This window comes from Macaca mulatta, chromosome 2 (genome assembly GCF_049350105.2).
Source record: "Macaca mulatta isolate MMU2019108-1 chromosome 2, T2T-MMU8v2.0, whole genome shotgun sequence".
NCBI classification, from domain to species: domain Eukaryota; kingdom Metazoa; phylum Chordata; class Mammalia; order Primates; family Cercopithecidae; genus Macaca; species Macaca mulatta.
The window spans coordinates 133,263,861-133,507,653 of NC_133407.1; the positions used below are offsets into that span (position 1 = coordinate 133,263,861).

Consider the following 243,793-nt stretch of genomic DNA (forward strand, 5'->3'; position numbering starts at 1 on the left):
TAGCTTGTGTCTAATGTTTTCCAGCTACAACTTGATGACTCAGAAGATTTTGTGTGTGTGTGTGGTTTTGTTTCAGCAAATCTTGATTATCAATGTGATCAGCCTTCTCTCCGGGATCTGGAGGGAATGATTAGCAGGAGGCTAGCTGTGAACTGATCTAGATAACTTTGTAGCTGAAAGGGATCCACGTTGCATCCTTAATCTCAAGGACATTTTAAGTCAACATTTAAATAAATGTTTACACATGATCCTTGGTGGTAATGGATTCTGAATTTTGGATAATATTTTATGTAATTGTTTTACTACCTTCCCAGTCACTCTGAGTTGCATGTGTATAACTGTATCTCAATTAAAATATCAAAGCAATTGAAAATCAGAGGCAGCTCTTACATTAAAGCTAATTTTAGCTCATCTTTTCAGTGTCAGAAATTGTATCTGCTTGTAGAGTATCACTGGGTGACACAGGTCTTGCCATTTCCATTGCTTCATAGCAGAGGGGTGGATTTCAGTAAGACTGGCTATTAACATCCTGCTATAGCTGGACACCAACTAGTAAAGTGAGCTATACTTCTTCACCAACTGGGAACTCTACAGGAACTCCTTCCAAGCCCGGTTTTAACTCATCCTGACACTCCATTTGTTCATGCTTTGCCTCAAGGAGTTCAGCCATGATGTATTTATTTTTAAACCAATCTTTGCAAGAGCTATCACCTTACCGGCAAACAAATCAAAGACTTACTGGATGTTGAGCTGAAAATATCCCTGATGTCCATGGGGTCTGGGATTACATAGCTAGGAATTCTATTGTTTGTAACATAATACTGCATTTCAAACATTTGTCTCCTGAAGTCACCCCTTATTTGTAAAAATATTATTCTTCCTGCCATTTTTAGATGGAATCAGTGCAGCCATGTGAATGTAGGTCTGGCCTGTTTCAGAAGACAGTGAAGAGGTCCTCTCATTGTTCACACTTCTTATCTCACTACCAGTTCCTGAATATGGGACCCATGTCTTGTCTTTCACTCCTTTAAGTGTGTCAGACATGGAGAGCTGGGTACTGGTGGAGTATCTGCCAGGCTCGTGTTAACCCTCTCCCTCTGAGAATTACCCCTTTTTGTACACACAAGGAGTGGACCCTAGACAGCCATGTATGTACACCTTGCCTTCATCCCACATTAATTGGACCAGAGCAGTCAGTTACGTGACCCATTCAGCACCAATTAGTTTCTCTTTCCCTAGAATTTGGAACTGAGTAACTTCTGTTGAGTGTGGTCTGGAGCCTTGAACCAACAAGATGTTACCTGGGGAGATGTAAGTAGTTATTTTGGCCAAAGGCATGAAGTTCAAGACAAATTAAATGTAAAGAGAGGAAAGAATAAGCCAGATCTGGAGATAAAAGCCAAAGAAAAGAGATGAGAGTGTTGCCTAGTGGATTTATTATCTATTGCTGTACAACAAATTACCTAAGATGTAGCAGCTTTAAACAACAAATATTTATTACCTTACACAGTTTCTGAGGGTCAGGAACCTGGGACTGGCTTAGCTGGGTATTTTGGCTCAGGGTATCTCAAGAGTTTGCAGTTGGGATGTGAGCCTGGGCTGGAGAGTGCACTTCCAACCTCACTCATGTGGCTGTTGGCAGGAGACTTCAGTTCCTTGCCATATGACCCTCTCTATAGAGTGGCTTACCTGACATGACAGCTAGCTTCTTCAGAGTTAAGAGAGAGTAACCAAGATGGTGGCCATGATATTGTGAAATGTATGTTTGGTCTTCATCTCCATTTTCATAGGTTTAGGAGGCATAGAACTCCTAAAATCCTTAGAATCTCCAAAATAATGTCTTTGTCTTTGCTAACGAGTTGACTAGTGGATGGCAACCCCTGGGTAGCTTCAGGATGTGGGTTGAGCACAAGAAAGACCAAGGCAGGATTAGAGGGCAGGGACTTTCAGCCCATCCCCAACCTCTGGGGAGGGGAGAGGGGAGCAAGGTTAAGTTGATCACCAGTGGCCAAAGCTTTAATCAGTCATGCCTGTGTAATGAGCCTTCCATAAAAACCAGAAGGGCTGTGTTCAGAGAGCTTCTAGAGAGCTAAACACATGGAGGTTCCTAGAGGGTGGAGAACCCAGGGAGGGCAAAGAAGCTCTGCACCTCTTCCCCGTACCTCACCCTATGCAGCTCTTCATTTGTATTCTTTACAATATGCTCTAAACTGAGAAACACAAGTAAGTATTTCCTTGAGTTCTGTGAGGTGCTCTAGAAAATCAATTGAACTCAAGGAGGGGGCTATGGGAACCCCAGTATATAACTGGTCATCAGAAACACAGGTAAAACAACCTGGGGCTTACCATTGGTACCTGAAGTTGGGAACCGAGCTCTCCACCTATAGGGTCTGATGCTATCTCCAGGTGGATAGTGTCAGAACTGAATTGAATTAGAGCACATCCAGTTGGTGTCCACTGAATAATTCATTGGTTGTTGATGGGGAAAAATCTCCACACGCTTCTTGGTGACCAGACCAGAGGTCACAGAAGTCTTTGTGTTGATTGTTAGAGAGTGAGAGGATACAAAAAGCACTTTGGTTTTTTTTTTTTTTTTTTTTTTTTTTTTTTTTTTTGTACATCAACAGAGTGCTACAGCTTAATTTTTCTCCTCTTGGGTGTGATCTGGCCTAAGTGACCTCTCTTCCAAAGAACAGACTATGGAAAGAAGAAAAATGGTAATTATACAGGGGAGAAATCTGGCAGACCCCACCTCAACCAATCAATCAAGGTTAACGTCACCAGGGAATAAGTCAGGTGGATATTATGTACCTCTGATATGTAGGGATATGAAAGGCACCTTGCCTTGTGGTATTCTTCCCCAAATCCATAATCCCAGACTAATTCCAAGAAAACAGCAAGCAAACCCAAATTGAGGGACTTTCTGTAAAATACCTGATGCATACTCTTCAAAACTTTTTTTTTTTTTTGAGATGGAGTCTCGCTCTGCCACCCAGGCTGGAGTGCAGTGGAATGATCTCTGCTCACCACAACCTCCACCTCTCAGGTTCAAGCTACTCTCCTGTCTCAGCTTCCCGAGTAGATGGGACTACAGGCGCCCGCCACCATGCCCGGCTAACTTTTGTATTTTTAGTAGAGACGGGGTTTCACCATATTGGTGGGGCTGGTCTCAATCTCCTGATCTCATGATCTGCCTGCCTTGGCCTCCCAAAGTGCTGGAATTACAGGCGTGAGCCACTGTGCCCAGCCCAAAACTTTTAAAGTTACTAAAAAGAGAGAAAAGAGAGGGGCAGAGAGAGAGAAAAAAAAAAGAGAGAGAGAGAGGAAGGAAGGAAGGAAGGAAGGAAGGAAGGAAGGAAGGAAGGAAGGAAGGAAGGAGGGAGGGAGGGAGGGGAAACGAAGGAAGGAAGGAGGGAAGGAAGGAAAGAAGGAAGGAAGGAAGGGAAGGAAGGAAGGGAAGGAAGGAGGGAGGGAGAGAGGAAGGAAGAAAAAAGAAAAAGAGAAATAAAAAGAGAAAGAAAGAAAGGAAAGAAAGAAAAAGAAAGAAAGAGGGAGGCAGGGAAGGAGGGAGGGAGGGAGGAAGGAAGGAAGGAAGGGTGAGACAGAGGAAGAAAAGAAAAGAGAAAATAAAAGACCTAAGATAAGGAAAGAAAAGAAAAGACCTAGAAACTGTCATAGACTTTTGGAGATTAAGGATACTTGATGAATAAATGCAATGTGATACTCTGATTTAGATCCTGGAACAGAAAAAGGAAATCAATGAAAAAACTGGTGAAATCTGAATTAAGTCTAGGGTTTCATTAATAGTGTTGTTTCAGTGTTAATTTATCATTTTTGACAAACATACCCTGGCTATGTTAATATTTGGGAAGCTGAGTTAAGGGGATATATATATCTCTAAATACGTAAAAATTAACTCTTAATCAGTGGCTTAAAATAAAGGTTTATTTCTCATGTATGCTCCATATTCATCATGTGTTGATGGGGGAGGGGGCTCTGTTCCATGTCATCCTCACTCAGGGACCCAGGCTGTAAGGAGTTTCCAGCATCAGTGATTGTGGTGGATGAGGAAGGAGAATGTGATGGATCGCACATTGGCCCTTGAAGGTTTCTGCCTGGATGTGACATGCATTGCACATTCACATTTTCACATGCCATTCATGTTCCTTGGTCAAAGCAAGACACATAGCCAGGCCTACCTTCAAGGTGTGGGAAGTTCTATCTTACCATTTGCCTGAATGGAGGAAAAGGAAATATTGCTGAACAGGCCTGATGGTCACTGTAATAAAGAGCCCATGGCAGAGTGCCACCAGAGAGTGGCACTGCCCTTCTGTCTCCTCTTCCCTTTCTTTATCTTTCTTTTTAACTCCTTCCGTTTTTCATTCTTTTTTCTCTCTTTTCCCTCCTTCCTTTTCTGTAATTTAAAAAATCATTTCCTAATTGCAGATATGATAAATTTGAACGCAAAAGTTTAGTAACACTGAAGTATAAAAAATTGGCCCATTTCTCTTTTCCTGCCAGCGATATCTACTCTTAACAGATGGGATGGGCAATATAATTCCAGATAATTTTTTATGTAATGCAATTATAAATATTACTGTACATTTTGACATTCCATTCATATTCATTTTCAAATCACAAAAATTATAAAAATAGGACCATATAATACAAAGTATTTTTCAACTTGCTTTTAATTTGACAGTATATCTTGGATATTTCTTCTTGCTTTTGAGTCAGGAAACAATAACAACAACAATAAAACATTAATAACAACCATCTATTGAACACCTATTGTGTGCTCCTTGCTGCTTTAGGGAGGATGTATTTACTGTTAACCAAGACAGAGTCTCTGCCCTCATGAATTCTCTATTCTAGTAAGAAGATATTTGTGTCTATTCCCTCCACTATCACAAACAGTTGTGAGACCTGAGCGAAATTTTTTGGTAATATTAGCGTCTGTGTTTGTGTTTTTATTTTTAAGAACAAGGAAAAGTCAAGGAGTAGGCCCTATGTTTTAACTGTACCTGTGGATCCCATTCTAACTGTATTCGAATTTGTGTTGTTGTTGTTCAAACTACAGATGCTGACTCTTATTAACTTACATAAGAAGAAGGAATTAATTGGAAGAAGATTGTGTAGCTTAGAGTTCAGAAGGAATAGTTGAACAATCATGTCTGGGAAGGGTAGGAACTAGGGGTCCTTGGAGGATCTCTGTAGCAGGAACTCCCAGGTCAGTTTTGTAGGGTGCTGCTATTGGATGACTCAGCTCCAACAGCCTTTTCTCCCAGGGCTTCTTAGTAGGAGGTGCAGCTTGCTGAGATAGGTTTATTGGTCTAGCTTAAGTCAGCAGCTTACTCCTCTGACCAGAAGGAGTTGGGTACTGTTGATGGACAGCTTTACCAATACCACCTGGGTTGGGGGCTGGGCAGTTCCCCACAGGCAAAGGGAGGTGCTCTTGGGAGAGGAAGGGAAGAAGAAATAAAAGCTGAGCCAATCAAAAACTGATGTTCACTGCACTAATTTCCTCCTTTCTCTCCGTGTTCACATCTTTCTCTCTTACTTTCTGTTACTTTCAATGTTCTCAATTATGAGAATATCCTCATAATTTTCTCAATTTTCTGCATTTCTTCTGCTGATCAGCATCTTCAGTTTGGCAGTCTATGACAGGCTTTGCTGAATTGTGCTAGTGGGGGTTAAGTGCCTGAGGGTTTCTAATCTCTTCTCTGATGCCTCTAAAGGAATGCCTTCTGAGTTGCAGCACATTTGTCTATTTTTAAACATGTGGAGACTCAGTGATATCTCAGCGCTTTGTGCCTTTCATGTTTTTCTAAATAGCAAAATTGAAAACTCCTAAATTTACTTATAGCACTGTTTATAGTGATGAAAATTGGAAACAAGCAAGATGATCAAGAGGGATTGGTTAGATAAATCACCCTGTGTCTTCCACAACCATATCATCCAGTGACTCAACTCTTTTTTCCTTTAATTATAGAACCCCAGGAGAATCCAAGGAGATAAGAGCTCCCTTTCTAGAAAAATCCACGTGTTTTGCATTAAAGTTTTCATAAATATTTTGAATATTTGCAAATGTACTAACTTTACCTATAAATCCAGGAGTGGTTCATAATCATTTTATATAAGGGGACTTCAAAAAGTTAATGAAAAATGGAATTAAAATATAAAAATAAGAAACATAAACTTTATTTTCCAAAACAAGCTCCATTAAGTTCAAGACGCTTTCATTAACAATGATATCAGCCACTTAGCCCATCCCTAAAGAACTGGGGGTCCTGGGAGTTTAATCATGTCAATACAGTCTTTTTTAAACAATTAACTGAAGAAAAACTGGTGCCATTTACAGATTTTTTTTTAAAGATTAGGAAACAAAAAGAAGTCAAGGATGAAAGAGCCAAATCAGGACTGTAAGGTGGCTGCCTCATATTTTCCCTTTGAAACACTTGCAAAATTGCCCTTGTTTGATGAGAGAAATGAGCAGAAGCACTGTCATGGTGGACACTCTGGTGAAGTTTTCCTGAGTGTTTTTCTTCTAAAGCTTTCGCAAAACTTTCTCAAAACACTCTCAAAGAACAATAGTTCTTTTGCCCTCTAGAAAGTCAACAAGCAAGATGCCTCAAACATCCCCAAACACTGTTGCCATGACCTTTGCTCTTGAGTAATCTACCTTTGCTTTGACGGTACCACCTCCACCTCTTGGTAGCCATTGCTTTGATTGTGCTTTGTCTCTAGGATCATAGTGATACTGATCTAGGTACAATGGTTTGGGCACAAATCAAATGGAAAACTTGCTCAACTTTAATTTTTTAGTCAGAATAGTGTATGCTGAACCAATTGAGATGTCTGTGGTTTTCTGTTGCTTCTGCTGGTAATCGTCAGTTCTCTTAAATTAGGGCATGAACAAGATGAATTATTTTCCTTGAAAATTGATGTGGATAGTCTGCTGCTGCAGGCTTCATCGTCGGCATGGTCTCTTCTCATCTAATAATGAGTTATCTATTTGTAAACTGCTGATTTCTTCGGTGTTGCTCCCATAAACTTTTCATAAAGCATCAGTGATTTCATCATTCTTCCACCCAAACTTTACCATAAATTTGATGTTTGTTCTTGCTTCAGTTTTAGCAGAATTCATCTTGCTCTTATAGGAACTCTTTTCCAACTGTCATATCTTTCTTAGTGCCTTAGACTAGATCCCATTAGATATGCTATGACAAGTTAGTACGAGTTTATTTTCGTGAAAAAGAACTTTGAAATCCACACATTTTTTTCATAATACATATTTTCTATGGACTTTCTGAAGTCCCTTAATATACTCTTGATGTAACGAAATACTCTGTAGGCATAATCATTATATATTTTTAATATAAAAAGCTGTTCAAAATATATTATCTGAAGAAAAACAGGTTACAAAACAATGCATACAGTATTTACTCTTTGAAAAGAACAGTTTGTGTATGTGTGTGCATGTGTATCTATATATATGTGTGTGTGTATATGTGTGTGTGTGTATGTGTATAGTTATATTAAAAATAAATTTGGGGCCGGGCATGGTGGCTCAAGCTTGTAATCCCAGCACTTTGGGAGGCCGAGATAGGCAGATCACGAGGTCAGGAGATCGAGACCATCCTGGCTAACCCAGTGAAACCCCGTCTCTACTAAAAAAATACAAAAATAAGTAGCTGGGCGAGGTGGCGGGCGCCTGTAGTCCCAGCTACTCGGGAGGCTGAGGCAGGAGAATGGCGTAAACCTGGGAGGCAGAGCTTGCAGTGAGCCGAGATCTGGCCACTGCACTCCAGCCTGGGTGACAGAGTGAGACTCCGTCTCAAATAAATAAATAAATAAATAAATAAATAAATAAATAAATTTGGACAACTGTCCAAAAAATACTAAAGTCATTTCCTTCTGGTGGGTCAGTTATAAATAATTTTTTCTTCTTGTTTATTGTAGTGTTTCCTAGTACTTCTAAAATTAACATGTATTATTTGTGAAACTGAAAAATAGATGGTAATAAAGAGTGGTACAGAAAATAGATGCCCTGAGCACTTACTGTTCAGCCTTTTAAAATAAAACTACTTTATTAAGGTATGATTGACACACAAAAAGCTATACATATTTAATGTATACAATCTGATGAGTTTGGAGAAAAATATACACTTGTTGCCCAGCCTTTTTATACTGTCTGGTTTTTATGGCTCTTTGGTGGTAGAAATAATTTAGTAGTTAAAAGAAGATCCTATAGCAAGCACTAAAGAGAATCCGAAGGGTTAAGTATATAGTTGATCACTTTTTCTCACCATAATCATTGCCATTTTTATCACTGACCTAAATGACATATTAAAAAATTCCCATTCCTCCCCTGCCCCTGCTTTCAAAAGCCATATGCATGCATTGTAACAACATCAAACGTTACAAAAAAGTATGACTTTGAAAGTGAAATTTCTTTATAATTCCTCCTCAACCCCAATGGTAGCTGTTAATGGTTTAATCCATATACACCATTGCACACACAAGTTTTTCTGTTTTTGCTTTTGTTTTTAAACAGGGTCTTGCTCTGTCGTCTAGGCTGGAATGCAGTACCGTGGCATGATTAAGGCTCACTGCAGCCTCGACTTCCTGGGTTCAAGTGATCCTCCCAGCTGAGCCTCCAGAGTAGCTGGGACTACAGGCACATACCACCACGCCTGTCTAGTTTTTGTATTTTTTATAGAGACAGGGTCTTGCCATGTTGCCCAGGCTGGTCTCGAACTCCTGAACTCAAGCAATCTGCCCACCTCAGCCTCCCAAAATGCCCAAAATGCTAGGATTATAGGTATGAACCACTGTGCCCAGCTTGCTTGTTTCTTAAATGAAAATAGAATTGACGTATATTGTTTTATAACATGCTTTTTTATTTTGTGTAAAATTTATTTTGGACATCTTTCTATGTCAGCTCATAGAACTCAGTCTCATTCCTTCTTAAACACTTACATGGAATTCAGTTGTAAGGAAGCATCATAATCTATCTATAGTCCTCATGTCATGGATCCAGTTTTTCAATATTATGAAAAATATTGCAATGGAAATTCTTGTATGTACATTTTTGCACCTTGAGTATTGCACAGTGAGAGTATTTCTGTGGTGTAGTTTCCTAGAAATGGAATTCTTATTCTTAATATTGTTTTCACCAGGTAACTGATTTGCAGTCCCATTTTCTTAATCTGTGTGATACCAAAACAGCCACAGAATGCAAAGAGCTGAGCTGTCCAGTTGGTTGTGGACTGAAGTTACTCAGAACTCCTGCTTTACTGAACAGCTCAAATGTAAAGAAAACATGACTTTCTAAGTCTGCGGCATTCAGTATGTTCGCGTTAATTTAATCAGTCAGAGGAAAATCTATCCCGGAAGAGAGTATGTATCTCCACCCGAAACCCTCTTCTGATTTCTATTTGAGAGAGAGTGAAGCCCAGTGACTATTCTGGACCATATGTAAGGACTAGTGAGGCTGTCACTCAGAATGCCAACTATGTTGGCAGTGGAAAGACGTAAGCATCATTCCAAACATTATTGTTTTGGTGATTCAAGATACTTGAATTATTAAAATACTGATGGCATATTTGGCCTCAAAGGTGATCCAAAGCCATTTATCCCTCTCTCCCTCCCACATCTGCATAGATCTGCCCCACAAATAAAAAAGTATGGCTTTTCCAGCCCTACAGGTTAAGAATTTCCTCTGCATACAGAAATGATTATGAAAATTAAGCCAAAACATATCCATACAATGGGATGCTATATGGTAATGAAAGTAAATAAACTAACCTATGTACGGTTTCATGGGTGAATCTTTTTAAAGAAAGTTGAGTAAAAGAATAAAGATACGAAAGAATTTATACAGTATAACTCCTGGATAGTTATCTGTTGCTGCATAACAAATTATTCTAAAGTTTCTTGGCTTGATACAACAAAAATCATTTATTATTCATAGTTTCTGTGGGTCAGATATTTGGGAGTGGTTTGGAGCGAATCTGGCTCAGGGTTGCTCATGAGCCTACAGCCAAATGTCATCTGGGCTGCAGACATCTGAAGGCTTGACTAGGGCTGGAGGATCCCCTTCTGTGGTCACTCAGTCACAAGGCTGGCAAGATGGTGCAGGATGTTGGTGGGAGGGATCAGTTCCTATCCACATGGGCCTCTTCACAGGACCGCTTGACCTTTCTACTGGTCCTTGCCGGAGTAAACACATGGAAAGAACTAGAAAGAAACCTCAATAACTTTTTATGACCTAGCATTTGAAGCTGGTCACACAGACTAGCCCTGATTCAATGTGGAAAAATAATAGGCGGTAGGCCAGGATCATTGGAGCCATTGTGGAAACTGACTACCACAATTTCATTTATAGAAGAAGATCTAAAAATAGGGAAAAATGAACTATATTGGTTAGGGAGGCACACTTAAGTGTTAAAACTTAAAAGCAAAAAAAGGAATGATTACTATAAAAGTGGTTATCTCTTGGAGAAAGGAAGTTGTGAGTGGGCAAGGATCATTATTTGTAAAAGAATACATTTATGTTTTATGCAGTTTTCCTTAAGTGTGATATATTTCATAATTTTCAAGGAAAGGTCATTTCAAAATAATAAACTAAAAGAAAAATGACATGAGAAAAAGGAAGTATTCATTTCTCTAAAAATAATATAAAATTAGCCAAAGTTCTCATATGTTCCAGACAATTACATTTATGTCTTTATTTAGTACTCACAACAACTAATGTGGTTCTATTAACCTGTTTTTACAAATTAAAAAATAGAGAATTAGGGTGAGTTAGATATCTTGCCCAAGGTCATACAGCCAATAAATGGTGGAGCCAGGACCCTTCTGATGCAGAAAAGGAGGCCAGACTATTGGTATACCTTTAAAAACTCTATTTTTGCCTAAACTAAACTTATTTATTTATTTATTTATTTATTTATTTATTTATTTATTTATATTGTTTTTGAGACAGATTTTCACTGTGTCGCCCAGGCTGGAGTGCAGTGGCGTGATCTCGGCTCACTGCAACTTCTGTCTCCGGGTTCAAGCTATTGTCCTGCCTCAGCCTCCCTAGTAGCTGGGATTGCAGGTGCCCGCCTCCACGCCCTGCTAATTTTTTGTAGTTTTAGTAGAGACGGGGTTTCACCATGTTGGCCAGGCTGGTCTCGAACTCCTGACCTCAGGTGAGCCATCCCCCTCGGCCTCCCAAAGTTCTGGGATTACAGGCATGAGCCACTGTGCCTGGCCCTAAACTGGAAAAACTTTAAAAATCCTTAGCTGGGTCCGTTAACTAGTCTTTCTCAGTATGTGACTGGCACCAGTATGTTTAGTACCATGTAAGTACTAAACAGATATTTTTTTAAATGAATAAAAAATACAGATAGATTTATTTATTTTGCAAAAATCTTGGATGATGCTGGTTATGCGTCAAACACTGTTCTACACACCTTACATGTATTAACTCATTAGTCCTCTGACCGTCTACTGGTGTCCACTCTAATTCATCTCTAAGAGGTAAGGTCCTGGGTAACTTTCCTTCTTCATTTGTCCCTAGGTGTTGTGTTTCTAACTTCTTGACCTTTAACCCCTGAATCTTGCTATTTTAACACATTACTCTGGCAAGTCAATTCAATAGCAGTACATTGAGCACCTATTCCTTACCGGGTTCCAGCAGAAAATTGAGATGAATGTATTTTCATCTGTAGCCGAATTAATGAATGCTTATCGTTTAAAACTTTCAGACAACGTTTTGCATTAACATGGAAGGGAAAGTCAAATCCCTTGAGGTTTATCCCTGTAAACTTCACCACAGGAAGTGTATCTGCATCTTGGCTTATTGTGCTTCTTATTTCAGTAACCTTAATAAGTGCTAAATATGCTTCTTTCAGTTACTTTTCAGCATATTTATCCAAATCACCCAGCAGCAAGTCTTAACATGTTTGCCTGTTGTTTGAAAGATCTCAGCTCCTTATCAGGAATGCCACTGGGACACAGGCTAAATTCTGCTCTGATAAATCAATTCAGGCTAGGATACAGCCCTAGTGATGAAGCAGTTAGTTATTTTGTTCAATCAATATTTGCCTATTTGTTACACATGAACACTATGGAAAACCTAGTCAAAATCCCATTTTCATGTGCGTTATCTTTGTTATTACTGAAAGGAGCCAATGTGACTTTGCTAGAAAACATTTTTTCTTTTACTTACAGCTAATTTATTCCCTCATTCAATAGACAGTTACTGAGTATCTATCATGGGCATGGTCCCATCCCTGTAGGAGCTCACAGTCTGGGCAAGGGTAGGGGTATACTGGGTATGTGTGTGATGGTGCTGGTGGATGTGTATGAAAAGTTATGTAGATAATTATAATCCAGTGTATTACAGACAGTGTATGTGAAGGATCTAGGAATGGGGTCCAAAACCAACCTGGGGATCTGGTGAAGGTTGGTAGAGTTGGGCAAGGCTTCCTGAAGAAGGTAACACCTGATTGGGTTTTTTCTCTCTCTGTCTCTCTCTCTCTCTGTCTTTTGAGATGGAGTCTCACTCTGTAGCCCAAGCTGAAGTGCAGAGGCACGATCTCGGCTCACCACAACCTCTGCCTCCAGGGCTGAAGTGATCGTTGTGCTCAGCCTCCCAAGTAGCTAGGACTACAGGTGTGCGCCACCACACCCAGCTAATTTTTTGTATTTTAGTAGAGACAGGGTTTTACCATGTTACCCAGTGTGGTCTCGAACTCCTGAGCTCAGGCAATCTGCCCACCTCAGCCTCCCCAAGTGCTGGGATTATAGGTGTGAGCCACTGTGCCAGGCCTGATTGAGTTTTTAGTCTAAATAATTGCTTTAGGCCAAAGGGGAAGAGAAAAACAGGCTGGCAAATTCTGAGAACTTGAAGCAGTTTGGGGTTATTGCAGTTGCTTAATATGAAACTCAGGGGGTGATCTGAGAGGATGAAGGGAGGGTAGGTGGACCCAGGACATGGAGAGTTGGGTATCCAGGGTTAAATAGCTTGGCCTTTACTCTTTAGCAATGGGAATCCTGAAAGGTTTCAATCAGGGAAAGGGGAAAGTGAGATATGTATTCTAGAAAGATACCTCTTCACAAAAGTTTCAAAAACAGAAGTGCTTTTTGGCCCAGCAATTCAATTTCTAGGAAATTAATGTGAATGGGACTTAGCTACTAGGAAAATAGCGATGCTATCTTTACCTATAAGAGTGAAATCTTGGAAATGAAATGAAGGTCCAACATTGCAGAGATTAAAAAAATAAATTCTAGTAAATGTATATAGTGGAAAATATTATATATTCTAAAAATAGTAAAATAAATTTGTAGACAAGGAAAAGCACATAATAAATTCAAGACAGGGAAAAGTCAGTGACAACACTGTATATTCAGTGTGATCTCCTTTTGAATATTTCTTTATATATCTATACATATATATGAACATACTGAATTACATATGACTAGGTATAAATATCTGAATAGTAGGATTACGAGTGCTTTTTTCCTCTTTACTTATCTGCATTTTCTAATTTTTAAATAATAAATATTATTACTTTTCTAGTATAAAAATAAGTTTATTCAGAATATTTTACATAAAAGCAAGTAATGTTGCTTTGGTAGCTGTGTAAAGGACGACAGAGAAGCAGCAATGCTCACTTTGAAGTTTATATTCCTTCTTTTGTTACATTATGTCATGAAATATTTTGTGTTCTCCTTCTTGCTCCAATCCTGTGAGACACTTTGGAATAAGAATTAAAAGCATGAGCCTCAGTACCACTGAGTTACTGCTCAGTGTTAGGTTTGGAGTCTCTAAGTCTACATCAGGGTCCAACACCTCTTTCGCTCCTGCCTTAGTAGCTCTGGGGAGACAACCATCTCTTGCCATCTGCCGGGCTGGGACTCATGAGCTACAAAGGCACTGATTTGTTTTAAACAAGGTAAAGCCACCCTCAAGCTCAGCGCTGACTTCTGAACCCTGTTGACTCTTCACAGTTGCTCCATTGCAATGAGTTACTCTTGAGACCTATCAGAACATCATTTCTAACTCGTTTAAGTCACCTTGCAGAGCACAGCCAGTCCTTTCCTTTATATGACCTTTTATATTCAGATCCAAGCTCTTCAAAGTTCACATTGGATTGTTTTCAAATTGTCTTCTTCTCATTTTTGTTGTGATTTCATTCAGCCTGGTTCGATGTCATCCCTTAAAGCGGTGGTTCTAAAATTCCTACATGCATAAGAACTAGCTGGGCAGCTTGCTAAAAATGCAGATTTTTCATCCTCACCCCTTGGCGATTCTGATTTAATAGTTCTAGCTCTGGATTTGGAACTCTGCATTTTAATGGGCACCCTAGGTGATTCTCATGGACATGGCTCATGGATGACACTTTGAGAAGGGCACAACACCTTCCTCTCCTGATTCGCACAATATAACACTCTTCCCTTGCCCCCTTGCCCTCTGCAGTGGCTCTAGAAAAGTACATATACTTCAAGAATAATATATTTAGAAGTTAGCAGTTCATGATCCACAGACTCCAGGAGGAGCCACAGTAGACCACAGGGTGGTTCTTGGTGCCTCTGAACTTGCAAATGAAATTTCTATTGTGCACTTCTTTTTTTTTTTTTTTTTTTTTCCGGTTAGGAGGTCTGCAGCTTTCAACAGAGTGTCAGAGAAATCCATAATCCAAAAAGTTAAAAGACCCTAAAAATCCATTAAACAGATTCATGCCTTGAAAATTAATTACCTTCCTATTTGACATGTTTCGTGTCTAAACTTTGTGTAGCTTAAATTATTTTTGGGGAGCAGGGCCCATGCCTTGGCATTTATCCCACTGCCCTGGCACACATAGAAAGCAGGTGCAGCAAACTGCGCTGTTGATCATCTCCTCTCCCCAACCCCATCATCCTGTTTCATTGATATTTTCCTGTTATTTATATTTTTCTTCATGTATACCTATCTCACCCTCTTTTTAGATAACCAGATAGCCTCCTTACTGTTCACTCCTGTGCTCATTACAATGTATTTCAAATAACAGAAACAAAAGTTGAATTGTGTTTAAGAAGGGTGGGGAATGGGAAGATTTTTGGGTTTTTGGACACATGACTGAATATTCCTGCCAGGGAGGCTGCAAAATAGGTTTTTTTTTTTTTTTTTTTTTTTTAATTTTATAGTCTCTAAAATAGAGAAAGAGTTTTGGATAGCTAGCATCTTTTGCAGTTAGGGCTTGGGCACAAAACCTAGAACCACCAACTGGATTGGAAGATAAGCAGGTGAAGTAGCCAGGACTTTGCCGAATCCATTTTGGTGGTGGATGGTGGTAGCAGCATTTTGACAGTGTCCTGTGTGCAGTATTGGAGGTGCAAGCTATGATGTTTAGTGACACAATAGTGGTGGGAGGTGTAGTGGTGTGGGTGTGCCTTCACTAGACCAGTTCTATGGCATAGATTTTGGAGTTGTTCCCAGTTTCATGGCTTATAAGCTAGAGTCTGCTGCCTTTCCTTAGGTTTGGTGAGCTACTCAGTAGACTTTTGAAGATTCCCTTCTGCTGAAATACACCCTAGTTAGTTTCTGCTGGCTCTTTATTTCCAAACATATCAGACACAATCCTGCTTCTGTATCTTCATCATGTCCATTTTCTCTTTTTGAATGACATGCTTTTTAATCTAATTTCATCAGAAATTGCAACCCATTTAATAAACTGTTGTGATAGTTTCCTCTCTCTTTTCTTACTTTATTTTTTAAAAAACGTTTGATCATGAAAATTTTCAAGCTGACACTAAAGTAGAGAGAATAGTACAGTGAATTCCCATAACCTGTCACCTGGCTTCAACATTTTACCATTTACATTTCATCTTTCCTTTCCCATGCCTTTTTGGGGACAGAAGGAGAGGAGATGGAGTATTTTATGGCAGCTCCAAGACATCATATCATCTCACCCATAAATACTTTATATGTATTTCTAACAGAGTATAAAAATGAGATAAGCATAACACTCTTATCATGCCTAATACAAATTAACAATAATTTTAAAATATCATTCAATTCCAGCCCATGTTCAAACTCTCCTAGTTTTCCCCGGAATGAATTTTTTTTTTTTTTTGAGACGGAGTCTCGCTCTGTCACCCAGGCTGGAGTGCAGTGGCGCTATTTCTGTTTACTGCAAGCTCCGCCTCCCGGGTTCACGCCATTCCCCTGCCTCAGCCTTCCGAGTAGCTGGGACTACAGGCGCCCGCCACCACATCCGGCTAATTTATTTTGTATTTTTTAGTAGAGACAGGGTTTCACCGTGTTACCCAGGATGGTCTCGATCTCCTGACCTCGTGATCCGCCTGCCTCAGCCTCCCAGAGTGCTGGGATTACAGGCGTGAGCCACCGCGCCCGGCCCAGAATGAATTTTTACAATTGGTTTGTTTGAATCAGGGTCCAAATAAAGTCCACATAAGGTATTTCAGTGACATGTCTCTTTTTTCCTGTCTACTTACTTATAATTTTTAGTAGATATGAAGTCTCTCTGTATTGCCCAGGCTGGTCTCAAACTCCTGGGATCAAGCAATTCTCCCACCTTGGCCTCCCAAAGTGCTGGGATTATAGGAATGAGCCCCGAGGCTAGCCTCTAATTTATTTTTTTATTGAGATATAATTCACATGCCTAATGTGTCTCTTACATCTTCTAAAACCTTTACCAGTTCTTCCTTCCCCTTTATTTCATGCTATTTACTTTTTGAAGAATTTCTCAATGTCTTACAGAATTTCTAAATCTCTGTGTTGTCTGTTTCTATTTTTGTGATGTTATTGACAAGTTCCTCTCTTGCATTTTTTTTTTCCTGTGAATTGGTGGTTAAATCTAGGGGCTTGATTACATTCAGTTTTCATATACCCTAGATTTTTTTTTTTTTTTTAAGATGTAGCTTAGTCACATCTCCTCCAGAAGTCTTAACATTCCTACCCTCAGTGATTGCTCTTTTCTTAGACCCTTGTATTTATTTATCGCTCTTGTTATCCATTAAATCCTGCCCATTTCTATTCCTAAAAAGTCAAGGACCATGTCCTATATGCAGGGACCACATATGTGTCATCACTGCTATTTCCCCATACCTAGGGCACAATGTGCCTGGCACAGAGTGGGTGCACCAAAAATAGCTGTTGAGCTAAGAGGATATGAGAGTACAAATCATACACCGGGTATCTGCTGCTTAGCATTGCTGCTTTATGTGTGGTTTCTCATTGTGTTACAAGCCTTGACTTAACTCGTGGACTGTAAGCCTCATGAGGGCAGGGAGGAAGTCAAATATATTTTTGTACTCCAGGTACCTAGCACATTGCCATACTCATACCTTGCACATATTTAGTATGGAGTAAATTGGGAACCCTTGCCTATCCATCTCTGAAGGATTTTTGTGAGCTCAAATAAGAGATGCATGTGACAAGTGTATGTAAAAAGTAATGTATTACATAAATACATGTAATATTACTGACAATTATAATCTGTAGTCATTGCTTTTGTACCTTTAATAGATTTAATAGATTTAATACATTTAGTTTAAATGTATGGATCTAATGACTGTTATCATCTATTTTTCAAAGTGGTACCTAATCCTAGGGCTCAATTCATTAATGAAGAGGGATTACAGGGGACATCTATCAGGTGACCAGCTTTTGGTTATGTGGATTAATGGTATAGCAATCCACAGAAAATCATCCATTTAAAGGAGTGAAATATTTTTTATGGTGATTACGCAAAGCTCTTGTGGTTGCAAGTGACAAAAAAAATAGTTCTAGCAAAAAGGAATTTTTTTTGTTGATATATCTAAAAAGTCCAAGGATATCTGACTTCAGGTATGGTTGGAACAAGGAAGTGAAACAATGTTGTCATACTTTTTATTTTTTATCTTTGCTTGTCTCTGATTCTTTTGTTGATCTTATCTCATTCTCTTCCATTTCAGATTAGCTTCCCTAAGTGGCCATGGGTAAGTAGCTCCAGATTTTCTTCCTTCTAGCACCAGGCTTTAAAAGCAAACAGTCTTCTCCTATTGCCCTAGCAGAGAAGTCCTAAGGAAGACTTCTAGTCATGTCAAGGTCCCCTGTCCAGTCTTAAAGGAATCAGAATGCACTGGGTAGCAGACTGCATTGTAATGGATAACCCAGCCATGTGTAATAGAAAAGTTTTCCTGAACAAGGAGTAGGATGAGACCAGAAGAAAATGTATAGGAGAAAAAAATAACAGCTATCTGTGTGAACCTCAGGACAACCTCAGCTCAGAAGTCTGCATCCCGGAGATCTCTCTTCCGGGTTTACTTAGTTGGAGATGAATTCAGGGGTCTTGGTTTTCCTGATTTTTTTTTCCTTTGAGGTCAGTCCCTTGGGTCTGGAAGGTCACTATTTGATGTAATAAGTGATGGGTAGACTGTTTCATTGCAGATCTAAAGAAGTTATAAACTGCAGTTGTAACATAAAGTCTGTGATAGCCTTCAATGGGTCAGTTGAACAAAATTATGCACAGTTTTGTTTCTATCTGTATTTTCTAAGAAGAGGATCCATAGCTTCCCTCAGATTAAAAAACTTCTGGTGAGCCCAAAGATTAGGCAGCCTCCAGTGTTTCTCAATGGGGATACATACCACTGAAATTTGGACAAGAAAGTTTGTTATTGTGCAAGATGTTTAGTGTCTCTGGCCCATACCCCTTAAATGTCTGTAATATCCGTAAGTTATTATGACAACCCCTCCTCCCATATTCCAAGCACTGATAATTGAGAGCCCAGATGAGATTAGAAGTCTAGACTGCGTGTTTTCTTCATGTTTGATCTTTCTTCTTTCTCTGCCAGAGAACATGAAGGAAACAAGTTTTCTTTGTTTGCTTTTGACAGCTAATCTCCAGCAGTCCATGTATTAAGGAATCTAGGATCCCACTTTTATGAGCACAAAACTCCCACTTTCCTTATGTGTGTTCTCAGGTATTCTGACTTATTTTAATGGTTCCAGGGAAGGGCCTAAAAGTCGTATGTTGGGGATCAATTGTTATTCTGAAAAATTGGTAATTGCTACTGCAACCTAGTGTGCCTTCTGCACTTTTTCCAAATCTCTTTGAGAACTCCAGCCCTAACATCGATCCATCTTACTGGAGATCTTTTCTGATGTGAAATTAAAATGTTTCAGTGGGAGGCAAGACATGCAAAGGGGTAACTCCTGGAAGGTGCCCAGTTGTCACTGTAGCCTCTTTAGAGTTTTCTCCTAGGACAGTCATTTTGTTTATTAATTCTAAAAGGTCAAACACCAAGATGAGATGTTAATCTGAAAGGAAAAACTTCAAGACCTATTAAAGAATGACCACTGAGAAGGGTTTTTATAGATTGCAAATCACTTTCTCTTACATTTGACCTTGCAACATCTTCTAAAACTGGTTTGCCAATCTCTTCTTTTATGGATGAAGAAATGGAGGCTTCTAGGAACCAAGTGACATTCTCAGGATTGCACAGCTCTTCTTAGAAGGGCTGGGGATTTCAACTCTGAGTCTTATACCTTTAAATGCCACTGTAACTCTATACTGCCTCCCTGATGCCTCAAAACACTTTTAAAAAGAAGGAACACGTCCTACTGGAGCTAATCAGAGGAAAGGAACTAGAAGTACAAATGAGCCACAACAGAGAGTTTTAAAATTCTCTTCCCGAAGTGAATTCCGGGAAGCTCGGGAAGGAGTCGACACTTGTACATCTTCAGTGCTGAAATGCTAGGAAAAACCTCATTTGAACTCCCAGTCAACTGAGTAATTAAAAGCAGAGAGCAACGACGCTGTCTGTAACTTTGTGCCTTTTTAAATTAACCGAATCTTTCAGTTGCTGCTTTAGATTAGAAGTGGCTACTTGGATAAAGGGGAAAGAGCCATTCAACTGATGAATAGTATTGTGAAAGTCCAGACTTTAGAAAAGGAACGCACAAGAACAATTTCTCCAATAACGTTTTCATTACAAAGCGAAGGAAAGTTCTTCCTCGTTGTTCCAATCCGAGGACAAGTTGATGTGTCGCAGGAGCCCAGGGAAGCATGCGGGCTGATAGGAAGTCTTTTTATTTTAAGACAGGCTCGAATGCTAAAACTTTCTCGTGCCAAAACCCTTGACTATCTTATTTTTAAAATTAGCACTCGGCGTGCCCTCGCAGATGTCTGAGCTGAGAGGTGGGAGTGACGGTAGAAGAGCAGTCTGTGTCCGTTCTTATTCATATTAAGTAGCCAATTCTGTACCCTTGAAGCAAGTGGGGAGAGAGGAGGGAGAGGAGCTGCTGACATTGACAATGAATCCAAACAGGAGTTGCACTAGCGGTGTCCACCACGTTGCCGCTCCCCCCGCTTAGCCTTCTGGGAGCTGTAGTTTTAGTGGTAGATGCTCCACAGGCGAGCTGGGAATGCCCCACCCGGGCCGAACTACAGATCCCAGGCGGCGCTCGGCCGCCGGCCCCTCCCGCCCGGGTAGGAGTGTAAACTCCCCGCGCTGGGGCGGGCGGCCGCGAGCCGGCGAGCGGGCAGAGCTCGGCGCTGCGCGGGGGCGCACGGCTCGAGGGACCCAGGCCCAGCCACCTTCCGTCCGCCCCCGGGCTCTATTCTCACTTTCCAGTAGTGGAAGGACGGGAAGCAGGAGCCATGCAGTCGGAATCGGGGATCGTGCCGGATTTCGAAGTCGGGGAGGAGTTTCATGAAGAGCCCAAAACCTATTACGAACTCAAAAGTCAACCGCTGAAGAGCAGGTGAGTGGTGACAGCTGGACAGAGGCGCAGCAGGCGGCTGGGGGCCACTGCGTCTGCCACTCTGGGGCGAGGAGAGCGGATCGCGGGAGCTCTGGGACAAGGACCCAGTGCCCTTGCCCCGGGGCAGAGGGCGAACTGCCCCCCGCAGTTGGGGGCCGCGCCCGCTCGGCCCAAGTGCGCCTTTAGGAGGCTCGGATGGAGCGCACTTCGGAGGGCGCTGTGGGTCGTCGGGGACGAAGCGTCCAGGCGCGGGGACCCTCGGCTGGGGATGCCAGCTGCTGAGACTGAGTGGGGGCTGGGGAACGATCTGGCGCGATGTGGGGGAGGAGGAGCGCCGGGCCGGGACGCTGTCCCGGTGGGATGGGGGAGAAAGTTCTAGTGAACCCCCTTTCTGAAGATCCCAGCGGGTTGAGGGCTCGGAGAGGGAAGCTTTGGGTGGGTTAGGATGCGACATTGGAGGGAAGCAATTAGTTAGCTTGGAGTCACCTCTTGGGAGTCCGGTCCCTGTGGGGAAATTAGTCCCTGGGCTCCTGCAGGTGAGGTTTCTCTGGGCTTCGCCTCTCACCTCCAGACCGCTGCAAGCGGGCGCGGGAGGGGCCAGGGCAGCGGTGGGCGTGTCCCCTAGTCCAAGTTAAACTCCCTGGAAATCCCATTCAAATCCAGGCCTTCACTGCAGAGGGGAAATGAGCCTTGGTCTTGGGGGTTACTGGGAGTGTACCCCGCTTGGCAGAGACACGTGTTTAATTCGCTGGGGACTTCAAAAACTTTTCAGGAGAGGAGTGAAGACATCCACTGCTGTGATGCCCCATCCCCTCTAGTGCCCACTTCCTTTGAGCCACCCTTTTTGCTGCCTCCATTCCCACTTGTCTGTCGAAATGGATTGGGTGTCTTCCGTTCTGTCTGTCCGGCTGGCACTCTGGACACCTCGTACTTCTCATTTACGGTGGTTACTAAAAGGGACATGGTCAATGGAGGCTGGAATAGCAGAGAAGGGTTTATTTACACCCCTCTAAGCTGTGAGCTGGGATAAGGCTATCATTGGAAGGATCCAGCAGGACTTCTGCACCCGGCTGTACCTTGCTGCCCTGCCCTTCGCTGTGGGTGGAGCCTGGGTGAATGGGCCTGGCCGGCAGAGTGGGAGAGGGTCCTGAAATGAGGGTGAGTGGAGCAGGGCAACTGAATGAGGAGCCAGGTGGTGTAATCTTGGCCTGTGGCGAGCACTGGGCTGATTCTTTTTCTAGTGGAAAGTGCAACCAGGTTTATTTCCTTCAGGGCTGTGGCAGGACTCTTTATCCCAGTTGGGGAAGAAAATCTGGGAACAGCGGACCTACTGACTGCCATTGCTGAAGAAGCCTCTTTGTAGATGCTTCATGGCAGATTGGAAGGAAACCGCCTAAGCAGTTCGACGTATAAAACCAGCCTTTAGTTGGTGGTTTTTCCTCATAATGGCTGTTTTGTGTGTGAGCATAGATTGTGTGTGTTGGGGGCTGGGGGTTTTGAGTAATATTGTGTGAAGGGTATTGTTGGTTATGCTCATCAGGGCTTTATCTGCATTCGGCTGAAGGGACCAGTGTTTTACTGGGCAGTCTCTGCTTTTGCTTCTATAAGCAAATGCTTACACGGCCAGAATGAGGGAATGAGTGTGTGTGTGGAATCCTGAAAGAAATAAATTAACCGGACTGTTTGGAACATTTCTGATGGTAGCTGATACATAACATTAAATCACTTTGAGAGAGCGAGGAAAATACCATCTGGAAAAACCCAAATGAGTGCCGTGAAACTCATGTTGGACGATTTGGGCCTGTTCTTTTTCAGAGTCAGCAAAAAAGACTTGTAAGGGTGAACGTCCTCAGTAGCTAGCTAGCAGGCACGTGTAAGGAAAAATGTGGGTATGTGGGAAGAAATGGCTTCACACGTTAATGCTAGAAACAGGTGTGGGCCTGAACCAGCAGGGAAAGGAAGGCTAAATTAAAAAAGTTGTTGTAAAACTTGTATATGGAGCACACACATGCTCTTTGAAATAAACCAGTTAAATAAAATCTGTGAATAAATATATGGAGTTGGCAACATTTCTCTATACTGTTTTCCACAGTTGTCTAAGGTATTGTCGTCGACATCTGTTGTGTGACTTAAAAGGGCTACACATTGTTCAGGGCCTTCTCTCTCATTGCTTTTTGTCTTATGTCTTTGCTGGGGCACCTCACTTCTTATAAGTGTTTGTTGGAAAAAGTTGAAATTGGTATGTTAAGACTGCTGTAGCCGTTCTGCCTATCAACTGTCTTCTCTGGATTGTCCAGAGTAGTTAGAGTTGAAAATATGTCCAGAATCTGCCCGCTACCAACTCCTTTGCTACTACTTTGGTCCAAGCCACCATCAGCCCTTGCCTGGATTATTGCAGTAGTCTTTTAAACTGCAATGTCCACATTTAGTGAATTTTCAGTACAGTAGCCACAATGTTCCTGTTAAAACTGGTTCTCAATTGGAGGTGATTTTGCCCCCAGGGGTCATTTGACAGTGTCTGGAGACATTTGTGATTGTTACAATGGAAGGGATCATTATCCATCTCTAGTAGGTGGAGGCCAGGGATGCTGCTAAACATCTTACAGTGCACAGGACAGCCCCCACAACAAAGGATTATCAGGTCCCAAATTGTTAATAGTGCTGAGATCAAGCAACCCTGTGTTAAACATCAAGTCAGATCCTGTCATTCTCTGCTCAGAACCTGCCAATGGCTCCTAGTTTCTCCCAGTAAAATTCCAGGTTCTTAAGATGTCAGCCCTGACCTTCTCTCTTGTTGCTTGCCTCCTACCTCCCTCTGCTGCAGCCAGGCTGATCTCCTCACTGTTTTTGGACTACCCCAGGCCCTTCCACCACTGGGCATTTGTATATTGCACTTGCCTTGACCATCCTTTGCCCAGACAGCCCCAGTCCTCACTCCTCCACCAACCAGTAGGTGCCTGCCTCCAGGAGTCTTAAGAACATTAAGTGTGACATTGACTGTGGGAAAATATTGGCATGGTGCCTGGCACATAGTAAGTGCTCAGGAAATGTTAGCAGATGTTGTTCTTGTTATTTTCTTTACAGTTCTTTCTTTAAACATCATTCCCATCACACTGATAGTGTGACCCTTTTTGACCACAGCACTTGCAATTGCCATTCCTTCAAGGTCTCTGTCTTCCTTGTCCAGCTATATATTTTTTCCCATAGGGCTTGTATTATAATCTACTGTATAATTTTCCAATATGTTATGTTTAGTATATGTTTCTCCACGCTAGACTGCAAACTCCAAGGGAACAGGGTTTTCCGTTTGTTCCTTGCTCACTCTTGTGTCCCCAGAGCCTAGAACAAAGTTTCTCAACCTCAGTGCTATTGATATTTTGGGCCAGATAATTCCCTGTTGTGGATGGTTTTATGCGTTGCAGGATGTCCAGCAGCATCCCTGGCCTCTTCCTATTAGAGGCCAGTACTGCTGCCTCTATCAATTATGGCAACCAAAAATGTCTCTGGACATTGTCAGACGTCCCGTGGAGGGCAAAGTCACCCCCATTTGAGAACCAGTGGCTTAGAACAATGAGCGACACAATAAACATTTGTTTGAGTATGTGTTGCTTTCTTCCTTAATACCATAACCCACTCAAGGTAAGGCATTTGGTTTTTGTTTTTGCAATGAATATTGTGTTTCCTTTAAAATAGATACTTACTAGACTTTCTCCAAAGAGGAATTTATATATTGTTCATTGGGGCTTACCTCAGATATTCAAATATTTCATGAGTAAGGACATGTTTCATTTCTAACCCAGACATCCTTGCCTTTAGGAATCTGAAGTTGCTGGATTTAGATTATGTGAATCTCATTTTGGTCATATTGGTGGTTAAGGCTGTGTCATGGGAAGACACACACTATGGGAAAAGGTTTTAATGAATTGTTTGCACGCTGTTTCCTCCAGTAAGGTTTGAGAAACCTTCGTGTGTTCTCCTGGGAACGAGATCTGAATGGTGGGTGGCAGAGGAAAAGCGCTGAATGTCTAGAGTGAGCCCAGAATTCACATAGGCATAGTCATGGCAGGGAAACAAATGTGAAACTGTTGAATGAGCTCCTGGGAGCAGAGGAAGTCTCTACAGGTCTTTTGGACCTAAAAACATTTTAAAACATAGTAGCATCTTTCAGGCTCATAGTCCTTTTGTTTGGTTTACTCAGTGCACATGGCTTTGTAGTTGTTAATGTCCTTTTCCTGGACAGACTTCACGGTTGTCTTAATTTAATTCCAATTTCTTCTTAAATCTTTAGTACTATTTAGACAGCTGTTATTACATTTTCTGCAAATTAGAAATGGGAATGAAAGTGAGTATTAGGTTTATCATGGCTATACGGGATATAGCAGTGATCCCCAAGTGCTGATTCACAAAGGTGTGTGAACTTTTAAAGGTTCGGGGTGAAATGAGAAAGACAAAGACTGTTGTGTCACATACCTACATATATTTGGGTATAAGGCCGCTGCCATTTCTTGGACTTATGCTGAGATGTTTTTCTCCTGTCTTCATATTAAAAAATGCCCTTTCTTTGATGACATAATAATCCATTCTTGGCAAAACAAAACTGTCAATCGTTTTTTGATTTCTGAGAGTTTTCTTGATTTTTTATTTTTATTTTTTGGTCTGTCCACTCTGCAGGGAACCACTAGCATAGAGATAAAGAGCCTTGTTCTGGCATCAGTGTCTGTCCCTAACTAACTGGGTCACCTCGGGCAGTCTAGGTGACGTCTAGTTTCAGTTTCCTCATCTGGCAAATAGGGGCCTGCCTCCAGGAGTCTCAAGAATATAAGTGTTACATTGACTGTGGGAAAAATATTAGCATGGCGCCTGACACATAGTAAGTGCTCAGTAAATGTTAGCAGATGTTCTTGTTGTTATTTTCTTTATTACCTAGCAGTGAGCCTGGCATTTTGGAAGGTGTTTGCATTTGCTTGACTGTGGTTGTCTTCTCTAAGGCAAGTGTTATTATGCAGTACAGTTCTTTCAATGTTAGTAAATTCCTTTTTTGCTTTTCTTCTAATAAAGTGTTCAGATAAATATTTTGCACTTTATAGTTTTCATTTAATCATAACAATTCTTTTATACTAGTTAAAAAAACTGACAATTGTGACATTAGTGTATCTATAAAAATTCATGTTCAACACATATTTATTGAGTCCTAGTATGTGCACATTAATAACTAATAACGATGGGTCACATTTATTATGTACTACGTGTGAGCCCGTTCTAAGTGTTTCTATGTGTGTATAACATACTTAATCTTTGTGAAATCTGCATGAGGTGATCATAATAAATAAAAACAATAATGATATTAATTATAATTTTAAAAACAACACTTATCTAGTGCTTCCTATGTGCCAGGCACTATTCTGAATATTAGCTCTGTTAATTCAACCCTGGGTGTATGTATTAGTTTATTATTCTCATTCTACAGAGAGGAAAACTGAGGTATGCCAAGTCGGTGGGACCTGGATTTAAACTGAGGCCATATAACTGTAGCCACATGCTCGTGTCCTCTAGTCTGTACTATGCCTGGTTGATCGTGCAAAATTCAAAGATATATCATACTGTGCCCTCCCTGTGTAGTGATGGAGAGAGAACTCATGGATCCAGCTAATTATACAAGGCAGAGTGTGGTCCCTGTGGCGGGGTGGGCATCAGCAATTGGGGGCATTTAATAGAGGAAGGGGATCTGGGGAGGCAGTTTTGTGGACAAATAGGAGTGTTTGAGTTTGGCCTTCAAGGTGAAACAATAGTCAAGTGTGTTTCTCTACACTATTAAATAAAATGTTAGACACCTTGGAGGGCATGATCCTAAGGTAGACGTTTAGGGTTTCCGTTTGCCTTTTAAACTTCTAACCTTTCTTTAAGCTCTTGTTTGTGGTCTCCAGGCACCTGATGATACCTCATGGTGGCAGAGAGGCTGCAATGCATGTGGACAAGTTGAGAGGGAGCCCCTGCTTAAGTGCTGTCTGTGGTCACTGCTTTGCCACTTAACCACTACATCTGTGTTCAAGATACTTAACTTCTTGGAGTCTCAATTTCTTTAAGCTGTAAAATGAGATCAATAGAACCCACCCTCTTAGGGTTGGTAGAACTTTTTTTGTTGTTGTTGTTTGAGACAGAATCTCGCTCTGTCGCCCAGGCTGGAGTGCAGTGGCGCAATCTCGGCTCACTGTAAGCTCCACCTCCTGGGTTCACACCATTCTCCTGCCTCAGCCTCCTGAGTAGCTGGGACTACAGGCACCCGCCACCGCGCTCGGCTAATTTTTTGTATTTTTAGTAGAGACAGGGTTTCACCGTGGTCTCGATCTCCTGACCTTGTGATCCACCCGCCTCGGCCTCCCAAAGTGCTGGGATTACAGGCGTGAGCCACCATGCCGTGCCGGTAGAACTTTTAAAACTAAGCAAAAATGTATAAATATGTTTAGCATAGCACCTAGCACTGTTAGCAAATGAGATTAATTCCTCCTTTTCTAGTAGAATTTTAATATGATAGCAGTTTTTACCCTCCTGTTAAGAATAACTAAAACATATATAGAATCATGCATCCAAAACAAAGTAGACAAGATTGAGGTGCCTCAACTTGCAGATGTTCAAATCTAACTATGTAGATTGGTTTTGTAGTATGATTAGATGGAATGCTTGATTAAAGTGGGATTCTCAGTCTTGGTTTTGTTTGTTATTGGAGAGTTCCTTTTCACGATTACTACTATTTATAGATTTTATTTAAGTTGATGTATGTTTAATTCCCTTTGAGTTCTGCAGTGCAGTTTGCACAGGCTGATGTTTATATCTGCTCCAGTTGTGCAAGAAGTGGAAAATATCCTTTTTTTAGAACAGATCACATGTGCTTACTGTCAGGAATAGGACCTCAGTGTAAAAAAATGTATCTTGGGACAAATCAAACTTACTAAATTTCCCCCTCCAACTGCTTTGTTTTAGGACTGGCAGTATTAGGATAAATAATAGGAGAAAAAAAATCCTTGGCTACTTTTTTTTGTCATCTTTCAAGGACAATAAGTGAGAGTTTCATTTGTTTTGTGTGTGTGTGTGTATGTGTGTGTGTGTGTGAGGTATAAAATGTACTTTGCTGAGGGTTTGTCTAATCAGAATAAATTATAAAAATATGTTTGACTACACTCCAAGTATGCATTATTTGGAGAAAATAATCATGAAGACAGGTCAAAGATACTAAATGCAGTCACCACAAGCTTTTGATAATGTAAAGGCAAATTTGCAGTTTATAAGAAAGTTTTTGTGAGTCTAGTGAACATTGTGTACTCCGAGGATAGGAATTATACCAAGGGTTAAGTCTACATCTTTATTGAGACAAACGAGGTCGAGAAGACCCACAAGGAGGTCTGGGATCTCTGTTAAAATTTCTGCACCTCCCATTCTATTGCAAATGATCTTGGGAGGAGGACTAGGTTTGGCTTCTCAGTGGTAAGCTTATTTCTCTAGCCCATTTCTACAGTGTGGCTTTCTTATTTCTTCACTTCATCTTTCCCTCCTGTGGCTTTGGATGCATGCTGTGAAGAGTAAAGAAGTATACCTTTAGAGTGTTCACCTGAGACCCCTGTCCTGGGATTCAGAGTGATGAAGCTTTTATCTTTAATGGCGGACATTTCTGGGGGCTTCTCAAGCACTGGGTGCTGAATGTCAGTCTCTGTGCTGGCCATAGGGATTCCCGTGGAGAAGCAGATGGGTTCCTTCTATCATGGTGCATACATCTTGGAGGTGGCGCACAGTTAGCAATGAACCAAATACATGAGCAAGATGAGTTTTGCTACCTGCTATGGAAATTAAACAGAGCATTATTGGTAGAATGTGCCTGTGAAAGAAGGGGGCTTTTTATTAGGTTGGATGACCAGGAATGACCTGTTGGAATAAGTGATTTTGAAGCAAGACTGAATATCTGACATAAAGGCACAAATCCAGACACCACCACTCACTAGTTCTGTGACTTCGGTCAAGTTACCCAGCCTTTCTGAACTCCAATTCCCTCTTCTATAAAATGGAACAGTTGCTACCTTGCAAGGCTGCTGTGAAGATAAAAGGTAATGTTTGTAAAGCAGCTAATATTAGACTTGAGGCTTAGTAGGTGTTCAGGGCTACCCATAGGACTGAAGTTAATATATGAATAGTGGAAAAAGAAACACAGACATTAATCTTTGTTATAAGTGTTTATAACTTGGTCTTAAATGTTTTCCTAATGTTGAGTGAGTCAGAGATTCATGCTTGTCTTTATAAACCTAACCCTGGACTAAAAGAGGAGATGGGTCTTGTTATTTTTATTATCCTTTTTTCCTCTAGGATCATCCTACTTGATGTCATCCCTTGTTCTCCTGACTGTTGTTGTCCTGACATAATTCATGTCTGACCATAGTTTTTTGGGGCTGGATTTTTAATTACTTTTTTTGGTGTTAAGGAGAGGCCCAAGTAATTGAAGATTAAAAAGGAAAGCCTGAGATTGATTTCACAAAACATACACGCCCACCACAAACAAATAACCAGTGTAGAACTCCTGACTCCTAGTCCTGAGTTTCAGTCCTGACATCATGCTTCCTGTCCACTCTGTTGTGAAAATGTCAGTGTTGGTGCAGAAACAAAAAAGAAGAAGCTCTCCTCCCACATACCACCTCCAGTGTTCACCAACTTTGACATCCACAGGAAATGGCGTGTATTTAATTTGACCTCTTTAAAAACAATCTTCAAAGCATTTGGATTTTAGTAACTGTGTTCTTTGATTCAAGTACCCACGGAATGATTTCTTTCTTTCCTTCCTTCCTTCCTTCCTTCCTTCCTTCCTTCCTTCCTTCCTTCCTTCCTTCCTTCCTTTTTCTTTTCTTTTTTCTTTTCTTTCCTTTTCCTTTTTCCTTTTTCCTCTTTTCTTTTCTTTTCTTTCTCACTCTTTTGCCCAGGCTGGAGTGCAGTGGCATGATCTTGGCTCACTGCAACCTCTGTAGAGGTTCAAGCGGTAGTCCTGCCTCAGCCTCCCAAGTAGCTGGAATTACAGATGTGTACCACCGTGCTTGAATAATTTTTTTGTATTTTTAGTAGAGGTGAGATTTCACCATGTTGGCTAGGCTGGTCTCGAACCCTTGACCTCAGATGATCCACCTGCCTTGGGCTCCCAAAGTGCTAGGATTACAGGCATGAGCCACGATGCCCGGCCAGAGTGATGACTTTCAAAAGGAAAAATCCTGGGTTGTGTGAGAGCAAATATTTTAAATCTAAATGCATGCCCTGTAGAGGGCACTGGTAGAATCCTGTCACATAAGAAATTGTGCCTCATTGAGCAATTTCAGGACGGCATCTGTGGTCTTCACCCTCCCCACCCTTGCCTGTTCTCCAAAGTGGGGTAACTTGCTGACTCATTCACACACATTCATCAGTTTTCCCATGTGATTAAGGGCATCATTGGAAAAGTGGTTGTCCCCACTGTTGGGAGAAAGCATAGCTTATATTTGTAGAGTAGGTTTCCTTCTGGGAAGGTTGACTTGCCTCAGTGGAAAGAAGACTTGAGGCAGAGAGCTTTCACTTAGCCTGGTGGCTGTGGTTATATATGAAATTATGAAATGACAGACAGGAATGCTATATTTACTTTGGTACCTTTACCATAAAATGTTCCTAAATACTAACTGGTTCTAGGAAGCATGTTTTTCAAAAATGTACGTTTGATTTTTACAGCTGGATATTTGAAATTCGGTGAAAGGAAATGCTCATGGAAATCCTAAAGATGATTTCCTTGTTTAACTCAGGACCTAGCTCAATCCTGGTGAAGGCTACCAGAGATCCTCACTGAGATGCAGCCACACTGTACCTCTTGCCTGCAGTGTGTCCTAAATTCGTAGCGATAGTGCTCTAAAACTGAGTTCATGAACCAACACACAAGTATGTCATTGGTCAAATTGTAACATTCCCTTCCATCAAAAGGACTAGGTATATTTTTGTCATTGTTTTGTTTTGTTTTTAGCATTTGAATTTTTTCAGCAAAAGGTGGAAAGGTATTATTTCAGTATTAGTTTTCCTCTGTTGTATTAGTGAGCCTGCATAGTTGCACCATCTAAATTTAGGATCCTGGCACCTTAACCAATAAGAACTCTTTGTAACTAATTCATAATGCTTTTGGCAGAGAGCGCCTAGAATAAACATTAAAATAGTGTTGGCCAGTTAAGGTCATTTACTTTCAAGGGAAGAGGGTGACCCCAAATATGCATTCTTGAAAATTCCATTTATTTATTTTTAAATGAAGACTTTACAATAGCTTATGTGAAGCAATACCTAAAAATATAAGCAACTGGCATGATTCCTGGTCACATTCCAAATAAAAGTTTGTCCATTTGCTGCAAAGAAGTATGCTTGGAGGATAACTTGTAAGAGGTCGGCCACTGGCTTACGGTGTATTAAACAATCGGTGTGTAGACTTTTTGGAACTGCACCTTGTATCATCTTAGCGTGGTAATTTTTCCACTAGTCTTTGGGTAGGTACACACTAATAATATTTTTTATCTAGGCAAATGTGAGATGAGTAAATGCTAAATGATAGGATTTTGGAAGGTAATTCTAACAATACTGATTATATATGGAAGCTTTAAATTGTTGATTCAGCAATAAATGAGAGAGTTTGATGGTGCTTACTTGGTCATAGTATCAAAATCACTAAAGTGCATGATGTAACGGCAGGGAGCTGAATCACAAGGACAATTAATTTGGGTTTGTTTTTGGGAGTCAGTGATACTACATGTCAATCTGCTGTCCTGAGGTAGTCTCTCCCTAGTGTTACCCCTCTTTCTCACTTTTGGGTTCATATACCTGATATCTTTCTAAACAGGTAAATTTCATGCCTCCAGGAGTGGAGAAGCTGATGCAGGCCTAGCTACATGTCCTTGTCACAGGGATTGGTTTCACAGGGGTGCACATTGTTCAAAGTGAGTCCCAGGATTTTCTTGGGTACTACCACATCAGTAATGTAGATCTGATAACTAACTTTCTAGAGGAAACTATAGAGCTTTCCTTTTTTTTTTTTTCCTTTTTTAAAGACCAGTGAGTAATGATTACCAATAATTGTCTCTGGCCTGACAATACAAGTGACACTCCATTTTTTTTTTTTAACTAAATGTATTCTGATCTGGGGAATTTTTCATTCCAAAATAGCAATACAAGAGTATTTAATATGGAGACATGAGATTTGTGGTAAAATCATTAGGGCAATGGTTCTCAAACTCGAGTGTGCATCAGCATTCCCTATAGGGCTTGTTGAAACAGATTTGCAGGGACACACTCCAACAGTTTCTGTTTGGAAGGTCTGGGGTAGGGTCTGAGAATTTGCATTTCTAACATGTTTCTAAGTGATGCTGAAACTATTGGTCTGGGAATCACACTTTGAAAATCATGGCAGTAAGGTGGTGGTGATGGTGTTCGGGGGGTGATTTGCTCAATGGACTTGGGATAGAAAGCATTGCATAGAGATGGGATATAAATAATATATAGGCTTGGGTGACAGAATGCCCCTATTTACCATGTTTAATCAGAAAATGAATTAATTGGTTAAGTAACAGAAAAGTCTAAAGATGGGGCTAACCAAGCCTTCCATGGATAGGATTCTTGGTTGTATAATGTGATCTCTGAGTGACTTAGAGTTAACCTAGCTTTACTGCCATAAGGAGCCCTGGCCCAAATCTCAAAAAGGGGTTGTATTTTAATCTACACTCTAAAAGTGTGAAACTTGAAGCATACTGCAGTCACTTGACTGAAAGATTTGGTTGAGAAACAGGCTGATGGTGGTTTTGGGCATGTCCACATGACCAAATTGTTTTTCACAAAACTTCTGCTGAATAAAATTTGAAATACTACTGTCAGCCTGTTTTCCCATCTTAATGAATTCCAGACAGTTTGTAGAGTGTGGGAGCTTCCAAAACAGAGAGGTGGAATGGATGTGACCAGCCAGCATCTGTTTTGTCACAAATGAGGATGTCCTGACATAATGGAATCGTTCCCCTTGTTCTGAATCTTACCAAGCTGTTCACTTCTCTGATCGTGAGGTACAGACTGTGAGAGGGAAGGGCAAGGCCAATGTCATGTAACACAAGCCAAAAGAAAATTTCTGGATTCCTTATTTACCAGAAAATTCAGCCTACCCCTGTGTTTCATCCACTTAGACCCAAGCATTTTGATTTTTTTTTTTTTCTTCATGTTGACATTCTTTAGAGAAAAAGCCCTGATCTGTTCTTGTTGTAAACTGGTTAAGATTTCTAACCAGTCTAATAAGTCTAAATTTCAAAGTAAGACCGATTTGAACTTAAATTCCAATTTGGTCATTACTGGCTATATATATATCTTTGGGCAAATTTTTCTTGTGGCCTCTGTTTCAACAGAGGCTGATGTGGTTTGGATCTGTGTCTCCACCAAATCTCATGTCAAATTGTAATCCTCAGTGTTGCAGGTGAGGCCTGGTGGGAGGTGATTGGGTCATGGAGGCAGTTTCTCATGAATGGTTTAGCACCATCCCCTTGGTGCTATTCTCATAATAGTGAGTCCTTATGAGATCTGGTCATTTAAAAAGTGTGTAGCACCTCCCCTGTCATTCTCTCTTGCTGCTGCTCTCACCATGTGAGATGCCTCACTCCCCTTTTGCCTTCTGCCATGATTGCAGGTTTCCTGAGGCCTCCCCTGAAGCTGAGCAGATGCCAGCATCATGCTTTCTGTGGAACCATGAAGCACCATGATTTAATCAGCCCGGGGAACCATGAGCGAATTCAACCTCTTTTCTTTATAAGTTACCCAGCCTCATGTATTTCTTTATAGCAATGTGGATTCATACAGAAAATTGGTACCAAGAAATGGGGCATTGCTATAAAGATACCTGAAAATGTGGAAGCAACTTTGGAATTGGGTAACAGGCAGAGGTTGGAAGAATTTGGGGGGCTAGAAGAAGACAAGAAGATGAGGGAAAGTTTGGAATTTCCTAGAGACTGATTAAATGGTTGTGAACAAAATGCTGGTCATGATCTGGACAGTGAACTCCAGGCTGAGGAGGTCTCAGATGGAAATGAGGAACTCACTGGGAACTGGAATAAAGGTCACTTTTGTTATGTGTTAGCAAAGAGGTTGGCTGCATTGTGCCCCTGCCATAGGGATCTGTGGAACTTTGAACTTGAGAGTGATAATTTAGGGTAACTGGCAGAAGAAATTTCTAAGCAGCATAGTATTCAAGATATAGCCTGACTGTTCCTAACAACCTATGTTTATATGTGTGAGCGAAGAAATTACCTAAAGTTGAACTTACATTTAAAGAGGAAGCAGAGCATAAAAGTTTAGAAAATTTGCAGCCCGGCCATGTGGTAGAAAAGAAAAGCCCATTTTCTGGGGAGTAATTCAAGCAGGCTACAGAAATTTGCTAAAGTAAAAAGGGGCCAAGTGCTAATATCCAAGACAATGGGGAGAAGGCCTCGAAGGCATTTCAGAGAACTTTGCCGCAGACCCTCCCATCATAGGCCCAGAAGCCTAGGGGGACTGAGTGGTTTCCTGGGCCAGGCCCAGGGCTCTGCTGCCATGCATAGCATTGGGACACTGCTCTCCACATCCTAGTTGCTCAGCTCCAGCTATGGCTCATAGGGGCCCAGGTACCGCTCGGGCCACTGCTTCAGTGGGTACCAGCTGTAAGCCTTGGTGGTTTCCATGTGGTAGTAAGCCTGTAAGTGCACAGAGTGCAAGAGTTAGGGCTTGGGAGCCTCCACCTAGATTTCGGAGAATATATGGAAAAACTTGGATGCCCAGGGAGAAGCCTGCTACAGGGGCAGAGCCCTCATAAAGAAACTCTACTAGAGCAATGCAGAAGGGAAATGTGGGGCTGGAGCCCCTACACAGAGTCCCCACTGGGGCACTACCTAGTGGAGCTGTGAGAAAAGCACCACTATCCTCCAGACCCCAGAATGGTAACTGGCAACTTGCACTCTCAGCCTGGAAAAGCCACAGGCAGTCAAGGCCAGGCCTTGAGAGCAGCTGTGGGGGCTGAACCCTGCAAAGCCAAAGGGGTGGAGCTGCCCAAGGCCTTGGGATTACACCTCTTGCACTAGTGAGCCCTGGATGTGAGACATAGAGTCAAAGGAGATTATTTTGGAGCTTTAACATTTAATGACTGCCCTGCTGGGTTGTGGACTTGCATGGAGCCCATAGTCCCTTTCTTTTGGCCATTTTCTCCCTTTTTGAACAGGAAAATTTACCCAATGCCTATGCCCCCATTGTATCTTGGAAGTAACTAACTTGTTTTTTTGTTTTACAGACTCATAGGCAGAAGGGACTAGCCTTATCTCAAATGATACTTTGGACTTTGGACTTTTGAGTTAATGCTGGAATAAGTTAAGAATTTGGGGACTGTTGGGAAGCCATGATTGTATTTTGCAATGTGAGAAGGAAGAAGGATATGTGATTTGGGGGATCAGGGGTAGAATGATATGGTTTGAATCTGTGTCCCCACCAAATCTCATGTCAAATTGTAATCCTCGATGTTGCAGGTGAGGCCTGGTGGGAGGTGATTGGATCATGGAGATGGTTTCTCATGAATGGTTTAGCAACACCCCCTTGGTGCTGTTCTTGTGATAGTGAGTTCTCATGGTTCTCATGAGATCTGGTTGTTTAAAAGTGTGGCACTACCCCTGTTAGTCTCTCTCTCTCTCTTTTTTTTTTTTTTTGAGACAGAGTGTCACTCTGTCACCGAGGCTGCAGTGCAGTGGTGTGATCTAGGCTCACTGCAACCTCCGCCTCCTGGGTTCAAGTGATTCTCCTGCCTCAGACTCCCGAGAAGCTGGGATTACAGGTGCACACCATCACGCCATGTTGGCCAGGCTGGTCTCGAAATCTGTTCCCCTTGGCTGGCCAAAGTATTGGGATTACAGGTGTGAGCCACTGTGCCTGGCCCCCTGTCACTCTCTCTTGCTCCTGCTTCCACCATGTGAGATGCCTTGTTCCCACTTTGCCTTCTGCCGTGATTGTAAGTTTCCTGAGGCCAACCCAGAAGCTGAACAGATGTCAGCATCATGCTTCTTGTACAGCCTGCAGAACAGTGAACCAATTAAATCTCTCTTTGTTTTGGAAATAAATTACCCAGTCTCAGGTGTTTTTTTTTTTTTTTTTTTTTTTTGTAGCAGTGTGAGAATGGACTAATGCAGAGGCTAAAAGAGGACAGTGCATAATAATGTGATCTAAGTGACAGGGTAATTGTACAGATTAAAAGAAATACATGGGTAGAGTGCTCAGCTCAAAGCCTGGCTTTTAGTTCCCTCATTCTGATTACCTATGTATTCACAGCATCAACAAGGTTTTTCACTTGAATTTCTAGTTTTAAACACCTTAATAAAGAAAAGAAATGACTCAAAGGCAATTAGTGTGGGGGTTGGGGGGAGAAGATCCATAGAACAATGGGGAGGAGGAGGGTAAGGGAGGGAGGAGGCTAAATAGCCTTTAAGTTAGGTAATCAGCATTAAGATTTTTGGGAGTTGATAAAGGTCAAATAGTGGTGAAAGGTGGGATGCCTAAGAGGATGATATTTAAGGCTGGCACATGCTATTTACAAGCATGGTGTTACTTTTATTGCCAGAACAATTTTTATCTTTATCAACATGTTTCCTTTCATCATAATTGTAGACTATAGCTAGGTGGAGGAATAAATAATGAGATACACTAATTGGGGTTACACAATACCAAGGCTGTGTAGCATTGCTGTCTCAACATAGACATCTCTAATTCCTAAAGGTCATATTTCAGCCTTGGCCATAGTCACTTCCTACCTTATCTTTTCCCATTTGACTTGGCAGCCTGTTTATATAGTTATCTTTATCCAATATAAGCCATAAGGCCCTATATTCTTGAGCCTCAAAATATTTATATCTTTTACCCTTATGGGTTTTTTTTGTTGTTGTTGTTGTTGGTCATAGCAGTATATAGCCATTTTAGAGACTAGGATCTAAGTTTTCAATGTTTTTTCTTTCCCCGACACTAATATGATAGTTTGCTTTTCTTGATCGTCACACAGTTTCTCTCCGGAAAACTGTGGCTTAACTGGTCACTAGAAAGCATAAAGGGGAAAAAAAAGCAGAAAGGGGGGTTAGTCCAAATAGTATCCATCTTTCTTAGGGGAGAGATTTCCATTATATTCCACATGTATGTGGATACCTTCATCAGTTACAGTTTAGTCATTGACTAACTTGGACAACTGAGTGCCTACCTCATTGAATAGTTGCGAAGATTCAGTAAGGTGATGAGATGCTACCTGTAGTAAGGGTGCAGTAGATACCAGCTGCTGCTACTCACCTTACTGCTTCTCCTCCTCCTCTACTATGATTATTGCTCTCTGCCTACTGCTGTTTTGTGCAACTGCTGGTGTCATTGCTACTAGAACTTAGAAGTTTGCATAAGAATGGAAGAAATGGTTCATCACAGAAACATTTATCTGTGCAGGTGGTATTGACTCTCTTATTGCCTTATCACTGTTGAGAAAATAAGCAACAGTTTGATTCTCCATAGCTGAAAAAATTCTAACCACATAGTCAATTCTCAAATTCTTGGGGTTTATGTGGCAAGTTTTTTCTTTTTTTTTTTAAACTTTAAGTTCTGGGATACATTTGCAGAATGTGCAGGTTTGTTACATAGGTATACATGTGCCATGGTGGTTTGCTGCACCCATCAACCCATCATCCAGGTTTTAAGCCCCGCATGCATTAGGTATTTGTCCTAATGCTCTCCCTCTCCTTGCCCCACAACCCCCGATAGGCTCTGGTGTGTGATGTTCCCCTCCCTGTGTCCAGGTGTTTTCATTGTTCAACTCCCACTTATGAATGAGAACATGCGGTGTCTGGTTTTCTGTTCCTGTGATAGTTTGCTGAGAATAATGGTTTCCAGCTTTATCCATGTCCCTGCAAAGGACATGAACTCATTTTTTTTTTTATGGCTGCGTAGTATTCCATGGTGTGTATGTGCTACATTTTCTTTATCCAGTCTATCATTGATGGGCATTTGAGTTGGTTCCAAGTCTTTGCTATTGTAAATAGTGCTGCAGTAAACATACGTGTACATGTGTCTTTACAGTAGAATGATTTATAATCCTTTGGGTATATACCCAGTAATGGTATTGTTGGGTAAAATGGTATTCTGGTTCTAGATCCTTGAGGAATTGCCACACTGTCATCCACAATGGTTGAACTAACTTATACTCCTACCAACAGTGTAAAGCGTCCCTATTTCTCCACAGCCTCACCAGCATCTCTTGTTTCCTGACTTTTTAATGATTGCTATTCTGATTGGCGTGAGATGGTATCTCATTGTGGTTTTGATTTGCATTTCTTTAATGACCAGTGATGATGATCTTTTTTTCATATGTTTGTTGGCCGCATAAATGTCTTCTTTTGAGAAGTGTCTGTTCATATCCTTTGCCCCCTTTTTGGTGGGGTTGTTTTTCTCTTGTAAATTTGTTTAAGTTCCTTGTAGATTCTGGATATTAGACCTTTATCAGATGGATAGATTGCAATTTTTTTCTCCCATTCTGTAGATTGTGTGGCAAGTTTTTAAACCTATATTAGCACTGGATTGCAACCCAGGAGTCTTCCAGACCACTTCCTCCAACTATCAGCTGCTGTATACATAGGAATGAGATTACCAAGTTTGAATACCAATTAAAGGAATGCATAGTCTATCAGAATCCATATATATATATTCATACAAACATATGTAGGATTCTCAAGGCAGTGTTTTTCAAAACACTTTCAGACTTTCGTCAGTATTCTTACCAACCAAAACGTGACTCTTGGTTAAACAGTTCCCATCCAGAGTTTTATAAGAAAAGAGGAAAAATGAAATTCTCCTCTTTCTGTGATTGAAACAGAAAGACAAACACACTGAAGAAAAAGACAGATAGAAGTAGGTGCTTTAGAGTGAGTGCTTATGTGTTCAAAGAAACTGTAAGCACAGGAGAGAAGACAGCTGAGGAGGTTTGGTCAGAAGTGGAATGGTGGGATGGGCTTCTGAACTCTGCATTTTAGTGAGAGTACAGAATAAATCTGCTGTGTAGGCTGGTGTTGAGAGTTAGGACACCCTGAACTAGGAGAAGAACCAGCTATCAGAGATGAAAAAAACAGTTTGGGACATTTTCAGAATAGATATATTTCTTGAGTATCTAAATGGGTGGACTTTAAGAGATCTGACTTTTACTCTTGTTTTCCCAGAGTTATGGTTTGAGAATTATTTGTAGGATCTTCGGGCAAATTTTCCTTGCCTTGTAGTATAAAAGGATGCTTAATAAGTATTTGTTGAGCTGAGGATAATGGGGAGCAGGATGGGTCAAACTTGAACCACTGTTGCCTTTGGCAAATAGATGGCTGTTGAGTGATGGTGTGGATCCCAGATCAGACCATCAAAGGCCAGGAGAAGTCTTTCTGGAAGAGGGAAAGAACTTGCTTGGTGGTTACATCAGTTACCCTAGGGCATATGTGTGTGTGTGTGTGTGTGTGTGTGTATACTCTCTTCCACCACTCAGAAAGTATACATATAAATATGTAAATAAATATTTTATATATATGTATACATATACACACACACACACACTTTCCCACCACTCAGAAATATATTTCATTTTATTTACTTTTTTTTTTTTTAAAGACAACGTCTCACTTCATCTCCCAGACTAGAGTGCAGGGATGCAATCATAGCTTCCTATTGCCTCAAAACTCCTGGGCTCAAGCAGTTCCCCTGCCTCAGCCTCTCGAGTAGCTGGGACTCCAGGCATACACCACCATGCCTGGCTAATTAATTTTTTTTTCCTAAGGTGGGGATCTTGCTTTGTTGCCCATGCTGGTCGTGAACTCTTGACCTCAAGCGATCCTCCTGCCTCGGAGTCCCCAAGCACTGGGATTACAGATGTGAGCCTCTGTGCCCAGCCTGGAAATATATATTTTAACTGGTATTCACTGAAGATGGCCTTTAGCTGTCACTTTTTTAATAGGCTTTATTTTTAAAATAATGTGTCTTTTAATAAACCAAATATCTTCTTACGTATCAGTAGCCCAATCCAGTAATACTTATTTTATTATTGGTTAGTTCCCATGGGAACAGGGAATTTGTTAGTTCACTGGACCTCTCAAGGTTCCAGGATACTGAGTGTGTCCAATAATGTTTGTTGAATAAAGAATGACCTAGATGGCTAAAGTGTTTCTGGTGTGTTAGAAGGGGTCAGTAAGTTTTGGGAACTTTGCTAAACCCTTTTAGGAAAATGTGCAAGAAATTATTTTACCTTTTCTCTTGTTAGCTACGGGCCCTTGTCATGTGTTTCTGAGTCTTCATATCTTTACCTATAAAACAGGGCTAATGGCATTTCCTTCTTGGGATAACTGTGAGGATTATAGAAGATAATATGTAAAATGACTGGCGTATGTACATTCTCAATACAAAGTTAGTAGGGGTGATGATTGTTACTGCTATTGGTGCTAAAGATACAGACTGCTAAAAATACAGTCAATTCTCATTATTTTAATACCAAATCAGCAAATACTGAATGATTACCACTATGGAAATACAGGATAAGTTCCTTAGAGCCTCCAGTCGCAACATTTAATCAATCTATCAATACATAACTTTGTTTTATGTCTGTTTCTGTGTAAAGACACATTATTTACCATATATTGTTGATTCATTAACATTCAACTCCTGGCCAGCAGCACTATAACCTCACTGACTTAGGAACACTAGACAGCACTTTCGCACTAAGCTTGGGTGCCATACTGAATAGAAGAGTCACCAACAAAAACACACAGAAGTGCAAAAAGTGTGGCACCACATAGACTGTGAAAAGGACACTTTTTTACAATATGATGTGAGAGCTGAAATGAGAAGGCAGACCATTACCTTATTTGACCTCGACTGGTAATGTGCATGTTGGGAGACTCAAATTTCTTGCTATTCTATGCATGTGATTGACTGTAAAACTCTGAGAATATGGATTTTGGGTTTACAAACAGTTTTAGTGAGTAGGTGAATTTGAAAGTGGGGAATCCATGAATAATGAGGGTTGACTATATTAATAACTGTTTTCTTGCATCTGTATTTCTCTAGCAGTTCTTCCTCTGGACTAAAAAGCTTACCCACTGGGGAAAACATTTTTAAAACACTATCTGCTCAGATGTTGTGGATTACAGAGGGAGCCACATTAATAAAGCTTTTCCAGGTGCCTGATCTCTCTATTTTTTTTTTTTTTTTTTTTTTGAGACGAAGTCTTGTTGTGTCACCCAGGTTGGAGTGCAGTGGCACAATCTTGGCTCACTGCAAGCTCCACCTCCCAGGTTCACGCCATTCTCCTGCCTTAGCCTCCCAAGTAGCTGGGACTATAGGCACCTGCCACCACACTCTGCTAATTTTTTTGTATTTTTAGTAGAGACGGGGTTTCACCATGTTAGCCAGGATGGTCTTGATCTCCCAACCTTGTGATCTTCCCACCTTGACCTCCCATAGTTCTGGGATTACAGGCGTGAGTCACTGTGCCCAGCCCTGATCTCTAACTTTTATCAGTTTGTTTGCCCAATAAAAATGGCCTATCACTTCAAGATCTTTAAAGTTGACTGAGGCTTCACTGCTTAGATATAGTAGGATTTTGATAGATTTTTTATCATTCTTTAATAAGATGGAGTGTGTGGGTGCGGACCCAGGAAAATACCACAGAGAGATTATGGGACCATCGCTGAAAAATCCAGCAAAAAGCAGTAGGATTGACACAGGGCAGGTGAGCCCCCAAATTGGGGCTTAGCTTGGGAGGGTTCTTGGCATTGCTCAGGAAAGAATTTAAGAATGAGCTGGTGGTGGAAGAATGCAGGTCTAATGAAGCAACAGTGTACAATATAGTAGCTGCTCCTTGCAGAGCAGGGCTAACCCATAGGCATGCACCCAGAGTAGCAGTGTATGGACTGTAACCTGGCAGTATTTATACCCACTTGGAATTACATGCAAATCAAGGTACGAGTTATTCAGAAATCTTTAGAAAAGGGGTGGTAACTTTTGGGGGCTGCCATGGCTTTTGTAAACTATGATAGCACTGCTGGGAGTGTCTTATGCTGATGAGCAGTGAGGACACCTAGAGGTTGCCTTGGGTGCCATTTGCTAGTTCTGGTGGGTTTCTTCATTTCATCTTGTTGAAACCAGGAAATAAGTCCTGGTAGTCTCCTACTTCAGGATGGCTTAGAAATTCTGGTGTAGGCAGTTTTTGAGGTAACCAGGCTCAGCTTACTCAGGGCCTAGATGATAAAGGTGATGATTTTGACTTTTGCAAGCATTGAAAATTAGCATATTATAGTTATCAGAATGGTCATTATTGTAAACATTAACTTGTTGGGATTGCTTGGAATTCTTTTAGAAAGAAGGAGAAAAAGAATTGGTTTCAGTAGGTTCTGTAGTTTCAAGTTACGTAGCAGATAGATCACACAATTTAGTGACAACAAAACACAAAGAACAATAATAATAACAGTAGCATCTAGCATTTTTAAAGCCATCTTTACAGGCTGTGTCTTGTGTTAGTGCTTTAGCCTACCTTTTATATATTTCTATAGTATTCTTATATATTATACTGGGGTTAAAGAAGGTACCTATATAATTAAAAAATTCTTTCTGTGTTAGAAATGTGAAGAAACAGAAACATCAGGCATTAATAATAAATTTACATCTAGATGAATTATAAACATAGTATATCTTACTGTGTACCGGGTATGGTATTTAGGTGTTTTATATAATTCTAATATGAGGTAGATAGGATCCCATTTTATAAATGAAGAAACTTGTGCTTGTCTGTTTTCTGTCACGTGTATATCTTAAGTTACTCAAATAAGGTAGAACTGTGATTCAAACTGAGGACTGTCTGACTTCAAAGCTCACTGTCTTATTCACCATGCTGCAGTGGTTTCCATGTATTTTGGTGTTCAGAGATTTGGAGGGAGAGGCAGGAGTGATTGGGGTGACAACTTATGTTGATTTTTGAATGGGAAGGAGACTAGATTTCTTATGAAGTAAAGGCAGAAGACTCAGGGTGTGGTTGAACATCCGAATCCAAAACAAATAGTTATGTCTATTAAAGGTGCTCACATCATGCCTGTCTGCATAGTCCTTTGTTTCTAAAGCTGCTTCTGAAGAAGGAAATGAGGTGGGCTGTGAAGGCTCCAAGAAAGGTAGGAGAAGATGGGATGGTGGATACTTGATCATTCACAAGGGTGTGGTATATAAGTAAGTGGTAGATTTTGCTTATTTCTTATTGATGATCTTCGAATGCTGCTACTTGATGACATCAAGTTGTCTTCTCTACATACCCATCCTTGTGTTCTACTACTGAACATGAGCATTGTAGCTCATAACATCTGGATGTTTTTCACTCATCTCTTTTTCCCTCTCTCTTTTTTCTCCTAACCTGACTTGTTGATTGCTATTTTTGTGTGTCTTCAGAAATTTATATAGCCAGTCTGTTCCATTCTGGACTGTTTATCTTTGGCATGCCAGAGGTCTTGAAACATCATAATGTTGTGTAATGAGCATAACTTCTGCCTTGACTTGTGGGTGTTAAGAGCGTTAGTCAGTGCAAAGTATTGAGTTAAATATTTTCAATAAAAGGATATAATGATCTAGCAGAGAAGAAGTTATAAAAATCCCAGTTAATGGCTTTCATGTGAGCCATATATTTAGTGGGTTCTACCAGTGATGAGTTAGAGATTCACAAAATGAATGTAAAAGCATTCTTACTTTTAATTAATGAGAGAGGAGAAAGAAAAACAATAATAAGAAAAAAAAGGACTTGATTCCCATCCATAACAAGAAAAGTGTAAACATCCAAGTTCCCAGTGATTCTAACCCTGATTCATTACCTTGCATGTGTCTTTAATTACCACAAGACATGTTTAAGATTTCCATTGAGATATTATTGACAGGGACTCCTGGGCGCATCATAGGCCTGATTGAAAGCCTTTAGCCTTGTAATGATCTCTTCTTGGAGGACCATCAGGGAATTCTTTGCAGCTCTGTCAGAGAGTCAGGGCTTTCCTGAGCAAACAAACTAGGTCTTTACCTATGGAGCTGATTTTATGAAGAGTTTTGGTCAGCATTAGTCATTGTGAAACTATGGGCCTCCTGCCCTGGTTTATCTCGACAGTCATCTCCCTACAGCAGAAGGTTGAATCCTCATCTCTACATGAGTCTGAGCATCTAAAGATGTTAGAGGTACATTGGTTTGCTTCTTGCTGAGGAATGTGTAGTGGGTACTGGTCTTCTGGGAATAGTGTCTAGATGTATGTTTAATAATCAGTTTAATAGGTTGATGGGCTGTCTTATTTCCTGGGGTTGGAGGCTTAAACCAGGACACCCTGTGCTAACTCTGCTCTTTACCTTGCCAGCAATCCTCAGTCGTCCTGGTAAACAACCTCTGAGTTAAATACCTTTTCTTTTCTGGAGAGGTTACCAACAAAGGAAAAGGCTTTGATGTCAGAACAGGGGGCATAAACAGTGTTTATGGCCGCTGTGAAAAATTTCACATCTGGGTATTTTCAAAAGAACTCGAAGTCAAAATATATCACTTATGGGAAGTAGCTTCTTTTCCAATATGATATCTTATGCAAATTGATATTTATTTTCATGGTTTAAGTAGTAATTGATGACATTTTGGGGGCTGGAAGATTTGTGGGGAGCAGGACATAGATTTTCATCAGATGTCCTTGCGTCCTTTCCTTGAGAGGATTATTGATCTCTAGTCTTCATATGTAAGGTATTGAATTTATTTACTGTTATTAACTGAATCTATAGATAAAGAGGTAGTTTTGAATGAGAGCCAAGTAATCTGTTGATGTAAAGTCTATTTTACCTTTTATGATTACCATCTAGCACCTCCCTCCTTCCTGGCTGAATTCCCTGTCATTTTAAGTAGGCAGCAATTGCAATTACTGGTTTGTTAAAGAAGCCCGCTCCTACTGCCAAGGATCCTGTTAATTATCACTCTCTCTCTAATTTAGCCTTCCTAGTGTTGAGAGAAGGTGCACGTAAGCGTGTGGCAGAACGTCTGCAATCGCATCTTTGTAATAACCTCCTTTCTGAGACGGTTCAGTGGACTCAATGTTCCGCCAAAGGGCCGATGCGGCCCTGGTGAGTGTTTCCAGCTCTCTTCTGTAGCTCGTTTGGTCAGTCGAGTTTGATGTGATTGTCCTCTCCTTTTGCTTCTGACCTAAGTAAAAGCTAATGGTTGGCATTAATCTTGGGAATTCAGACCTATTCTGCTCCATCTCTGAAGTCAAATGGGACACCTTGAAAATACTTCAGTGGTTTTCCCACGAGCTATTTTCTCTCTGTGTGAAAAGGAAACCAGGGAATTGACTCTGTGCCTGTTTTCAAGAAGGTAAAACAGATGATAACCAAAGTACCTCAGTTTACAGGTTCTTATATAGCATGTTTTTTAAGGGATGTCAATCTTTATGTCATATCAGATCTTTGGTTCTTGTTCATAAATGGCTAGATTGCTTTCTGTTTGTTTTCAGAAATGTTCAGTTCACTTGTTTCAGTGAACATTTTTTCAGAAGTTCCACTGGATCATTTGATTAGGTTTGGAGTGCTTATGCTTCCTTTTCCACTTTTTATGTTATTTTTGGCAGTGTTGGTATTTGAAGCTGTAGAAGTGATTCACTGCAAAGTGCATTAATTTTCCACATTTCCAAATGCATTTTCCAGTGGTCCCCAGATTTCTTTTCCTCCTCTCAGATGATTCTGCAGTTGTCCTTCTGTCATTCTGCTGGCTCAAACATAAATGCTGATATCACTGAATTTCTTAAATTACAGCTGGTGGGGATTAACAGAAATTGTAAAAGAATACCACTTCCTCATTTTGCTATTTTCTTGACTAATTATTGTCTTTTCAAGTACTGTAGGAGGATAGGGATTTGGAAATGAATTCTTTGTCTTTCAGTTTAAACAGCAATTTTCCTTTTCCTTTTTCTGCTATATTTCAAAAATTATGTAGCGCTTAAGATGCTTTTCTGATGTGCCCTTTAATAACCCCAGACAGAGGAGTCTCACTCCTGATTTTGCACTTTGGACTGTCTTCTACCCTGGGTGAAGGGTTTTGAATACTTCCCTTAAGTAAGTTTCCTTATATAGAATATTTTTACTCAACAGTTTTTCTCCAACTCCAGGCCGTTACTGGTATTATGTGAAAGATTGTGATTGATTTATTCGTTTGTTCGGAGCCTTTACTCCTTTAAGGAATGCTTAGCTTTGTCCTCATCATTTTCTTGTTTAGGATCTGTGTTATTTGTGACAATTTTGATTGCTCCAGCCCTCTACACATTAATTTTTCTGGCTTGCGTCTCCTTGTTTTAACAGTGGGAGTCTGGCCTCAGGCTTTCTTATCACTTGGTTTGTGGTTTGAGTGACGGTTCCATGAACCTTTTCCTGGGAGTTCTCTGGGCTCCTGTGCTGGACGCTGGAAGCCACCTGGAAGTGTGCACACAGGATGGTTGGGTGCTGCTGGGCGGTATTGATTGAACTGCAGTCCCGTGGAAACAGAAATAGAAAGGGTTCAGCATTCGTACTTTCCTCTGGTGGCGTTTTTGCTTATTTTGTGTATTTAGAAAAGGTAGCCATATGCAAACTGCTGACTTACTATTTTCCCTGGAATGGAAACCATTTGGATTATTTCAATGAGTTTTAGTGAAGATTTGTTTGTTCACAGTATTAGTTTTGTTTTCTGGTAGCCTGTTTAGAATAAGACCAGAATGTGTCTTTTTACTTTATGGAAATGAGTGCTTACTTGGTGTTTGGAATTTTGCAAACCAACATGAATTTGAAAAGTCATATGTTTATTCCAGAGTCAAAATAGAAACTCTTTAGTGAAAATTATAGATATTTCCATCTTGGATCATTTACTTTCTGTGAAAAAATTTTTTTGACAAAATTGTTTAAGATTTCAGAGGAATCTCTTTTCCTGGTTAATTTTCCCACAAATTAATTTCCCTCATTTTTAAAAAGAAAAATAAGATTAAACTGAAGAATTGCAGACCAGGCTCATATGTCCTGGAATATTTGCTGTAAGCTGGTGACTGATTCTTTGCTGTTATCTTTCATAAGCGAGTGGATTTAGTTTAACTGTTAGTAGTTAAGGTTTGGATTAGGAATACAAATATAATTTCCTTACCGTAAGACCTATTAAGCACTGATTTGCGTTCCTGAGGATAAGTTATGATTATTCAGTCTCAGGAAAATTTGTATTATAAGATCCATATACCTTTAGCCAACATTTCCTTCTAATATTGCAATGATAAGTTCTTTTAATAGAGATTTTGGAATGGTATAGCTATCTGGAAAATATTTCAAATGTCATTTTGGAGTTTTCGGTTAAACGTGAGTTTTAAAAGTTTGATAAATAGAATAAAAAGGGGGAAGGAAAAATAGTTATGAATTGGTCGAATTGTTTGGGCTATGAGGTATCTTTTTAAGAAGAGTTTTTAAGTTTATGTAGAAAATGTCACTAGATATAAGAGAATGGAAGCTTAATAGTTGAACGAGGTAGGAATTGGAAGGGTATCATGAGAGTGTAACTTAACTGGAGTATACATTAAATGAATTGTATATTTCACTAGCTTGATGACCATGAATGGTTTTGTTTATCATTTTATCTTTCTTTTCTTGTTTCTGTTTTGTTTTGTTTTGTTTTTTTAGATGGAGTCTCTTTCGCCCAGTAGCATGATCTCAGCTCACTGCAACCTCTGCCTCCTGGGTTCAACTGATTCTCCTGCCTCAGTCTCCTGAGTAGCTGAGATTACTCAGCTACTCAGCTAATTTTTTTTTTTTTTTTTTTTTTTTAGTAGAGATGGAGTTTCACCATGTTGGCCAGGCTGGTCTTGAACTCCTGCCCTTTAGTGATCCGCCCACTTCGGCCTCCCAAAGTGCTGGGATTACAGGTGTGAGCCACCGCACCTGGCCTCTTTATCATTTTATCTTATTCCAGCAAATAGCATCATGCTGGACCTTGTAATGCTTCAAAAAATGTTGAATCAATGAACGAGTGAATGCATGTTTTGGGAGGCCTGGTTGCAGACCCAACTGTGCTGCTACCTAATCATGTGACCCTGGGGATCTGTCTCCTGCCATATACAATGAAGGCTAAAGACGGGATCAGGGATAAGTATGTGGGATTGTGTTGCTCCCTCCTTCTGCTGCAGTATGGTACATGTTGCCAACTATCACTTTGCTCTTTCCTGTGAACCCAGGAGGAGCCTTGGGCCCTTCTGAATTTAGTGCATCAGGCTCCCATGACTCACCATAGATACAAGAGTTAAAACTTACTGTACCTTCTCTTTTTGGTTTTGGTCCCTGAAACCCAATTACAAATAGGCAATATTATATGATGTTTCTTGGTTAGCAGATGTTCATTTAAACAATAGCAACAACAGCATGCACCATTATCCCTCCATTCAATAATTTTTCTGGTAGATTTAGCAGATATATTAATAGATAGAACTTAATGAATGGGTCTTATTAGACATTATTCTTCCAGTAGAGTAAGATATGAATATATAATTAGATTAGCAGAGTTTTTCACTTTTACTCTCCAAAGCACATGTCTCCATCTGGGGCACAATTATGGAGCACCTCCTGTATGCCAGCACTATGCTATTGAAATGGCCAGCCAATAATTCATGGGCTCTGCCTTCTTGTAACTCACAGTGACATAAGTATGATGCTAGGTCTGTAGTTATTCCTTTAAAGACAAAAGATGGAGGGGCATGTAATCCTGGCACTTTGGGAGACTGAGGTAGGTGGGTCACTTGAGGTCAGGAGTTTGAGACCAGCCTGACCAACATGATAAAACTGCATCTCTACTAAAATTACAAAAAATTAGCTAGGTGTGGTGGTGCGTGCCTGTAATCCCAGCTACTTGGGAGGCTGAGGCAGAAGAGTTGCTGGAACCCGGGAGGTGGAGGTTGCAGTCAGTTGAGATTACACCACTGTACTCCAGCCTGGGTAACAGAGTGAGACTCCACCTCAAACAAAACAAAACAAAACAACAACAACAACAAAACAAAAACAAAACATGATTGTCAAGCAGATGAGAGGAAAGCATTCCAGGTAGACCGAGGCATGGAGGTGCAGCATAGTGTGGCACTGAGACAGTCTTAGCATGGAGTGTGGCTGGAGCACCAGGGAGTGTGGCCAGCTTCATGCAGAGGAATAGTGCTCTGGCTGCCAAATGAAGAATGGGTTGGAGGGTGGCCAGGGCTGGTGTCACAGAGGCCAGTTAGGATGGTTCCAGCTGAACTGTCTTTGTGAGGAACGATGATACACATGCACTGTTCAGCCCTGAAGATAGGTTGTGATTGCAAGAGGGTAAAAACCTTGTTAAAGACTTCAAGGACAATGAGGAAAAAAGTAAGGCTATGTGTAAACTGCTTACTGCTGACAATAAAGTGACTGCTTGTTCATTCCTTCGTCATGTAAGTGGATGCCTGTTCTGTACCAAGCACCTGGAAAATACAATCGTGTATAAAGTAGACATGGCCTCTGCCCACAATCAAGCAAAAAGAAAATGATTGATTACTAAGTAGTCTTTATAAGGTGCATGAGCAAAATTCTTAGGGTCCATGCTCTCCATAGATTCCCCTCCTTTCCTGAAGTTAATTTATAGTCTGACAACATGTTCTCTGCTTTCTATAGGAAATTTTGAAGGATAAAGTTAGATAAGAAGATAAACGTCAAGGTCTGTGTCTTATATGGAGCATACTTGCATGTACACACACACACACATGTGCTTAAATACACACCTTCCTCCCCTAATGAAAGACCACCTGTCTTCACTCCATAGGTAGACAAGCATCTAGAATAAGGCATATGAGGATTCCCATAAGAAAATCTGCTCCAGGAAAAGTTCTAGATAACTTTTCATATTTTCCGAACACTGATATTTTACGTGGAAGAATCCTGGCTGTTGAGTTCCTGATCCAAGAAGAAAAGTCTTCCGTACATAATTTGGCTTTGGTGGCTGCTTCACATTAGCCATTCTATCTGTGTTCCAGGTTATTACCGGTGTTTGGAATTTGTGTGCAGAAGCAAGAATTTGCCTTGAGGCAGCAAGACTGGTAGATACTAGATAAGTGGCTTATTTTAAAGAGATGTTTTGGTACAGAAATGGCAGTAACAACAAATTCCTCCCCCTAATAGAAATCTTCCCCACATTCCCTATCCAACCCAGAATCGTTTATATTAATATGGAGTCAAAATTCAGCTGAATGGGTTTGATACAAATTCCTAGGAAGCCATTGTAAATTCAAGCACAGTGTTTTAAAGATGAAGCATTCAAATTTATTAGGATGATAATTGAAGGTGATGTAGGTGGGGAGGGCATGTGTCCCATTTTGCATGATTTGGAGAGGCAATAGCCTGTTGAGACTAAAAGTCTGGAGTAGGACTGTTCTAGGTTTGAATCTCAGCTGCACTGATTGGTAGCTGTGTGAGTTTGGGCAAATCACTAAGATTCTCTCTTCACCTGTAAAATGAGGTAGTAGGTAAGCATGTAAGTCCTTTGTTAAATTTGCCAAGGTTTGAGTCTCTGTTGTACTACTGTGTGACATTGAGCAACTTGTTCTCTTTGCATCTTGGTTTTCTTATCTGTAAAATAATAATAGTAATAATAACAATAATGATGATGATAATAATAATAATGGTCCCTACCTCATAAGGATGTGGCAAGAATTAAATGAGATTGTGCACACATAGGGTTTTCATCTTGGTAATCTGGCACCTAGTTAGCACTCATATCTTACTCAACTATTTTTCCTATCATCATTATATTGAGCTTTCTAAAATATTATTATTTCTTGATTATTTATTTTGTTCTTTCTGAAAGTTAGGGCTTCACAAAGTATATTCATTGCTACGTGGTTTCGTTTCTTTTTTTTTTTTTCTTTTTGCTGCGATGCCCAGGCTGGAGTACAGTGGCTATTCACAGGTGCAATCCTACTACTGATCAGCACAGGAGTTTTGACCTGTTCCATATCTAACTTGGGCTGGTTTACCCTTCTTTATGCAACTTGGTGGCCCCCCAGGAGGTCACCATATTGATGCCGAACTCATTGTGCTCACCAGATCAGCAAAGTGCACTACAGCCTAGAACTCCTGGGCTCAACTGATCCTCCTGCCTCAGACTCCTGAGTAGCTGGGACCATAGGCATGTGCCACTGCCTTTTCTTTCTTTAAATTGGAGACTCAATAATGCAATTTCTGAATTTGGGGCAGAGTTGCCAGATAAAATCCAGAATGTCCAGTTAAATTTGGATTTCTGATACAGAATAATTGTTTACTATAACCTTGTTCCAGATATTTCATGGGATAGCTAGACTAAAAAAAATTTCTTTATTCATCTGAAATTCAATTCAACTGGACATTCTGTATTTGCTAAATCTAGCCATGGTAGTTTGGTAGTAAAACATTCTCCTTTGCCTTCGTTCATTTTTTCACTCAGATAGGGATATGTGGATGCTTATACAAATGCAGTGAATAACATCCTTGGGGCATAAGTATAGTAATAATTTCATAAATTTGAAGAATGATTTCTTAGTGTCTTTGGTAAATCTGCCTCCTAATTCCTTCTACCTATGTAAACCATAGGACCATCAAATTGAGATTATGTTGATATCTGAGTATATAGTGTGATGTTGCTTGAAAATTCTGAAATGTTCTAGTGTTGCTTTTACCTAAAGGGAATGATTAATGGTGACACATTAATGGGTAGGTGTGCATTCCAGAGAATCCTGAAAGCTTTGTCATTTTTGAAGGAAATTACCTCGTTACTTTTAGAGTCACCTATCCAGGGTAGGTTGGTCCCTATGGTTGACCTGGTTTTCCAAGTAGGAAAATAAACACTTCGATGGTTAGGTTAATAACTTGGAGTGATTTTGTTGTACTTACAATTCAAGTTAATTTTTAAGTAGGATTGGTCTTTAAGCTACTAGACTAGTTAGAGACTCTGAGAGAATTGCATTCTAAGAGTGAGATCCTTTCAATTCAGTCAGCATTTAGTGAGTATTGACTGTGCAAAAGCAACTGCATATGAAGAGAGAGGAATTTAAAGTGTTTTTGAGTTCCTGCTCTCAAAAACCTTAGTGTTTAATGGAGCACGAAAGCAAGAAGCAATTATGACAAAAGGCAAGATAAATAAGGTCAGAATTGAAGTCTAGTAAAGCCAGGTCCCAGTATGGTAGAATGTAGGAAGTGGTTAAATCTGGAGGCCAAGTAGAGTAGGAATGGCTTTTATTAGGACAGGTTTCTTTGAAGGTAATATGTGAGAGAACTGTTCAAAGATAAGAATGATTTCATTTGGGAAATGAAATGTTCTAGGTGTGGGCTTAGCATTAACAAGTACCCGGAGGTGGCCACATTTTGAAATGCATGTGTTACTTAGACGTGACCAAAATATATACAGCATCACCGTAACTGACCGCAACCACTTCTCTCATGTGTGACTGTTTATGATCTAGAATTTCCAGATCAGAAACTTGATTTTATGTAGGTGGACCTGGATTCATTCCATGTTGGTTTCCTAACTATTTATCATGCACCTGCTGTTGCTATGTATGAGACAGCCAGAGAGACGTGGGCAACATTTAGGAATTATTTTAGGTGGTCACTTAAACCAACTGAAAGTCACTCCATTTAAACATGGAATTTTATTTTTTTATTTTTATTTTTATTGTTCCTGAAATGAACACTTCCAATGAGCTCTGATTTAAATTGGGCAAAATCAACAGCAAAAGAATTCCATGAGAAGAATCTTGTCAGGCACTCTGACTTAAGAGTATTTGCTTAAATGACTTTACAAGCCAGCTTAACTCATTTCCTGTTGGATGACACTTGTTTATTAGACTTGGCCCAAGTCAGAGTTAATAGCCTTAATGGTTTTGAATGGTCCCAAGTGATTCTCCAGCAGTGTGTCATTAGTGAACGGGGAGGATTCTACAGATAGGATGCAACACACACATAGCTGCTTCAGCCATCATAGATTTAAGAGAAGACCTATAGCCATCTTAAATTTAGCTGTGGAAATTGAGAGTACTGGAAAGTAAGCGTTACCATTGCAGTAAATGCTAAAATATTTTTCAACAGTTATAGTAGTTTTCTTTTTTTGCTTTTTTGAAATACTTCCATATGAAATTAATGCCATTTAAAAATGGCACCAGCATTCAGAACTTGAATCATCCCAAATTCTCTAGCAAATGAATTAAAATGTGACATGGGGTTCATGTTGATTAACAGATGTGTGTAGAGAATTGGATTGGGTAGCCTGCCATCGCGATGCATGCTTGATGCATGAGAGGGATTGCTAAGATTGGGAATGGAAAACTTTTCTGTGTTTCCATTTACGTGTGTGTTGGGCTATAAAGCTCTAAATTAGACTGGAAATTGGTGATTCATTTAGAGATCGTTGGTTTTTAATTTTCATCAATTAGGATTGATGTATGTCTTTTAAATTTGGACAAGTTGTTCTTTGTGGATGTTTTTGCTATTTCAGGTACTGGTGGGGTAAGAGAAGCCTGGATGCGAATCTTTATTGGGTTCTTAAACATGAAAGAGCCTATACTGCTTATGTTAGTTTGGGTCTGGCTGAGTGTTATTAATTTTTTTTCCTTGATGGCCAGGCCAAATATTATGTAGTTTTTATATCTACCCTTGGTTCCCACTGCCTTATTTTTGGCCACTCTTAATATCTTCCTTTATATATCTGTCATTAAGTTATAATTGAAGCTTCATGTTTTATATTTAGAATGATGCATGTAGGCTCAGCTGTGCCAGCCATTCAGACCTAATGGCAAATGTTGGTTCATGCCAGAAAGTTTTTGAAATCTAGTCTCTTTTTTGGGATGTCCAATCTAAGTAAACCATCCTTTTCTGTCTTAAGCCGAGGGGCTCAGGGAAGCAATTTAGAAGTGATTTCCACTTCTGCGCATGTGAGAGCATCTTGTTTCTGATAAAAAATTATTTACTTGCTAGTTCACTCTTTAACCCAGAGAGTCATGCAGCCTCAAAAGGGATTGCTTTGACAAGTCTTTATGTCACTTCATTCCTTAGTTTACTGACTTTCATGCAGAGTATCAGTGAGTGTCAGTCAAAAGTGGGTACATAGTGATAGTAGATGACACCCATGCCACCAGTTGCTTCCTATGGGCTGCCAGATGCTATCAGACATTTCACAGCTCTTGAATTCTCTGGATTTGGGCCACTCTTGAACTCTATCCATCAATCCATACAACCACATATTGAGCTAATATTTATTGAGGTTTTACTATGTTTCAGGAAGTTGTCTAGGTATGAGGAATACAGCAGGGCACCAAACTGTTGAAAATCCTTGTATTCATGGAACTTACATGGGTAAGCAGATGTAGAAATAAATATGTGAATGAGTAAAATGCATAATATGCTAAATGCTGATAAGTGTTATAGAGAACGATAAAGCATGGATGGGTTTGAGGTGACTTGTAATTTAAAATTGAGTGGACAAGGACAGCTTCACTGAGAAAATGACATTTGAGAAAAGTCCCAAAGAAGATGAGGGAGTCATGCCAGTATTTGGGGGCAAAGCACAGCAGACAGAAGGAAGAGTAAGTACGTAGTATCTGGACAGGAGTGTGACTACTTCAGCAACAGCATCATGGCCACAGTGGCTGGACCAGGCTGAGCAAAGTGGGGAGTTCCGGGAATGGCAGGAGGTAGGGTCAGTTAAGGAATGGGATTGGGGCAGAGGCAGACCCTGTAAGGGTTTGTAGAGACTTTGCCTTTTACTCATTAAAAATTGGGAGTCATTGCAGATTGCTAGCTAAAGGAGTACATGATATGATTAATTCAGGTAGCAGCCCAGTGTGGTGGGGGAAAACAGGGATCCATGAATTTGGAGATCATGTAAACCATGGCTTTATCACTAGGTAGGGGCAAATAAATTCATCGTCCTTAGCTTCAATTTTATTCCTTCTTATAAAACAATGCTTGTGGGTTGGATAATTTTTCATGACCTTCCAGGTTTTGATACTGTTACCCTGGATTAGTTGCCTTCCTGTGAGTATTTCATGTGTGTGGCTGATTACATTTCTCCTTGAGTATGCATAGCTGGATCACAGATTTGTAAATTATCTTTCTGCACTTTATTTACTTAAACATTTTTCCATAAACATCTCAAATTGAAAACTATGAAGCATTAATATTTTTATATATTGATGTTAAAGGTTGCTTAAAGACTAAATGGTAAGGGTAAACACAGATTATAAGCTTTATCACATAGCCTTAATACTATTTTTTGTTATAGAAAACAGAATTCATTCATAGAGTATTCCACTGAGCTATTATTTGGGATACAGTGATAAATAAGACACAGCTTCTTAAGGAATTGAGTAGGAGAAGAGATTCCTGGATAAGACAGTACTCATAAAGTGTTGTTAATGGAGGAGATAGTCCTGGTTAAGACAGTACCCTACAAAGTGGTGTTAATGGCAGAAAAGAGGGCCAGAAGCCATGACTAGGTGCAGGCCCATGGGAGCACAGGCAGACTAATATTCAGGTGCATCTTCATACCAGTATTCTTTAAAAATGTTTAATATTTTCAACAACCAGTTAGACCTAGTGCCACACATGCTAGGAGGTGCCAGAGGCCTGGCAGGCTTTATTCTACAGCCCTGAGCAATTTGGCTCTGCCCCAAACTTGCATCATGATGTTTGGCACACCAAGGTTTGGTAATTAACTCTTATTAGAAGATGGTTTAGGGACTGTCTTTTATTATTCAAGAATGTCCTTTGGACATCTTTGTCCTCTCCTTTCCACCAGAATATTTCTTCTACTTCCTATGATGTTATAGTGCCCCTTCTAGACTGGCACCCCAGGTAGCAGGATGGCTAGTCAGTTTCTGTATTTCCCCAGTGGAGAAGTATGGCTTTAGTCTTGCCTTGTCTTCAGGCCTCCAGTATGAACTCTGTTGGGAGTCAGGTGGAGCCCTAGTCATTTTATCCACTGACACAATCTATTCCTTGTGTTCTGTTAACTGGCTTCTTGGGCAGCCTAGGAGTATTATAAGTTTCCAGGTCGAAGATTCTGGAAACAAGTTTCCAAGAGGTAGGAGGGCTGCCAGTTTCCCAGACTGGCCCTTCAATTGAGGCTCCCTGTGTGTGTTGGGGAGTGGGGTGCTAGAGGCCTTGCTGCTGAGGAAAGTTACCATGGTTACCAGCACCATGGCTCTCAGAAGGAGGAGGCTGACATGTTAGCACCTCAGCTATCCTGTGGTAATGCTTAGGGGGCAAATGACCATGCCAGTGAGCACTGTTAGAGCTGGAGGGGAAACTGAGGCTCAGATGGTGAAGCTGGAAACAGGAACCAAGAGCCCTTGACTTCCACATTGCATTGCTTCCTTTCAGTTCTTTTACACCTGAGGCCTTCACACACATTCTTCCTGCCATCTTGAACATTTTCCTGCCATTCTTCTGTTTTCTTTCTACTCATCCTTTAGTCTCCACTTAAAGGTTGCTTCCTAACCCACCTCCTTGCCCATCATCTGAATTAGGTTGCCATGCTTTTCTTGTATGGTTTCCTAATCTTATCCTTCATGCTGCTTACATAATTATTCTATATTCATCTGTATGTTCAGTGTTTGTTTCCCTACTCCAAAGGGCCAAGGAGCACAGCTGTTTTGTTTCCCATTTGATTCTCAGAGGTTAAGCCAGGCTCTAACACAGATAGGCAGTGTATGAGTCCCTAAGTGAAAGGGCAAATGACTGAAAAGAAGACTGGTTTTATCTGACCTATTTATGTGAAATGTCTCTGCCTGTCTCAGCTGAGGGTAAAAACTGTTACTGATTTTGTGTATTATTGAGGATGCAGAAGATGTGATTCTTGTCTCTAACATCACCAAGTCTCTGGCCTTGTGGGATTTTATTAAGGATTGTCTCGGCAAAAAACAAAACCCGATGATATACAGAAATCAGCATTCTTTAATTGGTATAGGCTTGACATGTGGGGCTGTGATTTGTCAATTTATTTTGCAATAGTTGCATTTTTAGTTCTTAATTCTGTTTCCAGAAATGAGCTTTAATGCCCTTCGGATCCCCCCATTCTTTTTATTAAAAATGAATAGAGAGAAAATATCACTTTTTGTTAGTAGGATTCCTGATGCTTTTTTGGAGAGATTTGTTTTGGCTTGTGTAATGGAATTTTTAAGAGGATAGGCATAGAAAACTGACTGGAACTCTTTCTAGAAGAAAGAGCAGAGTTACCTACTGTGTGTAAAAAAGAAAAGCAGCAACAGTGGATTTTCTTTATTTCTAAAACTAAACTGCCCTAATTGCTCATATCAAAAGATAGGCTTTTCCCAAGCTGGGTTGGCATTTTTAATGTACAGAGAAAGCGTGCATTGTTTTGCAGCGTGCATTGCGGTTACACTGGCTCCCAGAAGATTAGCTCAAAGGTATCTATGAATAGTCACACCCTAAATTACATGAACTGAACAGTTTTAAAGAGGTGGAAAATCTGACGCATGCTATTTCCCAGACACTCATGCCTTAGGAAAATAACTAGGGAAGTGGGAGAGTGAAACTTAGAAGTTGCTACTTTATATTCACCAGTGTGGCACTTGTTAACTGTGTGACCCTGGGCTGCTGAATTAACTTCTATGAGCCTCAGAATTGTAAAGTGGAGATAAAAATACCAGCTACCTTCAGAATTATTGTGAGGATTTCATGAGATAATATATGGAAAGTGTCACAATGTCCAGCACATTATTGTACACTACATAGGAGAGTAGTTAAGGGCACAGACTCTGGAGGGCCTGGCTTCTGAATCCTGGACTTGCACTCATGGGGGAGCCATCTTGGGCTAGTTACTTGACATTTGCGTGTTTGAGTTTCCTCATACACACAATGGAGATAGTAATAATACCTGCTACATAGGGTTATTATGAAGATTAACTGAGTTAGTATGTGTCAAGTGTTGATAACAACTTGTGGTTCATGGTAAGTGCTATATATACGTTTGTTGTCATTAAGAGGCCTGGGTCTTGCAGACAGATAGTCTGGGTTCATGAACCAGACTTCATAATGTACCAGGTATGTGAACATGAAGAAGTTGCTTAATGTTGAGCTTCAGTTTTCTCTTTTTGTAATATGTGGATGATTCTAGTTATAATGTCAATTTTTATGAGAAATCAGTGAGATAATGCATATGTACAGTGCTCAGCATAGGGTTTGGAACATGGAAAATACTCAATATTTGTAGATATAGCAAAAACTTTCTTGTAATTGCTATTACCATTACTATGATTATTTCCATTATTTTTAGTCCTACTGTGGATATGCCTCTGGCTTATATAGAACTTATATTTGAAGATGAATTCCACAAACACTCTGTGGAAATGAAAAGGATTAATATGTAGAAAATAATGTTGAGAGTAATGTTACTGTTGGTACATTTCTATAAATGGAGCTGTTTCAGCAAATTGAAAAATATCCAGTAAAAGTCTTATAATCATGCATTTGCAATTTTGTAGATCACAAAAGATCAGAGTTAGTCAGGGTCAGTGTTGGGTGGACAGTTTTATATTCATGGAAAATGACTCATAGGAAACATCAGGAACTAAAATTTCCAAAATAAAAAAAATTAAAAAGTCATATAAACTGTGTTTAAGTCAAGTCTATTTCCTATCTTAACTGAGATTATGTTCATGGCGTAAAGTTTTGACAGGGTCTAAATTTCAGTGTTATATCTTGTTTGTGGCATCACTGGAAATGAATAAGTCCTGATTCTGGTGATGGTAACATTTTCTACTTTAGTCATTGGGGTCATTGTTGCTACAATATCCATATTTAAACCTGTGTGTTGTTTTGCAATATATCTTTAAGTTCAACTTCCTTTTTTGTTTCAAGTGAATAGGGAAGAAAAAATAGTGATTGTAATACAGAGCTACAAATGATGTTTGAGAAAAGCAGAGCTTTGAATAGCATTGGTCCTGAAGTTCTCTGTGTTTTAATGAAGGGTGGGAGCTTGCACTGAGAAGTCAGGTGTGCAGAGAAGTGCTAATGGTCGCATCAAAATATGGAAGTGCTGATGAAATTCCTAGATTATATGATCTGGAAGGACAAGTCAAGTTATCCCGTCAAAGATATATGGGGGAACTTCCTCTAGGCATGTGCATATCTCTGATAAGGGTATGGCATGGTTGGAAGGCTGGAACCTGGAAGGGAAGATAAATTCAAGTTCAGTATCACTGGGGTCATAGAATGGAGTACTTTTTAAGCCATGGTAAGAAGGATGGGGTTGGCCGGGCGCAGTGGCTCAAGCCTGTAATCCCAGCACTTTGGGAGGCCGAGACGGGCGGATCACAAGGTCAGGAGATCGAGACCATCCTAGCTAACGCGGTGAAACCCCGTCTCTACTAAAAACGTACAAAAAACTAGCCGGACGAGGTGGTGGGCGCCTGTAGTCCCAGCTACTCGGGAGGCTGAGGCAGGAGAATGGCGTGACCCGGGAGGCGGAGCTTGCAGTGAGCCGAGATCCCGCCACTGCACTCCAGCCTGGGCGACAGAGCGAGACTCCGTCTCAAAAAAAAAAAAAAAAAAAAGAAGGATGGGGTTTATTTGAAGGCCAATAGAGAGGCACAGAAAGGTTTTAAGTGGGAGGGAGGGCATTCTATTTGTGTTTCTGAAAGATCACTGTGGCAGTGCCACAGAGAACATATTGTAGGAGATGGTGACAAAGAAAACCAATAAGGAGCAGTGTAGGCAAGAGATGGGGCTGCTCTGGACTGGACTGTGGAGATGGAGAGGAGGTGGAGCTGAGAGATATTAGGGAAGGAGAATCATAGGGTGAGTGATTGGTTGAACTTAAGTGGTAAGAGAGAGCAAGGAAGGAAGGATGGCTTTTAGACTTCTTACATGGGCAGGTGGGTAGAACAATGGTGCTGTTCATGGAGATGAGGCTCATGTGAGATAAAACAGATTGGGGAGGATGAATATTAATTCTTCTTCCTATATGTGGTATAGTAGATGGATGTATTTGGGGTATAGTACATGGGTATAGTCATTTGACTGTTTTAGAACGAGTCTGGTTCTTGGGGTAGAGTCTGTTTCAGTCAGGTTTGCATTTTCAAGCATGAAATCAAATTGCCAATTAACAGTTGTGTAAACAAATAGGGACTTATTTATCTCCGTACAAGAGCCCAGGACTCTGTAATCACTGCCATTGTTTTAGTGGCTCCATGATGTCAGAACCAGCATCTCAATGATTTGTCTTGACATTTTTCTAATGTTTGTCACCTCATGGTTGCAAGATGGCTGCTGCTCCTCTGGGCATCACAACTGCTTTAAGAAGAGTGTAAATCAATAAGGGAGAACAAGCTGTAATTTCTTATTAACATATACAATATGAAGTGTGCTTGAAGTTCGACCGTATTTTTCTTAGATACCTTCTAACACATATAGCTCTGAGTAGTCTTTAAAATATGTTAAATACATTTTTCCCAGATTAAAATTCTCAACTTGCAAAAAGCATTTTTTTTTCTCTCAGATTTATTCCAAATCTTCCTTATTACTAAAATTCTCAGTGGACCTCTTTGGGTTCCAAGCAAGTGCGGAAAATTCCATTTGGTGTTCGCCAACTGATGTGCAAGTAAAAGCAGGGAATGTATGATGTAAAATGTCGTACCCTTTACTATGACTTTTGATCTGTGAAGAATATAATTATTCTGTGTTTAAAACTACAGAAGGGAAATGTTTATTCACTCTTTTTGAAGGTAACATTATTCAGGGTATCATAAAGTGCAAATATTTGTCCTTTGCTGCAGTTTAATTCAAGATAGTCTCACCACCTAATGTTTGCAGAATTGTTAGTGACTGTTTTAGCTAACAGTCGTTCTGAGGCATAGCAGAAGGTGCGGAGATTTTTGGAAAGAGACATCTCAAGTGTACCTCGATGCTGTGTGATTTTCTTTAACTTCTCTGAACTGGTTTGTTCTGTGAAATTAGGTGAAGTTGCGATAAGAGCAGGAGACAGTCTTTACATCCTTACAACAAACATATACAAAAATGCCTCTGAAACAAGGGTGACTGTGACACACTGAAGGTGCAAGTTAAATATAGTGGAGTGTGGAATAGGGAAAGATTAAATCTGCTGGGAGATATTGTGAACTCCATGTTGGAGAATGCAGAAGATTTACAGGATAATGGAGGATGACCCCAGGCTTATCACACACATGTAGTGTGCAAAGTATGTTAGAAGATTTCAGGGATTTACTGTTTTTGACAAGGGTCAAAATGAGGAGACCCTTGAAAGTCTGGCTGAGTGAGCTTGAACTTTGTTCTGTATGTGATGGGGAGCAACTGAAGACTTAAAAATTCACAGAAACTTAATGTTGATAGAAGTGAAATTTGTGGGTCAAAAATATATACAATTAAAATTAAAATTAAACTTTTTATTTTGATATAATTATAGATTAACACACAGTTGTGAGAATTACTGAGATATCCACGTATCTTTTATCCAGTGTCACCCAATAGTAATATTTAGTATAATTCACAGCCGGTAGATAACTGAAGTCTTTTGAAGGGAATTCCATGATATGCTGAAGTCTGTGTTAAGTGGGTTGTCCTAGTAGCTGTGGCTAGAATGGAATGGAAAAAGAACATGGAAGCTAGGACACCTTTTGGAGGCTCTTGCAATAATCTCAGAGTAGGGGCACAAGGATAGGATTGGGAAGAAGGGGTATTTGGCAATGTGGGACTGATAAGAGAAGTTGATTCTCTGTGTAGTTGCTCAACAAAGAGGTATTGAGGGTCAGTTGTGTGCCATGCAGTCTGACAAGTACTAAAGGGGTTAAAAGATGACCTAATAGAGACAGGGGAATGCAACTGAAGGAAGATGGGCCAGGTGGAAACTATGTTAGGCTGGACAAGACAGTGAGTTCTGTCTAGAGGGATAACTACTATTCTACCACTGGTTGTTACCATTTGTGACTACAGGTCCAGTGTGGCTGGTATTTTGATTTCTTAGATGCCAGAAATCTAAATTTCTTTGTGAAATCTCCCAATTTTTAAATGTTACCTAATATAAAATTACAAAGAAGATGCATGCCAATGAGCAGTCATCTGTGAGCTAGATTCACCCCATGGGTTCTTTGTTTTCTTGATGGAATGTTTAGAGCTTCTTTCAGTTATCCACTACTGGACAAATTTAGCGGCTTAAAGAGATAACTGTTTTCTCTCTCATAGTTCTGATCATTGACTGGGGAGCAGTTTTCCTGGTATTGCTTGGGATTTTTTTATGGAGTTGCCATTAGATGGTGGCTGGAGTTGGAGACATCTTGAAGCCTGCCTTGGGCTCTAAGAGGGCTATAGCTTTCTCTTTCTCCAGTGGTTTCAGGACCTCTTGTGGCCTCTCCATGTGGCCTCTTTAGTAGGGTAACCAGACTAATTAGATGTTAGCTCAGGACTCCTTATAGACTGTTTCAAGAGGGAATAAATAGAAGCTACTAGTCTCCTTAAGGCTAGGTCTGGAATTGCTAGCACATCACTCTTGCCACTTTCTGTTAGTTAATGCAAGTTGCTCCAGCCCACATTCACTGTGGGAAGGGACTGCACAGAGCATGAATGATAGGAGGCCTTGTCCATTGATGATCATCTTTGGAGACTACCTACCACTGAAATCAAGATGTCTAGATATTGTTGACACTGTTTATCAAAGGTGAGTGAGGGACATAGCAAATTCTCCTGCTTAGCAGCTCATGTTACTTTGAGGTTTTTAGAAAACCACATAATAATATGTTTTTTTGTTTTTGTTTTTGTTTTTTTAAGCAGTAACTGTGAGAGTAGTAACTGGAGAAACCTGGTTGTTAATACAGTGGCTTCCTTTGGAAGCATAATTCATTTGTAGCTATTTGGTGTCCAGTTCTTTAAAAAATAGTACTATTAAATGATAAGACAGATCTTTTCTGCTTTGGGTGAGCCTGTTCTTTTCAAATACATGACCAGGTTGTTAATGTTGGGTCCATAATCATGTATCTTTTCAGAAAAGAGCCCCTCAAATAAAATCTGATACATAAGACTTCCAAATGTTTATTAGCCTGAGTACATGCAATTAAAATGTACTTTATCATGGCACTTTTTGTGTTCCTTAGACTCAGAACTCGCTGCAAAATTTGCAGGTCCCAGTACAAAATAAACATGTGGAGCCCCTTGTTAAGATTGTAAAGACAACACCAGCAGAGCATTAAACCACGGCTAGGGCCCTGTGCACCTGCATAGGTCTCATGCCTGTGAAGTCAACCCTGCTTAGACTTTTGAAAATGTATACACAATGTGGGAGTATAGTGTATTTTTCCAATAAAGGGCGATTAACTCTCATCAAATTCTCATTAGATTTTAGCAGCCCTAAAGGTTGAAACTACTGCTTATGCAAATTAGAAAAGGGTGGAAAGCTCTGTGTTTTACAAGATCTCTGTTCCCAAGCAGTCCCTGTACCTCCTAGACACAGCAACAGGTCTTGGCAGGCACTAGTCTGATCTCCCTGCTGTTCAGGCTTTCTGAATTCGAGTGATTCCAACACAGTTAGGGATAGCATATGTTGTTGAAGGCTTGGCATGCTTTTTCCTAAATGTACCTTCTCCCCCTTTACTGAGCTCTGTTCCTGAAGGATCCAGAATAGATTGCCTGTCTCGTTGATGAGTTCTTAAGTTCCTTTGGAACAGACACTAACACAGTTCATTACACTAAAGATTTAGGGGTCAACATCTCCAGAAGGTAGTTGATAGACTCCAGACAGTTTTGCAACATTGTACAACTGCAGAGGGCATGTTCAGATCATGGTCTAGGAATGGCAGCCCCTGGCATTGTGCAGTGCACAGTCTGAGTGGCTGTACACAGAAGCCCTGCCCTATAAGAAACTCAGTCTGCTATAATAATTTAAAGAGTTGGTTGTACAGCTGACTTTTTAAATAAGTCATGAGCCATTCTGAATTATTTGTTTGGCCCCCTGACCTGTGGCTTCATAAGCTCTTAATTTTTGTTTATCACCTCTATCAATCAGTGGATGCCAAGGCCAAATTAGCCCTATACCCACACACCTGACCCTTATGATAGAATAATAGTAGCTAACATTTATTGAATGCTTATTACGGGCTAGTGACTCTGCATGCATTATCTAATTTCATCTTCACAACAAGTCTATTAGTTGCTGTTATTCTTCCATTTAATTGATGAGAACACTGAGATTAAGTGTGGTTGCATGAGTTACTCAAAGTCACAAAGCTAATTAAGTGATAAGCTGTGACTGGAACCCTGTCCTGTCTGATTTCTAAACCCAAGCAGCATTACAGAGGGTGTGTTTTTAGGGCAATGTTTGCACGTGGCAGTATTCTCTATTCAAAGCCTGTTTTATTGTAAGCCGTTTCTTGCTTCTAGATCATTCCCTGATTATTCTGTACCTACACTTATTTCTCAGGATTTTTACTTCTTTCAAAGTAACCATCAGACCTTTCATAAATTTTGAATATCCTTTATTGCTATCTACTTCAGTAAATCTAGGAATATTTAATCTCTTAATTGGAGTTACAAATGGCAAATGCTGAGGGGATTATGTTCTAAATGAGTGTTTTTGTTTTGCACATGCCTAAGAGAACACAGAAAGTAACACATTTCCTTAACACAGATGAGAATAGAGTCCTAAACATCACCAGATAACCTCCTACTAGTGATAAGGAAAATTATTCTCATCTAATTTTTACTGCTTTCAGTATAATGTACTGTAGGGTGAGAGGAACAGACCAGTTCCTTTGATAAACACCTTTTGACCTTATTCCATCCTTTAGAGGAGGTGGACATTCTGATTCTCCATTGGAGTGATATTCCAGTTCATTTAATGCATGTGAACAGACAGGTTCTTTTCCAGGTTTGAGAACAATACTGGTTTGGAAGTAGAGACCTGAGTATCCTCTGATAGATTGTGGGGAAGTTGAGATACCAGAAATTACGTTTTGCTTGGATGCTCCTTGTCTCTCTTGCTCATCTGTAAAGTATTAGATTTCTAACAATGTGATAGAATCTTCTAATATTCCTAGTTATTCTTGACTGATAGTTTATGTTGAACAAATAGAAAAGAAAGGTAAGGGGCTTTATTTGAATACAGAATACTTAGCCGTGTGTGTGTGTGTGTGTGTGTGTGTGTGTGTGTGTGTGTATTCAAAGGAGATATTTATATTATATATGATATATAGGATATATATATAATTTATATATTTAATAAAGGAGATTATTTCTCTTTTATTAAATGCCAGGTTGGATTATGTTGCTTTCTGCACCATAGATAGTGACTAAAGACCTACTTACTCTAATTGAAATATCTGCCCGAAGTTTAATGGTATACTTTATTATACTTATTTGCAAGGTTCTGATAAAGGATGTTTTAAATTATCTAGAATATTTTTGTGTGTGTGTGTATGTGTATGTCAAAAAATGGTGTTTCACAAAGTGTAGTTTAAGAGTTACCCATTTCAGAGTCACCTGGGGGTGTGTTAAAAATAGGAATTCCTGTGTCTTTGGACTCCAGCTGTCTCTACTGATTTGAGGTTTTCAGAAATCTTCATGTCGCTCAGCTTCTTTGTGATTTTCGCCCCACTATAGTTTGAGAACCATGGTCTGAAATGTGTCAACATGGGGATAAAGATTCAATTTAATTTTGTCTTTTTTTGTTCCCTTCCTCTTTCCTGTCTCTCTTCCTCCTCCCCTTTCAAATATATTAGAGACAGCTGTTTTAAGGGGTATTTTAATGGCTTGTGTATTTTATTTTCGATGAAAGGCTTTTGTTAATGTTATCAATATCACAAATCCATCTTTTCCTTTGTGGTCTGTATAAAAGGAGCCGTTGGGGAAGAGTTGCTTTTTGTTTTGTTGTTGTTGTTGTTTAAATACCCACTATTTTCCATAGCAGATCTCCAGGAAGGAAAAACATACTGTTTGTTCTTTTCTCAGGGTAACTCTGGCTTTCTTTGCTAGTGGGTGTTGTAATCAATGCTTTTCAGAAGCAACTTAATACTCCTCCTTACTATAAATCCCAGAATTTAGTGCAAACACTTCTAACATTTATAGAGGCTGCTTTTTGGGGTAAGAGAAGGGAGGCATGCAAATTCTTTGAGAAAACATTTTGAGGATTCTCTGTGATCTCAGAATAGGTAGTAACGACTCCCTGAGTTTTAGTGTCAAAGATTTTGAGATCTTTTAGTATAGAAAACAGTTACAAAGCTAGAAGCTTTAATGGATTTTTAAAAACACAAAGTTTTTAACTGAAGATATTCCTGAAAGGTAAATTCCCTGCCTCCTTCCCCCTCCCCCATACTGGAAAAATTCCTTTGTGGAGGAAGCTGAACTAGCCAGCTAGTCTCCACTCTAATCCATGGTAGATAACTAGTTGGATTATTAGAGATTAGAACTTTTCCAGGTGACTTGGATAGAGACTCCCTGAAGATATATTAAGCCAGGCAATGATTTTAGAGGCAGATCCTTCTTTAAAAGGACTTCTTAAAGTAGGAAAATGATGATCTAAGTGTCATAAAGTTAAGAAACTATTGTGGTGATGTCTTCTGAAGGTCAGATCCAAGGTTTGTGTTTCATTGAAGATCCCCAGGGAAATCTCAAGGGTCCTGTGTCCCAGTCTGGAGAGATTGGCCTGGACTTTGGGCCCCTGCAGCCAGCTACTTGGCTTTTGTTTATTTTCTTTGTTTTCTTTGTCAAAGTGCTGCAGTTGGATTTTTTTTAATAGCACAAGATGATTGTCTTTCTGCTGTGTCTTCCACGAAAGCTTTGTATTAGCAGAGAACTTTTGGCTGCAGAGCTGGGCTGATCTGTGTGGCGCTGAGCATAATTCAGGTTCTCCTGCGGGCACTTGAACATTCTTCATGAGGGCTGAGGCAGGCAAGCTGAGTGGAGCAGTGAGTCACAGCGTGCTGCGGCAGTGGTGTCCTGAAATAACAGCAAGCAGCAGCAGCAGTAATTTAATAGCAGTAGTGAGCATTTATTGATGCTTCCCATGTGCCAGGCACTCTGCTCAGTACCTTCTGTGCACTATCTCATTTAAATCATAACAATCCTCTGAGCTCAGTACCATCTTTCATGTCAGTTTTACAGATACTCATCTCGAGGTCACATGACCAGTAAGCAATACAAGTGGGGCTTGAATGCTGATTGCTTGGGTGCCCAAATTCATGCATTTAACCACAGTACCACACTCTTTGACAGAAACACACGTTGTTACTGCCTTTTTTTGCTTTGCTTTTTCCTTCAATCACATCAGAACCGGTTTTTGCTTGGTAATTTAGGCTCCATGACCTGAAGATTATCCTTCCTTATTTTTATAAGTTGAGGTTTTGAGTGAGAGGAAAATACAACCTGAGAAAGTTCATCCTTGGGAAATTGAGCATGGCCTTTTGCCTGAGACCATGTCCATCTACTGAATGGTCAAGGGAGGAAAAAAAGAAATCGTGGGAGGTGAAAGGTAGAAAGGTTAGGCTAGAGATAAAAAGATGGACAGGTAGACACATCCAGGGTGATTTGTACCATGGATGAAGGAGGAAGAGGGATATGAAACATAGTTCAAGAACCGTAGTTTAAAGGTCAGCTGGGTAATAATGCCATATAGGGCTTAATGGGGGAAAAAGAAGGTTCAGAGATCAAATAAACTGGAAATTGTACATTCTAACATCTGTTTGGGGAACAACAACAAAAGCACTGTAGCACCTAACACTTCTTGAGCGCTTCCTGCGTATGCTTTAAGTACCACGTTCCACTCTTAGATTCTAAGGTGGAGTGAGCTTTGCCAAAGGATGTTTGACTCCTAGAGGGAAATCAGGGTAGTTTCCAAAGTAAGTGAGAATGGATGCAGATTTAAATAGTTGAGACTCATGCCACAATTGACCTGATGGTTTTCTCATTCTGCAACTGCCCAGTGCCTGGTGACCTTTGTGAGTGGCTTCATCTTGTTGCCTCTAGGGCATGAATCCCTGCTTCTGTCTGCTTTATGGGATTGTTGACAGTAAATGAGTATGAAGTTCGTTGGGCTCTGTAGAAGAAAGAAGCTTTTGAAGTTCAAGGTCTTCATAATGTCATATCAAATACCTAGAGTTCCTTCAATTTAGTTAACATTGAAAAATGAATGTATATCCTTTTAGGACAGATTAAATACCCTTAGCTTACTCAGGAGAGGAAAGGAAATGTATCTAAAAAGTGTTTACTGCTCTCAGGAGACATAGCTTCAAGTTCTTATGGGTTGCACTGAGATGACTGGTGACAATCCTTGAGTAACATTGTTATGGATTTTATATAAGACTGTGGAAAATGAGACTATGTTTGCTTGTATGGACTTATCCTTTTGAAGACCAGTTATCTGGGGCATACGTCCGTGGAAATGCTGTCATTAAAAAACAATTTCTTTAAAATTAGGGTTGGAGGAGCATATTAGGTAAAAATCCATTCAGTTGGAAATGACCGAAAGTCCAACTACAGCAACAAAGGAGATTTATTCATTCATTTAGGTGAAGAGTCCAGATCCTTTTGGACTTGCTTTGAGTGTCATGGTTGGATTGACCATAGGCCTAGAGTTATCATCATGTACCTGGTTTCTCATCCAATCCACTCTGCCTTCATGGTGTTATATTACCTTTAGACTGTTGCTGGTTCCACTTCATGATGATAAGATGTCTGCCAAATACTCCTGGGGCTGCTTATTCTCTCCTCCATGTAGGGAGAGGGAGAGAAAGAGAGAGAGAGAGAGACAGAGAGAGAGACAGAGAGAGAGACAGAGAGAGAGAGAGGTATTTCTGGGACCTCTTCCACGATAGCAAAGGAGAAGCTCAAACCTTTCTTATTGGCCACACTTAAGTCATGTCCATTCATGAGCCAGTGCGTGTGATGAAGGAATGGGTTTTAGGCTGATTAGTATAGACACCAGCACCATGTTCCACTCCTGAATTCTAAGGGGGACTGAACTTAACCAAAGGAGGTATGAAACCTAGAGGAAAATCAGGGTAGTTTCCAAAGTGAGAATGGATGCAAGTTTAAATAGTTGAGAGTCATGGCACAATTGACCTGATAGTCTTCTTGTATTCTCATGTTAGCAGTTATGTGTGAAACTGGCTTTTTAATGAATAAACGACTAGATCAAGGTTTAACTTGTAAAGGATTTGGTTCCAAGTTCCTCTCTGTTTCTTAGTAGTACAGGCTAGACTAGACCAAATTGAAGGATTCTCTTTCTTTTAGATTTTTGAAAAGTCTTGGTGTTTGATTTTTGAATTTGTAAAGCATTAAGTTGAATCTGTATCTGGCCAGTGGTTTTGTATTCCAAATGCCTTTTGGATGAGTCAGTGTGAGGTTTCATTAGGGCAGTATAAATTACCCTTACTTTATTTCTTTTTTTCTCTTCTTGATCTCAGTACGACTGTTCCTTATTTCTGACATTGATCTTCATGTTTTAATAAATAAAAGATATCTGTTTTCACATGGATATCCTAAGTATTCAACATTACGTTTTATCCTACAAAAATTACACCACTGATAAAAATAAAATAGTTAATATTGAAAGGCATAAATAACAAGAATGGTGGTGGTAGCCAGAAGTTACTGAGTGCTGACTGTGTGCTGGGTAAGCACTGTGCTAAGTGCTTTATTTGCATTGTTCTGTTTATTCATCACAGCAACCCTGTGAAGGAGGTGCTGTCATTATCTCTGTTTTGAAGATGAGAAAACTGAGGTTAAATAAGGTTCACAAGGCTGCATAGACAGGCAGTGGTGGAGCCAAAACTTGAGCCCAGATCTCTGTCATTCTGTGACTTGTCTTCTTAACCACTATTTTCTCTCTCAGAAAAGCCATGATACTTTGAATCTGCTATACACCTAATGCTAAGTTTAAAATTTCTGGAAAGTTGCATTATGTCTATAAATTCTTCTGCAGTTAGTGCTTCTGTATACTACTACTGGTAGTAGATTGAAAGAGAACACTTACTACCTTGGACCTTGGAAAAACTTGACCCAGAAGTCTTTCACCAAAAATTTTCATTTACCTGAATAGACAAAGCAATTTTGAGAAAGAAGAACAAATTTGAAGGACTCACACTTTCTGGTTTCAAAACACATTACAAAACTACAATAATCACAACAGTATGGTATTGACATAAAGACACACAAATAGACTAATGTAATGGAATAGAGAGCTCAGAAGTGAACCCTTGCATATATGGTCAAATGATCTTTGACAAGGGTGCCAAGATGATTCAATGAGGTAAGGATAGTCTCTTCATCATATGGGGTTGGGAAAACTAGATAGATGCAATGGAATGAAGTTGGACCCTTATCTTACACAATGTACGAATATTAACTCAAGATGGATTCAAGACCTAAATGTAAGACCCAAAACTAAAACTCCTAAAAGAAGATACATGGAAAAAATATCATGATATTGAACTTAGCAATGATTTCTTGTATGTAATGCCAAAAGCATAGGCAACAAAAGAAAAAATTGACATAGGACAGTCTTCTAGGTGCTAGAAAAAAAAAGAAGACAGATGAATGCTGCTCCATTAAACTTAAAATCTTCTGTGCATCAAATGACACAATCATCAGAGTGCAGAGGCAAACCACAGAATGGTAAAAAGTATTTGCAAATCATATATCTGCTAATTGGTTAATACCCAGAATGCATGAAGAACTCCCACAACTCAATCACAAAAAATAAAATAACCTGATTAAAAAATGGGCAAAGGACTTGAAGAGACATTTCTCCAGAAGTGGTATACAGATGACCAACAAGCACTTGAAAAAGTGTTCAATGTCACTAATCATCTAAGAAATGCAAATCAGAACCACAGAGAAGTATCACCTCATACTCATTAGGATGGCTACTATTAAAGAAAAATAATGAGAGTTGTTGAGGATGTGGAGAAAGTGGAGCTCTTGTGCACTGTTGGTGGGATTGTAAAACAATACAGCTGCTACGGAAAGGAGCATAGAGGTTCATAAAAAAATTAAAAATAGTAATCTCAGCACTTTGGGAGGCCAGCGCAGGTGGATCACTTGAGGCCAGGAGTTTGAGACAACCCTGAGCAACATGGCAAAACCCCATCTCTACTAAAAATTAAAAAAAATAGCTAGATGTGGTGGTACACACCTGTAGTCGCAGATACTTGGGAGGCTGAGGCGTGAGAATTGCTTGAACCCAGGAGGCAGAGACTGCAACGAATGGAGGTTGCACCACTGCACTCCAGCCTGGGCAACAGAGTGAGACTGTGTCTCAGAAAAACAAACAAACAAACACACAAACAAACAAACCTCTCATGTGATCCAGTAACCCCAGTTTTGTGTGTGCATATATATCCAAAAGAATTGAAAGCAGGGTCTTATAGATCATTGCACATCCATGTTCATAGCAGTGCTAGTCACAATAGCCAAGAGTGGAAGCAACCCAAATGTCCATCAGCAGATGAATGGATAAACAAAATTTGCTATGTACATACAATGGAGTATTATTCAGCATTAAAAAGTGAGAAATACTGTCATATGCCATGCTACAACATGGATGAATCTTTAGGACATTATAGTAAGTTAAGTAAGCCAGTGACAAGAAGGTAAATACTGTATTAATCCACTTACATGAGGTATGCAGAGGAGTCAAACTCATAGAGACAGAAAGTACAACGGTGGTTGCTAGGGGGAGGGGGTAGTAGGGAAAGGGGAGTTGGTATTTAATGGGTATAGAGCTTCAGTTTTGCAAGATGAAAAAGTTCTGGAGATCTCTTGCTCAGCAATGTGAATGTAATTAACATCAATGAACTGTATATTTAGAAATGGTTAAGATGGTAAATTTTATGTAACATGTTTGTTTTTTTACCACAATTTTAAAAATTTTGCATTTATCACCTGGTACTAATTTTACTACTTCATTGAGTATTTCAACATCTTACTTGAAGTTGTAAACCCCAAGGCCACAGGCTGAATGTGACCCATGGACAATCAGTTTTCGACAAGTGTGAAATAGTGGTCAATATTTTTAAAAAAATTAAGAACTTTCACATCAAGACCCCTATATCTTGCTTCTCTTGGAAAACTGGAAAATCTGGAAACTCCAAGTCCCTAGTCTGTCCAGTCAACAAATGGCTGGAGCTGAGGAGTAGCCACCCCCATTTCAGGCCTGGGCATGAAATTCAGATTCATTTCTCTCACTCTCGAATTTCTTATACAAGATCCAAGTCCTCATGCAGATATACTAACTTCCTGGCCACAGTATTTGTAGGTTTAAGATATGAAACTTCTTTCAATGGGTGCAGCATACCAACATGGCACATGTATACGTATGTAACAAACCTGCACATTGTGCACATGTACCCTAGAACTTAAAGTATGATAACAAAAAAAGATATTAAACTTCTTAATTCCAAATGCATCCAATAATAGTAGACTGTAAATGGTGGATGCTCTGTGAGCCCCCACACTAACTTTTTATTAGAGACACTAATTTCTAGGTTTCTGCTTCTGTTTGAGGTCCTAGAGTTATAATCTCTGTATTTCTATAGGAACAAATATAGTCCCAATGCCCTTTTTTTCTTTTGCCATTTTGCATACAGCAAATGTTGTCCTGCAAGTCATGTTCTAAATATAGATGTGTTAAATTTCAAATGTGAAAGTTTTTGAAGGGTCTAAAGCCAGTTTGCTAATCAGGGAAATGCTGTGATTGGCGCCAGCGCTTGCAGTCCCTGAGGGGGATTGTGAAATCTGGCCTCCGCAACTGTGATTCAAGTCTGGGATGAAAGAAAACTCCACGACCGCTGAAGAGCTCTCCAAGTTGTTTTCTTCTTAACAGGGTGGTGGTGGTGGTGGTTGTTTGAGTGTCATAACATAGAAAAGATAAATACATGTTCCTGAGTTCATTTTACTAGTACTAGATTAATAGTGTGGTAATAAATCATTATTTTGTAAGCAAAAACAGCCATGTTTTGCAATTCTTTATGTGCAAGCTCTAAGAAAATGCATGTCAATAGAAAGGAATCTAGAGACCCAAGAGACCCGAGACTTCTTCATGGCAAGTTAAGAAGATAATGGCTACTTAGGCAAAATATAAAAACCTTGGGTATTTGAAAGTTCGAACTGGCCCAGTTTTTTATCTTTTAAATCTTATTATTCTGTTATTTTTCAAGATAGGGCTGGTGGCATCTGATGGCAAGCAGAGGCAAAATAACAGAATGCAGCAGTTGTGCATTTTTCAAAGCTATGCACTGCATGGCATCCGTGTGTGTGCATTTAAGTGTGTATGCCAGAGACATTATTAGAACCGCCTGTATGTTTCATGCTGGGTCTATTTCATTGGTGCAGTAGAACTTGGAAAATTCAGTTTCACACTTCAAATAATAGTGAACAACAGTAGAGGAGGCCTTAGTTTCCAAGACTGGTGGAGCAGAGGTATTCAGGGAACTTTCTGGGAATGAAACTTGGATAATTAAGTTGCTGTGCCCTGAGAGTTGCTCCTTCAAGTGGAGACGGATGTGCTGAATCCTTATCTGTACTTGCCAGAAGTGAAGCTGTCATCTAGCACAGTTGGTGCCTCTGTTTTTGAAAAGAGATATGACTAGTTGATTCCATCACTATCTGATGCAGAATTTTCAAAGATGAGTAGTGGATCAGAGAAACAAAACAAAACAAAGCCAGTTGAACCAAACTGTGTTGCTAGCTGAAAGGGTCTGATAGTGAGCAAAGAGCCAGATGTTTGGAGTTGCTTTCTCCAATTTTATTTCACTGCTTTTATCCATTAAATTGGTCAACAGCAGCACTCACTGGTAAAAATAGGAACAACAGACTCAAGTTTTCCTATGTGCTGTTACGGTGATGCCCTTTCTTTTTTTCTTTCCCCTCTCCTTCCTTTTCTGCTTTTTCCCTCCCTCCCTTCTTAAGCTCAAGCTTTCATTATATGATTTTTTAAATTCCAAAAGAATAATGATAATGTATAGATAAAATGTGGTTAATTTCCCTACTTACCATACCTAATCCTACTCTTCTAAAGAAATCAGTATTAAGAGTTTGGTTTGTATCAACAATCCTTCCCCAACCCATGCAAATAAGATATGTATCTGATAAATTTGTTTTTCTAATTTTTACAAAAGTGGACTTGTTCTGTGTACAGAATCTTGTAACTTGATTTCCCTGGCATTATTTTCCTGGCATCTCTCCAAATCAGTACATTTATTTCAAAATCACTATTTTTAATGGCCAGTTTTTTAATAGTATAGTTTTATCACAGTTTATTCACAAAATTCCTTATTGATTGATTCCTCTCCGCCACTAAAAATTCCTCTTCCCCACTAAAAAGATAGCGTTGCATATTTTAATTACACATACATATTTTAAAGCTTTACCCTGTGTAATATTTGAAGAGGAAAATTAAAGGGTTTCTAAATGTTTCATTTGCTTTGATTGCTTTGATTTATTACTTTAAAATTTCTTCTTGTTTTATGAGCTAAAGTCTTTGGCTTTTTTTTTTTCTTTTTTTTTGAAACAGGGTCTCCCTCTGCTGCCCACACTGAAGTGCAGATCCTCCCACTTCAGCTTCCTGAGTAGCTGGAACTATAGGTGCTTGCCACCACACCTGGGTAATTTTTTTGTATTTTTTGTAGAGATGGAGTTTTGCCATGTTGCCCAGGCTGGTCTTGAACTACTGGGCTCAAGCAGTCCACCTGCCTCGGCCTCCCAAAGTGTTGGGATTACAGGCATAAGCCACTGCACCCAGCCAGATTGTCTAATTTGCTGATTTACCTCTTGGCATTTTTGCATTATAGCTATCTATGCTGTATAGTGAAGGATTTATCAAGCTCAGCATTTTAGTCATTTTAGGTCATATAACTCTTTGGCGTGTGCTGTGCGTTGTGGAACATGTAGCGTCCCTGGCTTCTACCCACTAGATGCTCATAGCATGCACCCTCTCCCACTGCTCAAGTTATGATGACCAAAAATGTCCCTAGTCACTGTCAAATGTTCCTTGGGTGGAAAAATTGCTCCTGTTGAGAACCACTCCTATAATGTATATAAGGTATATATTTAAAAACCCAGTTATGTGGAACAGCACTACTTTTCTTTATATATTTATCAACACTTGGCAACATGAATATAATGTCACATGCATTAGAAGTGAATCTCAGTATTGGGCCCCAAATAGTGAGCTTCAGTTAGTTTCTGTGTACAAGCTGGCACTGGAATGATCTTCAGTTTATGCCATTTTGGTGTCCATAACGGCACATAGACAACAGTGTCCTCGTTTATAAACTGTGCTATCTAAAGCAGACAGTTGGAATATTTTCTGGCTGTGGTTGGGGTGACACCTACTCAAATGAGGCAGGAATGTCATTTGTGTCTGACATCATTTTCTTCGACTGGGATTTGGGCAGTTCACGAGGTGCACATTGTCCCACCCCTGTCACCCCAGCTATATGAAGTGTATAGGAGGCAGTGGCATCCAGGTAGCCACCCACCTCTTTCCTCTCCTAGTATTTTTTCTACAGAGTCTCACCAACTTCTGGCCTTGAGCAAAATAGCCCCCTTGGGAAGATCACTGAGGGAATCTGCTGTTTCCACATATTCCATAATCTTTTTCTGTGAAAAGGTGAGCTATATATATAGTTCTTTAAGTTTCTTCACATTTACATGTGGCTATTGTGGTTGGTTTGCTTAACTAAATAGGTGTGGTGTTATTGTATCTGGACAAAGCTGCGTGTCAGGCCCTTCATCAGAAATGTGACCCCTTATTAAAGCATTGTTTTTTGTTTTTACAAAAAGTCAGATGTCCTTGTGTTGTTTGACTTGGTGCCTTTTCCAAATAGATGACTGTAAAGATGACCTCATGATCCTATGGACTGGGCTATAAACTAAATGCATCTCCCTTCTTGTGCCTGAATGGCAAGGTAAGATGCTGGAGAATCAATTCTCATGTCCTTGGTTGAAATTTTAGTCATGATAGCTTGGTCATCAGGGTAATGGCAACACGTTAAAATTCACATGCATTAAAAAAATATAGCAGTGTCATCCAGGCTGCTTTGCATTTGTGATTTGTTTATTTATTTATACATAGATACACACCCACGTAGCTACTGCCCAGGTCAAGAATTAAGACATTTCCAGCGCTGTAGAAGATTCCCTTTTCCCCATCATAGCCAGTAAGCACTTCCCAAAAGAATCCACTAGTCTGACCTCAGTCACTCTGACTTAGCTTTGTCTATTCTTGAACTCCATGGAAATGGAATCAAATAGTATTTATTCTTTTGTGACTAGTTTTTTTAGTCTAACAGTATATCTGAAATACATTCGTGCTGGGACATGGAACAGTAGTTTGTACTTTTTGATGCTGTGTGTGTAGTAGGCTCTGTATGAATAATTGATTCACTCTTTCTACTCATTATGGTGGGCATTTGGGTTCTTTCCTAGGTGAGCATATGAGGAACAAAGCTGCCCTGAATATCCCTGTACATGTCTTCAGTGGATGATGTACTCTTTTCTTTTGGGTAAATACCTGGGAGTAGAATGGTTAGCTCATCTTTTGATAGATTTATTCTTAGTTATTTAAATGTTTTGATGCTGTTGTAAATAGATTTTCTTTTACAATTTCAATTTTCTCCCAAGCGATGTATTATGTTTTCATTTGCAAACTAGTGTATTTTAATAGATGCCATGAAATATGCATTAAAATTAATATTTGCCTGTTTATAAGAGAACCTGATATAGAACACTTCTAATTTTTAAAAAACATACAGAAAATTATGTGATCACTCTTGATATAAATATTGCATTTGGTTTTTAAAAAACAATGAACTGTCTTACGTTATTTAAAAATAAATCTAGGCTGGGCATAGCGGCTTATTCCTGTAATCTTAGCACTTTGGGAAGCCGAGGTGGGAGGATCTCTTGAGCCCAGGAGTTTGAGACCAGCCTGGACAACATGACAAGACCTCATCTCTACAAAAATTTAAAAAATTAGCTGAGCGTGGTGGTGTGTATCTGTGGTCCCAGCTACTCAAGAGGCTGAGTTGGGAGGATCACTTGAGCCTGGGAGGTTGAGGCTGCAGTGAGTCCTCTTTGCACCCTTGCACTCCTGCCTGGATGACAGAGTGAAACCTTGTTTCAGCAAATACAAGGTAAAAAATAAATCTAATTACAACATGCAAATATTTTCAAAATATTTCTCATACTAAGCTAATATATTAAATCAATCTTATATCAAAGGCACGTATTTAAAAAATATAAGTATACAATACACATTTTTAGAGTATCTGTGATTTATTTTTGTTCATATGCATACCACAACATTTTATATAGGGGTCTTTTACATCATAAATCAAATCCATTGTTATGAAGCAAAATGTTAATCTTTTGTTGCTATTTTTGTTTTTGTTTTTTGAGATGGAGTCGCCCTCAGTCGCCCAGGCTAGAGAGCAGTGGTGCGATCTTGACTCACTGCAGCCTCCGTCTCCTGGGTTCAAATGATTCTCCTGCCTCAGCCTCCTGAGTAGTTGGGATTACAGGCATGCGCCACCACACCAGCTAATTTTTGTATTTTTTAGTAAAGACAGTTTCTCCATGTTGGCCAGGCTGGTCTTGAACTCCTGACCTCAGGTGATCTGCCCACCTCGGCCTCCCAGAGTGCTGGGATTACAGGCATGAGCCATCGCGCCTGGCCTCTGTTGCTATTTTTGAAGATTGTGTTTAGTTTGTATTCATTTTATAAATATGGCAAAGCATTCTTTCTTATTTAGAAAAGAGAATCTAGTCTGAAAAGATTTTTTTTTTCTTTTCGTGCCTATGAGAAATTTCTTAAATAGTTTTGCAAGTAGTAAAACCTTTAAAGCTGCTTGAATGCACAGCAGTTTGTGAAGCTTACAAACACTGTCTTTCTAAGATAGTCATGAAACATAACCTGGGACAGAGTGATTTGTTAGGCCATATCTATTGCCTTGACAACAAACTAAACATTTCAAAATACTTGAGCAAATGCCACCACCAAGTGATGTGTAGGGGTTAAGTGGTTAGAGCAGAAGCACCAAGACCGTGTTTGTATGATAAAGGTTGCAGAAATCATACCTATTTTATAGGAGACTTTATTGCAGGTTTTCTGACTCTAATATAAGCTAAATACATTAGCAAGGAGAACATCTACTATTCTAAGTTTATAAATTATTTTTAATGGGAGTATGCAGAGGTTTGTATTATAATTTAGTCCAGAGATTATACCTCTAATTCGCTCCCTTCAAGCCATTTTAATGCCCCATATGGATGGAAAATTGTATTACACCTATCCCAGCTGCTGAAGGTCAGGGTGATACAGGAAATCTAAAATACCAATCTTTGTGCTCAAGGAGTTTGTTTGTTTGATTTTTTTAACCTGTGTTCTCAGATTGCACATATTCAGAGAGGTATTTTATTTTTTGTCTGGATGGAAATTTCTGCAAATCATATAAATGAAGATTTATTATAGCATCTACTGTTATGCTAAAGATCATTTATTAAATATTTTTTGGGAATGAATAGATTACAGAAAAGAAGAGAATTCTTTTGGCTGGACAGGAAGGATTTTCTATTTTGGTGGGCTAAAAAATAAATAAATAATAAAATATTATTGCTGCCTTAGATTTTGAAGGGGGAGAGGTGTGATGGTGGAGTAAGAATTTAGAGAGCCCATTTCACTCTTTTCTGTTTTCTTGCTCAAAGTTTGATATTGTCCTCTTTGGTTGAAAGCAACATCTATTTTCAGTCTTGATTTTAAAATGCTGACACTTTTACTGTACATTTTGTGAAGAATAATACGATCCCCCAAGATGACTTGATTGTCAGAGTCATTTATTCCACCCATGTTGGTGGAAATACCCAATGTTTTTCATCTATAACCAAGGTTATTTTTATCTTTTTGCAGTCAATGCCATGGTAACATGGTAACAGTGCCAATTTGATACAAATCTGGGACCCCTGAGTGCTGTGGGTCAGAGATTACAAGAAAAATATAAACGTTGGTTGCAGAAGCAACGCACATTTTAGATTTTTATGGAGGGCTTTAAACTGATCACAGATAGAGTGGTGACTCATAGTTTTCATTTTTAATTATTTGGCATCCAAATTGAAGAGGAAAAACCATCCAGAACTTTTTGTTGGCTTCAGTGAATCTGAATCCCAGTACTGTGACTCTAAGCTGGGATATATGTACCCAGCTTAGGCCTGTAACTGATCTGGTTCTGCCTCAGTCTCCCCACCTGTAAAGTGGGGATAATGCCTCCTACATCACGCAGTTGGGAGGATTAAAAGCTCAGTTGATAGGAATGTGCCTAGCACAGTTCTTGGCTCTATAGTAGCTGATGTTCTTATTATTTTTATAGTGAGGAAACCATGTTGTATTAGTGGAAGCCAGGCAGATCAACTTTATTGAATTCCTGCTGTATGTATATGTCAGCTGCACAGTCTTGGCCAAGTAATTTAAGTCACTTAGTCTCCTTGGAGTCTTGATTTTGTCACATGCAAAATGGGGGTCATACTATTTATCATTCGGGGTTGTCGTGAGGAAAACACAATATATTTAAAGCGCATAGCATGGTTCCTGGCATTTAATAAGCATTTGGCAAGTGATAGCTGCTGCTATTATTATGATTGTAGTTGTTACTATTGTTTTTATGATTAGACTATTTGTCCACATCTCTATTTTTACTGCTGTTTTCATAGCCCAGCTACTGTCATCTCTCTGCGGATTATTGCAATAGCCCTCTAACCCTTCCCCCTGTGTTTCTATAAAGACCCAAATGGTCTGGCCTTTGCCAACCTCCCTGGTCTCCCACATTGCCTCCCCATAGTGCTTTAGCAACAGTGGACTTCATTTATTCCTGCAAATGCATTATTCTCCTTGCCTGCACAGGGCCTTTGCATATGCTGCTTTTTCTTCTTGGAGCAGTCTGACGTCTTTCCACCTCTCCTTCGACCCTTTCACTCTCCTACTCATCCCCTTATTAATACACTCATAGGTCCTGGTACATCACCTTCATTTTGCCTTGTACTTAATTAATTGATTTGCTTGTCCTTTGACATTTATTTATGTGATCATTTGATTAATTCTATATCTCATCCTTGACTCTGATGCCCTAGGGTTCTGGTATAGCAGAGAGAGCGTCAGACTTGGATTACCATGGTATGTTTCTTTAGTTCCCCAACACACTCATTTGTTGAGGGAGTGAGTGAATAAATGAAAGAATGATTATGATGATAATCTGATGATAGTATAAAATATCTGGGCAACAATTGAGGAGCTAGAGGAGGTTATAGGATGTGAGGTTCATCCCTGGGAGAATGCATAGTGAGAAGGTTCTCACTAAATGATTTGGGACCCCAGTGAGGAAAAATGGTGTGTCTGTGCAGGAGGACGAATGGTTAAATGAAGAAACGCAGGGAGGGAGGAAGAAGCTGAGCAGGAAATAGTTGTGGAGTGTTGGAAAGAGGAAATAACTGGGAAGTGACCTGACAGAAAATTGGGCATGTATTTCCTTTGCTACAGTTTTTATTTCTCTGATTTAAGCATTGTCACATTAGCTCTTTTGTTGTTGTTGTTGTTGTTTTTAAGTCTGATTTACAATATTCTTTTTACCCATAGGATGCCACGTCTATCTATTTACACGGACAAACTTACACACCCAAAACGGGCAAAGACACAATAGCAGTTTAGCCTTCATTTTGTCTTCCTTTCCTAGGACAAATGCCCCCTGCCTTTAAAACAGTTTCTTTCATTGTCTTATTTCGTTGGTCAAAAATCCACTATTTTTTATTTTATTTTATTTTATTTTTTGTAGATTTCTACTCTCTGATGTTATCTCCTTAGTATGCTCTTAGGGTAAACTGTTTCTCATTGTTTAAAGTTTCCAGCATTGATTTCTCATTTTTGTTGTTCGTGTCACTGAAGAGAGCAGGGGGTTTTCACTAAGAAACCTATGCTGGGATCACTGTCAGGTGCTGTGTAGTTATAAGCGGTGAGGAACTAAGTAGATATCTATAAATTTAGTGTTTTTCCGTCTCTACATTTTTCTTTTAGCATAATTTTAAATTGAGATGTAATTCACATAAATGAAATTTATCATTTTAACATGTATACTTCAGTAGTTTTTAATATATTCACTATGTTGTGTAGCTGTCACCATTATCTAATTCCAAAACATTTCCATCACCCCAGTTAGAAGCCTTGTACCTATTAGCAGTTAGTCCCAACTCCCCCGCTCCTATCCCATGGCAACCATTAATCTACTTTGTCTTTATGGATTTGCCTACTGGACATTTCATATAAATGGGATTATACATTATGTGGCCTTTCATGTCTAGCTTCTTTCTCTTAGCATAATATTTTCAAGATTCAGCCTTGAAAAGCATGACAATAAAAAGATCATTCCTTTTTATGGACAAGTGGTATTCCAGTGTAGGGATATACCACATTTTGTTTATCTATTTTTCAGTAGATGGACATTTGAATTGCTTCCACCTTTGCCTGATCTGAACTTTCTCGTTACAAGTTTTTGTGTGAACATATGTTTTCAGTTCTCTTGGGTATTTACCTAAGAGTGGAATGGCTGGATCACATGATTAAACATACCATAGATCACATGATATGTTTAATCTTTTAAGGAGCTGCCATGCTGTTCTCACAGCAGCCAAACCACTTTACATTCGCACCAGCAATGTGTCGGGGTGCCAGTTTTTCCACATCCTTGCCAACATTTGTTATTTTCAGTTGAAAAAAAATTATAGCCATCCTAGTGTTGTGAAATGGTCATTGTGTCTCTTTTATTCTTTTGTGGTGTCTCTTAGTGGCCTTAATTAGTTCCTTCCCCCCTTCCATTTAAAAAAAAGTGGATATTGTTCTTGTCATTTTTATTAGCTCTAAATTTTGAATGGACCCTCTCTAGCACAGAGGAAATCTAAAATAGAATTTGAAATACTACTTTATAATTGGGGAACAGCATGCTGAGAGAAAGTGACTGAACCAGAAAAAGGCAGTTATGGCCTACAAATTAGGATTTATTTTACTAAAAGAGACCTCAAGTAAATATTCTTATGTATAAATTATAGAAACCTCTCATTATAAGAATAAAAGTCCAAAAAGGAAATTGGGGTAATAACAATTCCTCTTTATGGTTTGTTCTTTTCCCTGTGTAACTTGTTTTTTTTTTTTTTTTTTTTTTTTGACTTTTAAATGCTATTCCTTATATGCTGTTACTGTGAAGGTTGTTCATTTGTAGACTAATCTTGTAAGATCCTTGAAACCCTGAAAAAAAAACTTGGCTGACATTAGCCAGGCTCATTTTGTATTCCATTGTTTCAAGTGGCTAAAATATCAGGACTAAAGGCCTGGAATTAAGAAGCTTAAATAATTATAGATTCCCTCTCCTCCCATTCATTAGATGTAATTTAGTACTGAAAAAAATAAAATTACTCAACTTGGATTGAAGTTCAGCAGTCTTAAATCCTTCTAAAATTCTGAATATGACTTTTTCATTGTGAACTGTGACAATGTCAAATCAATAACAGTATAGTTTTCTTATATCCAGGGTCACCATCATCACGCAGAAATGTGTAGTGAATACTTTATTTGTGATCTCTGATTTCTAGGAACTTAACAGTTGAATATAGATGATGCCAAGAGATATGGAGATACGGAGATATGGAGGCTTGTGAAGCATTGCTGCATATATCAGGCAGCAGGAAGTCATTAATGATAAGGTTGAAAGAGGCAACTGTGATATATTTTACATGGGGACTTTAAGAGACCATTTTAGATTCCATGTAGTAGGAAGGCATACCAAACTTTGATTATTCTGGGAAAAGAAAATTAAGAAAAATGTTTGAAGGAGACAGGTATTTGTTGAGGGCCTACTAGGTGATAAACTGCATTGGAAAATAAGCTATAGAGTATGGTGGAGAGCTCAGGGCCTTGGAGTCAGATGACTTCAGTTTGAATTTTGGCTATGACAACTGCTATTTGGGTGCTTATGGGAGTAAGAGAACTGCAATCTATATGATTGTTGTGAGAACTGGAGGGAATCAAGTGATTTGTCTCTATTCCGTGCCTGGCATGTAATAGGCCCTCAATAAACATGGGTCTTATTATTGTTAGTATTGTCATTATTGTTATTGTTGTAATTTAATGACCACAACCATTACTTGAGGAAAGTGGTATTATACACATTTTTCATATGAGAAAACAAGGCTTAAGTAATGAAGAGATTTGCCTAGAGCAGTGCCTCTCACCTGAAGATGATTTTAGCTCCGAGGAGACGTTGGTCAATGTCTGGAGAGCTGTTTTTAGTGGTCCCAACTGGCAGTACAGGATGTTACTGGCATCTCCTGGGTATAGGCCAGGGGTGCTGTTGAACTTTCTGGAATGCGCAGGACAGCCTCTGCAACAAAGAATGATCCAGCCCCAAATGTCAGTTGTGCCAAGGCTGAGAAACTCTGGCCTAGAGTCATGGACCTGCCAGATCAAGGAGCAGAATTCGAATTCTTTTCTGATTCATGTGTTTAGATGTTCTCTCTGAAACTATTCCATTCCTTCATAAGAATCCAGGGAGTGAAATAAAGTTAGTTTTTGACAAGTCTCTTTAACTCTTCAGGTGATATTCTGATGGCTTGAGACTCAAATACGTTGTCATGGGGTGGGTGACAAGCCAAGTACAGGGAAACTGAGGTGATGTGTGAGGGAACTGCCATCCATTCTTTTTTCATCATTCATTTGTGTATTGAATATTATCATTAACTTTCCAAACACTTAGTGAGCACCTACTCTGTGCTAGTCCACAGTCCATATTCTTTTTTTTTTTTTTTTAAGATAGAGTTGCACTCTTGTTGCCCGGGCTGGAGTGCAATGGCACGATCTTGGCTCACCACAACCTCCGCCTCCCAGGTTCAAGTGATTCTCCTACCTCAGCCTCCCTAGTAGCTGGGATTACAGGCATGTGCCCCCATGCCCAGCTAATTTTGTATTTTCAGTAGAGATGGGGTTTCTCCACGTTGGTCAGGCTGGTCTCAAACTCCCGACCTCAGGTGATCCGCCCGCCTTGGCCTCCCAAAGTGCTGAGATTACAGGGGTGAGCCACTGTGCCCAGTCCACAGTCTATATTCTTATGCAGTTTCTGTTTTGCCAGCCAAACACTACTGAGAAATGAAAGATAACATTTGTGACATGAAACGTAAGAAATGAAAAATATGCTTCAGTGCACAAAAGTCCAGTTTATGAAGCTCTGTATTTGGAGGCCTCACACTGATATTTGTTCATTTATTCATTGACTCTTCAAATACATTTGTACACTCCCATCTTCTTGGGTATAACCCCAAGAAACTCTGTTGTCTGTTTGTCTTTTCATAAACCCTATGTTTAATGGCAGTTTTATCATTTCATTACAAGTAAAAATCCTTTCAGAAACAGGAGCTGTATTTGCCTGTGTCTCTGAGGACTTTTGGAATTGAGGTTAATGCTTGGGGAAGGAAGACTCTTCCTTGGACATTTCCTGAGCCCTGTGGTTTACTTTTAATAATTATTTTGGTATGAAATAGTTTGCTGGGTTTTGTGGTTAGTGTCATAAAGTACCTAATTTCCCTAAAGAAAAATAAAGCCTTGACCTATACAAAAAAGATTGAATTGAATAAAAGTAAATCTATTTTTTTAAAGTGTCTATTATTGTAGAAATTTCTTTAATGACAGAAAACAAGCACATGTGTATACACACACATATACATCTCAAAATGATACATCTAAGGCCTTGCTTCTCAACAGTTTGTAATTTCCTCCTAGGAAAAAACAAGAATTGCTGCTGCTATTATTATTCTTATGAACTCCATTGATCCAATAACTCTTTTTTTTTTTTTTTTTTTAAATTAACCACAAATTTTCCCGTAGTGAGGAAGAGGTAAACAGTTTCCTTGATGTTGGGAAGTCCCTTTTTTAGAAGTGTATAGTCACTGCGAATGAGCTAGACTGTTCATTTTTTTTTCTTCGTTTCTGTTCTTGTCTAAATAGAAGAAAGAATCCATGAAGCAAATGAATCCTGTGCTGTGCTTATGGAAGAACTTGCAGTTCAACACCACAAAACAGTTTCCTTGATCACTCCTTTGTAGTCTGAAATGTTTGAACAGTTTAATTGTATATGAAATATCCGAATAGCTTAATTCTTTGACTCATGGGACAGCCAACTCCATGATCTTTCTGAAGTACTAAAAATACATGAACAGCTGTTATGACAGACAACGTAAATTTTGTTTCTTGATCAATTTTTGTTAGATTTCTCTTCTCTTTTTCCCTCTCCTCGGTTCCCCTCCCATCTCTTCTCCCCCGTTTCCCTCCCCTTCCTCTCCCTTACCCCCTTTCCTCTTTACTCCCTCCCTTTTCTCCTCCCCTTTCTCCACCTTTTCTTCAATAGTTCATCTGTTTGAACCCTTTGCACCCTTTCGGGGTTGCAGTGCCCTCTTTTATTCTGGCTTTTCCCCCTTTTCCACATTCTTTAACGCTTACCTTTTCTCTCTGTAATTCTTCCATGCCCAACATTTACTACATTTTTATGAATAAATCTCTTAAAATATACACTTGATATTAGGGTGTTTATTCTTTTTACTTGAATTTTGGAAAGTTTATGTATGAAAGTGCAGTTAAGAATTGGTAGTTTCAAGATGTGGTTTGCTTTTGTGATATGAAAGCAAGAGTTTTTATTTGACTCTAACATGTATTGTTTCAACTTCTTTTTGTTCTTCTTTCGAGCATCTCTGCAGGCTCTCAGAGTCCTGGATGGGCAGAGACCCTTCAGTGAGGGAGCTCTGAGTGAAGGAAGATCTGGGTGTTGGCTGTCTTGTGGAAGGTCAGCGTGATGCCGTCTTTAGACTTCATCATGCTGAATCCTGTTCCTTGAATTTGAAAGGCTATGTAATAACTTTGTTCTGCTTATTAGAGCCATAAAACCACATTAAGGTATAGGTAGAGGGCACAGCTCTTTCACACTTGTGTATTGCTAATGGTTCTTAATCTAGTTTTTGAGTAAAGCTTGTCATTTTTTGGGTGTATTGTGGAGACATGTTGTAGGAATCATTTGCTGACACTTCATGCTCATTCTATTTAAACTAACAAGAACCAAGTATACATAATTTTGCCTTGTAACTTTTTTTCTGATCTTACACTTTCCCTTTGTCTTCTTAGCTAACCAATTTAAGTTAGGAAGATAGTTGATCTATTACCACATGTTTCTTAACCTCCTCTCCATTTGTAATTCTTTCTTCTCGGTTGGAAGGAAACTAGAATTTAAAAATAACTAATATTTTGATGACCATTTACAATTTTATCTAAAATTTTAGTGGTAACTTTGATATTTTAAAGGTATTCCACGCCTCAGAATTCCCCTCTAATTCTGAATTTTTAAAGATTTTTTTCCTTGGGTGGAGCAAAAAAGAATGAGGCCTTCCCTGACCATCTCATGTTATACTAAATCACAGCTACCTGCTGGTTTCTTGTTTTGTTTTGTTTTGTTTTTTTGCAGTGATTAAGAACATTTGTGTTCATGTATTTTAATCATCTGTGTATTTGCTTATTTGTTGTTATCTTTTCTGCTATGTATTACAAGGGCAGGAAGAATGTTAGTTTTGTTCACAATGCTCTAATATTTAATATGTGCATGGTATGTAACAGACACTCGATAAATATTTGGTGAGTGAAAAAATGCATTTTTTTTTTTTTTAATGACACGTTCTTTCTCTGTCACCTAGGCTGGAGTGCAGTGGCATGATCATAGCTTACTGTAACCTCCAACTCCTGGTCTCAAGCAATCCTCCTGCCTCAGCCTACCAAATAGCTAGGACTACAGTGCCACCATGTCTGGCTAATTTTTTAAATTTTTTTGTGGAGACAAGATCTTGCTATGTTTTCCAGACTGGTCTCAAACTCCTAGCCTTAGGTGATCCTCCTGCCTTGTTCTTCCAAAGTACTGGGATTATGGGTATGAGCCACCATGCATGGCCAAAAATGCATTTTTAGAAGAATGGATATAGCGCTATTATAACTTAGTCCATTTAATATAGACTAATTATGTGAAAATCTACTTTGCAAAGTGGATTTTCGGTTCATGGTATCTGTTAGCACAGCCAATTTTTTTTTTTTTTTTTTTTTTTTGAGACAGAGTCTCACTCTGTTGCCCAGGCTGGAGTGCAATGGTGTGGTCTCAGCTCACTGCAACCTCTGCCTCCCGAGTTCAAGTGATTCTCCTGTCTCAGCCTCCTGAGTAGCTGGGATTGCAGGCGCCCACCACCATGCCTGGCTAATTTTTGTATTTTTTTAGTAGAGACGGGGGTTTTACCATGTTGGCCAGTCTGATCTTGAACTCCTGACCTCAAGTGATCACCTGCCTCGGCCTCCCAAAGTGCTGGGATTACAGGTGTAAGCCACTGCACCTGGCCCATTTTACTACTTTTTAACCGAAGAGTTGATTTTTCAAATGGGGAATTCATTTAATAATAAGAAAGTTTTTTAAACTTTGGGGATCAAGAGCCACTTTATAGTTTGAAGATAAAGGTCCTTTCCCCAGAAAAATGTAGTTAGACCATTACAAATTCATGCATATAATCATAAGATTTATGGACCTTTAGAGGTGGGTCCTTGAACTCCAATACTAAGAACTCAGACTGAGAACCCATATGTAACAGTTCCACTTAATTTTTAGGGTGGGTTTGCAGCAATTTATGAGGATGATAATTCTTGCTAAAGATGAAAGACAAAAGTGTCAGATGCCTGGTGAGGACAGTGCTATCCACTAAAGGATTTAATTCTTGCCTCCATTCTTTCCGAGGCTTTTAAAATAAATAACAGGATTCTGATAAAGATTGAGCTGTTTCACTTAAGACTCTGTGAGCCTATTGACTTGTAATGAAAACCACAATTATTGTTAGTTTATTTCCATGTGTAATTAAAGACAGGAAAAAAATACAAGCCAGTAAAATGAGTAATGCAAGGAAATTCTGATGCACAGCTTCCTTTTGAAGATGGTTTTACACATTCTTTCCTGTCTAGTTCCCTGTTGAAGATTCTTATCTTGGCTGCGTAAATTGTTCAGAATTTTCACCCCAAAGGAAAATAACTAAACTGGTTTGCCTTTTCTTGGCGGGGGTAGCCCTCCAAGCAGATATTCTGGCTGGGTTAGGCCATATTCTCTCTTAAGTTACATGATTTCACCTATCATGTTGGTTGGTGGTCTTATTGCCTGACTTCTCTTTTATTTACAATTCCTGTGGTACATTATAGCTTTCTGGAGCCATGTTAAGAATGAGATAGTCTGCCCCCAACCCCAGGAATGCTTGGATGTTATTTTCTGGTCTTGGCAACCTGAGGATCTCTTAACTTCTTTAATCTGATTAATGGGGAATTCAGAACTATAGTTACAAAATAGTTCGCCTAAGCTATTACTGCTTTGATGGAATTAATGATCAAATATTGGCTAATGCCCAAAGCAGATTCATGAGCTGTGCTTAATTTTACATTTCCCTTCTCAAAGGCAATTGTGGAACAAAGACCTTTTATGTTGGTTGAACCCAATTAATGAATGGAAATGTAATTTCATTTCTTCTACACTTATGGTTGAATTTGATGAGTCTTGCTTGTCTACAACAACATATATACAAATATCACTTTGTTTTTACTAAGTGAAGTTATTAAGGCATACACTTTTTGCTGAACTTCTGTGGTGGATAAACCACTTTGATACCTTTATTTGGGTCAAAATGTTCTTTAAACAGCCTTTGAGGCACTGACCTCATCAAAGCAGTTAATTTTCCGATGACCCATTTTGCAGTAACACGGACACAATGGCAACTTCTCTAGAGTTGATCTAAAGTGTAGCATAGTTGGTAACTAAGCTTCATGATTGCAAATGCCAGAGACTGTTAAGAGTTGGTTTTATATTTGATGATTCTCTTTGTTTAGCAGTTTGGTAGATTGGAAAGCTACTTGGTTGATCTTGGCTTTTTGCCTGGTATACATATATATATATACACACACACATATATATATATATAAAATATATATAAGTAATATATAGACATTAATAGGTCAGCCTGTTTTATAGATAAAAATGGGAGCATCATTCAGAAAATGGCATAAGGAATGAGACATAATATGTATTTATATATACATATATAAAATATAAAAATATAGATAATATATAATATAAAAATATATAAAATATAATATATAAATATATATATAGTTAGAGTTTTCTGTTATAAGATTTGTACTCATTAATAATTCAATCAATTTTAATGGCTACTTGATATAGCTGTAAAAGTAGTTACAGGGGATTCAATGATCAACTAAACCCAGAATAACCATACAAGGCTTAGTTCAGTTATATGCCTTTGAGAGTCAAGGGGGGCACTTTTAGTTTCTCTAGGGCAGCAGGTATAAACTGGAACTGTCTCAGGAAAGTTGAGATGAATGGTCACTGTAATTAAAGCATATGTAGTTTCTGTCACGGGGCTTGCAGGCAATGGGGGAGACGTAGACAAATCCAACAATTAGATAGTAAATACCAATTTACAGCTGTAAAAAACCGATAAAGTGCATATAGTAAGGGGAGTTGATCTGGCCATGGGTTAGGGAAGGCCTCCCTAGGGAGGTAAAGTGTTTACTGAGATCTGGAAAAAGAGTAGGAGTGGAGTAGAGGAGAAGGGAGTGTGGTGTGACCAAGGAATTGCCAGAAGACCAGAGAGACTCACTCATGGACATCAGAGCAGAGCCTGGTGGGGGAAGAGGCTAGGAAGCTGGGTAGGGTTCACACCCTGCAGGACCTTGACCTCCCTGGGAAGGGTTTAGATCTTTATGCTAACTGCCATGGGAAGCCATTACAGATTTTAGTGGAGGAGGTGAGGGGGAGGGATTTTTAGATGGTTGAATCACATGATCAGATGTGCTTTGGGGAAAGATCATTTGGGCTGTAGTGTGGAGAAGAGATTGAACAGGAATGGGTAGGGTGAAGTGGAGCTGGGGACAAAAGTAAGTTTGGGGAGAGTGGTTCAGTGGCTTTGCATTAATCCAAGTAGGAGACTATGATGACTTTTGAGTAGTAACAGTGGGGTGGAGCATATGGATAAGTTTAAGAGATATTTTGGAGCAAAACTCAACAGGACTTGGAAACAGACTCTTATGGTGAAGGAAGGGTATTTAAAATTCTTTTGTGCTCTCCTATAATAATATTACAGTTTTGCTGTGTCTGGTCAGCCTGTTTTATAAATAAAAATGGAAGCATTGCTCATAAAATAGGATAAGGAATGGGGTGAATGTGGGGGTAGAGTACAGAGTTTTAAGTTGTTATGCAAGAGTTGAACTGTAGCATGATCTCAACCAGTATCGCTGTGTCACTGATTTCTTACCCTGATCTTTCCTCAATTAGCCTTTTGGACAGCAGGTCCAAGATATCATTTAGGATGCCAGAACAATAATCTTCTAAATAATACCCTGGTGCCTTGAAGGGATTAAGGTATGGATTTCCAGATGCTTTATCTATGACCAGCCTGCATCTTAGACATTGGGCCCAACTGGTAGATCACATGATTCTTTTATAAGACTGTTGCTCACGTTAAAGTATGATGTAATAAAGGTTATGAATTAAAAACAAAAACCTACAGGGTCACATGAATGTGTATAAACAGCAATGAACCAAGTACATTTTTTTTTTTGTAGAAGACTTGCTATTGCATATAACATAGCATCAGGCTGACAATGGTATTTACATGTAAATGTTAGCCAAGTAATGAAATGTTTGCTTCTTTTGTAGGCTTTAGATTCTTGTGTCATTCATTCTACCTTTACTGATCTACATGGCTTTTAGCATCATGGCATTCTAAGTTTCTAAAGATAATACCATGAACATTCTTCCAGAAATATTCTCAATTAAACAAGAAGCGGAGACTCTCTTATGGGTCTTTCTTCTTTTGCTTCTCTCTTGAATCTTGACAAATTATGAAATTTCAACTCTAGTTTTATACTTAGAGATTCTGTTTTCATTAGCAGTCTTTTTTGCTTGAGTTGAGGTGAGGAAGGATGTTGTTAGAAATTCTCATTTTCACCTACTGGCTCTTTCTTTTCCAGTTTTCTTGTATGTGCCCTAAGCTGAATATTCATTTTAAGCACGCTCATCTACCCTTGGTCCTCTGTCCTGAGCCTGATATTGACTGGCCAGAAAAACTGGATGTTATTTTTCAAAAGCTTAATACAGATATCTTGTTGCAGCATTTGATACTGAGAATGACTGAGGCCAGTGTTCAGGGATGATGCAGGTAGTTTTGATTACTGATTGCCAATTCATGTCTTTATAAAGCATTGTGTCATATTTTATCTTAAATGTGGTTAATTTTTTTCCATTCATTTCTTAAATCTTTCACACTGAATTGGATAGGTTGTTGAAGTTCAAACTGCATTTGCTGTAAGCTGGGTTCTTGGATTGCTGTCCAGTGTGAGCTTGGGCAGTCCAGGGATTTATTTGATGGCAGTGTGCTCAGCTTAGGAAATTAAGTAATAGAAATAGAATTTAAAATAACTTTTTTAACATACTAGTTTTGATCTTTTATCAAAAGATTAGTTTTGATTAACTCCCTGAAAGACATGTAATTGCAACATTATCTGTGTGATAGGTAGAGCACATATATTGCTTTGTCTACTAGTCTTAGCTTAAAAATCCTTATCAGTGACAAGGAAATAATAATGCCTACCTTCAGAGGCCGCTGTGCAGGATAAATGAGATCATTCATGCAGTTGTTCATTTGACAGATATTTACGAAGCATCTGCAGTGTACACAGGACTGGTGCTAAACATTGGAAGTGACAGAGAACAAAATCAAGTCTTTGGCCTTTATGGAGCTTATATTTTACCTAATATTTGTAAAACACATGATAGATGATCAATAAATGGTAGCTCTAGTTGTCACTACCTAAAATTTGGATAAAACTTTGAAATCTAAAATATATTGTTAAATAATTTCAGGTCTTCTCTTGTTTTAACTTCAAATTAAAATAGAGATGTTGAAGAAGTTCTGTAGATATATTCTGCATATTAATTTTAAGGTTCTAAAGCAGTGGTTCTCAACTCGGACAACACATTAGAATGACCCTGGAGGCTTTTCAAATACTGAAATACCAGCGTTGCGAAGCTGCCCTCAGAGATTCTGATAGTGGTCTAAGGTGAGCACTGGTATTTGTTTTAAAAGCTCCTAAGGTAATTCTATTGGGCAGCTAGGGTTGAGACTTTCTGAAATACTTTACGAGTATTTACATGTTATGGCTAATGATAGATTTGCTATTTATATATCAAGGTACATAGCTTGATATGAGAGAAGGGCTATGGCATTAGCTATGGATTGGACAAGTTTGATGATAGGTTTCCGAGCAAAATATATGGCTTCTGAGAACCCAGGTGTATGGACTGTAGGCATGACTGCCACAGTGCATCTCTGTCCCCTAGACCAATCACTGTACCACAAAGACCTCAGTATTCTCATTCACAAAGTCTGGTGAAATGCAATGAGGATGCCTGCCAATATTAACATTTTGCTGCTCTGTAGGGTATTGATTTAATACCCCAATATATGAATTATCTGTTTGCCAGAATGGTTTCCAGCCTGCTGCCTTGTTCCCTTCCTTCGCCACAGCTGATCAAGCCAGTGGTGAACATTCAGTCAAAGCCTGCCAGATCTTCAGCTGGCAAACATACAGCTAACTCATTCTCGAGAGAGTTTGAGTAATGATGCAAATGTCATTATCATCTGGGAAACACAGAATGACAAGGAAGGGATGGGAGAGCTTGATTATTGCCTTGGTCTTTGTGTGAGCCGAGGGAGACTGTGTACACAGAGAGAATCCTAGAGTAGGTGTGTGAGGCAAGGTACATGCACATTCCACAGGGATGCAGCTTGATGGCCCATGAGACAGAGAGATGGCGAGGAGAGCTTCGTCCCTGACCTGGTTCCATTTCCAGTCCTCAGGGGCCCACCTGTATTTAATTCTGTCCTTGGGCAACTAAGATTTCCTGCTGTTTCCTTATCATTCCTCCTTCCTTATACTTTCTTCAGTGGGTTTCTGTCCTTATGCAACCTCAGATGCTTTGAGTAGAACATTAGATTAGTAGAAATTTTTCAGTAACCAGTGGGGCAGTACTAAAAATAGAAATGGGGTAAGGAGAATAAGCAAAAGAGTGTGATGTTGTGGAAAGAATGAAGACAGTAAGTTATAGTCTTAGCTCTGTCCCAAAATAGCTCAGTGACCTTCCCCAAGGTGCTTGACTCTCCCAGGTTTGTCTAAAATGGAAGTGGTGCAGTCTCATAGAGCCGGGGTAATGAAAAAAAAAAAAAAAAAGATTATAGTTGTAGAAATGCCTTGAAAAGGTAAAATGGCACATCCGTAAGGAGATCATCTCGTATCCCCTCAGACATTTAGAGAATGTGAGATTTGAGTTCTTTGCTTTCAGAGACAGAGCTAGGAGAGAAGAGAAACTGAGTCATAAAACATGCTGAGGGGCGAAGTTTTTAAGTGTTCATTGAATTCTAAATGGAATGCTTCTTTACTTTTGTCAACTTTTAATTTTCGCAGCTTTATTATTCTCCCAATGGTTATTATTTCTTTCTCAGAATTTCTAATTATTTGCTGCCTCAATTGTCTCAGTTTTTCAAATATATATTTTTAGATAGAGTTCAATTTTTTCATGAGGCTCTGCTCACAATGTGGGTGACATAGTTCTTTGTGTTATGAATTCGTGATAAAGTTACTGATTTTCTTTCTTTGCATTCAGGGAAGAACAAGTATTAGGGCATGCATGTAAACGATTTGCTTGGTTGGCCTTCTTGTCCTCACTTGGCATATCCTAAAATTATTTTATTGTCTCCTACATAGTGGATTGGGCAATGGGAAAAATTTACAATTGGAAAGGAAAATTGATCTAGGTCTTTCCAGCAGTAAAATCTATCAAAGATCATTATACTTTTGCCTCTCACATAAACCAAATTTTTAAGTGGCTCTAAGAAAGGTAATGATATTAATGCCCAAATGTACACTTACAATATACCATTATAAGTGTACTTACAATGTACTATTCCAATTATACAATTATACAATTGGAATTGTAAGGGTGTCAAGCATTCAGGACTGAGGAAAATTAGCCTGGCAGTGAACATGGCTTACTTTTGGACACTGACATTAAACCTGACTCAAGGTTTTCTCATTCCTTGATGTTACTCTTCAAGGTAACTTTTCATTGACACAGTCAGGTAGCTAAGGGAAGATAAGGTAAAATCAAAGAAAGATTGGATCTGTCAGTAGGTAGAATGTGCACAAAAGCTTTCCGCTCTTTTGCTTCCATTATGCATTTACACCAAGTGGAATAAGTCTCCCTCTGGGAAGTGCTGTTGCAATTCTCAGTACATTTGGGCATTAATATCATTCCCTTTCTCAGAGTCACAAATTCAGCTTATGTGATAGGCAAAAGTATAAGGATTTTTGGTAGATTTTACTGCTAGAAAGACCTAGGCCAGCTTTCCTTGCGTTCCAAACTGTTACATATTGCTTTAGTGGAAAAGGAAGATCACTGCTACTTGTAGATCTGACATTGGACCACAAGTCTCTTGAATCATTAGCTTTTCTGGAGTTATGCAGCATCTGTATGTTTGAGATTTCTTTAAAAGGCATGAAGTTCATTTTAAGTAAATTATGAATGGAGTATACAATACCGTTCTTTTTAACAACTGACAAATTGATTAGCATTTATTGAATTAAATCTAGTTGATGTCAGTAATTTAAAGGGTGCCTTTTAAAAAATTGGTGTTATGAACAGAAAGTGAGAATACTTAAGGATCTTAGATAAAATTGTGAAATGGACTTAACTAGGCACTGAAAGATTGCTAATCCATTATTTTCTGGAGACCCATTAGCATCTATGGGAACTTAATGGAGGGCCACTAGGTGTTTAGATGTCACTGGAAGATATTAGATGCCTATCAACAATATGGTTCGTCATTGTTTCATATGCCCTTCAGTCCGTGGGGTAAATGGTGGTGTGGCTGGCTCATGGGAACTAGGGAAAGCATTATATACTATCGGTCAGGTCACTGTGTCACTGGGCAGCTTCTTGATTTCCTTTTCAACCTATTTCCTGTTTAGAAAAAAAAAAAAAGTGCAGCTGTCTGCCAGTGCAGTATTCTCAGGTCAAATAGGAAACAGGTTAATCAATTCTCCATAAACTTTTGGCCATCTTCCCAAATGTGATGAGTTCACAGTGTCTGATGACCCGGCCTTCTGGTATAGTTTGTAAGGTACAACTTAAGTATTGACTCATTCATTCATTCATTTAATAAGTCTTCTCTCATTCTATATATTTTTGTTATTTTGATCTCACTTTGTAACCTAGGATGGCATGCAGTGGTGCAATCATGGCTCACTGTGGCCTCAACTTCCCAGGCTCAAGTAATCCTCCTGCCTCATCCTCTCAAGTAGCTGGAACTACAGATGTCCACCACTATGCCTGGATAATTTTTTAATGTTTTGTAGAAACGGGGTCTCCCTATGTTGCCCAGACTTCTCTCAAACTCCTGGGCTCAAGCAATCCTCCTGCCTTGGCCTCCCAAAGTGTTGGGATTATAGGCAGGAGCCACAGTACCCGGCCCCATTCTATCTTTTTTTAACTTGCCAGCTTTACTGCCGTGTGTGTGTGTGTGTGTGTATGTAGTCTGAAATTTTGGTATCTTTGTATACCAAAGAGGCCTTCCAGTTATTAATCTACTATGGCATATAAACTTGAGGTGCAAGCTTCCAGGTGTCCCCTCCCAGTGGAGTCACATGGAGATTTGCTTGATTCTCCTGGCAACAAAGGCCAAGTATTACCAGCCAGGAAAGCTCACTGGCATTTGATGTTCAGGGATTTTACTGGAGATCATATAATGTCTGTGTGACTGATCTCAACTACTTAAGACTTCAGCTCTTCCTTTCTCCCTGGGCAAAAACAGGTGTTTGTTCTAAATGGCAATGTGAGGATAAACTTTTCTGGTAAACTGGTACAGTATGGTCCAGGGCCTCAGGTTTATGAAAACAGATGCTAACCGTAAATACAGCAGGGCCCAGGGCCTCAGGCATACAAAAACAAATGTTTACCATAAATACAGTATGACCCAAGACCTCAGACATACAAAAGCACTCTGAATGAAACAGAATATTCCAAGGCCTCAGAGGTTATCTCCTAGGAGTTAATGAGGGCCAGTCCTGAAGATAGACCTTTCTTTGGAATGTGCAGAGTTCTAACAACTCAGGCCTACTGAGTTAACCCTTTCCTGCCCACATTGTCTAGTAATAAGGTTGACTCTGGGCAATACAGGTTTGATCTGCATGGGTCCACTTGTACGTGATGTTCCTTCTGCCTCTGCCAGCTCTGAGTCTGCAAGACCAAAATCCCTCTTCCTTCTCTCCCTCAGCCTACTCAACACGAAGGTGATAAGGATGAAGACCTTTATGATGATCCAGTTTCATTTAATGAATAGTAAATGTCTTTTCTTTCTTGTGATTTTCTTAATAACATTTTATTTTCTCTAGCTTACTTTATTGTAAGAATACAGTGCATAATAAATGTAACCTACAAAATATGTGTTAATTGACTATTTATGTTATTGGTAAGCCTTCTGATCAACAGAAGGCTATTCCCCTTTGAGTAAGTTTTGGAGAGAGTCAAAAGTTATATGTGGAGTTTTGACTGTGTGTGGGGTGGGGGAGTTGGCATCCCTAACCCCTACATTATTCAAGGGTCAACTGTATTTTATTGAATGTTAGTCATTGTGAATGTTATGCTGTGTGTCTCTGGATTTTGTCATTTTGTAAGGAGTGTTGAATTTTGTCCCGGCAGGCAGTTCATTTACTTGGGATCAGCTTGATTCTTTCGAGAGTTGTTTTTAAACTTTCTGAGAGTAGATCTAAAGTAGCCTTACTATAGGCTTAGTTTAGCCCTACACCCAAGTGTGGTCTTTCTGGGGTCTCTACAGAACACTCCTGGTGTTTAAAGAAGTCTCTCCACTTTTGCAGGTTGGAACTTGAATGCTTCCCCGCCCTTGATGAGCTCTGAAAGTTGCTCAGTTTATAGCTTCACTACAGATGCTGTCTTCCTGGTAGTCATTCTTTCTCTAGTAGTTGCTGTTTGCCCAGCCCAGTGACATCTCACCCTCTGCATATGCACAGTGCTATTCAGCCAAAGACTCAAGGACACTCCTAGAAAGATTTCTAGGTCTCTTCCTTTGTTGTACTGTGGCCTGCATATTCCAACCATCTCATTCTCCCCAAATGTAAACCATTTCTTCCCATGTCATTGAGACTCCTCTGTGCTGCTCAGGTTCCTTCTCTCTGCTTTACCATCTGGAAAATATTTCTAGACAGAAAGCGTAGGTGATCACACTGCTCATCTCGTTTGTTTTTCTTCCTTTGGGAACCGCAGTCGTAAACTGTTGTTTAATAACTGAAAACTCTTGTTTCATATATTTTTGTGTAATTTTCTAGTTGATTGTAGTGGGAGAAATAATCTGGTACCAGCTGCTTTTCATGGCTGAAGTATAATTTACTCTTACAATTTTTATGTAAGACCAGGGTTTTGAGAGTCAGACATGTGGACTTCAGATTTGGTTCCCAGCATTTTCTAAGTTTTGATCTTTGGCAATGAGTTAACATCTCTCTGACTTAGCTGCTTTATGTGTAAAATGGGCATGATAGTACCTAATTCATAGGGGTTTATGAGCATTATTTGTGGTAGTACAAGTAAAATGCTTAGTATAGTTCCTTACACATATTAAGGCTCATTCATGATGATGGTGATGATGATGATGATGATATCAATGGTGGTGGTGGTGGTATTCAGCTGTCTGTATTTTCACTATAAGTGAGGATGTTACATAGAAGAAAATGCTTTTGTTATGTTACAAAGTGAAAGTGCTGCAAGTCTTGTGGCAGTTAATTGTCACAAATGTGATAGGATCAAGGAGAGCTTAAACACTTTTCCTTTTCACTGCTTGCAGAACAGTCACAGAACTTACAGAAAAATTCATTGATGACTTCCGGGTGTGGTGACCAGAAGAGTTGATGCTTTTTCTGAAAATACTCATATAACTTTAGGGATACAAAGCTCCTGAAGACTGTATTTAAAATGCCTTTAAAAGTTAACCTGATTATATCTTTAATGTTTTACTTTTTAAGCGGTGTGGTGCATACATAGGTGTGTTTATTATTATTTTTTATTCTAGCTGATATTTTGATATACCTGAAATGGTTCATCATTTTCCAACCTTTCTTACCCGCTCAAAAGCAGGGCCTTTTCCCAGAGTCAGTCTGTGCTCTAAGTCTAATCTGTTAACATTTGAGTGGATCAAATCTTAAAACCCTTAGATAGCTTCTCATTAGTACTAATGTATGTATTTGAGAAATTGTTGAATTAAAAATGCAAGTTACAGTATTGTGTGTACAATGGTACTACTCAGGTAAAATTTTAAAATATATAGAACATTACCATATACTCTGGATGGATGTGTGTGTGGTATGTGTGTCTGTGTGTGTGCATGAAAAACTTGGTTTGGAAAGAAACATGAACTTTAGGAAAACAATTATTTTCTGAGAAAAGAGATGGGAGGGAGAGCAGGCAAGAATGCAAAATAGTCTTGAATACATCATATTTTATTTCTGAAAAAAATTGAGTCAAATAATCCAGATAACATTTTAAAATCTGAATGGTGCATATATAGGTATCTGTTATAGTCTTCTTTCTATTTCTCTATATGTTTGATACCTAGCTGAGAAATACATGTAATAACAATAATGTCCAAGTTGGTAATGGAATTAAAATTTTTGGCTCTAGGGGCTTGGTTCATGTTTGATCAATATCAAGCCTTTTGGGGTTATCTTCAGTAATGTGATTGTAATATCCTGCATTGTGTCTTACTCTGGGACAACATCAAAAGTAAAGTTATGCTTAGGAGTCAAGAACACCTTCCTTCTGTAAACATATATGCATTAGATATTGTTAGGATAAAACTGCGCTGATGGTCTACCTAAGTATGAAGTTTGAATACTGTAATGCAGGGACTTTTTCCTGGGCCAGTCTATACTCTTAAGTCTAATCTGTTCCCCTTTTAGTGGATCAAATCTTAACACCTTTAGATAGCTTCTCATTAGTAGGACAAAGTTCATGCAACTTAAGGGGACCTAGGAAACCTGCCTCCCCTTTTCCCCTGTTGCTTCTCCCACCTTCCTTTTTTCTTTCTTTCTGTTATCCAACTATACTAGACATTTTATCCTTTTTCTGTTTCCTCTTAGGTGTCCTGTTCTTTCTCTTGCTTCCTTTGCAGGCGTTGATTTCCCTTTTCCTCTTTTTAACTCCATCCCTATCCCTCAGTTTTTCTAGCTGAACGCACTACATCAGTCACATCTTAGCTTCAGCATCCCAGTGTAACCACATAAATTCCACTACTGTATGCTTTCTACAATCCTCCAATATTAATGCTCATATCCTCACTGTTATTACTCATATACCCATCTTTCCAGTCTTCAGGCCCTGTTAGGGAGAAACCATGTTCATCTCCATTTCTGTAACACTTATGTAGCATTTATAATATAAGCACTAAATAAATGTTTGTGGAATGAAAACATGAATTAAGTACAGTTTGGGCTTCTGATGAATATGTGCTCACTAGATACTTAAAACTTTTAATGGAAAATACTAGATTTAAAGAAAACTTTTATGAATATTTTAATGAACATTTTCATAAAATATTGAGAGGATTTATGGTCAAAGGTATATTTTTAAATCAGAGAAGTAAAGTGTTTACTCACAAGGAAAGCAATGCTAGAGTCCCATGGACATTAACAGGTTAATTCCTTCTTTAAATAAATTAAAATTTTTGTTACTAATACACGTGTATGGAAACAAAGGACTGAAGTGTTTAAAATGAAAAGCAGTAATCGTGTGCTTCAGTGTTCCTCAATTCTATCTGATTAATAGGTTAAAACTTTAATAAGATTCACCTTCAAGAAGAAAAATGTGCATGCACATATAACCCTATAATGGTTTAGGAAAAGCAACTATAGTTGTTGAGTTGAAGGTAGAATGGGAATAAAGCCTCACACTAAAGGGGCTTTTTAAGTCATGATTTGTTTTTAAAAATGCCATCTAAAGGGCAGAGTGATTCCTCCAATGTTAACTTGTGTTTTCTATAACCTTCTTCCTCAAAGGCCCATCCTAAAAAAGATTCAGCTTTGCTTTTTTGGCCCTCTTTCCAAAGACAGGATCTCAAAAAATGGTAACTAATTTAAGCCCTGCTAAATGTCCAGATGCAGCACCTGGGAAAAATGAAGTTCAGAAGTTCAGAATTTGGAACTGCTTAAGCTAGAAGAATCTTCTTGCTGTGGTTGCATGTCTGGTTCTGGAAGCTAGTAAATTCTTTCAGAAAGGCATTGTTCCATTAGAACAGATGGCCCGAAGTGTGACTGTGCCAGAGATCAGAGACGGAGTGTGAACTTGTCCAGGAAATTGAAACACTTCTCAGAATATCTTCTTCTCCTGATAATAGCCATGCCATTACAACTAGAACTTTCTGGGTTGGAAGAGTGAACTAAAAACAAACAAACAAAAAACCATGAGACCAGGTGCGGTGGCTCATGCCTGTAACCTGTAATCCCAGCACTATGGGAGGCTGAGGCGAGCGGACCACTTGAGGTCAAGAGTTCGAGACCAGCCTGGCCAACATGGTGAAACCTCGTCTCTACTAAAAACAAGTACGAAAAATTAACTGAGGGTGATGGTGCATGCCTGTACTCCCAGCTACCTGAGAGGCTAAGGCAGTAGACTCATTTGAACCTGGAAGGTGGAGGTTGCAGTTAGCCAAGGTTGCGCCATTGCACTCCAGCCTGGGTGACAAGTAAGACTCTGTCTCAAAAAAACAAACAAATAAATAAAAACATAAAAGATAGCGTTACAGCATTGATGTCTAATATGGTAGCTACTGAACCCTTGAAATGTGGCTAGCCCAAATTGAGATGTACTGTGTGTGTGAAATGCACACTGGACGTCATAGATTTAGTATGAAAAAAGAAAGTAAAATATCTTGTTAATAATTTTTAATATAGATTCATTTTGAATTATGTTTGGAGTTAAATAAGGTAATAACATTGACTTCACCTGCTTCATTTTATTTTTCTTTTTAATGTGGCTACTAGAAAATTGAAGTACACATGTGTGGCTCATTTTATATTTCTATTGGACAGTGCTGCTTTTGAGAGAAACTTTACCAGGGATGTTCATGGAACTCTGTCCAGATTACACTTTGATGTGACTGTTTATTCTGGAGTAGATCAGATATGGAATCCAAACCTTAGAATTTCTAAGTTAGCTTCTTAGTAACTTACAGTTTAAATGTTGCAATGAAAACAAGAGTAGGATTTTTTTTTTTCCGTTGTAAAAGAAATTTCTAGAAACTAAGAGCTTTACAGAGCTTAAAATTTATTCTCATTGTTTTATTTTTAAACTCTAAGTTTCTGCCAGGACAAAAATGTTCAGTTCTTTTTGGATTCTGATGGCCTGGTAAAACTTCTTTGTAAACCTAGGGGATGTGATAGAATTGGCACAGGAGAAAATTAATTTGGTTGGGATCCATGAATGGAATGGAGGTAATGTGCAGGGCTTGCAGTCTGTTGTAATCAATCATTATAGAAGTTTTGCTGTGATGTTGGCCTGCCCAACACTCTGCACTTTGGGCAGCATCGTGATAAGATAGCTTCCTGTAGAGCCCTGCTCTGGTGCAATAAGAAAAAAGTGTAAACATACAAATAGAATGTGTGTAGGCCACATATATACACATTCAATAAAATGTTTTGGCATTTACTCGTGTGTGTGTGTGTGTGTGTGTGTTCTGGAAAAAAGTTAAATGAGATTTTCCACAACTTTTTAAAAAAACTTCAGCCTAGTTGTAGGATATTTTCCAAACCCACATTTTCCAGCAATTTGAGCCCCAAGCTCGTAGCAGTGAGGCACTTTCTTGACAAAGGTGAGTCAGAAACAGGAACCCTTTAATTCTGTTTGTCACATGATGCTGGATATTATAAAATAATAATAGCAAGGAGTTCATTTCTTTCCCTTTGATCGTCGGACTTTTAGCTGCTTCACTTCCATTGCTGAAGCCAGGAATTCAGAAGTGTAGGTCAGATGCTCTGCGTAGAAAATGCATTCGGGAGCATACACATTAAATGGGTTATAAATAGTATCTGCCCAGACAATGCTGGAATTTTCTCAGCTTTTAGAGACATTGAAGTCTTTGTTTTGTGGGCTGCTGCCATCCACCCCCCAGCCCCCTAAGCTTGAGTCCTAAAGCCTGAAAAACTAATGAGGTTGCTGAAACTTAAAATCTAATTGGTAGGATGTATGGGAAACAATGAGAGATGGCAGAAACCGTACACTTCGACTCAAGTCGGCTTTTCTGTCGCAGCATTGCAACTTGCTCACTTTGCATTTTATTGTTCCAGGTCCTTGAATTTATTTTTTTCTTTCGGTAGGATCAAATTAGACCTAGATTAAAAAAAAAAAACAAACTCATAAATGGATAACCATCAAAGCTAATATTAGGATCCTAAAGTCTTCATTTAGAATAAGAAAAAAACAAACAAACAAACACTAAGAAAACCAAAAAGTGAAAGTTCAACCTGGATTTCATTTTTTAATTTTACAATTTTATTTTATTATGTTTTTAAAGACTGAGTCTCACTTGCTCTGTTGCCCAGACTGGAGTGCAGTTGTGTGATCTTGGCTCACTGCAACCTCTGCCTCAGGGGGTCAAGTGATTCTTGTGCCTCAGCCTCCCGAGTAGCTGGGATTACAGGCGCATGCCACTATGCCTGGCTAATTTTTGTATTTTTAGTAGAGATGGGGTTTTGCCATGTTGTCCAGGCTGGTCTAGAACACCTGGGCTCAAGTGTTCCACCTGCCTTGGCCTCCCAAAATGGTGGGATTATAGACATGAGCCACCACATCCGGCCCAAACTGGATTTTCCTGATAGCCCCTCTCTCTCAAAAATATTTTGCTCTTATCTTCTGAGTTTATAGATGATATTTTACAACAAAGGTCTACAAACTAAAACCCACACCTGGCCTGTCAGTCTCTTCATGGATGCCCCTACAACTAAGCATGATTTTTACATTGAGTGTCTTTCCCCCCTACCATTTAATGTTGAAAAAACAAACAGAAAAAGAACACGTGGTTGACACCATACCTGGCCCGCCAACCCTGCAATATTTGCTATCTGGCCCTTAACTTACAAAGCTTGCTGGCCCCTGGTTTAGAATGCGCTTGCTGTGTCACCTTTGCTATTAGATACGTAATCAGATAAAAAGTTTCTTTCTTGGATTTTGTTAATTCACCCAGTGAATATTTCTGGAGTATTTATTCTATTCCTGGCACTGTTCATAGGCACTGGGGAAATGAAGTTTAAAAAATTACACCAAAACACAGACTAGAGGGCATATTTCAAAAGTGACAGAGCTTGCATTCCTGTCGAGAGAAAAAGACCAAACCTAACCAACCCAAACAGAAACAAGAAACGAAAAACTTAATTACCAGGAAAGCAAACCAGCTGAGTATGAGATAGAGCATAACAGCAATTTCTGTGCTTCCCTCCTTGAACTGCGCTATGGAATGGTGACTAAGTTATTTCCCAGATTTTGAATTCACCCACCCACATACAAACACAAAATACTTGCTTGCTTTCCCCAAGTCATTTCCTCATTTTTAATTTTATTTCTTTCCTTAAGTCTTTTTGCCCCAGCTGAAATTCGTTACTCAACCCTGTATTATTGAGTGCTTTAGTTTGGTATTTCCAAGGTTTATTTGTTTTGTGGTTTTGTTTGTTTGTTTGTTTGTTTTTGTTGTTGTTTTTTTTTTTTTTTTGCTTGTTTGTTTTTTTCTTGACAGAGTCTTACTCTGTCACCGAGGGTGAGTACAGTGGTGCAGTCTTGGCTCACTGCAAGCAGTTTTCCTGTTTCAGCCTTCTGAGTAGCTGGGATTACAGGTGCATGCCACCACGCCTGGCTAATTTTTGTATTTTTAGTAGAGATGGGGTTTTGCCATGTTGGCCAGGTTGATCTCGAACTCCTGACCTCAGGTGATCTGCCTGCCTCGGCCTCCCAAAGTGCTGGGATTACGGGCATGAGCCGCCGTGCCCAGCCTCATCCTTTTTTTAAATCAGCTTTTCTGTGTCTTTAGACTTAAGGTTTGTTGCTTGTATGCAGCATATAGTTGGATTTTGATCCTTAGTCTTTGTCTTAGTAACTCAGGCTGCTGTCATGAAATACCACAGACTGGTATCTTATACAACATATTTATTTTTCATGGTTCTGAAGGCTAGGAAGTTCAGATCAAAGTGCTGGCAGATTTGATTCCTGATAAGGGGTCTCTTCCTGTTTGGCAGATGGCTGCTTTCTCGCTGTATCCTCAGAGAGCCAAAGAAGCCCTCTGATGTCTCTTTGAATAAGGGCACTAACCCCATCCTGGGGGCCCCATTCTCATGACCTCATCTAAACTCAATTACCTCCCAAACGTCCCACCACTAAATATCATCATATTAGGGTTAGGGCTTCAACATAGGAATTTTGGAATGATGCAGACATTCGGCCCACAACAGTCTTTTATGCTTTTTCTCCCTTTTTTGGTAAATATGTATTATGGATTACAGTTATTTTATTTCTTTTAGTATCAGAATCTTTCCTCAGATCTGACATTCTCTAAAAGTTTTGTGATCTGCACCAAAGTAAGTTACAGACAAATGTTTGCTTGTTTCCTTTATTTTGGATCTTTTCTGTATGGATTATTTGTGATACTACCAGATTATTAATCCTGCTCTCCTAAGTATACTGAGTGGTAGCTTGTGATTTCTTTTGTGGTTCAAACTATGCCCTGTAGCCTGTGTTTTGGTTAACAGAATGACCAGAGCTTAGACTAAAGACCACGACTCACACATTCCAAATACTCGCAGGCTTGAAGTTATCCTATTACAAAACAGTTACCACATTCATGTAAATGGCTGGGCAAAGGTCAAAATATGAGCCATATTATTTGTAGCTCAGTGAGAGATTTGATATTCAAAGTCTGTCAGCATTTGTCAGAAGACTGGTATTGTCAATGGCTGTTCCAGATTAAGACCAACTAAAAGTGATTTGGTATGAACTCAGAATATAGAGAAAATAAGACAATTTGAATGTACCCCAGGAAACAAGAGCCCTGCACTTGACTCCAAAAGGAGTTCTATTATTCTGGCTATTTCCAGACTTTCTTGTATCTTGATAAGAGAATTTTTTCCCCTTTAAATCAGTTTTATCATCCATATCCAGGATAGTTCTCACAAGAACATATCAATATCAATGGCATGCATATGGGGTGTTGGATTCTTAGAACTTACTGCAGTTGCTTCCTGTAGGTTCTGTGATGATTATCAATTTATTGCCTCTCAGGTCAAACTCACCCTTTATTGTCTGCTCTGTGAAAATGGACCGGAATTCTTCAAACGGTATGATGTTAAGGTTTGGCAGGAGTGGGTGCTGGAGAGATGTCACAGGAAGAAGGGATTTTCCTTCTTAAATCTGGCGTGCGTGCTCATGTAGCTTCTGCAGCATCCATGGCTTCTCCAGTACCCGGCTCCTGCAGCACTGGAGACATCTCCAGTGCTTGTTTCCCACAGCACTTGTGGCTTCTCCAGCACCACGTTCCTCCAGTGCTCTGGCTTCACTAGTGACTGGCTCCTGCAGTGCGTAGTGGCCACAGCCGCACCTGGTAGCCAGCAGTTTCCTTTGGCACCTCTCCTTGGGCTGTTTTGTAGCAGGGTGCCTCTGGTAGGACACCTCCCTGTGAACAGCTTCCCTGAAACCCTAGAGGATGGATTCCAGCAGGATTCCAGCAAGCTCCACCACTGAAGCACCACGGCAACTTCCCTGTCTCCAGGGATCTGGCTCTTAGCCCTGGGGATAAAGGCTCTTCCTTGGGCGTTGTATCTCTGTCTTAGAGTTAATGACCATTCCTTGTCTCTGCCATTCCTATATTCTTTAAGGTTCTTTAAGGTTCTCTTTAGTTCTTGCTAGCTGAGTCTTGTTATAGTTAGTAATTTCTTCTATTAAAGTTTCTATTTTCGGACAGTAGTTTGAAAAGAGAAAGTTTAGTAGAAGAAATGACAAACCATCTCTCCTAATTGGACCCTGGGTTAATATATGGTCGCATCAATAGTATTATAGGGTTCTGTGCTTGCATTGCAAAAAACAAGTGGTTGAAAGAGAATCTAATGGATTTGTTCAAAGGAGCGTGAAATCAGAATGTATATGCTATTATATATTTCCCTGCACTCTTCTGGTTGAATGAACCAATTTTAGGAAAATCTGGAAGTTTGCCATTATCTGTAATGGAGGAGGAGAATAGTGGTTCTGATGATACTAGAGTAAAAAAAAATTCATGAAAGGTTTTGTCTGACAAATTGACCATTCTGCTTTTTGTGGGAGCTTCAGGTTCTCACAACAAGGCTGCTGAGGGGACCTAGTGGATGAGTTGTAATTCAGTTTCTGGGGATTGTCTGCAAAGTCATAATATCTACATTGATAATCCTAAATTGATTAAATATGCTTGTCAAGTGTTGTTTCCTTTCACCCTCATATCTTGTGATAGGGTCATAGCAGTTGTTCTTTTGTTCCCCTTTTCTGTGTGAATCCTGCAGCATTATGATATGGGCCGGCATATGATGCAGAAGTAAAAGGAAAACCAGAATGAGGTGCCTTGAGGATTATCTGGTGTGATCCCTTCATTTCTGAGATGGGGAAATTGACCAAGAGTGAGGTTAAGTGTGTTGTTCTCAAGAGTGTGCACCTAGTTAGAAAACACAAAAATATAGCAAAACAGATCTGATTCCTAGCTGGTTGTTTCCCTCCAAACTTTGTTTACTTTTTCATCTCTCATGATTTATTTCTTTATATTTATATATTAAGATTTATAAAGCTTGGAAAAATATGATATATACTTTAAAATTAAATGAAATTTTAGTCTACATTAAAAGAATAGATCAGAAAATGTCTTATGCAGGTGCATCTTTTTAAAATTTTACACCACATATATTGAAGTGGCATATATAGAGAGGAGAATGTACATATTGTAAGTGTACACCATGATGGTTTATTGACAACCTGGACTCTCGTTATCCAGCCCTCAGGTAAACTAATTGAATGGTACATGCACCCTAGATGCTTCCTTCCTGTGCCCTTTATTCACTACCCCTCCCGAGGTTAACCGCTATCTTGACTACTAACTGCATAGATTAATTTTGCCTGTCTTGTCCTTTATAGAAATGGAACCAGCCATATGGTCATATGGTAGGTACTCACTTGAGCTTGGCATCTTTTGTTCATTTTTATGTTTGGGAGATTGATTCTTCCTCATTGCTGTAAGTGGTTATAGTTCATTCATTTTCATTGCCATATAGTATTTCATTATATAATGCTACTAGGATTTAGTTGTCCATTCTACTGTTGATGGACATTTGGAGACTTTTTTAATTTGGGGCATTTACAATGAGGCTATGAATATTCATTACTTTTTAAAACTTTTTGGACATTAGAAGACAGCAAAGTGTGAGGTTGAAGACACAAGCTTGAAGTTAGACAACTCATTGACTATGCAGTCTTGGTCTAGTTCTTTATGTTCATGAGCCTGGCTCCTCATTGGCAATGGGCTTACTAATACCAGTAGTGCAGGGTTTGGGAAATAATGGAATAAAATGATGGATACTGTGCACAGTGCTTGACACATAAGTACTCAAATAATGGAAGTTGCCATTACTTTTTAAGTTAAAGTTCTATATATTGTAGCAAAGTATCAGCCAAGTTTATACTATTTGTATCTGGTTCCTTGTATACAGTGGTTTTCATTTTCTCAGGGCCTGCACATGCTTTACCTTTGGAGTAATGTTTGATTCGTTATCTTTCCTCTCCCTTCCTCTCTGCCACAATTATTACCTGCCTGTTGTATTCCAGGCACTGGGGACAGGAGCTGAATAAATGAACAGACATTATTCATTCCCGAGTCGTCTTCTCAGTTTTTGCTATTAGAGTAGCCTACATCCTCCTCTTCTCATGCTGCCCTCTGAATGCTAACATTGCTCTTTGTCAGCCTCTCACCAGTGTAACCCATCCTATCTGAGGGGGACAGGATCATCCTTCTCCAGTACCACCACTGCCAGTTGAGTTCTTTAGTGAGGACTTGAGAAAATTCAGCTTTACCGTCAAGTCTTCAACAGACACTGTGGTGCAGGCTTTTCTCCTCAAGATGTGGATGCACAGTGAGACAAAGCCACCATATCAGTCAGCAGAGGCTAAGTTTTGCTGCATTAACAAAGGACTTCAAAATTTTATGGCTTACAAAAATCACAGATTGACAGTACCTCTGATCTTTGTCCAATTCCTTCTGAAACAAAGGTTTAACAAGCATCATCTATTTGGGACATATTTGTCTTGAATAGGAGAAAAAAGGAAATGGAAGAACCACAGAGTGGCTCTTAGAACTTCTGCTGGGAAGTGGCATATGTCACTTGTACTCACATTTGTTTGCCTACAACACGTCAAGCCTGATATCAATGGGGAGGGAAATACAAACCTCCCAGAGAGAGCAATCAGTAGGAAGGGACTTGACACGGAGGCCAGCTCAGTCATGTTTTAAACACTTCCATTGATTCAGTGGACATGACCTTTGGAATATAATTCCCAATTTGTTTTCCCTTGTCGGTTTTATTCAACAGCTTTATTCTCTTTTTTTGACCTTCACATCACTTTACTGTCAAATCAGCAAACTGGCAATGCACAAGACATACAGAAGACCAAGGCTCCAAATCAGTGGCCCAGGCACCCTGATGACTTCCTGTTTCTCACAAAAGTAAGCCTGGGCAGCAGTGACCTCCACACCCTGCGATAAATGAGGAATCAAGAGTTGCATTCCATAATTCAATAAATAGTTATTCCTTCTGCCAGGTGATGTGATGGAAGCTCTGTGCAGCTTCAGGGTAACAGTTGAGTTCTGCCTCTATAAAATTCTTGTCATAAATATGATCAAGTATATCTTTACCTTTCTATACAGTTGGCCCAAGGTGTGATTACTGGCGTGGGTGCCAGCTAGTAAGTGAATCAGTCAGTATTGACACCATGTTCAGCCTCAAGCATGCTTTTCTCTGGAATGCACATTTGGATGAACTTTGAGGAAAATTATTACCTCACCCCAACTTAAGGAGCTTTGACCGGAGATTTCAGGATTATGTGTACATAGTTTCAAAGGTTGTATTTTAAGATGAAGAATAATTTAAGAAGATTAGTGAGCATCCTTCATTAATCTGGAGCTATTTTAGTAATAATAAAAAAGGTCAACTTGTTTTCATCTTAGAAGAGTAATATGTCAGTTTTATTTATAGGTGATATCTAATCAATTTTTATTTAGCTTGTATAGGGTGATTCTCAAGTAGATAATGTTAATTCCTAGAATAAAGGAAACCACTTGTTACCTAAGTATAAAATATTTTAGTATCTTTTAAAAAATTTACCATACTAGTTGACACAACGTTTCTCTAAATCTGTGTATATGTATATATAAATACAGAAGATAAATATATAGATTATATTATATAAATAGATAAATATAAAATCACCTTGGTATTTTGATATGTAAAATGAGTCTGATTATAATTAGTCCACTAAATGTACAACCTGTTACAAAATGAGTGATAATGTGACCCTAATTTCTGTGTTTAAATATTGGGATGATTTGAAGTAAGGTATAATCATGTATGAACATATTCCTGGAGTCTGGCATGAGCATCATGAACTTGCTAATTTTATTCCTTGATGATTTATATAAGTGTCTGACAAATTTAATAGGAAGCAGAGCTTTATTTTTTTCATTATCAGCTAGAGAACAAAAACATTGACATCTGAATTGAATACTGGAATCTCCTGTGTGTGTGTGTGTGTGTGTGTGTGTGTGTGTGTGTGTGTGTACTAAGATTCATGCCACTCAAAGTGTGACCCGTGGACTGGACTTCTTCATGAACTGTGTGGTGCTGGTCTACAATATGCTAAGAATAGAAATAGAGTGTTCTGAAACTTTAGGGCAATCGGAAAGAGTAATTTTAGGTCTGTTGAACCTAATAATACAAATTTGGGCTTGCATATTTGTGTTTTGTTTTTCATCTCATTTGTCTAAGAATTCACTTTTATATAGTCTATAAAAGTATCAGCCTGTGATGGATTTGGAGTTAAAAAGACAAACAAACTAATGCCACAGATGGTTTAGAAGCATTGGCGAGGAACCTGCATCATGGTGACAGAAAGTGGTATAACTTCTGGTATTCTATAGGCGTGAATTTTGACATGGAGTACTGTGGCTTCTATTGCACTGAGCTTTTAAAATTCATGTCCCCTAACCTTTAAGCCATATCCCCTAACCTTTCCAATACAACTATTCTATTTAACTGTGACTTTTGATCCACTTATTTTCTAGATTGATTCACACAAAGTAATTCTTTGGATTTATTAATTTGTTCAGCCATCATTTATGGAGGAACTACTTGGTGCCTGACACTATTCCAAACGCTGAAAATTCAGCAGTAAAAAAAAATTTTTGATTTATTTTAGTTAATATGAAAATAACTCAAATATGCAAATATATTTGTGTATATACAAAGGCGTGGATGCACACACACACACACACACACACACACAAACACCAACTGTCAGATGATAGATTGTTTCCACCTGTCATTTAGTTCTACTTGGACTCCTAATGCATGCATTTGTTCTCCCTATGAATGTTAACATCACTATTGGTGTGGTTTTGAGCTGATGAAAGTAAGTCCCAGGTAACAAATGTAGGTGACCTCCCTTAGGACCAATGATGCCTGAGGATTGCATTCCCAGTTTGGTGATGACAGTGGGTTGAGAGGAGCCTCAGACAGTGGAAGAACCTTGGAATTCACTGCCCCGTATCACTGTTTCCTCTAGGGATATCATTAAAGAGAGAGTTCCATTTGTGTGCTTCTTTGGTTCAGCAGGAGGGACCATGATGTGATCTGCTGGACGATGTTTCAGTTCTGTGAGTCTAGGACAGATCAGGAAGGTGTTAAGCCTCTGAAATTAGGGCAGTGTTTTGTGCAGATGCTCTTTTCTGGGTTGAGGTTCCCTTGCTTTCATCAGGTTCTACCAGTGGTTCATGACCCTCAAAGTCAAGGAATCATTGGTGTACAGCGGCCAAAAGAGCCTTCTGCAGTTTGGCCCCCGTTACTCAATCTGGCTTTCCCCTTTGTGCTTCCCTGCTGCATTTGGACTGGCCTCCTCACTCTTGCCCAGCGTGCTGCACAGGAGCCCACCTGGGTATGTGCTTCCTGGAAAGCTCAGCCTGCGACCATGCACAGAGCTCATTGCCTCACCTCCTTCAAGGCTTTGCTCAGATGTCACCCTCTAGGCCTACCCTGACTACCATGTTTAAAATTGCATTCCTCTCCTGGCCCCCAAATCCTGGCCCTTTGGTTGCTTCTTGTTCTGCCTTATTTTTAACCCTGGCACTTGCTACCTTTAACATTTTCTGTAGCTTAGTTATTTGGTTTATCAGGTTTATCATTCATATTTCCCTCCCCATCCCGATGCTTCGTCAAAGTGGAGATGTTTGTCTCTTTGCTCACTGCCATATCCCCCACACTTTGCTCACTGCCGTATCCCCCACACTTTGAACCTGTCTGGTGCATAATGGGTGCTCAGTAAATGAAAAGGGCGTTCCATAAATGAATGAACGGATATGATATCTGACTCTCCCTTTCAGTGTGCACAACATGGAACTTAAATTCAGCTGGTTGCTCCGTGTATACTGCATCCCTTTGGTTATGGTTTCATGAATCTCATGTCTTATGTTGCCATAAATTAGCTGTTAATGTATCCCTGTATTTTCTTTTCAGATTACAAATATTCCCATTAGTCATTTTCATCTTTTTCTTATTGATTTTTGCTGTCTGTTTCATCTTGCTTCACCCTAGACCCTCGAAGTGTTTGTGAATAAGACCGTAGGCAAGTTAGCTGACTTCTCCACCCCTCGGTTTCCTCATCTTGTTAAATAGGGATAACGATAAACAACCTTGCATGATTGCTCTGAAGCTGAAACAAGATGATGTGTGTCAAGCAGTTAGCATAGTGCCATACTTAAATATTGATTGCAGTAATGCTGATGAAGATGTAAGTATCTTAAGGCTCAGCGTAATGTCTGGCACATGATGGGCACGGAGTAAATGGCAGCCGTTAACAATTAATGATGTCCCCCCCATTATTATCATCACTAATGATATGGTCTGGACAATCAACATGGAGTAGGGCACTAGCAGAAAATTCTCGATAGGGTTAAGGGTTGACTTTCTTGCCCTCTTTTCTGTTCCTTTTTCTTTCCTTTTCCATGCAAAGGAAGACCTTTCAGGTTTAAAATCTGTTATTTGCTGTGTGCTGTGATGTTGGTTGTCACTGTCATAGTAATACTGTATCTTTTGCAATTATTCGTTTGACTAGATAGCAGTAGGTAACTTATCTGGATCCTCAAGACATATTTCTATATATGGATTTCACAACAATCTTGATTTCTGGCAAGAGTTTCATTTTTGTGGAGGGCATTTCAAGGAGCTGCCTTGTAAATTTCTGAATGCTTGGGTTGTTTGCTTTGTTTCATATACCCCTTGGTGCCAGGTAAGTAAAATTCCCCAGATTTGAATCTTACAGTTAATCAATCAGCAAATACTTATTAAGTATATACATGGAAGATTATTTGAAGAGCAGAATGACACAGTGAAAGGTGAGCTTTAGAAAGATTAATCTGAGGGTTGTGTGCCTAATTGGTAGAAGACTCTGGTGAGCAGAGAAGGGAGAGTTTGTTGTGGGAGTCCACAAGAACAAATGGTGGAACAGTGCCTGAGGGAGTGGAGCCGGGGTGGTACACAGGGTGTACGCATGCTCAGCTTCCCTAGGTACAGCCAGCCAGTCTCCCGGAGTCGGTAGCCCAGTTTACACTTTCATCCACAATGCTCAGCATTTTAGCTGCTCTCTGGTCTTTCCAGCACTTGGTTACTATTGTTGCATAATGAATCACGGTCAAACTTAGTGAGTGAATACAATATATATCGTTTTGTTCACTCTCATGGTTTCTGTGGGTCAGGCATTCTGGAGTGCTGGGCTGGACAATTCTGGCTCAGAATCTCTCAGGAGGTTGTAGACAGATGATGGCTGCCAGACCATCAGAAGGAGGAAGCCATTGGTGGTCAATTTATATCCCCACTTAACATCTTTCTCTATCTCAAGGGGAAGGACTGGGCTAGGGTGAGGCCAAAGAGGCCTCTTTCTCAGGATGCAAAGTGAAGCAGGCACTTTTTCTCAGGGTTATGCAGGTTCTGGCCTTGCCAAAGAATTGAACATCTACTATGTGCTAGGCCTCGGGCAAGATCCTCTACATTTATATGAGGTAGCTTACTCCCTTTAACGTGAGGTTTTTTTCAGGGTTAACTTCCCAGATAGGCCTTTCTTTACCATCCTATCTTCATGCTTTCCTGTTGTATTTTCATCTTATTACCCAGTGGATCACTTTCATAGCTTATTGTTTTCCTGTGACACTGTAAGCAGTTGTTTCCCTGTTTACACCGTATATTGTTGTTTGCCTAGTTACACTGTGTGTGGTTGTTTGCCTAGTTACAGTGTATGTGTTTTTTTGCCTGGTTACACCATATATAGTTGTTTTCCTATTTATACTGAATGTGGTTATTTCCCTATTTACACTGTATGTGTTTTTTTGCCTAGTTACACTGTATGTAGTTTGTCTGGTTACACTGTATGTGATTGTTTCCTTATGTACACTATATGTAGTTGTTTGCCTATTTATACTGTATGTGATTATTTGCCTAGTTGTACTCTTTGCCTAGTTACACTGTATGTGATTATACACCTGGTTAGACTGAATGTAGTTGTTTCTCTGTTCACATTGTATGTGATTGTTTTTCTATTTACACTGTATGTGGTTGTTTCCCTGTTTACACCGTATGTTGTTGCTTTCCTGTTCACACTGTATGTGGTTGCTTTCCTGTTCACACTGTATGTGGTTGCTTTTCTATTTACACTGTGTGTTATTGTTTTTCTGTTTACACTATAGGTGGTTGTTTCCCTGTTTACACTGTATGTGGTTGTTTCTCTGTTCACACTGTATGTGGTTGTTTTTCTGTTTACACTGTATGTTGTTATTTTCCTGTTTACACTGTATGTGGGTGCTTCCCTGTTTACACTGTATGTGCTTGTTTCTCTGTTTACACTATATGTGATTGTTTTTCTATGTACACTGTATGTGGTTGCTTCCCTGTTTATACTGTATATAGTTGTTTGCCTATTTATTGCCTGTCCACCTGCATTCCCTCAGCCTCTATTACTGAAGGTCTGTGACAGCAATAGCCACGCCTCTTTCATGCACTACTGTGCACCCAGTAGCATTGCCGGATTAAATATGGATACTCAGTGAAATTTGAATTGTGACTCAAAACAAATATTACTTTCATTTTACTAATTTATTTTGTAAAGTGACACATTATAATTGTACATATTTATGGGTATAATTTGATATTTTGATACATGTATATGTTGCAAATGATCAAATAATCATAGTTAATATATCTGTCACCTCATGCATATGTCATTTCTTTGTGGTGAAAACATTCAAAAACCTCTTTTCTAGCTGTTTTGTAAAATACCTTACTTTTAACTACAGTCACCATACTGTACAATAGAACATCAGAAGTTATTCCTATCTAATTGTAACTTTGTATCTGTTAACTCACCTGTCCCCATCCTTTCCTCACCCATCCCCTTCCCAGTTTCTGGTAACTACTGTTCTATTTTCTACTTTTATGATGTCATCTTTTTTTTCCCCTTAGATTTCACATTTGAGTAACATCATATGATATTTGTCTTTCTGTGTATGGCTTATTTCCCTTAACATGATAGCCTCCAGTTTCATCCATGTTGCTTCAAATGACAGGAGTTCATTCTTTTTTATGGCTGATTGATATTCCGTTCTATATATATATACTATATTTTCTTTATCCATTCATCTGTTGTTGGACACTTAGGTTGATTACATATCTTGGCTATTGTAAAAAGTGCTGCAGTAAACATGGGAGTGCATATCTCTCTTTGGCATACTGATTTCATTTCCTTTGGATATATATCCAATAGAATGGTTGCTGGATTATATGTTAGTTCTATTTTTAATTTTTTGAGGAGCCTTCATACTGTTTTCCAAAATGACTGTATTAATTTACAATCTCTCTAACAGTGTGTAAGTGTTCCTTTTTCTCTACATCTTCACTAATACTTGTTTTCTTTTGTTTTTTTGATAGTAGTCATTCTAACTGGAGTGGGGTGGTATCTCCTTGCAGTTTTGATTTGCATTTGCCTGATGATTAGTGATGTTGAGTATTTTTTCGTATCTGTTGCCGTGTGTATATTTTCTTTTGAAAAGTGTCTGTTAAGCTTGGTCTTTTGCCATTTTTTTTTTTTTTTTTTTTTTTTGCAAAGTCTCACTCTGTCACCTAGGCTGGAGTGTGATGGTACAATCATGGCTTACTGCAGTCTTGACCCCCTGCCTCAAGCCATCATCCCATTTCAGTCTCCCAAGTAGCTGGGACTATAGGAGCATGCCACCACGCCTGGCTAATTTTTGTAGTTTTTGTAGAGACTGGGTTTTGCCATGTTGCCGAGACTAGTCTCAAACACCAGGACTTAAGCAATCCACCTGCCTCAGCTTCCCAAAGTGCTGGGATTGCAGGCATGCACCCAGCTTCTATTTTTTTAATTGAGTTATTTGGTTGGTTGGTTGGTTGCTGTTAAGTTCCTTAGCTATTCTGGATATTAACTCCTTGTCAGATGTTTAGTTTGCAATTTTTTTCTCCCATTTGATAGGTTGTCTCTTCACTCTGTTAATGATCTTTTGCAAAGCTTTTTAGTTTGCTATAATCCCATTTGTCTATTTTTGCTTTTGTTGCCTGTGTTTTGAGGCCTTATTTTAAAAATCCTTGCCAAGCCCAGTGTTGTGAAGCATTTTGCCTGTGTTTTCTTCTAGTAGAGTCATAGCTTTAGGCTTTACCTTAAATCTTTATTTCATTTTAAGTTGATTTTTGTATATGTTGAGAGGTAGGGGTCTAGTCTCATTCTTCTGCGTATGAATATCTGATTTTCTCAACACCATGTATTAAGGAGACTGTCCTTTTCCCATTGAGTGTTTTTGGCACATTTGTAATAATTCGTTTGGCTGTAGGTGTGATAATTTATTTCTGGGTTCTCTATTCTGTTTCATTGGTCTTTGTGTTTTGTTTTTATGCCAGTACCATGCTGTTTTGATTGCTATAATTTTGTAGTATATTTTGAAGTCAGATAGTGTGATGCTTCTTTCTTCTTTTTGCTCAGAATTGCTTTAGCTATTCTGGTTTTCTTGTGGTCTCATATGAATTTTAGGATTTTTTTTCTATTTCTATGAAGAATGTCATTGGTATTTTGATAGGAATTGTAATAAAGCTATAGATTGGTTTGGATAGGATGGCCATTTTAGCAATATTAATTCTTTCAGTTCATGGACATGGAATATGTTTTCATTTGTTTGTGTCTTCTTCAGTTTATTTCTTCCTTGTTTTATAGTTTTCATTGTAGAGATCTTTTACCCTGGTGGTTATGTTTATTCCTATATAGCTTATTTCTTCGTAGCTATTGTAAATGGAATTATCTTCTTGATTTATTTTTCAGGTAGATTACTATTAGCATATAGAAATACTACTGATTTTTTAATGTTAATTTTTGTATCCTGCAAGATTATTGAGCAAATAATATTCTAGTATAAGTATATCCCAAATGTAAGATATGTTTATACTGAAAAATTATTTGTGGTTTTCCTGAAACTCAAATTTAATCAGATTTCTGGTAGGTTTAAATGCTAAATCCAACAACTCTAGTACCTGGTGTTAAGTAGGGTGTGTAGCATATTGTAGGAGCTCAATAAATATTTGAATGAACAAGCAAGTGAATACAATGAAAGAACACATTTCTTTCTCATGAACAATTTTACAAAGTGGATCTTATTATTTTATAGATATGATGAGCAAATAATTCAATAAGCTTGTCTGTGGGTCCAGAGTCAGTTAGGACAGGGTGGGATAACAGTCAAATTTTGAAACTGCTCTTTTCAGCTTTTCAGTACATTGTGCTGTCTTGCTTTGTTAAATGAAATTTCTTCCTTGTAGCAGTCAGATTTTTTGGTTGTATCAACAGAAAACTGAACTCTCCTTAGTTTAAGCATAAAGAGAGGTTATTAAAGGATTTTTAGGAGCTCTGGGTCCCTGGAGGACAGAGAAACAAACCAGAGGCTGACTGGCCAGAACTGATTCCCCCAGCATGTTGTAGAACTGATCCAATGGAAATATTGATGTTGCCCTCACTGGGCACAGATACTGCAGCCTGCACTATTGACATCCCCAATGTGGACCACAAGACCACACAGCCAAGCCCCTGACCCTTAGGGCTTCCAGATGTAACTGCATCTTTCCTTACCAGTGTACATACAGCTTCACGCTATCTGCCCCAGGTATATCTGATTGAGAACCTGAAGGCATATGTCTTCATGCTAGCTACAAGAGAGTCTGGAAAAGTGAACCTTTGGCTTCTAAAGTCAAAGCTCTCTCGATCTCCCTCTACATTCATTAGAAGGGGAATTTTTCAAGCACAGGAAGTATCTTAAAAGGTGCTGGGCAGCCTAAAAGATAATGTGTCCACTTGACACTGCCTTTGAGCTTCAGTAGCACAATACCTTCTGATTTTTTAAGACAGGTATTACTTTCTACCTTGTTTGAAAACAGGAGTAGTGTTTGCTTTAATTTTTTAATGTGCCTACAGAGTACTGAGCCTGTACTCTCAAGAGGCACTCAATATATGACTGAATAAAAGCTGAATTATCTGTCTAGTGGGATTTGATAGGTGACTTAAATTCTATTCATGTGTATTTAAAAAATTTCCAATCATGAACATTTATAATAAAAATAGTTAAAGTTTCCAAAACTTGATCTAACTGGGAGAAAAATAATAGGTCTGAAATATCTTCAAATCTGAAATCCAAAATTCTCTGAATGTCGAAGGATTTTTTTTTTTTCTGATACCTCATTGGCAGAATTACCTGACCTGAAGTGACACAAGGCTATTTATAGTCTTTATTATTCCACTTAATTGAATATTCATATGTTTCCTGGCAGAAATGTTAATGTACTTGATTACAAGCTGTTGCCCTGATCTCATTGGAGATGCTATACTGTATAAGACCTCTATTATCTCTATAAAATCTGGAAAACTCTGATGTTCAAGACTCATCAGTCCCCAAGGGTTTTTTGAAGTGTGCATGCATGTGTGTATGTGTGTATACACACTTGCATACTATGTACATAGAACGTTCTGGAAGGGTGCATTCAAATTGCCAGCAGTGATTTTATCTTACAGAATGGATTAGATGGGGAGATAGGAATGAATTTATGTTTAATATTCTTTAGCATTTCTAATTATTATTATTTTAAAAATTGCCTTTTTAAATGAAAGAAGATACAGTAGAATTGAATGGAAATGTTCTTGTACTTAGGAAAATAGTGGTAATATTAATTTTAAAAGATGGTTTGTCAAGTAGGCTATGCGTTTCACATTAGTTCAACATTGCAACTGATAAAGACTCAGAAAAAGTTATACACAGAATCGGCGGCCTCCTGCCTTTTGGACAATATGTGCGTGCCCTGGTGGCAGGGAATTTACATCAGCAAAAGCACTAATTTTGCTAAAAAAAAAAAAATTGAGGCACACAAAAATGTGATGAGTAAATGAAACAACTGTTATAAGTGATGGATTTGGCGTGTTTTACAAAGTCTGAATGATTACTCATCCACTGTACGTTTGCAGAAGTTCTTTAACAAAAGCCAGACGCCTACGTAGTGGCAGGGGTTAGTAGGTGGATGTGAGGATTAAGCCCTGTGAGTTTCTGGCGCATTGGTTGGTAACTGTTTTTTGGCTTGTCAACAGGCTATTTTTCTGAGTCAGCCTATAGGATGGCTTCCAGGGGTAAGTCTTTTTTGCTTTTCTGATTTTAAAATATAAAGTGGTAATGGAGATCTGACGAGTTGCTCTCTGCATTCGATTCTGTAAATCAGTATTTCTTGCATTTCTTCTGTAAGAAAGACGTTGGTCACATTTCAGCGTATTCTGGTGTTCCTCCTGCTGATTTTTATAGCTTTGCCTCACCTCCCCCTAATTTTAAAAGTCAAATGCCCAAGTGCTGAAAGAATTTGCAAGGGGAATTGCAAAGGTCGTGTGTAAGTTCTGTGGCTGAAGTGTGGGGAGCAGTATGATTGAGCTGCAGCCTTTCATGACCCTTTCTTTTCAAGAGGAGTTTTCCAATAAATTAGTGTAGCACACTTTATGTGCTTGTTTATGACCTTAAAAAAGGTTTAGATTTTGCTGAGTGGCCATTACTGATGCTTTATGATATGTAATAATGATTTCAACCTGCACATTTTTTCATTTTTTCATTTTTGTACTGAAAGAGTGTCATGCATCAGTCAATGTGAAGCTCATTTTTTTTTTTTCCTTTAAAGAGACTTGGGAGAATGTTAGACATGAGAATAAGTCGCTGGATTCTAACTCCAGAGAATGTTGGTTCTCGAATAAAAAAGTGAAGATTCTCCTAGCTCTTACAAGTGAGCTTTGTAGTAATCGCTGATGAAATGATAAAAACACTGCTTTTCCCACTGGAAGTTAAATGCCCCTTTTCATTAACTATAGTACAAGGAACCAAATCATGTGATTTTCTTTTTTCTTTTTTTTTTTTTTTAAAGTTTAACCGTAATTACTTTTTAAAGGCAGTGTTCATTTTGTGGCTACTTTTTTTTTTCTTCCGGTGCCTAGCATAGTTGAGGATTTTATCTTCTTGTCTATTTTAGGATACTGTAATGAATAATGGAGTTCTGAGGTGCTCTTTCAAAGGAAGAGCTCAGTTGCATCCTCCCAGCCATTGGCTGGTTGAGCCGTCCTACCCACTTCGCTTCAGCTCATGGAGGCCACCATGAGGGGCTGGGGCATGTCGGTGGCCCACAGCTATTCTGAATGGTAGTTATATCTATGTGGGGGGTCAGAAGGGAACTGACTTTTCATTCATTAATGTTCAGTACCTACGAAAGAAATTGATATTTAAAAAACAAACAAACAAAAAAACATGTAAGGGAATTTCAGTTGATTTTTTGAAAAATGAAAACATTCACATTAGGATCTTTAAAAATGAAAGCACTTATGTTCTTAGTGCTGTGGATCCGTCACATATAAATACTTGCACCCCATCCCCCTCCCCCCACAGCCTTCCTCCCCAAGTCTGAAGGCCTGTGCTAAGGGCTGTGTGAAGTAGGAGGTTAATGTGGCCTCTTTTTCTGGGACACCAGTAATTCTTGAATATTTTGGGTAAGGGTACAAAAGTATCCCATTTCAGCTGATCAGTAATTTAGGGGCTTTTAAATGCTGATGTAAGCAAGGGTATATTATGGAATGGAATGTGAGATAATATATGATACTGTAAAGAGACGTCTCTGTTGCCAAGGGTGAGTCCAGACTACACTCCTAGACCTTACTTCTGGTCCTCCTTGCAAGGGTGGTCCTCTGTCCTCTGCTGTGAAATCTTCTTTGGTAGAAATGTGATGGAGTTTGCTTTCACCCCTTCTCAAAAGGCTGTGCCAGGAACACTTCTGTGGGCCCAATAAGGTGAACCACTGTGAGGTTTGAGAAAATTTATTGCCTGGGGTGAGCTGGAACACTTAATCCATCGTGTCACATATACACAGAGGTCTTTGAAAGGGACAGGAATCTTGATGGAAGGCTCAGCTACCATCCAGAAATGGTTAGAATAAAAAGGCAATTGTTTCTTTCAATGAGAGAAAGGGAAGAATAAAATGTGGTGGAGATTGGCACCTCTTCTGCCATTCTTTAACCTCCGTAATGACTTACCAAAGAGCTTTTTTAAAAAAAAAAAGAGATAGGAAAATTAATTATCAATGATTTCAGAGCAGATTATTATGTATGTGAATTATCCAGCCTCTTCAGATTTTGTCCTGTTGTCATCATTTGTCAGTATTTCTCAACATGTCATGGAAAGGTGATTCAGGATGAAACCCAAAACCGTTTTTGTTTTTTTTTTTTTTTTTGAAACAAGAGTCTCACTCTGTTGCCTAGGCTGGAGTGCAGTGCCATGATCTCAGCTCACTGCAACCTCTGCCTTCTAGGTTCAAGCAATTCTCATGCCTCACCCTTCCAAGTAGCTGGAATTACAGGTACATGCCACCACGCCCGGCTAAGTTTTGCATTTTTAGTAGAGATGGGGTTTCACTATGTTGGCCAGGCTGGTCTTGAACTCCTGGTCTCAAGGGATCCACCCACCTTGGCCTCCCAAAGTACTGGAATTACAGGTGTGAGCCACCACACGCCCCTAAACTGCTTTTTATTTCTAGTTGTGTGTTGCCAGTTCAGAAACTTAATTAAGCTTATGGAATGACAGACGTATTTTACCTTTTGTAGATGAGAATACATTCAAGACTGGGCTTAAGTACATATATCTTAGATATAATTTATTAAACCCTTAAATCCATATTCACACATACAAAATAATCAGATCTTAAAATAACTATTGGAAGAAAGAAGAGGGAAAAATAGTAGGCAATCTTCACGAGACTTTAATGTGTATGTTTATTGCTTAAAGTGTTCAAACACAGCTTCGTTTTGTATGGTTAATTTTGGTGGTACAATATTTGAAAAGGTGATGGATAAAAAGTGCAGGATGCAATTTTTGAAGCTATAATTTGCAGGAGACTAATAATACAAGTCCATTTTCTTTTCTGAGTGTGCTATTTATACAATTGATATTTTTAACAAATCTTAAAACTGGAATGAAAATAGTAATTCATCTTAAGGGTAAGAAAGGTTGCAGCTGTGCCAAATTTGGAAACTTTAATAAGTCCTCTTGGTAGTTAAGCACCGATTATGGAATATTCTAATTTGTGTGTCACAGAGCACAGTGCTCAGCAGAAAGCATGCACTATCTTAAATTAATGTTAATTAATTAATGTTCAATGATTGAGTCAATTTGGCAGTACTTCTTTTCGTCTCTGAAAAGAAAGCATATTTAATTTAGAAGTGGCAGGTCAATTTTAAAGCCAAGCTACGATAAGTAGGTCAAGTGAAATTGTGCACAGAGCAGGGATAGTGGCGTTATATGTACAAAGAAAAAAGACTGAAGGGAAAAGTATCAAAATGTTTACCTGTGAAGATGATGAATAATTTGTTTTTTATACATTTTTGTTTGCCTTTAGTTTTCCACAGTGAGCGAATACATTCTTCAAAGCATAATACTTTCACAACGTATGTTAAGCTTTACATACCTCTTTGTTAAATCTCCAATTGATGAATTAATAGTAAACATGATACATATCATATATGATGTGAGTGGTGTCCTCTGTAGTTGGGCAGCATAGAAGCTTTGAGTGGAACTTACATTCTAGCAAAATTCATTTTTTCAAATAAGATTTTGTGTAAAATCCCAGTTAGTCAGTTCTGCTATAACACAACATATATGTTTCTAAAAAATCATCAGGCTACTGCAAAATCATGCAGTAGACAACACACAATGTATAGGAAAAATGGGGCTAGAAGCACAATGCTAAAAAATTTCATCAGTGACATCTTAAAAAAGAAAAGATAGGAAGCTAATAAACACAGTAGACGGATTTACACCCTTTAAATGTTTAAGCAATACATCAATATGACAACAAACTTGCTACTTTGCCTTGAAAAAGACCTGGATTTTGCTTGTAGAAGTAGCCTCAGAAGAGTTGCAGCTGGTGAGTTATTATAAAATGGTAGAAGGAAGCTTATCTGAAATTGGATAAAAAATTATAGCATCACAAGTGAATGCGTACGATGCATAACACTCTTAGTAAACTGAGGTAGCTGGTAGACGTTTGAAGTGTGTGCTTGGTGCAGCTGGGTAGTTTTCAGGGTGTTCATCTACTGTTTCTTGAAGGCAGAATCACGCACAAGCAAACCGAAATTGTTGGGGGATATGCTCAAGTTGTTTACTGTGTAACAAATTTACATTTCCAAAATCAATGTGATAACAGAACTGACTGTGTATGAGATGGATGAAGAAAAGCTGCACTAGCTCTAGGTATGTCAAGAGCCCAGTGTAGAACCCAGCCTCCCCATTGCCACCTCAGGGGTTCCATGGAGCATTGCCATGTGGTGTAAACTTTATTTTTTTTGTTTGTTTGTGACCCGGATCAGACACAGAAAGTTATTTTTCTTGTGGAGACATTCAGTCCTACCTACGTATTCTTCCCTGGCTGGAGTCTGGAGATGTGCCAAGGACTTTGGCATTTACAACTTTCAGTTCCACTGCCAGATGGGCTGTCCAGTAAAGCAAATGGCATTGAACTGAAAACCCTATAGAATACCTTGCTCCAGGTCCTTGCCAGAGACTATAACCTTGAACCTAGTGGTACTCAATACTTATGAAATACCACTATGAAAAACCAATATTTGTGGATTGCAGTGTGAAGGACAGAGGTTCATTTGTTTCTCTGGATACCCAACAACAATGAGGAAGGAAGGGTATGTTGTTTGACAAATCATTTTCCAAGGTGTCAATATTGAAAGAAGGTGTGAGAAATTTACATTTATCAAAAGGGGTCATTGGTTATAAAATAGTTCAGGGAAATCTGTAAAATCTCTACCAGAAATAATCTAGACCAGCAGAAATCTCTCTTCTGAGATTTTGATATCCCTGAGAATTTGTGCATCCTCCCTCCACCCCCAGCAATTAGTTTTACTGGATTATACTTAATATTATGCCTCTGCCCCTACTGAATCTCATTACAAGATAGAGCCTTACAAATCTTTATTGTATGGGGTGTCTGTCTTGTGGGTGTTACAATGTCCTCTTTATGAAGACTCTTGGGTGAAGTGTCTCTCTGGTTTCAGTACCACGAATGACTGTACTTCCACACACCTTTGGGTTTTTATTTTATGTATGTAGTTAGTCATGTAATTGATCATGTTTTCTTCCTCTTTATGGCCACAGACATTTTTTTTTTTTTTTGGATCCACACAGGTTTTTGTTTTTTTTGTACTTTAAATTCTGGGATACATGTGCAGAACGTGCAGGTTTGTTATAAAGGTATACACATGCCGTGGTGGTTTGTTGCACCCATCAACCCACCATCTACATTAGGTATTTCTCCTAATGCTTTCCTCTTCTAGCCCCCCACCCCACAATAGACCTGGTGTGCGATATTCCCCTCCCTGTGTCCATGTATTCTCATTGTTCAACTCCCACTTATGAGTGAGAACATGTGGTGTTTGATTTCCCATTCCTGCATTAGTTTGCTGAGAATTATGGTTTCCAGCTTCATCCATGTCCCTACAAAGGACATCAGCTCATTCTTTTTATGGCTACATAGTATTCCATGGTCTATATGGGCTACATTTTCTTTATCCAGTCTATTATTGATGGACATTTGGGTTGGTTCCAAGTATTTGTTATTGTGAACAGTGCTGCAAGAAACATACGTGTGCATGTGTCTTTATAGTAGAACTATAGTAACCAAAACAGCATGGTACTGGTACCAAAACAGATATATAGACCAATGGAACAGAGCAGAGGCCTCAGAAATAATGCCACACGTCTACAACCATCTGATCTTTGACAAACCTGACAAAAACAAGCAATGGGGATAGCATTCCCTATTTAATAAATGGTGTTGGGAGAACTGGCTAGCCATATGTAGAAAGCTGAAACTGGACCCCTTCCTTACACCTTATACAAAAATTAACTCAAGATGGATTAAAGACTTAAACATAAGACCTAAAACCATAAAAACGCTAGAAGAAGACCTAGGCAATACCATTCAGGACGTCGGTATGGGCAAAGACTTCATGACTAAAACACCAAAAGCAATGGCAACAAAAGCCAAAATTGATAAATGGGATCAAATTAAACTAAAGAGCTTCTGCACAGCAAAAGAAACTATCATAAGAGTGAATAGGCAACTTATAAAATGAGAGAAAATTTTTGCAATCTATGTATCTGACAAAGGGCTAATATCCAGAATATACAAGGAACTTAAACATTTTTTTTTTTTCAGACAAAAAGAAAAACTATTTGCCAGCATTCCGATGCTGAGAAGATTTCACACAAGTGTGTTTGAATTACTAGGGTTTATTGAAAAATCAGATCTGGTAACATTGCACTCTCATGTCTCTATGGCAACCATGGGATTCAATAAAGTATTGCCATTTTCCTTAAAATAGAACAGGCACTCTTCAGTTTTACCTTTTTTTATTTTACCTGCCTGGCCCCTGTAAATGTTTAACTGTAAGCCCTCAGCTTAGAAAGCAATTTGTGACCCACCTCTAGAAAATGTGCGGGCTTTTATTTGCATTTGTGTACTAATCTTATTCCTGAGCTCCTTTTATTTTTTCCTTGAATTATCTTTCCTTCATTCTCTTTCCTTCATCCACTTATATGAATTTTCCATTGTTGGTTCATCTTGGGATGTTGTGTGCTTTTTCATAAATTGCTTTAAGTTCTTTTAGAAAGAAGCAAGATGTATTAAATATATAAATATTAAAATTAGGAGAACGACTTCTTTCTCCCAGATCATTTCATTTTTATTTTTAGCCTAGTAAATTTAAAGTGATTTCAGCTATTTTTCTGACCTATTTTCGAGTCTATTTGATTCTAGTACCATTCAGAGCTCTGCAATTCTTTGTTTTCTTTTTTTTTCTATTTCCTCACAGAGACTCTGAGAAGACATGAGACATTCAGCACATACAGTTGTTTTGTACCTAAAGTTGGTTGACTCTCCCTGATTTTGCATTAAGAACTGAAGAGTTAAGTAATTTTTACATACAATTTGGGATTTCCATATTTCCTTGAGAAATAAGAGGACACAACTAGACCCAGTAAGCCCTTAGATGTGTTTGTGTCTAGTTCACCACATCTTTTCCCTGCCTCCCCCATTGCCTCCATGACACTGAGGCTGAATGCTACTTGTCCTGTTTTCCTTGATTTTTCTTGGTCTGCAACCCATTGTTGGCCCACCACCCCAGCTGATCTTGCTGCCAAAGCATGTTCTACTCGTTGGCAGTTACTGGATTGGCTTTTCTTTAATGTCCCTCTTAGGGTTGCGAGCTTCCTTGGCAGGAGTGTCATGGCTCTGTGTGTGCATGTGTAGGTAAAAAGAACACTAGGTTCATTCGTTCACCGAATGTTTATTGAGCACCTACTCTGTGGCAAGAACTGTCCTGGTGCTGGGGATAGAGCAGTAAATAAAAGAGGCAAAGATGTGCACCCTACTGGAGTTTACATTCTACTGGGAGTTGGTAAGTGCTATAAAGAAAAATAACACCAAAGGGCTTTGTCTTTAATTTGAAGATGATAGGTTAGACCTTGCTGCCTAGGTTTTTTGTGTGTGGTTTTTTTTTTTTTTTTAACAGAAATCTAAATTAATTGAGGAATGAGGAGTGAGCTGTGCAGCTATCTGGGGAAGAGCATAGCGAACCAAGGGGCAGCAATGGGAGTAAAATCCCGGAGGAGAGATCATACTGGATTTAGTATTAGACATTGCTTTTACTTCAAATACTGCCTTGCCTAATGGTGTGAACTGTGACCTTCTGGACCATGTCTGGGAACTCGTCTCTAAAATGCTAAGATTCTATGTAGAAGAAGGACCTTGCCTTGCTAGTTTCTACCCAGTGCCAAGTCTAGTCCTTGGCTCTTAGTAAGCATTTGGTAAATATTTGTGCAGTTAACAGATGGACACGACAATGGTTTTGGCTGGGCGCAGTGGCTCACACCTATAATCCCAGCACTTTGGGAGGCCAAGGCAGGTGGAACACCTGAGGTCAGGAGTTTGAGACCAGCCTGGTCTCAACATGGTGAAACCTTGTCTCTACTAAAAATACAAAAATTAGCCAGGCATGTTGGTGTGCGCCTGTAATCCCAGCTGCTCAGGAGGCTGAGACGTGAAAATCACTTGAACCCGGGAGGCAGAGGTTGCAGTGAGCCAAAAGTGTGCCACTTGACTCCAGCCTGGACAACAGAGTGAGACTCTTTCTCAAAAAAAAAAAAAAAGGAAGGAATATAAAGCATCTCAAAAGTAGGATCTTAGCTGATTGTTTAATACAGTCCCAGAGATTAATGACAAGGAAGCTGCCTAGTCCTGAAACATGTGCCCAAGGAATTTCTCTAATGATAATTCCATATTTTCTGCACTTAGCAAGACATATCTACACATTAAACTGGGGATTATTATGACCCAGGAAAGGGACCTGGGATTCTTTGACGGTTTCCTCTTGAGGGCATTAGTGTCACTGATTGGGAGACAGTCCTCTAAATTCAGCTAAATATTGGTTATGCGCTCTAAGGACAGTGGGACAGTAGGAACCAGACTGAGTGCAAGGATTGTATCTGAGTTGTTGTGTCCATTTTTTTTCCCTTAGTGTATACCAACTTCTAATATAGTAACTGTGAGCTCACAGTAAGAGCTCAGTACATATTTGGTAAAGAGTGAATAAAATCAAAGGATGCATTTTCAAGCTCTTTCGGAAGACGGTGTTGGAGTCACACTGGAAAGGCATCACACATTCTGCCTGTTTCCTTCCTAAGAAATTCACACTAGAACGAGAGGAGATTGAAAAGGCTGAAAAGTGGCGGGAAGGCCAGACCTATTGGTAATGTCTTATTTGCATAACTCATTTAGTTATTGTCTTTACTTACAGATGGGAAAATGAGGTCAAAGCTAGTAAGTGGCAGAACCAGGTAGTTTGACTCCAGGGGTTGTATTTTTAACTCCTAGAGTATGTTACGTACAGAGAAGGATAACTGGCAGTTACAGAAACAGAAGTATGAAAAGAATTCATTCACTAAATGGCTCAATGGATTCTGTTAGTGGCATTAGTGACTGATGATCTTTTCTGGTGAAAATCATTTCTTTCACATGGAGCAGGTGTCAGATGGAGAGAAAGGTCTACTCCATAACTAACACTTCTCTGGTTTTCTTCTTTACTCCTCCAAGACTTTGCCATGGTTCAGTTTCTTGAGAGTTTATATCAGATTTTCTAAAAGCCACTGGGGAACCCCTTCATAACAGGAATTCTTGTTTTGATTCAGATAACACATGGGTATTTCCTAACTACCATCTTCCCAATCCCACATGCTTCATAGCCCAAGAGCTCCTTCCACATTTAATGATGTGCTGGCCACATTATTTCCCATCAGCCTCAACTCCTTCCTTCTTTTCTATTTCATGAAAAAATTCTTGTTCATCAACAATTAGGTTTTCTTCTGCTTATTTTCAGTGTAGATAGAATGAACTCAGTTGTTACCATGCTCTTGCAGAAGAACAAATTTAAAGCTGGAAGAAAGCTTTGCGAATTTGTAACAGCAGTCTGTTGGGTTCAGGGAGAATTGTTGGAACCCTACGCTTTCCTTTCATTTGTGTGCTTTCAAGTGAGGGGAACATTGTGATTTTTGTAGATGTTGTCAGCATAGATGGCAGAGATAAGCAGATATCCTGGCCAGCGTTCTGGGGAAGATGAAAATGGTTGTGTTTTCTCATGACTTTATTTTTCCAGAGCTGACTCTATGGCAATATCACTCTGACAAATATTGGCTGGCCATGGAATATTTTAAAGAGCAGGGGTTTCGTGAATGTTCTGTCTATTACCATGGCTGAGGAATCAAAACACAATATTCTCCACACATTTCCTCGAGCACTCATGGATGGATTCCAGTATGATACTTTTATGTTAGCTCTTAGACCACAGGAAGAATTTAAAATAAATGATTCTTGAAAACACAATGAAGAAGAATCGAGTAGAATATTTTGTACCATTTTTCTCTTTCTGCACGGTAATATCATGCTCAGAGTGGTGACAAAGACTGAGTGCAAAAGGGCTTTGCAAAAATATTTGTTTTCAGATGCTTGTTGTGAACATGATGGCAATGACCATCATATGTAACATCTGCTTGGCTCACAGTCTCTATCCTTATATAAGGAAAGAGCAGACACTGATGGTGTTCAAAAACAAACCCACCACAGACATCCCAAAGACTTCTATAATTTCCCCCCTTCTCTAGAATGTACTTCTCACATTATTGTGTGATTAATAAGAATAAATAATAGGGTGTGAGTATACAAAGGAAGGATACTGAGAGAGAGCTTTTTTGCACTGGAACTTTATTTGGGCAAAGATTCTTCTACAGTACCTCTCGTGTTTATGAACAAAGCAGGATGGCCTGGATGTAAATTAAGGATTTCAGTTATGGTGCTGTTTTAGAGGAGTTCCCTTTGTGATGCCATGTTCGTATCAGGCTCTGGTGACCAAGGTGGTGGTGGTGGCGATGATAATGTTTATGATAATGGCTGCAGTGCATTGACTGCTTGCACTTCAGGTTCTGTGCGAAGTGCATGCTAGGCATTAATCTATGCATTATTCCACAGCAGCCTGTGAAGTTGAGACTGTTCTTATGCTCATTTTGCAGATGAGGACACTGAAGCTTAGAGGGCTTGAGTAATTTCCCCCTGGGTGAGTAGCTAATGAAAAATGGGAAGAGCTTGAATTTGAGGCTAGTACTGTCTGACCCCAGAGCCTGGGCTCTGATACCTCATTCTCACCACATCCTTTCTAGAAGTAGGAAACTCTTGCTTGGACCATTTCAGGGGCCTGTTGCCTATCCCTGCTTTCCTCCTGTTTCCTCTTTAGCTCTTTTTCCTAGCATGTACCTCTCCATTGAAGGTCCACCATCCCTGTTTCTTTGCCTGACTTATATACCTCTCAGTCTTCAGGACTTCTTTACCCTGGGGTCTCTCCTTTGAATTCTCATAATATTTTGTTCTTATCTTAATCAAAACTCCATGCAGTTTGTACTCAGCTACTTAAGTATTCCAGGGATTCCTAACCTGTGGTCTGAGCAGTCAACTGAGTTTTTTGTGTCTATGCCTGTGTGAATTTTCTCTGGAGTCTGTAGTTTTCATATGAATCTCAGAAAGTATTTGACCAAAAAGGTTAAGGTGTTATTGTTTATAGGATCGCCCACCCTCCTGTAAATAATAAGCTCCCAGAGGAAAGGAGCATATCTTATTTATGTTTATTTCCCTAGATGGATATAATAGGATAATATTTTTGGAGTGTTTGGATGAATGAATGTAGTTACTAGTTAGACAATGAGGTGGTATAGCCTGTGGCTTAAGAACATAGGATCTAGATTCCAGCTGTGCCTTGGGTTGAAGTCCTTCTTTGCAAACCCTTTGGCAAGTGATACAGTCTCTCAAAGTCTCGTTCTCCTCATTGGTAAAAGGGATACTGTAATAATATTAAAGGTAGAAGGTTGTTGTTAAAGGTTAAAATAGGGTAATGCATGTAAGATGCTTAGCATGGGAATACATAACATACCTTCCATAATTAGCTGCTATTATTATTATTACTAAAGAACCTTTTGAAAGGGGCCAAAGAATGAGGTTCTCATGATTTTCCTAGTGACTATTGCAGAGAAACAAAAACCTGCAAAGCAAAAATTGTTTGCATGCCGCTTTTGAGTCTTAAAGACTTAGGACCGATGTGCTGTCATTAACCGAGGTGCCAGGTGCAAGGCAGCTCCCTCCCTAAAATGTTTTTCTTGGGCATTTCCATTCCCCATGGCCTTGACCCTGGACAGACAGTGGCTCAGGCTCCCCAGACAGGCACCCAGAATGCCAGCTAATGGAAATTTTGTGATAGTCTGCCCCCGAGGATTTGGACATATGTTGTTTTTGTGTCTAAATCAACGGAAATAAGTGCAGCTGTAGCTACCCCCTCTGCATAATCATCTAAGTAACCCGTTTCTTTGCATGCTCATGGAGCCCCCAAGTGCTGGGCCCATCACTTGCCACCCTCTCTGTGCATCCCAAATGAGTACACTAGGTCAGATGAAAGGCGGAGGCTGATCGGGCGTCATTGCCGATTTACACAGCAATGATGAATAGTTACACATAGATCAAGACATAAAAGTTATTTATAATAGTCCGGTTGCCAGGGTCACACTGGCAAGAAGGAATCTTTAGAGAGGTGCTTTGGTTGGATACTTCTGAACTCTGGCTCATTAATGTGTACCAAATATAGAAAAGTTAGTTTAAAATCTCTTTATGGAAAATATATTATGAGCTGGATTTTATTGACATAGGAATATTGACTTACACCTTTCCCATAGGTTGCTATTAAGTATGTACCATTTCTTTTTATCATTGATAACTGTGACCTTGGCTCAGTCATTTGCAAATTTTCTTTTTTTGGTATATCTTAAAAATGGGTTGCACCTTTTATTCATATTTACTCCAAACTGGAAGCAGCCTGAATATCCTTATACTAGTGAAAGGATAAACAAGCTGTGGTTTATCCATACAATAGAATACTAATTAGTGATAGAAAGGAACAAGCTACCGATACTTGTAGCAATGTGGATGAAGGTCAAATGCACTTGCTAAAGGACAAAAAACAGACACAAAGGTCTAAATGCTGTATGATTCCATTTATATGACATCCTGGAAAAGGCAAAACATAGAAACAGAAAACTGATAGGTGGTTTCTGGGGATTAGAGATGGGGGCTGTTTCGACTATGAAGGAGTAGCACAAGAGAGTATTTTGAGGTGATGGAACCGTTCTGTATCTTGATTGTGCTGGTGGTGACATGGCTGTGTGCATCTCAAAACTTGAACAGAAGGTGAATTTTAGTGTATCTAAATAAAAGTAAAAGAATAAAAAAGGAGATGATAGCATATACCCAATATGTTCACATGCTCACAAAGGTTGCTTTGAAAAGGCTGATACATGTAATTTAAATTCCAGAAATTTAATTTAAACCTCACAAATATTTATTGATGAGCTGCTATAATGCAGTGATTTATGGGAAATCCTAAAGGAAATACTGATCCATGCACTCAGTAATGTAACCATTTCTTTTGGCAGATATATACAAACAATTCTAAGGTAATGTTAAGGTTATAATTACATTATGGGACATTAGAGGAGAAAGAGGCATCTAGGTGGAATCAAGGAAGATTGTTAAGAAAGTGAGGAAGGTTTGTCAAGGAATAGTCTTAAAGAATAGGTAGATTTTTAAAGTATTTTTAGTAAACTTTTAATTGAAATATAATATTCCCACAGAAAAGTATGCACATCTTGCATGCACTGCCTGAGGAATTTTCACCAGATAACTAGCACCCAATCTCTAAGATAGAGCATCACTAGCACCCTTGTGCCTCCTCCTAGTCAACCCCTCTTCCAAGTATAATCACTATACTGACTTCTAACACCATGGATTAATCATGTCTAGGTATTATTTAACTTCATACAAATGAAATCATACAGCATGTACTCTCACATCTGGATTCTTTCGCTTAACATTATGTATGTGAGATTCATCCCTTGTTTGTATGTAGCAATAGTTCATTCACATAGTATATTCCATTGTATGATTACATCACCATTTATCCATTCTACTGTTGATGGGAATTGGTTTGCCTAGAGTTCTGCACTATTATGAGCAGTGTTGCAATGAACATTATTGCTATATGCTTTTTGGTGAACACACATATAAATTTCTGTCTGGTTTGGACTAAGAAATGGAATTACTAGGTTATGAGGCATGCATATGTTCAGCTTTTGGTAGATACTGCAAACCATTTTCCAAAAGTCTTTCTATGAATTTACACCCTCAGGAGCATCATCTGCGTGTTCCATTTGCTCTGTTCCTCACCAACATTTGGTGATACATCTCTCTTTCATTTTACTGAAGAATACGTAGTGTTTTTTGGCTAGGGATGGTGAGTGCCTAAAGAGTAGTATTCCAGGCAAGAGAACACCCCAAGCAAGAGTGTACGGCTAGAGTTAGAGAATGAGAAAGTTGTTTATATTGGTTTGAATCATTACAATAGATAAGTCCCGAAAGATAAGTTGGTGCTTGATTGCTAGTCTAAATAAAGCATTTAACAAAAAATCATTCATTGTATAGTGATGAACCATTAATTTTGTGACCATAGTTGCCTGAAAACAGCAAAATCATGCTTTAGGAAGGGTCATCTAGTAGTAGGTGTAGAATGTTTTGGGGGAAGTTGTCAGAACAACTTAGTAGTTCAGGCCAGAGTTTCACCATGTCAGAATATCTGTGAAGACAGAGATGGTGGTTGATAGATAAGATGTGATAAGTGACTGTTCAGTAGAGGGCTAAGGGGAAGGAAGAGTAAGAGATACCTCTGACCCTGGTGGTACCTAAGCCAATTATGTCAAAATTCACTACTATCCTCCTTAATGTCTTTAAAGCGTAGTTTATACTTGCTGTCTCCATTTCTTTACTTCCCTATATGCCTTATTTTTTAACTTTTTCATTACTAACAATATTCAATATTATTATTAAATATACATATATAAAGTAATACCTGTCAGTTTAATAAAGACCAATAAAATGGATAACCATGTGCCCACCATCCCTCTTAAAAAAACAGAAACCTCTGGAAGCCTCATCTTTGAGGCATTCTCCTCTTTACTCCCTACCTAGTTAACCATCATCCTTTTTGTTCTAATCACTCCTTTGCTTTTCATTATAGTTTTAGCATCTTTGACTACATTGCTGAACTATACTTTGAACTTTAAATAAATGGGGTCATAAGGCAAGATTCTATGTGACATCTTTTTTCATTCCACATCTGTTTTGATTTTATCCATATAGAGGCATATCACTCATGTTCACTGATGTGTAGTGATGCATTGTGTTAATATTATTCCTCAGTTTATTATCTCTTTCGTCTTTTTTTTTTTTTTTTTTTTTTTTTTTACAAAGTCTCACTCTGTTGCCCAGGCTGGAGTGCAGTGGCACGATCTTGGCTCACTGCATCTTTCGCCTTCCACATTCAAGTGATTCTCCTGCCTCAGCCTCCTGAGTAGCTGGGATTACAGGTGCATGTGCCACCACGCCTGGCTAATTTTTGTATTTTTAGTAGAGACAGAGTTTCACCATATTGGTCAGGCTGGTCTCGAATTCCTGACCTCGTGATCCACCCGCCTTGGCCTCCCAAAGTGCTGGGATTACAGGCGTGAGCCACCGAGCCTGGCTGATCACTTCTCTCTTAATCGTTAATCCCTTGACCCATTGACTTTAATATTGTGGCATACGTGATAGACTGAGGTAAATCTTGTATTGTGTCCCATAGACTTAAAATTTTTTGTTAATAATTTAATGTTTACAATGAGATGGAACTACAGTTGTCCTTTGGTATCCTTGGGGGATTGGTTTCAGGACTCTCTTGGATACCAAAATCCATGGGTGCTCAAGTGTCTGATTTAAAATGGTGTAGTATTTTCATATAACTTATGTACATCCTCACATATACTTTAAATCACCTGCAGATTAGTTCTAATACTTGGTACAACATAAATGACCTGTAAGTAGTGTTATACTATATTGAGTTTTTATTTGTGTTATTTTTTATTGCTGCATTGTTTTTGTTTGCTTTTTAATATTATTGATCCATGGTTGGCAGAATGTGTGGATGTGGAGCTTATGGATACAGAGGGGCTGACTGTATTTTGTTTTCTGTATGAAAGAGGTGCTTACTGTACAATAGAGTTTTCCCATCTGGGCAATATTGACCTTTGTAGCCAGATATATTTTCTTGTGAAGGCCGTACTGTGCATTGTAGGATGTTTAACAGCATCCCTGGCCTCTACTCACTAGATGCCAGTAGCACTTGCTTCTCTGTTTGCAAAAACCAGAAATGTCTCTAGACCTGTCAGATGGCCCCTGGGAACAAAATTGTCCCTTGTTGAGGATTACTGCTCCAAAGTATTAAAATTCAATGGAAAGGCATTGAGTTACCGTGACTGACTGGAGAGAATCATAGCTCTTACCTTCCTCTTAGTACTTCCCAGCTGCCCCATCCCAACCCTAGGTTGGTGACTGTGAACAGTGGTATTTTTCTTTTGTCTTTTGGTAGTGGACTTTTACTGGTCCTGGAGACCAGCCCTCTCGTGTTGTAAGCACATTATCAGTTTTACCCCCCGCCCCCAGGGACTATTTTTCTGCTCTCACGGTCTACATTCTGCCTACGTGTGACTCTCTTTGCCCTAAACCCCTCCTAATCCAGAGGCAGTCTTTACAAGTCCTAGTGAGATGATCATGCTTATTGCATTGCATTTAAAAATTGCTTCCATTTCCCATAAGCAAAAAAAAAAAAAAAAAAAAGGAAAGGAAAAAAAAGCACGTATCTTTTTGAAATTGTCAGTTTAAAAATCTATAATAATAAATACATGTTAATAAAGAAGTTAAATACCAATGAGTTACAAGATGTACATATTTGAAATACACGTTTTATAGTATTACTGATATTCTGATATTAATTTAAGCTTAAGAGTTATAGAAAATGCTGAAATGATAGGGCCTTTTGACCTCTCAAATGAAAATTTAAAACATTTAAAGTATATTTAGTTAGCACACAGCTCTCCCATAACTTTGTGTAATGATTTTTTTTTCAAGTACAACACAAAACCTGCTCATGAATCCCAAAGCATTATAAAGCTGGCTCCATCTAGTGTATGAAGTACTATATAGCTAATACTGGGGGAAAAAATTGTACTAGGAATGTCTTTTGGTACTTCATTATGAAATTAGATAACAACCAAAACAAAACTGGACTGTAAGCTAAATTTATGTTCCAGGAGATAGATAACCCAGGCCAGAGTGACCTTCACAGCATTAGAGGAGAGGTCTCTATATATCGAAGCATCAACCTCTAGCATGCCTGACATTTTGTTCTGACAGCCTTGCTTTATTTTCCCCCCCGGGCAGAGGTCTTATTTACAGGCACTATCAACAAACGCGGCGTGTAACTTCCATTGTGATATTCTCAGTCCTACTTGGCCAGCTTCCCACTTTTTCTGTATGGAATCATATCTGAGAGTCATGCTCATTTCCCACAGTTAGTGAGAGATTAGGGCTGGGCTTACTTACTATGATTTCAGAACCCTACATGGTTTTCTTTATCAGAGTGAAATTCTTTGTAGCTACTAGCCTCTCACCACAATAGAGTGGGTCACTATTTCGGGCTGTGTTTAATCTTGTTTCCACTGAAAGTTTCTAGCACATTCTTTATATCTCTCAATCAGTGTTTCCTAAATTTTAACTATTCTCATGCTAACTTCATTACTTTTGCTTGCAAAAACCACATGGAACTTTAAATATTATATGTATTAAAGGAAATGTTATAATACATGGAAGCCATGAATGGAAATAGGTATTAAAATTAATATAATGAAATTGAAAGAAAATTGTTAGATTCTTGCTAGGTATATTGTCTGGACCGGCGGGTTTCTGAGGTCTGAGCTGTATTGTGAACAAAGGGCAAGTGTTGAGGGACTGAAGATGTATTAGCATCAACCAGAGACTTTCCTTAGATGGAAGAAATTTGAAAAGGCCGTTCTCACTGTGTGATTCCATGGTTAGTTAATGTGAAGTCTGTGCATCTCGATTTGAGATCATCTCATATCCCACACTTTGGGAAGCTTTGCTCAAGATTTACCATGTTTCTCAAAGGAATTCTATCATTTTCCCCCAAATTTCCAAAGACCTTGTTTCCCCTAGAAAGACTTTTTGAATAATTATTTCCTTTTTTGAGAACTTTGTTCTTCTATTAACAAGTATAAATTGTGTTGATATGTTGGGTTACTTTTTTTTTCTTCCTTGTAATTTCATATTTGCTTAGTCTCTTTTCTGACTAGATTAAGTTATTTGAGGACAAACATTGTTTCTTTCTAGTAAATTCCATTAATTGAATTCATGCTTGGTATAAAAATTCAGGGAAGTCTGCTTCATTCTCTGTTTTTTTGTGTGTGTTTTTTGTTTTGTTTTGTTTTTGTTTTTTTAAGTCAGATCATCGTTAGAGGTGGCCAAGAGAAGCCATTATGGTCAATTAATTAATCATTTAACCTATTGATGAATAGTTATTGAGTGCCTTCTCTGTGCCTGGAATTGTATGTGGTGAAAGAATGAAGTAGTGACCTAAACAGACATGGTTCATGCCTTTATGGAATTCAGAATCTAGTGTGGGGTACAGACAAGTAAAGAGGCAACTCCAGTGCAAGGTTCTAATTTTAGAATTAGTTTGCTTTGGTGCTCATTGGGTAGATTACAAAAACTTGGAACAGAGAACCATAGAGAGGAAAGTGTGGGCTCTGGAGTTTCCAACTCCAGATCTGTGGCATATTAACCTCTTGATTTTGCACAAGATACTCATATCTCAATCCCTGCCCCTGTTTATTTATTTAAATAAAAAAGATTTATTTAATAATAAACATGAGGTATGATATGCAAATATGAGATACAGTTGTCAGTGTGACAATATGATAAAGAATTCTCCATGTCTCTTCTCTCCTCCCTTCTCTTTTTTCACATAAGGCAGAGACGTGATCTCATGGGTTTTTTTTTTTTTTTTCGAATTTTCACGTTTCTTTCTCAACACACTAAGAAATGAAAATGCAGTGATCTAGATCAAGTGTAGAAACTAAACATCTTTGTTAATGGGAATATCATTGTAGATGGTGTTTAAAGGTTGCAAATGCATGCAATTTTCACGTTGTCTTTTTAAATTAATAAATAATTTGAGCATTCAGTGTTACCCCAAAACATTTTTCTCTTAATAATCATGATATATCACTTATGCATCTTAAGCCTATTGAACAGTGCTTGGGACATAGTAGGTGCTCAATAAATATTTGTTTAGTGAATGAATGGATTTTAATAATTTTGATTCTTCCTTCTTTTATTCATGGTTTTGTTAACATCCTTTAAAAATGAACCAATATTGCTTGATATTAGGAGCAAGATAAGCTTGAATTAGGGTTTATATTTTTCTCTATATCTATATTACCAGCCTTACCTGTTGTATCTGGCATGTAATTAATATGTAGAAAATGTTAAGGGGAGAATTTGGTAGCTTTTTAGGCTTTTTTTTTAAGAACACATGACAATTTTTTAAGTAAGGATTTAATTTGTCTTTTATATTATTTCATGGTAATATTCATTGGAATTACACAGACTATTAATTTAAAATATTGGTTATTTGAATATTTTACTATCAACATTAATATATACTTTGATTATAGGTAAGACTCCCTAGAGTGTCAATTAGATGCAGAAAGCTAATGTGTATTGAGTTTATTATGATTGATTAGAGTTTATTATGATTAATCAACAGACAGGAAGGATTTTTGTGCAAATATTATTTTTCTCAATTTAAATCCTGTTTGCTCAGCATAACTGTAACAGGATGTCATTAGTATGAGAGTAAGTTTTGAGATGCTTTGAAAGTTTGGGAAATTTGACTGTTAGCAAAAATTTAACATAAGATGATTTATTTAGCATAAAGAGGTTTGAGTTTTTATAGTTTTACTTATTTAAATACATGACATCCTGCATGACTCCTGGGTATGTTTACATAGAAAAAATATACAGGAAGGGGAACATCACACACCGGGGCCTATTGTGGAGAGAGGTGGGGTGAGGGATAGCATTAGGAGATATACCTAATGCAAATGATGAGTTAATGGGTGCAGCACACCAACATGGCACACGTATACATATGTAACAAACCTGCACGTTGTGCACATGTACCCTAGAACTTAAAGTATAATAAAAAAAAGAAAAAATATAAATTAAAATTATAATTTACACACTGAATCAGAGCAGAAGGTTTCCTGGACTAGAATTTGGTTTGTAGCTAAGACAACCACTGAAAAGAGATAGTTTGTTGTCTACTATCAGAAGTTATAGATAGCACCAATATTTAGCTATGCACTATGAATATATTATTCACAAATTTATCTATACCTTTCCTGAACTTACATGTATTTTGAATCTGTGCTACCTCTTAAGATATCAAAATTCAAAACTACCTTAAGCATTGTCTCTAAATAATAACTTTTATTTGCCCTAGAATTTAAAGTTCTTTAAGGCTCTAAGGGCTGACTTTTCATTACCTAACAATGTTTTGAAATAGAGTCCTCATCCCTTGTGTCACATTGAGTGCCATTTTTCCTGTATCATGTTAAGTACTTTTCATAGTTTATCTCATTCAATCATAATATTAATCTATGAAATAGGTATTATTAATATTCCCATCTTATAGATGCAGATCTCGAGATTCATAAGTTGAATGCCTTACCCAGAGTAACGGTAGGATACGAAGGGTGGTGTGTGTGTCTGCATTGAATCACCACACTATCCTGTCTCCAACTGGATAAGTGGTGCCATGTTTATATCCATAGGAGGGACATATTTATTAAATAGTAGACCTCTCAGAAGTTTGCTGCCCACAGGTTGAAACCACTGCCCTGGATCCTTACCACATCTTATACAAATTGGAGTTTTTGCACATCAGTGAGCTCCATACCACCTTCCACAATGGCATCGTTGTCTGCAAGAAACAGTGTCTCTCTACCTTCTGCTCACCCTTTGGAATGCAAACATTTAATTTATATGAATAGACTACAAAATCTAGATGACAGAATATCCCTGTCTTCTTTATCTTAGTCCCTTCTTCTAGCTCCTCCTTTGACCAGAAAGGATTTAGATGGTCCATGGAACTGCTGATGTCCTGGGATCTCCTAATGAGATGGAATCAAAGGAAGGGTGGGTTCATCTCAGCGGCTGTGGGCTTAGCTAAGGTGGTCCATGGAGGCCACTTCTACAGCTGAATTGCATGTTGCTTTAAAATATTATAATATCTTGACTCCTGCTTGGAAGAAGAAACTGATGTTGTAGATGAAGATGATGGTGACGCACTCTCCTGTTTCAGTCCACAACACCCCTAAAAGATAGGCAGAGACATTCATACTCTTATTGTCCTTCAATATTTCGTAACTTTAAAAAGTTACTAACAGTAAAATATATGTCCACATTTTTCTTTTTAAATGAGTAAAGAGTTAACCCATAAATAGAGCTTAAAACTCCATGATTTTCAGGTCCTGATGTGGAGATTTTATTTATTGTGAAGTCATCTTGTGAATAACTTTGCCCCCCACACTGGCGACGGCCTTATCTTTTCCTGTTTACTTACCTTGATAAGATAGTAAATTGCATTTTTACTAAATTTCTCATTTAAAAATATTATCAGAGCAGCATAATCTCATCAGTGTGTTCTCTCCAACTTTTTGTTGTCTCACCTACTCTGTTTATATTCTAGATTGTAGTTTTCTTATTGCAAATACTGGTTGCCATTTATAGATAACAAAGGAAAGCCTCTAAATAACCTTTAATGCAGGAACAAGTATTTATTTTGAAATGAACACTGAGAGAATATCAAAGAGTTTAAGGTAAGGGATTAATCCGTTGTATTGATTATTATATTAATTGAAAGAGTCAAGCTAATATTTTATGTATTTTTGTTTGTTAACTGCTTAAAAATTCACTTTAGACAGAATTTGAGATGCCTCTTTGTAGATTATATTTTTATCCGCTGGACAGATTCTTTGAAACAGTTTTTAAAAACATTTAATTTTTCCTTCTGGATGTTTGTATAAACATCTTAACAGTTATTTAATAATGTTGGACTGCATCCCAATCAGGTTTACGTGGGGTCATCTTAGTTCTTATTTTCCTTTTCAACCTTGAAGGGCTTCCTTGGTTTCCAGGGACAATGAACTGTCTTTGAGAGGATGCTGTAATATCACTGTTACAGGCAGATCTGTTCTTGGTAGGAGAAAAAAATAGAAACAGGATGAAAGAGATAAACGTGAGTGAATGCTACTGCACAGTTATTTCTGCAAGTAGGTAGTCATTAAAAGTTTTCTTCAGTCATGCTGTAATGGTTTCAAATTAGAGCTGCTGGACCAGTTCCTTGCAAATTTGTACCCCAGTACTTTATCCATGTAAGTAAGTTGTGCTCAGCCTTTACAAGCTTGCAAATAAAGAGTATACAGTTGTATATCCCATTTATGCCTATTGACTTTCTTCATAATTAATTAAATGCTATCCTGAGATTATACTTCATAGATCCTTCCTTATCTGACCTTTTTTCATTTTTGTCAGTCATTCATCCATTCTTCTTTCCTTCTGTCCATCCATCTGTCCACCCATCCAGCAAATATTTGAGTACTTACTATGTGCCAGGCACTGAGAAAAAGGTAAGTACAAGGAACCTGCCCTTAAGAACACAGGACAAATAGATAAATAAAAGGATTACAAGTTGGATTAAGTGCTATAAAAGAAAAAAGCTTGCTTCAAGAGCACAAAACAAACGTAGATGTTTCTGCTTTAGGAAGGATAGTCTGGGAAGATCTCTCTGAGGAAGAAATGTAAGACCTGCAAAACTTCATCTGCCAGGTCAGGAGGGGCCAGGCCAGGGAAGGAGTTGCAGTGGAGGGAGAAGAAGGCTCTAGCATGCTGTCCTCCCTGCACCTTCTTCTCATTGGCATGTGCATGTGAGTCTTGGGTTTCTCTGGAATGAACCCCTGGAAAGCAGAGCCTCTTGCATCTTCATCCTTGTCTTCCCCATGGCACTGAGAACAGTGCCTCTCACACACATGCTGGGAAAACTAATAAATGTTTGGATTAAAGGGCCTTTCGGTGGCATCTGAGTTTTCCCAGAACATAAGTGTGATGCCATGTGGAGAAAAGAGATGTGTGTGTTACCATTGAGAGTACTTTGTGAGTTTCATTACTACTTTGATGAAACTCTAATTACCCCACAATAAGGCTTTCATTGAACATTCCACATGGATATTTTAAAGAATTAAAATGTATGAGTAACTTCTTTATTCAACAAATAAAAGGAGCTTCCATTCTTGAGTATTTTCCTGCCACTCTTAACAGACCATTTACATAGATAATATTATATATAGCTATATATATTATAATGTTATATATTAGTGGTTTCTAGACTTGACTTCACTTCAGACCTCTATGAGAATCATTTTTTAAAAACACAGAATTCCAAACCATACCCCTGCAGAATCTCACTCACTCATTTGTTTGGGGAAAGATCCTTGACCTTTATATTTCTTAAATCTCCTGTATTTATTTTAAAGAGGTAGGGTAAGGAGAAGGCTCCTCAAGTGCTTCTGATAGGAAGACAGGTTTGGGAACCATTGGCTGGGATCATAATGAAACATTCCAAGACCAAGTAGATGCTTCTTAAATTGTGTGTAGTTCATGGGCCAATATAGGACCCGGCACATAGTAAGCTCTCAAGTGTTAACTGTTGTGGGGCTGGTGAGTGAAGTATGAGTTTACTGAAAAGAACAATGACTATCAAAAGAAAGACTATAAGAAAATATGGTGTGCTTGGGGTGGGCAATAAAACATTTAATGCCTAAATAAAATAAGAAGAATTCTGAGCTGTGATAAAACAGTAGCATTACTTTTCTTCAGCTAAGTCTTGGACAGGATAACAAGTAAAATCCCTTATCTCTTTTCTAACCCATTCAAAGTAGTGATTGAATTTTTCCTTCCAAAAAGATTCTGAAACCTAGTTTAGCTTCCAAGGAAAAAGTTGGCTGTCACTTGGATGGTTCATTATTTTAAATCCCATTTTAGTTAAGGTTCAGCTTTTAAAGGGTCAGTAAGAATTCTGATGACTGTAGTTGATGTGCTGCAATTTAGGACAAAGAGTAGTACTTATTATTTCAGAAGCATTGGAATACAGGTGATGTTTTTATTCTGCATTCTGTGCTCAGTTTTTTTTATCTTATTTTTTCCTCCCCAACTCCACTACAAATTCTTAGTCTGTGTTTAAACTTAGGATTTGGGTAACTCTCTCTTTCTCTCTTTCCCTCTGTGTGTGTGTGTGTGTGTGTGTGTGTGTGTGTTCATATGCATACATATATGTATACAAACTCAGGAAACACATCTGAGTAGTATAGATGTGCCCAAGACAGTTGCTTACACATTACATTGATTCATTTTAAAGATATTCATCAAACCATGGACTGTTTATTCTACCGGGTTCTAGGGATACAACATTAAACCAAACGGACATGGTTCTTGACATCCAGAAGACATGTGTTTGTTAATTTGGGTGATGACTTGAGGGGTAGTATTTTAGTGCTGGGAAATGCAAGTAACATTTCATGAATTTTGTATATGGTGGCATGTGTTCATATTTAAGTCAATCTGGTCCATTTGCTGGTGGACATTTCATTGCTGTATCCAAGAAGATTCCCTTAGAACTGTAGTGTAAGCTAGATCTTTCTAAAGTACTGATGTAATTTGTCAATAGAAATATTTCTTGAGGTGGTGGATTGTCCAACATAAAAAGTCAGGTGATGTTATTGGCTGAACCTGCCAGGGGAACATTTGGCACCACATTATGTCCCCTTCAGGAGTGGCTGGAACTGATACCATTGGTTTCAGGATCAACATTTGAGAACTTGTGGTGGGTACAGGTTTTCCCTGTGTGTAAGCATGTGATAAATCAGAGTTTCAGTTCTAAAATGTACCCGAGTGCCTTGTAACTTTACTTAGCTTTAAATAGTGCCTAAGGTGAGTGAGAGAATCTGTCCTGAATTTATATTTATTTTATTTCATTAACATTTATTTTTAAGAGATGGGGTCTCACTCCGTTGCCCAGGCTGGTCTTGAACTCCTGGGCTTGAGCAAACCTTCCACCTCACCCTCCCAAGTAGCTAGGACTACAGGCATCTGCCACCGTCCCTGGCTTGATTTTTTAGAAAATAATCCCTTAAAGTTTCTGATATGGTTATTCCCTATCTTTTCTTTATTTCTTGCTCTTCTACTTTCTTGATTTTTCATTTGTTTTTTTCACTCTGTCTCATTTCCTTTGGTTCTCTAGATTGGTCAATATTAATCCAGGACAGGTAGCACTAACCATGATTGTAATTGTAAGAGGATTTTTAAAAATTGAGCATTTGTTATGCATCAGAGACAATGCTGAACATATTACTTGTTATCTCTTTCGGTTCTAACAGTAACCTATGGGTAGTCACTTATTTCTTCTTTCTCAGGTGAAAGAACTGGGGCCCAGAAAGTTTAGTAAATTTGTACAGAGTCATAGAATTAGTAAGTGGTGAGATTTGAACCTGGATCAATAAACATCAGAATCCATGTTCTTGATTTCCATGCCAAACTGTGCTAGAGGCAGGAAAAGAGAGGTGGGATAGGTTAGTAAGAGAACTAGGGTAACATCTTAATCATCTGTTTACCCCAGAACCCGGCACAGTACCTGGCATGTAGAAAGTGCTCTATGACTGCTGTTGATGAATTGTCTCCTCTAATCCTACTTATTGGTCCTTAGTTTTACGAGCAATCTGCCCGCTCTTCTCCACTTTGCACATCCCCGCTTCCCATGAGCTACCATCACCTCCTACCAGGACTATTGCAGTAGCTAACTCTGCCAGTCTTCCAGTTGGCTGTCAACATAGCAGCCAGGGAGACCTTTCTAAAAACTCAAATCTGAGCTCATCACTCCCCTGCTTGCCATCTCTCAGTGGTTTCTTGTTCATCTTGAAACAGAATCAGTGACCTTTCCCTGGGCTACCAGATCCTTCATGGTCTGGCCCTGGTCACTGTGTAGGTCTCACGGGCACTATGCTTTTCCCTCATACTATGTCCTTCAGTGATAGTGAGTCTGCCTGCCAACTTTCCACCTCATAGTTTTTACATATGTTGTTACTGCTGCCTGGAAAGCTTTTCTTCTGTACTCCTCCTCTCCTCAACTCAGATCTCAGACCAGAAGTCCCTGCCTAAGGAAAGCCTTTTCTGACTCTTAAATTTTAACTTTTTCACCTCTCTGCAGCAGTTATGACATTTTTCATTATATATTTATGTGATTAGTATGTGTTTCCCACTAGACTGCAAACTCCACAAATTTACACAATGCCTGGGACACAGTCGGTGTTCCATAAATATTTATTGAACAAAAGAAAGAAAGAATGAATAAAATGAGCAGAGAATAAACAGAACCAGAAATAGTTTGGCTGAGACTCCTGGCTAGATATTTCCTAGTATTACAGGGAAGTTAAAAAAAAAAAAGATAATTTCATTATATCATGTAATTTGAGTTTGATTATGGCTAAAAGAGGTTGCATTATTTTCCAGCCATTTACTTTGGAGATAAATGTAGGCACAGAGAGGTGAAGTAACTTGCCCAGTGTATGCAGCTAGTCAGTGTCAGATGTCTTTGTTATGACCTTTGAATTGTGTGTAGGGAGAAACATACATACAATATTTTCATAACTCTGTAGGGCATCTTTGGTGCACTGCGTCCTGTAGGAGCTCCATAAATATTTGACAATATTGATGTTGTCATGGCTGCATTTTAAAGTGTTTTTTGAGAACATGTATTGCTGTTTTTTCTTCTTGTATACCAATGTGTTCAGAATTAGATTGGATGACAATCTTAAGAATCCACAGTTTATGGCCTAACAAGTTGTGTGTCCTGAAAGATGGTGGCCATAATTAGAAGCAGTTTGTGTTTTACTTCCACCAGAACCAGGCAAGGACAACCCTTCTAATATTCTTGGGGTCTGAGGGTAAGGAATGCTGTTTTGGATCTCTAGCCTGTCAGCAAGGAGGGGCATATTCAATTATCAAGCTCCAAAAATGCCTGCGCACAGATGCAAAACACCTAGAGCTGTGCGATGAGTTGATGCCTGAGATCTCCCAAACTGAGAGGGCACACAAGCAGTTCCACAGTCCTCCCTCCTAGATTCTGTGACTCCAGTAAGTGTTAACAATTCACCGGTATGTGAAATTACCTCTCCTTTTAAGTTCTCTAATAATGTGCAGTCTCTGCAAGCCTCAGCCAGTACCTGAGCTGGATAAGGCCAAATAAGCTTCCCGAGGTGCTTGCCTGGCTGCTGGGCTGCCTCCCTGGCTGTGCCTGGGTACTTGAGTAGCCCCCTTTGTGGTGTGAGGCAGCATTTTTGTCCTGCAGGTACAGTAGGTACTGGATTAAACAGGTCTGCTGTTGCAGACAGACACCAGGCACCGTTCTAGCACAGAGCTGTGTTTGGATTGGAGTTTCCAGGGCCTTATCAGGAGCCACCCCTAGTGACACAGCCAGTGCCAGAACTAACTTTGACTTTCACTCTTCGCCAAGGGCTTGCAGAACACCTTAAAGGAAAAAAGATGGAGGCGCTTAGAGTTCAGATGTTCATGCCATGCTCCTTTGAAAGCTTATATCTGTAAGTGAAGTTTTATTCTGAAAATAATCCCGGGACCACTTAAGAGGAGCAGTTTTTTTCCTTTTTAAGGGGGAGGATAGAGGATGAGAAGGTTTTATTGGGAGTTAAAAATACTGAAGCTGTTACTTCTGACTGGCTTTAATCAGCTTCAGCTGTAACCTCTGGTAGGTGGCTATGACAAAGATAACAACTAATTTGGGGGTGGGTGTGGTGGTGATAGATAGAAATGCTAACCCAATATCTTTGCCCTCTCCTTTAAAATTGAATGCTGGTCTTAAGTTAATAATGACAAAAATACCCCGACTGCTTGAAAAAGCTGAGTTAGAGCAGAGCTTGATTTATGATTGCAAGATAGACTGCAGCCCAGCTTTGTTATGAATAAAACAGGATTTTCTTCAGGAAAACAGTGTGCTTAATACAGTAGTAACATTTGTCAAAACTCTCCCATTGTAAACACTTTGAATTTTTGGTTTTTCCCCCACTGACCTTCCCCCACCCCCTCGCCCCCCGACTGTGGAATGGTAACAGTTGCATTAATGAACATCTTCTTTGTGTTCTTGTATATTGATTTTTTTTTCTCTTGGAGGGGGAAACAGACATCCAAATATCAGAATTGTCTGCCTGGCATATAAATGTAGAACAAGTTTAAAAAATGGCAATTTCAAAGAAATGGAGAAAAACTAAACAGAGGATAGTCCCCCCCACCTCCTTTAACATTTACTTTCACTGTTAGGTGATAAGATTTGAAAACAATACTGAAAGCTGTGTCCCCAAGTGAATAGGCATTCAAGCAAATCAACTTATGCAAAAGCCACCTCTGGAGCTTAATAATTATTTACTGAACGTTCCTGGGTCATGGGAGAGGTTCTGATTAAGTCAGAAAGGCATTATGTTCAGCAGCTTGTGAAGGTGTGTTTAAAGACAGCAAGAATAATGGAAAAATACTAGATGTAACAGATCTATTTTTAGAATTTGATTCTTTTATATATATACACACACATATATATATATATATAATTACCATAAGTTTAAGTGTGGGTTAAAGTTCATCATTTTCAGTGGATACATCTTTAAAAGGTCTTATAAAAGGTAGTTTTAAAAATGATTTCTAATTTCTTGAGCTCCTATTTCTGCTGTAGTTTGTTTTAATGGATACTTTAGATTTTTTTCATTCTTTATGTCATTATAACAGCTTAATTACTCATCTCTATAAAATGTTAGAGCATTTTATGAACAAAGTATATGTAATTATGTGTTTAAAATGTCACTATGCTAGAAATGTGATAAATGTTTGCCTTATAAATGAGATGCTAGCTGGGGAGATGATGTCTACTCTTTGTGATTCATTCTCTACAAGAATATACTCTATACCTTACTAATTTTTTTAATATTAATAATGAATGGCATGAACAAATGAAACTTGCTATTCTGATGCAGCGTAAGAACAGTAGTAATGTCAAACCTGAATTTACAGCCAAATTAATTCTTAATTTTGAGTTTCATTTTTTTAGTTAACTAATGTGTTTGTCATAAGAGCATGCTTCCCTTATACACTCTCAGAATGAAATTCTTCACAAACATGTTTGACAAAACTTATTCACTGAGTTATTGCCCATTAACTTTTCTGTGCGTGTTCTTTTAGGAGGGCACACACTGTTAATTAATTGCTTTGTATTTTCCTCTAGGAAAGAAAAGGAACATGATAGCAGAAGGCAGCATTCTAGAATTTTGGCTCCCTGGAAAGTAACTTGTCAGCCTTGACTAATTTTTAGATATTAACATGTTCAGAGGATACCATTTCAGGAATTAAAACACAGACTTAGAAGAATTCATTGGCTGACTTTCACTCATTGTCCACATAGTTTGTGGGAACCATGCTAAGTTTTGTACTTGTATTAACACATTTACTTTCACAACTGCTCTATGAAGAAGATACTTCTTTCCACCCCCATTTTGCAGCTGAGAAAACTGAGGCTTGGATAGGTGAAAAACCATGCCCAAGTCATACAGCTAAGAAGTGACAGGACTAGGAATTTGACCCAGGGATCTTGTCTCCCGGGCTTAATGCTATTATCTGTTGTGGTCTGTGGATTTTCACTTAAGATACTAAATGAATCAATATTTCTTACTCTGCTTTTTTTATCTAGCGGGGTTCATCCATCCCCAGATTTCTGAATTACCAAACTATAACTCATTTGAGCTTTTGAGGGGCCATGATTGGTCCTGATGCCATGGTTTTTGTCTATCAGGTGTATTTCCCTGAGTTCAATTCACTATTGATTATAAGACAGCTATTGGCTGGGCATGGTGGCTCACGCCTGTAATCCCAGCACTTTGGGAGGCCAAGGCAGGTGGATCACGAGGTCAGGAGTTCGAGATCAGCCTTGCCAACATGGTGAAATCCCGTCTCTACTAGAAATACAAAAATTAGCTGGGCATGGTGGCGCGTGCCTATAATCCCAGCTACTTAGGGGGCTGAGAAAGGAGAATTGCTTGAACCTGGGAGGTGGAGGCTGCAGTAAGCTGAGATCACACCACTGTACTCCAGCCTGGGCAACAGAGGCAAGACTCCATCTCAAAATAAAGAAAAAAAAAAAAAAAGAAAAAAAAAGACAGCTATTTGGGGGAGAAAGAAACTCTACTAAAATATATTCATTGATTATATGATCTCTTCTGACTTGGGAAATCTTAACATGTGGAGGGAAAGTTCCTCTTAGAATTAAAGAACTGCTGTAGATCCCTAGAGTCCAGAGTTCTCCATCCCTGTATGATTCAAGCAAATGGTCTGAATAAGGGTGCACCAACTCTAAGGTTCTAGTATTATTTGATTCTATGAGGTAGAGTATTTGTTAGAAGACAGACACCAACTTTACCCACTGAACAAATATTTATTTTGTTCTACTATGTGCTGGGGAAACAATATGTGAATAAAACATGTAATAAAATAAAACATGTAATCTCTGCCCTTCTGGAGCAGATTGGACCAGGTTATGAAGGACCAGGCACATACCAGTTTCATACCTGAATCTGGCCCTCATTCTCATGGCTCAGGATGGCTTCTGAAGCTCCAGCCAGTGCAGCCAGATTACAGGAGACATGGCGGCAGAGGGTTTAGAGAAGGAGATCATTTGAAGGAGATTTTCTGCAGCTGATTCTGATACTCAGCCATGTTTGGAAATGAATACTAAAACATTCAAGATTACCTGTTTGTTAAGTAGGTGAGCTGGGACATGAGCCCACATACATCTCTCATTCTTAGGCCAGAACACTTTCCTCCATGTCTGACAAGATTCACATTCTGTTCCTCACCCAGTCAGCCTGGCCAGAGGTCCGGAAAGCCCTTCTGATACCGAATTCAGTGTTTTGGATGGAATCAAATGGGAAGGACTACTCACTCCTGCCAAATGGGCTATGAAACCACCCAAAAACATCTCTCCATAAAATGCCCATGGCTTTTTGTGGGTACAGCACAACTGCTTTGTCATAAACAAAAGGAACCGATAGGCTGAATCTATAGGAACTGCCTCCCCCTCAGGAGGTACTATGAAGTGGGTCGTATGAAGCCCCTCCCCCTCGTATGACCGTTTCACAGCACCTCCCACCCCGTGTCCTTCTCCAGCTGAGGATCCCACAGTCTCCTAAGATGTAAAATTTAGGTTATATGGAAATGGACTCTTACGTAGAACTCCAGAAAACAGTTTCCGTGGTGTTCTTGGGGTTGTCTTAGAAGACTCCTGAAGATCTTTGTTCTTTCCTATTTTTCTTCACCTAGAACCAGCATGGAGATGTATATGTTTGATCTTTAATTTATGTTATGCTGTAGTACAGTTGCCATGGTCAGTTGTATTTGAATTAATAAAAAAAAAAAAAAGGCAAAAAAAGAAAAAAAGCCAGTCTGTTTCACCACAAAAAGAAATTCTTAAAAATGTTTTGAAAGTGCCACCAACTGCACAAATCAGAGTTGGTAAATGGATATATATGCACACACCCCTATGTGTGTATATATGTATATATATGTGTGTATATGTTTGTGTGTATATATGTGTGTATATATGTGTGTATATGTGTGTGTGTGTGTGTGTATATATATATATATATATTTTTTTTTTTTTTTGAGATGGAATCTCACTCTGTCACCAGGCTGGAGTGCAGTGGCACGATATCAGCTCACTGCAACCTCCGCCTCCTGGGTTCAACTGATTCTCCTGCCTCAGCCTCCCAAGTAGCTAGGACTACAGGCATGCATCACCACGGCCAGCTAAATTTTGTATTTTTAGTAGAGACGGGGTTTCACCATGTTGGCCAGGATGGTCTCAATCTCTTGATCTCATGATCCCCCCGCCTGGAAATATATATATATAAAATGGCAGTCTGGGTGTCTAACATTTCAGAGTAACTGGCACTTCTGATTTCTACTTAAATCTAATTGGCGAAACTTAGCATGTAGCCTGTCTAGCTCTGGAAAGCTGGGAAATGCTATGAGTGGGAGTGTGCCTAGCCAAAACAAACAGAAAATAGGAAAATAGATGGGTGCTAGGTTGTAGGTCTTAGGCTGAAACTTTGACTTTTTCCCCAGTATTACTGATATTTTTTTAAATGTTACAAAACCAACTGTAGTATCCCAGGGTACATCAAACTGGCTTAAGAAAAAAATGAAGTTTGGCCCTTGTGAAGTCGTTGTCCAGGGTTAGTCCAGGGCTATCATGACTTCAGGGATGGTTTGATACAGATGCTCAATGTCATATAAACACTGGCTCCCTCTTTCTTTGTTCTTCCTTCTCCTTAATCCTCTGTTCTTTCTTTACTGTTTTCTCCAGTTTGGCTTTCTTCTCAGATAGATCCAGGAAGTTCCAGATTTATATCCTACCAGCTTTTCAAACCTTAGTTTAAAGAGAGTCATTTTAACCTAATGATTTCAGTTAAAGGCATAGGGATGACTCTTACTTGATTGTCTTGGAGTACAAGCACATTCCTGGGTTAGTCTTTGTGACCAGTAGGATGGATTTCCTGATTGACCAGGGTTGTACTTCCATGTCTGGAGGTAGTGGCAACACCATAACCTCATGAACTGAAAGTGAAGGAGGCTGGTTCTTCAAGGTTAAATCAGGTACCTTACCAAACAAGTGGGACAGGATGCTGGGCAGCCATAAATGCCATGTGGCCACCATAAATCATTACTGCTATGTGTAAGGTTGCCTCTTAAACCATGACAGGTGCACCCATTCACTGCTCCTTAGATTACAGTTTGTACTTTTGTCTTGATTTCAGCACAATGTTGGAAACTTTGCATCTTGGTGGACGTGTGCTAGACATGCAGTGATTGTTAAGTGATGGTGGTCTAAGGCTTTTGAATTTTCTCTGATCTGTTATAATGTCTAGAAAAACAGCCAGAGCATGCCCTGTGATTGGGACAATTATTTGAGTACAAATATAAGAGCTTTCTACCTTTAAAAAGTTCCTTCCAGTTCCTTTCACATTCATGAATGAATTCTGTCATTAGTTTGTCATTGTGTTGGATTTTTAAAAATTGGTTTTTCTTTTAAAATACTCTCAGTGGAGCACCTTGCCATGCCATATTAATTACTTTAAGGGATGAATTTTTCAAAGCCCTTTAAAACATGGCAGTTAGATGTGAATGGGATTCCATAGTTGGACAGAGTAAGCAAGAATTCTAGAGTACAGTCTAGTGAAAGGAAGCTTGATATGAAAAACAGAAAACTTGAGTGTGGGGCACTTCAACTTTATCTGCTTTATAACCTTTCAGTGGTCTGGCTCTCAGAGGCGATTTCCTTGAAAGGAATTGAGTGTTAAGAGTGTGCCAACCCATAGTGGCATCTGTGGAAAATGGAGATCAGTTGTGGTCATAAAATGAGGAAATGGCAAAATTCATATCTTTAGTTTAAAATATCTTTTAGTAAGAACTTGATATTCCTCTTAGTTGGAGTATACAGAAGTGGGAAACACTTTGGTAAAAAAAAAAAAATTTTTAAAAATATCTGCTGATGAAAATTGCCTGGAAGAGCATTGTTCATATATTACAAAGGTCTCTAAACATTTTTGATGCTTCTTCCTAGTTAATTTCTTTCAAGAAAACCTTCTCAACACATTTTAATTTGATTTATGAATTATGTACATGTGCCACTATACTAATATATTATATAACATGTACAAAAATAAAAAATAAAGATGATAATATAAAATATATATGAAGAGATGTTTTAGTTTTTTTCTTCCTGCAAGCAGGTTGTCATTTTTGGTATGGATTTTTGGAGAATACTTATATATTTGGAACCTTATTAAGGTTCTCCTTGATTTTTATCTAATCAGTCATTGAGATTAGTCTTTCCTGGTACCTATCGAAGGTCCAGCTTAAAAAAAATATGGAGAATCCTGAATGGATATGAAACATCTCCCATTTTTATCAGCGAATTGAGGTCTCAGTGTTAGAAAGAAAAGACTTCCGAATTTAACTTATATATGATTGGTGGTTCTTAGTTTTTAGAATGCTTTTCTCCCTGTGTACCATGAAATGTGCAAAGCTCTGGAGATAGGAGCATTGTCCAGTTAGGACACCATGATATCCTACATGTCTAGCAGCACCTGGCGTTTAGAAAGCATTAGCATGGGGCATGCAGGCTGTGTTTTGTAACCCTTTGTATTTTAGCTATGCTAGAGACCTGGAGTATTTATTATCTGAGCTGCTCTTGTTACCCCCGAAAAGGTGGAATCTTGGCAGATCTTGATTTCTTTTTCTTGATGACTAAAACCCAAGTTAGGTGTTGACAGAAGTCCAGAAGATCTCAGTGTGAAGCCGAACTATGATATCTGGTACTTTCACATTTACATGGGTTACACTCCCAGCTATTTTAAGTACAAGGGATGATATAGTTTCTTATTAGTATTTTCTTCCACCATACATGGTGAAAAAGTCATCCTGAATCACTTTGGAAGGAATGGAAAGTTTGAGATAACAGAAGTGCCAGGCACTCTGAAATGTTAGACACGCAGACTACCATTTACAAAAAATATAGCCATTTACCAACTCTGATTTGTGCAGTTGGTGGCACTTTCAGTCGATTGTTAAGAATTTCTTTTTGCTGGTGGAACAGACTGGATGGGGGCAGTTCTTGTAGATTCAACCTATCAGTTCCTTTCATTTATGATGAAGTGGTTGTGCCGTACCCATAAAGGGCCGTTGGAAGTTTCTGGATAGATGTTTTTGTTTGGTCTCATAGCCTATTTGGCGGGAGTGAGTAGTCTTTCTCCTTCTATCCCATCCAACATGTTGCATTCAGTATCAGGACTCTTCAGACTTCTGGGAAGGCTGATTGGAGGTGAGAAATGGAATGCAAATTTTCTCAGACAAGGAAGAAAGTATTCTGGTCTAAGAATTAGAGATTCGGGTTCATGTCCCAGCTCTCCTACTATGCAGACAAGTGATCCTGGGTATTTTACAATTAGTTTCCAAACACTGGAATCAGTCAAGTGTCAGAATTTGGCTGCAGAATTTTTGTAGACTTATTGATTCCTGGGACTTACCTAAACAAATCAGAATTTCCAGGAATGAGGCTGGGCATTTTTATTTGAGACAAAGTTCTCAGCTAATTTTGTTTTTTTCAGCTAACCTTTTGCATTTTGAAACTCCTGTAGCTTAACCCATCCATGACCTAGGTTTCTCCTTTGCACAGGAGGTTAATACTGTTGAACCTTCCTGTGTCTCCACTGTGTATGTGAGTATCAACCACTGTACTTCCTGGACATAAATAAATTGCAAACGAATACTAGGGTTTGAGCTCTATCAGTGCAAATGAATACTAGGCTTTGAGCTCTATCAACCAAATGACTATAATGAAGATTATTTTTTACTGAAGAAAAATGCTACAATTCCTACTTTATGGCTCATGAGAGATTTGCAGAATAAATTTTCTCTCTCCATCCCTCAAAAGTTTTTTGAGTTCTCTCATTTAAATGGATATTGCCTAAACTTTACAAGACATATCTTCTGTGGTCCAAACTTGCACATAGGCATATAAAAAGTAGATTCCTTGTATCCAAAAGAAGAAGCATGTTCATGGTTTAATACTATTATTTTTACCACTGATTTTTGAACCGTGTTCCAATTTATTGGACCATGTTTCAGTCATTGTGCTAAGCTTTTTATATCTATTAAAAATTTTAATCCTCACCACAGTGTTGAGAGGCAGATGTATTGCGAAGTGCAGAGATAGACTAACAGTCAAAGGTTACTGCACAGCAGAGCTGGACTCTGCCTGAGGAGTGGAAGAAAGGAAATGCAACGAAAAGTATAACATTCCTTTAGCGTCTCTAGGTTTCTACTGATGACAAGAGAACTGCCTTAGAGGACTGTGATATTGAGACCAAAGACCAGTCCCTATGAGACAGTAAAAGAACATTGGCATCACTGTCAAAGGTGAGGGGTGGGTAGACAGATGTTTGGATGCTGGAGCGTTGAATTTAATGGAATTTCTGATATTGTTAGGTGGCTGATGAAGATAGTAGAATAAACTATTGGGATTTAGGAATATGTCAGATAGTTCAAGGCCCATGTCCAAAATACCTATACCATCATAGAGAAGAGGGAGACTCTGAAGGTTAAGAATGTAAATTCTGCCATACAGGTAGGAACTCAGGTCACATTTAGTGGCCATCTATTGTCTGTATACCTCCAGCCACTGTGCTGAGCACTTTAATTTAGTGAACATTAACTGACCCAATCCCTGCAGCACGTTAAAATGCTGGGTTTTGGAAAAGCCCAGAGAGGTCAAGTGGCTCATTAAAGGTCGTGCAGCTCAGCAGTGACTGAGCTAGCACTTGAGTCCAGTCGGTGGCCCTCCTCCTTGAGCCATTGCTGACAAATTCCCGGTTCTCAGCAGACTTGTGTGCCTGGCTTCAGCGATGCCGGTACACGCCAGTTAAGGCATTTGTCTCTCTGCCCATCGGCTTTCAAAGGGTGCTTTCTGATGGTGAGATGCCCACCTTCCCATGTGGAACTCGATCACAGTTCTGTAATCTAGGTAATTGACTTAATTTTAAGGCATCTCAGAAGAGTTATGTGACTGTGGCTTTAAACTCTATGAGATTAGAAACCAGGTATTCCCAGCACCTGGCAATAACTATTTGTTGAATAAATGACCTTTACATAATATGATTAAAAGGAATCAGACTCATGGAATTAGGATTATCTAGCAAAGACTCAGCTTCATGGCCTGGGATGAGTTCAGTTAGCTTTTTGAAATACATTTGGACATCTCTCCTTGTGTATCATTAGTAGCTTCAGCATCATGTCCTCGTTTTAAAAAATAAGCATTGTGGCCATTCGTAATGTTCTCACATAAACCTCGATTTGGAGCTTAAGACATTATGCTCATTTGTCCTGCTAACATTGTGACATGCAGATATCCTCATTTTTGTCTAGAAGGTGATAATTGCAGATTCAGTTACTTCTAAGAGAAAGGGATGTTTAGAAGATTGAGAGCAAAGCTGAGAATCTGGGAGTCATCTTTAACAATGTGGAAATATCCCGCAGGGAGTGTGTGCCATGAGGCAACTCTAATGCTTCCTTTGCACTTTTGATTTTTTGGGGGGAAGATTTATTAAAACACTGTCAATTAACTGAGCTGTACTATATTTATATAAATATAAAAATATATTTTCTATATTTTTTAGCGGGGTTTCTTTTTACTTATGCTGGTCTACTTCATAACATACGTATTTTTTTCAGACAGGATATTTCAGAAAATGCTTTAAATGATATTGTTGTCGACTTTCACGTATGAGGACTTACTGCGGTTGGTAACTAGAAATTTTAATTTAAGATGTCTTAAGAATGCTTTACTGTTAATTGAAAGGATTTCTTCCCTCCGTATCACAGCCAATGACTCGTCTTGAGCAGCTAATTAGTGCGATTATTCCACAGCTGCATTTGCTACAGCACAAAGGTTTGCTCCTGTTTTTATCAAAAGGATCAGTCTCTCTGGGAATGTTTTAACCTGACAGGCTTTGAATAGTAAGGCCGCTTATTTATTTATTTATTTATTTTAAAATAACTGTTCCCCCCCCGCTTCCCTCCACCACCCGCCATGCCCCTCATCACAGCTCTCCTTCTTTTCTTGGCTCAGGAAGGTGCATTTGAGCTTTGAACACATACTCTAAAGTGAGAAAATACATTTTTAAAATGCTCTTTTAGTAGAGCTGTATCAAGTGAATAGATTATTTTAAGTGAGTGAGAATAACGGCCAGGTGCCCTTAATATGTGGATGAGTGCATGATATTAAATAATAAGCAAGGTATTAACATTGTTCAATTTGTATGTGTCTGTAGAAAATGTAGGAAAACATGAAGGAAAGAGGGTTTGTATTTTCTGGAATGCTGAGCACTTCCAAGTTTGCCAATATACTGGATACAGTCACCACTTTCCCATCGTATTGTCAAAATGTTGTCTATGTTGGATTCTGTCTCCTTTCTTCTAGCCAAATGGTGATTTCGATCACTCAAGTCCTTTCTTCATGTTCTTAAATTAGTGTCTAGAGGCATATATTCTGCCACTGAAAAAATACTATGACTTCTTTATAGTTGAGGGGAGTAAAATGATAGAAAGATAAATTTACCTGTAATTCTATTCTCACCCTGGCAACTATGATTATCTTTGTACATTCCCTACTAATCATTTTGCATTCTTGTGTACATGCATATACCATACTTATTTTAAATTAGAATGTAAATATACTTTTGAATCCTACTTTTCAATTCCCTCTTGTTACCTACATGTCCCACTTTGTTCTGTAGTTGCACAATTTAAAAAAATAGGTAGTATTTTATTAACTTCATGTATGATAATGTATTTAACCATTCTCATATTGTGGGACAAATTTTTGATTATTCATATATTTTGCAGTTTGTAAACAGTCTTGTAATATCAGTTTTTGCACATTTAAGCTATTTACTTAGGAAAATTGTCCATCACATTTCTGAATCAAATTACATGAACAATTTTTAGCTTTTTGGTAACGTTGTTAAGCTGTTTTAATATATACCAGCAATGGTGTAGAGTAACATTATTCTTATGCTTTTTCTTGTCATGGACAGTTTTTTAAAAAAATTTAAAAAAATAAAACAAAATAAGAACCTTGGATCTTACCTTAAATGCTATTTTGTATCTGGCTTTTCTAAGTTCATTATATTGTGTAGTTTTATTCAAATCAGTAAATATATTTTTACACTAGTTTTAATGGTTGCATCATGTTACGTTATGATTCTCTGACAATATACTGAACCAATTTCCTGTTGTGAAAATAAGCGAACTGTTAAATTGTTATTGTGTAGTTTTTCTGGGATAGCGTGAGGGTAAAACCAACACTTCTTCATCCCCTAGCATGTTTTGTTACCTTCAGAGCCTGAAGGTTCCTGCCTTTAAGGAGTTCATTAGGATGGTCAATGATATTTAAGGCTTTATTTTGCCTTTTATTAGAAGGTAAAAGATAATACTGGAGTTTATGCTCAAAGAAGGAAGTTCAAAGTACAGATACTTACGTTGAAGCATGACTTTCTCAAGAGTGAATATTTTCTCAAATGTTCCTTTTCTTCTGTCCCAGGTGCCAAGGTTTTGAACTGTTGACCTAAACACAGACGTTAATATATACATGTGTGTGTGTATATATATGTATGTATGTATATGTTAATATGTGTGTGTGTGTATATATATATATGCATAGAGAGAGAGAGAGAGATAAACAGTGAAACATTTTCTAGCTCTAATAATGGTGACAGCAAACATTTGTTGAGCCAGTACTACATGGTACTCATTGTACTAGGGGATTTATGTGCCTTGTTTTATTTAATCCCCCAAAATCCCTAGGAAGTAGGGCTTTAAAATATACACAATACAATAGAAATTTTAAAAGAACACCTCCCACCTTTATAAATGGTAAGTGGGTAAAAAAACTCCTGTTTTCCTTCTTTTCCAGATACTAAGGCAGAGAGAGGTTTAATAACTTGATGTCACAAAACTGGCAAGATAAGTTATCAAAAACCATATTTAGGAAAATTAGGAAGTCTTTTCTTTTTGATTTGTGAGTAGGGTTTCAGAATTTTAAACCATTTTGGGTAGAGTGTGTGCCAAAACCATTAGAAGTAGTCCTCATGGGGAACACACAGAGAACGCATAGTACCGTAGTAGAGGGCATGCCAAGGTGAATCAGAAGAAAAGACGGCACAAAGCAAACCAGACAGAGAAGTATTGGCTTGTCAGACCAGCTCGTCTTCTGCCCCTTTGCCGAAAGACTGAGGTCGAGTTCAGTGTTAACTTTCTGGCCCAAACGCTTCCTTCATTAATTATTTTTACTTATCGTATCTTAGAAAAGTTTCCTCTTAGCAAAACTCACCTTTTCTTTAATCAATTTTTGTTAGTAAACATTTTAGGCATCTTCAAAGAACTTAGATAACATGTAGGAGTAGTTATTTGGTTAGATTCAGTTGTACAAAAAAGCAAATCAAGCAATTTATTTTTAAATGTGAAAATTTGGGTGCCATTAAGATGCTTTGCTTCTTGGCAGTGCATATGGTGGCGCTATATTTGGTGGTGATGAGTAGTGTGCAGCATAAAATTAAAAAAAAAAAAAAAAGATAAGCCGCCTGATAAAAATGCCTAGATGCAATCAAGCTGACTTATTTTAATTCAACTACTAATGACTTAAATCCTGTCACCTCTTGATTTTCAATTATGTGGAGTACCATTCTGTGACTTGATTATATTTGCACAGACTCATTTTATAGTTTGATGCAATTTAGGATACCCCAAAGTGCAAACGAAGGGTCTCATTAGGAAACTAAATGTTGTATGCCTTTTGGTTTTCCCACAGCAGTTCCGCGGAGCATCCTGGGGCCTCCAAGCCTCCGATAAGCTCCTCCAGTATGACATCACGCATCTTGCTACGCCAGCAACTCATGCGTGAGCAGATGCAGGAGCAGGAGCGCAGGGAGCAGCAGCAGAAGCTGCAGGCGGCCCAATTCATGCAACAGAGAGTGCCCGTGAGTCAGACACCAGCCATAAACGTCAGTGTGCCCACCACCCTTCCCTCTGCCACCCAGGTGCCGATGGAAGTCCTTAAGGTACGTTGAGTGTCGCGCTCGTTCGTTGGACCAAACTCTTCCATTTTCCATTTGCTAGGTATTTTGTTTATCTGAATGTGTATTTCGTTAGACTGACCCATCAGAATTATACTTGAAAACTCCAACTCCCTTAATTCCTACGTGGCTTTATATTTTAAAAGAAGGTTGCAAACGCATTGTAACTGTAATGGTACAATTCAATATTTGGTGGGAGTCAATGTTCCATGAGAAATTGCAAGTGGGCATACCTGTTTGTCGTAATGACATCTTTCTTTGAGAAAGTTTCAAAACAAGAGTTATCTGAGATGGGCTTCTTCTAATAACTTGTGTATCTTAAATATTTTTTTCTTAAATACCTTCCATAGCCACTCTTTAATTTTCTTTTTATTTAGTATGTAATATTGGTTATAGAATTTAACTCTTTTAGAAAGCTCTTCACATACAAGATTGAAGAAGAGCTTTCTGCGCTTTAATAACCAGACTGCATAATCCTTTTACTGCAGTGAGTTGCCTGCTTTGGGTCTCTTTGATTTCTTGCTAGAGTAGAAACTGCAGGAGCTTGTTAGCATCATTCGATTAGGGACATATAGCTTCCTAATTACTAAGGAAAATTGTAACAAGTCTAAGAATAGAATTCCATCTCACACATGTGTCTTCCACATCACATAGGGAGATACTCCTTGTTTAAGAATGAACATTTCAGTTCTTAAATATGACTGATTCAAGGAAAGTTAAAAGGAAAGTAGGGGAACTTCCTTATTTTTAATTTATTTTTTTATTTTATTACCTGCTCACCTAATTCTGGAAAGTCTCAAGTGTTACTGTTCATTAAACAATGTGAACTTTACAGACCGGTGATTCGTTATTGGTTTTTGGATTCATTCATGTGCACAGAAAAAACATCTCCCATTATTTAAAGTTTACTATTAAAGTAAATAGAGAGATGATGTGTTATAATTAGGAATCAATCTGTGAACCTTACCAGGAAGTAGGAAAGAGATTCTTTAAAAAACAAATCAAGAGTCAATTATTTTTTATTTGCAAAGACTTAAACTGTAGTGATGAAATAATGGAACTCAGATGAAGAAACCAACTGAAATTGGGTTAGGGAAAAAAGATCCAAATAGTTTAACATAAAGTTTTACTCCAATGTGATTGTTTGAAATTCTGGATATTGCCACAGTTAATGGATTTTTTACTCTTTTTTTTTTTTTTTTTTTTTTTTTACCCCTCAATTAACTCAAGGTTTTCTCTCTGGAATAGATGATGCATTGAATCTTTCTGTTCTGCTTGGGTGAAAATTGATGTGATCACTATTTAAGCTTTTATAGATTTAAGAATTATTTAAGATTTAAGTTGTTATCTCATGCCTGCAGGGGTGACATTTATTGTGTATACCTTAGGTTATTTAAAATTGTATGAATTAAATAGTAACAAGATATGGAGAAATATGTCTATTTTATTCATCATAATAGTTTACCTTTTTAATCTGAAGGGCAAATTTTAGAAGAGTTGACATGGATTTGGGCTAGTAGTGGTTTACATCCAACTGAAGGTAATGTTTGATACTATGTCAAAAAGTATTTATTAAAATCAGTATTCCTATTAAGGCAGCTACAACTGATAGAGAGGAAATTACCCAAATGAAAATGTGTTGAAACATCATTTCCAGATTATCTTAAAAATGAGCATAGTTTCTAAATATTTTTGTCATTGTAAATATGTTATTTTTGAAAATGATTAGAATTAAAACCTACATTAAGTTGTTTGAATAACATACCAATATTTTTATATGTTGCTGTGTCCTGGTGACACTGGATTGATACAGCCCCTAACTTATGTACGCCAGAAAAATGTCCAAAGTTAAAGCACAAATAAATTGTTACAACTGGATGACATACTCTAACTAAAAATAAGAATTAGGTAAATTTCTCTTTTATAGTGAATATAGTTCATGTCTATTTAACTTCTGCTTATTTATACTTCAGTTATAAAAACTAGTAAACTATGTCATATAAATAAAAATAAAGAATTATTGCCATAGCTATATGATTAGGTTTGATAGCTATTTAGACAAATTTTAGTATTCTTAAATGAAGAAACAAATAAGAATACATGATTTCATTAAGACAATATTTTAAGAAAATCAACATTTTTAAAGAGAATATCATATAAGTGATTGCTTCAGATACTTAAAGACTTAGGACTTCATAAAAATAGTTGGCTTATTTTCCAAATTTTGTGTATAAAAGTATTATGAAACATTACAGAAAGGTAACTGAGAGAAAGGTGTTTTTTTCTTTTTTATAGTTTTTTAAATCATAAGCATAGTTTTATGAAGTAAGTGGTTAATAGTAAAACACTTAATATGCTTAATCTTGGACCATTTATTTCTCCATGAATATATATTTCCAAAGAATGGTATTGTCAAGTATACTAATTGAATGCATTATGATACAAATCATACTGAATAAATATTTTCTCATCGTATACCCTGAGTAAATTTATTTAATTTTTAAAGATTTAAATTGCTAAAACAGAACATGCCTGCTTCTCAGTGGAGGTGGATGTATACAATTAGTCACACTTGCATGCACTAGAGAATCTGGTTAAATCTCTCCATCTCCCAAGTTGTTTGTAAGAACCTGAGAGAAAAAAGGTCATAGTTTAGTTTTCATACACACACAAAGTTAAGTTACCCGCATTCTACTATCTGGATGAATGAATGATTTCGAAAAGCTAAAGCAGTGTTTTCAGGTTAATCCCTTTCTTTGGCAGAGTTAAATTTAAAATATGAAGCTTTATAAAGCATTTTTAAAAATTATTGACATCTGGTAAACTTAGGACTAGTCAGATTTTGGGTTAGAGGTCAAAAATCTGCATCACTCATTCCTCAACGTATGGTTATTGTGCAGTGAGTAAGTTCATTAATCTCTGTAGGATTAGCCTCTGGTTTCTATATTGATTTAATAATATATGAATTTTCCTTCATATTGATTTTCATTTGGGGGACATGGAATCATGAGTCTTATTGCTGTATATTTACATAGTAAAGATATTCTCCAAGTTTTTTAAGAACAACCTTACCCAATTGGGCACTGTAATTTAAGGATGCTCTTTTACCATAAATTAACCAACACCTGGTGTGCATAATGCAGTTTTTTTTTTTTTGTAATGGTGAACACACCCTGTAATTTGAATTGTGAATTAACAACAACAAAAAAGTCTTCAAGAACCATCAATGGAATCAGTTTCTTCCACAAGTGAGTTTTGCTGGCATGCAAGTCATACACACCTGAAGTTTGAAATTTGATGTAGCTTTTTTCAAACAAAAACAGAGTAACAGGGGACAGACCTATAGATGAGTTCAGCCTTATAACTAAAGCATCACGGTACAAACCACCAAGTTAATCATTTGCGTGGTCACCAAGCATCTGTTTTCATGGTTTTGTCTCTCTGACTTTGATGAATTATAAAAGCACTGGTCGCTCTCATCCTGGACTGAAAAGTTCATCAGGATTTCTTCCCCTACTACCTTCCCAACATGGGCTCTGACGGTTGAAAGCTTGAACACATAGTTTACAGTTTGAAAATGTTTCTCTGTTTAGAAATCTGAAGGGAGTTGCCAAGGATTCCTTACTACCTCTCTCTTTCCCTCCCTTCCTTTCACCTTGAAATTTACAATTTTGAAGGCAAAGTCAAAGTCTTCTCTGGAACAGATTGTCCAGTGAATTTTTCTGTTCTGCTTAAGAGAAAGGTTACATGAATTTTAAAAAGAAAAGATTTTTTTATTACTTTTGGGCATTTCTTAAGTACTTTGAAGGAATTTATTTTTAAATTTTTCCTTTTCTCCAAATCATCTCAAGAGTTGCGCAAATTGCTCTGTAATTAGTGATGATGCTTGCTGTTTGTTTTGTCAAATACAGAAGCACTTTTTCTGGGACCCTCTACATTGTAAACTAAATTTACTTGGGCATTTATTTGGTGGTTATCTCATCAAAGTTGCCTCTCATTTGGATTGAGATTCTAGCGAGGTGGGCTGGAAGTCCTGCTCCTTGTCACCCTCTTCCAACAACTGACACTTCATATTTCACTAGTGAGGGGAAGGGTTAATGATTGAACTACTGGTCTTTCGCTGTAAATTATGAAATCTGCATGGAGTAGAATTTTCAAGGTGTGATTTATTTTTTAGGTATAACACAGAAACATGAAAATATCTGTGGAGTTATAGGTGGATTGAAGGGCTACACACTGGCAGAAGGGACTTCTCCCACAACCTACCCTTATATTTTGTTTCTGATTTATTTAGCCAGGAATACAGACCCTAAATAGCATCATGGTGGCTGCAAGAAGCCAGAACAGATGTCCTGTGTCTCGGATCAGCTTGCCTTGGTCCCCTCAGTTAGGGGTTCTGTTGCTATAAGTGGTACTCTCATAAGATGAAGGCCTACTATGTCTGAGATTTCTTCTAATAGCATAGTCCATTCACACATGGACCAGCATATACTTATATCCCCTGTAGTGTGACTTACACAAACAACCTGTCAGCCTTGATTTCAGGGATCGTTTATAAACATTAGTGTCCTTTTGTTTTTGAATCAATGTTGGTGTCTGCAAGGCTACATCCTCATTCAGGGGGAGAAAGGGACTCAGATTTCAGGTCAACAAACAGCTCTTCATCCTCGCAGAAACCTCATTTCCCTTCAGAATCTGAATCATTCAGTGTCACACATAAGGTAATTTTCTCTCTCTTTAAAACTCACGTTATTGATTTTTTTTTAATTGCAGACAATACTTGTTAACTTTTAACAGATTTAAACAATGCAGCAGAATAATTCAATATGAATCTTACCCTGCCTACCACCGCCTCCCTTCCATAATGTTCCCTGGAAGGAGCTACTGTTAACAGTTTAGGGTACAGCCTTCCTATTATTTTCTGTTTTCTAACCCTACCATCAGTTGCCTTTTATAGAAGCAAGGTCTGAAGAAATATATTAGGCAGTTTTTATCAGGTAGACATACACCCTTTAGTTTTCTTTGTTCATGTTTTAAAATGGAACAAAAGAAATATAATTTATTTTCCTTCTGGGCGGTGTCTATCTTTGAGAATCCTGCTTCAAGGTCCACTCTTCCCTAGGTGCAGTGAGGACTTCTCACCCTGTGTCTTGAGAGCAGTTTAATTGGTTCAGTGTATAAGTATGTACCAGCTTGCACGGCACTGAGTGGCAGCCCCTTTGCTTCCCAGGCTGCTTTATGAACACTTGCAGGTGAGGATTTAGTGATCTCAGGACTGGCACAAGAAAGTGCTCCATAGAGTTGTCTTATTTGGTCAAGTCAAACTTAACACAGGCTCAGTAGTGCAAGAATTACAATAAGTGCGAGAATCACAGTAAGTGCTTGTGGATTAATGTTGGACTTGGTTTTTCTGTCTGTACTGCTTTTAGCAGCTAGTAATGAAATGCTGGCTGAAGAAAGTCCTCTGCTTAAATTTTTAGGTTTTATCTACTTAAAAGAGCAGATCCATGAGACCAACTATCTGAAACAAAATATTCAGGCTTTATACAACTAAGCCTGTGAATTAATCCCAGTTTCTGGAAGCACTGGAACTTCAGCTCGAATTACATGTTTATTGGGCAATATTGGCACAAAATGGAAATGATTTCTCCCTTTTTGACCACAAGGGCATTTTCATGTAACTGAGGGGTACAACAGAATCCAGGTTTTGTACAGCAGAATCTGGGTTCGATTTCATCAGGTTGTGGATAGGGTCTGATGTACCTGGTGGACACTTGACTAGTAGCTAGTAATGAAATGCTGGCTGATGTGCAGCATGGCGCTCTCTCTTTAAGTAGGAGAATCTTTGCCATCTTCTCCATGAGCCCCTTTGCAGTCACTGAATTCATCCTGTGTGTTTCCATGAGAAGAGACACCTGTTAGGCTCCTCCTCATTTTCTCCTGTTAGAGGAGGCTATATTAATAGGTGCAGTCTCCTTTCATTTACACAGTTCTCATAATTCCATACTGCTGGAGGTGAAGGCAGTATCATAAGGAAAATATTAAGGTCTGCGACCTAAAAGTGAGGGCTAAAAATTGGAGTGGGCCTAGTGTCATCTGGCTCTGAATGGTAGATTTCTTTTTTAATTGTCATGAGACCAGTAGAACGTGCATCCTCAACAGGGGTGAAGTCGCTCCCCACAAGGAGGACAAAACTGGATTGTTGGAGGGCAAAAAAGTATTAGATGTTACAATGGTTTGTAAACCTCCAAAGTTACAGTACATAAACCAATAAACAGTATATCTGTCTTCTAAAATTTCATGGTGATGGGGATGAAAGAGAAGCAATTAGGGGAAAAATGTCTAAAAAGGCTTTTTCTTGGGATGCTAATGAATAAAAGATTGAGAAACATTCCTGCGGGGGAACTAGCATCTTTCCCAATTCTTTATGTTTTGTTTAGGGACCATTTATGGAGGCTCCTATGGATGTGACGCTTATATTCTGTCTGATCTGTGTCTCCCCAGGAGAACTGTTATGAGAACAATCACGATCAGCATGTGCCAGCATTGAACTTTACCTGTATTGACTCATTTAATGCCACCATTGTTCTGTGAGGTAGTTATTATTAGCACTCCATTTCACAGATGCAGCAACTGTCACAGAGGGGTCAACTAGGTCATCAGTAAGTCACCCAAGTAGGTGGTGCAGTCAGGATTTGAACTCATGTAGTTGAACTCCATGGTCCGCTAGTGGTAGTGCCTCTCCTGGAGGGAATGACCTGAGAAATGTTAGGATGGAGAGATAGCAATGTTCAGCCTCTCAAATGACATGGTAGCTTGGGGCTTGTAGCAAATGTTTACTACAGAGCTTCAATCCATAGCTTAAACTTTTGTAGGAATTACTGATGTGAATGTGACACTACCTGAAGCACCTTGGAGGAGGAAAGGCAATTGTGCCTCCTTGACAACATGGACGTTAATTATAAGGTGAATTGGATGGTGGGATGAACACTTCATGTCTTTTAGCTCATTTATTGTTTTAGTAACCTTAGGAAACAAGTAGGATAATCCTCATTTTCCAGATAGGGAAACTGAGGCTTAGAGAGATTATCACTGGTCCCTGGTTACATAGACTCCACACACTACCTTATTTGCTTATAACCACACATCCTACTGTAAGGACATGCTCTAAACATTTCTGAAGAATCACCGGTAACAGAATATATTAGAGCAAAATGGGAGGTCAAAGAGAAACTACAGAGGAGTCTCACAGGCTTAACAGAAAGATACATGAACTTAAGCATTTGAATTAGTTAGGGGCTTCCCTATTGAATAGTTAAAATATCCTCATGAGTCTCCACTGTATGCCAGATGAAAGACCTGGATGTGTTTTTATTATATAAAAGGACTTCCTGGCCACATTGTCCCCCATGGTAATTTATGCCTTATTGATAATCATCATTATGGGTTAAAAAGCACTACAGTGAAAGTTTCTGTAACAGCATCCAAAAATCATAACTCAAGTCAATTATATTCTAAAGATCTTGGTGGTCCATGCTATTACAATTCATATGCTGAGTATTTCAGTAATATATTTGCATTGCTTTAGATGATTTTTGAAATAATGCAGTAGACTCGATATCAATTTTCTTCTGAAATTATGGTTGCATTTTTGGTTTTTCCTTCCCCACACACCTTGCAATATTAGAGCTCTTGCCATATTTTAGCACTTAACAACTGGAACTTCAGTTCTGGTTGTTTTTCTATTTGCTTTTAAGTAAATGTCAGTGGTGATAAATCTTATATTATTATATTGAAAAGGTCATGAGTCTCCTTCACAAATATTACCTATTTAATCCCAACAATTAAAGAAAGGACTTAGCTTTGAAAGACCACTTACTTTAAAAGACTCTTCAGTAAGCACGCTTTTGAACAGAGATTGTGGACATGTGTAAGCAAAATCTAATTTTAACTTTGTTCTACTAAAATCAGTGGGTGTGATCTGTGTTAAAAATATGTAAATCAGTACAGTGGCTTCACCCAAGGTTATAACTGCAATCAGTACTAGAATATTGGCTCTTGCCTTGAATGTGTCTCTTTTTATTGACTTCTTTGAGGATCAGCTTGAACTTAAAAAAAAAATTAGCTCCAGATAATACAACAGTTATTCAGATCTTATTTATAAAGTTAGATGTTTTTTGTTTAGTAATTTATAATTTTATGAAAAGGAAATGAATCAGAATTGGAGCATAGGAATCAGGTAAAGCAGAGGACTGTTAAAGGAGAGAACGGTCCTAAAAAAGAAATTGTTTTAATTACTCTTTTAAAAAATAGGGAATGTCCTAGAAAAGGGAGTAGTAGGTGAGTCTATACCATTGTTTCTACCAGCTGTCTCTGGAATGAGTATTGGGATTGGAAGTGGTGGTGGTCAAAGGCTTTATCATTATTATTATGATTTTTACTAGGAGAGCATAGGCATGCATTCTTTATGTAAATGATGTCCTAATGCATTTTTTTAAGAGTCACCCACAACTTTTTGAGGAGCACAGTTCTTCTGTCAGGTGTAAACTCACCAGTTTACTAGACTTAGACACATTTTGTAACTCTAGTGGTCTTTCCTAGAAGAAAGATAACAAGGTGTAGGGATCCTGAAAATTAAAAGTGAGCAAAAGGATTTGAATCACCCTGTCAGGAAATAATTTTTAAAAGTAGTTAAGAGGCCCAAAATGAAAAGCAAAATTCAGGCTTCTATTACCTTACTACCATGCATAACTCTGTTGTAATCTCCCCTGTTGGCCCTGGGTTTTGTATAATTAAAATTTAGGGGCTGGAAATTTTGTTGAGACTTAATTGGAAGTGACAAACCAGAGACATTCCTGCCGGTTAGGAAAGGCTTAAGAAATTCTTATTGGCTAAATTACAAATATGTAACATTTTTTCTGAACACTGCTTGGTAGTTCAGACTGCCCTAAAGGTGACAAGATTAGCTCTGTTTTTCTAGTGAAGTAGTAAAAATTAGATTAATAAGTACCAGGCAAAGAACCTTTTTTTTTTTTTTTTTTTTCTTTTGAAAGAAATCTTACCTTGAGTACTTCTGGCTGTGGAGATCAGTGCCTTAATTAGCCACATGTTCTTTTTACCTCCTGGGAAATAAGTACGGGATAAAATTGGGGATCAAGCCGTAGACGTACATTGACTTAGCACACGCCACTAAGTAATTCATCAAGGAATGTTGGTAATTAGTCCTGCCTCTTTCAACTCTTGGCTTATTTTATAAAACCGGTTGATTTAAAATAATGCCTGCTGATTTATTACCCACACGTTTCAAGACTGGGACTTGGCTCTTAAACAAAAGCAATATTGTGCAGCGATGGAAACGCGCCCTCTTGTTTTTGTGTTTTTACAAATTCTGAAGGGCCATCTATGGCCCCCCTATTAACTTTGTTGCGTTTTCTTTTGCCCCATTCAGCATTTTACTGGGCTTTCTTTTCTGTCTTGGTGAAGAGAAAGGGGGAACAAATTTAAAACAAAAAACAAAAAAATTCAGGCCCTCAGAGATTTGGGATGTGAGGTGCTTGTCAAAGTGTATTGGCTCTGTGTGATTTGATGGAATTTAATTTGAATCCTTCGTCTGGTAAGACAGGCTGTAGTAATGGCCTTTGGGTTTTTTTGTTTGTTTGTTTGTTTTGTTTTTGTTGTTGTTGTTGTTGTTTTTTGGCATTAGTAAATGTTTGGTGATATTTATGGCAGCCAGGTTAATCTTAAAAGATTGAATTTATGAGAAGCACAGAACCTTATGACTTCAGCCTCTTACCCTTAGTATCCAAGCGCTGTAGTATATTATAATTTGGATGACAGATTCCCATTAATGCTAACTGATGAATCTCATTATGCTTTGAGATGAGACTTTAACCAGGGTCCCTGTTGAAAATCCATGATTAGGCTGTCTCTGATACATAACTGTGTGAACTTGGGCATGTTTCCTGTTCTCTCTGGGCCTCAGTGTCCTCATCTATAAAATGGAGGTAATGGTACTTGCCCTGGGGAGTTTTTGCGAGAGTTAAATGAGATAATTCACAAAAGCAGTGCAGTCTGATAGAATATGAACCAAGTACATAAATTTGAAGTTTCTAGTACTCTCATTAAAAATAGTAAAAAAAAAAAAAAAAAGGTGAAACTAATTTTAATGTATTTTATTTAACCTAACATATCTAAAATATCACTTCAACATGTAATCAGAGTAAAAATTATTAACAAGATATTTTCACATTTTTTGCCTAAGTCTTTGTGCTGTCTATAAAATTGCATGTGTATTTTATACCTCCAGCACATCCCCAATTTAAACACTAAATTTTCATCAGAAAATTTGTTTGACCTATGTTTAGATTTTATAAAATGTATAGTTGAAAAAGTTAGATTCATATACCTAACTTGTTTCAAACATATTCAAAAGATTTCCAATAAATAAATTGAATATGTCTTTAGATTTAAATTAAATAATATGAAATTTCAGTCTGAATGAGTCTGAACAAGCCACATTTCCAGTGCTCAGCCGCCACATGTGGCTTGTGGCCTTTGCATTGGACAGCACAGAACTAAGGCATTAGCGCAGTGCCAAGTAGATGGAAAGTGCTTGAGAAAGGATTCTGCTCTACTGTTGGTAATAATAAATCACATAATGATTTACAATTATTAATCACACAAATATAGAAATTATTATCGTCTCTAAGTTGCCATCTTCATATGCTGCTATTATACCTACACAGTATTACTGCTTTCCTACTGCCCGCCACAAAGAAAACTCACAAAAAAATTAGTCATTATTTTCTTGCTCATTATTTGGACCCCATGTTAGCTGATATATCTTATGTATGGTTGACATTTCCTGTCAAAAACAGCCTCTTATAGGAGAAAGCAGCCACGAGTCACCCTCGGTAACATGGCATTCTGACTCATCTCTGCCAGTAGCCTTCCATCCAGACTTGAGCATGGTGACAGCCCTGAACTTGTTAGTCACACATCTTACTCATACTCTCAATACAGGTTCTTTTCAAACCTACACATGTCACACTTACATAGCACCTGTCTGGCGTGTTAAAGATGTCTAAAATCTTGCCAATATATGAGCATTTAATCAATGTTCTTGGTGTGGAACAGACATTAGGGGACAAGGAGATTAGTTAATCATATGTTGTTCTTTACCATACATTACATAGATTAATTAACATGAAGGATATTGAAAACTATGTTTTTTTGGTGGGGTTTATATATGATTTTTATTTGTGCTGATGTCTCTTAGGCAATTTTCTTTCTTAGTTAACTTGCAGTGTATTTTTAGGAAATTAAAGCACAGCTCATAATGCAATGAAACAGTTCTTTTCTAATTCATTAGATACCCAAGTTTTCTGTTTTGATAGTAATTTTCAACCACTTATTAAACCAGAAATAATACCTAAGTGATAATTTACATTTTGTTAGTCACCTTTTCATTCCTAATGCAAACAATGAGTCAATTATATTGGAATTAGTAAACTGTGTTAGAGAGATTTAATGCGTTCTTCATATAATACTAAGAGCCTATAAAGTCGCATTCTTGTGCAATTACAAAAAGCAAGAAAGCCAAGGGAGCAAAAATGTTAACCATGCTCTGACCTCTAGAAAGAAAAATCGTCACGTTGTCAGATTTCATGATTTCCTTAGTTTGGAGTTAGATCTATTTTCTGAGTCTGTATTATTTATCTCAATATTTTCTTATTATCTTCCATTAATATAAGTTAATAAACGTTCAGGCCTTTGCAAAGTTGATTTCAGTTTTCCAGTAGCTTTCCAGGTTTGTTTTAAAATCACATACCTAAAGAATTTTTCAACTAATGAATTAGAAGAATCTTGATAGAACTCATAATACAATGTTATGAATACGGGTAATTGTGCCCATTTTTATTGACACATGGGACTCCCAATGTCTCATAGAGAGGGAAGACAAATTGAATGTTCTGACAAGACATTTAATTTTTATATAAAATCTCTGTTCATCAGTTTGACATGAAGCTAAGGTGTTTAGAACTTAACCTCAAATGGTGGTAAGCATTCTGAAACGCAGGGGTTCTCAAAGTGTGGTCTGGAACCTGTAGCCACTGCATCCCCTGGGACCTCGTTAGAAATACAGATTCCCTGTGCCTATCCCAGGCCTACTGAACCAGAAACTCTGCGGGTGGGGCTCATTAATCTGTGTTTTAACCAGCCTTCTGAAAGATTCTAAAGTATGCTCGTGTTTGAGAATCGCTGCTGTAGAAACCTGGAGGTTAATTTGTAAGAAATGTAAGAAAAATTGGGAAATGCAGATGCAAATAAAGTCAAATAAATTTCTTTACTGTAGAGTCTCTGAGATCCTTTAACATGTGAAGAGTTATGGCAAATATCCAGCAGTGGTACAGTGAGCAAGCACTTTGAGAAGAAAGGGGAGGAGTAAGACGGGCAAAGGAAATGTTGCCTTGAGTTACTACTCAGTGGAAGATGCAAAATACCTATGGCTATTTAGGGTATTTTGTACACGTGGTGCTTTCTATGATGTGCATATACTTATGAAAAGTTGATAAAAATAGGTTAATTCTGTCAAGTCTTGAGGAGGTGAATTGAGGATAAGAAAACAATAAGAAACTCTAAAATGACTTGCTTTAGCACTGAGCCTTTCCTGGAACTCTGAGGGTCAGTGAATCCATTTGTCCACAAATATTTGTAAATTAAATGCATATGTCACATATGTACCATAGATCTCCTTTACTAATAAATGTAAACGCTGCTATGATAAAGTACAAATTGATATCAGAGCTCTATGTTTCATTTTATTTTTCTTATTTTTAGGCATTTTCCTGATCAACAGAAACCAAAGCGCAACTCGTAATCAAATAGGGCCTTGAAATATTTGACTTTTAAAAATGATTGAAAGCTACTTAAAAATATTAGTTTTGTTTTTTAGACTTTATTTTTTAGAGCAGCTTTAGATTCACAGCAAAGAAGATAAGGAGATATCCCGTTTATCCCTGTCCATACATATTCACAGCTTCTAACCCCAGAGTGGTACATTTGCTGCAGTCAGGGAACCTAAATTGACATATCATTATCACCCAAAGTCCAAACTTTATGTTAGTGTTCACTCTTGGTTTTGTGCATTCAATGAATTTGGGAAAATGTGTAATGACGTGTATCCACCATTACAGTATCATACACAGTATTTTTACTGCCATAAAAATTGTCTGTGCCCTGCTTTGTCGGCTCCTGTAAAGAAAAAAGCCACTTTTCTTTAGGAAATGTGTTTTAGCTATCAAGAGTTATTTAAATTCTACTTTTAGAAGCTACTTTTTTTAAAAATTGGATTTTAGATAAATGGCAGCACAAAACCGTCCTTTCAGAGTCTACAGACCCCTGACATCTATAATTTCCCAAGCAGCAGGCCCTTGATGGTCTGTCTCTGACATCAAAGGTCTTTCTACTGACGTGGCTATAGTCTTGGCTTTGTCTTTTACACTGGGGCATTGACATCAAGAGAAAGTGTTTTTCTTCCTTTCTCCTTTCTTTTTTTGTATTAGTTTTCTGCCTGAAGGCAGTATATCCAGCGCATGTGGCCAGCCTGCCCTGCCTGGTGAAATAAAACAAACGGTCATTTTAGGAAGCTCCGCGGGAAAGATCAACTCTTTCTGATGCTGGAGTCCTTAACATGCATGCCAAGCACGCTGACCAAGTCCAGCCTTAGATGAGATCTGGTTGATATATAGCCATGAAGCGCACTTTTCTTCCACCAGCAGATACTGATTTCCTTCTCACCTTCTTACCTCCCTGTCATAGTTACAGTCCACCTAGTAAGATGAGAATAGGAGAAACCACCCTAAGATATCCCCTGAGGACTTCTGCACTGGATCATGAACCTTGTTTCCTAGACCTACCTTTCTTTTCTGTTAGGGTTTGCATTTTTCAATTAAAATTCATTCAAAAAACTCCTGCCCGTAGGCATTTGATTATGCCTACACCTGCTATCCGGTTGCAGTGTTGAATGGCATGGGCTCTGGAGTTAGATGGGTGATATTCATGTGTTTTCTCAACCTGAATTCCCTTGTTTGCATAACAGAGATAGTAAAGGTCCCTAGCTCATAAGTTGCTCTGAAGAGTAAGTGACATGATGCTTGCACAGCACTTAGCACTGTGCCAGGCACAATACTTTTTAATGCCGATCACTCTCATCAGCATTGCAACCAGAGACACACAGTCCACAGTAATTGAGCCCCATAATGGGTTCTTGAGAAGTGACTAAAAGGTTAATGCTTTGGTAAAAGGTTAGGAAAGGTGATTCTACCTACGATCTAGAAATAATTTCTCTAGAGATGCATGGGATGTGTAAAGATTCTTTTCATCAATTACCGTTGAATTACATTGCAGCAGCAAGGAATTTTAATTCTTAAAAACTGCCTGGCTATGTAGAATCCCCTAACAGTAATTTTTTGGGGATAGGGAGTAATGAGATGCTTGGCCACAGTTTTTAGCTTTACCCCAAATTACACCCACTACAGAAAAGTCTTAGATGTTGTTTTTAATGATTGACAGTCAAATTAGGCAGCTGTTAAATCCTTACTTATAGAAAATTCTGTAGAAAGTGGTAAAAATTGGGGTTAAAGTTTCAAGAAAAATTAATAGACATCAGGCTATCAAAATGTTTCCTGATTCTGAAATTAAACTCTCACTTATGAGCTGAGAAGTCAACAATTTTGTAGAATTCAAGTTAAATAGGAGTGACCATATATGATTTTATTAACTGTTCACTTTTGAAAGCCTTATTATTTTGGGGCAACTTGAAGGTTCAAAATGCATTTGATCACAGCCTTTCGCCCCTAAGCCACAGGGCCTACATTGCAGAACCAGTCAACTGATGAAAACAAATGATCTGTGTTCAGAGTGTTTTCATTGCTAATCAAGTTGCATAATCATTTTTATCTAGTCTGTAAGTGTTTTGACTCATTTGCTTTGGAATTACTTGACTTCTTCCTTACATGATATGTCCATTTAATTTTCTTGGTCTAAGACTGTACTGTGCCGGCTGGGTGCAGTGGCTCACGCCTGTAACCCCAGCACTTTGGGAGGCCGAGGTGGGTGAATCACCTGAGGTCAGGAGTTCGAGACTGGCCTGACCAACATGGTGAACACCCAGCTCTACTAAAAATATGAAAATTAGCCAGGCTTGGTGGCAGGCACCTGTAATCCCTGCTATTTGGGAGGCTGAGAAAGGAGAATCCCTTGAACCCAGGAGGCAGAGATTGCAGTGAGCCAAGATCATGCCATTGCACTCCAGCCTGGGCAACAAGAGTGAGGAAAAAAAAAAAAAAGACTGTATTGTCTGTACTGTGCTATCCTAACTCCTCCACCCCCAGTCTCTTGTAATTTATGGTACAAGTTTAATTTTTTATTATTTATTTATTTATATTTTTTACCTTTTAGAAACATGTCACCTTGACTGTTCTGTAGTCAGTACTAACTACTTGCTGACCTTTATTTTTGCTATTAAACCATTGATCTTACTTCCATTATATATACTATCTTCAGATAAGACCAGAGGCCATTCTCTCCAACCAGTCTTGCAAAGTTCACTGCTTCCCAATTGATACTGCAACCATGAAATCAAACATGCCTCTGCATGGACCCCTAGTATGAACCAGGGGAAGTTGCCTTTCTGGGTGTAGGTCTCCCCATCTGAGTAGTCTCAGACTTCCCTCCTAACCTTGACTTTCAGTGAATCGTCTCCTTTTTCCTGGAGAATCGCCCACCTACAGACCACTGAAGTTTCATTTGTGATAAGATCAAGGTGACAAAGGAATTTAAAAGCCCTTGAAAGAAACAGTAGGTTTATTTTGAGTGTTAGATACATAAACCAGTTGTAATGATAAAGAACATCGGTGTATATAATACTTAAAGTTCCACTATAGTTTAAGTCAACAGTTTCTCCTTGAGGGTGGCAACAGGTGAGTTGAGAAAAGCCTGTTTTTTACATATGCTATTATTTTGTCTAAGTGTGTTTTGCCAATTTATAATAATATTAATTCTGGCTATCACTTGCCGCATTTCTGAGACTTTTCTGAAGGTCTTTTGAGTAGAGATTGAGCACAGACTTATTCAGAATAGATGGTGAGGATGTCAACTAAACTGCCATGTGTTTATTTACACAAATGTCTTAAAGTCTATATTAAATATTTAGTTCTCAAGTATGCCAAATCCCTAATATTAAAATTTATCTCTGATACAATTTTTGGTCACAGGATGTTCTGTGTCTCTTTATTTTCTTTCCTTTATGAAGCAGAAAACAAATAAAGGCTAAGCATGCTTTTTTATGTTCAGTCAGTGGGTATAGGACAGGAGAAGGGGGATTTACAATGTGATTCACTTCTATAAATATTTTGCTCACTTTCCTTCAGTTTATATATTAATTTTAATTTTAATTCATTCCTTAAGAGAGAATATGGGGGGAGAGAGAGAGAGAGAGAGTGTGTGTGTGTGTGTGTGTGTGTGTGTGTTTTGACAGTTTTTCTCTCAAAGGCTTTCCATTTTCAGTGATCTTTCAACTTTTCCTCTTTTTCCATCCTTGGAGAATACCTCTATAGATGCTAACACCCCCGTTCCCCTATTTACCTCGGTCCCTCTCTCCCTCCCTACCTCCCTCCCTCCCTGCCTCCATCTTTCTCCTTCCTTTGAATCCTAGCTCTGTCCTTAGATAAACTTGGGCAAGTGGCTTAGTCTAAACCTTAGTTCCCTCATCTGTTGTGCTGTGTTTCCTTAACATGAAAACCGTCCATGTTGTTGGCAAATAAGAAAATCATGTCAGTATAACATGAAAATCCTTTTGGTTCATTTCCCACAGCATATTAATGCTTGAAGTAGTCAAAGACAAGTTTTATCGTATTGAAGGAGAAAGCCTTAGCCCCAGATAAAGCATTACTTGGCTTTTCACAGGGCTGTGCTTTCTGGAGAAGTTGAGAATACAGAGGCAGCAGCTGCAGAGACTCTACTGTCTGTGCTAACACAGGACATTCATAAAGAAGGCTATCTCTGAAATCAGATTTTAATTTTTTTAAAAAGGATCAACATTAGAAGCATCTATACTTGTTATCCATGGTCTACCTTTTGAGAGAGGAAGCAGGAGCCCCAGTGTTTAAGGCTGTCTGGGATGCTAACTGCAGAATCCAGTAGAAATTTAACCAGTTGGTGTTGAATTAGAGTTTACTGATTGTTGTTATTCGTGCTCCGGTTATAAAGGTGCATACGTTTTGAGGGATCTGCCCCCAATCTTCTTTTTTCTTAATATAGCCTGTTATTCATAGTGTGTGAGAAATAGAGTTAGAGCGGAAACACCTGAACCAACCTCAGAGCTGTTATTAAACAAATTCATGTATGTAAGTACCTAGCACAGCTCCAGAGCTGGTTGGCTTTGATTGGAGTCTTGAAGGACAAGTAGGAAAGGGTTTAATCAGTATCAGCTAGTACTGTTGAATGCTTCTAACATTGCAGTTCAGCCTCAGAAGGTGAGGGACGTATCCCTGTAGTGGTTTGTGTTGAGTGGAAAATTGAAGAACAGGTAGGGTTATACCCAAAAGACTAGGATAAGGGGGCATGGCAGAAGGAGAGAAATGAAACAATAATGCATACTCTGGATTTTGGTGTGAAGCAGTGAAATGCAAGGTAGCAGAAGGTAGGACTAGGAGGATATTAGGAACTGACGCTGGATGGATGAGCAGGGGCCAGGAGCTTGGGTCTGATGCAGTTGGGATTGGGTAGCCATCAACAGCATGTCTTCTTTTCCTTTTAGGGAAGAAGAGGGTTGTTAAGGTAGACTTCTCTGGGAGCTGGTGGAGATGGTGGCATTGGTTTTGGAGGAATGCAGTTGGAGGTAGGGAGGCGATCAAAATGATTTGGGGAATAAGTGATGAAAGTGTTGGCTCCAGAAGACATAAGAAGAAAGCACTGATTAAAGAAAATTAAGAAGTAAAGTGTATGGAACCTTGTTAGACAGAAAGAAGAAGGCATAATACTATAATGCTTTATATAGAAGAAAAACTGAACATAGTAGAGCTTAAGAAATTGGTCTATGTTGGGAGTTGACAAACAATGTCCATGGGCCAAATCCTGCTACTGTCTTTCTTGGTAAAGTTTTATTAGAATACAGTCATCCTCATTCACTTTCATAGGGTCTTTGGTTCCTTTCACACTACAGTGACAGATGTAAGTAGTACAACAGAGACCTTGTGACCCACAAAGCTGAAAATAATTATTCTCTGGACATTTATAGAGAAAGTTTGCTGACTGCTGGTCTGTGTGCATAGTTAATAAGTAGACCTGGGATTCAAATCTTCGAAAGTTGGGATCATATTTCTTTTCTTCACTACTGTATCCTGGGCATTTTGCATTGTGTCTAACATATAGTAAGCCCTCATAAATTGACATTTATTGAATTAATGTATAAATAAATGAATGAATTAATAAAATCACGAAGTCAGGTCTACTTGAGTCACAGCTTGCACTTGTCATTATTATTCTGTACTGATTCTTACAAAGATGTTGAATGGGAGTTGATATACAAAACAAATGTATTTATTGAGTGCCAACAATGTATAAGGCATGTTCTTAGTTTTAGGATACAATGAAAAACAGATTTTCATGTGCCCTTGTGGAACTCACTGTTAACAGGGAAGATACATGCTAATTAAATAATCACAGAAATGAATGCACAGTTTCAACCTCAACAGGTACCAGACAGGAGAGGGGCACAGAGTTTTGGGAGCCGCCAATGGGAAGATGTGATGTAAAGAGTCCAAGAAGGCTTTACCGTGTTCACCTGTCTTGTGATCTGAAGAGTGAGTGAACTTTAGTTTAAAAGGGATATGGGAAGAGTATTTCTGGCAGCAAGCACTGCATGTGCAAAGGCCCTGTGGCAGGAGAGAGCAGGCAAGAAACAAAGAGAAAGTTGGTCTTGCTGGAGGAGCAACAGCAAAGGGGATCATGGTAAGGACTGAGGCTGGAGAGATAGGCATGGGGTCTTGTGATCAAGATAGGGAAGTCAGTCTGCTTCTAGAGCCAAGTCTAAACTGGAGCTGCAAGTTTGGGACTCAGTAATAGAGTAAGTATTGTAGTTAAAGAAGTGTTTTGTATACATCAGTGAGAGGGCTGTGAGAGAAGATGTGATCCTTGAGAAGTACTCTGGAACATGCCAGTGGGACAGAGGAGGAGAACCTATGAAGCAGCCAGTAGGACAGAGGGAGAGAACTTATGAAGCAGTGTGAAAAAAACAGGAACAAAACTTGGAGAACCAGGATGGTAGTTTTTGAAATGGAAGGTTATGGCAAGCGTGTCTAGGATTGAAAAGTATCTATTGAGTTGGTCTTTTGTGTGATTACTGTGACCTTGGAAAGAACAGGTTTGGGAGAGTGGAGGGGAAGGGCTGGAGCTGGCAGTTTGTTGAATGAATGGGAAGAGGAAATGAAAACAAGCATTTCTTCATTCATTTACCCAACAAGTAGTTTTTGAACATCTTTGTATTAGGGATCTAACGGTGAGCGAAAACACACAAGATCCTTGTTCTCCTGGAGCTTACTGTTAAGTAGAGAGGTGGGTACTTAGTCAAACAATCTCCCTACCGCCACCCAAAAAGATGAATGAACACTAAAGGCTACAGTAAGCACTGTAAAGGAAAGAAAGAAAGTTCTGTGGGAATATGTAGCAGAGGATGGGGGAAGTGTTTGGGCAGGTAAGAGTTCTCCAACTAAGTGATCTTGGAGCTGAAGGAAGCATAGGTGTTAGCTTTGTGAAGGCTGTGGTGAGAGAAAAGTTCAGCAGGTAGAGAAAAGCAGATGCTCAGACCCTGCAGTGTCAGAGAACTTAGAAGCTCCAGGAAATAAGACGTGAGGTCCAGAGTGGTTATGTGTGAAGAGCAGGGATGAGAATTGTGCAATACAGGGCTAAAAGCTGGGCAGGGGCCAGGGGCCCAGGGTTTAAGTTACCAGGACTTAATCCTTAAGATCATCTTAAGGATTATTGTCTTTATTTTAAGAGCAATGGGAAGCCATGGAAAGCCATGGGAAGCCATGGAAAGGTATAGGCTAGGGGAGCCACACCCGGGTTTTAAGAAGTATAGTCTGTTCTTTGCAGAGACAGCATAAACCTGTTAGACCTTTCTGAACCAACGTGGGTGTGTGGCCCTAAGAAGGATTCTCATCTCTAGGGGTTGTCATTCTCTCTTCTGAGTGTGGAGTCATCTAAGCTCTTCAGAAAACCACCAGCTCAGATGCAACTTATTCCTGCTTTGGCAGAAGAACATGAAGGTTTCTCCTGAAACCCACTTGGAGAAAATTCTGCTGGGGAGAATAATGGCTTCTAAGGACTGCATAAGCTGTAACCTCAGGAGACACGAATTTCTGGGTTAAAACAATTGCAGGCAAAAAGCAAAAAGCATAGGCAACTTCTGAGCGAAATGATTTCAAGGGCTTTAGGCTGGAGTTACCTCTGAGTGATGTCTGTCATTGGGGTCTGCCAGGGTACATGATACAGCAAGTGTTTTAGAGACCTCTCTCTATAAAAGCCGTTTTGACACCTCTCCACTTATACACCACTCTGCCCTCAGATATGATGAATAGAGAAAGCTTTGCTAAGAATAACTGACTTGCTGGGTACCCCTTAATATTCAAAGAAGTCTTTGCATATTAGGAGGACTTGATTTCTGCCAAAGGGGAGGGAGTGGGGAAATAATAGATTTTCAGGGAAGGTAATGGTGGGCCCTATTGGGGGTGGAGGCAGAAAACAGTAACCTTCTTGGCCACACTTCTAATCACAGAGAGTGGGTGACCCTCTCCTCTGCTCCCAGCTGACACACACCTCAGCCATCCTGTTGCAGACTGTTTATTTTTGCATCAGTAATAACCGTCCTCCATGGAATTAAAAAAATGTGATACTTCCCTGTGGTTCTTGCCTACATTCTCCTGTTTCTGAACCAACCAACTCTCTCTTCCTTTTGCTTGGAGAGCACATCCTTAATTAGTTTTGCATAACACCTGTGGTACAATTACCTGAATTCCTTCTCCTCCTTCTCGGCCCTGTTTAACCAAACACCTCCCACGTCTTTGTTCTTTGTGCTCATCCTGATTGACTCATGAGGTGACACTGGCTGACACTTGGTAAACCAGTGACCTTCTTTTCGAGCTAGAGTTGACAAAACCTGATAGAACCGGGTAAAAAGGGAGAGACAGAAGCCTGCAGCCAGCCCTTTTTTCATTAAGGAGAAAGCAGCAGGAGTAAATATATTAAGAAGAAGTTCTGCTTTGAATTCTTTGGGAATATTTGACAAAATTATTTGTTCAAGAACAAAAGTAACATATTTAAGGCAAATAAAGGATGAGGAGCAATGCTCAATCAGGAAAAAAATAAGGTAGATGGATAGAGTAGTGATATACCGTGTCTATTTTAGAGATATTACATACTTCATGAAATTCTTGCATTTGTTAACTATTAAAATCAGAAGAATTTACCTGGAAAAGTAATAACCAGAGAGGAAAAATAGGTTTAACACAGATTGAGCACCAGAAACTGTTCTATGTTCATTTTACCAGAAAAGATGTTTTCAATTAAAAACCAAAACAAAGCAAAACACCTGTGAGGATGGAATGAGACATGTGTTAAGTGAATTGAGCCATTTGGAGGAAGGTTGCTGCAGTATAACTGTTTATATTTCTGTGACTTGGTTTTTGGTTGTTATTTCAAGCAGTACACTCCTGGACCAGCTGGATAAAAAGAATGGCTCTTTAACCAAATAATCAGGGATAACAAGTCAGTGTGATTTTTCTAAAAAAAGATAAACTTTAAGTCAATTTTGTTACTATCAGTGTTAAAATTAGTTGTATCTAACTTCATTTAGAGCCCTTTTCCTAAATATAATGTGTTGTTAATAATGCAAGTGTTTTGGCTTTAAAAATAACTTTCTATAACAATTTTTACTATTTCCATTTTGCCAAGATTTAGATAATTTTCATTGGTTTAAGCATAATCCTTTAAACTTAATCCAAGTTTTTAGCCCTGTCACCCTGACTCTATCCTTCTGTTCATCTCCTATGCCTCCTTCAACCCCCACGCTTCAGTTTTCTTTAAGATTTTGTTAAAGTGCTCTTAGAGTGAATAGAATCTGAGCCCATGGAAACTTCCTATTGCTTATTTTTTCTCCCAGTGGCCCATGGTCTAATCACATATTAGACCTAGAATAGTTGGTCCTCCCCTCTGTGTATCACCACAGTTCTGCATAGATTGCAACCAGATGATGACATTAATTAATATGGTGAATTCTGAAAGCAGGCATTTAAAATGACCCTCCCTGTCTAATTCAGAGATCACAGAAGGACTTGGGCAGTACTTTGAGCCTTGATGACATAGTGTGTGCTGAGCATGGCCTCTCTTCCCTATGTCATCAAGAGTCCATGTAGTGTAGGCGATTAAGTGACCCATTTCTCCCAGCATGTGTCACCCTTGCAATTGGAAGCTGTCTGCTATTCTGGGCCTGCAGGGGGATAGTAGAGGGAGCTGGCTTAGTCAGGCAAAGTTGGGGGCAATGGGTAGTAGTAATGTGGTTTGCTTTGTGCTTTGCGTTGGAAACTGAGCTGTGGCCGCACTCCAGCTGGCAGTGGAAATGGAACCTTAATTCGAGATTATGTCCCCAATATTTGGTGAAAATAAAAATGGAGAGGTGACCATGAGTTGACTTGAGACTTTTTATATGTGAGTCATAGTACATAAGAAGAATTACATTCATCTTATGTAGTTATCCTTTCTTTAGTTTTTCTTTTGTTTCTCCAGCGATGAATAATCCTTATCATCTCTTTTGCATCCTTATGTATTTTTCCCATTTATGTAAATTCATAAGGCCATGACAACTAACCCCATACTAAATAACTTGAAGCTTGCTTTGAACTTCCTGAAAACATATCTATTTGGTTTACTGCTGGGTCCCCAGCACCTAAAATATTAAAAGGACATATGACAAACTCCATAAATACTTCTTGAATAAATTTACAGTTTAATTCGTGACTCATTCTCCACCCTTTGATTCTTACTTTTGAGTGACCTAGCTGTCCAGTGGGTTTGTATGGATGGTTTTTATTTTCCTCCACATGAAGGGATAAATAGATAGCTCATAGGTTATTCTGGTATAGAATAGAACCCTTTGAAAACCAGCCTGAGGCTCTTTTCTTCCTTTTTTAAAACATTAGAATGCTGGTTTGATCTTCAGACAAAAAATACTACTTTTAATTACTGTGCAGTCTTTAGTTACATCCATAACCTCTGGGACACTGAGATGGTAAGACATTCAATTCTTTGTCTTTGACTTGGTTATTGACTTGCCTTTGCCTTGGTTATTGTTAGCCCATGATATTTAGGGAAGTGCCTCTGAAACATTTTAATGTCTGCTTTTTTTTTTTTTTGAAGTTAAAACACAGGAAAAAAAACCAAATAGGTTTGTTTTTGAATCTTAAATTACTTTGTATTATTTTTGTTTTATAAAAATATACAGTAATTAGAAGAATGCAATAATGCTATTTTCTATCATGTTTTATTATTTCAATTTTGTTTGTAGAGGTTATAAGCTATGGTCTCTAAGTCTTCAAAGAGTTTGGGAATTAAAAAGATGACAATCTATGGGTTTTATTTTTAGTTATTATGAAACCATAGAGATGAAAGTGCAATGTGTATCATAAGAACAATTTTTCTCTGTGATGTGGATTGAGTTTGTCATTGAGAATAGTGATTTTCAAATTAGCTAATCTTTGGACTGTTCTGGTGAGATTTTAAACATAAGAATAGCTGGGTCTAGTCCTAGAGTATAGGAGTCACCTTGTAATCTGTGTTTTTATAAAAACTCCCTGTTTAGTTCAGATGGTAAGCATAGCCTGGTTTAGAACATTAGACCAACGAGCTCAAGGTCATGGGTATGACTTGTCAGTTGGCCTATTGGTTGTCCTCTGTTCTGTGACCTGAGACCTTTTTCTGAGCCTGACTAACTATCTTGGAGATGGATGTTCTTGCTGTGGTGTAGGTAAGAGAGTGTGGACAGGGGAGACATTGAGCCTGGATCCATTTTAATTACCATACAGATATCTTAGGTGATGAGGCAGCTAGGGTCATCTTGTCTAAGGGCAGCTAATTTCTTTACTTATGCCAAGCAACAGCCTTGTCACTGGGGGCTTTTTTCTTAATTTGGCCTTTTTTTTTTTTTTTAAATCAGCAAGAGGAATATTGTTAAATTGCCAACCAATTCAGACTCACTAGTCTTTTCCAGTATCTACTGGAGCTAAAATTCAGAAACCCAGGTCACTTCTAGAAATCTAGAAATCGTAGCTTCTTACTCTGCGTCAGCATGGCGGGTGTTTGAGCAGCAAGTGAGCAGAAGGTGCTAGAATCAGATTGCCTGGGTTCTGACTCTGCTGCTGCCATGTGCTGGATGTGCAACTTGGAAGCAAAATTACTTAACCTCTGAGAGCCTCTGTTTTCCCTTTGTCAAAAAGGCAATAACCTTAATACTAATATAAGGTTGTCGGAGGAGTATATGAGATCATGCTTGTGCATCAGAAACAGTAAGCACTCGACACATGTCAGTGGCTGGTATTATTACTATAATTTTTACCACAAATTCTGAATAAACACCTCTAGAAACAAGGTATCATCATGATTAGCTTGAACCAGTATCACCCATAATTTTTTATTAATTATTGCCTCCCTTTGCACTCTCTGAGATTTCCATTCATTTATTTCGCAAATACTTATTTAGTACTTACTATCCAAGCAGGGTACTAGGCACTGGGGATACACTAGTGAACAAAAGAGACAAAACATAAATGATAGTTTAAAAATTGATGCTTCACTGCATTTTAACAGCCTCACCATTTAACCATACTGAAGACTGAGAGAGGAACTGAAGTGTTTTATCATATTTAGATTTTGTGAATTTGCCCATACCAGATACTGACTAGAATGACAATTAGTGAGAGAAATGCTTCATGATTTCCTCCATGTGTCTTCTACTGGTCTGTCCTTCTGTCTGCATCCATTCTTGGCCAAATCCTGCCCACCCAATAAGACCCACTGAAACACTGCTTTCCATGGGAGGTGCCCCGTGGTTTTCCCTCCTCGTCCCTCTACCTCTCTCTCCTCCATTTCCACTCACTCCTTCGGTAGAATTTGGCTTGTATTCCATGTATAGTCCATATCAATTTATCCTCTGTATTCCCATTAGTCATTTTCACCCTTATAAACCATAAGTAATGTGTAGGACCATATGGCTTGTACATCTTGCAGGCTCCTGGCTCTTAAGACAGTCCCAGGTATGTATTAAGTAGTCAGTATGATGCAGAGTTCATAGAGCGAGAGAAAAAAATTTAGTCTACAAATGAGATTTTTCTCTCTTTGCTCCTTTGTAAAATGGGAATAAAGAGTACCTAGCTCACAGGCTGGTAGGAGTGTGTGAGACGATGCATATTGTTGGAAATGTTAGTGCAACACATTCATAGTACAGTTTCGATAACAGGTATTTCTTGTTATTTTTTAAAACAGTTTTACTGAGGCATAATTAGCATACAATAAAGTACATGTATTCCAAGTGTATAATTTGATAAATTTAGATACATTATACCTCTGTGAAATGATCCCTACAATCAAGAAACTTAACATATCCTTGTACCTCTTTGTAACCCCTCCTTCCTTCCCAGCTTGGCCCTACTTCCCTTGTCCCCAGGCAACCATGGATTTGATTTGTGTCACTATAGATGAGTTTGTAATTTCCAGAGTTTAAAAAATATAGATTCATACCTTTTGTAGTTTCTTGGGAGAGAGGCCTGGCTTCTTTCACTCAGCATAATTAATTTGCGATTCAGCCATTTTGTGGCATGTATCAATATCTCATTCCTTTATATTGCTAACTATATTCTTTTATATTGATAGACCACAGTTTTTTATCCATTCCTCTCTTGATCAGCATTTGGGTTTTTTTTTTTCAGTCTTAGAATATTACAAACAAAGTTCCTATGAATATTTATGTACAGGTCTTTGTGTAGATTCATTCTTTCATCTCTTCTGGGTAAATATTTGGGAGTGAAACAGCTGAATCATATAGTAGACATATATTTAACTTTTAACGAAAGTGCCAAACTTGCTTTCCTAAGTAGTTTTGTCATTTATATTCTCACCAGCAATGTATGAGAGTTCCATTTCCTTACATCCTCTCCAACACTTAGTATGGTCAGACTTTAAAATTTTTTGTTAGCTTTGTACACTGATGCGTGTGTAATACTATCTCATTGTGTTTTTTTAAATTTGCATTTCTCTAATGACTGGTGATGTGGAGCATCTTCTCATGGGCTTACTTGCCATCTCTGTATTTTCTTTTGGTGAAGTGTGTGCAAATCATTTCCCTATTTCTTAATTGGGTTGTTTGTCTGTGTTTTGAGAGTTCTTTATTTGTTCTGGATCTATCATAGGCTTTGCAAATATTTTCTCCCAGTTTGTGGTATGTCTTTCCATTCTATTAATAGTGTCTTTTGAAGAGCAGAAGTTTTAAATTTTGATAAAGCCAAGTTCATTGGTTTTGTAAATTAATCATGCTTTTAATGTCATATTTAAGAATGCTTTGCCTAACCCAAGGTCATAAGGATTTTACCTGTGTTTTCTTTTAGAATTTTATAGTTTTAAGTTTTATGATTCATTTTGAGTTAAATTTTATATAAGTTATAAAACATGAATTGAAGGTTTTTAAAAATATGGATGACCAATTGTTCCAACATAATTTGTTGAAAAAACTATCCTTTTTCCCTTTCATTGCCTTTGTACTTTTGTCAGAAACCAGTTGATTATATGTATGGGTCTATTTCTAGAATCTCTGTCCTGTTCCACTGGTCTATTTTTCTGCCTTGACACCAATACCAAACTCTCTTGATTACTGTTGCAAGTAAGTCTTGGAGTCAAGTGTTGTCTGACCTCCAAATTATTTTTTGTTGTTTTTTGTAGTAAACTATTATATATTGGGTAAATAGTCGTGTATATGATGTCAGTCATTGGAGGTAAAACTGAAACTTTGCTTTATTACTTTGGTTAATAAGTGCCATGATTTGTCATTCTACTAGTTGTCTTTCTCTGAAGGTGATTTGTCTGAAGGATTTCAGAATTTTCCCAAATAGCAGAGGGATGAATTATATGCAAGTGTACTTGTATAATCTTTAACATTTCTAAGTCTTATTTTATATGATCTTTTTTTTTTTTTGAGACGGAGTCTGGCTCTGTCGCCCAGGCTGGAGTGCAGTGGCGCGATCTCCGCTCACTGCAAGCTCCGCCTCCCAGGTTCACGCCATTCTCCTGCCTCAGCCTCCCGAGTAGCTGGGACTACAGGCGCCCACAACCGCGCCCGGGTAATTTTTTTGTATTTTTAGTAGAGACGGGGTTTCACCGTGGTCTCGATCTCCTGACCTTGTGATCCGCCCGCCTCGGCCTCCCAAAGTGCTGGGATTACAGGCGTGAGCCACCGCGCCCGGCCATTTTATATGATCTTTAATGCTGCAGTTATTTATCACTTAGGAAGTGACTTCATAGTACTTGTTACAAGGCCGATTAAAACCTAGTAGATTCTGAAATGGATTGTAGGATCTGTCCAGGACTATGATTGGGTTTTTGTTTGTTTATTGTATAATATACCCAAATGGAGAGCATCTAGAATGGAGACTAGCAATCTATAGACTGTTGGATGTGAATGAAAATAGGAGCTGTCAACACACTCCCTTTCTACTTCTTTGACCACACATCCACAACAAAAATAGCAGCTTTTATTTGTTGGCTACTTAATATATGCTGGTCACTCTGCTAAATACTTTATATAAATTGTCCTATGTGGTACTTACATTGTCTATGTGAGGTAGGCACCGTAAATCCTTGTTTTGCCTGAAGAAAGGTTTAACAGCTTATCCAAAGCTATACAACCAGAAGTAATAGAGCTAGTGTTTGATCCTCTCCCCTTTCCCTCCATAATCTTGTATTCCTAATCACTATGCTACAATACCTTTGATACTAAAGAGTGAAAGGAATTCAAATTTGAAATATAACTGAAGTAGTCCATTGAGCTCTGGAACTCCTACTTTGTATGTCCAAAACTTTCCTGTCTATGATTTCTTCTGAATCACTGGATGAAAAGGTCATGTGGGTTTTAGAGATGGGGCTCTGTGTGTCAAACTGGTTGAATAAACAAATGAACCAGTTATTCATTGTGTAATTCAGCACAATCCTATTGGGTATCTACGTAACAGGCATTGTTATAGGTGCCAGGTATATTGCAGCGAAACAAGCAAATGAGCAAACAACTCTTTTTTCATTTATATTCTGTTGGAGAGAGATTCATGATGGACAACTTTGAGATCATGTGGATGAAATCAGTTCATAAGCAGGATGTAGTATTCCTCTCAGATCCTGGTCAAATGGCCTATATTATGGTGCCAAAATTTCTATTTGAAATCACCCTGGATTTCAGGCAGGAGGCCTGACCTGTCTGTCCCTGGTAATTTTGAGCACTGTTAAGTCTGGGTAGACAATCTGCTTTACCTAAGCTTAGATCATTGGCTGTCTTTTTCAGTAGTCTGTGGTTTTCCTCAGACCAGTCACCTCTCCACGGACATTTTAAACGTATGAGAGCAAAGCCCCAAAACACAGTAATTGCTCAGTTGTCTGGGATGTATCATTATTTTTTAAAAAGCAAGCTACAGAAAAATATGTATCATGTAACCAGATGTTTGTTTTGAATGGATGTATATAGATATATAATTATATTTTATTTAATTCTATTTGAATTAGCCTATAAATAAAGCAGAGAATACATGTAAACTCTAAAATTGATTAAAGAGTAGAGATAAGAGAGAGTAGGGAGTGGGGGCTTTTTGTATTCATTATATTTGTCTATTCTTTTAGGATTTTTTGATGAGCTTGTTTTCTCATTTTAATATATAATGTTAGTAGTATTACTGATGTCTGAATGACACTTCCGCCTAAAGATATGAAGGAAGCATGTCATATATTGCATTTCATGTTTTATACCACTATTTTTCTTTAGGAGATGAATTCTTCCTTGAGAGATCTCATTTGCCCTGTGTTAGTAATCTAAGGTTTTTCTAAGACTCCAAAGAAAGCTCAGGTAATGGAGCAGTGACAGTGGTGCACAGTTGAGTTTGCATGAAGGTGACTCAGATTGCAGCCCTTGAGGTGCCTGATCATCACACATGGTGACTGACTACATCTCATTTATGATGGTGCAGTCTACTCTTTTCAGATATAAATAATAGCACGGCTCATCGGACAGGAGGGGAGAGCCGGGTAGTACCCTCGTTGCATGGGTGTGTAAACTAAGCCAGTCATTTTACATCATCCTAACGAATGTGTTAATAGCATGATAAAACGAAGGCCCTTGACTTGTTTTGGTGGTGATGCCTACTCAACCTTCCCATATTCAAGATGACATAAAGCCGTAACAGACTTTCAGAAATGCAGTCTAGATTTGATATTGTGCTTTTTATTAACTGTGACACAATGGATTATGGCACTTTAAATGAGAAGGGGAATTTTCTTCCTTTTTGAAATATGAATTAACAAAATGCTTATTCTCAGTAGAAGTTGTTTTCATGACCTGTTACATTTATTTCTGCTGTGGTTGCCTTCCTCTACCACCTCTTTGCTAGACAGGCAGTCACATACACATGGTTCATATACCCATTAAATCATGCTATTAGAATGGACCTTTTTTGTTTGTTTGTTTGTTTTTTGAGATGGAGTCTTACTCTGTCACCCAGGCTAGAGTACAGTGGTGCAATCTTGGCTCACTGCAACCTCTGCCTCCCGGGTTCAAGAGATTCTCCTGCGTCAGCCTTCTGAGTAGCTGGAATTACAGGCGCCTGCCACCACAACTGGATAATTTTTGTATTTTTAGTAGAGACGGGGTTTCACCATGTTGGCCAGGTTGATCTCAAACTCTTGACCTAGGTGATCCGCCTCCCTTGGTCTCCCAAAGTGCTGGGATTACAGGCATGAGCCACCACACCCAGCCTGAACAATTTTGTTTTTGAGGAATTATTTTGTATTTCAGAAGAGGATATTTCAATTGGGTCAGGAAAACTCCACAGGAGAGGAACCTGCCACTTCATCATGCAGTTATTGTCTGTCCTTCCACAAATTATTACTTCTTCTGGCTTGGGATAATTCATCTACTTGTGAGTTGGCAGTGGTGACACTAACCTGTCCCCCCTGGAGCATTGGGCTGATGTCATCATTGTGCAGTGTTGGATGAGTACTTGAGAAAGGGTGATTGCCAAGAGCTGGGTAGTTCTTCAGGGGGATGGGCTGTGTTAGTTACCTGGTTGTCAAAATAGGAGATTAAGAAGAGGAATCCTGAGCCTGACTGCTTCCTTTGCAACCCATGACCTCATTTTGTCTGACTTTTTTCCTTTAGCAATTAAGCCCGTTATACTCTACAGATATATTCCAGAGGAAGTCAGGGGCTCAACCTTTAAAAATAATGAGCAATTCAGGACAGTTCATATAAAGTCAACATTTGAATAGATATTTATTGAATGTCTGCTATGAGTAATGTATTCCACTAAGCACAGGGGGAGATATAAAACGTAGTTTAGTAGGTTCTTCAGAGGTTCTAATGAAATGTAAACACCTTATGAGAGGTGTATTCCTTTATGTCACAAGGAACCCTTGTGTTCTGTAGGTCAATCACTGTGCAATACGTAGATTCAGAAATAGGTATTAAGCATAATAAATCAATCACACTTTTCTCTAAAGCTGAGTAGAGATACTACCAGTTTCCACATATTACACTTAATTGTAAGATATAGCCTAGAGAAAAATGTTAGAATCTCATTGCAGTGATTTGCAATGGGAAGAAATCTAAGAGAATGCATTCATTTGAGATTTTCTATATTGTAAAATTATTTTCTAAACCAGAGCCTATACTAGAATTCCTTTAAACACAAGAATATATATCATAAGCATAATAAAAACGAATCATACCACATAATTCTTATTTGTATAAAGAAATCCTAATACATGAAAATTAATGAATGATATTGTCATTTCATATATATAAATATATTTGTATGTACACATATTTTTATATATTTAAATATGTACCTATTTTAAAAATATATATTTATAACCTAATACCTGTATTTATAGGATTAATAAAACCATAACCCTATATCAGAGTTTGTAATAGCTAGCAACAATAAGCAACTCCTGTTAATTTTGAAAGAAAATGAATTTATTGACAGGATATTGGGTTACCTGCAGAGTTGCTAGGCAGTAAGAAGACCAGGCTTGGAACCAGGAGCAGTACCTCAGACACACTGCAGAATTGGTCTGGAGAGCAATGGAAGCCTGCTTCTCTGTTTCTATTGCACCAATAATTCAGACTTCCCACAGCCTTGCCCACTCCCTATGGTCCCTGTCCCTTGTCCTTATCCTTTATCTCTAGCACCTGAGTCTAGTGTAGAACACCTGATTGGTGGATCCTCAGTCACATATTCATTCCCTAGCTGCAAGGGAGGCTGGCAAAGAAACACTTGCATTTTCTCATTTCTAGAGTAGGAGGCTGACTCTGCAGCCAAAGCAATTGCCCAATTGTTATTACAATAATTATGCTAGAAAGTTTGACAGGCAGAAAACATGAAAACATCATCATATTCCATTGTTCTGATACAAAACTATTTTAAAATAAAATTATCCCAGTCTTTTTCCTATTCATATGTTTTTACATTGATGCAATCATAGGTTTTATACTTTTACATCTGCATTTTATTTTCATTGTCAGCTTTTTATGTTGCTATATATGCATATCATTTTAAATAATCACATAATAATTCAAATAAATGGACTTATTTTGCCATTATTCTGTTGTCAGAGATTACTGATAAATTTTCATTATTTTGAAACATAATTTTATGAGTATGTTCACATCTAAATGTTCGACATCTGAATGTTGTATTTGGGGCTTAAGAACACAGAAGGAAATCTTATCAACCCTTGAGTCTTTAATAATGAAATTAGCATACTTGATTTATGCCTTTCTTTAATTGACTTAAACACAGACACAATTCTCCTTTTGATGTGAAATTTTACAGGTTCGGAATTGAATGAGTTAAATCTGGGGTTGTTTAAACATTTTTAGACATTTTATGTAAGCAAGCTAGGTTTGTTGAGCAAATGTTTACTAAATAGCACTGCTTTTTAATTTAATTCTAGGAAAACAAATAAATAACCTAATAATAAATATCCTGTATCTAAACAAGGTAATATGATATATATCATAATAAACTGATGACTGTCATATGACTGTTAACACGGTCCTCAATGTTTTTTAAAGTAAAAAGATTCTGGTATTGTTACTTGTTCATTTGACATATGTTTAGTGCATGTCTAATACATGTTGGACACTGTAGTAAGTGTCCATATTACATGTCCAGTGCATGATGGGCAGCATATTAAGTAACAGGGTATAAAAACAAGAAAAACAAGAAGGACATCTGGCCTGCCATTTAGAGGCTTAAATCAAGCAGGTGGTATTATAGTCTGGAAATGGATGTGTATAGGTGTATCTGAAAAATCACAATAGACTGGTTCTGGGAATAATGACCGAAAAGTCTCTTTTGTGCATATTTAAGTTACTGGCATTAAGGTTAGTATGCATGGTTTGAGGACTTGGGACTGGGAAATTCTTAGGTATTGGTTACCATCCCTGACTTTGAAATATGATGATATTTGACTTGATACAGTTGCCTTCTTCTTTTTTTTTTTTTTTTTTTTTGACATCTTTAGCCCTTAAAGTCAGCCTGACTTATGATTGTGCTCTTCGATGAGGGTGTTCATTCACAGTATGACGCTGAAGAGGAATTAGCGTAGCAAAATTAGAAGGCTTGGGGAAAAGCGTAGGATTTTTCAGCGTTAAATCTCTCCTTATATAACATTCCTTATATTCTTTTTCCCACTGATGATTCCATTTCTATCCCTTGCTATCTAGCAAAGGGCTATTTATAGCTGCAGGTGTTCCCTGGAATTGGGATCCTACAATATATAAAGAGTCAAGAATAGTAAAATGTAATTTAAATTAATAATCCAAATCTGAGCCGTACTCTCAGAGGTTAAACCAGATATAATCTTTCAGGATCTTGGTGGGCAGGTTGGTTGATACATTTTATGTCTTAGGAATATGTATAAAACCTCCTTTAGAAAAGATAGAGACTGGTTTTTTTGGTTGTTTTTTGTTTGTTTGTTTGTTTTTTGTTTTGTTTTGTTTTTTTAATAAGACAACTTTTGCTCCAGTTCTGCTAACACGTAACATGATTGGGGACCACGTTAAAATTCCACTTTGATCAATAGAAAGACAAATACCATAATGTTGTCAGAGTTTTTTTCTCAGCATGGGATTGTTATATATTGCTCCTTCCTTTTGCTCATCCTTTTCTCTAAATGTTCTCCAGTCATGTACATTATGGGTTTTGGGGGTTTGTTTTTGTTTTTGTTGAGACACAGTCTCACTCTGTCACCCAGGCTGGAGTGTAGTGGCGTGGTCTCTGCTCACTACAACCTCCGCCTCCCGGGTTCCAGTGATTCCTATGCCTCAGCCTCCTGAGTAGCTGGGATTACAGGAGTAGCTGGGATTACCACCACGCCCGGCTAAATTTTTTATTTTCACAGTGTTGGCCAGGCTGGTCTTGAACTCCTGACCTCAAGTGATCTGCCTGCCTCAGCCTCCCAAAGTGCTGGGATTACAAGTGTGAGTCACCGCACCTGGCCTACATTATATTTTTACTAAGGAAAGTAATAAAATTGTTGTTTTTTCCTGGTATTAATGATGACAAGATGAATTCAATAAAATTTCCTTTGTGGTTTTTCTCTCCTGTGTTCCTTTTTGTGACAACAACTTTGGGACTTTTAAAATAAGTATGTTTGCCATATCACTCATAGCAGTGCATTGATTACTTCTGAGAAATGAAGCCATGATGCATCCTGCATATTTGGTTGGTTTGGAGTCCAGCACCCCAGAGTTCAGATCTCTGGTTATATGAGAGCAGGCAAGTCACGTCAGGCTAGTTATGTAACCCTCTGTCCTCGGTTTCCTCATCTGTGAAGTGAGACTAGTGGTAGCACTTACATTCATTGTGAGCATCAAGAAATATTAATGCATGAAAAGCCTTGAGCATTATGCCTTGTATGTAAGAGATGATCAATAAAAGTTAACCTTCCTCTCTCATTTTCTTTTCTCTGAAGGGAGAAGGTGAGAATTGTTACAACTTATTCTCATACTCTCCAATAACTCTTTTGAATATGGAAAATGGCATGGCTTGTTGTTAGGTAAATAATCATGTTCTATATTAGGGAAAAAGAATACAAAATTTTGCATTATTTATCCTTTATGTTTTTCCATAGTCATTTTTATTATTTCAAGAAATCTCTGCCTCTTCTTTCTCGTTCTGTTTTATATCCAAGGTTGACTTTGTAAGCATATTCAGTGGTAAAGGTATAACTGCATCATCCCATATTTCAATACAAAAAGGAGGAGAAAAGAACCCTCAAATTCAGCGACCACACTGCATTTTCCAAAGTGTTAATTACATAATACACATAATACAAGAAAGCTTCACCTTGGCGATTGAAACCACTTGCCATTTTGCTAAAAGTAAGAGCCCATTTAAGTTCATTTAAGATCATTTGGGTCTTCACTTACCTGTCATGGGCATCATTTGAGACAAGAACTTTGCAGGAACAATCTTGTTTAATGTTATTTCTACTACTGTAGCTTTTTTTGTTTTTCTAAGTGGTTTGTAGATAGTTTTCTAGGGAGGCAAATAGTAAAATAAAACTAGATCTAGAATCTTAAAACTGCAAAGAATTCGCCGTTGAAGCCACTAGGATTGAATTATTTTTGTAAACACCCAAGACAACATTTGTGCATGTATGTGCATGTGTGTGTATATATCTAAAAGCTATTTACACTTTTTCCTTTCCTTTTAACCCTTTATTAAGGAAAATTTCTAATAAATACAAAATAATAGCACAATGTGCCTCCTGCCTCATCTCTCAGAGCATTGGGCACACTTCTATCATACTTTAAGAGCAGTTAGAAAATAAAAGTCTATGGGTTATTTACAAAATTATGAACAAATGACTTTGGAAAGTTTAAAAAACATATTGGAAAGAAGTAACTCCTTTTTTTTTAACTGTAGGAAATGAACAGATGAAAAATGATTTGCTGGGGTTTTTTTGTTGTTGTTGCTGTTTTCGGTTGTTGTTGTTGCTGCTGTTCTGTTGTTTTTGTTGTTGTTGTTGTTTTGAAACAGAGTCTCACTCTGTCACCCACGCTGGTGTGCAGTGACGCGATCTCAGCTCACTGCAACCTCCACCTCCCTGGTTCAAGCAATTCCCCTGCCTCAGCCTTCCGAGTAGCTCGCGTTAGAGGTGCATGCCACCACACCCAGATAATTCTTTTGTAGTTTTAGTAGAGACAGGGTTTCACCATGTTGGCCAGACTGGTCTCGAGCACCTGACCTCACGCAGTCCATCTGCCTGGGCCTTCCAAAGTGCTGGGATTAAAGGTATGAGCCATTGCACCCAGCTGATTTGCTGTTTTATCATGGAGAGTTTGAGAGAGTAAGGAGGATATATGTGAAACTTATGTAAGCTTATGTAAGCTAAGCAATAGCCAACTTCTGGTTTTGTTTGCAAGTATAGTAGCGTTTCTTTATTTACTATTTTATCAGACGTAAGAGAATTTTAAGTGACACTGTCAGATATGAATAATGCACTCATAGTTAATTTTCAGAATGACCCAGAAACACCAAAAGCAGATTCCCAGTGTGCTTTTTGATTCATTAGAATTGTTCAGCTTCATTCTGTATGGTTTTAGGGCATAGTTTATCATTATTGTGTTGAATTGATCATTCTCCATTTATAGCATAGCTTTTCATGTCCGTGTGACTATCCAGAACTCAAATCAGTATGAATTCTTGAGTATTGAATTAGGCTATTTACAGTGAAGATGACGTCTGCCATACCTGCCAGTTAGCTAGAAACATCTCCTTTGCGTGTCAAGACAAGATGTGAAATAAGTCTTGATAACTATGAATGTCAGATGTAAGAAGGAAGCATGTCAATAGTTCATGAGATACCTGTGCCATTCCTGGGGCTTGACTAGTTTCTTTGCCTTTTCTGAAATCTGCCACTGAAAGGAGTTGGGAAGGAAACTGGCACAGCCTCTCTTAGGGTAAGATTTCTACACTGTGGCATTATTGACACTGGGAGGAAAGAGTCTTTGTTTTGAAGGTCTGTCTTGTGCATTGTAGGATGTTTAGCATCACCCCTGGACTCTTGCATACTGGATGCCAGTAGCAGCACCCACTCCTCACATAGTTAAGACAACCAAAAGTATCTCCAGACATTGCCTAAAATTCCTTGAAGGGCAAAACTGCCTGTAGAGAGCCCCCATAATAGGCAGGAGCACCTTAATGTAAATTTCTGTGTGGGTTACCCTCCTGTTTCCCCCACCTACCCCTTCAGTTGTAAGCCCCTTGATGACAGAAATGATATATTTTCTTTCATGTTGAGGTCCCACTTTCTTTTCTAACACACAATATATAGAGATTTGGGGATTGACTATGCCATTGCTTTTTTTTTTTTCAGACGGAATCTCACTCTGTCACCAGGCTGGAGTGCAGTGGTGCAGTCTCGACTCACTGCAACCTCTGCCTCGTGGGTTCAAGTGATTCTCTTGTCTCAGCCTCCCGAGTAGCTGGGACTACAGGCATGTGCCACCACGCCCAGCTAATATTTATATTTTTAGAAAGACAGGGTTTCACCATGTTGGCCAGAATGGTCTCGATCTCTTGATATCGTGATCTACCTACCGCGGCCTCCCAAAGTGCTGGGATTAAAGGCGTGAGCCACCGTGCCTGACCGCCATTGCTTTTTAGTTTTTGTTTTTATCCAAGCCCATAATATAGTGGATTTTTAAATAAAAGGGCAATCTTGGCATTTCTCTTCTTCCCGTTTTTATTACTGGTTCACAACTGAGTATGTAACAACTGGTACTTCAGTGGTACAGTGGCCTATTTTCTTTCTTATAAAAGACATTACTATATCATACAATATTTTAACCTTTCCTTTACAAATCTCATGATACTGAGATGCTTTTGGTTAACAAAAATTGCCATTGAGTCTGGAAGACTGTTTGTTTCCCGACTGACCAGCCCCCTCATCTCATCCTTCTCACAAAGAAAGAAAGAAAGAAAGAAACCCTCAACCCTTAAATTAGTCAAAGTCCTAAGGCAGTTTTCCCAGAACAAATGTCCATATTGACTTTCTCTGTTGTTAGGTCCTGTCCTTGTTGACCCGTTGCTGGCTTGAGGGGCTGATTCTGTTCACTTTGGAATTGGGTAGCGTTTTGGTTTAACAACAGTGTCCACCCACCTGAGGACCAAATTTTCAGGAGAAGTCTTATTTATAATAAGGTACAAAAACAAATACTCAGAAGAAATAGTGATTACATAGACCCTCTGAACAGTTTCAAAACCAGAAATAATTACATTGAATATATGAATCCTATACATAACTCACAATTTGGTAGTGTTTCACAAAGTGTTGAGGGGTAAGCCTCGATTTCCTCATCCCAAAAATGGAGATAATAACATTCGGTACTTAGTAGGATTGTAATGAGGATTAAATAAGTGAATCCATTGAAAACTTTCAGAAAAACTACCTGTAACACAGCCCTCAGTAATTGCTTTATTTTCTTTCTTTTGGAGATGGAGTCTTGCTCTGTCACCTAGGCTGGAATGCATTGATGCGATCTTGGCTCACTGCAACCTCTGCCTCCCGGGTTCAATCAATTCTGCTGCCCCAGCCTCCTGAGTAACTGGGTAACTGGGACTGCAGACACACACCACCAAGCCTGGCTAATTTTTTGTATTTTTAGTAGAGACGGGGTTTCACCATTTTTGCCTGAAGTGATGTGCCTGCCTTGGCCTCCCAAAGTGCTGGGATTGCAGGCATGAGCCACCACACCCAGCCTATTTTCACTTTTTAATTCTTTTCCTAATTATGAGGAGTCTCTATATCTTCCCCTTTTCCTACCTCCTTTAAAATTCCTACCTATATTCTCCGAAGAAGTAGTCTGTCCTCTTCCTCTTTATATGCATTATCCCTTATTTTTATCACACAAATCCAAATGGGACTATCCAAAGCACGTATATTGGCCCGGTATAGGTGTGTCCTCCCTTTACAGATTTTTATAGATTTTCAAAAAATTTTAAATCTCTGAGAATTTGCTTTGTAGAGTATGATAAATCATAGTGTTTTTTTGCAAATATACTTTTTATAGTGAAGAAAAATAAAGCTCCACCTAAATACCTATATAAGCTTAAGTTTCAGGTGATTACATGTTTTAGATGACATCCATGTAAATCATTGGCCAGTTTGTTTGAAAGAGGTAGTCCTGATTTTCTTGATCTGAAAAAGTCGATATGAATTCAGTTCTGTACCCTCTGTGCAAGTTTTTCAAAAAATGTTTCCTTTGTGGCTAAAACACACATTCCCGATTGAATCAATGAGAGCACTCCATGGGCAAATCCAGCTTATTTTGCTTGTTAACGCGATGTTTCTCTGAGTTCTTGTGCTGAAAACACCACAGAAGAATCACAGGAATCATCCTGAATCCATAACCAATTCACACAACACCAAGTTAGATCCCTTAGAGCAAAATAGCTGGTGAAGGTCCAGAAGAGCAAGCTAAAAAGCAGATATTTGATACTTGCAATAGGCTGATAGATGTGCTAAGTGCTTGCTTAATAAACTCGCTACCATAACGCTTTTCCTTTTATGGAGAAAGAGGACATAAATAAGTAAAAGTAAAATATCGAATACATAAATGTGTGTGCACTATGTGAATATGTACAGGTTGTCTCAAATGTATACGAAAGCAGAGTGAATAATAGATGAACCCTTCGTGTAACTCATCACCCAGCTTCGACAGTTATTGACTCGGCTCACCCTGCTTCATGGATACCTCCCTCTAACTTGCAAATCCTAGACGTAATTTCATCTTTAAATATCTCTCGTAGTTTGTTCAACTTCTCTCCAGAAAACTGTACAGTCAAAAGTTTGCATACAATTTTCAGGAATTTACAGTTCCCCTAAAACCCAGTTAAAGAACCATTGACTGAGCCAGCTCATTTGGAAGTATGAGAGGAAAGATGTCACGAAAGCCTTCTGTATGAGACTGTGGCCTGCAGGTGTCCCAGCTCTAACATTCTTGTTTTTCCCCTTTGTCTCTTACTCTCACAATCCATCTGTGATGTCTGAGTTAGCTAAAGAGAAAAAGATAAAAGGATACAGGAAAGAGGCTGAATATTTCCTTCACCTTTTAAGGTCCTCTCCTCTCCTTCTTGGTGGCTTTATGTTTTTTTTGAGAATGTGAGCTATATGATTTAACACTAATCCACTTGGATGTGAAAGCAAAAATTCCAAGGCTAACAATCATAGAGAACATTCTTTATTGAGCATTTACTATGTGCCAAGTGCTTTTCATGCATCTCATCACTTAAGCTTATCAGCATCTCCAGCAACTATTGGCTAGGTAGGATCCATAAGCCCATTTTGTAAAGAGAAAACTGAAGTCCAAAGCATTTAAGCAACTTGCCCAGGACTTGAACTCAGATCTATTTGAAATTCCATTCAGATGTTTAACAATACTAAACCACCTCTCTCCATTGTACTCTGACAGTGGGTCATATTCTTAGCTATGTGTCCCAAGCAGGCATATGTGGAGTATTTTATAGCTGTGTGCATCATTTATAACAACTTCTTCATGGTGGTGTGAGGCATTTCAGAGCATTATATAAGAAAGTCTGTTAATGTTTGTGCTGTTTTTAAGTTAGACTTGGTGCGAGCCAAGAAGAAGCCAAGGGCATTTTTAAAGTGTTCATCAGATCATGTTGATTCTCTATGAAAACATCTGAATGGCTTCTTACAAGTGGTAGAGATTAAAAATCAAATTCCTTTCAATGGCCTGCAAAGCCCTACAACATCTGACTCAGTCATCCTCTTCAGGGCACTCACTGACCTTGTCAGTACTCCAACAGTGCTGGCTCTGTGGTTGTTGATCTCGCTCTTATTCATCGAATATGCTGGACTGTGCTTCCTACCTCAGTATCTAATCTCTTCTGTGCCTCACCATAGCTGGCTTCTCATCATTGGGGTTCCACTCAACATGTTGCCTCTAGAATAGCTTTGTTGCAATGGCCTTTTTTTCTCTTTTATTGTCTGCATTGCACTTCTCATTGTATGAGATTCTTATTCCTTTGTTGGTTCATTACTCTGTGTTTGTCTCTGCTTCCCCACCTTAACTATGATCTTCATGGGATCAGGGCCTGTGCTTTAGTTGCTGCTCAGTCTGTAACACCTAGACGAGTGCTGAGTAAATCCTGGTTGAATGAATGAATGGTTTGTTAAGTGGGAATGGTTACATTAAACCTGCATGCAAAGCTCTCAGCACAGTGCATGGAAAGCACTCCCGAGCTGCTGCTGTTGTTGGTGAGGTTAATTCCAATCTTGAATTTCATCATAACATAATCTATAAGGCAAGTTTTAAGAATTTCCCAAGACAATGCAGTTTCTCAAAAACCAGATGGACCCTGAGTCTCATGATATAGATCCTGAAGTTGTGTTATTATGAGATGGCTGCTTTTTGACAGTTTTTAGCTTCTATGGGCTTGACCTTCAAACCAGTAGCATTCAGCAGCTCTCATCTCTGCCTAGGGGCTTTCTGACCTTTTGCTTAGGCCCAAGGCAATGTTTTCATGTCTGACAAACTTGACCACTGCCAGTTTCTTAAGAGTGTCGGTACTTACAGAAGGAGTTGTTCTGCCTGTGCTGTAATTATCTCTAATACCCGATAAACTGCAAACAATGGGGGCATTTGAGGGGGGAAATGCTACAACAAAAAGACGTCTGCGATTCTGAGGCAGGGCTAAACTGGGGCACGTGGAAAAGTTCTAGCGTGTGGAATGCTGCATTGGCAGCTCCCATGAGGAGGGGGGATCTGGATGGTCCTGACAATGGGCCATTATAAAGGCACTCTTGAACCATGTAATTGTGGCCCTTTACAAAACCATAAAAATGTGTCAAATATTATACAAATGCAAACTGTATAAGCTTGAATGTTAGACCAAAAATCTCAGAAAAAACGAAGTCCTCTCCATCTGATCAAACAGTTCAAGAAAAAGTTGAAACAACGCGTATGTATTTCACCATTGTGTAACCACTTCGTGGGTTTATTTGTTGTTTGCAAAATTTTCAGTAGAGGACTTCTGCCTGAATATATTTTTATTTGTCCAGATCTGTAGGCTTTCATTCTCATGGAATGTCTAGCTTGTTTAAATTACAAAATCAGTGTCATGTTCGTTATGAAAAATAATAAAATAACAATCACTGAGAATTTACCGCTTGGGGATAGTCACTGTTGAGACTTGACTGAATAATTTGTCATTAATTTTTTTTTTTTGGCTTTGCATGTATAGAAATAGCATTTAAAAATCAGTTTTGGATAGCAGTATATATAGTGTTTTTAACCTGCTTTATGTTCCCATTTACATTAATGAACTTTCCCTCTCATGAAATACTGTTAGATTAACACAGTAACAGATAACCAACCACCACATGTTCCCACTCACACATGGGAGTTGAACAGTGGGAACACATGGACACAGGGAGGGAAACATCACACACCGGGGCCTGTTGAGCGGTGGGGGACAAGGGGAGGGAGAGCATTAGGACAAATACCTAATGCATGTGGGGCTTAAACCTAGATGACAGATTGACAGGTACAGCAAACCACTATGGCACGTGTATACCTACGCAACAAACCTGCACATTCTGCACATGCATCTCAGAACTTAAAGTACAAAATAAATAAATAAATTTGATGTATGAAATTCAATGTAGTGTACTAGACAAGAAATAAACAAAAAATTGTTGGATAAAATGTGGATTGTAATGACTGCACAGGATCCGTTTATATGTAGTGGTTCTCAACTGAGGGCTGTTTTGTTCCCAGAAGGCATTTAGCAATGTCTGGAGCCAGTTTTGGTTGTCATACTGGAGTGGGACATGCTGTGTTATTTGGCATATAATGGGTATAGGTTAGGGATGCTGGGAGAGAGCAGGCAGTGCACAGATCATCCCCAAAGCAAAGCATTATCTGGCTCCAGTGTCAATAGTGCTGAGGCTGAAAAGCCTGAACTATATGGCTCCTTTATAATTAATTTAATCCATGGCCTATTATTAGATACTTGTTTTCAATTTTTTATTAGAAATTAATGGCTGGCAAACTTTATCTATAAAAAACCAGAGTGTTTTAGACTTTGGGGGCCATCAGGTCCATTACTCAACTATGCTCTTATACTGTTATAGCTTGAAAGCAGCCATAAACTATACATATATGAAAGCATGGCTGTTTTCCCATAAAACTTTGTTGACAAAAACGGGCAGCATGCCCTAGGCAGTAGTCCACCTACTTCTGTTAGAGATAATGCTCTAATAGACGTCTGTGTACCTAAATCTTTGTCCCATATTTGATCATATCCTTAGAAAAGTTCTTGAAAAGAGCCATTGCTGCATAGGCATGTATGTATCTTTTTAAAGTTTATATCCATTTATTTTATTTTTTACAGTTCTACCAATTTATTTTATTTTCTCATATGAGATTGTTCATTTAATGTAGCTTTCTGAACACACTTGTGCCACCATCATTCTGTCAGATTTAGAACCATGTTCAGGGATATGAAGTGTGAATGGGTAAGGCAGGGGTTTGCAGATTTAAAAGTCTTCAGGAATCAGATGGGTTGATGAATAAAGCAGGCTGGTTGTCAGTGTTAGAATAAAGAGTGATGGGAGTGTTGCAAAATGAAGAGTAAGTGCTCATTGAAAAGGAGAAGCTACTTCTCAACTCTGTTGCTTTTCAACTCTGGTAAGTTGCTGGCCCAATAGTGCAGTTTGGTATCACTAGATCTTCTGATTTATCAACCAGAAAAGAGAAATCCAAACTCTGGTTTGAGAAACCAGAAACCAAATTTTGGTTTGAAAACTCTCATTTTTTCATCGTTGGTGACAAATTCATAGAACACTAAATTCTGTCTATGTGAACAGATTTGTCTGTGATTTGTGTCCATGGACTGCCAGCTTGGGGACCTTGGAATAACTGTGACTTATCAAGGGGTCTACAGCTAGAGGTGAAAGCAAATCTCAGGCTTCTGGCTGGGCATTTGAGACCCACAGGGCCCTGCTGGCTTGTTCTACTGCTAGATGAGAGCTGTAAGAATTGGCGGTCTTTGGGCAGCCCCTGATAGAAAAGGAAGCTTTATCATGTGAAGTAGGGTGGCAAGCTGTGACTCAACTGCCTGGCCTGAAGACTTAGTTCCTCTAGAGCTTTCTGACTTAGGAAGACTGAGGGACTGTCACACTCCATTTCCTTAGGACGCTTCCAGAGGTGGTCAGACTCCTAGCATACAACCTCTGCCTACACAGTGTGGCCCCTTGTTCTTTGGGTCTGCCCTTTATCCATGCATGCCAGCCACACTGGCTCCATACTGCTTCATTGATGTACCAAATACTTGCTGAGTGCCCACTGTGTGCCAAGCTGTGTTCTGGACAAAGCAGAGCAAAGGAGGGAGGATCAGGAGCACTGGTAGGGTGTGGGCTGGATATGTGAATATGTCCAGGATAGTTATAGGAGACAAGGTCAATGAGATAATGCTCCTGGGGTGGGCTGGAGTGGGAGAAGTAGGCACAGTGGACAGGGGTCTGTAGAATCTACCTGGAGAACTAACAAGCTAGTGTGGATTTCTGAACACCATGCTCAGAGATTCTGAATCATTAGCTCTCGTTTGGGGCCCTGGAATGTGCCTTTCTAATAAGCACTGTGAATAGCATTGATATAGGGACTTCTAGGCCATTGCAAATACTTTGGTTTTTTTTTTTTTTTTTTTTCTCAGAGATAAGTAGGGAACCATTACAGAGGTGGGGTTTTTCTTTTTGTTTGTTTGTTTGTTTTGGTTTAGTTTCTATAGAGAAATAACTTGATCTGACAATATCGCAAGATCCCCCTGTTCATTGTATTGAAAATACACCATCAGAGTGCCAAGACAGAAGCAGGTAGAAGAGTCAGGAAGCTTTCCGTCATCTAAGTTTGAAGAGATGGTGGCTTGGATCAGATGGTAACAGGGGAGCGTGAAAATCCATCAAATTCTGGATATTTTCTGAAGATGGAAACAATACTTCTTGGTGGGTTGGATACAGGGTATGAAAGAAAGGAGTCAAAGATGACCATGGTTTGTAGAATGAGCAACTAGGTTAAGCCAGAGGAAGACCATTTTTTGACCTACCCCCCAAAAATGGCAATTTCCTATATTTCAACCTAATAGAAAAAAATGGAGTTGCCAACTGTGAAGATGCAGAAGACCGTGCGAGGAGCTGATTTGGAAGAGTGAATGAACATGCTGAGCTTGAGATGTCTGCAGTCCTCCAAATGGTGCCATCTTGTAGGCCAGTGGAGATGAGTCTGGTTCTCAGAGACCTCTGTTCTGGGCTGCTTAAATCCATGTGACTGGGTTCAATCACCAGGGCTGTGAGTGTAGATAGATGACATCAAGCTCTGATCCTTGAGGCACCCTGACATTTAGGGGGAAAAGAGGAGAAAGCTAGCTAAGGAGAGTGAGAAGAAAAGAAGAAGGTGAGAGAAAAACCAGACAAGTGTGGTAAATTGAAAGCCAAGTAAATAACGTGTATTAAGAGCCTCGTTGCTGTTCTTTGAACAACCAAGACTTGTTCACACATGAGGACTGTGTTCTTGGCTGGGATGCTGTGCTTGCCAATCTGCCTGGCTCATTTCACCAACTTCAGGCCTGGGCATCAGTGTCATACTCTGTGAGGCCCTTACCTAAACACACTGTGTAAGATTTGCATAGTTGCCTGGCATCTCATTGGTGCTGAAGCAATATTTGTTGATTGAATGGTGAACATACAACTTTTGATGAAGGCAGCAGTCCAGTTGAGAACATATTAAAGCCTTGCTGCTTGGGATGTAGCGTGTTCCCTGGACCGATTGGGTCAGCATCCCCTGGCAGCTTGTTAGAAATTCAGAATCTTGGGCTCTAGCCCAGACCTGTGGCATCACACTCCGCATTTAACAAGATCCTCAAGTGATTTGTATACACACTAACGTTTGCTCCCAATCCTGTATTTAATTTTCTGTGAATGGCAAGAGGACAATTGAGTATACTCTCTCAGATGGGAACAGCTCAAAGTAAGAAGTTAAAAGAATCAAAATCAAGTCTCTTCAATAGTTGTTTCTGTATTCAATCAGAAAGTTATGATATAGTTTAAAAGCAAAAGAAAACTGTGTGTCGAGACTTTCAAGAATATTTTATGTGATTATCCCCATATCATTTTTACTTTTATTTTATTTTATATGGTTATTCCACATATCTTTCTTACTGTTACTTTGAATTGGCATAAGCTAGGAGTACATATAAAATGCATGGCATCTGGTACATGGTAGACAAGTTTGAGAGAATGAGCACTAATTCTGTTCTTTATATTTTAATACATCCTGCTATTTAATATAACATATTCACTCATAATGTCTTCTGAGACCTTCATTTAAGAGAAATGGTTTTCTCTTAAAGTGAGTGATGGGTTAAGTGTATTGGCCTTGCTGCTTCTTTTCCCATAGGAATTTGATTCTGAAAGTCGTGTTTTATTCTCCGATTATCAATACTCTGTAGGCAGATGGCTATCACTCCTAAATCCCTCCGACGTCTATTCGGCTGAGATAAAACCACATGTTCTTTTCATTATCATGGTCTTTAGCTTATTTTAGCCTGAGGGAGAAAAAAATAATATATATATTAGGGATTTTCTCATGATAACATCTTTTCTTTCTGAGGCTACTAAATATTGTTTGTCCTAAAATCAAAGTATGCCCATCTTGTGGTTTATAATAAGCATGCTGTTTTATACGTCATTAGCTAAGGATAAAAGACTTGCTGGGAATTTTTGGTAGGGCTAGTCTAGTCTATTCTATTTTAACATCAAATTTTCAGAAAAGTACATTTGTTATCCTTTTCTTTTATACGTATTTACAGCTCAATTCTCTGAATTCAGAAGCCTGCAAAGTAATAAGACAGGAAGTAGTGTGAAAGTATACAGACCCATAAATATGCGATATAAATTTATATATATTTATTTGTGCACACCTGGGATATGTGAATACACCTCTGGACTTACACAATTTTATCTTCCCTTCTTATTCAGTTAAAGCCCTAGATCAGAACTGACCCACAGCAGAGCGTGCTTCTCTAGTTCACCTCTATGCACAGAATAATGGAGACATGGCTCTGGTTTCTAACCCTGGCAAGTTGTTTAGTTTTCCTCTCAGTTTCTGTTTCTGTAGCTTTAAAAGGGGGGGGGGTAATTAAGATGCTCGTCCAGTTAAGACAGTAGTTGGAAAAGCAACTGTAAAATTATGTATACCTATACTATTTCTTTTTATTAAAATCACCCCATTCTTTCCTTCAAATCTGCTAAAACGTCTATTGAGTAGGAAAGCTCAATTCTAGTTTGGTGAAACTTTCCTAGAGAGCAGGGGTCAGCATTTTCCATAAAAAGCCACAGCGTAGATATTTTAGGCCTTGGGGTCCCACAGACTCTGTTGCTACTCTTCCCATCTGCTATTGCAGCAAGGACGCTGCCCTGGACAACATGTAAACTAACAGGTGTGGCTGTGTTCCGATAAAACTTTATTTATTCAAATTGAAATCTGAATTTTATATAATTTTCATGTGTCATGAAATATTCTTCTTTTCATTTTTTTCAACTATTTAAAAATGTAAAATCCATTCTTACTTTATAGACCATACAGGCAGCAGACCGAGTTAGGCTGAGGGGTAGACAGACTCCTGTTGTAGAGAAAAAAGCACTGGGTTTGTCAACCATAGCCATTTCGAGCCTTTCTTTATTTAAGACTCTTTTGCTTTGCATCTGCATCTGATTTTGATTCTTCTCCTTTAGGTCAGGATTCATACCCTTGTTGTTTTTACTTCTTGTTAAGGACACCTTTGTACAGATTGTACAGTAAACAAGATTATATGTCCAAGGACATGTGTTCTGGGCTTTTGTTTTCTTTTGTGGTAATGTAATTGTGGGACTGAAAAGAACCTCGCCACTTAATCAGATGTGACCCTATGCAAGACTATCCTAGTTATTTAAGAAAGCTTTCTCTGTTTTACCAGTTTTTTCAGGAAATATGATCACATAACTGACTTTCTCTATGGATCGCCATTTTAAAAACAGTATGAAAAGAATAGTAGTGTGGTGGTAGATAACAATTGATTAAAGGTTAATCCCTTTAGTTTTCTTTAAACTGATTGAGCAAAAGAACACATTATCTCTCTAAACATAAGTGATAAATCTGAACATTGTGTTGAAGTATTTAAAAAAATATTTATAAAGCCATTCGAGGCGTAAACCTGGGAGGTGGAGCTTGCAGTGAGCTGAGATCCGGCCACTGCACTCCAGCCTGGGTGACAGAGTGAGACTCCATCTCAAAAAAAAAAAAAAAAAAAAAAAAAAAAAGCCGTTTGAGTGTAGAAGCATGTCCTAGCTACTCAGGAGGCTGAGGTGGGAAGATACCATGAGCCCAGGAGTTCAAGGCTGTAGTGTGCCATGATTGCACCTGTGAATAGCCACTGCACTCCAGCCTGGGCAACATAGCAAAACCCTATCTCTAAAAATATAATAAATAAATAAGCAAACTAAAAGGATTAAGAGAATCTACACTCACTTTTACTCAAATTCTGGTTTACAAATAGTAGAGAGAATAGAAGAGCAGTGGATATCTAGATAGGGGTATTTCTTCCCCAGTAAATTCTGTTGTCAGCCAAGATGGTAGTATCTACAGCCACCATCTTAAACTGACATGTGATGTGCTCCAGGATCTCTTTAGAATGAAACTGATGGAAAATAACCTGTCAGTGTTACCCAGGAAGTGGTAAAGCTGAAGTGTGACAGTTAGGAGGTGATCCATTCCGATTCTCTTGCTATCAATTTAAGATCTGAATGAAGAAAGGAAATGGGTGAAATGATAGGAGCGCTAACAATGAATAAAAGTTGCAAAGCCTTTGGGTGTTTGCCCTTTAACTCAGATAGCTAGCATAATTTATATGAAATATAAGTTATATCAATAAATAATATTTTATGGTAAAGTATTCTAGCTTTATTTTACCGTCTGTACTTCAGATGTTCGGCAGTACTCAACTTTTGCTATCTGAATTCCTTAATGTGGTTAGTCATCTGGAAGGTCAAAAACCTGCAAACGTTATCAGGAAATCATAAAGATGTTTCTGTCCTCTTTAATGCTACATGTATGTTCTTATTTGCATACTTGTTTGATTGGCTATTTAAAAATTAATGAAAGCAAAGTTATTAACTAAAAAGCTATGAATAAGGATGGCTGAAGACAGAAAATAATTTTCCATATAAAGAGCCATTTATATGGCTCTTTAAATTGGCAAAGGACTATAGAGCCTCATAATAATGCTATGAGGGAGTTCGGGCAGGGTTAGTATCTTTCTCCAGCATCTTCTCGGGGAGGGAAGTGGACATATAGAGGCTATGTCACACACCACCTGTCCACAGTGGGGAGTGACACTGCTGGTGCAGTGATGATGCTGGAATTCCAACCACATTCTAGATCAGGGGTTCTCCAAGTGTGATCAGAAGGCCCTGGTTGTATCTAAGACCCTTGCAGGGGTTCTGCCAGATCTGTACTATTTCAGAATAACACTAAGGTATTGTTTTCCTTTTTCACTCTGATTTCACCAGTATATAGTAGAGTTTTCCAAAGGCTACATGTCGTGTTGAGATGTCATTGTTCTGACATCCTGTGAGATATGTACTAATGCATAATCGTGTGTTTTCAAAATTTCTCAATTTTAATTTCTAATATGCTAAATATTGATAGACATAATCTATGTAAATAAAGTAAATTTAAAGAGTGTAAAAGGATCCTAAGACAAAAATGTTTGAGAATTGCTGTTTTAGATATTGTGCTAAAGCCATTAGAAACATGATCTCATTTAACGCAGAAAACACACATATGAGGCAAACTCTCCTGTCACTCCCATTCAATATGCTAGGAGATGAGGACCTGGAGAAGTTAATGATTTGCAGAAGGTACAGGAGTAGTAAGTTGCAAAGATAGAATTTGAACCCAGGTTTCAAGTGAAGAACTCTGCTAACTGTGTTGTCAGGCACATTGTCAAAGAAGCACCAGGAAAAGGCTGGATTCGGACACTAACTTCTCATAACCTAGGCTATCTCCAAGGGAATGTAAATATGAAGATCATCCTTATAGACAGTGTAAAATAGAGATTATTTTCTAGTTTTTGGGCTGAGGCTTGTATTCTGTGAAACACAAAACAGTTGAGCATCAGATTTTTAAACCTGGAGGACTTTACTAAAAAAAGTAGTTTGGATTGCCAGCCACCCTTGAAAAATTTGGAGATTGAGCTAGGCTGGACTCGTATTCCCACATGTCCACAATCAGCTGCAGCTTTTGTCTGCTGTTCCTGCTAGGAACAGTGTGTCCTCTGGTTTGCCACAGACCTCACCACTCCTTATTACCTTCCTCGTAGCTCATGTTCCTCATTTATGTTGCCTGTTTGAGGTGTTTGGGTTGGAAACAACTGGAGATGTTCTGTCGACTGCATAGTGTTTATAGGCCATCTGCTTTCAACCTAAAAATAAAAAGTTATTAACAGTAAAAGAGCCAAATATATCCCATTCTGCTTACCCAAACCTGGATGTAATAAAGACCTCACTGACAGTGCCACCTGGAAAGCAAATTGCTTCTTTCTTTACCAAAGCATAATATTCGGATTCATTAAAGAATTAGGATCTGCCAGTAAATTAACATTTATTTTTAAACGTGAATCTCTTTTCAAGTGTAATAGTGAAATAAGCACATTCCACTCATTGCCCTCATTTTATGTTTATTTTAGTAATGTCTATTGTCCTCATCATTATCGTGTCTGGACCCTTTATTAAAGCAAAGTCTCTGTGAACCTCTGTGTACATGCTAAATCAGTCATTTGAAACAATTTGAGATTGGCAACCTGATGGACTGCATTATCCTGGGCATGTAGACAACATTATTGAATTTCAAATTTTTATGCTTAACATTTGTCAACAGTAGATATTAAGCATTTATCACAATTTATAGGTATATATTTGCTTGCCTCTTTTCTTTTTTTGCCTCACCCCAGAATATAAGTTTCATAAAGCTGGAAATTATATCTGTTTGTTCACAATGCATATTCTATGCTTTGTACAGTGTTTAGCACATAACAGTTAATAATGAATGAATAAAGGAATAAATATGTAAATGTATCGGTTGTGTATATGATAACTCATTATTCTGTAGTCTTAAGAATAATATTTAAAAATTCTTGGCAAAAAGGCTCATGCTTTTTCATTTGAGAGTTAAATAGGGGAGAGACTTAGTTCTTATTATCCGCATAAATATACATCCACTTCTGTGTGTGCCATGTTCTATTTAGGATAGTTCCCGGTCTTCCTGATGTGAGGTCAATAGGCAGGTTACAAATCTACGTAGCTAAGAATAAGGTGCATATTAAAACCAGGATGCAAGAAGAGGCTGTTGAACTTGAACATTCAGCCCAGAGTCTCTTCTCTTCTATACTAAAAGATAGTCATCCTGCAGTCGGAAGTGGCAGTTATTCGGCCATTGGAAAAGTCTCATGTAATAGTAGCTTTTAGATGATGTCTCCTCCAAAGGGGCATCCTGCTCTTAACCTATTGCTGAAAGAGAAATACCATTGTCTATTAATACTACTGGAACTAAAGATGAATAGTGAATTGGACTTGATCTGACAGTGAGTTTGACTTTGATAGCTCGTCACTTAAAAAGGTTCTTTTATATTTATGAAAAAAAGCATGACGTCAAGCCAGGGGGAAAAATTGATATCAACATTTAAGAGCAAACTCGTAGGGCTTCCAAAAAAAAAAAAAAGGCCCTTGTGTGAACTTTTTTTTTTACATGCATAACTAATTAGCTTAGGTTATTATAAGCAGGGCTTCTGTGATAAAGTTTCCGGTGGTGTCTCGGGATACCTTGTTTATAGTGCCTTCTCTATGCCAGCCCGTCTTCAAACTGGAATTACAGAAAGTAGAGGGAGGGATAGTCTACCATCTCTCATTGGATTGGGGCCACCTAAAGCATTGTTATGCTGGAAATGCTAGAATATAATCACTATCAGGTGAGCTTTATTCTGACTCATATTCAGTCTTTGAAATATAATGTAATAAATTGATTTAATACAGTTTTTTTGTAATAAACATACTGTTTTCAATAAGTACAAATCTACTCTTTTAATGCTGTTTATTGTTTGATGCCATAAGAAGTAATCCAATGTAGTTTTGAACAAAGTAAATATTAGTAGGATTCTTTTTTTTTTTTTTTTTTTTTTTGCCTAGTGTGTGGCTAAACTGTCTTCATCAGCTCCTGTTCATTGCTCATAAGATTAAATTGTCTTTATCAGGAAAAAAGTGACTTAAAATTGAATAATGTTGTTTTTGGGGGAAAAGTATTTCTCATTCTAAATTACTGTCTGTAGGAAAGCAGAAAAAACATCCTCTTGACTTGTTAATAGTCATGTCTTTTAAAACACATACGTGTAAGTGTTATGCATTTGAAAGAAACTACTTAATGTAGAATTGCTTTTTATGTTGAGTTTTTTCTTAATTAAAATGTTGAATAATCATGTCCAAATGGAAGTGGGAGAATTAATCCACAACTGGTTGATTTAATCACTGGAAGATTTCTATTTATTTTCTACAGCCATTTTACACAGTTGGTTCTTAAGGAGGGGTGTGTGTGTGTGTGTGTGTGTGTGTGTGTGTGTGTGTGTGTGTTTTAAAAAGAAAGCTGTTCTGTTTTCCAAGGAAAGTGAAACAAACTGAGTTATGCCCCTTCTTCTACATTTTTATTTTGTTCTTAATAAACCTTTTCATGTGTGTTGGGGAAGTTTTTGCCCTAAGATAATTTCAAACTTTTAATTATCAGATATGAGAAGAAGATTTGAAAGAGATGTATAGTTAATTAGCAGGGAAACAAAATAGGGCAAAGTATTACCCCAAATCCTACGAGTTAGACTTTAAACTTCAGTAATATCAAAATCCGTTAGCACAGTGCCTGGTACATAACAAAGGCTTAATAATTTATTCTGTTGGTGGACTGGTCAGTTTCACGTTTGTGCCTGAAAGAAGAGCCATCTGAAACTCACAAATAACAGCGCTGTCTTCATTTCCCTCCATGGCTATGTTCAGGTGCAGACCCACCTCGAAAACCCCACCAAGTACCACATACAGCAAGCCCAACGGCAGCAGGTAAAGCAGTACCTTTCTACCACTTTAGCAAATAAACATGCCAACCAAGTCCTGAGCTTGCCATGTCCAAACCAGCCTGGCGATCATGTCATGCCACCGGTGCCGGGGAGCAGCGCACCCAACAGCCCCATGGCTATGCTTACGCTTAACTCCAACTGTGAAAAAGAGGTAATTCATGTCTCCTCTCCTCTCCTGTTTTCTTATGCTAAATAACTTGTCTGTTGAATATGATTCCCACACTTAACTGTGGACTCTAGTTTGTCCTTGTGGTCACATTTACCAGCCTTTGTCCCTGATTCACCATCATGGCTGTGGCATTCCAGCCTCTTGTCCCCGTCACTGGGTTATTGGGTGTACGGCACATGACGGGAGACCTGGCCCTCTCCAAGTGAAATGTGGAGGCAAGGACACTTTTGCCACTTGCTTCTTCTTCCTTAGCTGAGTGCTTTCTTCTCTTCCATGCCTTTCAGTTTATGAAGCAGTGAAAATGAAGAGAGAGGAGAAGGGGAGGTGGAAAAGGAAAAGCAAAAATAGAAGAGGTGTGGGACAGGCGGTTTAGAAGTTCCGCTTGTTGTGAATGTCTGGAATATTATTTTTATTTCTCCCTGAGTTGGGGGGAAAAAGCATGGAATGTGCATGGATGGATTTGAATCATATAGCACATGAGACTTTAACGGAAACGCAAAGGTTTAATTGCTGGATGCATTCTGTTTCAATAATAAAATTGCTGCTGCCCGTTAAATCTGCTTTGGTAAAGGCTGGATTGGAGACAAGACTCAAACTACCTTCAAGCTAATTGGTGCATCAAAATTTGGAGCATATTAATACCTGAGAGTTGTGATTTAATGCTCATTATTTCCGAATTATGAGATGATGAGCTTCATCTCAGTGGGATTTACTGTACTATGTACTATGAAGTGTTTATGCAAATTCAGAGGCAACTTTTCTAAAGTTGGATTGATTTTAATTTCTAGAGGGACTAAAATCTTTGCCCCTTTGCCCAAACCAACTGCTTTATTTTTCTGTACCCAAATTTGTCATCTAGCAAGATGATTTGACACAAGTTCTTCCTTCATTATTTCATCTCTTGGTCAGATTCCACTTTGTTTGAAAGCTTAGTTCATCTTGTTGCTGTGCCATCAGCTTTGTGTGAACAGGTCGTTTAAAAAGTCATTTGCAAATCCAAGTTATAGGCTGTTTTTGCTTGTGTTTTTGCAGGGATTTTATAAGTTTGAAGAGCAAAACAGGGCGGAGAGCGAGTGCCCAGGCATGAACACACATTCACGAGCGTCCTGTATGCAGGTACTGAATGACTTGGCAGCCTGAGGATGTAACACTTTGTAATTAGAATCTATATTTGTGGTGGATCACACCTTCCTGAAAACCTAAGGATTTTTTTCCCCCATTGATTTTTTTTTTTAATAGAGAAAGCTGTGAACAGTGCCTTTTTCTTCATAGTATCTCATGATTAAATAATGACAAGGAAGAATAAACTAAAATATGGTTTTCCCCTAAGTTGCTCCAAAGATTAAAAACTTCTTGAAGTACATAAATTTTAATAAATAAGATACAAAATATGTAATTTAACATAATCAATGTATGTTATACAAATTTGTAGGTTAGCAATTTTTGTATTAGTAAAACCAAAATGTGTGTGTATAATCTAGATATTGTTTCCTAAATGGAATCTCGAGCATATATTTTGAAACTATATTAATTTAATAATATGTAATGGATGCTTTCCCAAGTAACTAAAGTTTCTTCTATTACATCCTATTTAATGGATATATAAATTATGCTATATCTATTTATATATCTATGCATGTATATAGATATAGGAGAGAATAATAAGCAACAAAATTTTTTGCCTTTCTATATTTCCTGTCATCAACTTGCATTACTTTTGTCATGAGAGAAAAAAATTATTTTAAAAATGCTATTACATCAAACCCACTAATTTTATTTTTCTAAGAACACAATTAAAAATGGCAAGGAAACTTTGTTCATAAGTTTCCTAACCTATTTGCATATTTACCAACTCAATTAGAAAATCATCTCTTAAAGACAAACAAAACAAATAAAAGTGGTGTCAATAGAAATAGAATCTAACAAACACTGGATAGTAGTTATTCAAAACTGGCCAATTATTTTTTTCTTAGGGGTCACTTAACAAGACTCCTTTTTTGAGTGTTTACTATATTCCTGGTACTTTGAACACTCCGTACAGTTTGTCCTGAAATCATACAAGAATCCATAAGACAGTAAATATTATTAACCCCCATTTTAGAGATTGAGAAACTGAGGCTTTAAAAGATCGGAGGCGGCTGAGGGAGGAGAATGGCGTGAACCCGGGAGTCGGAGCTTGCAGTGAGCTGAGATCCGGCCACTGCACTCCAGCCTGGGCGACAGAGCAAGACGCCGTCTCAAAAAAAAAAAAAAAAAAAAGATCGGAGGCTTTGCCCCAATCTAGAAAGTAGGAGAACTGGGATTCCAACTCAAACCCATGAATGTTGGAGTCTCTCCTCTTTAATGGAAGTGGCAAAAGAGATGGAAGAGCATCCCTGTTAGTTCTGTGATTTCATTGTGTAACTATGAAGTACTGTTAAGACCCAAGCACAGACATACCAACTAGCTCAAATACGTAAGGTGTTTATGAAGAAATGTTTTCACAGACTTGTCTTTGCAACTGCTGCAATGCACATGTAATCACTGTTGTTTATTATCATAACTGATGTTTTGGTACTTCAGAAATAAAATTGACCTAGTAGGAATGTCAGCTCCATGACTGTAATGATAACCTCGGCCTGGTGTACTCCTTGGGGAGTACCAAGCACACTGGCAGCTGTACAAGGAGAAACTTATTTTACAAGTCACTGTAAGATGGGTGCAGGGATAGCCAGTGGCCTGCGAGACACAATGTCCACGCTTCCCTGTGGAACCAAAGGGCAGAATTACCATCTGTGTTTTCCTTCTGCAAGAAAAGGGTATGGGCCATCGTCTTTGGGGGGAAAAAGGAAGTAGAATGACAGCTGTCATTCAAGATGAAGTGCTCTGGTACATCTTTCCTATTTAGGACAGGCGGTTTAGCATAGTTGTGAAAGCATGGGTTAAATCGTGGCTCCAGTCTTTCTTCAGTGTGTGACTTTGGGTGAGCTGCTTCTCATTTATTTCACCTGGAAAATTGCTGTAATATGCCATGATAGGGTTTTCGTTAGGGCAAAAACTTAGCCTATGAAAATCCTTGAACCCAGTGCTTGGCAACTCATAATCACTCATTAAATGCTGGCTACAAGTATTATTCTCATCACCCATTAGTGTTAATGGTCTTCAATACTATTTTATTTTAGTGGAAAGAGGACAGTTACTTCTTAGAATCTAACTAAAGACCATTATTGCTTTGGGTAAAGAAAGACCATGAGTCTCTTTTTAGGTTATGTTGCATAGTTTTATTTATTTTTGTCTCTCTTCTGTTGCCCTTTTTCCTACAGATGGATGATGTAATCGATGACATCATTAGCCTAGAATCAAGTTATAATGAGGAAATCTTGGGCTTGATGGATCCTGCTTTGCAAATGGCGAATACGGTATTGGTAACCTTTTTTGAAGTAGAAAATCTTGAGGTGTTTCCAGGGTTCTCTTCTTTTTTCTTAAACTTTTATTGTATCTTTGTAACTGGTTCACTGATGAAATGTATTAATAGTAAAATGGAGAATTATCTCAGGATCACAAATAAGTGACTTTGACATCAGAAATTAAGAAGTTTTTATGAGTTTGTGAATAAGCCCATGATAAAACTCTACATTCCCTGGAGTCCAAGAGCAGTTTTGATAGGACATTATCCCTTCCAATTCCCTTGACATCTAATGCCCAACCCAGTACACTGCAGCCAAGCGAACCATTATGAACTGCACTATTCATGATGGTGCTCTAGTCAGCCTGAAAAAGGTTGTGCAGTTTTTCAAGAAGGTTTTTTCATATTCTTAGGTGATAGAGGGACATTGGGGTTACCCTTATCCAACAGCAAAATTTATTCCAACTTCAGTTCATAAACAATGGTCCTGTTTGCTATTATATGTTACTTGTTTTTCTCTGTAATTTAGAGACTTGCCTATATTGTTTATTTTCCTTCATTCCTTACATTTTAGCCTTATGTTACTGTTTCACCAAAGTCTTATTGCAGATCTTATTTAGTCCTTGCAATTATTCTGTGAGTCAAGTTCGGATGGTATCATTGCCCTCAGTTTTAAACTGTAACTAGGTTAGATGGTCTTATGCAAGATTACATAGCTTGGGTGTATCAGAGCCAGGCCTGCTTGGCAGGTCTTTGAATGCTTTCTCCAATCCTTTTCTGTTTTCTCTGAGAGCAATGCTATGAGACTATCATATTCTTAATAACTAGTGTTTTAAAGACCAATATTTATTGAGGGGAAAAGGAAAAGGGGAGTTGTTCAAAGAGTATGGAGTTTCAGATTTGCAAGATGAAAAATTCTGGAGATCTATTTGACAACAATGTGAACATACATAACACTATTGAACCATATACTTAAAACTGGTTAAGATGGCAACTTTTATCGTATGTGTTTTTTACCATGATGAAAGTTTTTAAAGATACGACTAACTTCCAATAGTAAATTCCCTTGGCCAGGGGACAAAATAGCACTTACTTAGTTACACCAGAATCCTCAGAAAATTGAGTCTTATAATAGCACTTTTCTTTTTTTTTTTTTTTAAATCCATCTCGGTCCAGTTCTTCAAGTTCACTGCCTTGAACTCATGTGGGGTGAGGACTTCCCTTGAAACCTCAAGCTTCTTCTGTGATATTTGGAGTTTGTCTACTTTCCACCCATTTAAACCCACACCCTGATTTTGGAAGAACCAGGTGTTCTGCCATTTTGATAAAAGTTTTCTTGCCGAACTATCCCAACCTCTTGGAATCCTTGGTTGGCTTTTGTGGAACCTTTCTGCTTACAAGTTGGTGCATCCCATGAGGCCAACTACACTTGTCTAGCAGTCAGAATCTTAGGACGAACATGCGCAAAACACTTGGGGAAGCATGCCCTGGGGAATTTATAAATATACCCAAAGACATATATTTACATTACATTGCTCTAGCAGCATTAATTAGCAATGGCCCAGTCATTTCAAAAGAACTTTGCCATGAGAGTGGTCATTTTGCTAGTGGTGTCAAATGGGTCCCTGGGCACACTCAAGTGGGCTGTTAGAATTGATATGATTCTGTAAAATGATTGACTTTTTTTGTAATGGCAAAGACCTTTGATGTCATTTGGTCTAACCTAGTACTCAATCCATTTGCTTTCTGTGGTTTGTTTGTTTGTTTGTTTGTTTATACAGGATTTCATTTTGTTGCCTAGGCTGATCTTGAGCTCCTGGGCTCAAGTGATCTTTCTCCCTCAAGTAGCTGGGATTATAGGCGTGCACCACTATGCCTGGCCTGACCTTCTCTTGCATCTCCTTCATATTCTCCACAAAAAAATCAAGGCATCCAGCTTCTTGAAAGCCTCCAAAAAAGGATCTGTACTAGCTCACTAGGGAAATAGCAAAGCACAATGGTTAGGATTTAGAGATTTCTGACCAGATCTGGGGTCAAATCCTGAATCTGCCATTTCCTCTGTGACCTTGCATGTTATTTAGCTTCCTGAAACCCTATGTTTCCCCATCTGTAAAATGGGGCTGTTAAATATACCTATATCATGTGGTTAACACACTTGATAAAGTATCTACAGTATTTAGCGTTGGAAACACAAGTTGTATTCTAAATTATTAAATATAACTTATTAATTATAATATCAAATAATATTGATAGTATTTGTGTATTCAGCTGATCTTCATTGAGCCCCTATAATGTATCCAGCTCTATGTTAGCTATCTGTGAGACATATTTATCTCAGAATATCCCTCACAGTAAATAACGCTGTAAATTGCAGCATGGGTCCTAGTTTGCTTCATGGAGAACTTTTTCACATACCAACCCTTCTGAAGACAGTTGTTATGACCCCATATATGCTTCTGTCCTTTAGAATGAATACCTGGCTGGGCCCATGGCTCACGCCTATAATCCTAGCACTTTGGGAGGCCGAAGCAAGAGGATCACTTGAGACCAGGAGTTGGAGATCAGCCTGGGCAACATAGAGAGAACCTGTCTCTATAAAAAATATAAAAAATTAGCTGGGTGGGGTAGTAGTACATACCTGTAGTCCTAGCTACTCAGGAGGCTGAGATGGGAGGATCACTTGAGCCCAAGAGTTCAAGGATGCAATGAATCATGATCATGCCACTGTCCTTTAGCCTGGGCAACAGAGGAAGACCCTGTCTCTAAAAAACACATTTAAAAATAAAAAAATAGAATGAATCCTCATACCTCTTCATTCCATCTACATTAGCGTTGAGGCCTTGTTCCTTCATTATATGGTTGCTCCTAAACTACATTAAAGATTAATTTAGTATTTATTAATATGCCTAATAGGTGGGCAGCACCGGGCAAGGTGCTGTGGATGCAAAGGTGACTAAGGTATGTTTCCTGTTCTCATGGGGGGTTCTCATGGGAGTTACCAGTCTAGAAGGGGGAGACTCTTTTAGCCCTTGAGGGGAGAAGGACAATTCAGGAGCAGAGAGGCCATCTCAAAGGAAATTTCCAGATAAGAAAGATCCTCTGGGCAGAGTTGAATTAACTCCCAGACGGGAGAGGAGTCCCCTGCAGCCACCCTTAGAAGTCACTGACTTTATCCCGGCATCCACCTCTCTTCTATTTCCCCATGCTAGAAAGGCTAAATGTGGCTCCATTAGAGTCTTCTTTCAACAAATCTATTTCAGCATTTTGCCATTAGGGGAAAGGCAATGTAACTTCAACATTAGGAGCACAGACTCTGAACCAGACATCTGAATACATACCCTTGAGTGAGTGATTCACCCTCTCTGCTTCTGTGTCCTTGTCTGTAAAATGGGGATCATAATAGCATCTACTGCAATAGAATTAATGGGAGAATTATAAGAGGTCATCCACAAAAAGCATTTAGAACAGTTGGGCCCTGATAAGCTCTCACTAAAAGTTAGTTACTAGCTCTTATTCTTGATGAACTTGGGTTTTAGTTGTCAAAATTAAGTAACAAAGCTACTACAACCTATTAACATTTTAATTTTTTTCCCACAGTAAAGTTTAAATTTAATGTTCTTCATGTTAGGCTTTTTTTTTCTTTTATTTGATTATTTGAAATGCTTTATTTCAAGTTAACTACTGAGAAAAAAATAAAGTGGAAGGAACACTTAGAAAGGAAACTGTCCTAAGGGAATTGAAGTCTAGAAATAACTATTCTGAGAGCACAAGGGCCCTCTTGTACTATCAAAAACAAAGAATAAAAGTCCCAGTTTACTTGTGTTAACAGTGCTCAATTGATATTCAGAGAAGGGGACCATCCAGAGAGAAAAAATAATAACATTTTACGATTATCATTTACTTGGGAAAATATTCATTTTGGTGGAGCACAACATTGAAGAACTCAATTCAGACCAATATGGGGGCATAGACCCAGGCGCATCTTCCTTCAATTTTTTTGTCCCAATTAGACTGTGGCTTTCGTCTGTCCACGGTGCAGTTTGTGCTCTGGAAGTGAAATCTTGCTATTTAGGTAAATGGCCTGGATAAAAACCCAACAAAGATGTGAAATATACATGTTAATAGAAGAAGTCTCTTCCTCTTTCTTAGCTCTTAAAGGTGTTATTTTGACCTAATTGTGATGTTAACTATATTTATGGGGGAAGTTTTCTAATGCAGAAGAACCAACCACAGAATCCTTTCTTTAAAATGCATGACTAGGAGACACATTTTAAATTATTTCCATCAACCTTCCTTTTAGTAGCTTCAGCAAATAAGAGCTGTTGATACAAAGAATATACACCACCATTTAGAACACAGTTTCTCAACTGTGGAACTGTTGACATTTGGGATGCATAAGTCTTTGTGGTGGGAGACTGTCCTGTGCATTTTAGGATGCTTAACAGCATCCCTGGCCTTCACCCACTGGATGTCAGCAGCAAATACCCTGCAGGTGCATCAGCTGAAAATACCTCCAGACATTGATCCGGGGAAATGAAATCAGCTGTAGTGTAGAAGCCCTGACTTGGAATAATGACTGGTCACCTCAGCCTTGCAGATTCCCTGATTTCTGTTCCTAGATTTGTATTGCAGTCTGGTAAAAATTGTCTAATCGTTGACAGTGTACTTAGTAATTAACATGGCAAGTGGTTTTGTTGATCAAAGTGAACATTAGCTCACCTGTCAAAACTGTAAAGTGGGAATCCAGTACTCCCTAGAAAATTATAATACGTGTTGTTAATCATAGTGGTTACTACTTACTGATCACTGAAGTAACAGGCACTGTGTTTCACCTACTTTATCTCTATGAAATCTTATGAAAACCCTGTGAGATGAATGGTTGTCGCTTTTCAGTTGGAGACACTAAGCCTCAGAGAACTTGCTTAATATCACATAGCAAGTTAGCAAAGAGGCAGGATTTTAATCTGGGTCTCTGACTCCTAAGCACAGGCTATAAAGTTCTGCACCATTAATCGGTAGATTGGAGTATCCACATTTGGCTAATAAGCGGCAGGGTTTTTATTTCCTCAGATCTAATTGGAGATGAATTGAAAGTTGCAGTTTCTAACTGGTTAATATCAGCATGTTGATACTCTCCCCACCCCCAGTTCTGCTGTTAACATGGGACCTGAGCCTCCAACCAAAAACCTCCATTTGGCAATGGCCAAAACCTTGGCTTTTCTTTCTGTAAAAAGCAGTAAGATGCCATACACAAAGTGCCATTTTAATTCTGTGCTTGGCCCAAAGTAGGCACCCAAAAAATGAGATGACCCCCAGCAAAATATTCTGGCATGCTTTCTGCTTCCCACTCCTAATCAGTAAGTATGGGGAAAGCAGCCGAAGCAGGAAATCTTTCAGAGAAGTAGATAGAGGGCTATAAGCTTTTTCAACTGGAAGTAATGATGTCTGACCTCAGTAGAGTGCCCAATGAGGCATCTTGCTGTAGGGATTTTAATTCATTTCCCTTATTGGTGTGCACTGTCATCAATCGATGCTAATCACAGCAGTCCTTTCTGTAGTTTTTCACCTGTCTCAATCCATTTCTCACTAGGTATCCCCCACTTTGCTCTTTGTCTCCCCCACCCTGTCCATCTGGCTGTCTATGGCAGAAAGCATTCTCTCTCTCAGTCATGTACATATCTCTTCTTTAGAACATAGTTAGAAAATATGTTCTTGTCCAGAAGAAGCTTAGAATTAGATGTCTGTTCCACATAGGTCTGTCAATGACTTGGAGATGTGTATCAGTTGCTATTATTTATCCCTAACAAATCTTCATAATAACACAGTGAGTTTTGCATACAATTTGCATATGAAAACCATATATGTGATTTGCCTTTCTAGAGCAAGGGGAATAATTTTTCTTTTAGCTTATTGCTTTGAATTTTCAAGTCACATTCTTGGTTTGTTAAGACCCAGAAGCTTTCCCAAAACCTGAAATTCTCAAAAGATAGGGGAATAAAGCTTTGGAATCTAAGGAGTTACCAGACATCATGACAACTGTATAAGTTTAGTCTCTCTGGTACTTTACCGGGCTATTTTGAAACATGTGAGTGCCTTTCACTTTGCGTTAAATTGGACAAGAATAAAACTAAACACACACACAGAGCAAGGCTGACCCTGAGAAGGTGACCTATTTCAAATAAAACCACTTAGTGAAATGATAGCTAATAATCAAAGTCACTTTTTATCAATTCCTTAAAGGGCCTTGAAATACGATACATTTTAAATGACCACAATGTCTATTTTTGTGCCTGTGTATGGGGGTATGTGTATTAGGTTTTATGCATATACTATAAACGCTGCTTTCAAAAAGGAGCAAAAGAGGGAGTTGTATTCTGCTGGTTTGTCTGTCCTCCCTGCCCACCTCAGTCCTGTTCGAGCCAGTGTCTGATTCACCCATCAAGAAGTATCTTATTCCATGTCCATTGCCTCCCACCCAAATCTCTTTAGCTAGGGGTTTAATTCATAGAGTATATGTTTAGAAGCCATCCCAGAAATTGATGCAATGGCTACCAATGAGGGGAAGCACATTTGACTCGTATTTTGTGGCATATTTTCATCTGTATGTTAGTGGTCATTTGAGAGGATACAAGGTACTCTGTTGAATACAGTTTTTACTAGATACCTCTCAGTCACTAAACATTTTAATCACACCTAAATGCTTTCTGAATGTACTTTTCTCAGATGTAGAATACAATTCAATGTGTAATCAAGAAACGGGAGGGCTAAACAACATAAAGTCTTACCCAGTAATCATGGTTATAGAAATTGTTTGAATCAGTCTAGTAACGGTACATGTCTGCAAGTGGAAGGAGTGAGGTCACTCAATGATTTCTCCATAGTTACGATTTCAAACTGTATTTCAGGGTGTGGGAAGGGGGATCCATTTGGGCCTTTTCTACAAAAACAGGCCTATAAACTGCTGCAACCAGCTAGTTACCAAGAAATGCACATACACAACCAAAGGAGAGCTCGCTGCTTTAAAACATCCCATTCAGAACCAGAGGAAAAACTCTGATGCTAGCTTGGGGAAGGCTAACTATTTCTTTTACTTTTTATTTTTTTAATTTTTTTGAAAGTGTAAATTGTTGCTCTGTTTTAAAGTCTGTGGGCTCCCTCTTGTGGCTTTGTGGAAAATTTCAATTTCAAGAAAATGCTTTTTCTCTCTAGCATTAAGGAAATCATTTCTTTTCCAATTTAAAAACAAATAAATAAAACTTTCATTGCTTTTCCTTGTAAAAGGAAAAGAAGAAGAGGTGGAGACGAGAAGGAAGGAACAAAATTAACTTTAATGGAAAGTCCTATTTGGTGAAAAGGTCATTTTATATACAATCCTGTTTTACAATAATAGCCAACATTTCCTGAACATCCTCTGTACGCTACTAGTTGTACTAGATAATGCATTCACCACATTATTCATTGTCTCCATGCTCAAAATAAGCCCACTGGCTAGTTAGTGTAATCATTTTATGGGTGTGAGACTGTACTTTCCTCCTTCAAAGGGAGCTAGTTGAGGAGATCCTGTGACTCTCTTTTCATATCTGCAAGCGAATGAAAAAATAAACATCTCATATTTTCCTATTTTAAAAATGATTTTTTTTGTATCAAATAATTTTTCTTAAATAAATCCTAGAGTAGGATCATAGTTTTTTATCTGAAAAAACGTGGGAATTGTTCAACAGTTAATTTCTGTTACTGTTGGTCTCTCTCTAGTTGCCTGTCTCGGGAAACTTGATTGATCTTTATGGAAACCAAGGTCTGCCCCCACCAGGCCTCACCATCAGCAACTCCTGTCCAGCCAACCTCCCCAACATAAAAAGGGAGCTCACAGGTAAACACCTAACAAATGTACTTCTTACTGCAGATTTCAAGGAGATCCTTGAAAATCTCCTGAGATACTGGGAATCGGGGCCACAATTACTGCATGTCACCAATCACTGTATCTATGATGAAGTTCCCCTTTGCACTGGGGATAGTAGGCAACTCTTTCAGCTGTAAATTTCTCCACCCTACCTGATATGTATGTTTCTTTTGTTGTTGTTGTTGTTGTTGAGACGGAGTCTCGCTCTGTCGCCCAGGCTGGAGTGCAGTGGCCGGATCTCAGCTTACTGCAAGCTCCGCCTCCCGGGTTTACGCCATTCTCCTGCCTCAGCCTCCCGAGTAGCTGGGACTACAGGCGCCCGACACCTCGCCCGGCTAGTTTTTTGTATTTTTTTAGTAGAGACGGGGTTTCACCGTGTTAGCCAGGATGGTCTCGATCTCCTGACCTCGTGATCCGCCTGTCTCAGCCTCCCAAAGTGCTGGGATTACAGGCTTGAGCCACCGCGCCTGGCCCAATATGTATGTTTCTTACAAGCCCCTAGAGGCATTGGAGTTTGAGAACCCAGATCTGAATTTTCCTTTGACACACATTCGAGCCCACAATTGGGATAGCAAGAGAACATATTTCCTACATCTTCAGATGCCTCCTGTTGTCTTTTGCTGTATTGTGTGCAAAAGATTTATTACACAGGGGGGAAAAAGTTATAAAATGGAGCAATGGGTATTATTTGTTCTTAAGGCAAGTGTGAAATTACCTATTTATCTACTTTGCTTAATGCTTTAGGGAAGGCATTTATTTGGTCATTAAAACATGGTGGAAACTATATTAGAACTGGCATTCTACCATGGTGAATTTTATGGCCCTTACCCCACCCCTCCTTTTATTATTTGATCCTTGCATCCTGCAGGATTGGATGAACAGACTGAGAATATGGAATATGGATTTGGTACAGAGAATTCCTGTTCCAGTCAAGGGTGTCTTAAAAAATTTTTTTTCAGAAAATAAGCAGGAGAAAGACATTTTTTTAAAACCGTGGATTTGAGTGAAAAGAGTAACTAATAAGTAAAAACCATCCAAAGCCAAAACACAATTAGTTACCCTACCAAAAAGGAAATTTACTGCAAGACAACAACAACAACAAAAGCAAGAATTGTTGGGCAGGCACAGTAGCTCACACCTGTAACCTCAACACTTTGGGAAACTAAGGCAGGCAGATTGCTTGAGCTCAGGAGTTCCAGGCTGCAGTGAGCTGTGATCGCACCACTGCACTGCAGCCTGGGCAAGAGGAATGAGTCCTGTCTCGAAACAAAGCAAAGCAAAACAAAACAACAACAACAACTTAGGAATCATTGAAGTGGAGGGTATATAAGTCATGCTTCTGTGTGAGGAAAAAAAAACTAGAAAATGATTTGGATTGACCATCACAATTGAAAGAATTCAACTTCTGAGTTTTATATATATATACACACACACACACATAGATATGCATATATATGCATATATACATGTATGTATGCATATATATATGCATATATACATACATAACACCCATATAATAAATATATATGGTGTATATCTATGCTTCAGTTGCTATAAGTTATGCTAAAATGATTTCTATTTTGAGATAAAATTCTAAATTATGATAGTGTAATGCTTCAACTATCACTTCTGAAAAGGAAATAACAGAGCTTTCTGAATCCCAAGATTGGTCAAGTAACATTTTTTTTTTTTAATTCTGTTTTGTTTTGTTTTGTTCTCTGTAAGGCAAAAAGCAGTCTCTTATCCCAGAGATCTCACAAGAGTTGCTATGCAAATAGAACTTTCCAATTGGAGTTGCCACCGAGTGCATCTATTCCTATTTTGTTTGTATAGACTCAAGCTAGTAAATAGTTGTTCCTAAGTTGTTAGATGATTTCATTACAGCAGGTTTTAACAGAATCTGGCACCAACTTCTGAAAAAATGAGTTCATTCTATGAACTAGTGAACTAGTCAGAAGATAGATCCAATTTGGGAGGTTTGTTTTGTTTTGTTTTGTTTTTTTGAGACAGGGTGTCTCTGTGTCTCCTGAGCTGGTGTGCAGTGGTATGATCACGGCTCACTGCAACCTTGATCTCCTGGGCTCAAGTGATCCTCCCACCTCAGCCTCCCGTAGCTGGGACTGTAAGCATGCACCACCATGTTGGACTTTTTATTTTTTGTAAAGACCAAGGCTGGTCTTGAACTCCTGGGCTCAAGTGATCTTTCCACTTCCACTTCCCAAAGTACTGGAATTACAGGTGCGAGCAACCATGCTGGGCCTCTACTCAGTTTTTATATCAGCATGTTACAAAGGCATCAAAAAAGGACTGAAAGCTTTTATGGCCTGAAAAGAAAAGATATCAGACCCCTGATAATGAAGTATCAACAGCAAATTGACATAGTTTTCTAGTTATCGATATCTTTCTTGCTAGTATCTATATATGTTTACAGTGTGCTATAGATAATTTTTACCGGGTTTTTTTTTTTACCATTTTGTGGAAGCCCAGTTTTTACATATTGTATATTTGATATATATTGCTTTTGAAAACATGCAAGCTTTTTAAAAAGATACCGTTTTAAAAAAACGTATTTTTACTTAGAGTCAAGTCAGATAAGCTTCCATATGTTTGGGAAATGAGATATTTTGTAGTTTACATTTTGTGCAACTTCAAACAGTTCCAACTTCTAATGACTTCATTCACGTGCACAGCGTGTATTTTTCCCACAGAGTCTGAAGCAAGAGCACTGGCCAAAGAGAGGCAGAAAAAGGACAATCACAACCTGAGTAAGTTGGTTTTATTTGTGTTCATGACATTTGATATTAGAGTTAATATTCCCCCATATATCAAAAATGTTCCCAGAAATTCTGTATAGGAGAGTTGATTTCTACAGCTGTTAAAATTATCTCCTCTGGAAGAAAATTGTATTTGACAGAAACCAAGGTATATATTTTCCCCATATTTTATCTCAGATCAAATTGAATTTTGTATATATAGTTATTTTCAGTTTCTGAAGAGTTTTCATTTTTCTTGTTTATAGCAGTGGGTTTTTTATTTTCTCTCTCTCTCTCTTTTTTTTTTTTTTTTTTTTTTTTTGGTGAGAGGGAGAACTGATCCCCAAGTACCCAATTATAAGTGTTGCTCACACAGGAACTTATTAACAAAAGGGGATTAGGGGAGCACCTTCTCCAATGAGATTTGAAAGAAAAAGAAAGAAAGAAAGAAAGAGAGAGAGAGAGAGGGAGGGAGTGAGGGAAAGAGAGAGAGAGGGAAAGAAAGAGAAAGAAAGAAAAAGAAAGAAAAGAAAGAGAGAGAGAGAAAGAAAGAAAAAGAAAGAAAGAAAGAAAGAAGAAAGAAAGAAAGAAGAAAAAGAAAGAAAGAAAGAAAGAAAGAGAGATCTGAAGGGGAGTAAATGGATGAGGTAGCCTCCTACATTTCTGACGTTATTCGTGACTTAAAAAAAAAATAGTCCTAAAGCATTTAAAATATTTTTTACGCATTTAATTTACTCTTGATCAAATCTTCAAATTGTCTTCTAAGAATACTTTAATTTTTGTTTAATATAAGCCAGTAAGACAAGCTGCACAGATTTTTTTTAATAAAGGGATTGAGCTTGGAGGTAGGAAATCGGGTGTGAATTTCTCATCTCATGGCCTCATGTTGTCTGTTTCTTGAATTGATTTTTAAGAATGTGAGTCATATATAAACACTTTCTCCTTATAAAAATGATAGAATAAGGCCAGAGTTCTCCTTTAGTCCCCAGCAATATGCATGTTGGTTTCATTTTGGCATTGCTCTTCCTGACCTTTTTCTGTGTATTAAGAATATAGACATACGCACACAGAAAATAAATCGTACGGATTTCTATGTTTTATTTTATTTTATTTTATTTTTTCCTTTCAAACGAGTTGGTTTAATTTCAGGTGATGCAAAGTTTAGGGTAGAACAAGGACCAAAGAGCAGACTCTGGCAAGGTTCTGAGCTGGTTTTACTTTAAATTCACAGTTATGGTAGGAATGACTTAGTGAAAACAACTAAAGAGATGATGAGCCACTGTAAGATTTTTTTTTTATTTTTTTTGTTTTTTACAAAAGTTTATTCTTAAATGTACAACAGCTCCAACACAACACTTAATTCCAGCTTTAGGTGGCAAAAGATGTTATGGCAGGGAATATAGATGTTTAAATAAGGATGAAATAAAGGGTCACCATCTCCTCAGGCACAAGGAACAGCTTACTTTTTGCCAGATTTCTTAATTCCACCTGTGGCCAAGGGCCCCTTCCCCGCGGCCTTCGCTTTTAGCTCCTCAAGTTTCTTCTGCTCCTCTTTTTGTTTCTGCTTGAAAGCCTTATCTTCCTCATCCATCTCCTTGGCCTGCTTCTCAGGCTGTTTCAGTGGCTTCTTCTTACCACCTTCGCGGCCAGACATGGCGCCTGCCCGATTTCTATGTTTTAACACAAACGATGTCATATTGTCCATTTTATGTCGATTTTTTTCTACTGAGCAGTATGTTTTGAAGACCTTTTGCTGTTAGGAGTCTAGATCTATCTACTTTTTGAAAACTAATTGCGTAGTATTTTACAGTGTGACTGTATGATATTTAGTAACTTCCAAACTGCTGTGTGTTTATGTTGTTTCTAGTTTTTCCCTGTTATAAACAATACCACAGTGAACGTTTTTATATGTGTCTCTTTGTGTACAAGAAAGTTTGTTTCTCTAGGTTAGAAACGGAACTGAGAAATGGAACTGCTGGGTCCTGAGGGAGCTGGTTTTTACTTTAAGAGCTACACCCCTCCCCAGTTCTCATGTCAAGTGTAAGAAGCTCTCCTTTTCTTTTAACCAAAACAGATAAACTGTTATCTCCAAGGCCTCCTCCAGCTTCTCAGTAATTTTACCCTAAGATATTTCTTCTTTTAAAACACCTTAGAAACAAGATAATTAGGGATTACCCAAAACTACTTAAGTGAAATGTGGAAAACTGAGTTGGATCTTGTCAAAAACAATAGATACCTATCATCAGGCACCTGAACTCTCAAGGTCAAGGTTGTCAGTAAAGTGCAAACATGATCAGCTCAAACTCTGAAGGCTATGAAGCAAGCTAAAAGTCTCATCCAACCATTGGGAATTAATAATTAAGGTTAGATTGCCCCTTGGTCAAGCTGTTCCTCTTCTAGGAATTTATTTTGTAAGAATACTTGCCAAAATGTACAAAAGAATATATTCATTTATTATTCACTCATTCACTCAGCCATATATATATATATATATATATGTATGTATATATATACACATACACACATATATTGGGGGGCGAGGAGAGAGAGAGAGAGAGAGCGCCCACGTTTTGTGTGAGGCACTTTTCTACAATGTGAACCAGAAAATGAGTTTCCCATCCTGAGAAACTAGCCTTTGAGTTAGGGGTCATCTATCATGTATTACCGAGTGAGATGAACAAGGGGCAGAATAATACGTATAATATCCCATTGTGTACAAAGAACACACTGGGGAGAGACGTGCTTGTGTATGTGTTTATATGGATGTATATGTGCATGGGCGACTATCTAGACATCACTCTTATCAGTGACAATTTGCCCAGGCATATAGATGTTGGATGGTATAAAGACTTGGCTTTTACTTTTTCTTTAATACACCTTTGTATTTTTAAAAATTTTTTACTAGCTTATATCATCTTTCTAATAAATGATTGGAAAGAGAAGTCACTGAACTAAAAACAAAATGTAGTACACCTAAATATTGACAGTGAAAGATGTCAGCTGTGTGCTGGTGAGTGAAAAAAAAGATGCAGAGTCATTTTTAGTATGATTCCACTCTAAATGTTTTGTTTCTTATTTAACACATATTTGTTGAGAGCGTACTATGTGCCAGATGCACACAGTTACTTGGAATGCAACAGCAAATAAACATAACAAGTAGATCAATGGGATACATGAATATGGAATGGCAGAAAGTTCCACGTGGAGTCAAAGGGCAGGCAAGGGAGTATAGTGTCAGCATGGACATGGGAGGTGGTGGATCAGTTTCAAAGAGGATGACCAGAAAGTCTCATAGGTAAATCTGAGTCTACCTGAAGGAGGTGAGTGCAGTGCCATTCACATATCTGGAGCTACAATGTTCCAGGCTGGTGGAACAGCCATATGAAGTCCACCAATGGGGCGTATCTGGCTTGCGTGAGGAATCGCAAGGAGCCAGAGGGGCTAGAGGAATTTTATTATTATTATGTGCTTGGAAAAAAATAAGAAGAAAGCACATACTTAAGAGTTTTGGGGAAGGTTAGCTACTGGATCAAGGACCCCAAAATTCCTTCTTCAAAACCACTGACCATCACTTAGGGTTTCTATTTTATAGAAGTCTAATGGTAGGACTTCATATTATATAAAACGGATTTCATCATTGGAATAATCCCTCAGCCAAAACAATTTATATTGGGAAAGCAGGGAATCACATTATTTATCTAAGTGTACAGACTATTAGTGGATCAAAAAGAAACATATATTATGGTATTTAGAGTAAATATTAACAACTTCAATCCAGTTTGTTAGACTTCAAATTATTTGGAATTTATTTGCTTGACTACATTAATTAGAGACATTTATCATCTCATATGCCTTATTCTGTCATCCTCCCTTAAGAAGGTGATAGTTGAACTTACACCTAGATTTATAAAATAGGAATGCTGTGAAGATTCATGGTATAGCTAAAAATACTAGACTTCAGTTTTAGGGCTGTGCTATCCAGTACAGCAGCCATTCACCACCAGTGCCTACTCAGCCTTGAAATATGACTGGTCCAAATTGTGATGTAAAATTAAAGTATAAAATGCGCCCTGGATTCCAAAAACTTAGAATGAAGAAAAGAATGTTAAGTATTTAATTTGTAAATGTTTACATTGATTGCCTGTTAAAATAATAATATTTTGGATATAATGGATTTAATAAAATGTTAATTTCATCTCTTTCTTTTTACTTTCTCAATAGTACTACTAGAAAACTTAAACTTACATATGTAAATTATATTTCTGTTGGGTAGCACTAGGCTAGAGCATGGGTGTTTTGTGTGGCCTATGAGTTAAAAATGTTTTCTACAGTTTTAAATGGTTAAAAAAGGCCGGGTGCAGTGGCTCACGCCTGCAATCCCAGCACTTTGGGAGACTGAAGTGGATAGATCACTTGAAGTCAGGAGCTCGAGACCAGCCTGGCCAACATGGTGAAATCCCCTTCTCTACTAAAAGTACAAAAATTAGCCAGGTGTGGTGGCGTGTGCCTGCAGTCCCAGCTACTCAGGAGGCTGAGGCTCAAGAATCTCATGAACCCAGGAGATGGAGGTCGCAGTGAACCGAGATCGAGCCACTGCACTCCAGCCTGGGTGGCAGGGCAAGACTCCATCTCAATAAATAAATAAATAAATAAATAAATAAATAAATAAGTAAATGCTAAAAAAAAAAAAAAAAGTGACATGAAAATTATATACAATGCAAATTTCAGCATGACAAGTAAATTCTAATGCTTTTCATTAGATTTGCCTTGCGAAAAATTGTACTCATATGTTATATTTTGAATTTTGTCAGTAAAAAATGTGTGGAAATTTGTTTTCCCTCTGGTTAAGTACATATCTGCATAATATCCTCAATTTTGCTACTTATCCCACAAAACCACAAGTACTAACTTCCTGGCTCTTTGCAGAAAGTTTGCTGACTTCTGCTCTAAGGGGTTAGGTTAGAATTTGGGCTGTTCACCAGATATTGCTGGATGTCCTTGCCAAGTCCCTAATAACGGTATCTCCAAGGCAATTTCATTATTTGTAACTGAGGATAGTAACTGATTTCGGGGTTGCTGTAGGAGCAAATGAGAAATCGTATGTATCTAAGGGCTTTGGAAATGATAAAGAAAGGTAGCTCATTTTTAACTGCAATACCAAAAACATAGTAAAAATAGGGGAAAAGTAGGTTCAGGTTTCCATTGTCATGACCTGAGAAGTTAATATGCACATGCCTTTAATGAGGTATGCTAAATGCATACATGGTACTGTTACTAATAGCCCTTTCCTGTGCTCTTTTCTTGAAGTTGAACGAAGAAGAAGATTTAACATAAATGACCGCATTAAGGAACTAGGTACTTTGATTCCCAAGTCAAATGATCCGTGAGTACAATTGCGTGTTAATCTGCATCATATATTTTTCAGACCTGAATGTTTTTTCATATGTTGTAAAAAATGCAGTTGTAAAAACTAAAGTAAAGAAGTCTCTCCTCTCCCTTTGGTTCTGTTCCTGAATTCTTCTTACACCTTTCTTTTGGTTAGTCTCATCCAACTAAAATTTCAAGACAAAAGCATTGAATTGTACACAATGATCTTTGGACACTAGATGCTTTGGTTGTGAGGAGGTGGCTTTCTGAGAGGAGGTGACTTTCTGAAGCCTAAGAATTCTTTGCAAACAAATACTGAGCTTAAAAAATATTTCCTTTAATGATTCATGCAGAACAGAACTTTCAATAGCTGTTAAAGCTAGATTTGTTGACTGCTCTTTGACTTGTACAGTATCTCTAAATAGGCACTGATGAACGGACATTAGAGACTTCAAGTTTAATGATACTCAACAGACAAAAAAAGGTCAATTGCTTTTATGAAAACTTGCCTGCTCTTTGTATGTTTTACCATTGTAGGGGAAAAAAAGTAATGTTTTAATCCTCTTATTAAGTACAGGTCAGCTAATTTGGATTTCAGCTTTTGGTCTCTCTTTATCCACCTTGCCACCTTCAGAGATAACAGCTGTAAAGATAATTTTCTCAAGTCTTTCCTACCAGCCTATAGTTACCTGCAACGTCAGCACATAGGACAACAAACACACAGTTTTTATCCATTAGAAATTGGCTCATTTGAAGCAAGGGGCTAGAAAATATATACATTTTAATGGCCCCCACAGGCATTCTGTGAAATTAGCCTTTGAATATGACCTTTTAGCTACCTAATAAAATGTAAAGATGAAATCAAGTATTATTCATGCAAGGCTTATTAAATTTGCTATTCACATTATTGTTAGAGAATTTGTAACAAAATAAAATAAAACCATTACCTATTGTGAGGTGGTTTTGATGAATGTACAAGCACAATTCCATCTTCAATGTTTTGCCTTCCCAGGTTTCAAGGAAAGGCATTTTCAAACCCGAAACATTTCAGATTCTCAGTTCTACAGCACAAATGTATCCTACTAAAGGGCTGTGACCTTCATTTCCTATAGTCAGTCTTGCATGATAGTTGAAATTGAATTCCCATTTTCCTGTTCTTTATCAGCTTTCACTTTTTAGCATATTCTTTTAAACTGTAGCATGTGAATCTCTTTAGCAACATATTATGAAATTATGGGGCTGCAGTGAAAGCCTCTATTTGCATATCTTCTTTCCCCATTGTATTAGAATACTTGCGGGTTTATAATCTGAACTGATAAAGATCTTTAATTGTAGGCATTGTTTTAAGATAAAACAGACTATAATCTATATGGTGGTTTTCCCACACCAGGTTTCTAGAATGTGCCTTGGGGCTGTTATAACTGCAGACACAGTCTCATAGACTGGGGTCTCAGCCCAGTACCTTTTCTCCCACCAGAGCAAGTCTGCTTTTGTTGATTTTATATAATGGAGATCTATATACACTATTCTGTGAAAAAAGAGTCCCTCTTATTACTGAACAAAAAAAAAGTTTGAAAACCCTTTCTTAAACTCAGAAGCATAATTGATTGATTGGATCTCACAAGGAAGCAAAACCCAAGATAATTGGTTGAAACAATCACTTCTTTTAAACTGAGTGACCCCTCACATATCCCAATTCTGATTTCTCATCTTGCTGGCCTACGTGAAGCATCATTTATTTTAATTACATTTCTCTCTGGCTGCTAAAGTTACTTCTCTTACTTTGATCTTAGCTCTGAATATTAAGTCTGTGCTCACTCTGGGTATCTCAGGACGTTCCCCTGGGTTGCCATCTTTGGTGTTCAGACCCCAGGGACCAACCCCAGGGAATTCTCTGGGGGCTGGAACTGTCCCTCTTATGGGAGAACTTCTGTTTTGTTCTTAATGTAACCCATATGAGGATCAATTACTTGGTGACTTGTTTAACGACCCTCTATTCACCCATTCCACCTGATACTTGTAGATGAGGAAATGGATAGAGAGAGGCTAGATAGCATGCTTGGGATAATTCTTGATGAAAAAAAAAAAAATAGAAGGATGCTGAGGTTATGCCACAAACAATTTAGTAGTGTGATCTCACAGATCTGTTTTACCATCGTTTACTCTGAGTTAACTTTTATAGTTTTAGAAACCTATAACTGTTTAATATAATGTTTAAGGAAACTGTGATCAACAGACCTAAATTTAAGTCCTGACTCTACCATGTGGTACTGTGTGGCCTAGGACAAGTTGAATTGTCTCTGTTTCAACATGTGCACAAAGTCTCTATCTTACAAGGTGCTTGTCTGGGTTAAGTAAGACAATGTGTACAAACTGGGTGGGCAACACTAGGCACGTGGCAAACACTCATGAATGGTAGCTATTATTAATGTATGATTATTTCATTTTCAAAATTGAATGCTTTTAAAAATGATACAAGGGACTTTGGGGACTTGCAGGGAAGGGATGGAGTGGGTAGGATGGGAGTGAGGGATAAAAGACTACAGGTTGGGTACAGTGTACACAGCTTGGGTGATGGATGTACCAAAATCTCAGATATCACCAATAAAGAACTTATCCATGTAACCAAGTACCACCTGTTCCCCCAAAACTATTAAAATTAAAAAAAAAAGAATTGTAAGTTCAAAAAAAGAGATATGGAATGCTTTGAATATTGAATTTTCATTGAGCCTCAAATCCTAAAAATGTCTGTTTTCCTCCATTTCCATTGCAGAGACATGCGCTGGAACAAGGGAACCATCTTAAAAGCGTCTGTGGACTATATCCGAAAGTTGCAACGAGAACAGCAACGCGCCAAAGAACTTGAAAACCGACAGAAGAAACTGGAGCACGCCAACCGGCATTTGTTGCTCAGAATACAGGTACACGGCCTGAGTTGTGTAAAGTTTACTGCTTGTTACCAACTTCAAGACAGTAGAAAGATGGATATAATGAGCCATAGGGGAGTTGACTTACATGATCCTAACACAGTCAGTCCTTATTATTTGTGGATTCTGTATGTGTGAATTTGCCTACTTGTAACCCCAAAATCAATATCTGTGGCACTTCCACAGTCATTCTTGGACATGTGCAGAGTGGCAAGTTTGAGCTGCGTGCCCACAGTCATTCTCAGACATGTGCAGAGTGGCAAGTTTGAGCTACCCATGGCACGCATTTCCAGGTGAGGTCGAATGACCCTGCCCGAGGCTGACTGTCTGCTTTCTTGTTTCAGCTCTCATCCTCTAAACAAGTGCTCCTTTCGTGGTCTGTTCAGTGCTTTCTACATTATTGTTTCTGTTGGTGATTTCGCTGTTTAAAATGACCCCCAAGCATAATGCGGAAGCAATGTCTAGAGTTCCTGAGGGCAAGAAGGCCGTGATGTGTCTTACAGAGAAAACACACACAGGTGTTGGATAAGCTTCTTTCCGGCATGAGTTACAGTTCTGTTGGCTGTGAGTTTAATATTCACGGGTCAACAACATATATTACATAAGGTGACCTCCAACAGAAACATACATATAACAAGATTAAGTGTTGTGACTGGGGTCTCACAGGAACCTAACCTGTAATTCCCCTGGGAACAGTGCTTCAATGTTCACCCATTCAGTATTCACAGTGACTTTGTAGAACATAAAAAACATAAGCACTGACTATACATGTTAAATAAGAAGATGCCTTAGTATTTGCAGGGTCTAGGAAGCAGTTGATGATCAAAGTCTGTGTTTATAAGGAACTTGGGGACACCCAGAGGATCTTATATTAAGGACATAATTCCTGGAGATAGTTATAAATAGTGGAATTGTAACATATATCTTTAACTTAAACTATACACCCTTAGAGGAAGACATACTCATTTTATTAATATGTACAATTTGTGCGTCATCCTGTTCAGTGGGTACATGCACCAGTGTAAACGGGAGATGGGGAGTTCCTCTTCAGTGTCAGCTCCTGGAACTTCTCTCAGGTGCTCGGCCTCTCTTGTTGGGTGAAAGGGCACTACTTCCTCTGAAATGATCCTCAAAAACAGACTCCCTGTTTGAACCAAAGGGGGTTTGTGAGGGTAATTTTAATTTGCTGACTTTGAACAAAACCTATCTGTAAGAGTCAATGACACCGTACCTTCTTCTTGAGTAGGCTGACCCACCTTTTACTAGATTTTGCCATAAAGCAAGGGTTGTCTTTCAACTTTTTCAGTACAACTATTCATGGAGTTATTTTACGAAACAGCAGTGAGAAGTATGACACCCTAGAGACCATTGTGTTTCACCTAATGGTGTTCCTCCTGGACGCTGAACTTTTCAAACAGAGCAATTCACTTATAATAATGGTCTCCAGTCTTCTGAATGCTTATATTTTGAAATTTCACATCTCTCATTCACTGCAGCGATTCCTCAGCTGCGGGTCAGGAAGGTGGGAAGCCACTTCCCTGTTGGAGTGCATTTTAGGACTCTGGGTAGTGAAGGAGAGGTTGTGTGTAATTTGAAAGCCCTCCTTTCCCCTCCCCTCCTCTACTTTGGCTTTGGTTGTTGGTTTTATGTTCTGTCTCTTCAATAAGTAGCTATAGGTATTTAATCTCTTGAACGTAGTCTACCTATTTATAAAAGCAGCTTGTCGGCCGGGCATGGTAGCTCACGCTTGTAATCCCAGCACTTTGGGAGGCCAAGGCGGGTGGATCACGGGATCAGGAGTTCAAGACCAGCCTGGCCAAGATGGTGAAGCCCCATGTCTACTAAAAATACAAAAATTAGCTGGACGTGGTGGCAAGCACCTGTAATCCCAGCTACTCGTGAGGCTGAGGCAGAGAATCTCTTGAACCCGGGAGATGGAGGTTGCAGTGAGCCAAGATCGCGCCCCTGCATTCCAGCCTAGGTGACAGAGTGAGACTCCATCTAAAAAAAAATTTAAAAATAGAAATAAAAATAAAACCAACTTGTGGCCGGGTGCAGTGGCTCACGCCTGTAATCCCAGCACTTTGAGAGACCAAGGCGGGTGGATCACAAGGTCAGGAGTTCGAGACCAGTCTGGCCAACATGGTGAAACCTCTTTACCAAAAATACAAAAAAAAAATGAGCTGGGCGTGGTGGTGGATGCTTGTAATCCCAGCTACTCAGGAGCAGGAGGCTGAGGCAGGAGAACCCAGGAGGCAGAGGTTGCAGTGAGCCAAGATTGTGCCATTGCACTCCAGCCTAGGCTGCAGAGCAAGACTCCGTATCAAAAAACAAACAGAAAAAGCAGCTTGTACTAATGTGTCGTTTCCTTCTACAAGTATTAAAATGTAATAACTATTTTGAAAGAGTAGCTAGGTTTTGTTTTATTTTAGGGTTCCAAACATGTATATTCATATGAAATACGAATATTGTGAAATATGTGCATTGGAAATTCCATGGTGACGATATCTTGATTTTCTTCCAATGACGATGTAAGGCAGCCTTTAGAACTTTTGCATATCACAGAAAACATTATTAATTAGGAAAGTTCTGCTACGCAATTAAGCCAGAGTTCTCTAGATGGGATTTATCACCTTATTTAGAAATCTGAGTAATGCTTTAATCAGCTGATAAATATTTTTAATTAGACAACAAAGGATTAGAGTAAGATGTTTGCCTCTCTTAATCCAACTTTATTATTCTTTTTCTGAAAAGACAATCTGCATGTATGGAGGTGCTGTTCTTATTAGCATGTTAGTGTAGACTTACAAGAGTCCATGTTTTCAGTATGGGCCTAAGGGCTTTCTTTCATTTTCACTCTAAGTGATGCACACAAAAGTTTTCACAGAAGAAAGAGCATGAATCCTTAATATCAGTGAAACTACCATTTTATTAAATAGCCCAGGGCTTTCAAATGATGCCTGAAGAAGCTTGTGTTTCTGGAGATTATTTTAAGGAACTTGAAGGTACTTGTGTGACATCTCAAGCTCCTGGCTTTTACTCATATTGCATCCAAAGAAGGATTTTGCAGATCCAAAAACCTTGAATTTAGACTGAAACATGGCTTTTCAAGCACATATGTTTCTCAGCTTGTGGGCAAAGGTTGAGAGGCCATGTCATGTGGAGAGTCCTTCCCCTCTCTGATAAGGAAAGGTGACTTGCTTCAAATTTATATTCTCTTGCTACATATTATTGTTTCACAGTCATAGAAGGGATAGCATTGGAATGTAGAAGCAGAATGCTTATCAGGAATCAATTAAAGTCTCTAAGGTTCATTTTAGGAATGCCCAGGGATATACTCAGAAAGGAAAAAGAGAAAGAGCTTGCTTGGAAGACATTTTGCAATGATACAGGGGGAATCAATGGCATTTAGTAAGTGTGTTACTCAGTTATGCGGCTGTAGTGAAATGCCATTGACTGGGTGGTAAACAAGAGTTATTTTCTCACAATTCTGGAGGCTAGTTGTTGTCCAAGATCAAGTTGTCAGCAGGGTTGGTCCCTTCTGAAACCTCTCTCCTTGGCTTCTAGATGCCTGTCTTCTCCCTGTGGGTTCACATGGTCTTTTTTCTGTGTGCATCTGTCCCAATCTCCTTTTCTTACAAGGACACCAGTCCTACTGGGTTTAGGCCCACCAGTATGATCTCATTTTAAATTAATCGCCTCTTTAAAGGCCCTATCTCCAAATACGTCACATTCCAAGGTACTAACGTTAGGACTTCAACATTCAAATTTTTTCCAGGACACAATTTAGCCAATAATAGGAATGTATGTGAGGAAGGAAAGGAAAAAAGTTGTTCATCTTATAGATGAGAACTTACTTGTTGAGTTAAAAACATACTTTCCCTTTGCCATCGTGAAATGGGTTAAATGATGCTTCTAAAACTTTAGTTACTTCCACAGAACTTTCACAGCTTTTGCTATCACTACCAAAACTTTTTAACTTCATGGCACTCTTAGTGTTTTAGCAAGCTTTTTACCATCCCCCTAGACAAAAAGAAATACCTACTCTTTTTGTTAGGTCCAAACAACTTATTTAGTATTTAGGTTCTAACAACTTGGTAGCCATTTGAAAAAATAAAACATAAATTGAAAGGAAAATAACATTTTAATTTTGTTATTAAACAACCATATTACTTACTAACTGGATGTGTGTGCCTGTTGGGCACTGCACAGCTTCTAAAGTCTCTTGGAATCAGACTGGACGCCACCACCCTTGTTGCCCAGTCCACAGTGATGTTCATGCGAAACTTGTTTTTCTTTCATCACAGCAACCGCCAAAAGCCCAACTTTGCAATGATATGATGTGGTTGAAAAGTATATAGCACAATCTGATGCTGAAAGAGAACTATCTCGAGTTTAGTAGTTCTCAGGTAGTATTGCCATTTCCCTTGAAATGTTAGGCTATCTCCAGTGCTCTGTGAGTTCATTGCAGCACCCATGGGGACCTCAGTCCACAGCTGAAGGACCATGAAACTATGTTACTTTTTACTGAATATGTTTCTTTTTTCTTTTCTTTTGTTTTTCTTTTCTTTTTTTTTTTTTTGAGATGGTGTTTCACTCTTCTTGCCCAGGCTGGAGTGCAATGGCGTGATCTTGGCTCACTGCAGCCTCCAACTCTCAGGTTCAAACGATTCTCCTGCCTCAACCTCCCGAGTAGCTGGGATTACAGACACGCACCACCATGCCCGGCTAATTTTAGTATTTTTAGTAGAGACGGGGGTTTCACCATGTTGACCAGGCTGGTCTCAAACTCCTGACCTCAGGTGATCCACTCCCCTCGGCCTCCCAAATAATATTTTTATCAGCTTGCATTTAAAACTTCATTTTTGTATTTTTTAACTTATCCTCAGTGTGAACATTAATATCTGCGAGAGACCATCTCTCTCTGTTTTTCATACATAGTCAAATCTATAAAACACCTAAAACTTTATTTCATATACTACCAGTGGTACTTCTACTATACTTTAGAACATACAGAGCTTATTAATTTAAAAGAACAAAAAAACTTTTATTTTGAGGATTTATTGTTTTCCAAGTATCTGATTTTTAATAATAGACTTTATTTTTTAGGACACTTTTTGGTTCACAGTAAAATTGAAATAATGCTGCAGCTATTTCCCATACACCTCTTTCCCCCAAGCATGCACGGCCTTCCCCATTATCAGCATTCCCTACCAGAGTGGCACATTTATTAGAATCAATGAACCCGCAGTGACATTTCATTTCCCTCCAAAGTCTATACTTTACATTCCCTCTTGGTGTTGTACATTTTGTGGGTTTGGCCAAATGTCTAATGACATGCATCTACCATTACAGTATCATATAGAGTGGTTTCACGGGCTTAAAAGTCCTCTGTGCTCTGCCTATTTCAGTGTTTTATCTTTACTCTTATTATAGGAACTTGAAATGCAGGCTCGAGCTCATGGACTTTCCCTTATTCCATCCACGGGTCTCTGCTCTCCAGATTTGGTGAATCGGATCATCAAGCAAGAACCCGTTCTTGAGAACTGCAGCCAAGACCTCCTTCAGCATCACGCAGACCTAACTTGTACAACAACTCTCGATCTCACGGATGGCACCATCACCTTCAACAACAACCTCGGAACTGGGACCGAGGCCAACCAAGCCTATAGTGTCCCCACGAAAATGGGATCCAAACTGGAAGACATCCTGATGGATGACACTCTTTCTCCCGTTGGTGTCACTGATCCACTCCTTTCCTCAGTGTCCCCCGGAGCCTCCAAAACAAGCAGCCGGAGGAGCAGTATGAGCATGGAAGAGACGGAGCATGCTTGTTAGCGAATCCTCCCTGCACTGCATTCGCACAAACTGCTTCCTTTCTTGATTCGTAGATTTAATAACTTACCTGAGGGGGTTTTCTTGATACTTTTCCTTTAATATGAAATTTTTTTTCATGCTTTATCAATAGCCCAGGATATATTTTATTTTTAGAATTTTGTGAAACAGACTTGTATATTCTATTTTACAACTACAAATGCCTCCAAAGTATTGTACAAATAAGTGTGCAGTATCTGTGAACTGAATTCACCACAGACTTGAGCTTTCTGAGCAAGAGGATTTTGCGTCAGAGAAATGTCTGTCCATTTTTATTCAGGGGAAACTTGATTTGAGATTTTTATGCCTGTGACTTCCTTAGAAATTAAATGTAAAGTTTAATTGAAAGAATGTAAAGCAACCAAAAAGAAAAAAAAAAGAGGAAAAGAAATCCATACTAACCCTTTTCCATTTTATAAATGTATTGATTCATTGGTACTGCCTTAAAGATACAGTACCCCTCTAGCTTTGTTTAGTCTTTATACTGCAAACTATTTAAAGAAATACTGTATTCTGTAAAAGACAAAAAAAATGCAGTCTTTTCATGAAGATCGTCTGGTTAGAAAACATAACTGATACCAACTGAAACTGAAGGGAGTTAGACCAAGGCTCTGAAATTTAAAGTCTAATCTCGCTCTCTTTTATTCTGTGCTGTTACAGTTTTCTTCATCAATGAGTGTGATTCAGTTTTTCATAAGATATATTTTATTTTGAAATGGAAATTAATGTCCTCTCAAAGTAAACTATTGAGGAGCACTGAGAGTATGTTTTACTCTTTTTTTTGTTTTGTTTTTTCATTTTTGCTTTTGATAAGAAAACCGAACTGGGCATATTTCTAATTGGCTTTACTATTTTTATTTTTAAATTATGTTTTACTGTTCATTTGATTTGTACAGATTCTTTATTATCATTGTTCTTTTCAATATGTTTGTATTAATTTGTAAGAATATGCATCTTCAAATGGCAAGTTTTCGATATTTTTACAACTCACTGGTGGTTTTCCGCATTCTTTGTACACCCATGAAAGAAAACTTTTATGCAAGGTCTTGCGTTTAAAAGACAGCTTTGCGAGTATTTTGTAAATTACAGTCTCACTCAGAACTGTTTTTGGACACATTTAAGGTGTAGTATTAATAGGTTAAAACCAGGCTTTCTAGAAAGAATAAACTTACATATTTATTTTTAGGATATGAAAATAGCAATATTCTTGGAGACCGATAACCATAGCATTAATACGCCCATTCTGGTCATTTAAATTGGGGTTTATTTCAGCAAACTTGCTGAATTTATTTTTAAGAAAGAAATACTGTATTGGCAAATTACTGTTACTTGATAACAATGTTTTAACAAGGAGCAATGTTGTAAAGTTAGTTTCAGTGCATTATCTACTTGTGTAGTCCTATGCAATAACAGTAGTGTTACATGTATCAAGCCTAGATGTTTTATACAGATGCCATATAGTGTTATGAGCCAGGCTGTTGAATGGAATTTCTCAGTAGCAGCCTACAATTGAATAGCAAGTGGCATAAAGCATATCCATTCAGAATGAAGTGCCTTAAATATAGCAGTAGTCTTTTTTGGACTAGCACTGACTGAACTGTAATGTAGGGGAAAGTTTCACGATGGTATCTATAGTCAAGAGGAACATGTAGCATGGTGCCTATGTAGACAATATAAGAGCTTCCAATTTTCCTTCAGATATTTTTAATATTAAATATATTTTAGTGACAGAGTGCCAACTTCTTTCATCAGGAAACCTTATTCAGGAGGGTTTTTAAAAAGTGTTTAAATGTCAAATGTGAACTGGTGATGGGTGATGGAGGGTTCAGAGAGGAGTGATCGTCAGATGTGTGAATGGATGGTTTAATAATCAACTGCATAGTTCCCACGCAAGCTGGGCAATGAGAATCCTTGGAAACATTGGTGATGCTATCAGTTTTATAGCTTTATTACTTAAGGGGGTAGGGAAAATTAGTTCCCATTCTTTCAACCCCCTTAACTGTATTGCTCTTTTCCTAGAATAGTGATGCAAATCTGCATGAACAACTAATTGTACCATAGTGTTCATTGATACAATCATAGCATTGTCTGTTTTTCTCTTCATATTTATATGGGGGGGAGGGCACTGGATGCAAAAGTTGAAGATCGTGACGCTATGATGTTAGTTTTCCTTAGCTGATTTTGAGGGTTTTTAAAAATAAAGCAAGATTGACTAACCTACAGCCAAGGGAACAGGACTATGGTTTAGCAACCATATAGAAAGCTTTGTTGAAAGAAAGTATGGCATCTTGTACCACTGCCCTGACTGTCGCAACTCCTAACCTTGCCATTGCCTGCCTCCCCGTCCCCTTCTCTTAAGAGACAATTTCTGCAGGTGGCAGGTGAGCAAACCCAGGAGAATGCTGCAATCTTGGGGGTGGTTTTATTTATTTATTTTTTTGCCAAATAGAGTGTGGATTCGTTTTAGGGGCTAGTTAAGCCAAGAGGCAGTGGTTTGGGCTTGTTGTTTGTAACGAGAAAATGATCCACACCACTCCCCCCATTCCCGGGTGCAGAATTGTGACTCGGGGTTGGGCCTCTGTATGGAGTGACCAAAATGCCAAAATTGTCTGTCTGCCTCTGAGTAGGGCAATGGAAATACCAAACCTTCTGACTTTGCCAAAAAGCATACAAGCAACCTGGTCATACATAGGATGACAAAATTCTTTCTGGTTGTTTTTAAACAATAAAGCAATAAGAACAAATACAATACATAGGAAGTTAAAAGCACAAAGGAATGAACTTATTAATATTTTTGAAAAATGCACTGGGAAAAAGTTGATGTCAATAACAGTATAAAACAGCCCTATTTCTTGATAAAAATGCCAAATGACTGTCTCTTGCAGATGCTTGGTACTGTAATGTTAATAATAGTCACCTGCTGTTGGATGCAGCAATAATTTCTGTATGGTCCATAGCACTGTATATTATGGATCGATATTAATGTATCCAATGAAATAATCGACTTGTTCTTGATAGCCTCATTAAAGCATTTGGTTTTTCACATAGTGGTGGCCTATTGTGTTAATGCCAATTTTGAATGTTATCTGCCTTATCAAAAAATGGTAGTGCACATTTTCTTCTGATTTAATGAATAACAAATTGCATGAAAATTTAGAGAATGCCAGTAAGTACTTTTTTTGTTTAAAATGCCACTCTAAGATGTTACTTTTTGGTTTTAAACATTTTTGATTACTTTTTGACTTACACTCAGATGAGCTATAATTATGCAGCTTTTTTATCCCCCTCTGAATTTGGGGAGATTTTAAACTCCCAAATGCCAAGACTTCATTTTAGATATAGGAGTTTTAT

At 38.6% G+C, this 243,793-nt stretch overlaps 2 protein-coding genes across 9 annotated transcripts; one reads left to right on the top strand and one right to left on the bottom strand.

Moving 5' to 3' along the window:
- The first annotated feature begins 20,504 nt into the window (after nt 1-20,504).
- On the top strand, nt 20,505-243,489 carry MITF (melanocyte inducing transcription factor). Of its 8 annotated transcripts, none has more exons than XM_015130392.3 (10): nt 20,505-20,746; nt 159,199-159,448; nt 211,991-212,218; nt 213,269-213,352; nt 215,539-215,634; nt 223,374-223,491; nt 226,212-226,286; nt 231,582-231,657; nt 234,415-234,562; nt 240,005-243,489. In XM_015130392.3, the coding sequence occupies exons 1-10, from the start codon at nt 20,643-20,645 to the stop codon at nt 240,404-240,406; spliced, it is 1,581 nt and encodes a 526-aa protein (XP_014985878.1). In that variant the 5' UTR covers nt 20,505-20,642; the 3' UTR covers nt 240,407-243,489.
- Nucleotides 227,636-227,930, bottom strand: LOC695645 (translation machinery-associated protein 7). Its single transcript, XM_015130421.3, has one exon. The coding sequence runs from the start codon at nt 227,926-227,928 to the stop codon at nt 227,734-227,736; it is 195 nt and encodes a 64-aa protein (XP_014985907.2). The 5' UTR covers nt 227,929-227,930; the 3' UTR covers nt 227,636-227,733.
- Nucleotides 243,490-243,793: the final 304 nt, after the last annotated feature.

Coding starts and splice junctions, on each gene's coding strand:
- MITF (XM_015130392.3), top strand. CDS start 20,643: ATGCAGTCGGAATCGGGGATCGTGCCGGATTTCGAAGTCGGGGAGGAG. Junction 159,449..211,990: donor TGCCGATGGAAGTCCTTAAG/GTACGTTGAGTG, acceptor GGCTATGTTCAG/GTGCAGACCCACCTCGAAAA. Junction 234,563..240,004: donor ATTTGTTGCTCAGAATACAG/GTACACGGCCTG, acceptor CTCTTATTATAG/GAACTTGAAATGCAGGCTCG.
- LOC695645 (XM_015130421.3), bottom strand. CDS start 227,928: ATGTCTGGCCGCGAAGGTGGTAAGAAGAAGCCACTGAAACAGCCTGAG.